At 42.1% G+C, this 288,358-nt stretch overlaps 4 protein-coding genes, 1 non-coding gene and 2 pseudogenes across 20 annotated transcripts in view; 3 read left to right on the top strand and 4 right to left on the bottom strand.

Annotated features, from left to right (window-relative positions):
- MRPL15 (mitochondrial ribosomal protein L15) overlaps positions 1 to 3,618 on the bottom strand; it is a 14,395-nt gene extending 10,777 nt beyond the window's left edge. The window contains exons 1-3 of the mRNA XM_015145377.3: positions 3,468 to 3,618; positions 2,206 to 2,360; positions 1,438 to 1,603 (exon numbers count right to left, since the gene is read on the bottom strand). Of these exons, the coding sequence (XP_015000863.1) occupies positions 1,438 to 1,603; positions 2,206 to 2,360; positions 3,468 to 3,575 (429 nt within the window). The 5' untranslated portion in view covers positions 3,576 to 3,618. The remainder of the gene's footprint in view (positions 1 to 1,437; positions 1,604 to 2,205; positions 2,361 to 3,467) is intronic.
- Positions 3,619 to 32,432: 28,814 nt separating this feature from the next.
- On the top strand, positions 32,433 to 84,236 carry LYPLA1 (lysophospholipase 1). Of its 13 annotated transcripts, none has more exons than XR_013396793.1 (10): positions 32,477 to 32,649; positions 33,468 to 33,499; positions 64,280 to 64,345; positions 65,360 to 65,462; positions 67,084 to 67,131; positions 68,091 to 68,161; positions 74,885 to 74,958; positions 77,233 to 77,334; positions 79,099 to 80,316; positions 80,630 to 81,181. XR_013396793.1 is itself a non-coding variant. In XM_077942275.1 (10 exons), the coding sequence occupies exons 4-10, from the start codon at positions 65,425 to 65,427 to the stop codon at positions 82,558 to 82,560; spliced, it is 564 nt and encodes a 187-aa protein (XP_077798401.1). In that variant the 5' UTR covers positions 32,477 to 32,649; positions 33,468 to 33,499; positions 64,280 to 64,345; positions 65,360 to 65,424; the 3' UTR covers positions 82,561 to 84,236.
- Positions 84,237 to 105,014: 20,778 nt separating this feature from the next.
- TCEA1 (transcription elongation factor A1) lies at positions 105,015 to 164,682 on the top strand. 2 transcript variants are annotated; one of them, NM_001260708.1, is made up of 10 exons: positions 105,045 to 105,271; positions 117,773 to 117,835; positions 128,697 to 128,802; positions 135,697 to 135,784; positions 141,699 to 141,844; positions 142,936 to 142,992; positions 145,449 to 145,603; positions 150,759 to 150,905; positions 160,419 to 160,490; positions 163,123 to 164,538. In NM_001260708.1, the coding sequence occupies exons 1-10, from the start codon at positions 105,209 to 105,211 to the stop codon at positions 163,129 to 163,131; spliced, it is 906 nt and encodes a 301-aa protein (NP_001247637.1). In that variant the 5' UTR covers positions 105,045 to 105,208; the 3' UTR covers positions 163,132 to 164,538. The 2 variants fall into 2 exon arrangements, with proteins under 2 accessions (XP_015000848.1, NP_001247637.1); XM_015145362.3 differs by lacking the exon at positions 117,773 to 117,835 and having other exon boundaries at positions 105,015 to 105,271; positions 163,123 to 164,682.
- On the bottom strand, positions 157,327 to 158,814 carry LOC100425702 (ESF1 homolog pseudogene; annotated as a pseudogene).
- Positions 164,683 to 171,849: 7,167 nt separating the features above from the next.
- On the bottom strand, positions 171,850 to 252,199 carry RGS20 (regulator of G protein signaling 20). Of its 3 annotated transcripts, XM_028852673.2 has the most exons (6): positions 252,071 to 252,199; positions 251,412 to 251,756; positions 188,958 to 189,106; positions 180,037 to 180,120; positions 176,838 to 177,072; positions 171,850 to 172,879 (listed from the first exon to the last, which is right to left on the bottom strand). In XM_028852673.2, the coding sequence occupies exons 1-6, from the start codon at positions 252,086 to 252,088 to the stop codon at positions 172,691 to 172,693; spliced, it is 1,020 nt and encodes a 339-aa protein (XP_028708506.1). In that variant the 5' UTR covers positions 252,089 to 252,199; the 3' UTR covers positions 171,850 to 172,690. The 3 variants fall into 3 exon arrangements, with proteins under 3 accessions (XP_028708506.1, XP_015000862.1, XP_015000860.2); XM_015145376.3 differs by lacking the exons at positions 251,412 to 251,756; positions 252,071 to 252,199 and adding an exon at positions 250,725 to 250,969; XM_015145374.3 differs by lacking the exons at positions 251,412 to 251,756; positions 252,071 to 252,199 and adding an exon at positions 249,926 to 250,413.
- On the bottom strand, positions 215,261 to 215,366 carry LOC114680445 (U6 spliceosomal RNA). Its single transcript, XR_003732671.1, has one exon. It is a non-coding gene; the product is annotated as a U6 spliceosomal RNA (small nuclear RNA).
- On the top strand, positions 243,746 to 244,345 carry LOC114680248 (ubiquitin-ribosomal protein eS31 fusion protein pseudogene; annotated as a pseudogene).
- Positions 252,200 to 288,358: the final 36,159 nt, after the last annotated feature.

Below are 288,358 nucleotides of genomic sequence, written 5' to 3'. Positions count from 1 at the left end.
TGAAATGACATGACTGCACTCCAGCCTGGGCCACAGAGTGAGATACCAAAAAAAGAAAGAAGAAAGTAAAGCAATGAATCAAAGCACCTGCCCTCAAGGGAGCTTATATTCTAGTGAGGAAGACAATGAAAACAAATGCATAACTTGGTAATAAATGTCAAGTGTTCATATTTATTCAAAGAAAAACACTTTGGGCAGAGTAAAGGAAACAGTGTGATTCCTGAAGCAGTGCAAATGCTCTTTTAAAAAGCCTCTCAAAAAAGACCTTCCTGGCTGGGCGGGGTGGCTCACACCTGTAATCCCAGCACTTTGGGAAGCTGAGGTGGATCACCTGAGGCAGATCACCTGAGGTCAGGAGTTCGAGAACAGCCTGGCCAACATAGCAAAACCCCATCTCTACCAAAAATAAATTAGCCAGACGTAGTGGCACGTGCCTGTAGTCACACCTACTCAGGAAGCTGAGGCACGAGAATAGCTTGAACCTGAGCAGCAGAGGTTGGCAGTGAGCTGAGATTGTGCCATTGTACTCCAGCCTGGGAGACAGAGTGAGATTCCGTCTCTATTTAAAAAAACAAAAGATCTTCCTGATATGTTGACATTCGAGCAGAGAACGAAAAGAAGTAAGGGGGCACCAAGCACGGTGGCTCACGCCTGTAATCCCAGAAGTATGGGAGGCAGAAGTGGGTGGATCACGAGGTCAGGAGTTCAAGAAGGCCTGGCCAATATAGCAAAACTCCATCTCTACTAAAAACATAAAAAATTAGCCAGGTGTGGTGGCACGTGCCTGTAGTCCCAGCTACTCAGGAGGCTGAGGCAGGAGAATCTCTTGAACCCGGGAGGCAGAGGTTGCAGAGAGCTGAGATTGTACCACTGCACTCCAGCCTAGGCAACAGAGCCAGACTCCATCTCAAAAAAAAAAAAGGGGGGGGGAGAGGCAAGCTTTACAGATACGCAGAGGAGCATTCCAGGACCAAGGGACAGAGCCCTGCCATGATAGCATGACAGCTTTCCAAAACCACAACGATCACCACTACATAAGGGTTATAAACACAAATGGGATAAAAATAAAGGGGGTAGAGTATTGATTATCTGAAAATCAAAAATATCCCTCTACAGGCCAGGTGTGGTGGCTCACGCCTGTAATTCCAGCATTTTGGGAGGCCGAGGTGAGCAGATCAGTTGAGGTCAGCAGTTCAAGATCAGCCTGGCCAACATATTGAGACCCTGTCTCTACTAAAAATAAATAAAATTAGCTGGGCGTGGTGGTGGGTGCCTGTAATCCCAGCTACTCAGGAGGCTGAGGCAGGAGAATCACTTGAGCCCATGAGGTGGAGGTTGCAGGAGCCGACACTGCACCACTGCACTCCAGATCCAGCAACAGAGCAAGACTCCGTCTTAAAAAAAAAAAATCCTCCTATATAACACGAAAAGACTTACCTCCTCGACCAGTTGGACACCATAATCCCTTTTAAGTGGCTGGATGCTCACACCTCTCCCATTGACAAGCTGGGTTAAGTCAATTGGTTGAGTAGGATCAACACGACCCAAATCAATCAGATACTGCAGCCTATTGAGACTCAAAGGCTTATACTGGCGTCTGAAACTGTAAAACAAGAACGTAAGAGTTGGAAAACTTTCATCTTCCTGTAACTTCTCCAAATCAACTCAAAGGTTTGTCTTGTATTTTCCTCTACCAATTTTAATTATTTAACTAAATAAAACCCTCTTGAGCATAACACAAACGTGCAATATTGCTTGGTTTTGGGTAATGAAACCTGTACCTCCTGTGTTCCACTAAAAACTATTTTCCTCTCTAAGCATTTACTTCACTTATTTACACAAATAAATCTGTGGAAAATTTAACTTACTATGGAGCTCAAAGTAATAATGTAGTTATCATTTATTAGGTGACTACAGTGGGCCAGATTTTTATATATACTGTCTATTATTGCTAATTCTCTTAATAACCATTAGAGCAGGCATTAGAATCTCCATTTTGCAGGTCTGAGTGCAATGTCTGGGCTTTTTTTCCTTTTAATAATCCAGGCAAAATTTCATTACCAAAAAATGGTTCAGGAGAACAGTAGCAAAAGTTTGCTTCAAAGTGAATTTAAAATTTCTACCAAAATTTCTACCAAACTATTTTTTAGGTGCTTTTTAATGGAAATTGGGGACCTGTACTTTTAAAAAGCAAAGCAACCTTACCTATGTCCTTCGTTAAACCCGTATTTTGGGATTCGGATGTAAAATGGAGTCTGGCCTCCCTCAAAGCCCAAGCGGGGCCGGGTTCCTCTTTGCCTTTCTCCTTTATGGCCTCTGCCACATTTTCTACCTCTTCTCCGACCTCTTGGTCGTCTCTCCTACAAGGAAAGAGAATTTTATGAATTTCAGATGCATTTCTAAAAACTGCATTTCAGCTCTTTTTGTTATGCTATTCATTCATCCAACCGACCAGTGCTAGCTAACACTATTGTGTGACAAGCATGTCCTAGTTGTTCAAAGGTCCACACGCTCTGTTAGCATCTTTGCCTCTAAAGACATAGCTAATTCTTGTAACCAAAGTCCAAGCGTGTTTCAAAAGCAAAAAGTAAAGGTTGGGATGGGGATAAGGTTTTTGTAATAGGCTGAAACTGAAAAAAATCCTAGAATTAAATATCCACAACATTTTAGATAGTGAAGAACTTTTTATTTTGAAATTAATTGTAAATATGCAAATTTTATTCATAAACCTGTAATTTTATTTAAAAACTAATTTGTTGAAGAAAATCTTTTCCTTAATTTACTTCCTGTCATTTCACGAAAGCAACGAATTGACTGTTAAAATGACAGTACACTGTCAACTAACAGCTTTTCTAGCTGTATTTAGTGAACTGCAGAAGGGACAGCTGCGATTCAGATCTTTCCAATGAACATAAAGATCCACGGGGAAAGCACTTCATTTTAAACCCAATTTTGAATGACACAATGACTGTAGTTTCTGCGAGTCGGCTTCTCCGCCTAGTATCTTTACGCTTTTAAACATAACCTTATTAAGAACTGGGTGCGGCCGGGCGCAGTGGCTCACGCCTGCAATCCCAGCACTTCGGGAGGCCAAGGCGGGCGGATCACGAGGTCGGGAGTTCAAAACCAGCCTGGCCAACGCGGTGAAACCACCTCTCTACTAACTAAAAATACAAAAATTAGCCGGGCGTGGTGGCGGGCGCCTGTAATCCCAGCTACACGGGAGGCTGAGGCAGAATTGTTTCTGGGCGACAGCGCAAGACTCCGTTTCGGGGGGGAAAAAAAAAAGAACTGGGTGCACGTGGAAAGATTTCCCTCTGGGCAGTAAAGGAGAACAGGCACGAGGCAACCCTACGTTCATCCCAACACCCTCCCAGAAAGGGCAGTTCTCCTAATGACAGGGAGAGAAGGGCCGCTTTCATCGCCCCGGTTCCCAGCGCTTCCCCGCACCGCCACTACCCATTTACCGGTTTCTTGGAGCCGGGATTCGGCTTTAAGTTGGCCAGGCTCACACGCGGCAGGTCCCGGAGTAGGTCCAGGGCCCGGGCCCGACCGCCGTGCAAAGGACCGGCCATAACGCGCAGACCCAAGAACCTTCAAGGTCGCCCTGAGCAGCTCGGAGGCCTCGTGGTCTCGGGGGCTGCTTTACGGCCGTGGTCGCGCCCCTGTCGCGCTGCAGCCGCGCGCGCAAGCTCGGGACTCGGGCACAGGCGTAGGAGTCTGCAAGTTTGTCTCGGTTGTGTTTTTAGTTCTTTGGGGATGTGATCTTATTTTCCGAGATCGTGCTTTGTCCTCGGGGTCCCTTTTAATATTCTGAACGTAAAACCTCTTTCGCCAAACAAGAGCATGCACTAAAAACACTGCGTTAAATAAAGGATCTTTTTTGAGTCAGTGTTTGGCCTTGCCTGTTTGTCTAGGCAGTGTCTTCTCTGAGGTCAATGCAGAATCCAGAGTAAAGCAAAGTGAGCTGTTAATTATTAGCTTTTGAGCTTGCGTAATTATACACCGTGAGGTACAAAAATAATACTCAGAGTGCACCTATCAAAATGCCTGGCTAATACCAATCTTTGAATAAGACTCAAAGTATGAACCGTCATCCGTGTGCATTTGTATTTTGAGTGAATCGCAGTTACTAACCACCTACTACTGTTAATGACTGGCGCCATACCGAATGCCTGGTGTATGCCACACGCTGTATTAAATCAGCCTTACTCGATTTACAGCCATTCTAGAGGTAGATGGTGTTAGTACATTTTACAGTCACAACAGGGAAGGCTAAGCAAGGTCCGATAGCTTGACCAACTTCTTACAACAAGCGAGAGAGTCAGGATTCAAACGTACACTGCTTCCTACTATAAAAGTAGTATTTTTAGAATGTAAAATTGAGTATTGGCATCACAAAATACAAACATTATTAATCGAAAAATACCAGCTCTTCTTTTTTCTCTTAAGTGAGTTTAACATAGAAAAGACTGTTCCTTTCTTTTTCTTTCTTTTAGTAATGGTTTGACATTTCACTTGCTGGGGAGTTTTTTCTGCTAACTCTTACTAGTAATCACAAATAATGAAGGTGAGACAATTTTTGGAGGGCATCTGTCTCTAGGTTTAACTGCGTCTTTTTTAAGTTCTTTTAAATCAAGTGTAAAATAACTACATAAAGAAAAAGTTGTATTCATTCCTTCAAGTACTGTTTATAAGTAAGACACTGAACTTGTTAGAAATACACATGGATTAACTCAAACAGGATTTCCTTCCCAAGTTGTTTGAAATCTAGTAGGTAACAGTTTCCAAAAATGAATTATTATTATTATTATTTTGAGACGGAGTCTCACTCTGTTGCTTAGGCTGTAGTGCAATGGTGCAATCTCGGCTTACTGCAACCTCCGCCTCCCCGGTTCAAGCAATTCTTAGCCAGAGTAGCTGCGATTACAGGCGTTCACCAACACGCCTGGCTAACTTTTTTTGTATTTTTAGTAGATACAGGCTTTCGCCCTGTTGGGCAGGCTAGTCTCCAACTCCTGGCCTCAGGTGATCCGCCTGCTTCGGCCTTCCAAAGTGCTGGGGTTACAGGAGTGAGCCACCGCCCCAGGCCCGTGAGTGTTTTTTAAAAGTTAAACATAAAGTAGGCCTCTTGTAGACGAATTAGCAAAAACAAGAAAATATGAGTTCGTTAAAATTATATGAAGGTAAAGTCCAGACTAGTTAGAAGTGCATAAGAAATAGAATGCGGGGGGCGGGATTGGGGGGTGAAATGGAACCTATTTTCTGCCTTTAGCGATTTTTGGTTTGTTCGTTTGAAATGGAATCTCACTCTGTCGCCCAGGTTGGAGTGCAGTGGCGCCATCTGGGCTCACTGCAACCTCCCCTCCCAGGTTCAAGCGATTCTCCTGCCTCAGCCTCCCCAGTAGCTGAGATTACAGGCGTGCACCACCACGTACAGCTTTTTTAGTTTTGTTGGTTGGTTGGTTGGTTTTTCAGTAGAGACTGGGTTTCACCACGTTGGCCAGGCTTGTCTCAAACTCCTAACCTCAAATGATCCACCTGCTTTGGCCTCCCAAAGTGCTGGGATTACAGGTGTGAGCCACTGAGCCCAGCCTGCCTTTAATGATTTTTAATTCAGTACTTTTCATTATGTTTTCATTAAACTTTCCTACCTTTGGGAAGAAAATTGCAAAATATAATTGCAAACTGTACCCTAATCTACAGAAAAATGCACAATTATTTTCAATCCCAAAAAAATCATTGTTTGCTTTAAGTAATGAACTTCTTGATTGCTAATGCCAGTAATATTTTTTATCATGGAAAATTTTTTTATTGAATAAATAAAATGCAAGAAATATGCTGCACTTCTTGGAAGTAGAAGTTGTATGGGTTATATAATGTTATTGGTGGACATCAGTTAATAATAATGGGAATAACAATTGTTGACAGTTAATTGTAGGCTATGTGTTTGTTTATGCCATATCCAACATGTTGATTAAGCACATAAAACTGTCAAAATAATTTGATGAGTTTCGTTTGTGTTGTAAGAATGTAAATTAAGGGTGTGTGGTCAATAAGTCAACAATCTTTACCTTAAGTATATAGTAGTTTTATGTCATCCTCATAATTGCACAGTTCATATATATTACCCACCTACATGCTTGGGATGTGCTAAATCCTGTTTAAATCAAGTTAATGAGAACTTATAATAAAAATATTAACATCTCGGCCGGGCGCAGTGGCTCATGCCTGTAATTCCAGCACTTTGGGAGGCCAAGGTGGGCGGATCACCAGGTCAGGAGATCAAGACCATCATGACTAACACAGTGAAACCCCGCCTGTACTAAAAATACAAAAAATTAGCTGGGCGTGGTGGCAGGCACCTATAGTCCCAGCTACTCGGGAGGCTGAGGCAGGAGAATGGCGTGAAACCAGGAGGCGGAGCTTGCAGTGAGCCAAGATCGGGCCACTGCACTCCTGCCTGGGGGACACGGCGAGACTCCATCTGAAAAAAAAAAAAAAAAAAAAAATTAACATCTCAACAACTATTTAAGGTCCATCCTGATTCCAACCCCAGTTCGAAATAACTGCTGAATCATTACATAATAACAATGAAGCTGGGAGTAGTGGCTCACGCCTGTAATCTCAGTACTTTGGGAGGCTAAGACAGGCAGATCACCTGAGGTCAGGAGTTCAAGACCAGCCTGACCAACATGGAGAAACCCCATCTCTAATAAAAATACAAAATTAGCTGGGAGTGGTGGTGCATGCCTGTAATCCCAGCTACTTGGGAGGCTGAGGCAGGAGAATCGCTTGAACCCTGGAGGTGGAGGCTGTGGTGAGCCAAGATCGCGCCATTGCACTCTAGCCTGGGCCACAAGAGCAAAACTCCATCTGAAAAAAAAAAATGAAATGAACCCTGTAAAGATGATACAATTTGAAGTGCTTTGGAAGACTTCACACTGCCACAAAATCTTCCCCATCTATATATATCAGCACCTGACAATGTGTTAACATAGATTAATTCCTTTGAGTTCATTATTTTTCTAAAAAAAAAAAAAAAAAATTTGGCCAGGCACGGTGGCTCATGCCTGTAATCCCAGCTCTTTGGGAGGCCAAGGGGAGTGGATCACGAGATCTGGAGTTCAAGACCAGCATGACCAACATAGTGAAACCCTGTCTCTACTAAAAATAAAAAATTATCTGGGCGTGGTGGCACGAGCCTGTAATCCCAGCTACTCAGGAGGCTGAGACAGGAGAATCACTTGAATTCCCAGGAGGCAGAGGTTGCAGTGAGCCAAGATTAGCCTGGGTAATGGAGCAAGACTCTGTCTCAAAAAAAAAAAAATCCAGGATTAGCAGAGAACGGGACTGGGAAATGGAAATAAAAGGGAATAGGCTGGACATGGTGACTTACGCCTGGAATCCCAGTAATCCCAGAAATTTGGGAGGCCCAGGTGGCTGGATCACTTGAGGTCAGGAGTTTAAGACAAGCCTGGCCAATATGGTGAAACCCGTCTCTACAAAAAATACAAACATTAGCCAGGCATGGTGGCAAGTGCCTGTAGTCCCAGCTACTCAGGAGGCTGAGGCAGGAGAATCACTAGAACCCGGGAGGCCGAGGTCGCAGTGAGCTGAGATTGCGCCACTGTACTCCAGTCTGGGCAACAGGGCAAGACTCCTCTCAAAAAAAAAAAAAGGTGAGCAGAAAACAACTGGAGAAGTAATATTCCTAAGTGAAGGTGGGAGAAAGCCAGAGGCAGGAGAGCAATGAATCCCTTTGATACTGGGAGAAAACTAATATTGAGAGAAGGCTATGAAGAGAGCATGGAAAGGGGCTGGAAATAAATGTCCCGTTGATAAAACTTAACTAATTTTGCCTTGATAAAACTTGGTTCCAACCTAAAGGTCTTTATTCACACCTAAATAGGTTTTAATTTTATTAAAGCATTGTAATGCCTACACATGTTGAAAAAATCAGAGAGTACAGAAGGGCTTATAATGAGAAGTAGTTGTTTCCTGTTCCATTTCTAGTTTCACTCCCATAAGCAATCACTTTTAATGTTGTTTTTCTGTCTTCTAATGATTGCCTCCTTGTTTACAAATTAATAAAATGTCTACTTTACTAATTTTTTTATCATTTCTTTTTTTTTTTTGAGACGGAGTTTTGCTCTTGTCACCTAGGCTAGAGTCCAATGGCACAATCTTGGCTCACTGCAACCTGCGCCTCCTGGGTTCAAGTGATTCTCCTGCCTCAGCCTCCCAAGTAGCTGGGATTACAGGCACCTGCCACCTTGCCTAGCTCATTTTTGTACTTTTAGTAGAGATGGGGTTTCACCATGTTAGCCAGGCTGGTCTCGAACTCCTAAGCTCAGGTGATCTACCCGCCTTGGCCTCCAAAAGTGCTGGGATTACAGGCGTGAGCCACTGAGCCCGGCTCATTTTTTTTCCTCGAGATGACAAGTCTCGCCCTATCACCCAGGCTGGAGTGCAGTGACCTGATCACAGCTCACTGCAACCTTGAACTCCTGGGCTCAAGTGATCCTCCCACCTCAGCCACCTGAGTAGCTGGAGCTACAGGTATCTGCCACCATGCCCAACTAATTTTTGTATTTTTTGTAGAGACGGGTTTTTGCCATGTTGCCCAAGCTGGTCTTGAATTCCTGCGCTCAAGCAATCCTCCTGCCTTGGCCTCCCAAAGTGCTGGGAGTACATGCATGAGCCACCACACCCAGACTTTTATCAGTTTTCAGCATTGGATATTCCTTGACTTGTGATAAATGAAGATTTAGGTAATTTAAGCTATTTCTTCCTAAAATTTTTTTCTTTCGTGGCAAACTTTGTAATTTAAATTATATAATTTAAATACTTTAATCATCTAATTCTTGGATTTTCAACCTTCAAAAATATATTAACTCCTCACTCTGGGTAAGATAAAGATATTCACACCAACCTCTCATACTTCTTCACTCCTTCTACTTTCCAATTTTTGTTAGCTGTATCTTTCTTTAACATTGCCATGTATTGTATTATAACTATATACTTTAAATGATTATTTAGTGTAAATGAGCCACAACGATTACCGTATTTGCTCTCTCTAGGGCAGTTTTCAGTGTTTCCCTCTTTACCAGCTAAAACAACTGGCTTTCAGGCTGTTTGGCTTACTTTATTTTACATATATATATATATATATATTTTTTAAGGGTCTTGCTCTGTTGCCCAGGCTAAAGTACAATGGTGTGATCTCAGCTTCATCTGACTCCCAGGGTCTAGCAATCCTCCCACCTCAGCCTCTTGAGTAGCTGGGATCTGACTCCCAGGGTCTAGCAATCCTCCCACCTCAGCCTCCTGAGTAGCTGGGATTACAGGCGTGCGCCACCACGCCCAGCTAATTTTTGTATATTTTGTAGAGACAGGGTTTCACCATGTTGTCCAGTCTGGTCTTGAACTCCTGGGCTCAAGCGATCCTCCTGCCTCAGCATCCCATAGTACTGGGATTACAGGCGTGAGCCACTGCACCAGGCCTGTATTAAGCTCGTGATTAGGAGTCTCAAATTGGTCATCCTATTCCAGTGTTCAAAAAACTTTGTATTTTCACTCTCCAGGATGATGATTTTGTATCATCTCTCCTTCAGTTAATGATTTTTTCTTATTCTTTTATTTATTTATTTAATAGAAATGGCATCTCACTAAGTTGCCCAGGATGGTCTTGAACTCCTGGGCTCAAACTATCCTCCAGCTTTGGCCTCCCAAAGTGCTAGGATTACAGGAGTGAGTGACTGCAATCGGCCTGACTTCTCCTTATTCTTTTGTTTTATTTTGTTTTGTTTTTTGAGATGGGGTCTTGCTCTGTCACTAGGTTGGAGTGCAGTGGCAAGATTTCAGTTCCCTACAACATCTATCTCCCAAGTTAATCCATTCTCCTGCCACAGCCTCCCAAGTAGCTGGGATTACAGGTACCCGCTGCCACACCCAGCTAATTTTTGTATTTTCAGTAGAGACTGGGTTTCACCATGTTGGCCAGGCTGGTCTCGAACTCCTGGTCTCAAGTCATCTGCCCACCTCAGCCTCCCAAAGTGCTCACATTACAGGTGTGAACCACTGTACCTGCCAAGATTTTGTTGTTTTGATGATTCCTTCTCTCTCTTGCATCATCCAGTCTCTTCTCATGCTAGATGGTCTCCTCAATGTACAAAAATGCTCTAATACAAGCTTGATCTGATATGATTCATCTTGACAAAGTAAAAAAAGCTGTAATCCCAGCACTTTGGGAGGCCGAGGCAGGTGGATCACAAGGTCAGGAGTTCGAGACCAGCCTGGCCAACATGGTGAAACCCCGTCTCTACTAAAAATACAAACAAAATAGCTGGGCATGGTGGCATGCGCGCATAATCCCAGCTACTTGGGAGGCTGAGGCGGGAGAATTGCTTGAACCCGGGAGGCAGAGGTTGCAGTTAGCCAGGAGCACGCCACTGCACTGCAGCCTGGGTGACACAGCGAGACTCAGTCTCAAAAAAAAAAAAACAGAAAGTGAAAACGAAATAACACTTTTCTTACCCCCACCAACTCTCTGTATCCCTCTAGCAGTGCCCATTTCTCTGCTTGCTTTCACAGTGGGAAAGGAATATAAATTTTGGGGACCCAAAAATCACTAAGCCAAAGAAAAAAGTCAAGCTGGGAACTGCTTAGGGCAAACCTGCCTTCCATTTTATTCCTAAAAAAGATGGCTTCTAAGATTAAAAAGTTACATACCTGGCTGGGCATGGTGGCTAACGCCTGTAATCCCAGCAGTTTGAAAGGCCAAAGTGGTGAGTCATTTGAGGCCAGGAGTTCAAGATCAGCCTGACCAACACAGCGAAACCCTGTCTCTACTAAAAATACAAAAATTAGCTGGGTGTGGTGGTGCACGCCTGTAGCCCCAGCTACTTCGGAGGCTAAAGCAGGAGAATTGCTTGAACCCAGGAGGCAGAGGTTGCGGTAAGCCGAGATTGCACCATTGCACTCCAGCCTGGGGAACAGAGTAAGACTCCGTCTCCAAAAAAAAAGAAAAAAGAAATTCTCTGTTCTCTTACCTTAGTTCTTAGCAGCATTCAAAGCACTTGACCATATTTCAAGGATAGCTTGAAATACTTCCCTTGTTTGGTTTCTGGGATTGCCCACATTTCTGGTTTTCTTCTTCCATCCCTAGTTGATCTTTCTCCGTTACTTTTGGGGGCTCCTCCACAACTGTCTGAACTTTAAATGTTTTTATTTTATTTTTTTGAGATCAAGTTTTGCTCTTGTCGCCCAGGCTGGAGTGCAATGGCACAATCTTGGCTCACTGCAACCTCCGCCTCACAGGTTCAAGCAATTCTGCCTCAGCCTCCGAGTAGCTGGGATTACGGGCGCCTGCCACCACACATAGCTAATTTTTGTTTTTGTTTTTGTTTTTGTTTTAGTAGAAATAGAGTTTTACCATGTGGGCCAGGCTGGTCTTGAACTCCTGACCTCAGGTGATCTGCCTACCTTGGCCTCCCAGATTGCTGGGATTATAGGCGTGAGCCACTGTGCCCAGCCCTAATGTTAAAATTTATTTTGGTATACAAATATTCTCCAAAAGTAATCATAAATGACTTAAAAATTCTCAGATTTATATCTGCTACCCAAAATTGATATGTATAAATCAGAATCTCTTGTTAATATACTCAAAAGGGAATTCTAGATTTCTAGCCCTTTGCCACAACCTTCCCCCAAACTGTTCTTCCCTTACTGTTCCCAAAATAATAAATGGAACCCCTATTTACCTAGTTATTAAAGCAAGAAATTTGGGAGTCATTCTTGTTTCCTCACTTTCCCCATTTCCCACATCAACAAGACCTGTATCTTTGGTCCACAGACACCACCCTAGTTCAAGCCACCATCATCTTGCCTAGGATAATGCAACAGTCTACTGACTGATCTATTTTCACTGTCACTGTTGCCCCCTTCTCACGGCCATTCTCTGAAAGTAGTCAGAGCTTCACTGTCCTTCTTCAGTGGCTTCACATTGCACTTAGAATTAAATGCAAACTTAGGGGCCAGGCGCAGTGGCTCACGCCTGTAATCCCAGCACTTCAGGAAGCCGAGGCAGGTGGATCACTTGAGGCCAGGAGTTCTAGACCAGCCTGGCCAACATAGTGAAACCCCATCTCCACTAAAAATACAAATGTTAGCCAGGTGTAGTGGTGAGCACCTTAATCTCAGCTCCTTGGGAGGCTGAAGCAGGAGAATCACTTAAACCCAGGAGGCAGAGATTGCATTGATCCCAGATTGCACCATTGCACTCCAGTCTGGGCGACAGAGAGAGACCCTGTCTCGCAAATAAAATAAAATTAAAAAGAAGAATTAAATGCAAACTTCTTGCCATGGCCTGTAAGTATCTGGCTGATCTGGTCCCTACTTGTCTCTATACTCAAAGCATTAGGGAGACTTCTGTGAATGAAATAAGCAACAAATTTTCTGTTTTAAAGAGGGGAGGCACAGACACAGACACACACACACACACACACACACACACACACACACACACCCCCAAGTACTAATAAATAAGAAACTATTTCAGGGAGTAAGGAGTACCATGAAGACAGTTAAACATGGGAATGTGTTAGAAAGTAACTGATATCCTTGAGGACTTTTATCCTGAGTGGTCAAGGATTGCCTTTCCAAAGGGTCATTTAAGCTGAATGATACAAAGGAACTTTTAGTGCTTTCTAAGCAAAGGTTTGTTTTGGAATTACACAGTAATCCCTTCAAGGATCAACTGGGGGCTCTGGTCCTTATCTGTCTAATTAAGACAAGCTGAGCGAGCAGGCACCTGCTTGAAACTTGCATGTTGTTGTGACAGATGAAAAGAGAATCTGGAGGGTCTCACACCAACAATGAAAAGCTCTCAGCCAGGTGCAGTGGCTCACGCCTGTAATCCCAGCACTTTGGGAGGCCAAGGCAGGAGGATCACTTGTTATCAGGAGTTCGAAACCAGCCTGGCCAACATGGTGAAACCCCATCTTTACTCCTCCGGAGTAGCTGAGATTATGGGTATGCACCACCACGCCCAGGTAATTTTTGTATTTTTTGGTAGAAACAGTGTTTCGCCATGTTGACCAGGCTGATCTCGAACTCCTGACCTCAAATGATCTGCCTGCCTGGGCCTCTCAAAGTCCTGGGATTACAGGCGTGAGTCACCACGCCCGACCTGATCATTGTAATTTTAAGACTATTTCTTATATGTTACACACACATTTTGTTGTTGTTGTTACTGTTGTTGTTTGAGATGGAGTCTCACTCTGTCACCCAGACTGGAGTGCAATGGGGGGATATTGGCTCACTGCAGCCTCCACCTCCTGGGTTCAAGCAATTCTCCTGCCTCAGCCTCCCGAGTAGCTGGGATTATAAGCATGCACCATCACGGCCTGCTAATTTTTGTATTTTTACTAGAGACAGAGTTTCACCACGTTGGTCAGGCTGGTCTCAGACTCCTGACCTCATGTGACCCATCCACCTCAGCCTCCCAAAGTGCTGGGATTACAGGCATGAGCCGCCACCTGCAGCCTACACACACATTTGAAGGAGAAAGTAAAAGGTTCAGTCAAGGTCATAGATGCTCCTAAGACATACACTTTTTTTCTTCTAGTATTGTTAGAGTTTCTTTGTCTTTTTAATAACTTAATCCTTTGTTCTTTTGGGGATCTATTTATTGTAAGATATTTTCTGTCTGATATTAAATATAACTCATAGTAAACTGAAGATCTGTGTGCCCACCACCCAGCTTATGAAATAAAATATTACATATACAATTATAGGCCCTTTTTCACATCTTATCACATTCCTCTTTCTCACAGTTTCCCCAGAAGTAACCAATATTCTGAATTTGGAATTTATCTTTCCCGTGTATTTCTTCATACTTTTATTGTATGTGTGTGTGTTACATATATATTATATTATATGTATATAATTATATATATTATATTATATGTATATTATATGTATATAATATAATATTATATTATATACATATAATATACATATAATATAATATATATCACACACGGTGAAAACCCGTCTGTACTAAAAATACAAAAAAATTAGCTGGGCGTGGTGGCGGGCTCCTGTAGTCCCAGCTACTCGGGAGGCTGAGGTAGGAGAATGGTGGGAACCCGGGAGGCGGAGCTTTCAGTGAGCCGAGATCACACCACTGCACTTCAGCCTGGTCGACAGAGTGAGACTCAGTCTCAAAAAAAAAGAAAAAAAAAAGAGATGTATCCTCCCATCATACACAACTAAGAAACCAGACAAAATATATGCCATAATGGTTTCCAGATATTAGTCGATAGGCAGTGAAACATAATAATCTCTTAGAGAAATAAAACAAGCCCCAGCTTACTGTCTGGAAAGAATTTTCAGCCTACATGTAAGAAGGAAATACCTAAACAGAGCCCAGTGGTCTCCCTGAGCTGAAGAGGCAGCGCTCATACAGGTAAAGTGCACTAGAATCTATGGGGTCAAGTATCTGAGAAGGGAGAGCTGCACAGAGAGAATTTCAAAGGAGAATTGATCAGCACATGTGTGTGAGGAAACTACCAAGGCCAGTAAAAGCCTACCGGAAAGATTCTGGCAGAGCCAGTCTCAGAACTCACACAAGGTTGGGAAAACTTCATGTTCCCACCAGCAAAATCAAAAGATCTAACAGAAGGGGCATTATCACAAGGTTGTTGTACCAATATGGAGACCAAATTAGTCCTACACTAAAGGCTGTAGTGGGCCCACCTAACAAAGCAAAAAAGCAAGCCTCAAAAGAACAAAGTTGATTATAAGTGACTTAATTGTATCCCAAAGCAAAGCCCCTAAATCAGAAAAAATACAAAAACTTCATTAATCAACAAAGTAAAATATACAGTATCTGTCATTTAGTAAAAAGTTGCCACTTATGATCAGGCAGGAAGATAAGATCTATAATGAAAAAAAGAATCACTCACTATAAACAGACCCAGAAATGGCAGAAGTGATAGAAATAGTTGTCAAGAAAGTTAAAACAGTTAATATATGGGTCACGTGTTCAAGAAGGTAGAAGGACGAGCACTTTAAGGAGAGATATAAAAAAAAGTTTTAAGATTCATGACAATGTGAATATACTTAACACTACTGAACTGTACACTTAAAAATGTTTGGCCAGGTGTGGTGGCTCACGCCTGTACTCCCAGCACTTTGGGAGGCTGAGGCAGGCAGATCACGAGGTCAGGAGATTGAGACCATCCTGACCAACATGGTGAAACCCGTCTCTACTAAAAATACAAAAATTAGCTGGGTGTGGTGACACACACCTGTGATCCCAGCTGCTCGGGAGGCTAAGGCAGAAGAATTGCTTGAACTCAGGAGGCAGAGATTGCAGTGAGTTGAGATCACACCACTGCACTCCAACCTGGCAACAGAGCAATACTCCATCTCAAAAAAAAAAAAAGACAAGTTTAAGATGACAAATTTTGTGTGACATGTTTTTACCATAATAAAAAGAACACATTTGCTAATTAAAAGACAAAAACAAACCACAAGTAGACATGTAGAGATGAAAAATACAATGTCTCAGAAGAAAAATAGTCTGAAAAAGATCATCAGCAGGTTAAACACTGTAGAAAAAATAATTAATAAACTTGGGGACAACAATATAAATCATCTAAAATGAAACAGAGGAAAGACTGGAAAAAATAAACATAACATCAGTGAGCAATGGAATAATATCAACTGGCCTGGTACAGGTGTCATTGAATTCCCAAAAATTGTGGAGCAAGAATGGAACAAAAAAAATACAAGAAATAATGGCTAACTTTTTCCTAATTTAATGACAATTGTAAGCCTACATTTCCAAGGAGATCAATGAACCCCAAGCAGGAGAAATTTTTAAAACTATTCCAAGGCATATGTCTTAGCCAATTTGGGTCAATACACAAATTATCATATAGAGTAGGTAGTATAAACAACAAACATCTGTTTTCCACAATTCTGGATGCTGGAAGTCCGGGACCAGGATGCCAGCATAGTCAGGTTCTGATGAGGGGTCTCTTCCAGGTTGCAGACAGCTGACTTCTTGTTGGCAGAAAGAAGGCTGGAGAGCTCCCTGTGATCTCTTTTAAAAGGGCACTAAGCTCCCTTCAGTCTTTTTTATAAGAGCATTAATCTCATCCATGAGATCTTCACCCTTATGACCCTATGACCTCCCAAAGGCCCCACCTCCTAACAACATCATATTGAGGATTAGGATTTCAACATATGAATTTGGGGGGGAACACAATACTTTAGTCTACAATAGCACATCATAATTATAGTGCCTAAAATCAGTGGTAAAGAAACAATTTTAAAGCAGCCAAAAAATAAAAAAAAACCACACATGTACAGAGGAACAAGGATAAGAACAAGAGCAGACTTTTGTTTCTTTTTTTCTGTTCTCAAGCTAACGTGTTATAGACCTCTTGAAATGAATGAAAACCAAAAGACACTGTAGCAACATCTTTAAAGTACTGGGGGGGAAAAAAAAAGTCCAGGCATGGTAGCTCACACCTGTAATCCCAGCACTTTGGGAGGCCAAGGCAGGCAGATCATGAGGTCAGGAGTTCGAGACCATCCTGACCAACATAGTGAAACCCCATCTCTACTAAAAATACAAAAATTAGGTGGATGTGGTGGCGTGAGCCTGTAATCCCAGCTACTCGGGAGGCTGAAGCAGGAGAATCGCTTGAACCCAGGAGGCAGAGGTTGTGGTGAGCCAAGATCATGCCACTTCACTCCAGCCTGGGCAACAGAGTGAAACTCCATCTCAAAGAAAAAAAAAATTGTTACTAAAAATAGAGAAGGACATTGTATAATGACAAAGGGGTCAACCTATGAGGAAAATATAGCAATTATAAACATATATGCACCTAACACCAAAGCACCAAAGTACATAAAGCAAAAACTGACAGAAGAGAAAGAAGATATAGACAATTCAAAAACAGTAGTTGGGGACGTCAATTCCTCACATTCAATAATGGATTAAAAAATAGGCAGAAAATGTCTAGGTTATAGAAGATTTGGACAACACTATAAACTAGTTAGACCTAATTGACATCTATTGAATAATCTACCCAATAACAGCAGAATATATATTATTCTCAAATGCAGATGGAGTATTCTCCAAAATAGATCATATGGTAGGCCATTAAACAAGCCTTGATAGATTTTAAGTGATCGAAATAATGTAAAGTACATTTGCTAAAAACACTGGAATTTGTGAAAGAAATTTAGGAAATTCACAAAAATATGGAACTTTAAAAACAAAATCTTAAATACCATGGGGTTAAATAATAAATCACAAAGGAAGTCAAAAAATACCTTGAGACGAATGAAAACAAAAACACAACTAAAACTTATCGGATTCAGGTAAAAGCAGTGCTTACAGGGAAATTCATGGCTATAGTTGCCTATAATAAAAGAGAAGAAAGCTCTCAAATTAATAACTAACATTCCACTTTAAAAACTAAAGAAGAAGCTGGGCGCGGTGGCTCACGCCTGTAATCCCAGCACTTTGGGAGGCCAAGGCGGGTGGATCACGAGGTCAGGAGATCAAGACCATCCTGGTAAACATGGTGAAACCCCAACTCTACTAAAAATACAAAAAAATTAGCCGGGCATGGTGGTAGGTGCCTGTAGTCCCAGCTACTCGGGAGGCTGAGGCAGGAGAATGGAGTGAACCCAGGAGGCGGAGCTTGCAGTGAGCTGAGATTGCGCCACTGCACTCCAGCCTGGGCGACAGAGCGAGACTCGGTCTCAAAAAAAAAAAAAAAAAAAAACTATAGAAGAGCAAACTGAACCTAAAGAAGAAAATAGCAAATATATAATGCAAAGAAATCAAAGAGATTAGAAAAACAATAACAAGAATCCAAAAGTTGGTATTTGAAAAGATTAACACTATTGACAAGCATTTAGCTGCATTGACCAAGAAAAAATGGAAACAACTCAAATATCCATCAATTTATTAATGTGAATACAAGTATATCCATACAATGGAACATTTCTTGAAAATAAGAAGGAATAAAGTATCAATACATGCTATCACATGGATGAACCTTGAGAACATTGTACTAAGTGAAAGAAAACCACATATGCATGTCTAAAACAGGCAAATCTATAGAGATAGAAAGTAGATTAATTATTGCCTAGGTGTAGGGTGGGGGAGATTGGGAGTAATTGATAGAGTTTCTTTTGTAGGTGATCAAAATACAGTTGTGCATTGCTTAACAACCAGGATACATTTTGAGAAACACATCATTAGGCAATTTTGTCATTGTGTGAACATCATAGAATGTACTTACACAGACCTAGATGGTATAGCCTGCTATACCATCTAGGTTATGTGGTATAGACTATTGCTCCTAGGTTACAAACTTATACAGCATGTAACTGTACTAAATACTCCAGGCAACTGTAACACAATGGTAGTACAGTCATGCACAGCATACTGACGTTTTGGTTAACAATGGACTGCGTATACAACTGTGGTCCCATAAGATTATGATGGAGCTGCCCTACACAGGTATACCATTTTTTCACTTTGGGAGGCCATCATGGGCAGACCACTTGAGCCCAGGAATTCAAGACTAGCCTGGGCAACATGGAAAAAACCTGTCTCTACAAAGAAACAGAAAAATTAGCCAGGTGTGGTGGCGTGTGCCTGTAGTCCCAGCTACTTGGGAGGCTGAGGCAGAAGGATCGCTTGAGCAGGGGAGGTGGAGGCTGCAGTGAGGTGAGATTGTGCCACTGGACTCCAGCCTGGGCAACAGAGTGAAAGTGTCTCAAAAAAAAACTATACTATTTTTTTCTTTTATATTAGGTTGGTGCAAATGTAACTGCAGTTTTTGCATTGTTGAAAATTGCTGTTTTGGTATTGGAATACATTCTTAAATAAATGTGGTTCTGTTATACATCATTTTGATGCACATTTCTCACTTTACGTATTTTTCCTAATGACTTATTACTTGAAGTTCATTTCATATTTATTTTAGAATATGAAAATTATGTTATACAAAAAGCAAATTCAAGCGACTTTCTTATTCAAGTTCAAAACAGGTCATAAAGCAGTGGAGACAACTTGCAACATCAGCAATGCATTTGGCCCAGGAACTGCTAACAAACATATGTGCAGTGGTGTTTCAAGAAGTTTTGCAAAGGAAACAAGAGCCTTGAAGATGAGGAGCGTAGTGGAAGGCCATCAGAAGTTGACCACAACCAATTAAGAGTAATCATTGAAGCTGATCCTCTTACAAGTACACAAGAAGTTGCCGAAGAACTCAATGTCAACCACTCTACAGTCATGCGGCACTTGAAGCAAATTGAAAAGGTTAAAAAGCCCAGTAAGTGGGTGCCACATGAGCTGAGTGGAAAATCAAAAAAGTCATCGTTTTGAAGTGTCATCTTCTCATATTGTAGGCAACGACAATGAACTATTTTTCAATTGGTTTGTGATGGGCGATGAAAAGTGGATTTTGTACAACAACCAGCAACAACTAAGTCAGTGGTTGGACCCAGAAGAAGCTCCAAAGCACTTCCCAAAGCCAAACTTGCACCAAAAAAAGTTATGGTCACTGTTTGGTGGCCTGCTGCCAGTCTGATCCACTGCAGCTTTCTGAATCCTGGTGAAAACACTACATCTGAGAAATTGATGAGATGCATTGAAAACTGCAATGCCTGCAGCCGGCATTGGTCAACAGAAAGGGACCAATTCTTCATGACAATGCCTGACTGCACCTCACACAACCAATGCTTCAAAAGTTGAATGAATTGGGCTACAAAGTTTTGTCTCATCCACCATATTCACCTGATGTCCCGCCAACCAACTACCACTTCTTCAAGCATCTCCACAGTTTTTAGCAGGGAAAATGCTTCCACAACCAGCAGGATGCAAAAAAACATGCTTTCCAAGAGTTAATCGAATCCTGAAGCGTGGATTTTTACACTACAGAAATCAACAAACTTATTTATCATTGGCAAAAATGTGTTGATTGTAATGGTTCCTATTTTGATTAATAAAGCTGTGTTTAAGCCTAGTTATAATGACTTAAAATTCATGGTCTGAAACCACAATTACTTTTGGACCAACCTAATACCATATTTTGACTGTATCTTTTCTATGTTTAGATACAAGAAATACCACAGTGTTACAATTGCATACAATATTCAGTAGAGTGACATGCTGTACAGGTTTGTAACCTAGGAGTAATAGGCTATCCCATATAGCCTATGTGTATAGTAGACTAGACCACCTAGGTTTGTGTAAGTATACTTCATGACAATTGCACAATAACAAAATCATCTAATGATGCATTTTTTTGAATGTATCACCATCATTAAGCAATGTACTTTTACTCCACTTGTACATCTTGTGTATCTAAACATAGTATGTGCTATACTATTATACAGCTGGCAGTAGATTTGTTTACACCAGCATCACCACAAACATGTGAGTAATGCATTGTGGTACAACATTATGACCACTATGACATTACTAAGCAGTAAGAATTTTTTACCTCCATTATAATCTTACAGGACCACTGTCACATATGTGGTCTGTCATTGACTGAAATGTCATCATGCTGTGCATGACTGTATTTTGAATCAGATGATGGTGATGGTTGTGCAAATTTAGATCTCACACTTCACATAGGTATATGGTATGTGAATTATAGCTTAATAAAGCTATTTTTAAAAATATCTTTTTAAAAAGAAGACATAGATAAAATAACTAGCTTTATGCCTAGGAAAAGGAAATTAATTTTATAGTTAAAAACCTTTTCCCAGACCAGGTGTGGTGGCTCATGCCTGTAATCCTAGCACTTTGGGAAAACAAGCAGGAGGATCACTTGAGACCAGGAGTGTGAGACCAGCCTGGCAATGTAGTGAGACCCCATTTCTCCAAAAAAATTAAAGAAAAAAATGAACGGGCATGGTGGTGCATGCCTGTGTTCCCAGCTACTCAGGAGGCTGAAGTAGGAGAACGGCTTCAGCTTTGGTGGGGATTAAGGCTGCAGTGAGCTGCGATTGTGCCACTGCACTCCAGCCTAGGTGACAGACTAAGACCCCATCTCAAAAAAGAAAGAAAGAAAAGAAGAACAAACAAGATAAAACAACCCAACCCTTTCCACAAGGAAAACTTCAGGCCTAAATGGCTTTACTGGTAAATTCTAGCAAACATGTAAGAAGAAATAATACGAGTTCCATATAAACTCTTTCAGACTTTTGAAGAGGGTGGACTACTCCGACTCATTCTGAGGCCAGCACTGTCCTGATATCAAAACCAGATAAAGACATTACAATAAAAGAGAACTACAAACCAATATCCTTCATGAAAAAAAATTCTTAACTTTTAACAAATTAAATCCAACTAAATATATAAAAGACAATAGGTAATGACCAAGTGGGGTTTATCCCAGAAAGGCCAAATTGGCTTAATATTTTAAACATTAGTCAATATAATTCACCATATTGACAGCCTTAAAAATTATTTTAATGTAGAAAAAGCATTTGTCACAAAAGGTTCATTTATTACAATAATGCTCAGCAAATTAGGAATGAAAGGGAACTTCCTCAACCTGATAAGGTGTATATACAAAAAACTTACAGGCTGGGGCCGGGTGCGGTGGCTGACGCCTATAATCCCAGCACTTTGGGAGGCTGAGGCAGGTGGATCACCTGAGGTCAGGAGTTCCAGATCAGCCTGGCCAACATGGTGAAACCCCATCTCTACTAAAAATACAAAACAGTAGCCGGACGTGGGGGCGGGCATCTGTAATCTCAGCTACTCAGGAGGCTAAGGCAGGAGAATCGCTTGAATCCGGGAGGCGGAGGTTGCAGTGAGACGAGATCATGCCATTGCACTGCAACCTGGGCAACAAGAGCAAAACTCCATCTCAAAACACACACACGCAAAACCTTACAGGCTGGGCACAGTGGCTCTCGCCTGTAATCCCAGTACTTTGGGAGGCTGAGGCAGGTGGATCACTTAAGGTCAAGAGTTCGAGACCAGCCTGGGCAACATGGCGAACCCCGGTCTCTACCAAAAATACAAAAATTAGCTGGGCGCAGCCAGGCCTGGTGGCTCACACCTGTAATCCTAGCACTTTGGGAGGCCAAGGCTAGCAGATCACCTGAGGTCAGGAGTTCGAGACCAGCCTGCCCAACCTGGTGAAACCCTGTATCTACTAAAAATACAAAAATTAGCTGGGTGTGATGGCGGGCATCTGTAATCCCAGCTACTCAGGAGGCTGAGGCGGGAGAATCACTTGAACCTGGGAGGTGGAGGTTGTAATGAGCTGAGATCGTGCCATTGCACTCCAACCTGGGCCACAGAGCAAGACTCCATCTCAAAACAAACAAACAACAACAAAAAATTAGCCAGGCGTAGTGGTGGGCGCCCGTAATCCCAGCTACTTAGGAGGCTGAGGCAGGAGAATCGCTTAAATCTGGGAGGCGGAGGTTGCAATGAGCTGAGATCATGCCCCTGCACTCTCAAAATGCAAACAAACACAAAAGAAAACCTTATAGGCCACGTAAGGTGGCTCACACCTGTAATTCCAGCACTTTGGGAGGCTAAGGTGGGAGAATTGCTTGAGCACAGAATTTTGAGACCAGCCTGGGCAACACAGTGGAACCCCATCTCTATGAAGCATAAAAAAAAATTAGCTGGGGGTGGTGGCTCAGGCCTGTATTCCCAGCTACTCAGGAGGCTGAGGTGGAAGGATCAGTTGAGCCCAGGAGGTGGAGGCTGCAGTGAGACGTGATTGTGCCATTCTACTCCATCCTGGGTGACAAAGTGAGACCCTGTCTCAAAAAATAAAAAAAAACTTACACTTAACATTATACTTAAGGGTGAAAGGCTGAATACTTTTGCCCCAATATCTGAAATGAAGCAACGTTCATTCACAACTTCTACTGGAGGTCCTAGATAGTGTGATAAGGCAAGAGAAAACAGACATAATCACTGGAAAAAAGGCAAAACTGTGTTTATTTGCAAGTGCATAATTGTCTAAAGAATCCTAAGAAATCTGCAAAAAGAGCTACCAGAACTTTTATGTGGGTATAGAAAATTGCAAATACAAAATCAATGTGCAAAGATCAGTTCAATTTCTATATCTAGCAATAAACAATCAAATTGAAATTTAAAATACCATTTAAAGTAGCAATGGAAAATATGAAATTCCTAAGGACAAATTTAACAAAAGATATGCACACCTCTACAATGAAAAGCATAAAACAAAGCTGAAAGAAATCCAAGGTGACCTAAATAAATTGGGAGATATACTAGTTAATGGATCAGAAGACTCAATCGGTCTATAGATTTAAGGCAATCTCAGTGAAAATCCTAATAGGCTTGTATGGAGGAATAGGCAAGCCAATTCCAAAATGAATGCAGAAATGCTAGAATAGCCGAAATAACTTCTAGATAGAAAAACAAAGTAGGAGGAGTTTCAGTCATTGATTTTAGGCTTATAGAACCAGACCAGTCCAGATGAGGTGGTACTGGCATAGACATACAGATCAACGGACCATTGTAAAGAACTCAGAAGCAGGTTCACAAATTTATGGACAACTGATTGTTTAACAGCTTTATTAAGATACAATTCACGCATTTAAAATGTACAATTGACATGTATACATATGTAACAAACCTGCACGTTGAGCACATGTACCCTAGAACTTAAAGTATAATAAAAAAAAAAAGTGCAATTGAGAGATGTTTAGTACACTCAGAGTTGTGCAACCATCACCACAATCTAATCTTAAAACATTTAGGTTACCCACAAAGAAAACCCTATATTGATTGATAATCACTCCCCATTTCCTCCCAAATCCCCCCAACTCCCTGTCCCTAGGCAATCACCAGTCTACTTTCTGTTACTATGGATTTGCTTGTCTGGACATTTTACATAAATGGTATCATGTAATATAGGATCTTTTTCCCTTCTGGAATTGCCCAAAATTTGGTGGGAGGAACTAGTTAAATTGTCTCCCAAATATAGCCAGTTATTCCAATACCGTTTGTGGAAATTTTTCTTTTTTTTTCCCACTGGTTTGAAATGTTAATGAAATACCCTCATGATGTACCTATTTCTCCCTCATATGTGTGTTTTCCTCAGAGCTTAATTCTGTTCTAGAAATAAACCCAAGTCACAAAGAGTATTCAGTAAATGATCTGATTTGCTTTGTTTTCTGTGCTGGTAATTTGCTATTGCAATTTCTGCAATCCTAAATGAAGTCATGCATTTGGGAAGATTAGTGCCACATCAGTACTCTTTTTTTTTTTTTTTTTTGAGACAAGTCGCCCAGGCTGGAGTGCAGTGGTGTGATCCCGGCTCACTGTAACCTCCGACTCCTGAGTTCAAGTGATTCTCCTGCCTCAGCCTCCTGAGTAGCTGGGATTACAGGCACACACCATAATGTCCAGTTGTATTTTTAGTAGAGACGGTGTTTCACTGTGTTGGCCAGGCTGGCCTTGAACTCTCGACCTCAGGTGATCTGCCTGCCTTGGCCTCCCAAAGTGCTGGGATTACAGGCGTGAGCCACCTCATTGGGTCCTATTTCTATTTTAATATTAATGAATATTCCTGTATGTTTATTCTGCCATGTTAATAAGTTTTATAAATATTTAACTAAATTAAAAAGTCTTATTGGGGTATTTAAATATCACTTTTATTAAAGCATAATATTTTGAGATTTTAATGGGGATTACATTGCATTAGTAGATTAATTCTGAGAAAATAGACAACCTTACAGTATTAGATTTTCCTATCCAATTATGTCTTTTTTGTACTTTGGTAGCTTTTTACTTTTCCTAATATAGGTCTTGTAGCCGGGCGCGGTGGCTCACGCCTGTAATCCCAGCACTTTGGGAGGCCGAGGCGGGCGGATCACAAGGTCAGGAGATCGAGACCACGGTGAAACCCCGTCTCTACTAAAAATACAAAAAATTAGCCGGGCGCGGTTGTGGGCGCCTGTAGTCCCAGCTACTCGGGAGGCTGAGGCAGGAGAATGGCGTGAACCCGGGAGGCGGAGCTTGCAGTGAGCCGAGATCGCGCCACTGCACTCCAGCCTGGGCGACAGAGCGAGACTCCGTCTCAAAAAAAAAAAAAAAAAAAAAAATAGGTCTTGTAAATTCAAGTTTTGTTTGTGTAAAGTACAACTGGCTCTGTTGACTGATGTCATAATCTTATTTATAGAAAACCCTAAAAACTCCACCAAAAAACCTGTTATAACTAATGAACAAATTCAGTAAAGTTACAGGATACAAAATCTACATACAAAAATCAGTTGTGCTCGTTACCTTAACAATAAACTATTGAAAAAAATTTTAATCCCATTTATAGTAGTATAAAAAATAAAATACTTAGGTATAACTTTAACCAAGAAGGTGAAAGATCTATAAAACTGTAAAAACTATAAAGCATTGATGAAAAAGTTTAGACAACAATAAATGGAGAGATATCTCATGTTTATGGATTGGAAAAATTAATATTGCTAAAAATATCCATACTACCCATTAATCTACAGATCTACAGATTCAATGCAATCCCTATAAAAATCCCAATGGCATTTTTTTTACAGAAATAGAAAAAAATATCCTAAAATTCACATGGAACCACAAAGACCCCTAATTGCCAAAAGAATCTTGAGAAAGAACAACGCTGGAGGCATCACACTTCCTGAATTCAAATTATTGTATCTTACAAAGCTATAGCAATTAAAGCAGTATGGGGTTGGCATAAAAATAAACACATACACAAGGTGAACAGAATAGAAAGCCCAGAAATAATTCCATGCATATAAATCAACTAATTTTTAACAAGGGTACCAAGAATACACAATGGGGAAAGGATAGTCTCTTCAATAAAAAGTGTTGAGAAAACTGTTTATCCACGTGCAAAAGAATGAAATTGGATCCTTACCTATACACAATACACAAAAATAAACTCAAAATGGATTAAAGTCTTAAACATAGGACTTGAAACCATAAAACTCCCAGACAGAAACATAAGAAAAAAATCTCCTTAACGTTGGTCTTGGCAATGATATTTTGGATATGACACCAAAAGCACAGGCAATAAAAGCAAAAATAAACAAGTAGGATTATATCAAATTAAAAAGCTTCTGCACAGCAAAGTAAACAATCAACAAAGGGAAAGGGCAATCTACAGGTGGGAGAAAATATCTGCACACCATGTATCTGACAAAAGGTTCATATTCTAAATATACACGGAATTCATACAACTGAGTAGCAAAAAAAACCCAAACAACTTGACTAAAACATGGGCAAAGGACCTGAATAGACAGTTCACACAAGAGGACATGCAAATGGCCAGCAGAAATATGAAAAGATGCTCAACATCATTAATCACCAGAGAAATGCAAATCGATACCTCAATGAGACATCATCTTACACCTGTTAAGGTGGCCATTATCAAAAAAAGCAGAAGACAGCTCCTGACAAGGATGTGGAGTAAAAGGAACCCTTGTACACTGCTGGTAGAAATGCAAATTTCTGTAGCTGTTATGGAAAACAGTATGGAGCTTCCTCAAAAAATTATGAATAGAACTATCAAGTGATCTCACAATCCTATTTATGTGTATATAACCAAAGGGATTGAAATCAGGAGCTCAAAGATATATTTGCATTCCCATGTTTATTGCAGTATTATTCACAGTAGCCAAGATATGGAGACAACCTAAACGTATACTAATAAATGAATTAATACAGAAATACAATGGAATATTATTTAGCCTTAAACAACAACAACAACAAAATCCTGCCATTTGGGACAACATGGTAGGACCCGGAGGACAGTATGTTAAGTGAAATAACCCAGACAAAGAAAGACAAACACCGTATGATTTCACTTGTATGTGGAATCTCAAATAGTCAAGCTCATAGAAGCAGGGACCAGAATGATGGCTGCCAGAGGCTGAGGAGAGGGGTAAATGGAGAGGTGAAGGATGAGGAGTACAAAGTTTCAGTTATGCAAGATAAATTCTGGAGATCTGTACAACACAGTGCCTATAACAATATTGTATACTTAAAATTGCTAAGATGATAGATCTTCTGTTACGTGTTCTTACCAAAACCAACCAACAAAAACAAAAACCTCCACAATGTGTTTATTTTTATTTTTGAGACAGGGTCTCGCTCTGTCACCCGCCCTGGAGTGCAGTAGAACTATCATGTCTCACTGCAGCCTCAACCTTCTGGGCTCAAGCAATCCTCCTGCTTCAGCCTCTCAAGTAGCTGGGACTACAGGTGCACACCACCACATCCAGCTAATTAAACAAACTTTTTTTTTTTTTTTTTTGTAGAAACAAGGTCTCCCTATGTTTCCCAGGCTGCTTTCTAACTTCCAGTCTCAAGTGATCCTCCTGCTTCAGCCTCCCAAAGTGCTGGGATTATAGGCATGAGCCACTGCATCTGTTTAAAAAACCCTACAATAATATTAATAAAGAAGATGGGGGCCGGGCGCGGTGGCTCAAGCCTGTAATCCCAGCACTTTGGGAGGCCGAGACGGGTGGATCACGAGGTCAGGAGATCGAGACCATCCTGGCTAACACGGTGAAACCCCGTCTCTACTAAAAAATACAAAAAACTAGCCGGGCGATGTGGCGGACACGTGTAGTCCCAGCTACTCCGAAGGCTGAGGCAGGAGAATGGCGTGAACCCGGGAGGCGGAGCTTGCAGTGAGCTGAGATCCGGCCACTGCACTCCAACCTGGGCTACAGAGCGAGACTCCGTCTCAAAAAAAAAAAAAAAAAAAAAAAAAAGAAGAAGATGGGAGGAAACTTTGGGAGGTGATGGATGTGTTTATGACTTTTATGGTGGTGATGGTTTCATGGGTGTATGCTTGTCCCTAGACTCATCAAGATGATGTCAATCATACCTCAATAAAGTGGTTTTAAAAAAGTTTTGCCTGTTTGTGTGTGTGTGTATATATAAATATATATAATATATATGCCTGTATTTATATATATAATATGTATTTACTTACACACACACACACACACACACATATATATATTTTTTTGCGACGGAGTCTTGCCCTGTTGCCCAGGCTGGAGTATAATGGCACAATCTCTGCTCACTGCAACCTCCACCTCCCGGGCTCAAGCGATTCTCCCTGCCTCAGCCTCCCAAGTAGCTAGGATTACAGGCACCTGCCACCATGCCCAGCTAATTTTTGTATTTTTAGTAGAGACGTGGTTTCACCATGTTGGCCAGGCTGGTTTTGAACTCCTGACCTCAGGTGATCCGCCCACCTTGGCCTCCCAAAGTGTCGGGATTACAGACATGAGCTACCGTGACTGGCCCCCATATTTTTTTTTTTTTTTTTTTTGAGATAGAATCTTACTCTGTCACTCAGGCTGACCTATGTTTATATTTTTAAATTTCTATTTTGAACATTTTTCTTCCATTTACATATTCTAACCAGCTATTGTTTGTAGCTAGAATAGCCATTCTTTTTTTGTTTGTTTTTGTTTTTTTTTGAGACGGAGTCTCGCTCTGTTGCCCAGGCTGGAGTGCAGTGGGCGATCTCGGCTCACTGCAAGCTCTGCCTCCCGGGTTCACGCCATTCTCCTGCCTCAGCCTCCTGAGTAGCTGGGACTACAGGTGCCCACCACCATGCCCGGCTAATTTTTTGTATTTTTCAGTAGAGACGGGGTTTCACCGTGTTAGCCAGGATGGTCTCGATCTCCTGACTTCGTGATCCGCCCGTCTCAGCCTCCCAAAGTGCTGAGATTACAGGCTTGAGCCACCGCGCCCGGCCAACCATTCCTTTTTGTATGTTGATTTAATAATTGGTTATATTACTGAATTTTCTTGTTAATAATGTTTGTTTCTGGGGGGCACGGGTGGGGACAGGGTCTTGCTCTATCATCCAGGCTGGAGTGCAGTGGCATGAACATGGCTCACTGCAACCTTGACCTCCTGGACTCAAGAGACGCCCCTGCCACAGCCTCCTGAGCCCAGCTAATTTTTTCTTTTTAAATTTTTTGTAGACAGGGTCTCGCTCTGTTGCCTAGGCTGGTCTTTAACTCCTGGGCTCAAGCAATCCTCCCACCTCAGCCTCCCAAAGTGTTGGGATTACAGGTGTGAGTCACTGCACCTGGCCTTATTAGTAATTTTTAAATGCTCTTACTGTGTTTTTGCTTTGTACAATCATATCCTCTAAAATAAGAATATTTTTGTCTTTTTCAATTATTAATTTCATTCCCTTACCTGGGGAAGAGAGAGATCATTTTCATAGAAAGCTCCCTGGAGGATACATAACTTGGGTAAATGTTGCAGGTATAGTAGTGTAGACACCTCAACTCGAACTGACCTACTCCCCACTAACGGAGTAAATTAATAGAATGATTGGTGGCCCCTAGAATTCTCTACTTATTACATCACAGAAAAACTCAACGTAATAGTGATTTGGAACACGTTCATAGTAAGAACTACAGAGTTTTATTTTCTCGATTAACATCAGAGGCATTAGAACCAGAGCGACTTCCTTCTGAATGGAAGCAGGTAAAATGAGGCCAAGACCCACTGGGCTGCATTCCCAGGAGGTTAGGCATTCTTAGTCACAGAATGAGATTGGAGGTCACAGGACTGGTATTACAAGACATAGGTCATAAAGACCCTGCTGATGAAACAGGATGCAGTAAAGAATCTGGCCCAAACCCAACAAAACCAAGATGGCAAGGAAAACGACCTCTGGTCGTCCTCTCTGTTCATTATACACTTACTATAACATATTAGCATGTTAAAAGACACTCCCACCAGCTCCATGACAGTTTACAAATGCTATCGCCAGGTAGGGAAGCTACCCTATATGGTCAAAAGAGGAACCCTCAGTTCCAGGAAATCCCTGCCCCTTTACCAGAAAACTCATGAATAATCCACCCCTTGTTTAACATATAAAGAAGAAATAACTATTAATATACTCAGTGGAGCAGCCCCTAGCCCTGCTCTACCTACCGAGTAGCCATTCTTTTTTTTTTTTTTTTTTCCCGCTTCTCTAATAAATTTGCTTTCACTTTACTCTATGGTCCCAAATTGTTTCTTACCAGAGATCCAAGTATCTTCTCTTGGGACCGGGATCCCTTTCCGGTCACATTGACATCACAACTAAATGACTTAAAAGCCTGATAAATGTACACAAGTACATGAAATGTGAATCCCACTATCATCATTTTCAATAAATTGGCATCAATTTAAAACTTTTGGAGAATCCACAAAATCTTCATTGTCCAAATCCAGTCTACAAGAATGATTAAAAACAGTGTGAATAAGACCCCAAATCCTTCAGAACGCTGGTATTATAGGAAAGGGGTCCCAATCCAGACCCCAAGAGAGGGTTCTGGGATCTCACACAAGAAAGAATTCAGGGTAAGTCCATACAGTAAAGTGAAAGCAAGTTTATTAAGAAAGTAAAGAAATAAAAGAATGCCTACTCCATAGCCAGTTGCCCATTTTTATGGTCATTTCTTGATGATATGCTAAACAAGGGGTGGATTATTCATGCTTCCCCTTTTTAGACCATACAGGGTAACTTCCTGACATCGCCATGGCACTTATAAACTGTCATGGCGTTGATGGGAGTGCAGTAGTGAGGACGACCAGAGTTCACTCTCATTGCCATGTTAGTTTTGGTGGATTTTCGCCGGCTTCTTTACTGCAAACTATTTTATCAGCAAGATCTTTAAAACCTGTATTTTGCGCTGACCTTTTATTTTATCGTGTGACTTAGAATGCCTTTACCGTCTGGGAATGCAGCCCAATAGGTTTCAGCCTTTCTTTACTCAGCTCCTATTCAAAATGGAGTTGCTCTGGTTCACACACCTCTGACACTGGTTACGGTGTGAATGAAATGGAGTGTTGTTTTTTACAGCTTCCTTCTCAACCTTACTCTCTAAGGATTGTATCCAGTATGTCCTTTGAGTTTCTTCACTTAATTGTAACCTTCTGAAGGTCAGGGCATTTTGGCTTTAAGTGTTTCTATCTAGTGCTCTCTTCCAGATCTTACCATGTATTCCATATGCAACACATTTGTTGAGTAACTACATTTTAGGCCATAAAGTCACCTGTGCAGAAAAGGTCAGTCTAGTCTCCTGCTTATGTGTCCGGAGTTGGTTCCTTCTGGTTGGGTTCGTGGTCTCACTGACTTCAAGAATGAAGCTTGTGGACCTTGGTGGTTAGTGTTACAGCTCTTTTTTTTTTTTTTTTTTTTTTTTTTTTTTTTTTTGAGACGGGGTCTCACTCTATCTCCCAGGCTGGAGTGCAGTGGTGTGATCTCGGGTCACTGCAAGCTCTGCCTTCCCAGTTCCTGCCATTCTCCTGCCTCACCCTCCCGAGTAGCTGGGACTACGGGCACCCGCCACCATGCCCGGCCAATTTTTTCGTATTTTTAGTAGAGACAGTGTTTCACTGTGTTAGGCAGAATGGTCTCAATCTCCTGACCTCATGATCCACCCGCCTAAGCCTCCAAAAGTGCTGGGAGTGTTACAGTTCTTAAAGGTGGCACAGACCCAAAGACTGAGAAGCAGCAGCAAGTTTTATTGTGAAGAGTGAAAGAACAAACCTTCCACAGCATGGAAACGGACCCCAGCGGTCGGCCGCTTCCACTGGGGGAAGGGAGGGCATGGTCAGCTTTTATTTCCTTATTTGTCCCAGCCCATGTCCTGCTGATTGGTCCACTTTACAGAACATTGATTGGCCCATTTTACAGGGTACTGATTGGTGCATTTTACAAACCTCTAGCTAGCCACAGAGTGCTGATTGGTGCGTTTTACAATCCTCTCATGAGACAGAAAAGTTCTTCAAGTCCTCACCCGACCCAGAAGACCAGCTGGCTTTATCTCTCATTTAAACTTGTACTGTGTCAATATCCATACATCAACAAGTGTTGTCGATCAAGTTGGGGAAGTAGTGGATTTCTGGAGACAAACGTTATCCTTTCCAACTAAAGTGTAAAGAAGCTAAGTTGAACCCAAATCTACATACTGCCGTAGCCCCAAACGGAAATACTGCCGAAGCTCCACCAGTCTCTCCCAGTCCATCCAGACTTTTACAAATGATAGACCCTGGCTGCAGGAAACCAAGGAGCACCTGGGGTTGGGTGAATTGGCTCTGGGGCTCATTCTTTTCACTACAGCGCCAGAAAAGCGAAAACCTAAGCCAAGATCCAAGAGACCGGCCCTCAGCCTGCACCTGAGAGCGCATTTCCCCTGCCAGCACCGAGCATGCGCGGGCTGCGTGGCGTGGCGAAAGCGCAACCCAGTCCGCGCCGCCGCCGCAGCCAATCGGAGGGAGGGAGCTGCCCAGACATTGTGAGGCGCGGAGGGAGGGGCGGCGGGCGAAGGGCAGGGTGGACCTTGAACGGGCGGGGGCGCGCGGAAGGTAGCGCGGGGCCGCGTTGGCGCGCACGCGCCTGAGCGTGCGCCCGGTGGGGCCGGCCGGGACTCGCCGCTCGCACGCCCTTGGGCAGCGGCCGGGCGCCCGCTCTTCCTTCCGCTTGCGCTGAGCTGAGCCGGTGTATGTGCGGCAATAACATGTCAACCCCGCTCCCTGCCATCGTGCCCGCCGCCCGGAAGGCCACCGCTGCGGTGAGCGGCGTAGGCGTGGGCTCGGAGTGGTCCACTGGGCCGGCCACCAGTGGCTGCCCCTCGCGCGGGGTGGGCGTTGTGGGCGGGTGGCGGCCTGCGGACCAGGACGCTCTTCCCGGCCTGGGTGGGGTGCGGATGGTCGGCGCGGCCGGGTCCGCGGGGGACGTGGGCAGCCGGGGGGGGGGTCACAGCCAGGGCGAGGGCCAGTCCCCAGCTTCCCCCCTGCATTGCGGAGGAAGTGCGGCCCCGGGACCCCCGCGGGCCGGCCTTGGGGCACGGTGTCCTCTGCAGCGTGTTTCTGCCTGGTGTGTGGGTGAGGGAAACCTAAGCGCGCCAGGAAATCGCCTTATTATCACCTCGCACTCTTGTCCTCAATACAAGAAGTTTGAAGATTAAGTGTCCCACAAGGTCAGACGTACTGTTTTTTTAGGAAACTCGTGTACAAAAACTCAAACTTATTTTTGCCTACGGAAGCTTGCTTTTGCAATGGAAAAATTCTGCAGGGTATATGAGAGACGTTCCTGATTTGGCTTGAAAGAGATAAACTGTTTTTCTTAGAATGTGATAATTTGCACTCATTGTCTAACTGGGACCTCTGAGTGCTAACCCCCCATTCATTATCTCAGGAAATAAAGGGAGAAGTTGATTGGAATTTTTGCCATTTAAAAGAGGTCGATAGAGATTAAGTCGCCAAAGATAGTGTTGTGTAATTCTCTTGTAGGTTTCGTTCCGTTTTCCACCTTAAGCAAAGCTAGTGTGTAACAATCCTGTGTGGGCTTATTTAGGAATTGCTTATTATTTTTCCTTTTCTCTTATAGGTGATTTTCCTGCATGGATTGGGAGATACTGGGTAGGTACCATTATTATTGTTAATAGTAACAGTTATGAAACTGGGTCATGCAACTTTTGTTTACGCGTTCAAAGGTTTAATGTTTAAGGACGCTAAAATTGTATTTTAAACGATTACTAGTTAATATATCTTACAGTGCGGTGATTTTATATTTTGAAAACCCTCAGAATTTTCCCCTTATCATCGTGAGTTTATTGATTTTTTTTTAACTCCGGTTTCTGGAACATATTAAAATTGCAAATTCCTCATTAGTTGCTTTGGCTGTTTGATACCAGAGATCAGTGGAATGTTTAGTAGGGACGGTGTGCAGTTGAGAGCTTTCCAGAGCAGTTAAAATTTCAGAGCAGATTGAAGAGAAGAACTAGATGATTTTGATAAGAGAACTAGTGGCAACATAAGGCATGAAGCATTCTGAATAGAGGAATTAGATGTTCACCCTAATGAGTTGAAAGGCAGGGGAGGCAACTCAGATATATTTGGAGGCTTATCAAACATTTTGTTGTACTGATTGTACTTATTTTTGTTTTATTTTTTGTTTGTGTGCTTTTTTCTTTTCTATTATTTTTAGAGACAGGGGCTTGCTCTGTCACCCAGGCTGGAATGCAGTTGCAGGATCATAGCTCACTGCAGTTTTGAACTCCTGGGCTTAAGTGATCTTTCAGCCTCAGCCTCTCAAAGCGCGGAGATTAGAGGCGGAAGTCGCCTGAGCCTGGCCTGTTGTACTAACTTTAGATACATGATTTATCTTTTACTCAACCTTTTTCTATATTGAAATGTTTTTGTTTTTATATTTAAATCGGTGATAATCTGTGAAACTTAAGCAAAATATGAATGTTGTTTAAAAATTTCAGAAATAGAGGAAAACTGAAGATACATAAATTTTGATAAAGTAGCCCCAAAACGACTGAATTTTCTTTAAAATGAACCACCGGGGCCGGGCGCAGTGGCTCACACCTGTAATCCCAGCACTTTGGGAGGCGGAGGCCGGTAGTTCACTTGAGGTCAGGAGTTCAACACCAGCCTGGCTAATATGGTGAAACCCCTTCTCTACTAAAGATACAAAAATTAGCCGGCTGTGGTCGGGCAAGCCTGTAATCTCAGCTACTAGGGAGGCTGAGACAGGAGAATCACTTGAACCTGGGAGGCAGAGGCTTCAGTGAGCCAAGATTGCACCACTGCACTCCAGCCTGGACCACACAGTGAGACTCTTAAAAAAGCCATTAGGTTAGATTTTTGTCTGTTTTTTTGGTCTGCTTTGTCGCCCTGGCTGGAGTGCAGTGGCGTGATCTTGGCTCACTGCAACCTCCGCCTTCAGGGTTCCTAGGCCTCCTGAGTAGCTGGAACTATAGGTGTTTGCCACCATGCCAGCTAGTTTTTGTGTTTTTAGTAGAGATGGAGTTTTGCCGTGTTGGTCAGGCTGGTCTGGAACTCCTGACCTCAAGTGATCCCTCCGCCTGAGCCTCCCACAGTGTTGGAATTACAGGCGTGAGCCACCACTTAAAAGTGATCCCTATTTTTTGCCTAGTAAGTCAAGTTATGTAATACAAACCTTGTATTGAGTTACAGAAGAGGTTGCAGCACTCTTTCTGGCAATCCAGTAGTCCTGTGAAAATGATGAACTTATTTTACCAAATGAAACTCGAATAGCAGAATCTCTATTTTATGGGCAAACCTTTCTTGATGTTGCAAGTCAGGGAGAAGTTTGCTACCCTCTAATTTTGCCAATAATGAGAGCTTCTATACCTGAATGATTAGTCCTGGCAAAAAAAAACACTTCTGTATAGGCAGATTCCACAGACTGAAGTTCATAGTGAAAATGGCAAAGACTGTTAGGATCAAAAATACCAAGAACATCCATGACATCTTGACCAAAAGTTAAGTTTGTATTAAAGAATTATTCTCCTTTTTAACCTGTTGTGATAAAAGCAAAAACACAGGTCTCCAGTTCTGAAATTATTTGGTGGGATAGTGCTAAGGGAAAACTTACTCTAGATTGGTTCCATGAGTGCATGATGAAACTTTGAGTCTGTCAGCCTGACAAGTGGCAATTTAATATTTAAGATACTGTAGTCTCCCCTTACCTGCAGTTTTGCTTCCCATGGTTTCAGTTACCTGTGGTTAACTGTGGTTCGAAAATACTAAATGAAAAATTCCAGAAATAGTATATAAGTTTAAAATTGTACACCGTTCTTTTTTATTTTATTATTTATTATTATTATTATTATTTGAGATGGAGTCTCGCTCTGTCACCCAGGCTGGAGTGCAGTGGCACAATCTTGGCTGTCTTCAACCTCTGCCACTCAGGTTCAAGTGATTGTTGTGCCTCAGCCTCCTGTGTAGCTGGGATTACAGGCGTGTGCTACAACGTTCAGCTAATTTTTTTGTATTTTTAGTAGAGACGGGGTTTCGCCATGTTGGCCAAGCTGGTCTTGAACTCCTGACCTCTGGTGATCCACCCACCTCGGCCTCCCGAGGTGCTGGGATTACAGGTGTGAGCCACCACGCCTGGCCTGAATGGTACACCATTCTGAGTATTGTGATGAAATCTCGTTCCATCTCACCCAGGACACGAATCATTCCTTTACCTAGCGTATCCATGCTGTATGGATTCACCGTGTATTAGTCACTTGGTAGCCATCTGGGTTATCAGATCAACTGTTGCAGTATTGTTTTGCTTTTTTTTTGAGACAGAGTTTCGCTCTGTCACCCAGGCTGGAATGCGGTGACACGATCATGACTTACTGCAACCTCTGCTCTCCAGGTTCAAGCAACTCTCCTGCCTCAGCCTCCCGAGTAGCCGGGACTACAGGTGTGCACCACCACACCCTGCTAATTTTTGTATTTTTAGTAGAGACGGGGTTTCATCATGTTGGCCAGGCCAGTCTGGAACTCCTGACCTCAAGTGATCTGCCCGCCTTGGCCTCCCAAAGTGCTGGGGTTACAGGCATAAGCCACCTCACCCAGCCTGTAGTGCTTTTATCCAAGTACGTTGCTTAATGATGGCCCCAAAGTGCAAGAGAAATGATGTTGACATATTGTTATAATTGTTTTATTATTGTTCATCTCTTCCTATGCCTAATTTACCCATTAAACTTTATCACAAGTATTATGTGTAGGAAAAAACAATATGTGTAGGATTTGGTGTTATCCATGGATTCAGGCATTCACTCGGGGTTTTAGAGCATCCCCCACTGTTTATTTCTGGAATTTTCCATGTAATATTTTCGAACCACAGTTGACTGTGGGCAGCTGAAACCATGGAAAACAAAACTGTGGGTGAGAAGGACTAGAATATTTTAAACATATAATCACAGAAAAGTTATCCCATTAAATTTAACATTTAGTATTATCTAATATACTGTGCATTCAATCTTTGCCAGATTGTTCCATTAATATCCATTATAGCCATCTCCTCCCTAGTCACACATTGTATTTAGTCTCTTTAGTCTCTTTTAATCTGGAACAATTCCCTAGATTTTCTTTTGTCTTTCATGACATTGACACTTCTGCAGAGAACAGGCTAGTCCTTTAATTTGGGTTTGTATGACATTTCCTCATGATTAGATTCAGTTTATGCATTTCTGGTATAAATACTATGTAAACAGTATGTCCTATCCATTGCACACATCAGTAGACTAATGATGCCAAGTCCCTTTATTGTTGTAACTTGGATCACTTGATTAAGGTGGTATCTTCCAGGTCTCTACTGCAGTTACTTTCCTTTTGTAATTTAAAAGTAAGTTGTGGGGAGATACTTTGTGACTGCAAATTGTTCATCAAGGTTTCACCCAATATTTTTACCATCCATTGATAATTATCGCTTGAGTCAATCATTTCTACAGTGTGATTTTCTAATTCTGTCATTCCTTTTTTTTGTCATTTCATTTTGTTTATTAATCTGCTACCCCCCATTTAGTTAGTATGGACTCAGATTTATTTTCTATTTATTTATTTATTTGCTTATTTTTTGAGATGGAATCTTACTCTGTCACCCAGGCAGGCTGGAGTGCAGTGGTGCAATCTCGGCTCACTGCAACCTCCACCTCCCAGGTTCAAGCAATTCTCCTGTCAGCCTCCCAAGTAGCTGGGACTACAGGTGCGTGCCACCACGCCCGGCTAATTTTTTTTTTTTGGAGACCGAGTCTTGCTCTGTGGCCCAGGCAGGAGTGCAGTGGCGTGATCTTGGCTCACTGCAACCTCTGCCTCCCGAGTTCAAGTGATTCTCCCGCCTCAGCCTCCTGAGTAGCTGGGATTACAGGCACGTGCCACCACTCCCGGCTAATTTTGTTTGTATTTTTAGTAGAGACTGGGGTTTCACTATGTTGGTCAGGCTGGTCACGAGCTCCTGACCTCATGATCCACCCACCTCGGACTCCCAAAGTGCTGGGATTACAGGCGTGAGCCACTGTGTTGTCCAGTCAGTTTTTTTTATTTTTAGTAGAGACGGGGTTTTGCCATGTTGGCTATGCTGGTCTAGAACTCCTGACGTCAAGTGATTTGCCCACCTCGGCCTCCCAAAGTACTGGGATTACAGGCATGAACCACTGTGTCCTGCCTGGACTCAGATTTATTTAATAGGTTATGTTCTATTATGTTTTAAACTTTCTAACTTTTTATTTTAAAGTAACTTGAAATTTACATAAAAGTTACAGAAATAGCATTTATAGCTCCTTATGCCTTTCACCCAGATTACTTAATTGTTAATATTTCTGAACTATTAAAGAATAAGTTGCAGACGTGTTGCCTCATTACACCTTAATTCTTCAGTGTACGTTTTAAAGTACCAGGACACTCCCGTATAACCATCATTAAAAAGTTAACATTGATTGGATACTACGATCTAATCCACCAGCTCCATTCATATTTCATTGGTTTGAGCCAATAGTGTCCTTTATCAGTCTAGGATCACATATCGCCTTTAGCTATCATTTCTCCTTAGTTTTCTTTATTCTGAAACGGTCCTTGTCTTTCATGACCTTGACACTTTTCAAGAGTACATATGTACATGCTCATTTGTTTTAGAATTTTAAATCAGTACACACTCTTGGATTCCTATTGTTTTCAGAGGATAACAATCAAGTCAGTTATTTATTTTGATGCTCAAATTGTCCTTTAGTTGGCCACAGTAACCCTTTCAAATTGGTACTCAATGTCTTTTGGACATATCCTCATCCTTATTTGATCACTTCCTCACTTTGTAGTACAAGATTTTGTCTAGGATTGTTTTATATGTTTCCTGCTCTAGTTCTGGACTCAGCCATTTTTCCAAGAACCCTGATTCCTTTTAGTAGACAGTGAGATCCGGGTGCTATGTGTGCTCCCAGATCTAGACCCTTGCAGTGGACGCAGCTAAGAATAGATGCACATACATACGTATGTACACACATACCAGTTTTAGTATTTATAAATATTCAAAATCTTGAACTTACAATGATTCCTCCAATTGCAGCCCAGAACCACAGGGTTTTTTATAGCCTTCTCCCTTTCCATATTTGTAATTCCGTGAGTAACCTGACTTCTGTTCTTGGGGGGTTCTGGCCAACAGTGCAACTCTGGAGTTCCCCCCTCCAGTTGCACCAGCTCACTGCTATGCTTCCTTCATGGGACCTCTCCGTATATGCTGAATGTGACACCTGAAAGCTCAGTTCCAGTTAAGGGGAAACAGGGGGGAGGAAAGGCCAGGTGGAAAGCTTGGTTCTCTTCATGTGCCCCCTTCCCTGTTACCCCCCAGTCCTTATCTGTATTACCAGTATTCCAGGAATTATCTGTATTACCAGTCCCTGTGACATTTCCTAAGCCAAGGAGATTATAAAAATATAGAGAAGAATGTTTGAAAGATAAAGAAGTGGTTGACTGGATCAAATTTTACTGAGAGGTCAAACAAGTGAGGATTGAAAATAAATTGGCAACATGGATATGTTTTATGACCATAATAAGTTTGCAAGTCTTCCTGTAATCAAGAACTATTAGTAATAGAATTATAGAATGTGATTTGGAGATCATTTAATTACAAGGAATAGAAAGCTCATCAACTAGCTTAAACAAAAATTAGAATTTGTGGAAGGATAGAAGGACAGCCCACTGGCATATAAAGTCCATGAAGGCAAAGGTTTCTTTAATCAACTTTAATTCAGATAAAATTCACATACCATAAAATTCACCTGAGCACAGGGATTTTTTGTGTTTTGTTTTAATTAATACTGTATTCCCAGTGCTAGAATGATATAGGACATGTAAGAGTACTAAGTATTTGTTGGGCAAATAAATGAATAAATAAGGAATTAAAGGGCGAGACATATGAGGAATATCAGTCACCACCTGTATTAGTTTCCTAAGGCTGCCATTACAAATAACCACAAACTAGATGGATTAAAAACAACAGAAATTCATTCTCACAGTTAAACAGGCCAAAAGTCCAAAACCGAGCTGTCAACTGGGTCACATACATTCTCTCTAATGGAAACTGCCTCTTCCAGTTTCTGATAGCTCCTGGCTTTCGTTGGCCTCAGGCACCATATGCCCAACCTCTGCCTCTGTCTTCATGTGACCTTCTTTGCTGTGTATCTGTCCTCTCCTCCTCTTAGGAGGACACCAGTTACTGGATTTAGGGCTCACCCTAATCCAGTGTGATCTCAACCCTTAACTAAGGAAATCTGCAAAGAGCCTGATTCTAAATAAAGTCACATTCCGAGGTTTCAGGTGGATGTGAATTTGGCGGGGACACTGTTCAACATCATTATTCTTCACTACCTTTCCCTGGCCTTATGGTCTCTCACTTGATTCTTTCTGTAGATGTGCATAATTCTCAGTGTGGACACACTCTTGTTATCCAAAAGTGAACGATCTTAGCTCTTTTATCAACCCTACTTCTGGTGTTCAGCCTAGAATCTGATCTATCTTAGGTCATTTTTTTTTCTTGTCTAGTTAGTTGGTAAGACTGATTGGGACTGATAGGAGAGTTAATGATAATGTACTACATGAGTGGGGATGGGGATGAGTGGTGTTTCTTGTGCAAACCCAGACAGAATCTCTGAGTTTTTAAAAAGTTCTACACCCATATTACTACAGGATAATGAACAAATGGAAAGAATGCTTTAGTCACTCTGCAGTCTTTTTTTTTTAATTTTTGGATACAGATTCTCGCTCTATTGCCCAGGCCGGAATTCAGTGGCACGATCCCAGCTCACTCCGCCTCCCAGGTTCAAGCAATTCTCCTACCTCAGCCTCCGAAGTAGCTGGGATAACAGGCGCCCACCTCCATGCCCGGCTAATTTTTATATTTTTAGTAGGGATGGAGTTTCACCTGTTGGCCAGGCTGGTCCCAAACTCCTGACCTTAGGTGATCCGCCCACCTTGGCCTCCCAAAATGCTGGGATTACAGGTATGAGCCACTGTGCCTGGCCTCTGCAGTCCTTTTTAAAAGATCACAATTGAGAAACAGATTGGAGTCAATTTGTAATATTTTGGGGGGTATGTGCTGAAATTCACTTTTTGGGTTCTTAGAAACCTCGTGTATATGTGTCTGTGTTTTGTTTCCTTTTTTCTGACAATAAAATGAAATATATTCTGATTAATCTAGGATTCTGAATATTAGATTCAGCTTAATTGAAGCTTTTTAGAATTATTATATTTTTTGAGACAGGGTCTCACACTGTCACCCAGGCTGCCGTGCAGTGGTGTGCTCATGGCTCACCGCAGCCTTGATCTCCCCGGCCCAAGCAGTCCTTCCACCTCAGCCTCCCAGGTAGCTGGGATGACAAGTGCATGCCACCACACAGGGCCTGATTTTGTTTTGTTTTGTTTTTAAGTAGAGACAGGGTCTTATTATGTTGCCTAGGCTGGTCTCAAACTCCTGAGCTCAAGCAGTCTGTCCACCTTGGCTTCCCAAAGCTCTGGCATTACAGGTGTGAGCCACTACACCCAGCCAGAATTCTTAAATCTTGAGTTTTTCATTGTCATTGAAAATTATCAAAAGAGTTGGATACAGCTTGGCCATACTTTTTATATTAATATGGTTGGATTCAGATTTTTATAACCTGTATAGGCCTTTGAATCATCCAGTACAACTAGCTACAGGTTATGGATGGGAAAACTGAACTGGAAAGTCATTGATTCTCATACTATAACATGCATCAAAATCACCTAAAAGTCTTGATTCTTGGGCCCCACTGCCAGTTTCTGATTGAGTGGGTCTGGAATGAGACCCAGGAATTTGTCTGCATGCCACTTCTTCTCCTTTCTTTTTCCTCTTCCTCCTCCAACACCTCCTCTTCCTCCTCCTCTTCTCCTTCTCCTCCTCCTTCTCCTTCTCTGTCTCCTTCTCCTTCACCGCCTCCTTCTCTTCCTTCTTTCTCCTTCTTCTCTTCCTCCTCCTCCTTCTCCTTCTCTTCTTTCTTTCTCCTCCTCCTCTTCCCGCTTCCACAGGGTCTTCCACCGCCGCCTCCATCTCTTCCACCTCCTCTGCCGCCGCTGCCTCCCCCTCCTCCTTCTCCTCCTCCTTCTCCTCCTCCTCCTTCTCCTCCTCCTCCTCCTCCTCCTTGCTTCCACAGGGTCTCTCACTCTGTTGCTCAGGCTGGAGTGCAGTGGTGTGAACACAGCTCACTGCAGCCTCGACCCCCTGGGTTCAGCCTCCCAAGTGGCCGTGAGTACACCTGTGTGCCAACATGCCTGGCTGTTTTTTAAAGTTTTTGTAGAGATGAGGGTCTCACTACGTTGCCCAGGTTAGTCTAACTCCTGGGCTCAAGCTGTCCTCCCACCTGGGCCTCCCAAAGTGCTGGAATTACGGGCATGAGCTGCTGTGCCTGGCCAGAATTTGCATTTCTAACAAGTTCTCATTGGATACCGATACTACAGGTCTGGGGATCACAATTCCGAGAACCACCAGACTGACAGAGCTTTCTGAGGCCACACTTTTAGATAGTGGCTGAGTGGGGACTAGAACCCAAGATTCCTATTTCTTTTTCTCATGTAAGGGTTCTTAGTATTTCTTCTTTCTTTCTTTTTTTTTTTTTTTTTTTTGAGACAGTTTCACTCTTGTCCAGGTTAGAGTGCAGTGGCGTGATCTCAGCTCACTGCAACCTCCGCCTCGGGTTCAAGCGATTCTCCTGCGTGGCTGGGATTACAGGTGCCCACCACTGTGCCGGCTAAATTTTGTATTTTTAGTAGAAACAGGGTTTCACCTTGTTGGCCAGGCTGATCTCAAACTACTGACCTCTGGTGATCCACCCATCTCGGCCTCCCAAAGTGCTGGGATTACAGGCATGAGCCACCACGCCCTGCCTGGTTCTTAGTATTTCTTATGTAGAATGGATGTTGGAGCCAGACGTGGTGGCTCACACCTGTAATCCTAGCACTCTGGGAGGCTGAGGTGGGAGGATGGCTTGAGCCTAGGAGTTCGAGATCAGTCTGGACAACACAGCAAAACCCCATGTATTAGTTATCTTGCTGCTATAAAAAATTACCGAAACTGGGTAATTTATAAATGAAAGAGGTTTAATTGACTCACAGTTCTACATGGCTGGGGAGGCCTCAGGAAACTGAAAATTATGGTGGAAGGCACCTCTTCACAAGGTGGCAGGAGAGAGAAATGAGAGCTGAGTGAAGGGGGAAGCCCCTTATAAAACCATCAGATCAAATGAGAGCTCCCTATCACGAGAACAGCATTGGGGGGAGCCACCCCTGTGATTCAGTTATCTCTACCTGGTCCCACCCTTGACACGTGGGGATTATTACAATTCAAGGTAAGATTTTGCCAGGGGGAGGGGGTACGGAGGGGACACAGCCAAACCGTATCATCCACTTTCTACAAAGAATACAAAAAGTTGGCCAGCCATGGTGGAGTGTGCCTGTAATCCCAGCTATTTGGGAGGCTGAGGTGGAAGGATCGCCTGAGCCTGGGAGGTCAAGGCTGCAGTGAGCTGAGCTGCACTTCCAGCTTGCACGACAGTGAGACCCTATTTCAAAAAATAAAAATAAGAAAAAAAGAGGTTGGCAAACAAGGGCCCACGGTTCAATTCTGACCTGCCACTCATTATTACAGTATTACTATATACATTCTAATACATACATATTAGTATTGTTATGTATGTTCAAAGTCCCCCCCACCCCATGTATCGGAAAACTATGTTTTTTCCTATACATACATACCTGTGATAAAGTTTAATTTATAAATGAGGCAGTAAGAGGTGAACAACAGCAATAGAATAATTATAACAATATACTGTAACAAAAGTTATGTAAATGTGATCTCTCAAAATACATTCTTGTTCTGTACTCACCTATTTTTCGATGGTGGTCGAATGCAAGTAACTGAATCCACAGAAAGCAAAACTATGGGTGATGGGGAACTACTGTACTTAATAATTCACATACCAAAAACTTCACTCTTTTAAAGTATACAATTCAGTAGTTGTTAGTATATTTACGGAGTTATTCAACTATCACCACTGTTTTAATTCCAGAATATGTTCAACATCCCCAAAAGAAACCCAAAATCCATATGCAGACTACTTATTCCCCTCCCTGGCAACCACTATCTTTTTCTGTTTCTGTTGATTTGCTTATTCTGGATATTGCATAGAAGTGGAATCAGATATTTGGTCTTTCGCATCTGGCTTCTTTCACTTTATAACATAATGTTTTTCAGGCTCATCTATGTTGTAACATGTACCAGTACTGCTTTCTTTCATTGCCAAGTAAATAATTAGCTGAGCATGGTGTCATGTGCCTGTAGTCTCATCTACTTGGGAGGCTGAGTCAGGAGGATCCTTTCAGGCCAGGAGTTCAAGTCTAGCCTGGGCAATATAGTGAGACTCTATCTCTTAAAAAGAAAATTCACATAAAAATTATTCATTCATCAATTAATGAACATTTGGATTGTTTCTACTTTTTGACTCACTCTAATAACTAATACTACCCTGCACATTGATGTACAAGACTTTGTGTGGACATATGTTTTTAGTTCTCTGGGGTATATATCTGGGAGTCAAATTGCTGAGTCAATAGTAGCTCTATGTTTAACTCTTGAAGAACTCCAGGACAGTTTTTATAGTAGCTGCACTTTTTTACACTTCTGCCAAGATAAATGACCAGCAGTGTGTGAGTGCTCGGATTTCTCTCCATCCTCGTTAACGCTTGTTATTGTCTTTTCGATTATAGCCATCCATTTGTATGTGAAGTGCTCTCTCATTGTGATTTTGATTTACATTTCCTAATGGTTAATGTTGAGCATCATCTCATGTCCTTGTAAAAAGTAAAATAGAGGTCCCTCTTCAAAGATTGTCCTCCGCATCTAATTAGGAATAAATAGCAACTTCTCTTTTTTTTTTTTTTTTTTTTTTTTTTTGAGACGGAGTCTCGCTCTGTCCCCCAGACTGGAGTGCAGTGGCGCGATCTCGGCTCACTGCAAGCTCCGCCTCCCGGGTTCACGCCATTCTCCTGCCTCAGCCTCCGGAATAGCTGGGACTACAGGCGCCCGCCACCACGCCCGGCTAATTTCTTTTTGTATTTTTAGTAGAGACGGGGTTTCGCCGTGTTAGCCAGGATGGTCTCGATCTCCTGACCTCGTGATCCACCCGCCTCGGCCTCCCAAAGTGCTGGGATTACAGGCTTGAGCCACCACGCCCGGCCGCAACTTCTCTTAAAAGCAAAATTTATTCGAAGACCTGTGCTAACATTCTGAAATGTCTGCTAGCCGTAATAAAGAAATCAATGTACTTTAGCTCTTAGCTCCCACAATTTAGCCTAAATATTTACCCTGGCATGCTTATACTGGTCCAAGCAAGCATTAGGTCACAGCCTGTTCTTCTTCCGTATTTAAAAGTGTTATCTTTCTCAGCATTCCACAACTTACTTCCTCCTTCCTTTGTTCTCCTCTACCTTTGCCTGTTTTAAAAAGTTCCAAGTTGCTAGCCAATCGGGACAAATACAGAATGTGAGGTCCCGTTCCAGCTAATGGAAACCTGACACAACAGTAGGGTGGACTCGTCAGATTATAAATGACTCTGTCTCCTTTGTTTGGTGTACTCTCGTGGCATAACTGCTGGCGAGTGTACCCTTTCTGCAGGAAGTAAACATGACCTTACTAAATAAATTTATGTTTGAATGCTATTTCTTTATGGTACCAGAGAACAAGCATTTCAAACATCCTTATTGGCCATTTGCATATCTTCTTTGGTGAAATATCTGTTCAGATCCTTTGCCATTTTAAAAATTGGGTTGCCTTTTTATTGTTGATTTATAAGAATTGTTTATATAGTCTGGACACTAGACTCCTATCAGATATATTATTTATAAATATTGTCTCCCATTGCGTGGGGTGTCTTTGCACCCTCTTGGTAGTATGTTTTGCAGCACAACAGTTTTTCATCCTGATGGTTTTTTTGTTTGTTTGAGATAGTTTCGCCCTACAGCCCAGGCTGGAATATAGTGGCTCAATCTTGGCTCACTGTAGCCTCTGCTTCCTGGGTTCCAGCGATTCTTCTGCCTTGGCCTCCTGGGTAGCTGAGATTACAGACACACCTTACCATGCCCTGCCCAGATTACAAGTCTTTCACTTATTTGTTAAATTATTCCTCTAAGTATTTTATTCTTTTGTATACTATGATGAATGGAATTGTTGTCTTTATTACATTTTTATATTGTTGATTGCTAGTGTATAGAAATATTCCTTTTTGATAAGTTTTTTATATCCTGGGATCTTGCTGACCTCATTAACTCTTAGGATGTTTTTGTAGATTTCTTAGGATTTTCTGTATATAAGATCATAAGATACTCAGCTCACAGGATCATGAGAGGGAATTTTACTGCCTCCTTTCCAATCTGGATGCCATTTATCTTGCCAGTTTCCCTGGCTACAATCTCCGGTAAAATGGTGTATTGTATTTATTAAATTTTTATGTTGAACCGCCCTTGCATTCTAGGGAAAATCCCTCCTGGTCATGGTGTATAATCCTAATTATATGTCGATAGATTTGGTTTGGTAGTTTTTAGGATTTTGTATTTATATTCCTATGAGATAGTCTGTCATTTTCATTTTGAGACAGGGTCTCGCTCTGTCACCCACGCTAGAGTGCAGTGGAGTGAACACAGCTCACTGTAACCTCAATCTTCCAAGCTCAAACAATACTTCCAAGTATCTGGGACCACAGGTGCACACCACTATGCCTGGCTAATTTTCTTATTTTTTGTGGAGATGGGGTCTTACCATGTGCCTAGGCTGCTCTTGAACTCCTGGGCTCAAGCAGTCCCGCGACTTCGACCTCCTAAAGTGTTGGGATTATGAGCGTGAGTCGTCACACCTGGCTGTGCCATCACGCCTGGCTGTCATTTTTTTTTTCTCATACCCTTTGGTTTTGACGTCAGAGTAATAATGGCCTTCTAAATGAGTAAGTGTTCCTTCTTTTTTTGGGCAGGGGAAATGAGAAGGATTCTTTAAACATTGGATTGGTAGACTTCACCTTGAAGCCGTGTTGTACTGGGCTTTTCTCTGTGAGACTTGATTACTGATTCAATTTCTTATTATAGGCCTATTTAGATTTTGTTTCTTCTTGAATCCGTTTTTGGTAGTTTGTGTCATTCTAGGAATTTGTCTATTTAATCTAGGTTATCTAATTTATTACCATGTAATTGTTCATACTATTCTCTTATAATCTTTTCTATGTGTCAAGTTAGTAGTAGTCTGTTCTTTGATTCCTGATTGTAATAATTTGAGTCTTCTCTGTTTTTTTTCCTTGGTTGATCAAGCTAAAGATTTGCCATTTTTTGTTGATCTTTTCAAAGAACCAAGTTTTGCTTTAGTTGATAGTCTCTTTTTTTTGAGATGGACTCTCACTCTTTCACCCAGGCTGGAGTGCAGTGGCTCAATCTCGGCTCACTGCAACCTCCGCCTCCCAGGTTCAAGCAATTCTCCTGTCTCAGCCTCCTGAGTAGCTGGGACTACAGGCAGGTGCTACCACACCCGGCTAGTTTTTGTATTTTGGGTAGAGATGGGGTTTCACCATGTTAGCCAGGCTGGTTTCTAACTCCTGACCTCAAGTGATCCACCCACCTCAGCTTCCCAAAGTGCTGGGAATATAGGTGGGAGCTACCACGCTGGCCTCTATTGCATTTATTTCCCCTCTTGTTTTTATTATTTTCTTCTTTCTGTTTACTGTGGATTACGTTTTTGTTGTTGTTGTTGTTGTTGTTTTCAGGTAGATTAGATTGTTATTTTGAGATCTTTATTTTTATATTTATTTATTTTATTTTTTGTCTCCGAGGCTGGAGTGCAGTGGCACGATCTTGACTCACTTCAACCTCCGCTTCCGAGGTTCAAGTGATTCTTCTGCCTCAGGCTCCCAAGTAGCTGGGATTACAGGCATTCACTGCCACGCCAGGCTAGTTTTTGTATTTTTACTAGAAAAAGGGTTTCACCACGTTGGCCAGGCTAGTCTTGAACTCCTGTCCTCAGGTGATCTGCCCACCTCAGCCCCCCAAAGTGCTGGGATTACAGGCGTGAGCCACCATGCCCAGCCTGAGATCTTTATTTTAAAACAGATGTCCACAGCTATACATTTCAATTTGAGCATTGCCTTTGCTGCATCCCATGCATTTTCGCTGCTACTTGTTTTTACTTTTTGTAAATGGTTAGGAAAAAACTTAAGACTTAGTGACACATGAAAAGTATATGAAACTCAGATTTTATTGTACATAAATAAGGTTTTGCTGAAACAGAGCCACATCCTTTTGTTTACATGTTGTCTATAGTTAATTTTCATCCCAGAGTGGCTGAGTTGAGTAGTTGCAACAGAGACCTTCTGGCTGGTAAAGCCTAAAATGTTGACTCTTTTGGTCCTTTGCAGAAAACAATTATTGACCCCTGTTGTTAAATATTTTTTGATATACAGATGTTCTACATCATGATAAATTCATCATAAAATCAAAAAATCGTAAATTTAGCCATTATACCCAACAAACAGTTGGGAACTGTTTGTATATTCATACTATGAAAAATTGAGCTTTTCATTATTTTTAGCTTGCATGAGAGTTAGAGCTGTATTTGCTTAGAGTGATATTCCTAAGATGATAATATTTGTCATTTGATTTTTCTGTGGATTCTTATGGACTACCTGGTAACATTCAAATACAGAGCACAGCAATCATTTCTTCACCATGTGATCTTAACCTACTTTATCTGAGGTGTCTTCAATTTCTATCTCTGATTTTAAAATATTCTTCTAGCCTCATTTAACAATATATATGCAAAGGCCTAATTTTTTAAAAGATTTTTGTGACAACATTTTAAAGAATTTTTTCTAAGGAAAAAGTGATGTCTGCAAACATTCATTTATAAGACTGTACAATAAGAAATCTGTGTGAAAAAAATTGAAATGCCAAAATGTTTAGAAAGAAGAATATTTGATAAATTAGAATTCCAGCGATTTAAGTGGAAAAAGTATATCCTGGGCAGGTGCAATGGCTCATGCCTGTAATCCAAACACTTTGGAAAGCCAAGGCAGGAGGATCACTTGAAGCCAGGAGTTTGATACCAGCCTGGGCAACATAGTGAGAGCCTGTCTACCAAAAAAAAGTACATTCTAAAACTGTAGATACATATAGTCTTATAACAAGTAGGAGCTAAGCTGTTAATGATTGTTTCTTTTTTTAAAAAAGGATTGGTTGTTGATTGCGCCACTCCAAATGCTTTTCATTTTCTACTTTTGTCTTTTCTCCCCTAATTGTAACAAGGAATAAAACATACTATGGTGTGTATGTATGTGCGTGTGCATTGTGGGGAAAACCTGGCCTCTGTCTTACTGCTCCTGCTCTATACATTCTTTTTGATTTTCATAGCTGAAACTAATCTTTCCCTTCTCTTCCACATTTTGACATTCTTTGTAACTTCTTTTTAGTGCTTAAATTTTGATTTGTATGGTGGTGTGTTTATATCTTGTTTCTCCTACAAGACTTCAGGTTCATTGAGGACACAGTCTATATCTCAGTCTTTATCTCTCATGCATGTAGAAGTTTGTTTTTTAAATTTCTCTCCTCAGATGCGGTGGCGCACGCCTGTAATCCCAGCACTTTGGGAGGTGGAGGCGGGCGGATCACCAGAGGTCAGGAGTTCAGGACCAGCCTGGCCAACATGGCGAAACCGTCTCTACTAAAAATACAAAAATTAGCCGGGTATGGTGGCACATGCCTGTAATCCCAGCTACTCGGAGGTTGAGGCAGGAGAATCACTTGAACCTGGGAGGCAGAGGTTGCAGTGAGCCAAGATTGCGCCATTGCACTCCAGCCTGGGCAACAAGAGCAGAACTCTGTCTCAAAAAAAAAAGAAAGAAAGGCTAGGCGTGGTGGCGCATGCCTGTAATGCCAGCACTTTGGGAGGCCAAGGTGGGCAGATCGCAAGGTCAGGAGTTTGAGACCAGCCTGGCCAGCATGGTGAAACGCCGTCTGTACTAAAAATACACAAATTATGTGGGCATGGTAGCGCACTTGTAATTCCAGCTACTCGGGAGGCTGAGGCAGGAGAATTGCTTAAATCTAGGATACGAAGGTTACAGTGAAGAGGTTGCAGGCTGTACTTCATCCTGGGTGACAGAGCGAGACTCTTTCAAAATAAAATAATCTCTTAGTTGTTGTTGCTTTTTTTTCTTCAGCATGTCTTCTGTTATTTAAAAAAAGGCATTTTCTTGAGCTCTTTTATTGAAGTAGAGCTGCTGGCCAAAAACTGTGTGTATATAGTAGGGAAAACAAGGATCTGTGTGGTTAAGGCATAAACACAGGAGTAGCACAAAATATAAATGAATAATATTAATAATTGTAGAATTGCAATTTTGAGCACAAATAGGGGCAGAACTACGAATAGTCAAAGTTTACTGTGAAATATTGTTGCATTGTCTGTATATTTGGGGTGAATAATTGAGAGGCAACTCTTCAACAGCCTGTTACTCCAGACAGGGCTAGAAACTCGTGAGTACAGCAAAAGGCCTTTGAACTACAAAGTCCATACCTTAAAGCTCTTGTACTTTTCCCTGTGAACTCCAGCATTTTTATTCTTTGACAAATGTCTAATACATGCAAAAGATTGTAAGTATTCAAAAAGCCAGTGCTATAGAGTTCTTTGGTATGGAGAGAATAGCCAATGTTTTATTGTGTTAATAACAATTCTAAAATCCATATTAAATTTAAATTTTTGGCCGGGTGCAGTGGCTTATGCCTATAATCCCAGCACTTTGGGAGGCCAAGACAGGCGGATCACCTGAGGTCAGGAGTTTGAGACCAGTCTAGCCAACATGGTGAAACTTTGTCTCTACTAAAAATACAAAAATTAGTCAAGTATGGTGGCACAGCTACTCGAGCGGCTGAGGCAGGAGAATCACTTTTACTCAGGAGGCAGAGGTTGCAGTGAGCCGAGATCACCCCACTACATTCCAGCCTGGGCAACAGAGAGAGGCTCCGTCTCAAAAAACATAATACATAAATAAATTACATTTTAAAATTCTGTTTCTATAGTCACCATCAATTTACATACATATTTACTTCTCAATATACTTTGTAAGTGTAAAACATAAGGGAATAAGGCTGTCATCTGCCTTAGCCAGCCATGATATAGGTCAAGCTTTTATTATATGTAGTAATGTTTTGAGGAACATAATTGAAGCTTTATTTTATTTTGAACTCTAATAAATAGGTAGAAGATTGTTATTACTATTTTTTGAGACAGAGTCTTGCTTTGTTGCCCAGGCTGGAGTGCAGTGGCATGGTACTCTCGTGCCCAGTGCAACTCCCACCTCATTCTCCCGAGTAGCTTGGACTACAGGCGTGTGCCACCACACTTGGCTAATTTTTGTAGAGACAGCGTTTCGCCATTGTTGCTCAGGCTGGTCTCAAACTCCTAAGCTCAAGTAATCCGCCCACCTCAGCCTCCCAAAGTGGTGGGATTACAGGAGTGAGCAACCACACCCAGCCTGAAGATTATTTTATAAGTGTGACTTTGTTTTTAAGTGGCTATTTATTCCCAAAGCTATAATTAGCTGAAATAATACTGTAATGTTTAAAGCTTATTTAGTTATCCCTGAGGTCATTAGCTCAAATAAAGTAACGATATACTTAGAAATTGAAATAGAAATGAAAACAGCTCACAGAAAATAAACATTGGCAATAACCATGGAAAACATTTTATAATGTGGTTATGCTGTTATCTTTTGCAGAGATAACAGACAGGTTTTATTTATTTATTTATTTATTTATTTATTTATTTATTTATTTCAGGGGGAGGTGAGGACTCTGTTGCCCAGGCTGGAGTGCAGTTGTGTGATCTTCGCCTACTGCACCCTCCGCCTCCCAGGCTCAAGTGATCCTCCCATCTCAGCCTCCCGAGTAGCTGAGACTACAGGAGCGCTCCCAGCTAATTTTGTATTCTCAGTAGAGATGGGGATTTCGCCACATTGCCCAGGCTGGTCTCGATCTCCTGGATTCAAATGATCTGCCCAACTCAGCCTCCCAAAGTGCTGGGATCAAAGGCTTGAGCCACTGCACCCAGTCTAGTGTTTTATCTTATGTGCTGCTTGGATACCTTTGTTGGTCAAGGCTCTGTGACAGAAAGTGCCTTAATTGCTTGGTAATGTCTACTCTGGGCCCACAATCTAGGAATGGTAGCCTATATGCCAGGTATTTATTATTGCTGCAAAATACTGCTTATTGTGCACATTAAAATTATTTGCAAAGCTAACTATACACATATTGTTAAGTTTATTCCTAATTCTACTGAAATTATAAGACAAGAGAACTGGCCCAGCCGCAGTGGCTCATGCCTGTAATCCCAGCACTTTGGGAGGCGGAGGCGGGCGGATCACGAGGTCAGGAGATTGAGACCATCCTGGCTAACACGGTGAAACTCCATTTCTACTAAAAAATACAAAAACTAGGCCGGGCATGGTGGTGGGCGCCTGTAGTCCCAGCTACTCGGGAGGCTGAGGCAGGAGAATGGAGTGAACCCGGGAGGCGGAGCTTGCAGTGAGCCGAGATTGCGCCACTGCACTCCAGCCTGGGCGACTGAGCGAGACTCCATCTCAAAAAAAAAAAAAAAAAAAAGAGAGAATTTATCAGTTGCTTTGCTTTGCAACTGTTATGCAGTTCTAAACTCAGATTGGTTTGGTGTAAGAACTTTTTTGAGTTGGATTTGTGCTATCTTTGAAAATTATTTTGAAAATTGGATTATGATATAATCAAGTATTCAAATCTTAAATGTTCAGCCGGACTGGGTGCGGTGGCTCACACTTGTAATCCCGGCACTTTGGGAGGCTGAGGAGTGCGGATCACTTGAGGTTAGGAGTTCGAGACCAGCCTCGTGAAACCCCGGTCTCTACTATAGTGAAACCCCGGTCTCTACTAAAAATACAAAAAATTAGCGGGGCGTGGTGGTGCATGCCTGTAATCCCAGCTACTCAGGAGGCTAAGGCATGAGAATTGCTTGAACCTAGGAGGTAAAGGTTGCAGTGAGCTGAGATCGTGCCACTGCACTCCAGCCTGGGTGACAGAGTAAGACTCTGTCTCAAAAAAAAAAAAAAAAAAAATTAAATGTTTAACTGGATAAATTTTTACTTACACCTATGAAACCATCAACCTGATGAAGATAGAGAACATTTCCAGCTCCCCAGGAGTATTTTTCATTCCCTTGCAGTTAGTACCCTCCCATCCCAGAGATGATCATTACTCTAACTTTTATTACTATACCATAGTTTTGCCTGTTCTTGACTTTCAGATAAATGGTATTATATGTATATCTTCTGTGTCCCGCTCTTTTTGCCCAGTATGTTTGTAAGGTTTATCTGTTTGAACATAATTTTTATTATACTTGCTGTTGTGTAATTCACACTGTTTTTCAGTAACATTCTATCTTTATTTTAAAAGTTGGAACATACACTTTATTATCTCATAAATGTATTCCTTTTATCTTCAGAAGAATTAACTTTTTAATTTTTTTTTATATTTATTTTTTAGTAGAGATGAGGTTTCGCCATGTTGGCCAGGCTGGTCTCTATCTCCTGACCTCAAGTGATCCGTCCGCCTTGGCCTCCCAAAGTGCTGGGATTACAGGCCTGAGCCACCACGCCCAGATAACTGTTTTATTTTTTACTTTGTAACTTGTATTTAGATTCAGGAGTACATCTGCAAGATAAACTGCATGTTTTGAGGGTTTGATCTACAGATAATTTTGTCACCCAGGTAATAAACATAGTACCTGATATTTTTTCTGATCCTTTCCCTCCTCCTACCCTCCACCATCAAGTAGGCCCCAGTGTCTGTTGTTCCTCTCCTAGTATCCATGTGTTCTTGTTATTTAGCTCCTACTTGTAAGTGAGAACATGTGGTACTTGGTTTTCTGTTCAGGTGATAGTTTGCTTAGGATAATGGCCTCCAGTTCCATCCATGTTGCTGCAAAGTACATGATCTCATTCTTTTGTTAATGGCTGCATAACATTCCATGGTGTATATGTACCATAGCTTCTTTATCCCATTTGCCACTGATGGGTGTAGAGGTTGATTTAATGTCTTTGCTGTTGTGTATAGCAATGCAATGAACTTACGTATGCATGTGTCTTTATGGGAGAACGATTTATACTCCTTTGGGTATATATCCAGTAATGGCATTCATTTACTGGGTCGAATGGTAATTCTGTTTTAAGTTCTTTGAGAAATGGCCACACTGCTTTCCACAATGGCTGAACTAATTTACATTTTCACCAGCAGTGTAAAAGCATTCCCTTTTCTCTATGACCTTGCCACCATCTGTTATTTTTTGGCTTTTTTTTGGTCAGTATATTTTCCATTTTTACTGTGCATACACGTAATACAATGTATCTTAAAAATGGGTCTTACAATATGTAGTTTTATCACTTGGTTTACAACTAAATATATTGTGAACATTTTCTCTTCTACAACAGTTAAAAGAATTGCAGAACTTGGAAGAAACATAATTTATTAAGCAATCTTGTTAGGGACATTGAAGTATAATTTTTTTTTTCTAAGGAGACTTCATTATTTTTACAGTACCTTTGGGAAAAAAAAGGGGAGTCCTTGTCTTATATAGCTTTCTATAGATGATGAAAACTTGCCCTTCCATTTAGCCTTTTCACTTGCTTCTCTACACCCACCAAATCACCAGTCAAGTAACCCATTTTATGTTTTCCAACCTCTCCCATTTGCTTTCTCTTTTCTACCCAGTCTTCCTACACACGTGCAAACGGACTTCCATTCCTTCAGCACTCTCGTTCCTCCCCTTAAAGAGGCTTTTTTTTTTTTTTTTTTTTTTTTTTTTGGGGACGAGTCTGACTCTGTCGCCCAGGCTGGAGTACAGTGGCGAGATCTTGGCTCACTGCAAGTTCCGCCTCCCGGGTTAGCTGGGACTACAGGCACCCACCACCATACCCGGCTAATTTTTTGTATTTTTAGTAGAGACGGGGTTTCACTATGTTAGCCAGGATAGTCTCAATCTCCTGACCTCATGATCCGCCTGCCTCGGCCTCCCAAAGCGCTGGGATTACAGGTGTGAGCCACCGCACCCGGCTGCTTTCTTTCCTTTTAAAGAGACTATTTTAATTGATTTTGATCAACTCTACTCAAAACTGTATCCTAAGGTCCACATTAGGATTAGTCTCTAATAATCTGAAGATATAATTCAGTTGTTTAAAATAACATATTAAGAAGACTTTGGTAGAATTACATGTATCAAGAAACACTGGACTTGGGCACAATGGAGATATGGCTGATTTTTGAAAAAAAGAAGTAGTGTTTTCTGGGAGGGCAGAGCAAAGAGGTAAGAAGTAGTTGGTACTATAAGGAAATGTTAGAGATCATTTTGGAAATGTATTCATTATTTTAAGGCAACTAACAAATGATCATCTTTCAGTTAGGACATTGTAGCAGCAGCCTTTACTGGTCATGAAATTTGCATGATACCTAAAATCATATTTCTGTAAATAGGTCAATGTGGATTAATAGTAACTTTGTATATAGAAAAGCAGATGCCAGCTAGCATAAAAGTGGCAGTGTGGACAGTGGTAGTTCTGGAGTCCTGGAAGCCATGAGATGCTCATCCATCACTAGGCCATCACAGCCAGGTGGATAAATGCCTGAGGAAAGCAGCGGAGCTGACTGTGCCAGCATTTACAAATGGAACACTTCTTGGGCAGCCAGGTGTCATGGGGCACAGACCCACAATTCTCTTTGCACACATCGTGCTCACAGTTCCGTCCGTAGGAGAGGGGGCGGGCACAAAAGGACCCCAGCGTGCAGGTTCCACCATTCAGACAGCAGGTTCTGTTTAACTCCCTACTGTCCTGTATCTCCATGGGCGGCACAAGTTGGGAAGACCTAGGACGAATTGCAGGCTCCTCCTGGGGCTGAATGCTGTCATCTCTGAAGGTCAGGTCTCCCTGGGATGGATGTGCAAGTTCCTCATGGCCCAGCCCTTAACGACCTTTTTTGACTTTTTAACGATAGCCATTCTGCCTGCTGTGAGATGGTATCTCGTTGTGGTTTTGATTTGCATTTCTCTAATGATTAATGATCTCGAGTATTTATATGCTTGTTGGCTGCATGTATGTCTTTTTTTTTTTTATACAGTCTTGCTCTGTCACCAGGCTGGAGTGCAGTGGCGCTATCTCTGCTCACTGCAACTTCCACCTCCTGGGTTCAAGCAATTCTCCTGCGCCGCTGGGACTACAGGCACGCACCACCACACCCTGCTAACTTTTTGTATTTTTAGTAGAGACGGGGTTTCACTATGTTGGCCAGGTTGGTCTCGAACTCCTGACCTCAAGTGACCCGCCCGCCTCAGCTGACCAAAGTGCTGGAATTACAGGCATGAGCCATGACCACGCCCAGCCTGTCTTCTTTTGGAAAGTGTCTGTTCATGTTCTTTGTCCACTTTTCAGTGGGGTTGTTTGATTTTTTTTTAATTTTTTTAAACAGTAAAGTGGAAGCAAGTTTATTAAGAAAGTAAAGGAATAAAAGAATGACTACACCACAGAACAGCTAGGTGGTTTGATTTTACTTGTAAATTTAAGTTCCTTATAGATTCTGGATATTAGACCTTTGTTGGATGCATAGTTTGCATATATTTTCTTCAATCTGCAGCATGTTTGTTTACGCTGTTGATAGTTTCTTTTGCTGTGCAGTAGCTTCATAGTTTAATTAGATCTCATTTGTCAATTTTTGTTTTCATTGCAGTTGCTTTTGGCACGTTCATCATGAAATCTTAGCCAAGTCCTATGTCAATAACATGGTATTTCCTAGATTGTCTTTCGGGTTTTGTTTTGTTTTGTTTTTTTGAGACGGAGTCTCGCTCTGTCGCCCAGGCTGGAATGCAGTGGTGCGATCTCAGCTCACTGCAAGCTCCGCCTCCTGGATTCATGCCATTCTTCTGCCTCAGCCTCCTGAGTAGCTGGAACTACAGGCGCCCACCGCCACACCTCGCTAATGTTTGGTATTTTTGGTTGAGATGGGATTTCACTGTGTTAGCCAGGATGGTCTCAATCTCCTGACCTCGTGATCCGCCCGCCCGCCTCAGCCTCCCAAAGTGCTAGGATTACAAGCCTGAGCCACCATGCCCGGCCATCTTTCTGGCTTTTATAGTTTGGGGTTTTACATTTAAGTCTTGAATCCATCTTGAGTTGATTTTTGTATATGGGGTAAGGTAGGGGTCCAGTTTCTATCATCTGCATATGGTCTCCCAGTTATCCTGGCACTTTTCATTGACTGAGGAGTCCTTTTTCCCATTGCTTGTTTTTGTCAGCTTTGTTGAGTATCAAATAGTTGTAGGTGTGTGACCTTATTTCTGTGCTCTCTATTCTGTTTCATTGGTCTATGTGTCTGTTTTTGTACCAGTACCATGCTGTTTTGGTTATTGTACCCCTGTAGTATAGTTTGAAGGCTGGTGACATGATGCCTCCAGCTTTGTTCTTTTTGCTTAGGATTGCCTTGTCTGTTTGGGCTCTTTTTTTGGTTCCACGTGAATTTTAAAACATTTTTTCCTAATTCCATGAAGAATGTCATTGGTAGTTTTGATAGGAATAGCATTGAATCTGTAAATTGCTTTGGGCAGTATGGCCATTTTAACAGTATTGATTCTTCTTATCCATGAGCAGGGAGTGCATTTTCACTTGTTTGCGTCATCTCTGATTACTTTGAGCAGCATTTTGTAATTCTTGTTGTAGAGATCTTTCACCTTCTGGTTAGCTGTATTCCTAGGCATTTTATTATTTTCGTGGCAATTGTAACTCACACTTTTAAAATAAAATGTGTGCTTTTTGTACAAAAAAGTCTCATATCGCTGTCATGGAGCTTCCTTGGTTCATCTTTTACTGTGTGTGTTCCATTGTGTGTGCACTCAGTCCTGTGTGTGCTTGTCCACGCCCCCACCCTGTATATATATGTATGTATATATAGATGAGTCTTTAACTCTTGAGATAAACCTGCAAACATGATTTCCCATCACCTCTAAATACTCTCATGTGTATTTCCCATGCACAAGGATACTTGTACATAACCAGCATACAACACTCCAAATTAGGAGATGAGCATTGATTAAATACTATATCCAGTCCACAGACTCCATTGAAGTTTTGCCAGCTTTCTCAACTGTGTCTGTTTCCTTCCTGGCCTGAGATCCTTTCCAGGAGTGTGTGTTCATTTGAGCTGTCATGTCTTGAATCTGAAACTGTTTGTCAGTTTTTCTTTCATTTCCTTTATAGTTTTAAAGCATACAGCCACAGCCTTCAGTTCTGCATATTCTGTAGAATGACTTTTCAATTTGAGTCTGTCTAATGGTTCCTCATGATTGGGTCCGGTCATACATTCTTTGTCTTTATTTTTGGTACCAGTTTTATTGACATATAATTCATATGCCATACAATTCACTCATTTAAAGTGTGTAATTCGATGGTTTTAGATGTAGTCACCATAAGTTATGCAACCATCACCACAGTCAATTTTAGAACATTTTCATTGCCTCAAAAAGAAACCCTATACTCTTTCATTTGTGTTCTATTGTAACTGGCTTCTTTCATTTAACATTGTTTTCAAGGCTCATCCATCCTATAGCATGTTGGTACTTCCTTTTCATTGTTGAATCATACTCCATTGTGTGGCTATGCTTCATTTTATTTTATTCTATCTTTTTCTTTATTTGAGATGGAGTCTGGCTCTGTCGCCCAGGCTGGAGTGCAATGGTGCGATCTCGGCTCACTGCAACCTCTTCCTCCCGGGTTCGAATGATTCTTCTACCTCAGTCTCCCGAGTACTACAGGCATGCGCCACCACGCCTGGCTAATTTTTGTATTTTTAGTAGAGAGAAGTTTCACCATGTTGACCAGGCTAGTCTTGAACTCCTGGCCTCAGGTGATCTGCCAGCCTTGGCCTCCCCAAAGTGCTGGGATTACAGTATGAGCCACCACGCCTGGCCTCATTTGGTTTATTCATCCATCATTTGATGTACATTTGGGTTGTTTGCACCTTGGAGTTGAGTAATACTGCTATAAAAGAACATTTGTGTACAAGTTTTTTGTTGTTTTTGTTTTGTTTTGAGACGGAGTTTCACCCTTGTTGCCCAGGCTGGAGTGCTGTGGCATGATCTCGGCTCACCGCAGCCTCTGCCTCCCAAGTTCCAGCGATTATCCTGCCTCAGCCTCCCGAGTAGCTGGGATTACAGGCATGCACCACCACACCCAGCTAATTTTGTATTTTTAGTAGAGACAGGGATTGTCCGTGTTGGTCAGGCTGGTCTCGAACTCCCGACCTCAGGTGATCTGCCCACCTCGGCCTCCTGAAGTGCTGGGAACAAGTTTTTATGTCTGTATTTTTGTGTGTGTGTTTTGTTTTTGAGACAGGATCTCATTCTCTTGCCCCACATGGAGTGCAGTGGCACAATCTTGGCTCAGTGGGGCCTCAACCTCCTGAGCCCAAGCTATCCTTCCTCCGAGTAGCTGGGACCGCAGATGCATGCTGTCACACCCAACTAATTTTTTTAAAATTTCCTGTAGAGACAGAGTCTCACTGTGTTGTCCAGGCTGATCTCAAACTCCTGGGCTCAAGCAGTCTTCCTGCCTTAGCCTCCCAGAGTGCTGGGATTACAGACATGAGCCACCACACCTATAGTGGACATATTTTTTCAATATTCTTGGGTATAGACCTAGGAGTAGAATTGCTGGATATGATAACTTCGTATTTATCTTTTGAGAACCTAAAGGTTTTCTAAAGTGGCTGTACCATTTACATTTCTACCGATAGTGTATGAGGGTTCTGATTTCTCACCATACGCTTTAACACTTGGCTATTATTTGTCTTTTTTGCGATAGCCATTCCGGTGGGTATGAAGTGGTATCTCACAGTGGTTTTGGTTTGCATTTTCTAATGACTGATGATGTTGAGCATGTTTTCATGTGTATGTTAACCATTCATGAGTCTTTGGAGAAATGTCTATTCAAGTCTTTTTTCTATTTTTTTTATTGAGATGTCTTTTTTGTTTAATTTGAGGTAAAATTCACATGACATAAAAGTAACCCTTTTAATGTGAACAATTCATGACACTTAGTATATTCCTTTTTTTTTTTTTTTTTTTGAGACAGAGTCTCACTCTGTCGCCCAGGCTGGAGTGCAGTGGCACAATCTCAGCTCACTGCAACCTCCGCTTCCCGGGTTCAAGTGATTCTCCTGCCTCAGCTTCTGAGTAGCTGGGACTACAGGTGCGCACCACGTCCAGCTTATTTTCGTAGGTTTAGTAGAGACAGGGTTTCACCATGTTGGCCAGGCAGGTCTTGAACTCCTGGCCTCAAGGGATCTGCCGCCTTGGCCTCCCAAAGTGCTGGGATTACAGGCATGAGTCACCATGCCTGGCTGAAGTTTTTTTTAAAGTATTTTTTTCTTTTACTTGTAGTTGATACATAATAATTGTACATATTTATGGGATACTGAGTGATATATTTTGATAAATGTATACAATGTGTAAGGATCAAATCGGGGTAATTAGCATATCCATCACCTCAAACATTTATCATTTTGCATTGCGAACATTCAGCATCCTTTCTTCTAGTGTTTTGAAAATATACACTGAATTGTAGTTAACCATATTCACTCAACAGTGCTACAGAACACTAGAATTTATTCCTCTCATCATTATATTGATAGCCGTCCTAGTGAGTATGAAGTGATGTCTCATTGGGGCTTTGATTTATGTTTCCTTAATGACTAATGATGTTCAATATCTTTTCCTGTGCTCTTTGACCATTTGTATATCTTCTTTGGACAAGTCTTTTGCATATTTTTTAATTGGGTTGTCTTTTTGTTCGTGGGTTTTAACAGTTTTTTTTTTTATTATGGATACTAGACACTTAATTAGATATGATTTACAAACATTTTTCCCATTATGTAAGTTGTCTTTTCATTTTCTTAATAGTGTCCTTTGAAACACAACAGTTTATTTTGATGATTTCTAATTTATCTATTCATTTCTTGTCGGTTGTGCTTTTGGTGTTATATCTGAGAAGTTGCCAGATCTGAGATCACAAAGATTTATGTATATTTTCTTCTAGTTTTATAGTTTTATCTCTTACATTTAGGTCTTTGGTCAGTGTTTACAATTGGTATGAGGTAGCAGTCCAACTTCTTTGTATTACATGTGGATATCCACTTGTCCCAGCTACATTTGTTAAAAAGACTATTCCTTCCCTGTTGATTTGTTTCAGAAGTAAGTTGACAGTAAATGTGATATTTTATTTCTGGATTTTCAGTTGATTTATATGTCTGTCTGTACTCTAGTACTAGTCTTTCTGAATGTTACTTGGTAGGAATTTTTGAGATTGAGAAGTGTGAGTCCTCTAACTTTGTTCTTTTTCAAGATTCGTTGTTGTTGTTGTTGTTATTCTGGGTCTCTTCAGTTTCTATACAAATTTTAGATTGGGTTTTAATATCTGCAAAGTCAACAGGTGTTCTGATAAAGATTGCATTGACTCCATAGATCAATTTGAGGAGTACTGCCATCTTTAAAATATTACATCTCAGCTGGGCACGGTGGCTCACGCCTGTAATCCCAGCACTTTGGGAGGCTGAGGTGGGCAAATCACAAGGTCAGGAGATCGAGACCATCCTGGCGAACACGGTGAAACCCCGTTTCTACTAAAAATACAAAAAATTAGCCAGGCGTGGTGGCGGGCGCCTGTAGTCCCAGCTACTCAAGAGACTAAGGCAGGAGAATGGTGTGAACCCTGGTGGTGGAGCTTGCAGTGAGCCGAGATCGCGCCACTGCACTCCAGCCTGGGCGACAGAACCAGACTTTGTCTCAAAAAAAAAAAAAAAAATTACATCCCCTAGTCCATGAAAGTGGGATATCCTTCCATTTATATAGATTTTCATTAATTTCTTAATATGTTTTCTAGTTTTCAGAAAAAGGTCTTTAACATAGCTATTTACACATATACATATGTGCATACACACAAAACCCCTATACAATATCCTGGTTATACTTAATGTTATGTAAGTGTTGCAGTTAATACTATTGTTATTAATCTTTTTATATGTCTCTAACACTTTGGGGGAGATGGGTTGAAACAGAAAAATAGTTAATAGAAAAGTATTTAATCAGGGGACTGGGCATGGTGGCTCATGCCTGTAATCCCAGCACTTTTGGAGGCTGAGGCGGGCGGATCATGAGGTCAGGAGATCAAGACCATCCTGGCTAATGCGGTGAAACCCCATCTCTACTAAAAATACAAAAAAAAAATTAGCCAGGCATGGTGGTGGGCGCCTGTAGTCCCAGCTACTTGGGAGGCTGAGGCAGGAAAATGGCGTGAACCTGGGAGGCGGAGCTTGCAGTGAGCTGAGATTGCGCCACTGCTCTCCAGCCTGGGCAACAGAGCAAGGCTGTGTCTCAAAAAAATAATTAATTAACATTTATCTAGACTGTTTGCTATAAGAAAGGCTGAAATTACTTGTACTTTATTCTTTAGTAGAGATAATATGTAAAAAGCATCAAGTATGTGGCCAAATGTAAATATAAGCAGGAAACTGTATGCATCTATTCCTTAATTGACATGCATGGGAAAAATCCGAAGGAAATGCATCAGAAAATTACCTGTTTATTCTTGGCTAGAAGGATTTGATTATTTATAGTTTTTCAATCTTTCTGTATTCTGCTTTGAACATGTATGTATGTGAACATGTACACATGAAGAAATAAAGTTGCTGGATTAAAAACATTTTTTTTCTTAAGTTTTCTGTAGAGTGGGTCTCACTATATTGTTTAGTCTAGTCTTGAACTCCTGGTCTCAAGCTGTCCTCCTACCTCAGCCTCTCAAAGTGCTGGGATTATAGACATGAGCCACCATGCTCAGCCAAAGTTACTGTTTTTGTTTTATTTACTTATTTATTTATTTATTTTGAGATGGAGTCTTACTCTGTTGCCCAGGCTGGAGTAGAGTGGTGCAGTCTGGGCTCACTGCAACCTCTGTCTCCCCGTTCAAGCGATTCTCCTGCCTCAGCCTCCTGAGTAGCTGGGATTACAGGCATGCACCACCATGCCTAGCTAGTTTTTGTATTTTTAGTAGAGACGGGGTTTCACCATGTTGGCTGGGCTGGTCTTGAATTCCTGACCTCAAGTGATCCGCCTGCTTCAGTCTCCCAAAGTGCTGGGATTTCAAGCATGAGCCACTGTGCCCGGGTGAAAGTTACTGTTTTTAAATAGTGTAGTAAGCATGTAGAGATATTAGACAACTGATTTAGTTTATTTATCTGAGGCTTTTTTCTTTTTCTTTTTCTTTTTTTTTTTTTTTGAGATGGAGTCTCGCTCTGTTGCCCAGTGGTACAGTCTCGGCTTACCACAACCTCTGCCTCCTGGGTTCAAGCGATTCTCCTGCCTCAGCCTCCTGAGTAGCTGGAATTACAGGCACACGCCACCATGCCCGGCTAATTTTTGTATTTTTAGTAGAGATGGGGTTTCACTATGTTGGGCAGGCTGGTGTCAAACTCCTGACCTCAGGTGATCTGCCTGCCTCACTCTCCCAAAGTGCTAGGATTACAGGCGTGAGCCACTGCACCCAGCCAAGGCTTTGTTTCTTTATGTAAAATGTTAATTATCTTATTTGTCTTGCCTACTTTATAAATACATTGTATAAAGATATTTTAAAAATATATCTATATTTTGGAAGTTGTGAAGCCCTGTGGAAATATCTGAAGGGGCACACATTGCTGTTCAGAAATCTGAGAAATCATCTTTATCCCTAGGTAAAACTTAAATAACAGCTGTTGGGTTGTTTTTAGATTCAGGGTGTTGTTTTAATAGTATTGAGGGCCCACATTTTAAAGGTATTTTTAGGCTGGGCACGGTGGCTCATGCCTGTAATCCCAGCACTTTGGGAGGCCAAGGTGGGTGGATCACAAGGTCAGGAGATCAAGACCATTCTGGCTAACATGGTGAAACCCCGTCTCTACTAAAAAATAGAAAACATTAGCCAGACGTGGTGGCGGGCGCCTGTAGTCCCAGCTACTCAGGAGGCTGAGGCAGGAGAATGGTGCGAACCCAGGAGACGGAGCTTGCAGTGAGCCGAGATCTCGCCACTGCACTCCAGCCCGGGCGACAGAGTGAGACTCCGTCAAAAAAAAAAACAAAACAAACAAACAAAAAAAACATATTTTTAGGATTTAACATTTATCTTCACAGTTTTTTAAAGTACTCTTCTGCTACTAACTTATTGGAATTTAAAACAGTATCTAATAGCATTATTCAAATGATTTTTCCACCAGGCACGGATGGGCAGAAGCCTTTGCAGGTATCAGAAGTTCACATATCAAATATATCTGCCCGCATGCGTGAGTATTTCTGATCTTCAGACTTGTGATTCAGAGTCTGGAGAGGAGCAATTGTGATTGCTTTATCCTTCCAGAAAAGTATTTGAATATAGTTAATTTTTATTTTTTAAATATTCTGTTTAAAAATAAAGATTAGTAGAATTTCTTTAAAATGTTTCTTAAATTTTTTTTTTCTCTTTTTCTCTTTTGTTAAGCAATTTAAAAGATTGCTGTCTTGGAAGTCAGCTGAACTTAAGACCAGAAAAATTATTTAATTAATTAATTTATTTATTTTTGAGACAGAGTCTCACTCTGCCACCCAGGCTGGAGTGCAGTGGTGTGATCTCAGCTCACTGCAACCTCCGCCTCCTAGGTTCAAGTGATTCTCCTGCTTCAGCTTCCAGAGTAGCTGGGATTTCAGGTGTGTGCCACCACACCCAGCTAGTTTTTGTATTTTTAATAGAGACAGGGTTTCACCATGTTGGCCAGGCTCAAACGCCTGATCTCAAGTGATCTACCTGCCTTGGCCTCCCAGAAAAATTATTTTAGATGTACAAATATCTATAAAGTTCTAGGATATCCCTAGGGTATCTCTGAAGGGGATTTACCTGTTAGATTTATGAGAAATCTTTATTATGTTGAAAACACTCTTTAATTTTATCATTTGGGGCAATGTTGATGTACTGTGGAAAGAGCACAGACTTTGGAATATGATAGGTTTGGTTTTGAATTCTGGCTCTGAAAGTATTTGTGGATGTCAAAAAGAAATTAGTAAGTTTTAAGCAAACTTAGAAGATCAATAAGATTGGCACATTAGGTCAAGCTTGTCCAACCTGTGGCCCAGGTCAGCTTTGAATGCAGCCCAATACAACAAATTAGTAAACGGTCTTAAAATGTTATGAGAGATATATATATATATATTTTTTTTTTTTTTTTTGCTATTTTTAAATACAATTTTATTTTTTACTTCATCAGCTATTGTTAGTGTTAATGTATTTTTATGTGTGGCCCAAGACAATTCTTCTTCCAATGTAGACCAGGGAAACCAAATGATTGGACACGCTTAATTTAGGTCAAAAGGTTGCTGAGAAGCAATCACCATGGAGAAGACAAGAAGGGATTGGACATACTCATATCGGTTAGTAATTCATTCCCAGAAGTGGTAGTAGCAGTAGAGTTGGGACAGATAGATGAACATGAAAGAGGGAATGGGAAGAAGAACAATAGCTGAGAAGATTGGTTAAGAAAACATTTCGTCCTCTTTTTATCCTGAAATACAGGGTCTGTCTTACCTCTGTAAGCTACAGTGAATACTGCGGCTAGGGTCTCTATGTCCTCTCATTCTGCTCAAGCAAGAGGCAGAATTCTTTTTACTCTTTTTCTTTCTTTTTTTTTTTTTTTTTTTTTTGAGACAGTCTCTCTGTCGCCCAGGCTGGAGTGCAGTGGCATAATCGCAGTTCACTGCAACCTCTGCCTCCCGGGTTCAAGCGATTCTCCTGCCTCAGCCTCCCGAGTAGCTGGAATTACAGGCACCTGCCACCATGCCTGGCTAATTTTTTGTGTTTTTAATAGAGACAGGGTTTCACCATGTTGGCCGGGCTGGTCTCAAACTCCTGACCTCAGGTGATCCTTCCACCTTGGCCTCCCAAAGTGCTGGGATTACAGGCGTGACCCACCCCGCCCGGCCCAGAATCCTTTTTTTTTTTTTTTTTTTGAGACAGAGTCTCGCTTAGTCGCCCAGGCTGGAGTGCAATGGCGCGATCTCGGCTCACTGCAAGCTCCGCCTCCTGGGTTCGCGCCATTCTCCTGCCTCAGCCTCCCGAGTAGCTGGGACTACAGGCGCCCGCCGCCTCGCCCGGCTAATTTTTTGCATTTTTAGTAGAGACGGGGTTTCACCGTGTTAGCCAGGATGGTCTCGATCTCCTTACCTCGTGATCCGCCCGCCTCGGCCTCCCAAAGTGCTGGGATTACAGGCGTGAGCCACCGCGCCCGGCCCGGCCCAGAATTCTTAATTACATTGGAATGGATATTGATATTTGCCCTAAGTTGAACTGCTTTAAAAGGCTGTTTCCCAACATAGGGAAGTTTGTATTCTCAAATAAATTTTGATACGGTTTTAACCTCTAAGGTGGACTTCATGAATCAGGAGGAAGGTGGTGAGATGTAGTTAGAGTGTGTTTATTTTTCTTTTGTTTGAATGGAGCCAAATTCTGATTATCTAGCATATTTTTAATCACAGACTTGAATTGGCTATAGTGGGCACTTAGGCAAATTTTGGATTTCCCTTATTTATTTAGAGGTCTCTTAATCAAGCGAGTACATAGCTAAGAACTAGAAAATTAACAAAAGTGTAATCTGAGCATATGAGAATTGATGCTCCGGTATCAGTGTAATAAATCGCTCATTGTCCTTAGCCCCATACCAGAATCTCGTATTTTATACATTTCCAACTGTCTTGGTTTCTGGTTTCTCTTCTCATGTCTGAGAAGTCAAAGGTAGTAAGTAAGGGTGTTGAGAAGGAAAATATATTTGTCAGACTTCGTCCTTTGTTGCTGTTGCTCTGTCTTCAGAACACATTTGGAGGGGCATGGAAAGCAGAGTTGTACAGGTGTGGATGAAGTAAAACAGTTCATATGTTAAAACTAGCATATAGTTTTGTGTAGGTCTCAAGTAATTATCTGTTTTTGATTAATGGAATTTATCAGTTCTTATGCGTTGTTATTCTGATTTTGTTGTTTTGTTTTTTCTTTTCCATGTAGGCCTGTTAGGCCTGTTACATTAAATATGAACATGGCTATGCCTTCATGGTAAGTAAGAATTTACTTATTCAATAAGAACATTATATTACTGATTTAATGTTTTCAGAAATGCTTTTGTGTACAGCAATTTTTATTTAGCTGTTTTTTAAATTGCAAAGTTGCATAGTTAACCTTAACCTTTCTTTATTTACATTTTTATACTCTAGATTTAGGGGTAAACTTAAGGAGCTGTACATACAGGTAGAGAAATAGGAGAGAATGTTTGGATAAAAATAATGTGGGAGAATATCTGCTGCTGCTTGATAAACCTTTGTTGGTTTTAGTAACCCAACATTCGAATGACCCCTATTAAACCACAGCCTCCAATTTCTTGCCTGTCTGGGTTGTTTTTAAGGAAACCGCTTCCCTTCCAGCCCTCTGAAGATACCCTCACATTCCCTCTGCACTTTACTGTCAGAAAGTAGGGTCAGTTTTTTGTTCCTATGTGCTACTTCCAGACTATGATTTTTCCTAACTGTTCTCTGAGACTCCTACCATCAGGTCTGTTAAAAAAACGATGACTTTAGCCAGGCATGGTGGCTCACACCTGTAATCCCAGCACTTTGGGAGGCTGAGGCAGGCTGATAACTGAGGTCAGGAGTTCAAGACCAGCCTGGCCAACACAGCAAAACCCCTTCTCTACTAAAAATACAAAATTTAGCCAGGTGTGGTGGCATACGTCTGTAGTACCAGCTACTCAGGAGACTGACACAGGAGAATCGCTTGAACCTGGGAGGGGGAGGCTGGAGTGAGCTGAGATCATGCCACTGCACTTCAGCCTGAGCAACAGAGTGAGACTTCATCTCAAACAAAAAAGAAAAGGAAAACAACATAAAATAAAATAAAAAAGAATATTTCTGGTTAGCCTTTTAATCCAAGCTACCGTGAATGGAGTAAAATATACTTACTACAATAATGGATTTTCTTAGAATCAAATGGTTCTTTTAAGATTTTGCCTTATTTTACAGGTTTGATATTATTGGGCTTTCACCAGATTCACAGGAGGATGAATCTGGGATTAAACAGGCAGCAGAAAATAGTAAGTACAGAAAATGTTTATGAAGCCAAAAGTGTTCTTAAATGCTTTTAGTAGATTCAGTAATCATATCGGTACTGGTTAAAAATTACACATTTGGGCCACGCACGGTGGCTCACGCCTGTAATCCCAGTACTTTGGGAGGTGGAGGTGGGTGGATCACCTAAAGGTCGGGAGTTTGAGACCAGCTTGGCCAGCATGGTGAAACCCCATCTCTACTAAAAATACAAAAAATTAACTGGGCATGGTGGTTGGCGCCTGTAATCCCAGCCAGTTGAGAGGCTGAGGCAGGAGAGTTGCTTGAACCTGGGAGGTGGAGGTTGCAGTGAGTTGAGGTCACCTCACTGCACTCCAGCCTGGGCAACAAGAGCGAAACTTCGTCTCAGAAAAAAAAAGAAAAAAATTCCACATTTATCTAATCTCAGGAGGCACTGCTGTTTCCTTCCTTTCACTCCCTGCACCCCAGAGTCTTGCTCTGTCAGCCAGGCTGGAGTGTAGTGGCGTGATCAAAGCTCACTGCAGCGTTGACCTCCTGAACTCAAGCAACCCTTCCACCTCATCCTCCTGAGTAGGCTGGGACCACAGAGGCGCACACCACCATGCCCAGCCAGTTTTTAATTTTTTTTTTTTTTGTAGACACAGGTCTCCTATGTTGCCCAGGCTTGTTTTCCTTTCTGGTCACTCTGTTACTTGTTTGCCACAGGGTCCACATGGACTCACTTGAGTATGGGCAATGGAGATGAAGTGGATGGGGAAAAATTGCATTTATCAAGCTTTAACTCTCTCAGACATATAATAGTTTTGCTTTGATTAATGTAGAAAAATGGAGAAAACAACAGAATGTTTAATAGGTTGGGCCGGCCAGGCGCGGTGGCTCATGCCTGTAATCCCAGCACTTTGGGAAGCTGAGGTGGGCAGATCATCTGAGGTCAGGAGTTTGGGACCAGCCTGGCTAACATGGTGAAACCCCGTTTCTACTGAAAAAAATTAGCTGGGCATGGTGGCACACGCCTGTAATTCTAGCTACTCAGAAGGCTGAGGCAGGAGAATCACTTGAACCCAGGAGGCAGAGGTTTCAGTGAGCTGAGATTGCACCATTGTACTCTGGCTTGGGCAACAAGAATAAAACTCCGTCTCAAAAAAAAAAAAAAAAATAGTTTTGGCCAGTTGTCTTCATTAAAGAGACTTAGAATAACAGTGAAAATAATGATATAATGAGTATAATGATAAGAAACAGTGAAAATGTGGCTGAGTGTGGTGACTCTTGCCTATAACCCCAGTACTTTGAGAGGCCAAGGCAGGCGGATCACCTGAGGTCAGGAGTTCGAGACAAGCCTGACCAACATGATGAAACCCCCGTCTCTACTAAAAATACAGAAAAATTAGCCAGGCATGGTGGCAGGTGCCTATGATCCCAGCTACTCGGTACGCCGAGGCAGGAGAATCACTTGAACCCAGTAGGCGGAGGTTGCAGTGAGCTGAGATTGTGTCATTGCACTCCAGCCTGGGCGACAGAGGGAGACTCTGTCTCAGAAAAAAAAGTTGTTAATTTTAGTGTGGTAATAATAACAGGTGCCACTGATTGAGCACGTAACTGTTTAGAAGCTAGGTGTTTTTTATGGAGCACCTCATTTGACACCCCTGTGAAGTATTAGCTCTGCTTTACAAAACCTCGAAAGTCTGGTCTCTGGTTAGTAGTCCGTCTCCTTTATGATTATGGTAATTCCATTTGTTTGGAGGGGAAACAGAACGCTAACTTACTAGGATGTGTCTATTTTTAAGAAATGCACAGGAGGCCGGGCGCAGTGGCTCATGCCTGTAATACCAGCACTTTGGGAGGCGGAGGCGGGCGGATTGCCTGAGGTCGGGAGTTCGAGATCAGCCTGACCAACATGGAGAAACGCCGTCTGTATTATAAATACAAAATTAGCCGGGTGTGGTGGTTCCTGCCTGTAATCCCAGCTATCTGGGAGGCCGAGCCAGGAGAATCATTTGAACCCAGGAGGTAGAGGCTGCGGTGAGCTGAGATCCCACCGTTGCACTCCAGCACGGGCAATAAGAGCGAAACTCCGTCTCAAAAAAGAAAGAAAGAAAGAAGTGCACAGGAATGTGCTTTTCTTTTACACGTGTGTACTGAAATATTGACAAGTATAATAATACGAGGAGTGGGATTGCTTTCAGGAAAATCTGGTGACTCCTGAGTGTGGGTGGGTGTAGGTGGATGTGGACAGCAATGGTGAGACAGGCTGGCTGTGAATTGTTCTGCTTTTTGGTAATTTTTTTATTTACATAGTGTATCAGTTATTTAGAGACTATTGTTTAGAGACTGTTATTTAGAGATTATTGCCCAGGTTAGAGTACAGTTGGTGATCATATCTCACTGCAGCCTCAAATTCCTGGTGTCCGGCAACTCTACTGCCTCAACTCCTGAGTAGCTGGGACTACAGGCATGTGCCACCATGCCTGGCTAATTTTTAAACTGTTTTGTAGAGACGAATTCTCATTATGTTGTCCAGGCTGGTGGGAAACTCCTACCCTCAGGTGATCCTCCCCAAAAGTACTGGGATTACAGACACAGGCCATTGGGTGCAACCCTTTTGTTTTAAAAGAACTCTTTAAGGTCTTTAAAATAGTGAAAATACATTCAAAAGATGTGAGATATCTGGGAATGTCAAACCAACAACACTGACTTAGGGGATTATCAAAAAGTAGTTTAAAGTTAGAATCCTAGAGTTAGGATTTTGTCTGAAAATAATAGACAACAAAAGTATGAGAGTAAGAGTTAGACGCTGTGGAAAACAGGGAGGGCCTGGGGCCTGTGAAGAAGATACGTGGGCCTCATGAGTTCCAGAATGAAAAATTCTGTCCTAACAGTAGAGTTGGCCCATGAAATACTTGTTACTTCTTTCCTCTATGAAGTGATGACTCACTGGAGAGAATTAGAATCAGACTCAGCCAGGAAAGAAAGAACAAAAGAGAATGTGCTACTGAGCAAAGAAGACAGTGCTCAGGTTACATAGTTGGGGGTACATAGTGCCCTTACCCTTAGGTGAAAGATGATTGAGGCCAAAGGATGTTGCTCATACCTGTAATCCTAGCACTTTGAGAGGCTGAGGCAGGAGGATCACTTGAGCCCAGGGGTTCAAAACCAGCCTGGGCAAGAGTCTGTACAAAAAATAAACAAAATTAGCTGGGCGTGGTGGCACATATCTGTGGCCCCCCAGCTGCTTGAGAGTCTGAGGTGGGAGGATTGCTTGAGCCTGGGAGGTCAGGCAACAGCGTGAGACCTTGTTTTGAGAGAGAGAGAGAGACAGAGAGAGAGAGTGAGCGCGAGCAAAAGAGATTGATTCTGTAATTTTTTTTTTTTTTTTTTTTTTAGATGGAGTCTTGCTCTCTTGCTCAGGCTGGAGTGCAGTGGCGCAATCTTAGCTCAGTGCAACCTCCACCTCCCAGGTTCAAGTGATTCTCCTGCCTCAGTCTCCCAAGTAGCTAGACTACAGGTCTGTGCCACCACGCCCGGCTAATTTTTGTATTTTTAGTAGAGACGGTGTTTCACCATGTTGGCCAGGCTGGTCTCAAACTCCTGGCCCAAGTTGATCTGCCCGCCTCAGCCTTCCAAAGTGCTGGGATTACAGGCGTGAGCCACTGTGTGCCTGCCCAATTCTGTGATTTTTTTAAAACAATAGAATGAATGATTTTAAACACTTAACTACGTACAATTTTAAAATGACAACTTTTAGGTATGAATGCTTATGGTTCATTGAAGAGAGAAACATGGGATATATATGAGCAGAATTAACTATTAATTTTTTTAAGAATCCATCTCTTGGGAGAAAGAACTATTGTTAAAATATTTAATGGGAATTTTATTTTTTTATTTTCAATTTTTGTGGGTACATAGTGGGTGTACATATTTATGGGTATGTGAGATGTTTTGATACAGGGATACAATGTGAAATAAGCACATCATGGAGGATGGGGTGTCTATCCCCTCAAGCATTTATCCTTTGAGTTACAAAGAATCCATTTACACTCTTGTAAATTATTTTAAAATGTACACTAAGTTACTATTGACTATAGTCACCCTATTGTGCTGTCAAATAGTAGGTCTTACTCTATTTTTTTTGTACCCATTAACTGTCTGTACCTCACCTCCAGCCCCCCACTACCCTTCCGGCCTCTGATAACCATACTTCTACTACTCTCGGTGTCTGTGAGTTCAGTTAGTTTTAGATCCCACAAAAAAGTGAGAACATGCAATGTTTGTCTTTCTGTGTCTGGCTTATTTCACTTAATGATATCCAGTTCCATCTGTGTTGTTGCAAATGACTGAATCTCATTCTTTTTTTATGGCTGAATACTACTTCATTGTGTATATGTACCACATTTTCTTCATCCAGTCATCTGTTGATGGACACATAGATTACTTCCAAATCTTGGCTATTGGGAACAGTGCTACAACAAACACGGGAGTGCAGATATCCCTTCAGTATACTGATTTCCTTTCTTTTGGGTATATATCCCAAAAGATATATACCCAAATATAGATAAAAGAAAGATACTTTATTTTGAGTATATATCCAGTGGGATTGCTGGATCATATGGTAGCTCTATTTTTAGTTTTTGAGGAACCTCCAAAGTGTTCTCCGTAGTAGTTGTACTAATTTACTTTCCCACCAACAGTGTATGAGGGTTCCCTTTTCTCCACATCTTCACCAGCATTTGTTATTAACTGTCTTTTGAATAAAAACCATTTTAACTAGGGTGAGATGATACTTAATTGTAGCTTTGATTTGCATTTTGCTGGCTATCAGTGATGTTGGGCACCTTTTCATATGCCTGTTTGCCATTTTTATGTCATCTTTTCAGAAATGTCTATTAAGATCTCTGGCCCATTTGGTGGTGGTTGTTTGTTTTGTTTTGTTTGAGATGGAGTCTTGCTCTGTTGCCAGGCTGGGGTGCAGTGGCGAAATCTTGGCTCACTGCAACCTCTGCTTCCCAAGTTCAAGTGATTCTCCTGCCTCAGCCTCCCGAGTAGCTGGGACTACAGGCACGTGCCACCATGCTCAGCTAATTTTTTTATTTTTAGTAGAGATGGGGTTTTACCATGTTAGTCAGGGTGGTCTCTATCTCTTGACCTCGTGACCTGCCCTCCTTGGCCTCCCAAAGGGCTGGGATTATAGGCATGAGCCACTGTGCCCAGCCTGACCCATTTTTTTGATCAGATTATTAGATTTTTCCCTATAGAGTTGTTAAAGCTCCTTATATATTCTGGTTATTAATCCCTTGTCAGATGGGTAGTTTGCAAATATTTTCTCCCATTCTGTGGGTTGTCTCTTTGCTTTGTTGATTGTATCCTTTGCTGTGCAGAAGCTTTTTAACTTGATGTGATCCCATTTGTCCATTTTTGCTTTGGTGGATGTGCTTGTGGGGTATTTCTCAAGAAATTTTTGCCCAGACCAATGTCCTGGAGATTTTTCCAATTTTTTCTTGTAGCAGTTTCATAGTTTGAGGTCTTAGATTTAATTGTTTATTGTGATTTGATTTTTGTATACAGCAAGAGATAGGGTCTAATTTTATTCTTCTCCATTTGGATATCCAGTTTTCCCAGCACCATTTTTATTGAAGAGACTGTCGTTTCCCCAGTGTATGTTCTTGACACCTTTGTCGAAAATGAATTCACTGTAGGTGTGTGGATTTGTTTCTGGGTTCTCTGTTCTGTTCCATTAGTCTGTGTGTCTGTTCTTATGCCAGTACCATGTAGTTTTGGTTACTATAGCTCTGTAGTATAATTTGAAGTAAAGTAATGTGATTCCTCAAGTTCTATTATTTTTGCTTAGGATAGCTTTGGCTACTCTGAGTCATTTGTGAGTCCATATAAATTTTAGGGGGCCAGGCACGGTGGCTCCTGCCTGTAATCCCAGCACTTTGGGAGGCCAAGGTGGGTGGATCATGGTCAGGAGATCGAGACCATCTTGGCTAACATGGTGAAACCCCGTCTCTACTAAAAATACAAAAAATTAGCCAGGCATGGTGGCAGGCGCCTGTAGTCCCAGCTTCCCAGCTACTCGGGAGGCTGAGGCAAGAGAATGGCGTAAACCCAGGAGGTGGAGCTTGCAGTGAGCTGAGATCGCGCCACTGCTCTCCAGCCTGGGTGACAGTGAGACTTGTCTCAAAATAAATAAATAAATAAAATAAAATAAAATAAAATAAAATAAATATTTAGGATGGTTTTTATCTTTCTGTGAAGATTGTCTTTGGTGTTTTCATAGAGATTGCATTGAATCTGTAGATTGCTTTGGGTAGTGTGGGAAAAATATTCCATGTTCATGGATTAGAAGAATTCATGAACAATAACAATCAATATTGTTACTGGTTCTTCTTATCCATGAACATGGAATCTGTTTTCCATTTTTTGTTGTCCTCTTTCATCAGTGTTTTATAGTTTTCGTTATAGAGACCTTTCACTTCTTTGGTTAATTCCTATTTAATTTTATGTGTGACTATTTTAAATTGGATTTTTTTTTAAATTTCCTTTTCACATTGTTGTCTGTTGGCATATGAAAATACATTCTAATTTTGTATTTTAACGAAGTGCTTTGAATTTTTCACCATTTCTGCCTTAAAAGTAATTGTGCTTTTCTATTATTAATTTTTCCTAATTTAAATTTTATCAGTGGGCTTAACTCTGAAAGTATTGCTGACTAACTTTCATGTTGTTTTTAGTAAAAGCTTTGATTGATCAAGAAGTGAAGAATGGCATTCCTTCTAACAGAATTATTTTGGGAGGGTTTTCTCAGGTAAGATAAAATTTAAGTGGAATGTCAGTACCATCAGTATACTTATCTAGAAGTCTGTGCTGCATTAATCCTTTCTATGGAGTAGTCTTTTTTGATGTTGTAAAATCTTGACTGATACACTTACCTTTAATGTTTAAGTTTGAATGTACTAGAACTAATTAATTTCTTCTTAAAATAACTATAATACACAGGTAATTAAATTTCTAAGTTAACACAGTGTATCCTTTTAATTAATTAGAACTCTGAAAGCACAAGGCATGAGTCCCCTCTCTAGGAGGAGACTACTGATAGGAACAGTAAAGTGGAAGACAAGAGAATTTCTTCCCTTTACCTTCACATATTACAGGTTTTAGGTATAAATATGTGGTGTTTATTTTTGGCATCTTTCTTCGTCTCTGTACTTTTTCCCTTGCTTTCTGTATTCCCTCCACAGACACAGCTTCCTCATACAGACCTTGCGGCTTGTAAGCTGTTTGCCGTGGAACCAGTCCCCAGATGCTCTAACTTCTCATCTGTAAATCTTCCAAGTTAGCAACTTAGTGTTCGAATTACCTTAATTAGGGAGATGTCAGAATTCTGAACTTATTTAGAAGATAGAATCAATAGAAAGATTTGTTGATACAATATAGTGAAAAGGTGTTATTGATTTGGTGTTTGTTGAAACTTACAGATAATGTATACTGTAATACACATTGTGACATAAACACAGGGACAAAAATTAATGATCCAGGCCAGGCGCAGTGGCTCACGCCTGTAATCCCAGCACTTTGGGAGGCCAAGGTGGGCAGATCACTTGAGGTCAGGAGTTTGAGACCAGCCCAGCCAACACGGTGAAACCCCGTCTCTACTAAAAATACAAAAATTAGCTGGGCATGGTGGGGCGCACTTGTAATCCCAGCTACTCTGGAGGCTGAGGCAGGAAAATCACTTGAACCTAGGAGACAGAGGTTGCAGTGAGCAAAAATCACACCACTGTACTTCAGCCTAGGCAACAGAGCTGAGACTCTGTCTCAAAAATAATAATAATAATGATCCAGAATAACAAGTTCATGTGGGAATCTGTATATTTGATATTCATTCATTACAGTATATAGAAAACAGCTCAATACCTCAAGCAAGGAGTAAGCTATGATGAGTCTATGGCATCTTATCAAGGAAACTACGGAGGAAAATGAGGCAGGGCCTCAGGAAGTAGCTAGGAATTGAAAAGCAGTCGCGCCTTGCTCACCATCTCTCATCTCTTGTTTCTTTGCTTATCTGCTTCGTTTACCTTTCCATAAATAGTTGGCCATCTTGGCTTTTGCAGCCTATAGCTTTTCCAGCTCTTGAATTTACATGTTATGGGTGTAGCCACACAGAGAGTGACTGGTGATCACCGAATCCCATTTCCACAGTGCCAGGAGAAAGAACATCACTGCCTGGGATGTGAAAGGCTTTCGTGTACTCATGTGTTGCAGTAACCCATGGGCATGGTCAAAGTGATGGGGCTCCTGGATGGTGGCAGGAGTGCAGCTTCCAGAATGCAGGGTGTTGTGAGCTAGGTAGGCAGATACTCTGAAGCTGTCTGCTAAATAGTTCTTACTATCTTAAATTCTCATTTAGAAAGTAATACCAATTTAAGGGCCAGGCGCGGTGGCTCACACCTGTAATCCCAACACTTTGGGAGGCCAAGGCAGGCGGATCACCTGAGGTTAGGAGTTTGAGACCAGCCTGACCAACATGGAGAAACCCTGTCTCTACTAAAAATACAAAAGTAGCCAGGCGTGGTGGTGCATGCCTGTAATTCCAGCTACTCGGGAGGCTGAGGCAGGAGAATCACTTGAACGTGGGAGGCGGAGGTTGTGGTGAGCCAAGATCACACCATTGCTCTCCCGCCTGGGCAACGAGTGTTTGAAACTCCATCTCAAAAAAAAAAAAAGAAGAAAAGAAAAAACTAAGTAATACCAATTTAAGACAAGATTGGATTTTATGCTTTAAACTCTGCAAAGGAGAAAATATAAATTCAGAATATTCCTAAGGCATGTTGTAAGTGCAGCAGTTTCCCATAGTACAAACTATGTCTCGTCAGAAAGGAAGTCTGTATGTTCTCTGGTGTAGAACCGAGTCCTTTAGGACACAGTGGGGTGTGTTTGTATTTCCGCTCTTTGCCTGATTTGATTTGACATCAGCCACCGAGTTTGATTTTTCTATGGATATCATTAGTAACAAGAAATTCCCTAAATTGCTGTGGGCAAGCATGTGTGTTCCATTGACTTTCCCTGCTTGTCTTTTCAGGGAGGAGCTTTATCTTTATATACTGCCCTTACCACGCAGCAGAAACTAGCAGGTGTCACTGCACTCAGTTGTTGGCTTCCACTTCGGGCTTCCTTTCCACAGGTAACTTGGTTGATACACTCAACATGAGATGACTGAGCTAAAGGTAGCTAGCAGATAATGTTGGAGATAAAGTCATCTTGGTTTTTTTTTTATTAATAAACTTTATTTTCTGGAGAAGTTTTAAATTTACAGCAAAACTGAGCAGAAAATACAGTTACTGTCTACCTCCTGTCCCCACACATGCACAGCCTTCCCACCATCAGCATCCCCACCTCCACGGCCATGTATTTGCTGCAGTCAGTGACACTACACTGACACATCACCATCACCGAGTCCTCAGCACTCATCCTTTTTTAAAAAAGAATTTTCTTAGACTTTTGTGATGTTTTACTAGGCCTTATCTCTGTATGCTATACTGTCTTTATTGTGGAGTACATAGAATGGAATTAGAAAGAAACCTTATTGTCACAAATCTTAGAAGGATTTGATACATTTTAGGATATTTATGAAAATGAAGACTCTCTTTTTTTTTTTTTTTTTTTGACGGAGACTAGCTCTGTTGCCCAGGCTGGAGTGCAGTGGCCGGATCTCAGCTCACTGCAAGCCCCGCCTCCCGGGTTCACGCCATTCTCCTGCCTCAGCCTCCCGAGTAGCTGAGAGTACAGGCGCCCGCCACCTCGCCCGGCTAATTTTTTTTGTATTTTAGTAGAGACGGGGTTTCACCGTGTTAGCCAGGATGGTCTCGATCTCCTGAACTCGTGATCCGCCCGTCTCGGCCTCCCAAAGTGCTGGGATTACAGGCTTGAGCCACCGCGCCCGGCCAAAATGAGGACTCTTTTTAACACATAGAAATAATACTTATTTTTAGGCCAGGTGCGGTTTCTCACGCCTGTAATCCCAGCACTTTGGGAGGCTGAGGCAGGTGGATCGCCTCAGGTCAGGAGTTCAAGACCAGCCTGGCTAACATAGTGAAACCCCAATAGCTACTAAAAATACAAAAATTAGCTGGGCGTGGTGGTGCACCCCTACAATCCCAGCTACTCAGGAGGCTGAGGCATGAGAATCACCTGAACCCAGGAGGTGGAGATTGCAGTGAGCCACGATTGTGCTACTTCACTCCAGCCTGGGTGACAGAGCAAGACCCTGCCTTTTAAAAAAAAAAAAAAATAGCTGAATAAAACAGCAACTCAAAGTACTAAAACAACCAACCAAACAAAAAAAAAAGCTGAAAATATAAAGATGGATTAAAATATAATCTGCTTGGTCGGGCGCGGTGGCCCACGCCTGTAATCCCAACACTTTGGGAGGCTGAGGCGGGTGGATCACAAGGTCAGGAGATCGAGACCATCCTGTGGGTAACACAGTGAAACCCTGTCTCTACTAAAAAATACAAACAAATTAGCTGGGTGTGGTGGCATGTGCCTGTAATCCCAGCTACTCAGAAGGCTGAGGCAGGAGAATTGCTTGAACCTGAGAGGCGGAGGTTGCAGTGAGCCGAGATCATGCCACTGCACTCCAGCTTGGGCAACAGAGCAAGATTCCGTCTCAAAAAAACTAAACAAAACAAAAAAGCATATATGTAATCTGCTTCAAGGAACTCATTCATTGGAAAGATAACATAATGTGAAACAAGGTGATCATACAGCCTATAGAAGTCAAATAAAGGGATGTTGTGAGTATATGGATGGAAGAAATTTTTTTTTTTGGCCAAATATAACTTCTAATATGTTACATATATGCATATTTGTGTACAATTTTAAATGCCTGGCATAGTGTCCTATACTTTTACAAAAATAATACTATTTCTTCTTTTGCTTTTTGCAGGGTCCTGTCGGTGGTGCTAATAGAGATATTTCTATTCTCCAGTGCCACGGGGATTGTGACCCTTTAGTTCCCCTGATGTTTGGTTCTCTTACGGTTGAAAAACTAAAAACATTGGTGAATCCAGTCAATGTGACCTTTAAAACCTATGAAGGTATGATGCACAGTTCGTGTCAACAGGTAGGTGTCTGGAAGCAGTGGTCAGCGCCATATTTGCAACTTTTTTCATGTAATATTTTCAAGGAAAGTAACATTTGAATGCTTGGGGATTTAAATGAGCTAATTCATATTGAGTCATAAGTTAGCAGGTCATTAGATGAGAGTGTATTCAACTTAATTCAACAAGTATCTATTGATTGGCTATTATACACAACATTGTACATAATTCAAAGATGAATAATAAACATTCCCTTTCGTTAAAATTTAAGGTAAATTAAAATTTAATAGAAAGATGCATGTCTAAGTAACTGTATGGATAGCAGGATGTGATATACATTGTATTAGAAGCTTTAAAAAGTGGCCTTGGAAAATAACAAAAGGTGCCCTGAAAAACTGAGAAGAGATTAATTTTATCTTAGGAGGCACTGAGACCATGATGAAACAGCTAGATTTTGAAAAATGGTGGGATTTGAATAGCAAATGTGCAGAGAAAGAACTATAGGACAGGAAAAGCAAGCCATTCAGTCTGACTGGAGTCTTAGGAAAAGCTGGGTGTCATAGGACAGAAGACATAGGGAACAGGGACTCTTTGTACTGAGAAGGGACTTACTCTCTAGGCAACAGGAAGCGTCAGTGTTTTTGGTTGAAGTGAGATGTGATCTGATCTACATTCTAGAGACAGGTGATCCAGTAGGATTTAGAGATTCATCTTTGGGGTGTAGTAACCAAGAAAGTATCAAAAGGGCCTGAGATTTCTAGCTCTGATGCCATCATAAAAAGTAGGTGCAAGAAACAGTTTTAGAGTAAAGGAAGGAGATAATACTGAGTTTAATGTATTGAGATCGATGTGCCCCCACAATATCAAAATAGGATGTTGGAAATACTTGTCTGAAGTTCAAGCCTGGAAATGGAGATTTGAAATAATTACTAATATAATTGATCAGTGAATAATTATCTTGAGAAAGCATCATAAGAAAAAAAGCTCAGGGATAGAACTTTAGGGGACATGTTAAAGTTTAGCCTAATGAGAAAAGGAGTTGGGTGTTGAGAGTATGGGAGGAGGCCGGGCGCGGTGGCTCAAGCCTGTAATCCCAGCACTTTGGGAGGCCGAGGCGGGCGGATCACAAGGTCAGGAGATCGAGACCACAGTGAAACCCCGTCTCTACTAAAAATACAAAAAATTAGCCGGGCGCGGTGGCGGGCGCCTGTAGTCCCAGCTACTCAGGAGGCTGAGGCAGGAGAATGGCGGGAACCCGGGAGGCGGAGCTTGCAGTGAGCCGAGATCGCGCCACTGCACTCCAGCCTGGGCAACAGCGTGAGACTCCGTCTCAAAAAAAAAAAAAAAAAAAAAAAAAAAAAGAGAGTATGGGAGGAGAGAATTTCAGAGTGGGAAGGAGATGTGTAATGTGTTCCAAAGAAGGATTAAGGAGAAATAGGTTAGGAAGAAAGTATCCAATATTAAGCCACCTGTGACCTTGGATGTTTGGGTAGATAAGGCCAAAATGCAAAGGATTGTGTGAAGTGGATAGGGAAATGAGGAAGCAGAGGCAACATACATAGACCTTTTAAAAAAGTTTTGGTAAAGAGGGAGAAGAGTAGGAAATCTGTTCTTCAGTGGGATCAGAGAAAGACGTATGAGTGGAGGTAGGGAGGAAGAAGATGCAGTAAAATGATAATTGATAGAGGCATTCTCAGAGGGATCATAGAATAGAATTAAGTCCTGAGATGTATAGTGCTTGCCTTAAAAGAGGAGAAAACCATTTTCAATCAAGATAGAAGAGGATGGGTGAGGTGGTGGGCACCTGTAGTCCCAACTACTCTGGAGGCTGAGGCGAGAGAATCACTTGATCTCAGGAGGTTGACGCTGCAGTGAACCATGTTGGCACCCTGCACTCCAGGCTGAGTGACAGAGTGAGAGCCCCCCCCCCCCCCCAAAAAATGGAGGAAGGATGGATGAATGTAAACAGGAGGTGGAGAGAGAGAAGAGAGTGCTTGGGAGCTCATATTAGATGTGCTTAACTTTTCAGTCAAATAGGAGGTGCAGTCACTTGATAGAATGAAAGAGGCCGGAGACCTGGGTACGTTTGAAGGCTTGAAAAGACCTAAAATAAAACTTGATTCCTGGTGAGACAGTCACACTGACAGTTTTACAACCACTCAGCCTGGTTAAAAATCATTTACTTTAGGGACGGAGAAAGAAGTGGTAATATGATTTATCCAGAAAGACAAGGGTGCCTGGGAATCTAGGGTGTTCCCCTACTGACACAGAGTATTACAGTGTTGAATCCAGAAAAGGGAGGGCAGGGGAAGTCCTGGAACCCTTAATTTGTGCAAGAGGGACTGAAGGTCTCTAGAGCAGCTGTTTTCCTCATGGGCTTTGCATCACAAATACCCTGGAGCTTCATAAAAGCTCCATAGATGAGTCTACGATGACTCTGGACTGAATGAGGAGCAGAAGATGAGGAGAAGTAGGATAATGGGAGGTGATCTCACAGGAAACTCTTTGGGACTTCAGAGTATTGTGAAATAGAACACTTTCATACCGGGGCTCTTTTCTGAGTGACTAAATTACAAGGCTGAAGGTTAGCTGCATTGCTAACACTTGGCACTGTGAGGCTAAGGCAGGCCTTGAAATATAAGAGCTAATAGTCAGAAGTGAGTTTGAGGGAGGTGAAAAAACTGAACCAAGTGCAAGAGGCTAAGAGGAGAAGGTTTCTTCTATGATAAATCTTTGGTATATTAATGTTCATATCTTCCCAGGAACATCTTAGGTACATGCTCTGTATCAAATGGTTAGTTGTGTGTAATTCCTTATGAAAGACACAAAATAGAAAATAGTTAATGCTATGGATTTAGCATGTAATTCAATTTAAAGAATGGTAGAAGCTCTGCTTTGTCACTCATACTTAGTTGTCAGTAATTGTACACTTACTGAGACTTCTCAGTATAGGTACCATCGCTTCTAAACTTCCCTGCCCGCCCCCCGCCAGTGTCTTTATTTTCTTCCAGTATAGGAAGATGCAGAACTAGATACTGGATGGGAGCTGTAATTTCAGTGTAAAAAAATCATGATAGGAAATGTTCTGAAATTTCTGTTGGAGCCTCATTTCTCTTTTATCTCTTATTTAATTGTAGTAGAACTGTGATTTCACCTTAACTATGCACACCATAGATTTGATTAGTGGCATTTTAGTGGGAATTTAATTTGACTTATATAACTACCTACCTATTAAATTACTTTATTCCAAACAGGAAATGATGGATGTCAAGCAATTCATTGATAAACTCCTACCTCCAATTGATTGACGTCACTAAGAGGCCTTGTGTAGAAGTACACCAGCATCATTGTAGTAGAGTATAAACCTTTTCCCATGCCCAGTCTTCAAATTTCTAATGTTTTGCAGTGTTAAAATGTTTTGCAAATACACGCCAGTGACACAGATCAAATAATGTCTCCTCATGAGAAATGTATGATCTTTTAAGTTTCTATACATGTATTCTTATAAGAAGATCCAGAATCTACTATATTAAAATAGATGAAGCAGGTAGCTTCTTTTTTCTCAAATGTAATTCAGCAAAATAATACAGTACTGCCACCAGATTTTTTATTACATCATTTGAAAATTAGCAGTATGCTTAATGACAATTTGTTCAGGTAGAAATGAGCAGTTAAGGTATAAACAATTTATGCATGCTGTGACTTAGTCTATGGATTTACTCCAAAATTGCTTAGTCACCATGCAGTGTCTGTATTTTTATGTATGTGTTCATATATACATAATGATTGTAATGCATAATAAGAATGAGGTGGTATTACATTATTTCTAATAATAGGGATAATGCTGTTCATTGTCAAGAAAGAATAATATTGTTCTCTTCAATTAATGGCCCTTTTATTTGGGGACCAGGCTTTTATTTTCCCTGATATTATTTCTATTTAATACTCTTTTCTCTCAAGAAAAAAAAAGTTTGTTTTTTCTTTATTGTTCTTCATAGCAGACCAAGTATTGCCTCTCTGCCATAGACAGCTGCTGTCAATACATGCTATAATTTGACATTCTGGGTCACAGATATACAGTATTTAAAATCTATTTATGCTTTATAGAGAAACCAGACATTAAAACTTCATGCACTACTTATTTCAAATTACTGTACCTTATCCAAATTTACACCTAGCTATTAGGATCTTCAGCCCAGGTAACAGGAATATTCTATGGTTTTATTTTTCTGTAAACAACTGAAAGAATACTTAGATCATATTCTAGTATGTTCTGAGATATCTTTAAGACTGATCTTAAAAACTTCTAAGATGATTTCATTTCCTCATAGCATACAGTTTACTTTGTACATATGTTTGAAACCAACTACTATAGAAGATGAGGAATCTATTGTAATTTTTTGCTTTATTTTAATCTGCCAGTGGACTTATTTGAAATTTTCACTTTAGTCAAATTATTTTTTGTATTAATTTTTTGTGCAGACATAAAAATAGCAATCATTTTAAATTGTCAAAATTTCCAGATTACTGATAAAAATTATTTGAAAACAAACTATGGGTAATAAAGGCTAGTCAGAACCCTATACATAAAATGTAGTTACCATACAGATTAATATGTAGCAAAAATGTATGCTTGATATTTCTGAACTCTGTTAATTTTTCTGCTGTATTCCAGCTGACCAAAACAATATTAAGAATGCATCTTTATAAATGGGTGCTAATCGATAATGGAAATAACTTAGTAATGGACTATATAGGATGTTAATAATGAAGCCATATGTTTATGTCTGGATTTTAAAATTTTAAACAATCATTTACTATGTCATTTTTCTTTACCTTGAAGAACATAAACTGTTATTTCAGTTCTACAAATCAGCAAAATATTATTTATGGCAAGAAATATTCCGTTGAAATGTGCTGTAACATGGGAAAATGTAAATGTTTTTCATGGTTTCTATCAATGTGAAATAAAATGTAATTCTGACTTTTCTGTGACTTTGAGTATTTTAATATTTGGAATGTTAACACTTGGAATGAATGTCTATAATGAAAAGAAGGAAAATAACAATGTACTTAAAAGAATATATATTCAGAGAGAAATTTTGATGATGTTATGATGTTGTGGTTGACTTAGAATGGAACCAGGCATAAGAAATAATCTCATATTACTCAGTTTTAATTGGCTAAAAAATAATTTCCCAAATTTGGTTTTCAGTGTTTCTACCTATTTAAGAAGTTTTTGTTTGTTTGTTTGTTTTTTGTTGTTGTTGTTGTTGTTTGAGACGGAGTCTCGCTGTGTCCCCCAGGCTGGAGTGCAGTGGCCAGATCTCAGCTCACTGCAAGCTCCGCCTCCCAGGTTTACACCATTCTCCTCAGCCTCCAGAGTAGCTGGGACTACAGGCACCCGCCATCTCGCCCGGCTAGTTTTTTGTATTTTTTAGTAGAGACGGGGTTTCACCGGGTTAGCCAGGATGGTCTCGATCTCCTGACCTCGTGATCCACCCGTCTCGGCCTCCCAAAGTGCTGGGATTACAGGCTTGAGCCACCGCGCCCGGCCTAAGTTTTTAGTAATGTAGTATTCACTGGGATTTTTAAATTAGTGTCATAAATCAGTTATCCAAGTAGTTTTTCTCCTTTATTTCAACATTGACTTCTGACTTTGCCAAATATAGGAATTCCTTCTGTTCTGTTAAGTAGTCCTTCACTTTCTGCTTTTGGATACTTAAGTGACCACTTTTTTGTGACACAGCTTGTTCAATTTTTGGATAGTTATCGTGGTAAGAAAATTCTGGACCAAATATGTTGTCTCTAACTTCAGTTTGTTTTATGAAAGGTTTATCTTTCACATCAGCACTATATTTCATATGATAACCTTTAGTTCATGATCCTTTTAAAAATAATTTTGTTCACTACTAAATGTGGTCAGAGCTTGGTACTGTTGTGATCTAATTACCATTGGGTAACAGTGGTTGTATGTATATGTAAATAGTTGGGAAATTTGCCTACTATTTCAGCCATTCTTATTGCTGCATTTTAAACCCTCTTAAGTACCATTTTATTTTTTAGAAATTACTAAAAACTGAAAATGTAATTATATAATATATGCTAGGCACTATAGTAAGCATTTTATATCCTTTAAGCATATAGTCCTCTGATCAACCATCTTGATTTTACAGAAGAGGAAACTCTAGAGAGGGAAACTATTTACTTAGGATTTCAGAGCTATTAATGTGCAAGAGCCAGGATTCAAATTCATGTGCCTAACTTCATGGTCTAAATTTATGACTTTGCTCTGTGCCCCAGTGGGGTAATTTAAATGCTTTGAAACACACAAATGATGTGTGCATTTCATATAATACAGGACACATGGAAACACTGAGTAGAACTATGATAAAAATCAGCTCACCATAAAATACAATTTCCAGTGGCCAGAGAGAACTAAAAGGAAACTGAAAACCCACATGACACACTTAACTTTGGGGCTTAAGATGAGATAAGGTGTGTAAGTAATTCACCCTTATTTTTTTTATTTTAAAATATTTTTGTAGAGATGGGGTCTTGCTATGTTGCCCAGGCTGGTCTCTTAACTCCTTGGCTCAAGCGATGTCACCACAGCCTCCCAAAGTGCTGGGATTACAAACAGCCACCACGCCCAGCCAAGCCAGGACTCTTTTAAGGGCTGTGCACATAGGTGAACTAGAAAAAAAAAATCTGGCCCCTTCTACCCCGCCACCCCTGTGGCATAGGGAAGTGAAGGGAAACTTACCTGTTTTGGTCTGGGCTCTGGATTGGGAGAGATGAAATCATCCCGCAAAACTTTCTGACCAGGAGTTTGTGTTCATGTGCATTTTGATTTTCAAGGTGTAGCTGGATTTTCAATCCCAGCTACTTAGGAGGCTGAGACAGGAGAATCACTTGAACCAGGGAGGCAGAGGTTGCAGTGAGCTAAGATCACGCCACTGCACTCCAGCCTGGGTGACAAGAGTGAGACTGTCTCAAAAGACAGACAAAAATAGTACTTTGGGATAAATCTGAAAAATCTTTTTATAGGATTTGGAGGCAGAAAACTACAAAATGATGATGAAAGACATCAAAAAAGATCTGCATAAATGGATACATACACCATGTTCATCGATTAGAAGGTTCAATATAGCAAAGATGTTTATTCTGTCCACACTGATACACTAATTTAATGCAATTCCTATCAGAACCCCAGCAAAAGTGTTGTAGTTATACACAAGATGATTCTAAAACATACAGAAAGGCAAAGGAACTACAAAACTTTAAATAATGGTAAAAAAGAAGGGCCGGGCGTGGTGGCTCACACCTGTAATCCCATCACTTTGGGAGGCCAAGGTGAGAGGTTGCTTGAGTCCAGGAGTTCAGACCAGCTGGGGCAACATAGTGAGATCCCATCTCTTATATTAAAAAATAATAATTAGAAAAAGAACATGGAGAGGGGTGGTCTCTGTACCAGATTTCAAGACTTATTAAATTGAGACAGTAATCAAAAAGGTATTGTCAGAAAGAAATACAGATGAACAGAACAAAATAACAGAAATAGTCTCCTCACACAAGTGCCGCCAACTGATTTGAAAAAGTTACAAAACAGTTCAATATGGCAGGGCACGGTGGTTCACGCCTGTAATCCCAGCGCTTTGGGAGGCTGAGGCAGGTGGATCATGAAGTCAGGAGTTTGACACCAGCCTGGCCAACACAGTGAAACCCAGTCTCTACTAAAACTACAAAATATTAGCCGGGCGTGGTGGCAGGCGCCTGTAATCCCAGCTACTCAGGAGACTGAGGCAAGAGAATTGCTTGAACCTGGGAGGCGGAGTTTGCAGTGAGCCAAAACCGTACCATTGCACTCCAGCCTGGGTGACAGAGTGAGACTCTGTCTCAAAACAAAAAACAAACAGTCCAATAGAGGAAGGATAGTCTTTTCAGAAGTTGTGCTGGAGCAATTGGCTATCCATAGGCAAAAGACAAAAAACACACGGAAAAATCTCCATCTAAATCTTACATAGAAACTAGCCTAAAATGGATCATAGATTTAAATGTCCAATGTAAAGCTCTAAATCTTAGATAAGAAAACAGAAATCTTGGGGACCCAGGGCTTGAAATGTCTCCAAATATGACAGCAAAAATATACTACTTGCAAGAAAAAAAAATGAATTGGACTTCATTGAAGTTAAAAACTTTTGCTGTTTTCAAAGACCCTGTTAAGAGGATGAGAAGACAGCTGAGACGGGGAGGAAATATTTGTAAACTACATATCCTGACAAATGACTAGCATTTAGAATATGTAAAGAGCTCTCAAAATTCAACAGTTACAAAAAAAAATCCAATTAGAAAACAGGCAAAAGACATGAAGAGTTATTTTGCTGAGGAGGCTATAAGAATGGCAAGCACATGAAAAGATGACCAACATCACTAAACCATTAAGGAAATGCAACATAAAACCACAGGCTGGGCATCGTGGCCCATGCCTGTAATCCCACCACTCAGCACTTTGGGAGACTGAAGCGGGGGCGAATTGTTTGAATCTAGGAGTGTGAGCCCAGCCGGGGCAACATGGTGAAACACTGTCTCTACAAAAAAATACAAAAATTATCCAGCTGTGGTGCCGCGTGCCTGTGTTCCCAGCTACCGTGAAGGCTGAGCTGGGAGAATCGAGCCCGGGAGGTGAAGGTTACAGTGAGTTATGACCGCTGCCACTGCACTCCAGCCTGGATGACAAAGTGAGATCCTGTCTCAAAAAAAAAAAAAAAATGTAAAATCACAATAAAATACCGTTATATATGTATTAGAGAATAAAATAAAAAGTAGTGAGAATGCCAAATGCTGATGAGGATGCAGAAAAATGGAATCTTTCATACCTTGCTGGTAGGAATGTAAAATGGTACGGCCACTTTGAAAAAGTTTGGCAATTTATTTAAAATCTGACTTATGCTAATATAACCTCACAACTGCATTCTTGAGCATTTATTCCAGAGAAACAAAAGCATGTCCACACAAAAACCTGTACAGGATTATTTGTAACTATTTTATTCATCACAGCCAAAAGCTAGAAACAAGCAAAAAGTCCTATGGCCGAAGAATGGTTAAACAAACTGGTGCATCAATACTATGGAATAGTACTTAGGAATAAACAAGAACAATACATATAATGACTTGGATGAATCTCAAGGGCATTATTCTGTTTTTTTTCCTTTTTTCTTTCTTTTATTTAAGAGATGGGGTCTTACTCTGTCATCCAGGCCGGAGTGAGCACAGTGACATGATCATGGCCAACTGCAGCCTCAAACTCCTGGGCTCAAGTGATCCTCCCACCTCAGCCTCCAGAGTAGCTGGGACTACAGGCACCCGCCACATGCCTGGCTAATGTATAAATTATTTTTCGTAGAGGTGGGGTCTGACTTTGTTCCTCAGTCTGATCTCAAGCCCCTGGCTTCAGGCAACACTCCCACGTTGGCCTTCCAAAGTGTTGGGATTACAGGCGTGAGGCACTACATCCCGCCTGAAGGGCCTTACTCTGAGTGAAAAAAGCCAATCTCCAAAGGTCACACACTGTATATAACTTTCAAAATGACTAAATTACAGAGATGGAAAATGGATTAGTAGTTGCCAGGGGCTAGAGATGGTGTGGGAGAGGGTAGTGGATGTGACTACAAGGGAATAGCATGATGATGATCTTTGTGGTGACAGAATAGTTCTATATTTGATTGTAGTGGTGGTTATATGAATCTACACATGATAAAAGACGGGACTATACACATATTTTTAAACTATGTCAATGTCCTGGTTTCGATATTGTACTGTAAGTATGATGTAACCATTGGAGGAAACTGGATGGAAGGGGACACAGGACCTCTATGCTTATCTTGACAATTCCCTGTGAATCTATAAATATTTCAACATAAGAAGTTTTTAAAAATGTACAATGGGAGGGCTAATAGAAGTTGAAATATTCTGTGGTTCTTCCACTTTTTGTGAGTAGATAAGAAATATTTATTCCTTTTAAAATTAAGTGTTCAGCGTAAAGCTAACTAAAAAACTGAACATAAATAGGTGTAAATTCCAAAGTAGTGGGGAAGGGGATTTTTTTTTTTTTGAGATGGAGTCTAGCTCTGTTGCCCATGCTGGAGTGCAGTGGCGTGATCTCGGCTCACTGCAACCTCTGCCTCCTAGGTTCAAGCGATTCTTCTGCCTCAGCCTCCCGAGTAGCTGGGATTACAGGCACCTGCCACCACGCCCAGCTAATTTTTGTATTTTTAGTAGAGACAGAGTTTCACTGTGTTGGCCAGGCTGGTCTCGAACTCCTGACCTCGTGATCCACCCGCCTCAGCCTCCGAAAGTGCTGGGATTATAAGCGTGAGCCACCGCACCCGGTTGAGGGGATGAAATTTTTAAGGCTTCATTTAAAAAAAAAAAAAAAGATGAGAAAGGAGAAATAAGAAATAAAGCATATAAAACACAGAACAAGACATTTCATACTATGATACATACAAATCCAAATAGCAGTTATTTCCACTGTGATGGACTAAATTTGTCAGTAAATGACAGAAATTAGGCTGAACAAAAGAATGATATAAAGTTACACACACACACACACACACGCATTTTGGTTTTTGAGACAGGGTCTCGCTCTGTTACCCAGCCTGCAGTGTAGTGGTGTGATCACAGCTCACTGCAGCCTTGAACTGGGCTGAGGCAATCCTCCTGCCTCCGCCTCCCAAGTAACCAGGACTACAGGTGTGCACCACCATGCCTAGCTAATTTTTAAAATTTATTTTTATTGTTTTGTAGAGAGAGTTTTAGTATGTCACGCAGGCTGGTCTCTAACTCTTGGCCTCAAGCCATCCTCCCACCTCAGCCTCCCACGTGCTGAGATTACGGGTGTGAGCCACCACACCTGGCCAAAAACTGTATTTTCATTACAGGCAATATCAAGTACATAGGGCACAGAAAGTTTGAAAGGGATGGGAAATTATAACAAGCAAATACTACCCAAAGTAAGCTGGCTTAGCTATATTTTTACGAGGTAAAATAAACTTTAAGGCAACAAACATACGTCCACACAAAAACTTGTACACGAATGCTCATAGAAGCATTATTCTTAGGAGCCACAATGCAGAAATCGCCCAGGTGTTCATAAGCAACAAGTGGATAAATAAGAAGTGGCATAGCCATAAAACAGTATTCAGTAATAAAAAAGAATGCTGGCCAAGTACAGTGACTCACGCCTGTAATCCCAGCTCTTTGGGAGGCCAAGGCAGGTGGATCACCTGAGGTCAGAGTTCAAGACCAGCCTGGCCAACATGGTGAAACCCTGTCTCTACTAATAACACAAAAATTAGCCAGGCGTGGTGGTGCACGCCTGCAATCCCAGCTACTCAGAGACGGAGGCAAGAGAATTGCTTGAACCTGGGAGGTGGAGGTTGCAGTGAGCTGAGATCACACCATTGCACTGCAGCCTAGGCGAGAAGAGTGAAACTCGGCCTCCAAAAAAAAAATTTAATTTAATTTAAAAAGCTACCACATGGATGAACCTCATTTTATCTAAATAAAGCTGCTTTAAAAAAAAAAAATTACTGCCTGGTAGGAAGGCTTTGTGTCATTTTTACTTATGCTTAATTATCCCTCCCAGTCATGGTGATGCTCTTGAAGATAACAGTTCACATTCCTGTGGGTTCCAGATATCGGACGAACCAAAGTTAACCTTATTTTCAAAGAATTGTGGTTGTCTCTCAGGTGTCTTATTGAAGGACTAGTACAAAGACTGCCTTTATTTGCTGTAACTCAGAACTCTCTCAGGGTGAAGAAATAGCTCAGAACTCTCTGAGGGTGGAGAAGTGACCAATACAGAGGGTGTTGGTCAAAAATATTTAAAGGCAAATAAACCAGTCACTACCACTTAGGGCAAATGACATAAGTTGGAGCAAACAATAGACACACCAGAAAGCCTGGGAGGAAAGGCTGAGGAGTGAGATGCTTTGGGAAAATAAAGGTTTTCAAGTGCTTTCACGTATTTCTGGAAATCCAGACCATGTATATGAACAGGGCAGTTTGCAGGTTCAGAAAAGTGGCTGAGTGGCTGGTGGTGGTGGTGGCTCACACCTGTAATCCCAGTATTTTAGGAGGCCGAGGCGGACGGATCACTTGAGGTCCGGAGTTCAAGACCAGCCTGGCTAATATGGCGAAGCCTCATCTATACTAAAAAATACAAAAGTTAGCCAGGCATGGTGGCCCCAACCTGTAATCCCAACTACTTGGGAGGCTGAAGCAGGAGAATTGCTTGCCCAGGAGGCAGAGGTTGCAGTGAACCAAGATTCTGCCACTGCACTCTAGTCTGGGCAGCAGAGTGAGACTCCCTCTCCAAAAAAAAAAAAAAAAAAAAAAAAAGATCTGCGAAATTCCTAAGCTCTCACCTCTGGCTGACCTCAAAGTCCTGGGCCAGCAGGTCATGAAGGTTAAGGCAGAGTTGGAAACTGACCAGTTGAATATTACAAGTGTGCCCAACACAAAGAGCCCTACTGCAAAGACTGGGAGATTTTTTTTTCTTGCTCCAGGTGTTTAAAAAAAATGAAGTATCTGTCAAAACATTAGGTGGACACTAAGCTAACCAAACAGATACTTTAGTGACTACACATGACAGTTTAGAAATGTCATTAAACATATAAACTAAAAAACTCACATTAACAATAAGCGGCAAGAATTCTGACTTTAAAAGTTACATTATAATCTTCAATATGTTCATTTTTCAGCAAAAAATATGAGGCATACAAAGAAACAAAGCCTGGCCCATTCGCGTGGGAAAAAAAAGAAATGAGCAGAAACACTGTCCTTGAGGAAGCTCAGATATTGGACTTACTGAGCAAAGACCTTATTCAGCTGTCTTAAATATAACTCAAAAAACTAAAGGAAACCATGGAGAAAAAAATTAAAGCAGGAGGACAATATCTCAACAACTAGAGAACATCAATCAATAAATACAAATTATAAAAAGGAACCAAATACATATCTAGAACTGAAGATAACAATAATTAAAATAAAAAATTCACGAGTTGTACAGCAGGTTTGAGCAGGCAGAAGAATCAGCAGACTTAAAGATAGTACAATTGAAATTATCCAGTCTGGCCGGGCGCGGTGGCTCAAGCCTGTAATGCCAGCACTTTGGGAGGCCAAGACGGGCGGATCACGAGGTCAGGAGATCGAGACCATCCTGGTGAACACGGTGAAACCCCGTCTCTACTAAAAAATACAAAAAACTAGCCGGGCGAGGTGGCGGGCGCCTGTAGTCCCAGCTACTCGGGAGGCTGAGGCAGGAGAATGGCGTGAACCCGGGAGGCGGAGCTTGCAGTGAGCCGAGATCTGGCCACTGCACTCCAGCCTGGGCGACAGAGCAAGACTCCGTCTCAAAAAAAAAAAAGAAATTATCCAGTCTGAGGAATAGAATGAAAAAAGAAAATAAAAATGAACATAGCCTAAGAAACCTGTGGGTTTCTAGAGTAGCAACATACACAAAATGGAATTCCAGAAGGAGAGAAAAAAGAGGAACAAAGGGAATATTTGAAGAAATAATGGCCAACCCCAAATTTAGCTGGGCGCAATGGCTCATATCTGTAATGCTAGCAATGAAAGGCTGAAGCAGGAGGATCACTTGAGGCCAAGAGTTTGAGACCAGCTTGGGCAGTATATTGAGACCCCATCTGATACAGTTTGGATGTTTTCCTCTCCAAATCTCATGTTGAAATGTGATCCCCAACGTTGGTTGTAGGGTCTCATAGGAGGTGTTTGAGTCATGGGGGCCGATCCCTCATGAATAATGGCTTCGTTCCTTCCTCACAATAATGAGTGAATTCTGGCTTTATTAGTTCTTGCAAGAGCTAGTTGTTTAAAGAGCCTGGCACTTCCTCCCGGCCCCACTTGTTCCCTCTCTCACCATGTAACATGCCAACTCTCCTTCTCCCTTCTGCAATGAATAAAAGCTTCCTGAGGCCCTCATGATGCTTGCACCGTGCTTTTTTTTTTGAGACAGGCTCTTGTTCTATTACCCAGGCTGGAGTGCAATGACATGATCTCGGCTCACTGCAACCTCTGCCTCCCAGACTCAAGCCATCTTCCCACCTCAGCTTCCCAAGTAGCTGGGACTACAGGTGCTCACCAAAATGCCTGGCTAATTTTTGTGTTTTCTGTAGAGATGGGATTTCCCCATGTTGTTTGGGCTGGTCTTGAACTCCTGAGCTCAAGCTATCTGCCTGCCTCAGCTTCCCAAAGTGCTGGGATTACAGGTGTGAGCCACCCTGCCTACCCACCATGCTGCTTATATAGTCTGCAGAACTATGAGCCAAATAAGGTTTTTTTTTTCTTTTTCAGATGTAGTCTTGCTCTGTCGCCGGGCTGGAGTGCAGTGGTGTGATCTCAGCTCACTGCAACCTCCAACTCCCTGGTTCAAGTGATTCTCCTGTCTCAGACTCCTGAGTAGCTGGGATTACAGGCACATGCCACCACACCCCACTAATTTGTGTATTTTTAGTAGAGACAGGGTTTCACCATGTTGGCCAGGATGCTCTCGATCTCCTGACCTTGTGATCCACCTGCCTCAGCCTCCCAAAGTGCTGGATTACAGGCGTGAGCCACCACACCAGGCCTGCTTTTTTTTTTTTCTTTAATTATTTTTATTTTTATTTTTTATAAATAGTTACCCACCCTCAGGCTGGTGCAGTGGCTTATGTCTGTAATCCCAACACTTGGAAGCCTGAGGCAAGTGGATCACTTGAGGTCAGGAGTTGGAGACCAGTCTGGCCGATGTGATGAAACCCTGTCTCTACTAAAAACTACAAAAATTAAGGCCAGGCAAGGTGGCTCTTGCCTGTAATCCCAGCACTTTGGGAGGCAGAGGCAGGCGAATCACCTGAGGTCAGAAGTTCGAGACCAGCCTGGCCAACATGGTGAAACCTTGTTTCTACTAAAAATACAAAAATTAGTTGGGCATGGTAGTGGGCACCTGTAATCCCAGCTACTCAGGAGGCTAAGGCAGGAGAATCGCTTGAACCTGGGAGGCCGATGTTGCAGGGAGCCAAGACCATGCCATTGCACTCCAGCCTGGGCAACAAGAGATAAACTCATCTCAAAAAAAAGCAAAAAACAAAAAAGAAAAATTAGCTGGGCATGGTGGCACACACCTTTAATCACAGCTAATCCCAACCACTCAAGAGGCTGAGGCAGGAGAATTGCTTAAGCCTGGGAAGCAGAGGTTGCAGTGAGCGAGACTGTGCTACTGCACTGCAGTCTGGGTGACAGAGCAAGACTTCGTCTCAAAAAAAAGAAAAAGAAAAACAATAATTACCCACTCTAAGGTATTCCTTTATAGCAATACAGAATGGATTAATACATTGTCTCTAAAAAAGATTTGTAAAAACTTCACTGGGTGTCTGGTACATGCCTACAGTCCCAGCTACTCAGGAGGCTGAGATGGGAGGATCACTTGATCACATGAACCCAGTAGTTTGAGGCTGCAGTGAGTCATGATTATGCCACTTCACTCTGGCCTGGGCCACAGTGTGAGACCCAGACTCTTTTTTTTTTTTTGAGATGGAGTCTCACTTTGTCACCCAGGCTGGAGTGCAATGGCACTATCTTAGCCACTGCAACCTCCGCCTCCTGGGTTCAAGCAATTCTCCCACCTCAGCCTCCCGAGTAGCTGGAATTACAGGCACCCGCTATCATGACCGGCTAATTTTGGTATATTTGTGGAGATGGAGTTTCACCATGTTGGCCAGGCTGGTCTTGAACTCCTGACCTTAGGTGATCCTCCTACTCGGCATCCCAAAGTGCTGGGATTACAGGCGAGAGCCACTGCACCCAGCCGAGACCCAGACTCTTAAAAAAAAAAAAAATCCCTGACTTTGATGAAAGACGTAAATCTACACATCAAAGAAACTCAATGAACTCCAAGTAGAGTAAACTTGAATATATTCACACCAAGCCAATTATAATCAAACTGTAGTAAGACAAAAAGATTATTGACAGCAGCAAGAGCAAGAGAACTTATCACATCCAAGTGTTTCAATGAGATTAACAGCCAATTTTGCAGCAGAAACCATAGAAGCTAGGAAGTAGTGGGATGATACTATTTAAAATGCTGAAAGAAAAAATACCTGTCAATGAACAATTCTGTATCCAACAAAACTATCCTTTACTTGAGCCTGGAGTTTGAGAACAGCCTGGGGAACATTACAAAAAATACAAAAATTAGTATGGTGGCATGCATCTTGTAGTCTCAGCTACTCCAAGGAAGGAGGGTGGCTCAAGACCTGGATTTCGAGGTTATAGTGTACAATCACACCTATGAATAACCACTGCACTCCAGCCTAGACAATGCAGCAAGACTCCTTTTTCAATGACTTTGGCTGGATACCACAGGTAGTTTGAGACCTGGATTTTGAGGCTATAGTGCACAACCACACCTGTGACTAACCACCTGCACTCCAGCCTGGGCAATGAGCCAGACTCCTTTCTCGATGACCTTGGCTGGACACCCATGGGTGCCCTTACACAAGTGACCAAAACTAAGAGGGCTCCAATGGATGTGGAGTAGGAGGCAGCAGGCCTGGGGCAGCCAGAAGTGGGGAGAAGCCTCTGCTGCAGCCAGTTGGTGGGGGTTTATGGCCCCCACAGCATGTGGCAGACCCATATGCTCCTTCCTGTGAACACAGAGCCTTAAGAATCTAGCTTAAATAGGCTGGGCGCAGTGGCTTGCGTCTGTAATTCCACCATGAGAGGCCAAGGCGGGTGGATCACTAGAGGTCGGGAGTTTGAGACCAGCCTGGCCAACATGGCGAAACCCCATCTCTACTAAAAGTACAAAAATTAACCGAGCATGGTGGTGGGCGCCTGTAATCCCAGCTACTCAGGAGGCTGTGGCAGGAGAATTGTTTGAACCCAGGAGGCAGAGGTTACAGTGAGCTGAGACCGCACCATTGCACTCCAGCCTGGGTGATAAGAGCGAAACTCTGTCTCAAAAAAAAAAAAAAAAAAGGAAAAAAAAGAATCTGAATAATCCCAATTTAGCTTCAGCAGTATACAAATGCTGTGCTCCTATTCAATTTCATCCTTCTATCTTCATATAGTTGTTGTTACAAATGAAATCTGTACACAATGTATGCCCATTAACATAGATTTATAACTTATGCTTCTATGCATTTGTGTTTTAAATGGCAAATTCAGCTCACAATAGGATTAAAGTATGCAATTAAAAGAGATTGGTAAAATAAAAATTTTAAAAAGAGATACAACTATATGTCTTCAAGAGACTCGTTTTAGATCCAAGACAAATATATTGAATGTAAAAGGATGGAAAAAGGTGTTCCACGAAAACAGTAACTAAAAGAGAGCTGAGGTGGCTATGCTAGTATAAAAAAAGAGTGAAAGTAGGCTGGGCGCGGTGGCTCACGCCTGTAATCCCAGCACTTTGGGAGGCCGAGACGGGCGGATCACGAGGTCAGGAGATCGAGACCAGCCTGGCTAACACGGTGAAACCCCGTCTCTACTAAAAATACAAAAAACTAGCCGGGCGAGGTGGCGGGCGCCTGTAGTCCCAGCTATTTGGGAGGCTGAGGCAGGAGAATGGCGTAAACCTGGGAGGCAGAGCTTGTAGTGAGCTGAGATCTGGCCACTGCACTCCAGCCTGGGTGACAGAGCGAGACTCTGTCTCAAAAAAAAAATAAAAATAAAAAATAATAAAAAATAAAAAAAGAGTGAAAGTAGGCTGGGCGCAGTGGCTCACGCCTGTAATCCCAGCACTTTGGGAGGCCGAGGTGGGCAGATCACCTGAGGTCAGGAGTTCGAGACCATCCTGGCTAACACGGTGAAACCCCATCTCTACTAAAAGTACAAAAAAATTAGCCGGGTGTGGTGATGGGCGCCTGTAGTCCCAGCTACTCAGGAGGCTGAGGCAGGAGAATGGCGTGAACCCGGGAGGCAGAGCTTGCAGTGAGCGGAGATCGCACCACCGCACTCCAGCCTGGGCGACAGAGCGAGACTCCGTCTCAAAAAAAAAAGAAAAAAAAAAATAGAGTGCTAGTCAAAATTTGCTACAAAAGAACATTATATATGTATAAAAGGGTTAAACCATCAAGAAGATATAACAATCATAAACATGTCCATGCCTTACAACAGAGCCCCCATATATATGAAGCAAGAACTGACATAGTTTAAGGGTGAAATAGGTGGTTCTATAATAATAATTAGAAACTTAAAAATACACCTCTTTGGCGAGGCGCAGTGGCTCATGTCTGTAATACCAGCACTTTGGGAGGCCAAGACAGGTAGATCACCTGAGGTTGGGAGTTTGAGACCAGCCTGACCAACATGGAGAAACCCTGTCTCTTCTTAAAATACAAAATTAGCTGGGCGTGGTGGTGCACGCCTGTAATCCCAGCTACTTGGGAGGCTGAGGTAGGAGAATCACTTGAACCCAGGAAGCGGACATTGCGGTGAGCCAAGATCACACCATTGCACTCCAGCCTGGGCAACAAGAGTGAAACTCCATCTCAAAAAAAATCAACAACAAAAAACCCCCACCACTTTTATTAATAGATAGAACGGTTAGAGGATCAGTAGGAAATACAGAACTTAAACAACATTATAAGCCAATTAGACGTAGTACATACAGTACACATCACCCATAAGAATACATATTTTTCCAAAGTGTACAGGGAACATTCTCCAGAATTATTATGAGGGAACATTCTCATATGTTAGACAAATTAAATGTCTCAATTTTTTTATTTTCAATTTTTTGGCAGAGTCTTTCTCTGTCACCCAGGCTGGAGTGCAGTGGCGGGCTCTCAACTCAATGCAACCTCCACCCCCGGGTTCAAATGTTTCTCATGTCTCAGCCTCCCAAGTAGCTGGGACTACAGGCGCACCACCATGCATGGCTAATTTTTGTATTAGTAGAGACGGAGTTTTGCTATGTTCGTTGGCCGGGCTGGTCTCGAACTCCTGACCTCAAGTGATCTGCTTGCCTCAGACTCCCAAACTGCTGGGATTACAGGCATGAGCCACTGCACCTGGCCTCAATAAATTTTTGTTTTTGTTTTTTTTTTTTTTTTTTTTGAGACGGAGTCTGGCTCTGTCACCCGGGCTGGAGTGCAGTGGCCGGATCTCAGCTCACTGCAAGCTCCGCCCCCCGGGTTCCCGCCATTCTCCTGACTCAGCCTCCCGAGTAGCTGGGACTACAGGCGCCGCCACCACGCCCGGCTAGTTTTTTGTATTTTTTTTAGTAGAGACGGGGTTTCACCGTGTTCGCCAGGATGGTCTCGATCTCCTAACCTCGTGATCCGCCCGTCTCAGCCTCCCAAAGTGCTGGGATTACAGGCTTGAGCCACCGCGCCCGGCCAAATTTTTGTTTTTATTTCTTTTCTTATTTTTCCTTTCTTTCTTTTCTTTTTTTTTTTTCTTGAGACGGAGCCTCGCTCTTGTTGCCCAGGCTAGGGGCAATGGTGTGATCTTGGCTGACTGCAACCTCTGCCTCCAGGGTTCAAGCGATTCTCCTGCCTCAGCCTCGTAAGTAGCTGGGATTACAGGTGCCTGCCACCATGCCCGGCTAATTTTTAGTATTTTTAGCAGAGACAGAGTCTCACCATGTTGGCCAGGCTGGTCTCGAACTCCTGACATCAAGTGATCTTGAGGTCAGCCTCCCAAAGTGCTGGGATTATAGGCATGAGCCACCATGACCGGCCTTGTTTTTATTTCTTTATTTATTTTGAGTCAGGGGTCTTGCTCGGTCGTCCAGGCTGGAGTGTAGTGGCACAATCATAGCTCACTGCAACCTGTGTCTCCCAGACTCAAGTGATCCTCCCACCTCGCCCTCCCCAGTAACTGGGAGTACAGGTACATGCCACCATGACTGGCTATTGTTTTTATTTTTATTTTTTTAGTACAGGTGAGATCTCACTATGTTGCCTCCCTATGGTGGTTGATCTTGAACTCCTGAGCTCAAGCAATCCTCCTACCTCAACCTTCCAAAATGCTGGGATTACAGGTGTGAGCCACCATGCCCAGCCAAAGAATTTTTAAAAATCATAATCATACAAAGTATTTCTTTAACTATAATGTGATGAAGCTAGATATAAACAACAGAAGGAAAAAAGGAAATTTCACAATTATGTTGAAATAATACACTCATACAATTTCAAAAAGAAATCAGAAAATAGAACAATATTTTGAGACAAATGAAAACAAAGCTATGATATACCAAAACTTATGAAATGCAGTGAAAATAGTGCTCAGAGGGAAATTTATAGCTCACGAAAAAGAATAATCTCAGCCAGGCGTGGTGGCTCATGCCTGTAAATCTCAGCACTTTGGGAGGCTGAGGAGGGCGGATCACCTGAGGTTAGGAGTTCGAGAGCAGCCTGACCAACATGGAGAAACCCCGTCTCTACTAAAAATACAAAATTAGCTGGGCGTGGTGGCACGTGCCCGTAATCCCAGCTACTCGGGAGGCTGAGGCTTGAACCCGGGAGGTGGAGGTTGCGGTGAGCAGAGATCATGCTGTTGCACTCCAGCCTGGGCAACAAGAGCAAAACTCCGTCTCAAAAAAAAAAAAAAAAAGAAAAATCTGACATTAATTACCCAACTTTATGCCTTAAGGAATTGGAAAAAGAGAAGAAAAGTAAATCCCAAGTGTCAGAAGGAAATTTATTAAAGATTAATTAGAGGCAAAAGAAAAGATTAGGGCAAGGAACCGTGGCTCATCCCTGTAATCCCAGCGCTTTGGGAGACCAAGGTGGGAGGATCTCTTGAGCCCAGGACATTGAGGTTGTAGTGAGGTATGATTGTGCCACTGCACTCCAGCCTGAGTGACAGAGCAAAACCCTGTCTCAATAAAATAAAAATTAATAAAAGATAATATAATATAGATAACAAAATAAAATAAAATACCAAGAATAAATTTAGCCAATGAGGTGAATTTAGCCAAGAGTTGCACAATGAAAACTATTTTATATTGCTTAAAGAAATTAAAATAGATCTAAATAAATGGAAAGATATCCCATTGTAATGAAATAATAGACTTAATATTGTTAAAATGGCAATGGTCAATCTTCATGACCTTGGATTTGCAATTCTTTCTGAGATTTGACACCAAAAGCACAAGTAATAAAAGCAATATATGAATTGGACTTTGGTAAAATATAAAGTTTATGCATGAAAGGTCAATATCAAGAGACTGAAAAGAAGCTGGGCAAGGTGGCTCACACCTGGAATCCCAGCACTTTGGAAGGCTGAGGTGGGAGGATTGCTGGGGTTCAGGAGTTTGAGACCAGCCGGGGCAACATAGTGAGACCCTGTCTCTACAAATAATCCAGAATTAGCTGGGCATGGTGGTATGTGCCTGTAGTCCCAGCTACTCAGGAGGCAGAGGCAAGAGAATTGCTTGAGCCCAAATAGTGGAGGCTGCAATGAGCTGTGATCACACCACAGCACTCAGCTTGGGCAACTGTGAGACCCTGTCTCAAAAAAAGAAAAAAAAGACTGAAAAGATAACCCACAAAATGGGAAGGGAAACAATGCTTGCAAAACATATTTATCTCAAGGCTCTAGAGTCCAGAATTATATAAGAACATTTACAACTTAACAACATAAACACAACTCAGTTAAAACTTGGGCAAAATACTAGAATAGACATTTCTCTAGAGAAATCATAGACGGCTGGGGGAGGTGGCTCATACCTATAATCCCAGCACTTTGAGAGGCCTAGGTGGGCGGATCACCTGAGGTCAGGAGTTCCAGACCAGCCTGGCCAACATGGTGAAACCCTATGTCTACTAAAAGTGTGAAAATTAGCCAAGGGTGGTGGTGCTCCCTGGTAATCCGAGATACTCAGGAGGCTGAGGTGGGAGAATTGCTTGAACCCGGGAGGTGGAGGCTACAGTGAGCTGAGACTGCGCCACTGTAATCCAGCCCAGACAACAGAGTGATACCCCATCTCAAAAAAAAAAGAAACCATAGAAATGGCCAACACACACATGAAAATATGCTTAACATCATTAATTATTAGGGAAATGCAAATCAAAGTCACAATGAGACACCATTTCTTACCTCATCAGATAATTAGAGTTCTAAAAATGAACTAAACAGTCTGGGCACAATGTCTCACTCCTGTAATCCCAGCACTTTGGGAGGCCAAGGTGGGTGGATCACCTGAGGTCAGGAGTTCAAGACCAACCTGGCCAACATGGTGAAACAGCATCTCTACTAAAAATACAAAACATTAGCTGGGCATGATGACAGGAGCCTGCAATCCCAGCTACTCCGGAAGCTGAGGCAGGAGAATCACTTGAATCCGGGAGGTAGAGGTTGCAGTGAGCTGAGATTGCACCATTGCACTCCAGCCTGGGCAACAAGAGTGAAATGCCACCTCAAAATAAAATAATAACAATAATAAGAAAAAGGACAAAAACAGTTGTTGACAAAGATGCAGAGAAGTTGGAGCCCTACTATGTTTCTGATGGGTATGTAAAAATGGTGCAACTGCCATGGAAAACAGATGGACAGTTCCTCGAATTTAAATGTAGAATTACCATGAAACCCAACAATTCCACTCCTAGGTTCACACCCAAAAGAACTGAAAACAGGTGTTCCCACAAAACTTTATATATGAATGTTCACAGCTGCACTATTCACAAGAGTGAAAATGTGTAGTGAAAGGTGGGTGGAAATAATGCTTATGTCCATCATGTGATGAATGAATTTTAAAAATGTTATCTGTATACAATGCAATATTATTCAGCCATAGAAAGGAATGAAGTACTGACACAGCTACAACACAGGTGAACCTTGAAAACATGCTAAGTGAAAGAAGCCAGTCCGAAAAGGTCACATATTCTAGGATTCTATTTATTAAATATGTAAAATGTTCAGAATATTCAAGACTGTAGAGACAGCCAGTTAGTGGTTGCCAAGGGTTGAGGGGAGAAAGGAATCAGGAGTGACTGCTTAATTGATACTGGGCTTCTTTTTGAGGTGATGAACATTTTTGGAAAACTTTTGGGGACTATTGAGTGGTGATGGTGCTACTACATTGTTATTGTTAGAAATGCCACTGAATTGTACACTTCATTTTATTTTATATTTACTTATTTATTTATTTTTGAGACGGAACCTCGCTCTGTCACCCAGGCTAGAGTGCAGTGGCACAATCTCAGCTCACTGCAACCTCTACCTCCTGGGTTTAAGCGATTCTCCTGCCTCAGCCTCCCGAGTAGCTGGGATTACAGGCGCCCATCAACAGGACGGCTAATTTTTGTATTTTTAGTAGAGACAGGGTTTCACCATGTTGGCCAGGCCGGTCTTGAACTCCTGACCTCAGGTGATCCGCCCACCTTGGCCTCCCAAAGTTCTGGGATTACAGGCGTGAGCCACTGCGCCCGGCCGGAGATCTTTATTTTCAAACATAGGTGTCTACAGCTATACATTTCCATCTGAGCGTTGCTTTTGCCATATCCCATGCACACTGGGTATGTACACACCAGGCCTTTACACTTTAAAATAGCTAAAACAGGCCAGGCGTGGTGGCTCACACCTGTAATCCCAGCACTTTGGGAGGCCAAGGTGGGCAGATACCGGAAGTCAGGATTTTGAGAACACCCTGGCTAATGTAGTAAAATCCCACCTATACTAAAAATACAAAAATTACCAGGGCGTGGTGGTGGGCACCTGTAATCCTAGCTACTTGGGAGGCTGAGGCAGGAGAATTGCTTGAACCTGGGAGGCAAAGGTTGCAGTGAGCCGAGATTGCACCACTGCACTCCAGCCTGGGTGACAGGTTAAGACTCTGCCTAAAAAAAATAAAAAATAAAATAAAATGAATTAAAATCTAAGAAAATAGTTAAAATTTGTCTTAGACAAGGTAGCATGAAAAAAGAAAACTAGTTACAAGCATAAATTTTGTGTTATGTGTATTTTACAGTAAAAAAAAAAATCAACTGATTCTTTGGGAAAAAAGAAAAATGACAGAATTATTAGAATAAATATACAAATCCACATCATAAAGGGAAATTTTTACATACTCATTAATTGAGGCATGGAGCAGACAGCAAACAGGGATGTAAATATTGCAACATTTTCTGTAGAAAACAATTTTTTTCTGTGTGTTCTTTTTTAGAACACATAGATATACATAAAAGTTGACAAAACAGGCCGGGCGCGGTGGCTCACGCCTGTAATCCCAGCACTTTGGGAAGCCAAGGTGGGCAGATCACCTGAGGTCAGGCGTTCAAGACCAGCCTGGCCAACATGGTGAAACCCCGTCTCTACTAAAAATACAAAAAATTAGCCGGGCTTGGTGGTGGGCGCCTGTATTCCCAGCTACTCGGGAGGCTGAGGCAGGAGAATCGCTTGAATCGGGAGGCAGAGGTTGCAGTGAGCCGAGATCGCACCACTGCACTCCAGCCTGGTCAATAAGAGCAAAACTCCGTTTCAAAAAAAAAAAAAAAAAAAATAACAAGATAAATCTCAACAAATACTAAAATTTAAGCTGTAAATTAATAATAAAAAGATAACTTTAAAATGAAACGAAATAGGGAAACGATCCCAATACTTGTTCCCTAAATGAGTGAGTCAGAACCAGGAAAAACCTGTCATCTCAGTATAGAAAGAACATTATTAGGTGGTGTACTTTGATGAATGATAGTTACGTGGTGTGGGGAGTTATACCTGCAAATAGCATGAGTTGGTAGTGAAGGGTTTAAGTGGGGAAAGACTTTTTGGAGGAGCCTACATTCTCCACTATGAACCCTGTCACAACTTAAGTCACCTTCCTCTCTGATCCTCAGAAGCTGGTGGGATGCCTTGTGTAATTTCTGACCAGAAGGTTTCTGTCAACTGTTCTTCAACTATTCAAACTTCCTTTCCCAAGACTGGGTCTCAATACTCCAGGAGCTCACGAACGATTTGACTTTTATTTATTTTTTGTTTTTTTTGAGACGGAGTTTCGCTCTTGTCGCCCAGGCTGGAGTGCAATGGCAGTCTCGGCTCACCGCAACTTCCGCCTCCTGGGTTCAAGCGAATTCTCCTGCCTCAGCCTCCCGAGTGGCTGGGATTACAGGCCACCATGCCCGGCTAATTTTGTATTTTTAGTAGTGACGGTATTTCTCCATGTTGGTCAGGCTGGTCTCAAACTCCTCACCTCAGGTGATCCACCCGCCTCGGCCTCCAAAAGTGCTGGGATTACAGGCAAAATCGCTTGAACCTGGGGGCCAGAGGTTGCAGGGAGCCGAGATCGCGCCACTGCACTCCAGCCTGGCGACAGAGCGAGGCTTGGTCTCCAAAAAAAGGAACTCTTAAAACGACTAACTCCGTAACCTAATTTAGGGGACGCGGGTTCCGTTTTTCCCTGTAGCAGTCTCCTATGGAGAAAGTGCTTGGCTTCCCACAGACTTTAAAACCTGCCAAAGTTCCATGCTCGGAATCTGCCCCTGTTTCGAGCTGCTTGGGCCTCCGTGGGTTCTAAAACTTCGGGCTGTCAGGAGGTAACCGAGGGCCGAAAACCCGCCCTGTGCGGAGGCGGGGCCGGAGGTGAACGCGCAGCAAAACCTGGCATCTTCCATGACCCTCTAGCCGGAAGCCACGCCTGCCCACTAGCCCGACGCCCGCCTGGCGGGAACCTGGGCTCGCCCCCTCCCAGCGATCTGCAGTCAATTGGTAGCGCCTGCATGTCGCGCGCGGTGTTCGATTGTCGCTGCCTGGGGAGGAGGAGCTGCTGCCGCCGCCACAGCCGCCGCCGCCGCCGCGGGCTTGGTTTGTGAGGAAGGGAGCCTAGGCCGGGGCCTGCGGTGGTGGGGCTTGCCGCGCGCTGGGGGTCGCTCCTGCCGTGTCCTGCGTTCCAGCTTCGCCCACTTCCCCTTGCCAGCGGGCTGGGCGCGGAGAAGACCTGCCGGAGCCATGGAGGACGAAGTGGTCCGCTTTGCCAAGAAGATGGACAAGATGGTGCAGAAGAAGAACGCGGTGAGCGCGGCGAGAGGCGCGGGCCAGGAGGGAGGCCGAGCCGCGGTCCGGCTCTAGGGCCCCCGGCTCCTTCTTCCTCCCCTTCCCCTGCAAGCTCTCGTCTGGGAGCCGGGCCCGTGGCGCCCGCGTCCCCGGGGAGGGTGTCCGGGCCCAGGGCGTCGGGTCCCGCGGCCACCGGAGATTGGACCCGCTCGTTCTTGTATTTCCAGTTCCTCCTCGCTGGTGCCGTGTAATAAACCTAATCGATTTAGGGATTAGGGCACGCTCTCCGTTGACTTTAAACTTTTGTGGTAGTAAAACCTTGGCAATTTAGCTTAGGAATTGAAGCGTAGAAAGTCCTCAGAATTTGAAAGAATGGACTCTTCCGTGATCTGTGGCCAACATCTAGAAAGAGCATTAAATAGAGGCTTGTGATCGGTATTAGACATCAGGCTGGTAAAATGTAAAACTCTTGTATCTTATTTTTGAAGAGGGCTGAACATTCGCCTGGTTATCTCAGCTGAGCTGCATGTTTGCTTAGCGATTAAAAAGGTAAAGTGTGCCAGTTTCTTGGCGAGTTGCTAAACGTTTTATAAAAAGCGGGTCTTGTCCTGTCGTAATATACAGAAGAGTTATGACTAAAGCACGCACATTCACCAGAATCCTGGTAGAGGGATTTGGACAAATCATATTGTTGGGTATTTTTTAAGTGATTTACCGTTAATACTGATGACATTTTCTTGTTATTGATGAATGTTTATGTGAGCATGTCCTTTTGTGGTTTGTAAGAAGTCGTTATACGACTAGTTTCTACAGTTTGCCCATTTGTTCCTTGATTCAGTCCTTGATTTCAGTCCCTTGATTCAGACTCATCTGTTCTCAGCTAAACTTATTTTTTTGAGACAGAGTTTCACTCTTGTTGCCCAAGCTGGAGTGCAATGGCTTGATCCGGGCTCACTGCAACCTCCGCCTCTCGGGTTCAGGTGATTCTCCTGCCTCAGCTTTCCGAGTAGTTGGGATTACAGACGTGTGCCACCACGCCTGGCTAATTTTTTGTATTTTTAGTAGAAACGGGGTTTCACCATGTTAACCAGGCTGTTCTCAAACTCCTGACCTCAGGTGATCCGCCCACCTCGGCCTCCCAAAGTGCTGGGATTACAGGCGTGAGCCACCGCGCCTGGCCTCTCAGGTAAACTTCTATAATTGTCTTCACCTAACTTTGTTTCACCACGTTCGGCACATTTTCGTCATCAATGTACCCGAAATAATTTTTCTTCCATCTATGAAGTAAATTTCCATGTCAAACTAATGTGAAGAGAAAAGGGATGTTCTGATTTGTACAGCACTTTGGAGTTAAAAAGCATCTGCTCAGAATTCTTTTGTGACTCACACAGAGCTGTGAGTACATAAAGGGCATCCATTTTACAGATTAAGACACTGAGAGGTTAGGTACTACTACTTAAATTAAGTACTGTGTAGTTTGGAATAAGCCAGGACCCAGGTTTTCTTCAGGACAGCATGCTTTCCACATGACAGCTAGATCAGGAATTAGTGCTAGCACTAAATACATAAGACTTCAAACATCCTCTGTTCCCCTTTTTCCTTTAACAGGTGCATTGCCCAGTATTTCATTTCATACCCTGTTAATCTGTATTTGCAAATTTTGGCCTTTTAAAGTATTTCCTGTTTATTTTCTGTTCTAGATATTACCAGTGCCATTTTTTCCCCCAATTGATATGGCCCTTCATGTCCCACTTCAAATTCTGGTTATTTGGTAGGTTATCTGGTTATTGTAACATTTTCATTATTTAAACTGGAAAATTTTTCTCTGTGCCCGGAGATCCCCAGACTTGCACAGTAGAAGCTCCCAGGGAAAAAAGCCATTTGTTGGGTAATTTTCTCTCCAACTTAGGCTGTAATATGTATCCTTTAATCATCTAATGCTTTAGATGTTTGCTTGATTTTGTTTCTTCTAATAGGTGTTTCTTAAAATGAGTAATTTTTTAGTGGGCAAGTGTGGAGAAGATAAGTTCATATTTATCTGCAGTTCTCAAATCATCAACAAATTTTCAGATCTTTTGTAATGAGCCTGGAAGAGAATGAGAACAAACTCCACAAATAATCCTCAAATCTAAGTTTTCTTCTCAAATCTAAGTTTTCAGGTAGCTCAAAACTTTTCCAATATGAAAACTTGCCTCCCAAAAAGAAAAGTACAACTGACTGGCTTTTGTACTTTTGTTTTCCCCAGCATTTTCTCTGCCTGTCCTCTGGAAGTTCAAACAGGCTGATGAAATACAGAGAAAGAGAAATGGTTAGAATGACACTCGTCTTTTCCCCAAATACATCATCGGCCCACAGATGGCTTTTTAAGTGTTCAGTAATTCAGTAGAATGTGTTTTAGGGGTTATAGAATTATGGTATATTTGTTTCTCTTTTTTTCTGTAGTTTTCAGATTTTTCTCTCAACTTTTTAAATGTTTTATATTATGAAAAAGTTAACTTTTTTCCTTTTTCTTTTCTTTTTTTTTTTTTGAGACAGTCTCAGTCTGTTACCCAGGTTGGAGTGCAGTGGTGCAATCTTGGCTCACTGCAACCTCCGCCCCCCAGTTCAAGCCTCTCTAGTAGCTGGGACTACAGGTGTGCACCACCATGCCTGGCTAATTTTTGTATTTTTAGTAGAGATGGGATTTCAGCCTATTGGCCAGGCTGGTCTCGAACTCCTGGACTTCAGATGATCTGCCCGCCCCGGCCTCCCAGAGTGCTAGGATTACAGATGTGAGCCACTGCGTCCAACCTGAAAAAGTTAAGTTTGAAGAGTAATAGTTATCAAAATTGACAAATTTAAGTGCAAATTTAGATATAATTTTAAAAAATATTTTAATATGCTGCTGCTTTACCTGAATAATTTTGTTTTACTAAGACCGTAGGTGTCACACTTAACTAAAATAAAAACAGCTTACCATTTATTGAGCTATTACTCTGAGCCAGGTATTCTGCTAAATACTTACCCACCTTATTCCATTTATTCCTCAGGCAACTTTGCAAGATGAGTATTATCCTCATTCTGAAAATGAGGATGCTAAGTATTTAGAAAAGTTAAATGAATAGTTTTAAGCCAAATAGCTAGTAAGTGGCCAAGTGAAGATGTGAATCTAAATCTATTTTGCTCCAAAACTAGTACTACTCTGTTAAGCTACAGTGTCTCTCCAGAAGACCCTTGCCTCTGTTTTTGAACCATGCATGGATACAATTAAGTGAATATAAAATCAGCAAGTAAGAGTGTGAACTTGCTGTTTTGGGGCAGGTGTGTTTCCCTAGATACCTAGATCAATATCCTGACCCTAGTTCTACCCAAGATGTTGTCCCACATGTGTACTTGATCTCAAGTGCACATGACCAAGCCACAGTGAACTACAGAAAGTAGTTCAAAATTTTTAGGTATTAGCTGTTTTCTGCTTAAGCTTTTGTCTCGTCACTTTGATTTGATGTCGGTAACCGAGACTGACTCCTAATGTGTGTTCAAATCCTGGCTTTTCTGAACTCTAGCTGTGTGATTTTAGGCAAGTTCTTTGTCATCACTAAAATGTTTTTCGTCATGGTAAACTGGAGATAATTTCGTAAGGATTAAGTGAATATAAAATGCTTCTAGTGTAGGATTGTGGGCCTAAAGGATGTAGTAAGGCCTAAAAAACAATCTGAGGTTGCCTTTCTTTGTAAAGGATTCATTTAGATTATAGAAGGAGGATTGAGGCAAGGACATAAAGTTTTGAAGTTCATGGAGAGATTTTATGGGTAGTGTTGAGGTTTATTTATTTCTTTAATTGAAGGCTCAAGGTTGAGTGGAATTAAATTGCAGGGAGAGAAATTGAAATTAGATGTTAGAATTTCCTAGGAGCTGGGATACCTGAAATATTTATTTACATTTCCAAGTACCTGAGTTAAAACAGCAACTGCAACAAAACTTTCATATCTATATCAGTTAGATTAATTAGCATAAGTCAAAATTTAGAATGAGTACACAATTTTTAATAACAGCTTTATTGAGAAATAGAATTAAATTCACTCTTAAAGTGTAGTTGACTCTTGAACAATGCAGGGGTTGTGGTGCTCACACCATCCCCCCTCCCTACCTGCATGCGGTCAAGTAGTATAACTTTTGTAGTAGTATAACTCATTCTGTCGTGTCACTCAGGCTGGAGTGTGGTGGCGTGATCTTGGCTCACTGCAACCTCTGCCTCCTGGGTTTAAGCAGCTCTCCCACCTCAGCTTCCCGGGTAGCTGGGACTACAAGTGTGTGCCACCACACGCAACTAATTTTGTATTTTTAGTAGAGATGGGATTTTGCCATTTTTCTCAGGCTGGTCTCAACATCCTGATCTCAAGTGATCCACCTGCCTCAGCCTCCCAAATTGCTGGGATTACAGGCGTGAGCCACTGAGCCCAGCCTTTTTGGGGTATTTTTTGTAGAGATGTGGTTTCACCATATTGCCCAGGCTGGTCTAGAACTCCTAGACTCAAGTGATCCGCCTGCCTTGGCCTCCCAAAGTGTTGGGATTATAGGCACTCAGCCTGGGTGAAAGAGGGAGACAACATCTCAAAAAAAAAAAAAGGAAAAGAAAATAAAATCGTAAAGGAGAGAAAATATGTTTACTGTTGATTAAGTGGAAATGGATTGTCATAGAGGTCTTCATTCTACTTGTCTTCACATTGAATAGGCTGAGGAGAAAGGAAGAGTTGGTTTTGTCATCTAGGGTGGCAGAGGTGAAAGAAAATTCTCAAGTGGATCTGTGCAGTTTAAACCCATGTTATTTGAGGGTCAACTGTTAATTCAGTGGCTTTTAGTGTATTTACAGTTTTGTGCAACTATTACTACTGTATAATTTTAGAACGTTTTCATCACTGCAAAAAGAAACCCTGTACCTATTAAGCAGTCACTGCTCATTCAGCCCTCATGTGCCCCCACCAATTTCTCAAACTCCTCTGACAGCCACTAATATACTTTCTGTCTCTGTGTGTTCGCCAAAGCTGGAAATTTTCTCTCAGTGAAATTATACAGTATGTGGTCTTTTGTAACTAGCCTCTTTTGCTTAGTGTAGTCTTTTTTTTTTTTTTTTGAGACAGAGTCTTATCTTGCTCTGTTGCTCAGGATGGAGCGCAGTGGCGCGGTCTCGGCTCGCTGCAACCTCTGCCTCCCAGGTTCAAGCAGTTCTCCTGTCTCAGCCTCCCGAGTAGCTGGGACTACAGGTGCAAGCCACCATGCCCAGGTAATTTTTGTATTTTTAGTAGAGACAGGGTTTCACCATATTGGTCAGACTGGTCTCAAACTCCTGACCTCAGGTGATCCACCCGCCTCACCGTCCCAAAGTGCTGGGATTAGAGACGTGAGCCACCGCGCCCAGTCTTAGTATAATCTTTTAAAGGTCAGTTCATGTTATATTATGCACCAGTATTTTATTACTTTTTATTGCTAAAAAGTACTCCACTGTACTGGTGGATACACAGTACCACAATTTTTTTTTTTTTTTTTTTTTTTGGAGATGGAGTGTCACTCTGTTGCCCAGGCTGGAGTGCAGTGGCGCCCTCTTGGCTCACTGCAACCTCCTGCTCTAGGGTTCAAATGATTCTCCTGTCTCAGCCTCCCAAGTAGCTGGGATTACAGGTGCTTGCCACCTCGCCTAATTTTTTTTTTTTTTTTTGGAGATGGGGCCTTGTTCTGTTGCCTAGGCTGGAGTGCAGTGGCGCAATCTCGGCTCACTGCAACGTCCACCTCCTGGGTTCAGGCGATCCTCCTGCCTCAGCCTCCTGAGTAGCTGGGACTACAGGCGCGCACCACCACGCTCAGCTAATTTTTGTATTTTAGTAGAGGTGGGGTTTCACCATATTGGTCAAGCTGCTCTCGAACTCCTGACCTTGTGATCCGCCTGCCTCAGCCTCCCAAAGTGCTGGGATTACATGCATCAACCACCCTGCCCAGCCTGATTTTTGTATTTTTAGTAGAGACAGGGTTTCACCATGTTGGCCAGGCTGGTCTAGAATTCCTGATCTCAGGTGATCTGCCCGCTTCGGCCTCCCAAAGTACTGGGATTACAGGTGTGAGCCACTGCACCCGACCACAGTTTGCTTATTCATTCATCATTTGGTGGACATTTGGACTATTTCAGCTTTTTGGCTATTATGAATAATACTGCTAAAAACATTCCTGTACAAGTGTTTGTGTAGACATATGTTTTCATTTCTGTTGGGTGTATACCTCGGAGAATAATTACTGGGTCATATAGTAACTATGTTTAACCTTTTGAGGAACTGCCAGACCTTTCCAATGTGGCTGCACCATTTTACATTCCAACTAGCAGTGTGTGAGGATTCCAGTTTCACCTCATTTTCACCAATATCATTTGTCTTGATTATAGCTTTCCTAGTGGGTGTAAAGTGGTATTTCATTGTGGGTTTGATTTGCATGTCCCTTGTGATTAACAATGTTGAGCATCTTTTCATTGCTTCATGGCCATTTGCATATCTTCTCTGGAGAAATAAATGTCTGCTCAGATCCTTTGCCCATTTTTAAAAAAAGAGTAAGGTCTGGCTATGTTGCCCAGGCTGGAGTACACAGTGGCTTTGCCCATTTTTAAATTGGGTTATCTTTTTATTACTGAGTTGTAAGAGTTCTTTATATTCTGAATACTAGACCCTTGTTACATATGCAGATACCGTCTCCCATTCTGTGGGTTGTCTGTCCACTCTTGGTCATGGCCTTTGAAGTATAAAAGATTCTAATTTTGATGAAGATGAATTTATATATATTTTTTCTTTTGTTGCTTCTGCTTTTGGTGTAGTTTAACTGCAAATTTGAGATGACATAGTAATATAAGTCCTGGCTTTATAGTGATGTTACTGAGCTATAACTCAAATATCTATAATTCATTGTTTAAGAAAATAGATAATGGGCCAGGCACGGTGGCTCAAGCCTGTAATCCCAGCACTTTAGGAGGCCAAGGTGGGCAGATCATGGGGTTAGGAGTTCAAGACCAGCCTGGCTAACTTAGTGAAACCCCATCTCTACTAAAAATACAAAAATTAACCGGGCGTGGTGGCGGGTGCCTGTAGTCCCAGCTACTTGGGAGGCTGAGGCAGGATAATCGCTTGAACCCAGGAGGTAGAGGTTGCAGCAAGCTGAGATCATGCCACTGCACTCCAACCTGGGTGACACAGTGAGACTCTGTCTAAAAAAAAGAAAAGATAATATCTTAATTTTTAAACCTTGAAATCTTATAATAGTGCCTATGAAGAAGACACTATTGTAGAAGAAGTAACTGTTTTACTTGATTGAGCTTAAATATGCTCACTGAAAAAGCCGGCTTATGGCCCTTGGAGATTATTGTTATGGTAGAAATAAGTAATTATTTGTATATCTTTGTACTCCTCACCAACCATCCTATGTGTCAGACCCTCTATTTTGATACTTCATCTGTGTAATGTTGCCTCGTTTGACTGTTGTAACTACTCCTCAAGTTTGGTGTATTATGGTCACCTACATATAAAGAAACTGAAGCTTGAAAAGAACAAGTAACATTACCAAGATCTTGTAGTTAGCAAATGTCAGAGCATGGATTTGAATCTAAATCTGTCATATATGTATACCATATTCTTTTTTTTTTTTGAGACGGAGTCTCGCTCTGTCGCCCAGCCTGGAGTGCAGTGGCTGGATCTCGGCTCACTGCAAGCTCCGCCTCCCGGGTTTACGCCATTCTCCTGCCTCAGCCTCCCAAGTAGCTGGGACTACAGACGCTCGCCACCTCGCCCGGCTATTTTTTTGTATTTTTTTACTAGAGACGGGGTTTCACCGGGTTAGCCAGGATGGTCTCGATCTCCTGACCTCGTGATGCGCCCGTCTCGGCCTCCCAAAGTGCTGGGATTACAGGCTTGAGCCACCGCGCCCGGCCGTATACCATATTCTTAACTGTAAATCCCTATTATTCCCTCCTTTTTACATCTCCTTGAGGAGAGGGATGTTTGTATCCTACATGGTCTTGAGAGTACCAAGCACATAGTACAAGTTTTTGAATATCATGGTTTATAAAATCACTTTTTTTTATGTTACCAGATAGGAGCACCAACAATGTAATAAAATAGTGTGATAGCTGTAGTTTATCTTTCAGCCAGTAGTGTGAACTAAATTTAGCTCTGGAAATTAAAGAAGAGTCTTTCTTTCTCTTGCATCATCTATAGGAGATGCTACAATCTCATAGACTTGACATGTATTCTTTTCTTTTCTTTTAGTAGAGGTAGGATCTCATTCTGTTATCCAGGCTGGTCTCGAACTCCTGGGCTCAAGTGATCCTCCTGCCTTAGGCCTCCCAGAGTGCTGGGATAATAGGCTGAGCCATTGTGCCTGGCCTAGACTTGACATTTAGGCGATGCTTGAGGAAGGCTAAAATACAGCTTCTTGTTTGATGGTACTAGTTACCTGAGTTCACAAAGGAGCGCTGCCACTGGTGCACTGCTGGGGAAAGGGCAGCAATATAAGGGTCAGGCGACTAGTTCATGTCCTTACTACCCATCAGTATGACCTTGAGCAAGTCACTTTCCTTTTCTGGGTTTAAGTTTCTTTTTTGTGTGTAATTAAGGGTTTGAAATAGATTATCAAAGATTTCTGTTTGTTTTAAAATTCCCTGATATCAGAAAGGGTTTCAGTCTTGCTCACTGCTGTATCCCCAGTGCAGTAGATCTTGTTACATTTGACATTACTGGAGTAGATCTTACCTTTTCTAGTTAGTAATCATAGGACCTTGTGCAAGTTTCTTGACATATTTCCTCATCTGTAAAATGGAGATAATAGATACTTGCTTCTATAGGGTTTATAGTGAAGGTGGAATTAAATCTATGTAAAGTATTTAACAATGCGAAGCACGTAGTAACACTCAAAGTTTGTTGTCACCGAATTAATGTATGATTATCTGTTTTGCGTTTCACTCATTCCGATCATCATAGTTATTTCTGTCTGTCTTTTTTTTTTTTTTTTTGAGATGGAGTTTTGCTCTGTCATCCAGGCTGGAGTGCAGTGGCACAATCTCGGCTCACTGCAACCTCCACCTCCTGGGTTCAAGTGATTCTCCTGCCTCAGCCTCCTGAGTAGCTGGGGGATTCCAGGCGTCTGCCACCACGCCTGGCTAATTTTTGTATTTTTAGTAGAGATGGGGTTTCACCATGTTGGCCAGGCTGGTCTCGAACTCGTGAGCTCAGGTTGATCTGCCCGCCTCGGCCTCCCAAAGTGCTGTAATTACAGGCATGAGCCACCGCGAAGAGCCCATAGTTATTTCTTAAAGACCTGTCAGTGAAATATTTACTTGAATTGGTTGGAACACAGTGCAGTTTTCAGAAAGGTCATAGTTTTATTCCATGAGTGTTACTTTTAGCTTTTTCTTCCAACCATGGCCTCACCAGAAAGCTGAGTAGAAAGGGAAAGTAACAAAATTAATGCAAATATATTGCCTCTACTTGGAAAACAATTTAAACTATATGTCTTGTTGCTGATATGTTAGAAGAAGCAACTTAATACTTAGGAAATCCTGCTTTTTAAGGAACTTCTAGAAGTGTGATTCTTTATCCTTTTTAAGTGATTCTTGGTCAGAAGTAGATCAGAAATCCTGGAAATATGGATAGAAGAAAAATGTCAATGGTAGAGAATACAGGCCCACAATCTGGTTTTTTTTTTTTTTTGGTGGTGGTTGTTGTTGTTGTCGTTGTTTGTTTTTTAATTTTTCTTTTAGACATGGAGTCTCACTCTGTCCGCACGGGCTGGACTGCAGTGGCATGATCATGGTTCATGTAATCTCAAGCTTCTGATCTTTTTTTTTTTTTTTTTTTTTGAGACGGAGTCTCACTCTGTTGCCCAGGCTGAAGTGCAGTGGCTGGATCTCAGCTCACTGCAAGCTCCGCCTCCCGGGTTCACGCCATTCTCCTGCCTCAGCCTCCCGAGTAGCTGGGACTACAGGCGCCCGCCACCTCGCCCGGCTAGTTTTTTGTATTTTTTAGTAGAGACGGGGTTTCACCATGTTAGCCAGGATGGTCTCGATCTCCTGACCTCATGATCCTCCCGTCTCAGCCTCCCAAAGTGCTGGGATTACAGGCTTGAGCCACCGCGCCCAGCTCAAGCTTCTGATCTCTAGCAGTCCTCCCGCCTCAGCTTCTGGAGTAGCTAGGACTGCGGTCATTGTGGCCAGTTAATTTTTTATTTTTATTTTTTGTAGAGAGGGAGTCATGCTGTGTTGCCCAGACTTCTACAGTTTGTTAATCAAAACCCTTAGGGTCTGATATATTTGGTAATTCCAGATTTTATAAAGATAATTTAGTACATACATCATATATTACATAATACCCCCAGCAGGATTTGGGCACTTCAGCAACCAGACATTAACATTTCTTTTTTTGTTGTTTGAGATGGAGTCTCACTCTGTTGCCCAGTTGGGAGTGCAGTGGCAAGATCTTAGCTCACTGCAGCCTCCACCTCCTGGGTTCAAGCAGTTCTCTGCCTCAGTCTCCTGAGTAGCTGGGATTACAGGCACCTGCCACCACACCCGGCTAATTTTTGTATTTTTAGTAGAGATGGGGTTTCACTATCTTGGTTAGGCTGATCTTGAACTCCTGACCTCGTGATCCACCCACCTTGGCCTCCCGAAGTGTTGGGATTACAGGTGTGAGCCACCCCGCCCGGCCTTAACATTTCTATAGTCAGTTGTAATATTCACATTACATGGCATAAATAGAACACAAATAGCTTTACATGTGTTGTGATTAGGTTTAGCTGCCAAATGAGTTTACCTATGAGAAATCTAGAAATCTTTCGCTTTTCGAAGGTTTTTGGTCTGGGAATTTGCAGATAAGGGATTAAAGACTTCATTTACCCACAAAAATGTCATACCTGTAGAAATTCTTATTTAATAATATGTTTTAAGTCAGTGTTAGATTTCTTTTCCAACAACTTTAATGTTTTACTGTTTCTAGATGACTCTAAATAGGAAGAATTTATAGAATTTTAAGATCAGGAGAGATCTTTAAACAGCAAATAATTAAAACATTATTTATAATAACATGTCATAATTTCTATTGAACTTAAATTTTTATTTATGAGGTATTGGGTTAAATTAAAATAATGTAACTCTTCGTTACCAGAATAAAAGCTAATGGTTTTATTCTCGAAGGCCAAGCCTTATGTCTGTCACCTTTAAATGAAAAATTACATGACTAGAAGCGTTTACTTGATTTTATATTTAAGAAATGAAGTGATACTATGAGAGTCTTTGCTCGCTTTTGCCTTTGGCATGTTTAATGAGGGACATGCTATGTTTCTTTCTGTTTTTTGGGGGGGGATATCCTGTATTTCATTGATTTATAGGTGCCTGTTTTCATACTTTAACATTTTAGAAAGCAGGATAGGTACACATATCATTGGCCAGATGGCCGTTGTGGTGTTTTTTCACAGGCAGAATGCTAAACCTAGCATCAAAACTTGTGGAATCAGTGTCACTGGCTTGGAAGGAAATCTAAGAGAGATTAGTGAAGTACTCTTTGAATCCTGAGGAACCAAATGACTGTGAAGAGCACTGGAGGTGAAAAGCAGCTGTGCACACTGTTACAAAGCCAGCCCAAGAGCTCATGGCATTAGCTTTTTTGTGTATTCTTCTATGAAATGCTTTGTCACTTGTGTTCTTAAACAGCTCTTTGTGGGGTAAAAACAGATACTGTTGAATCTGAGTCAAAAAATTCTGAATGTGAAGTACTTTTAGTAACACCTTAGCCAATTTTGTTTTACTCACATGTATATTTTTACATATGTAAAAGGTGACGTGGTAAAAACTTCAACACTAAAATAATTCTCTTAATAAGCAAAAGTAAAAAGAAGTTATAATGCCAGGCATGGTGGCTCATGCCTGTAATCCCAGCACTTTGGGAGGCCAAGGCAGGCGGATCACCTGAGATCAGAAGTTTGAGACCAGCTTGGCCCCCATCTCTACTAAAAATACAAAAATCAGCCCGGCGTGATGGCGCATGCCTGTAATCTCACCTACTCTGGAGGCTGAGGCAGGAGAATCGCTTGAACCCAGGAGGGGAGGCAGAGGTTGCAGCGAGCCGAGATCATACCACCGCACTCCAGCTTGGGCGACAGAGTGAGACTCTGTCTCAAAAAAAAAAAACGAAAAAAGTTATAATAAAACACTGTATCATAGCTTAATAGTTTTTTCTTTATTGATGGAATATAAAGATGTGATTTATCCAGATATAATACATTGAGTAAACATTAGACTAAATGAAATAGAATGTGATTGTATTCGATTAGATGAAATATGATAGATTGAATTAGTATCAAATTGGAATATTTTGCTACAACCTATGGCTGGTGCTGTTGCTCCTTATCTGATTTTATTCCTCTTTAGGTGTTTTCTGTGATTCTCCCATGAACCTTATTTCTGGCTAGTCACTGTTTTACTATCTTGGAAATTCAATGTGAAATTATTTTATTTTATAGGCTGGAGCATTGGATTTGCTAAAGGAGCTTAAGAATATTCCTATGACCCTGGAATTATTGCAGGTATGTGCTTTTATGCATCACAGTTTTTTTAATAGGTAGTCGTCATAAAATACTGAAACATTTTCAGTCCCAATATGTTTTTGTAGTGTCCTGATAATGGTGTAAACCATTATTAACTGCTATTTTTTTTTTACAGATGGCAATGTAAATCAATAATCTACTAAGTTGTCATTATAGAGCAATGTTGCCTTTCTTAAGAAGAATAAAACCTGAATCTCTAAAGTTGACAGTAGCAGTGAAATTTCACTGTGAGAGGAAGTTGGATTCTTGGCCCTGATTTGGTCTCCTGAGATTTCCCTTTCTTGATCTATTATTGATAGCTGCTGCCAGCATGAAGCTAGCTTCAGGGTGAGGATGGCAAGGTGTCACTCCTCTCCCTTTTTTTTTTCAGCACCGGTCAAGCATGTACACAGTTGATGTCTAGTAGACATTACACAGATTCATTACTGAAGTCTTATTCTTTATTGATAACATTTATACATGTTTATGGGGGTATATGTAATATTTGGTTACATGCATAGAATGTATAATGATGAAGTCAGGTTATGTAGGGTATCCCTCACCTTCAGTATTTATCATTTCTCTGTGTTGGGAGCATTTTAAGCCCTCTCTTCTAGCTATTTTGAAATATATAATGCTTTGTTAACTGGTGACCCTACTCTGCTGTGGAACCTTAGAACTTATTCCTTCTATCTAACTATGTGTTTGTACCCATGAACAAACCTGTCTTCATTCCCTTGCCTCACTTATGCACCCTTCCCAGTCTCTGGTATCCATCACTCTGCTTTCTATCTTTGTGAGGTCCACTGTTTAGCTCTCACATAGGAGTGAGAACATGTGATACTTGTCTTTCTCTGCCTGGCTTATTTCACTTAACATAACTCCAGTTCCATCCATGTTACTGCAAATACATGATTTCATTCTTTTTTATAACTGATAGTATTTCATTGTGTATATACACTACATTTTCTTTATCCAGTTATTCATTGATGGGCACTTACATTGATTCCATATCTTGGCTATTGTGAATATTGTTGTAGTAAACATGAGGGGTGCAGATACCCGTTTGTTAAACTGATTTTCTTTGGATAAATATTCAGTATTGGGATTGCTGGATCATATGGTACTTCAATTTTTAGTTCTTGAGAAATCTCCTTACTGTTTTATATAGTGGCTGTGCTAATTGACATTCCCATTAACAGTGTATGAGTTCCCTTTTTTCTGCATCTTCACCAGCATCTGTTGTTTTTTTGTCTTTTTAATAATAGCCATTCTGGGCCAGGTGCTCACGCCTGTAATCCCACCACTTTGGGAGGCTGAGGTGGGCGGATCACTTGAGGCCAGGAGTTCAAGACCAGCCTGGCCAACATGGTGAAACACCGTTACTACTAAAAATACAAAAATTAGCCAGGTGTGGTGGTGCATGCCTATAGTCCCAGCTACTCAGGAGGCTGAGGCACGAGAATCAGTTGAACCTGGGAAGTGGAGGTTGCAGTGAGCTGAGATTGCGCCACTGCACTTCAGCCCAGGCCACAAAGTGAGACTCTGTCTCAAAAAATATATAAACAAATAAACAAAAATAAAATAATAGCCATTCTGACTGGAGGAAGATGGTATCTCATAGTGGTTTTGATTTGCATTTCTCCAATGATTAGTGATGTTGAACATTTTTTCTTATACCTGTTGGCCACTTGTTTGTCTTATTTTGAGAAATATCTATTCATGTTCTTTGCTCACTTTTTTTTTTTTTTTAAGATAGGGTCTCTCTGTTGCCCAGGTTGGAATACAATGGCATAATCATGGCTGACTGCAGCCTTCCACCTCCTGGGCTCAAGTGATCCTCCCACTTCAGCACCCTCCCATCCCTTAACCCCAGGTAACTGGGGACTACAGGAGCATGCTACCACGCTTGGCTAAATTTAAAAAAAAATTTTTAGAGACGAGGTTCTCCCTTTGTTGGTCTTGAACTCCTGGGCTCAAGCAGTCCTCCAGCCTTGGTCTCCCAAAGTACTGGGATTATAGGCGTGAGCCACTGTGGCCAGCATTTTGCCCACTTTCTAATGGGATTATTTGTTTTTTGGTTGTTGTTGAATTGTTTGACTTCCTTGTTTATTGTTGGTATCAGTCCCTTTTCACATGAATAGTTTGCAAATATTTTCTCCTATTGAGCAGATTGTCTCTTTACCCTGTTGTTTCCTTTGCTGTGCAGAAGCTTTCTTTCTTTTTTTTTTTTTTTTTTTTTTGAGACTCAGTTTCACTCTGTGGCCCCAGGCTGGAGTGCAGTGGTGTGACCTGCGACCTCAGCCTTCCAGATTCAAGTGATTCTCTTGCCTTAGCCTACCCAGTAGCTGGGATTACAGGCGCCTGTCATCATACCCGGCTAATATTTGTATTTGTAGTAGAGACGGGGTTTCACCATGTTGGCCAGACTAGTCTCAAACTCCTGACCTCAGGTGATCCACCAGCCTTGGCCTCCTGAAGTGCTGGGATTACAGGCGTGAGTGTTTTTTGATTTTCCATCAAGACTGAAACATAAAAATAAAACAAAAGTCAAAGTGTTAGAAAGGAAACTTAATATAGCCAATAACATGAATATCGTTATTTTCTGGTTGACATTTTTTATTATCCACAAATGCTTTCTTTGATATTTCTATTATATTCAGAATTTAGGGAAAGGTGGCGGGGGTGTGTGAACATGATTGAGAAAAAAAAGTCACATTTATTTTCATTAATGGCTAACTGAAATTGAACATTCTTTCATTTGTGATAACACTAAATAACAGTTGTATTACCAGTATTTATGACTGAAACTAAAATAATTCACAAATGTTTTAACTTCAGTTTACTTATATTGTAAAAGTATTGAAATTGCTCATTATTATTGCTGTTATACCTTATGCTAGGTCTTACTTAATGTTTTGATAAGGAAGGGCTTGGCACAGTGGCTCATGCCTGTAATCCCAACACTTTGGGAGATCGAGGCTGGAGGATTGCTTGAGCCCAGCAGTTCAAGATCAGCCTGGGCAACATAGCAAGACTGTCTTGATAAAAAAGAAAAACACACACCCAAATAAGGGAGCTTGTACATTACTGTCTTACGTTTAAAAATATTTTGTGGCCGGGCGCGGTGGCTCAAGCCTGTAATCCCAGCACTTTGGGAGGCCGAGACGGGTGGATCACGAGGTCAGGAGATCGAGACCATCCTGGCTAACACAGTGAAACCCCGTCTCTACTAAAAAATACAAAAAAAAAAACTAGCCGGGCGAGGTGGCGGGCGCCTGTAGTCCCAGCTACTCGGGAGGCTGAGCCAGGAGAATGGCCTGAACCCGGGAGGCGGAGCTTGCAGTGAGCTGAGATCCAGCCACTGCACTCCAGCAAGGGGGACAGAGTGAGACTCCGTCTCAAAAAAAAAATATATATATATATTTTGTAATTGTGTATTACATAATTGGTTTGCTTTGTAATCCTATGTATTTCATTTAATCTGTTTTTAACGGATTCTGAGAAGGGGTCCATATGCTTCACCAGACTGCCAGAAGGATCCATGGTACAAAAAAAGGGTTAAGAACTCTTCCTCTAGGCTGGCCCAGTGGCTCTTGCCTGTAATTCCAGCACTTTGGAAGCCGGAGGTGGGTGGATCACTTGAGCTCAGGAGTTTGAGACCAGCCTGGCCAACATGGTGAAACCCCTATTTCTACTAAAAATACAAAAAAATTAGCCAGGCATGGTGGCATGTGCCTATAATAATCCCAGCTACTCAGGAGGCTGAGGCAGGAGAATCACTTGAACCCAGAAGGCGGAGGTTGCAGTGAGCTGAGATTGCACCACTGCACTCCAGCCTGGGTAACAGAGCAAGACTCTGTATTTAAAAAAAAAAAAAAAAAAGAACTCCTCCTCTATCTGTAGACCCCAGGAAGAGAAAGGAAGTAAGTCATGAAGTCCTACCTTCTGAATTCAGGTTCCTGACTTGCAACTTCTCTTGCAAGTCAACTCTAAGAATAAACTTTCCTTTGAGATAGGCCCTTACCGAGGCATAACTTTATCCTGACAGACCTATGTGGGGAAATCCACATCAAAAACAACATAGTAATCCCAATGTTTATTTAACAGGTACTTGTAGAGTTATAGAGAGTGTGGAGGTTGGATAGGGCTAATATTTATGACCATCTCTAATTTGTTCCTGGGTTTCCTTCTTTGGAAAGCCTATGTATTTATCTAACAAACAAATGAGTTTTACTATGATTAAGAATTGTGCTGGATTTATAAAGATGAATAAGATCAGGCCTTTCTCCCCTCATTGAGATTAAATTCTAGTAGAGGAAAACTGACATGTAAGCAAAGATGTAGGTACCCAAAGAAAAGTCCATACATACAGTGTTCATCTGGGGGAAAGAAGAAGGGTCGGAAGAAGCACAAAGAAGTTTATTTGTCAGTCTAAGTACATAATCTGGGAGGTGCAGAATGCCGTTATGTAGGTGATAAAGCTGAAATCACGTCTCAAAAGATGACTAGGTTCTCCCTCAGCAGATAGACCGGGAAAGGTATTTCAGCAGAGGAAACAGTATGTGGAAGCAGTGTGGCATTTAGAAGTGAAAATAAAGGAGAGTTAGTTGCATACAGGGTTAAAGACATGGGGAGAGCTAGTTACATACTGGATTTTAAAGACATAGGTTGTATGGCACGCAGGGCTTCATATGTGATGCTGAGAGCATCACTACTGAAAGGTGTTAGGCAGGGGAGTATGTGACCAGATTTGCACATTGGAGGAAATGGGAAGCTGGAGCCTGAAAGACCTGTTGACTAATGAAGTTATTCAGGTGAGGAGTGATGAGAGCTTAAACTAAGATAATAGCAATAGAAATGGAGAGAAGGGGAATTTGTTAATGAAAGACAGCCTTCCCTAGCAATGCTGTCAAGTATGACTTTGCAGTGATGGAAATGTTTCTGATGTGAGTGTTGACTGATATGGTAGTGCTTAACTACATGAGGCTGTTGAGCACTTGAAATATGACTAGGGAACAGAATTGTAAATTTCATTTAATTTTAACAAATTTTAAATAGCCATATATGTAAACAGCTCTAGAATATAGGAGAAAGGACAGGTTTAGGAGATATTTGGAAAGTAATAGCATAGAGGTGGGTTAGATCACCTAGGAAAAAGGGAAAACAGAGTTGGGATGTAATAGACTGGTTAAATCAAATGAGATCTGAAGAGTCCATGGGAGTTTACAATTAGGAGTGCAGGAAACTTTGAGCAGAGTGAGAGAGTAGAGTAGAAGGTGGGTATGGGTTGAAGATGGGGAAGTAAACAGGAAGACAAATATTTGGGCCAGTAGTAGATTGGGCTAGTTTTGTAAGTTTTTATATATAGTAGATTATTCAATCATGATTAAGTGTCTGCTGTGTGCTGGACATTATTCCACATGCTGAATATAGTGGCAGACAAGACAAGGTCCTCTGCCATCTTGGAACTTATTAAAAGGATAGTAAACATAGCTGTATGTTTCTTTTTTTTTTTAAACAGTATTATTGAGATATAATTCACATACCATACAATTCATTCATTTAAAGTGTATGATTCATTGTTTTTTAGTATATTTTGGTACTATCACCACAATTAACTTTAGAACATTTTCATCACCCCAAAAAGTCATTCTCCATTCCCCCAACTGGTCTTCCTCCTTCCAGCCTAGGCAACTACTAATCTTTCTGTCTCTATAGATTTGCCTGTTCTGGAGTTTTCATATAAATGGAATCATACAGTATGTGAACTCTGATGTCTGGCTTTTGTCACTTAGCTTAATGTTTTCAGGATTCATCCATGTTGCAGTCTGTGTCAGAATTTTCAGGCCTTTTAATGGCTGAATAATCTTCACTTGCATGGATATTTCACATGTTGTTCATCCATTTGTCAGTTGATGGGTTTAGACTTTTTTGGCTGTTTTGCATCACACTGCTGTGCATGTTTATGTACAAGTTTGTGTGAGCATATGTTTTTGTTGTTCTTGTGTAGATACCTAGGAGTGGTATTGCTGGTTTATGTGGTAACTGTGCGTTTAACATTTTGAGGACCTGCCAGACTCTTTTCCCAAGCCATGGTACCATTTTGTATCTCCAGTAGCAGTAAATGGGTCCATTTTCTCTGCATCCTTGCAAACACTTGTTGCTGTTTGTCTTTGATTATAGCCATTCGAGTGGGTGTAGTAGTATTTCATTGTAGCTTTAATTTTTATTTCCATAATGTCTAAGGATGTTGAATATCTTTTCATGTGCTTGTTGGTTATTTTTATATCTTATTTGGAGAAATGTCTATTCAGATCCTTTGCCCGTTTTTAAGTTGGATTGTCTTTTTTTTTTTTTTTTTTTTGAGATGGAGTCTCGCTCTGTCGCCCAGGCTGGAGTGCAGTGGCGCGATCTCGGCTCACTGCAAGCTCCGCCTCCTGGGTTTACGCCATTCTCCTGCCTCAGCCTCCTGAGTAGCTGGGACTACAGGCGCCCGCCACCACGCCCGGCTAATTTTTTGTATTTTTAGTAGAGACGGGGTTTCACCGTGGTCTCGATCTCCTGACCTTGTGATCCGCCTGCCTCGGCCTCCCAAAGTGCTGGGATTACAGGCGTGAGCCACCGCGCCCGGCCTGGATTGTCTTTTTTTTTTTTATTGAGTTGTAATAGTTCTTTATATATTCCAGATACAAGTCCCTTATCAGACATAGAGTTTGCAAATATTGTCTCTTTTTCTGTGAATTATCTTTTTACTTTCTTGATGATGTTCTTTGAAGCACAAAAGTTTTAACTTTTGATGTATTCTATTTTTTCTTTGATTGCTTGTGCTTTAGGTGTCATATTTAAGAAACTATTCCCTAATCCAAGGTAATGAAGCTTTACTCCTATTCATATTGAGTTAATTTTTGTGTGTGGTGTAAGGAAGAGGTTCAGCTTTATTCTTTTACATGTGGATATCTAGTTGTTCCAGCACCATTTGTTGAAAAGAATATTCTTTTCTCCAATGAATTGTCTTGATATCCTTATCTAAAATAAGCTGATGAAAAATGTAGGAGTTTATTTCTGGAGTCTTAAATTTATCCCATTGATCTGCATGTCCATCCTTTTGCCAGTACCATGCTATCTTGGTTACTGTAGGGAATTATGAGTGCTCCAACTTTGTTCTTCGTTTTGGCTGTTTTGGGTCCTTTGTATTTCTGTGTGGACTTTAGGGTAAGCTCGTCAATTTCTACACTAAAGGCAGATGGGATTCTGATAGGCATTGCATTGAGTCAGTAGTTCAACTTGATTAGTATTGCAGTCTTAATATTTAAGTCTTCCAGTCTATCAACATGGGATTTTAAAATTTTGTTTAGGTCATCTTTAATTTCTTTCAACAATGTTTTATAGTAGCTGTGTGTTTCTTTTATGTTGTCTTTTATATATGTGTGTTTTAAATGTATGTTTTACATATGTGTTTTATAGTAGCTGTACAGTAGCTATATGTTTTTTACCTTAAGATTTAGTGGCTACCTTCAGATCATCTTGGCAAAAACTCATGAGTGATCACAAAGGAGACTTTTCTTCTGGAGCACACCAGATCTGCTTGTTTCCTGTGATGTTAACAGTGTCTCTTGATCTCAGTACTCATTCCTTTCTGCTTTACCGTCAGTGTGCAGCTGACCCCTAAGGCTGCTTAAGGCACTTTCCACCTTTCCAAGGTAATGTCTTTCTTTCTGTATACCTGATGTTCTATAGAAATCATGGGCAAAGGCACATATTTTATCTTCTAGAGTTTCACAATGTACAGTTTGTCCTGAAAGCTTTCATTAGTCCTGCAGTCAAGAAAACAGTTACAATCCCACAATTCCTAAGGACACTTGAGCACAGAATACTTTCGTATAACCTATCTATTACATTTTGTAAGTCTTAGCATACCAATTTTAGGAAGAATTCCTAGGGAATTCTTAGAGGCAACTCTAGGCTTGCTTATCCAAGTAAATAGCTTCATAATCTTTTCCTCTACTTTTTTTTCCCGTTTTTTTCCATAGTACCCCCAAAGGAAAAAAGAACTTATTTCAAATCTTTGTTTTTCATTCTACCTCAGCAACCTCATTTCTTTTTTTTTCTTTCTTTTTTTTTTTGAGACAGAGTCTCGCTCTGTCACCCAGGCTGGAGTGCAGTGGTGCAATCTGTGCTCACTGCAACCTCTACCTCCCAGGTTCAAGCGATTCTCCTGCCTCAGCCTCCCAAGTATCTGGGACTATAGGTGCGTGCCACCACACCCAGCTAATTTTTGTATTTTTTTAAAGATGGAGTTTCACCATGTTAGCCAGGATGGTCTCGATTTCCCGACCTTGTGATCCACCTGCCTTGGCCTCCCAGAGTGCTGGGATTACAGGCGTGAGCCACCGTACCCACCCTTTTTTTTTGTTTTTGGAGACAGAGTCTTGCTCTGTAGCCCAGGCTGGAAGCTGGAGTGCAGTGGCGTGATCTCGGCTTACTGCAACTTCCGCCTCCTGGATTCAAGCGATTCTTCTGTCTCAGCCTCCCGAGTAACTGGGACTACAGGCACTCGCCACCACGCCCGGCTAATTTGTTTTTTGTTTTTTTTTTTTTTTAGTAGAGTTTTACCATATTGGCCAGGCTGGTCTCGAACTCCTGACCTCGTGAGCTGCCCACCTCAGCCTCCCAAAGTGCTGGGATTACAGGCGTAAGCCACCGTGCCCCCCATTTCTTATTATTTTGGCTTGACAGTCCCTTCCATAGATAGGCATGTTTATTACAGGTAACTATATTCTTAGTATAGGTTTTGTTTGGGGCTAAGCGGGATAATCATTGACTTTTTAGTAATCAAAACATCCTCTGATAATTAAAAAGCAATCACCCAGCAGTACATAGTTTATTCATCATCTCCTTACACCTTTGCTCTCCTGCAAGCCCCTAGTAAAGTGCCATTTTAGTTTTTTGCACATTTGTGTCAGTTCTAGGCTTCAGAACACACTAGTAAGTTATTTCCTCCACACATTCAAAAAGTAGAGTTTTTTCCTAGTAAACTAGCCTTGTTAACCCCAAATTATTTGGGGCTTTAAAATTGTGGAGTCCCTTTATCTTTCTGCTGTTCAATCTTGTCTGCTTTGCTCAGCTTTCTAAGAGATATAGGACACTCTAGCCAACCACATATTCTAAATTCTTGAATAAAACTTAGATCCTGAATCTGTCTCTTTGTTGAGAGGATTGAATAATTTAGAAGGAAACCTCAAGTACTGGTATTTTTTTCTGCCATAAAGCTTACAATAGGGGTTCTCTTCTTTTTTTCACCACTAAGAATTTCTTCTGTTATTTTTTTCTTCCACAGACCATATGTTTGAAAGATTGTCTGCTAACAACCCGAGCTTACTAAATAATTTTCCATTTTTTATTTATCATCCATATTTGGGCTGTCATAGCTTTTGTGTTCTTTGAGCACAATTTGAAACCACTGATGTGCTAGAAAGACCGTGGACTTTGGCAGTGGACAAACCTGGATTAAAATCCCAGCTTTTGGCTGGGCTGATGGGTCACGCTTGTAATCCCAGCACTTTGGGAGGCTGAGGTGGGTGGATCACTTAGAGGTCTAGAGTTCGACACCAGCCTGGCCAATGGGTGCAACCCGTCTCTACTAAAAATACATAAAGTAGCCGGGCGAAGTGGCCTGCGCCTGTAATCCCAGCTACTTGGGAGGCTGAGGCAGGAGAATTACTTGAACCGGGAGGTGGAGGTTGCAGTGAACCGAGATCATGCCCTATTGCACTCCAGCCTGGGTGACAGGGTGAGATTCCGTCTCAAAAAAAAAAAAAAAAATCCCACCTTTGCTGGTTCGTAATGGTGTGATGCTGGGTACGTTATTTATTGTTGCTTCCAATCTCTTCATCTTTAAAAATAGGGATAATCTCAACTTTGAAGGGTTGTTAGAAAAAAGATTGATGAATGTGGATGCTCTAAGTGTAATTTTAGGCATGTAATTATCACAGGTTAAATTTTACCTATATTTTGTGAAGTGTATTTTAATGTCTCTGATTATATGCTGGTTCCTGGCAAAATAAAGCCTTTTAAACCTCCATAGCTGGGCGTGGTGGCTCACACCTGTAATCCCAGCACTTTGGGAGGCCAAGGCAGGTGGATCACGAGGTCAGGAGATTGAGACCATCCTGGCTAACACGGTGAAACCCTGTCTCTACTAAAAATAAAAAAAATTAGCTGGGCATGGTGGCTGGTGCCTGTAGTCCCAGCTACTTGGGAGGCTGAGGCAGGAGAATGGCGTAAACCTGGGAGGCAGAGCTTGCAGTGAGCCAACATTGCGCCACTATACTCCAGCCTGGGCAACAGAGCAAGACTCCATTCCCCCCCAAAAAATAAATAAATAAATAGAATAAACCTCCATAGGTGGTAGTTTTAGTTTGGATATCCTCATAATCATTTGCAGCTGGTGCTCTGTGAAGTAATCCATGTAGAGGAATGTATAGAAACAAAGAAATGCCTGTATTAGTCATGATTGCTTCAGCCTGACTTACATACAACATTTTATATTTTATCCTCATTTATCTTCACTTCTCCCTTGTGGAAAGATTGATTTCATTTTTCTAGTTAACCAGACTTATTACAGTAGCAAATTTTATGCTTTTAGATCTTGGTGATAAGAACATTAATGAGTCTAGGACTTATTTGATCTGAAGATGTATGTATCTTAATATAGTTTGCTATTATAAGGATCCAAATAATTGAAGTTTTAAAATTCTAGAATGGAAACAGGAATCTGGGAAAGAAAAGAATGTGGGTGAAATACTAGTTTGTTTAAAATAAAATTGGTATACATAATTTTTTTGTTATTGCCTTGCAGTCCACAAGAATCGGCATGTCAGTTAATGCTATTCGCAAGCAGAGTACAGACGAAGAAGTTACATCTTTGGCAAAGTCTCTCATCAAATCCTGGAAAAAATTATTAGGTATCATTGATCTTCCCTTACGTATATTTATGATGTTGAGATTTATTCAAACGGTTAATAACCATTAACCATTAACATTTTACGGTTAGTTAATGGTTACATTTTTTTCTTAATGAATCTAGATATACTGAAATCAGTGCCTCGTAATAAAGGCGAGGGGAGTTAATTTGACCTTTAGGGCTTTTTTTTTTTTTTTTGCCTTTTAGGCTAGTCAAATTTGGCTTCCTTAACTTTTGACACAGCTGGATAAACTCTTTCAGTAAGAAGAATTTTCTCTTATGGGAAAGGTTGTGGATACCTTCTGAAATGGTTTTTGAAATTTTTTGACTTACAGAAAACTTGCAAGGATGATAGAATGCTGTATCCTTCATCCATATCATCAATTTTTAATATTTGCCATATTTGTTTTATCATATTCTCTCTTTTGCTTTCTCTATTTGCACATACACAAATTATTTTTTTCTGAACCATTTGAAAGTAGGTTGAGGCCGGGCGCGGTGGCGCAAGCCTGTAATCCCAGCACTTTGGGAGGCCGAGACGGGAGGATCACGAGGTCAGGAGATCGAGACCATGCTGGCTAACACGGTGAAACCCCGTCTCTCCTAAAAAAATACAAAAAATTAGCCGGGCGAGGTGGCGGGCGCCTGTAGTCCCAGCTCCTTGGGAGGCTGAGGCAGGAGAATGGCGTGAACCCAGGAGGCGGAGCTTGCAGTGAGCTGAGATCTGGCCACTGCACTCCACCCTGGGTGACAGAGCGAGACTCCGTCTCAAAAAAAAAAAAAAAAAAAAAAAAAAAGAAAGTAGGTTGAATATATCATGCTCTTTTACCCTTTAAATACTTGTGTATATTTCCTTACTACAAGCTTATTTTTTTTATGGAATCATAGTATAAGAAATTTAGGGCCGGACGCGGTGGCTCAAACCTGTAATCCCAGCACTTTGGGAGGCGGAGACGGGCGGATCACGAGGTCAGGAGATCGAGACCATCCTGGCTAACACGGTGAAACCCCGTCTCTACTAAAAAAAAAAAAAAAAAATACAAAAAACTAGCCGGGCGAGGTGGTGGGCGCCTGTAGTCCCAGCTACTCGGGAGGCTGAGGCAGGAGAATGGCCTAAACCCGGGAGGCGGGGCTTGCAGTGAGCTGAGATCCGGCCACTGCACTCCAGCCTGGGTGACAGAGCGAGACTCCGTCTCAAAAAAAAAAAAAGAAAGAAATTTAGGAAATTTAACATTGGTATAGTATTTTGTGGTTTATGTTCAGGTTTGTCAGTTGTCCCAATAATGTTTTTTATAGTTGTTTTTTTTTTTCTTTTCACCTCCAGGAAAAGATCCAGTTCAGGATCACATAGCTAGTTTTCTTTTTTTTTTTTTTTTGAGTTGGAGTCTCACTCTGTTGCCCAGGCTGGAGTGCAGTGGCGTGATCTTGGCTTACTGCAAGCTCCGCCTCCCAGGTTCATGCCATACTTCTGCCTCAGCCTCCCAAGTAGCTGGGACTACAGGTGCCCACCACCACGCCCGGCTAATTTTTTGTATTTTTAGTAGAGATGGGATTTCACTGTGTTAGCCAGGATGGTCTCAATCACTTGACCTCGTGATCTGCCTGCCTCAGCCTCCCAAAGCGCTGGGATTATAGGCGTGAGCCACCGAGTCTGGCCTCACATAGCTAGTTTTCTAATTTGAAATCATTCTTAAGCTTTTCTTTATCTTTTATGAAATTGACATTTTGAAGAATACAAATACCCCTTCTCCTTTGTTTTTCCCCCAAGGCAGAAATGTTCCTTTCTCATTTGAAGACCAACCTGTTTACTTGGGTTCATGATTTTACTTTTTGTTTGTTTTTGGTCTGTGATATTTCACTATCAATTATCACCTCTGTAAGAAATGTACATAGGGTCCTAGCCCAACAAATATGAATTCCCTCCCCTTAAATCTTATTTTGGAGTTGTCAATTTTTTGTTGATATATTTCCTAAAAGTAAAATTTGAAAGGAAAGAAAATTAAATGCAATTTTGTCTTTCACGTTAATTGCACAAACCCAATAAAAAAAATTACTTGTGGGCCATGCTTTAAAATTTTATGTATGTGTGTGTATATATCCTGCCCCTTCCCCCTCATTCCTGGTCCCCTGCCTCAAGTAGGGATAAAAGAAGCAAGGTCATTTCCTATAGAAGAAAGTATGTATGCCTCCTGAACATGTGGAGTTTAACTTTTTATTTTGACATAATAAGTGACTCACAGAAAATTACCAAAAAAAAAAAGTACGGAAAGGTCTCATGTACCCTTTATCCAGCTTCCTCCTGTGGTAATATTGCATAACTCTCATATACAGACTCTCAACCAGGAAATTGACATTGATACAATTTACAGACCTCATTCAGATTTCATCAGTTTTTACTGGCACTAGTGTATGTGTGGGGGCATGTGTCCTTCTGAGCAATTTTATCCTATGTATACATTCATGTAACTATCACTAATGTGTATTTTAAAATACTTTCATGCAAAGTGAGTGTTTTATCAAATTATGCAAAGTGAGTGTTTTATCAAATTATGCAAAGTGAGATTTTTATCAAATTCATAATGAGCTTAAAAAATGGAACTTGGATATGTTATACAATATGCAGAAAATGACCGGTTGTAATGAATGCAAAGTAGAATTGGATTTTGGTTTAAAAGTAAAGTAGGAAATATATTCAAGGTAGAATTTCCCATGTTTTTAAGTTGGATCCTTGAAGCAGGTTTATTCCCCTATTCCCCCCCTTCCCCACCACCTTTTTTGTTTTGTGTCGAGATAAGGGTCTTGCTATGTTGCCTAGGCTAACCTCCAGCTCCTGGGTTCAAGCAGTCCTCCACTTCAGATTCCTGAGTAGCTGGAACTGTAGGCATCTGCCACTGCCCTCCTTTGTTATTTATTTATTTATTTATTTGAGACAGAGTCTCACTATGTTGCCCAGACTGGTCTTGGACTCTTGGGTTCAAGCGATCCAACCTGCCTCGGCCTCCCAAAGTGTTAGATTTATAGGCGTGAGCCATCGCGCTTGGCCCATCCTTTGTTTTTAATAGCATATTCCATATTTGAGGTGTACCTGCTTTTTTCTCATGATTAGATCAGGTTGTACATTCACAGTTGGAATACTATGTAAGCATGTTATGTCCTTCTCAAGGTATCATATCCAGAGTCATTGATGGTAATTTTGAGAATCCAGTCAAAGCTACACTGTATAGTGTATTGTTTTTCCTCTTGTAGCTAATAGCCATTCTGTGGGAGACACTTTTAAGATCCTGAAACTGTCTTACACCTTAACAGATCTTTCTCTTCCCCTCCCAATTTAGGATCTGTTGATTTTTTTGCTCAAACCAGTCTTTGTAGTGGTAGTTGCAAAATTGTGATTTTTCTGACTCCTCTGCTTCAGTACTTATAAAATCATCATTCTTTAGAAGAAGAACCTTCTGGCCAGGCACGGTGGCTCATGCCTATAATCTTAGCACTTTGGGAGGCTAAGGCGGGCGGATCGCGAGGTCAGGAGATCGAGACCACCCTGGCTAACACGGTGAAACCCTGTCTCTACTAAAAAAATACAGAAAAATTAGCCGAGTGTGGTGGTGAGCGCCTGTAGTCCCAGCTACTCTCGAGGCTGAGGCAGGAGAATGGTATGAACCCAGGAGGCAGAGCTTACACTGAGCCAAGATCACACCGCTGCACTCCAGCCCGGGCAACAGAGTGAGACTCCATCTCAAAAAAAAAAACAAAAAACCAACAACCTTCTTTATATCCCTTAGCTATTTATCTGTTAGTGTAGACTTGCAGGTTCTTTTTCTGTACAATGGATTGTAATACATTACTGTTCAAATTTAATTTGCATAAATTTTACCGCTACTGTAATTTTACCTATGCTCTGTGAGTACTTAATTTATATTACCTTTTTTAATGAAAATACTTTGTTTTTCTATCATAACTACTATTTTTATTGGTTTCAGAATAATTTATTCAGTTGACTATACTATTTTAGTTGATCACTTGCCTGTTGTTAGATTTGTTATTGTTTTTAACTTTGTGGCGGTTGTAACTAATGTCTTGATGGACATCTTTCTGCCTAAAGCTTTTTCTTTACATTGTTAGCTACATTTCTACATTTACTACTACTGCTACTAGGTAGCACATTTTTGAATACTTAAGATATGTCAAGCATTGACCTGTATTAATGCATTTAATCTTCAAAACAATCCAATTTGGTAGGTGCCAATATAATCTCCATTTTATGATGAGGAATCTGAGGCATTGAGCAGTTAAATACCTAGCACACAGTTGAATCGGTGGTGAATAGCCAAGCTGGGACTTGATTGCAGACAGCTGGAGTCCAGAGCTGGAGCACTTCCTTCCCTGCTAGCTGAGCTGTGTTGCCCACAACACCATATCAGATAGTAGGGATGCTTCTGAGGCTGTTCATGCCTCTTACTGCTGTGTTTTCCAAAAGGATTGTACTAATTCACTGTGCCAGAGCAGTGTGTGAGGTAGTTCTGTGTCCCTTTGGCAGCATTGGATCCTTGCTGGATCATATTTCATTGTTACATCAGTTTTCCCTTTTAAATGCTTTCTACCCTATTACTTTTGGACCATTTGTTAGTCCTTGCCATGTGTCATTATTACTTCTGTTTTCAGGGTTACAATACTATAGCCTCTTTGGGATTTGAGTCTTCAAGGTAACTATTGAGAATAACAAGGAGCAGCAAAATTATGTGAAAACTAAAGTGTATGTGCACGTTTTATCAGAGGGCTTGAATTGTATTTTAGGTTTGACAGACTTCAGCTTTACAAGATGAGTTCTCCAGTTGTGATTTGAACCTTTCTCTTATCAGTGATTCTCATCCAGATAACTATATATTAGAGCTGTCTAAGGAACTTTAAAAAATAATGATGCTTGCGCCTCACTGCCAGAGATTTGGATTGAATGGATCTGGTTTGGAGCTTGGCATGAGGATATGTTTAAAGGCTCCCTAGGTGATCCTGCTATCCAGTTGGATATAGTTTCTTCTATATTCTATACAGAGAGATGTGAAGAATTGACAAAAATTATTTATGTAGCCTTTATTGCTTATGTAGTGAGTAAAACGTAGTTAACTGGTGTACTTTATACGGTAGACCCAAGCGTTTTCTGAACTTAGCTTCAAGGCTATGTGTTTTGTTTTTGTTTTGTTTTTTTGAGACAGGGTATCACTCTGTCATCCAGGCTGGTGTGCAGTGGTGCAGTTATAGCTCCTTGCAGCCTCAAATTCCTGGGCTCAAACGTTCCTCCTGCCTGAGCTTCCTGAGTGGCTGGGACTACAGGCATGCACCGATTTTTTTTTTTTTTTTTTGAGACAGAGTCTCACTCTGTCGCCCAGGCTGGAGTGCAGTGGCACAATATCGGCTCGCTGCAACTTCCTCCTCCCAGGTTCAAATGATTCTCCAGCCTCAGCCTCAGCTGGGATTGCAGGTCTGCACCACCATGCCCAGTTAATTTTTGTATTTTTAGTAGAGACAGGGTTTCACCATATTGGCTAGACTGGTCTCGAACTCCTGATCTCAAGTAATCCACCTGCCTCAGCCTCCCAAAGTGTTGGGTTTACAGGTGTGAGCCACCACATCCGACTCCAGGCAGGTACCAGTTTTAAAATTTAAGGCTGTGTTGATTGATTTGAAAGTGAATGTTTCTTTTGGCTGTTAAAATATTGCACTGACTCAACCTATTTTATGTACATTATTTCATAATATCTCATTGCTTACCTTTTTTTTTTTTTTTTGAGACAGAGTTTCTCTCTGTCGCCCAGGCTGGAGTACAGTGGCACGATCTCGGCTCACTGCAACCTCCGCCTCCCAGGTTCAAGCGGTTCTCCTGCCTCAGCCTCCTGAGTAGCTGGGACTACTGGTGTGTGCCACCACGCCTGGCTAAGTTTTTGTATTTTTTTAGTAGAGGCGGGGTTTCACCATGTTAACCAGGATGATCTCAATCTCCTGACCTCGTGATCTGCCTGCTGTGGCCTCCCAACGTGCTAGGATTACAGGCATGAGCCACCATGCCCAGCCACCTCTTTAGGTCTTAAAACTTGTGCATTCTGTATTACTTTATAGATCATTTAAGATAGAGAAGGTGCTGGGTAGGTCTTACTCATCCTGAGGTATTTTCTATGAAAGTGTTTTTTGTTTACCCATACCAGAAATATTTATATTTTGGATACCACCTTAAATTTTCCAACTTTATGGAAATTTATTAAAACAATATTGCTGTGTATGCTTTATGCTTTTATTTTTATTTTATTTGGCTTTATTTTGAGACAAGTTCTGGCTCTATCGCCCAGGTTGGCATGCAGTGGCGTGATCTTGGCTCATTGCAGCCCCCACCTGCTAGGCAAAAGCCATCCTCGCACCTCAGCCTCCTGAGTAGCTGGGACTACAGGTGTGTACCACCAAGCCCAGCTAATTTTTGTATTTTTTGTAGAGACAGAGTTTCATCATGTTGCCCAGGCTGGTCTCAGACTCATGAGCTCAGGTGATCCACAGCCTCCCAAAGTGCTGGAATTACAGGTGTGAGCCACTTCATTGACCTGTGCTTTCATTTTTAAAGTAGCAGTGCAGATATTTCCATATTCTTCCCACCTCTTTGTTCCATATACTTTCCTCCCTTTAGGTTCCCATGGCATATGAACTTGTAGTTCCCACCAAATGAGGGAATTTATTTGGAAGTGTTGACTGAACTTGCATTGTGAAAAACAGTACATATGCTAATAGCTTAATCAAACTTCATCTACTTGTAGGAAACTTAGGGTTTTAGTTCATGTTGTTGTGCAAATAGCCTGTTAACATGCAGTATTTTAGTTTTTACAAATGCTAGCAACTTAAGAGATTTCATAATTTTCAGATGGGCCATCAACTGAGAAAGACCTTGACGAAAAGAAAAAAGAACCTGCAATTACATCACAGAACAGCCCTGAAGCAAGAGAAGAAAGGTACTTCACAGTATAGACATTTATTTATATTGAAAGTCATAGTTTTACTTCCTGCATCAATTCCCCCCGTCTAATGTTCCCCTATCTACACTCCTTTTTTTGTTTTCTAATCAAATGGAATTAGTAAATGTATGTAGCCAAGTATTCTAATTTTTTTTCAGATTTCTTGAACATTTGAGAGGTAGAAGACATTGAATAAATAAGTAGTTATTTATATTGTACTTAACAAGTTTAATTGAATGGGATTGCTGGGGTAGGCACTGATAAAATTGATAATAGAGGTAGTAATTAGAGATTCAAATGATTACTTCCTCTATTTACCACATTTCTTTTTTAGATTTATTTTGGCCCTCATTTTGATCTCATTCTCCTTTGCATGCTTTTTTTCTTCCTTTCGAATTTAGCAATTTGTGGCCAGGCACGGTGGCTCACGCCTGTAATCCTAGCACTTTGGGAAGCTGAGGTGGGAGGATCACTTGAGGTTAGGAGTTTGAGACCAACCTGGCCAACATGGTGAAACCCTTTCTCTACCAAAAAAAAAAAAAAAATTAGCCAGGTATGGCAGCATGTGTCTGTAGTCCCAGCTACTTGGGAGGCTGAGGTGGGAGAATTGCTGGAACCCAGGAGGCAGAGGTTGCAGTGAGCCAAGATCATGCCACTGCACTCCAGCCTGAGCAATGGAGTGAGACCTTAAATTAAAAAAAAAAAAAACTAGCAATTTTTTATAAGAACTTAAAATGTGAAGTTCGTTAACGAAGAGTTCAGATTGTCCCTCACCTCCTATGAGGCCTTTGCATGTGTTCTTTCCTATTACATATCATAAACTATGCAGTATTGGACATGTTGCCATACGCATAGTTGGTTAAATACAAATCGTTCCTCTGTTCTTGGGAACCTGGTAGGTTAACTGTCAACACTGATTTAAAGCAATGGTTCTCGAAAGTACGGTCCCTGGAAGAGGAGAGAAATACAGATTGTTAGAAATACAGATTCTCAGGCCTCATCCGGTAACTACTCAATCAGGAATTCTGGTGGGGAGGGGCCACATACCTTTTTGAGACAGAGTCTCGCTCTGCCACCCACGCTGGAGTGTAGCGGTATGATCTCGGCTCACTGCAACCTCCACCTCCCGGGTTCAAAGCAATTCTCCTGCCTCAGCTTCCCAAGTAGCTGGGATTACGGGCGCCCACCACACCTGGCTAATTTTTGTGTTTTTAGTAGAGATGGGGTTTTGCCATGTTGGCTAGGCTGGTCTTGAACTCCTGATCTCAGGTGATCCACTCTCCTCAGTGTCCCAAATTGCTGGGATTACAGGCGTGAGCCACCGTGCCTGGCCTTTTTTATTTTTTATTTTTGAGACAGAGTCTTCCTCTGTCACCCAGGCTGGAATGGCGTGATCTCGACTCACTGAGATCTCCACCTCCCAAATTCAAATGATTCTCCTGCCTCAGCCTCCTGAGTAGCTGGGATTATAGGTGTATGCCACCACACCTGGCTAATTTTTATATTTTTAGTAGAGACGGCGTTTCACCATGTTGGCGAAATTAGTCTCGAACTCTCAACCACAGGTGATCCACCTGCCTCGGCCTCCCAAAGTGCTGGGATTATAGGCGTAAGCAACCGCGCCCAGCCGTGTTGAGGTATTTAGGACATTAAGGCTACTGCCGATTTTAACTTTGTTTCTCAATATTTTCCCAAAATTGATCATGCACTGCTCATGTTTATGTTAATGTCTTGTACACTGTTTTTGGTATTTGTATTAACTATATTAAATATATATATTAAACATATTAACTATATTAAAAGAGATAAGTCAAAGGTGGGCTTAAGCAGTGGTTGTTAATAAAGTTTATGCAATTTTTTCTAAATTATATCCGTTTAGTTTTCTTAAATCTGGGATAGTTCCTCAGTCTCTCGTCTTTGTTTTTATTATTTTATTTTATTATTATTATTATTTTTTTTATTTTTATTTTTTGAGACGGAGTCTTGCTCGGTCGCCCAGGCTGGAGTGCAGTGGCGCAATCTCGGCTCACTGCAAGCTCCGCCTCCTTGGCCCACATCATTCTCCTGCCTCAGCCTCTCGAGTAGCTGGGATTACAGGCGCCAGCCACCACGCCTGGCTAGTTTTTTTGTGTGTGTGTTTTTTTAGTAGAGATGGGGTTTCACCGTGTTAGCCAGGATGGTCTCGATCTCCTGACCTCGTGATCTGCCTGCCTGACCTCCCAAAGGCTGGGATTATAGGCTTGAGCCACTGTTCCCGGCCTATTTTGTTTTTTTTTGAGACGAAGTTTTGCTCTTGTTGCCCAGGCTGGAGTCCAATGGCACAATCTTGGCTCACTGCAACCTCTGCCTCCCGGGTTCAAGTGATTCTCCTGCCTCAGCCTCCCAAGTAGCTGGGATTACAGGCATGTACATCACGCCCGGCTAATTTTGTATTTTTAGTAGGGACGGGGTTTCTCCATGTTCTCGAACTCCCGACCTCAGGTGATCCTCCCGCCTTGGCCTCCCAAAGTGCTAGGATTACAGGTGTGAGCCACCACGCCCTGCCTTGTTTTTTTTTTTTTTTTGAGATGGAGTCTCTCTCTGTTGCCCAGGCTGGAATGCAGTGGCACAATCTTGGCTCACTGCAACCTCTACCCCCCAGGTTCAAGCGGTTCTCCTGTCTCAGCCTCCCGAGTAGCTGGGATTAGAGGTGCACGTCACCACACCCAGCTAATTTTTGTACTTTTAATAAAGATGGGGTTTCGTCACGTTGGCCAGGCTGGTCTCAAACTCCTGACCTCAAGTGATCCGCCCACCTTGGCTTCTCACACTACTGGAATTACTGGCGTGAGCCACCGTGCCCGTCCTCTTGTTGTCTTTTTCAGTTTTATGTGCTTGATGTGTAGGTATAGAACCTGTCTGCAAAAGAAAATTACTGTATATGAAGTCTGGTAAAGTAACTGATTGGTATCTATCTACACATGCCCCCCTGGCCCCCCCACCCCCAACACACACACAGAAATGCAAGAGGATTGAGAAGTATCAGAATGTAGGAACTGGGACCAGCAATAGTGAAACTAGTGAGGAAAAGTTTCTCTCAGTCCGTGTGGGCAGTTTCCCTTGGTTCTTGGTTCCTGCGTAGCATTTGGCTGCAGACACAGAGAAGCAAAAGCATTTAATCAAAGTGTTTAAGAAGTGAGTTTTTGGTTGGGTGTGGTGGCTCACACCTGTAATGTCAGCACTTTTGGAGGCCAAGGTGGGGGATCACTTGAGCCCAGGTGTTTGAGACCAGCCTGAGCAACATAGGGAGACCCTGTCTCTACAAGTAATAAAAAACATTAGACAGGTGTGATGGCACATGCCTGTGGTCCCAGCTACTTGGGAGGCTGAGGCAGGAGAACCGCCTGAGCTTGGGGGTCATAGCTGCAGTGAGCCATGATTGTTTTACTGCATTCCAGTCTGGGTGACAGAATGAGACTCTGTCTCAAAAAAGAAAAGAAAAGAAATGGGTTTTGGGGCCTGGCACGGTGGCTAATGCACTTTAGGAGGCCAAGACGGAATTATCACTTGAGATCAGGAGTTCGAGACCAGCCTGGAGAACATAGACTCTTTCTCTACCAAAAACAAAAGGTTTATTTGTTTGTTGGACTGTTTTTTGTTTTTTGGAGACAGAGTCTTGCTCTTTTACCCAGGCTAGAGTACAGTGGCATAGTCAAGGCTCTCTGCAGCCTCAACTTTTCAGTCTCAAGCCCGCCCCCCACTTCAGCCTCCCAAGTCGCTAGGACCACAGGTGCATACCACCATGTTTGGCAACCCCGGGTCTCACTATTTTGTCCAGGCTGTTGTTGAACTCCTGGGATTACAGGCATGAGCCAGCTTGTCTGGCCAAAAAATATTTTTAAAATTAACTGGGCATGGTGGCATGTACCTGTAGTCCTAGTCACTCAGGAGGCTGAGGCAGGAGGATTGCTTAAACCCGGGAGTTCAAAGCTGCATGAGCTATGATGGCACCACTGCACAACTCTTGCTCTGTTCACCACTATGAAAAGTCTTGCTCAGTTGCTCAGGCTGGAGTCTTAAAAGAAAAAGAAATGGGTTTTTAAACATTGGTTTGCTCATTTGTTTATCACTGACAGGCATTATGCTACATAATGAAAACACAAAGAAAAGTAAATCCTAGTTTTTGTTCTTGAGAAATTCAGTCTGATAGAGAGAAAAATGTTGAAAAGTCATTGTATACAAACCTGTGTGAATCAGTATTTTGGGAATACAGGGGGAAATCACTGAAGGCTTCAAAAAGGAACTGACTAAATTTAGAAGGTATTAATGACCATCTTACCCACAGGCACCTGTTTGTGAAGTTTAACAGTGGTTATGTTTTGGAGAGAAGGCAAGGGAGTATGTTCTTGCAGCATTGTAGCAAGTCACATCTATGGATGGTGGATGATTTAATCAGTCTTTCAAAAGGGTTACTGCAGCTGTCTTAAATGCGATAAAGCTTAATTGTAATCACGAAGATTATTTTGGAAAGAACCCATTTTAGTGATAATCCAGTGTAAGAAGCTACTCAGAAGCAATTGAAAGAATTAGGTTGACTGGAAAATTATAAAACTTCCCAAATGTTCATACTGAGGTGATGTTTCTGGGGAGAAACACACCATTTTGTAGCCTCACGACTCATCAGTACACATGGTATTTGTCTCACTGGGGACCTCACTATCTAAGTGGAACAAGGTTTTTCTTTTTCTTTTTCTCTCTCTTTTTTTTTTTTTTAGTTGGAGTCTTGCTGTGTCACCCAGGCTGGAGTGCAGTGGTGCAGTCTTGGCTCACTGAAACCTCTGCCTCCTAGGTTCAAGCGATTCTCCTGCCTCAGCCTCCCAAGTAGCTGGGATTACAGGCGGGCACCACCATGCCCAGATAATTTTTATATTTTTAGTAGAGATGGAGTTTCACCATTTTGCCCAGGCTGGATTTGCTGGCCTCAAGTGATCTGCCTGTCTTGGCCTCCCAAAGTGCTGGGATTACAGGTGTGAGCCACCGTGCCCTGTGAAACAGGGTTTTTCTAGCATTCTCTCTCTCTCTCTCTCTCTCTCTCTCTCTCTCTCTCTCTCTCATCTCTGTCTCTGTCTCTGTCTCTAGTTTTGGTTGAAAGCTGTCATTCTCTGGCGTGATCCTGGGAGGCGGAGCTTGCAGTGAGTCGAGATGGCACCACTGCACTCCAGCTTGGGTAACAGAGCAAGACTTCGTCTCAAAAAAAAAGGCTGGGCGCAGTGACTCACGCCTGTAATCCCAGCACTTTGGGAGTCTGAAGTGGGTGGATCACGAGGTCAGGAGATCGAGACCAGCCTGACCAACATGGTGAAACCCCCTCTCTACTAAAAATACAAAAAATTAGCCAGGCGTGGTGGTGGGCGCCTGTAGTCCCAGCTACTCGGGAGGCTGAGGCAGGAGAATGGCGTGAACCTGGGAGGTGGAGCTTGCAGTGAGCTGAGATCGCACCACTGCACTCCAGCCTGGCGACAGAGCGAGACTCCGTCTCAAAAAAAAAAAAAAGAGAAAGCTGTCATTCTCTGGTCCCATCCCTTCATCCTTCTCCTTATACCAAGATCATTGCTTTTCATTTGTTTTACTGAACTATAGTGGGTATTTTCTCTATTAAAAATATTGCTTAATATTTAAAATGAGAATCAAAGATAAAATGTTTAGTTTTTTAAAAAAGGCACGATACTTGTCTCTTTACTAAATTGTAAACTTTTTAACTTCTTTTTAATCTGTATGCAGGCAATTTTTTTCCCCTCATATAAAGGTCACTGAGATACTGTGTCATTTATTTAGGCCCCAAATTTTGTTTTTACAGCATGATAGTAATATTGTTACTTTGAGAGGATTGTTCTTGATTTCTTTTTGTGGTGTTTTTGTGTGTGTATTTCAGTACTTCCAGCGGCAATGTAAGCAACAGAAAGGATGAGACAAATGCTCGAGATACTTACGTTTCATCCTTTCCTCGGGCACCAAGCACTTCTGATTCTGTGCGGTTGAAGTGTAGGGAGATGCTTGCGGCAGCTCTTCGAACAGGGGGTAAGTCCAGCGCATGTTATTTCTTAGCCCTTTGGTCACCACCACCAACTACTGCCATCTCCAACTCCATATTACTGTTTGATGAGTGTCACCCTGTGGATAGCCCACCCACTGCTGCTTAGCTCGGGGATTAAGGGGGAGAGGGGGAGAAATACTGGGGCATTTGCTTATTACTATGTAATTGTAAGAAATAGATTCCCTCTAATACATGGATGTTTTCCCTGAATTCATAGTAATGTATACTTTTTTCTCACAAATCTTTTGTTTCCCCACAACTTAATCTGCAAACTGTGTATGCTGATCTTAGGTTGAGAGTTAACAATACTGAATTGTTAAATAGTATGACATACAGTATGAGCGTTTTCTATTTTCTGTTTAAGAGAGGGATGAGTCTTGATTTATGTATGGGAGCTTAATTTAATTTGAGAGTATCCAGTATTAACATGTAACATTTTGGCTTTAAAGTTTTATATACAGGAATATTTATCATTTTATACGAATTCATCCTTTTTCTTTTCTCTCATTCCGCATCATGGCTACTTTGACCTGTATTTCTCCTTACTCTGCCCTTTCTACTTTGATTTCCTTACTGTCTCTTTATTTTTATTTATATATATATGTATATATATATATTTTTTCTCTCCCTAGTTTATTTCCTTCTTTTGAATATTCGTATAGGAGTCTTCTGAGTGTGTCTGTATATGTGATTGGCAGGTTAAATGAATGGTTTCTTTGCATTGAAGCCTGAGTCACAGGAGAGAAGACAGTTCTTCCTGTAACTTTCTTTACTCTCTGCTGGAGCAGCCAGAATTTATGGAGTTATGAAAGATGAATTGCCTGCTAGATCAGTTACTTCCTGTGCCTGAGGGATCAGGAGTCGTCAGTGCAGGAGCACTGTGGGTATCAGGTGAAGCCCAGAAAAGGAGTCTAGTTGGCAGTGAAGTGACTAGATTCTAACCAACTAAACTGAACGGCTTCTTTATGTCAGGCAAATGGGGTTTAAGAAATAGGTATGTAGTTTAATTACCTGGTATTAGAATTTTCTTTTAATCTGTAACAATAACTTGACAATTCTTTATGCCTGTTTTTAGATGACTACATTGCAATTGGAGCTGATGAGGAAGAATTAGGATCTCAAATTGAAGAAGATATCCTTTGTGTGTATATTCATAATTTTTTTTAATAAGTAATATTGATTGAACATATACAAGTGCCAGGCACGGTTTTACCTGCGGTAGTCCTTTCAGTGAATTAGGTGCTCTCAACCTATTTTACAGAGAGAAGACAGAAGCAGAAGAGGATCGGTCATTGTTCTAGATCACACAGCCTGACACTGACAAGGCTGGGATTCCAGTGTAGGGAATTTGTCTCCAAGCCCATGATCTTGACCACCATGCTAGACTTTTTCCTTCATGATGAAGCTGAATGAACTAGAACAGCGAAGTCTGAAAGGACCTGGCTCTTTGGAAACTGAAGTATATAAATCCCTGGTAAAATTGATTCAGATAGCAGGAGAGTGAAAATGTGATTGAGAATGAGAAAGGCAAACCGATAACATAATTAGAAGAGATTACAAAATACATGAGAACATGGGTGTAACTCATTGGCAATTCAAAAACCTAAAGAATTTCTCTTTCCTAGCAAAACACTAGTGTCCAAGATTGACTTCATGTACTTGGCAGGATAGGCTGTGTTATATTGTGGTAACAACCTTGAAATTTTAGTGGCTTAATACCACAAAGGTTTCTTTCACAGATTAAACTGGACAAATAGGAATTTATTTGTCCTATATGTTCAGCACAGGCTAGCTGAGGACTCTGGGCTTTGGGTCATTGTCCTCTAGGACGAGGCTGGTGGAGTGGCCATTGTGAGCTGGTGATGTGGCAGAAGGTAAAAGGGATAAATTGCATACTGGCTTTCAAAACTACTGCCAAGGAGTGTCATCTGTTACTTCTGCTACCAGCCAGACAAGTCACTCGGTGTCACACAACTTCAAGGGGGGGTCATAATTGTTTTAAGAAATCTGCTAGCTTAATTTTTCCTGCTGGTATAGAATTCAAAGTCTTATTCTTCACTTTTTGTCTTAATTGTATTGTTTTCTTGGAAAGGAGAGGGACATCTATATCATTTTATTTGTCTTGTTTTTCCTGTTATTCAAAAGCAAAGTACAGTATTGATGGCTTTTAAAATTTTCTGCCTTGTAAATTGAGAATGTAGTGTCTGAACTTAAGTTGTGCAAAAGGGCATGGAAAGCATACACACGTAAATGTTAAGACTTCTCAGTTAGGGGGACCTCAGAGCACACACAGTCATCTGAGCTCATTATCCCAGAGGAAGCCTGTTCATGCTGAGCACCGGGAAAGGGCTTCAGGAAAGGGATACTGTGTGTGGGTAGGGGCAGGGAGCATCTAGGCGGCTGTGTAACATGGGATTGTCCTAGTTGAGGAAATGGCCGTATTAGGAAGGGAGCTGTTCCAGGGTTCAGCTTTGGCAGTGACCTCTTCTGGGGAAAAGAGCCTGCTGAGAGGTAGCTCCTGCTGAGCAGGGGGAGGAGATGAACCCTCATGGCCATGTTGAATGGTCTCTTCTCAGAGACCCTACGGGAACTGTGTAACCAAAGAGACTTTTAGGATCCTTAGTAGAATTCAGATTTGGGCAAGTAGAGCTTGAATAAGTTCAAGCTCCTTTTCAAACATATGCTTTCTCATGTTGAGTACTTGAGTTACTTTTTGAAACCCTGTTGACTTGCATACTGCTGGCACTAAACATTTAGGAAATAAAACATGACTAGGCCGGGCGCGGTGGCTCACGCCTATAATCCCAGCACTTTGAGAGGCCGAGATGGGTGGATCACCTGAGGTCAGGAGTTTGAGACCAGCCTGGCCAACATGGTGAAACCCTGTCTCTACTAAAAATACAAAAATTAGCCGGGTGTGGTGGCAGGCGCCTGTAATCACAGCTACTCGGGAGGCTGAGGTAGGAGAATTGCTTGAACCCGGGAGATGGAGGTTGCAGTGAGCTGAGGTCCAGCCTGGGTGACAGAGTGAGACTTTCTACCCGCCTTCACAACAAACAAGCAAACAACTAGTTTACAGTGTAAAAGTAGTATCACTATTATTTGCCAATTACCGTTCAAGGAATTAGATATACTACCTTGTTTTTAACATACTCTAAACTGGAAACTGGAAACAGTTGTTGTGAATTGCTTAGAAATTTCAGGGTTTTTTTTTTTTTTTTTAAAGATGGAGTGTCGCTCTGTCGCCCAGGCTGGCATGTAGTGACTTGATCTCAGCTCACTGCAGCCTCTGCCTCCCCAGTCACGTAATTGTCCTGCCTCAACCTCCTGAGTAGCTGGGACTGCAGGCACCTGCCACTACGCCCAGCTAATTTTTTTGTATTTTTAGTAGAGACGGGGTTTCATCATGTTAGCCAGGATGGTACCAATCTCCTGACCTCGTGATCCACCAGCCTTGGCCTCCCAAAGTTCTGGGATTAGAGGCATGAGCCACTGTGCCCAGCCTCAGGAATTCTTATTTTGGCAGAATAGGAAAAAAAAGTGATCTTGTTTTTATAATTTTACCTTTTTTCCTTAACGGTCTGGTACCTATATATCAAGAAATAAGGAATACAGACATGAAATACAAAAATAGAGTACGAAGTAGGATATCAAATCTTAAAGATGCAAAAAATCCAAATTTAAGGAAAAATGTCCTCTGTGGGAATATTCCTCCTGACTTATTTGCTAGAATGACAGCAGAGGTGAGTATGTATGAATCTGAGGTTTCTATAATGTGATTCTCTGTTGTGAAGTGTAAAGCCTATTATCATCATAGACTACTATATAAATATTGCATATGTAATAAATTTCTGTTAGTTATTCTGATATATACTAGACAAATACTTAAGGTGATTATATCTTTTGTCAGTACTTTGCTCCTTCTCCAGCTGTTTCCATGCTTTTAATGTGATTACGTTAAATTATTGTCTAAAAACAAACGTGTTTTACTTTTTGTTTCTTTGAGACTGAGTTTCGCTCTTGTTGCCCAGGCTGGAGTGCAATGGCACGATCTTGGCTCACCGCAACCTCTGCCTCCTGGGTTCAAGCGATTCTCCTGCCTCAGCCTCCCGAGTGGATGGGATTACAGGCATGCACCACCACGCCCAGCTAATTTTTTTATTTTTCATAGAGACGGGGTTTCTTCATGTTGGTCAGGCTGGTCTCGAACTCCCGACCTCCAGGTGATCTGCCCGCCTCAGCCTCCCAAAGTGCTAGATTACAGGCTTGAGCCACCACGGCTGGCTGCCAATTGTTTTACTTTTTATGAATTCATGTAGAGCCAGAGAGTTGAATCTCTAATTGCAAGTAAACTTTGTAAGTGCTAACCTTTTTTCATGGTTAAACACTATAAAATTGGTTACATCATATTATTTCCTTTTTTTTTAATTTGAGATGGAATTTTGCCTTGTTGCCCGGGCTGGGATGCAATGGCTACTGCAACCTCCGCCTCCCGGGTTCAAGCAGTTCTCCTGCTTCAGCCTCCCAGAGTGCTAGGATTGCAGGCTTCAGCCACTGTGCCCATCCTATTGATTATTTCTTAAATTTTAATAGGGAATTATAGAAAAAATGAAATTTGTAGCTTGCTATTTATAGACATGGTTGTTCATAGATATTAGCTATATTGTATCTACAATTTCACTGTTTTAGTAAACATTCAAGAGAGTGAATTTTTCTTCTGTACACAAACATACCTCAGATATGTTGCAAGTTTGGATTGGACTGCTGCAATAAAATGAATATTGCAATAAAGTGACACACAAGAGTCACACTAATTGTTTGACTTTCCAGTACATATAAAAGTTATGCTTATACTATAATCTGTTAAATGTGCAATAGCATTACACCTAATAAAACAGTGTACACCTGGCTAAAAATTGCTCATGATCATCTGAGTCTTCAGCAAGTTGTACTATTTTTGCTGGAAAAGGGAATTGTCTGGATGTTGACGGCTGCTGACTGATTAGGGTAGTGGTTATTGAAGGTTGAGGTGACTGTGGTAATTTTGTAAAATAAGACAACAATGAGGTTTGCTGCATTGATGGAACAAATATTCATGAAATATTTCTTGGTAGCTTGCGATGCTGTTTAATAACATTTATGCATAGTAGATGTTCTTTCAAAATTGGAGTCAGTGCTGTCACATGCTGCTGCCGCCTTATCAACTAAGTTGATGTACTATTCTAAATCCTTTGCTGTCATTTCAACAATGTTCACAGCATCTTCACCAGGAATAGGTTCCATCTCAAGAAATCACTTTTTGCTCATCCACAAGAAGCATCTCATCTGTTCAGCTTTTATTATGAGATTGAAGCAACTCAGTCACATCTTGAAGCTCCACTTCTAATTTTCCGTCCCATGCTTTCTCCACTACATTTGTGGTTACTTTTTTTTTTGGTGGTGGGGGACGGAGTTTCACTGTTGTCGCCCAGCCTGGAGTGCAGTGGTGTGATCTCTGCTCACTGCAACCTCCGCCTCCTGGGTTCAAGCGATTCTCCTGCCTTAGTCTCCTAACTGGGATTACAGGCTCCCGCCACCATGCCGAGCTAATTTTTGTATTTTTAGTAGAGATAGGGTTTCACCATGTTGGCCAGGCTGGTCTCAAACTCCTGACCTCAGGTCATCCACCCGCCTCGGCCTTGTAAAGTTCTGGGATTACAAGCATGAGCCACTGCACCTGGCCCCTCTGTGATTACTTTCTTCAGTGAAGTCAAAGCCCTCAAAGTCATCCATGATGATTGGAATCAACTTTTTTCAAACTCCTCTAAATGTTGATATATTGACCTCTTCTCAATGAATCACTAATGTTCCTAATGGCATCTAGGATGGTTAATCCTTTCCAAAAGGTTTTCAGTTTACTTTATTCAGATCTATCTGAGGAATTACTTTTTGTAGGAACTGCAGCCTTACAGAAAGTATTTCTGAAATAAATAAAACTTGAAAGTCAGTTGGGCATGGTGGCTCACACCTGTAATCTGAGCAGTTTGGGAAGCCGAGATGGGCAGATCACTTGAGCCCAGGAGGTGGAGACCAGCCTAGGCAACAGCAAATTCCCATCTCTACCAAAAAAAAAAAAAAGAAAAAGAAAAATTAGCTGGGCATGGTGTGGTGCATTCCTGTAATCCCAGCTACTTCAGGAGGCTGAGTTGGGAGGATCACTTGAGGCTGAGAGGTGGAGGTTTCAGTAAGCTGAGTTTGCGCCACTGCATTCCAGCGTGGGCGACAGAGTGAAACCCTATCTCAAAAAAAAAAGTAAGTCAGAATTACTCCTGATCCATGAACTGCAGAATGAATGTTGTTGTTAGCAGGCATGAAAATAACATTAATCTTCTTGGATGTCTCCATCAGATCTATTGGATGACTAGATATATTGATGACTACGTGCATTGTCAATGAGTAGGAATATTTTGAAAGAAATCTTTTTTCTGAGCAGTAGGTCTCAATAGTGGGGTTAGAATATTCAGTAAATCATGCTGTAAATAGATGTGCTGTAATTCAGGCTTTGTAGTTTCATTTATAGAACACAGAGTAGATGTAGCATAATTCTTAAGGGCCCTAAGATTTTTTAAATGGTAAATGAGCATTGGCTTCAGCTTGAAGTCACCAGATGCCTTAGCCGCTAATAAAGAGAGTCATTCAAAGTCCTTTGAGGCATTGAAGCCAGGCATTGACTTCTTCTCTTTAGCTGTGAAAGTCCTAGATGTCACTCTCTTCCAGTATTCATCAACATTGATGATCTGTTGTTTAGAATAGCTACTTTCATCAATGATCTTAGCTAGGTATTTTGGATAACTTGCCACAGCTTCTCCATCAGCACTTGCTGCTTCACCTTGCATTTTGTACTGTGTTATGGAGACGGCTTCTTGCCTTAAACCTCATGAACCAGCTTCTGGTAGCCTCTTGACTTTTCTTCTGCAGCTTCCTTCTCTCTCTCAGCATTAAAGAGTTAAGGCCTTATTCTGGATTAGGCTTTGGCTTAAGGGAATGTTGTGGCTGGTTTGGTCTTCTGTCTAGGCCGCTAAAATGTTTTCATATCAGCAATAAGGCTATTTTGATCATTATCCTTGTGTTCACTGGAGTAGCACTTTTAATTTCCTCCAAGAAATTTTCCTTTGCATTCACAACTTGGCTAACTGATGTAAGAGGCCTAGCTTTTGGCTTATCCCAGCTTTCCACATGCCTTCCTCACTAAACGTAGCCTTATTTCTAGGTTTTGATTTAAAGCGAGAGACATGTTGACTCTTCCTTGTCCTTGAATACTTAGAGGCCATTGTAGGGTTATTAATTGGCCTAATTTCAATATTGGTGTGTCTCAGGGAGTAGGGAGGCCCAGGGAGAGGAAGAGAGACGGGGAAAGAGTGGAGCAGTCAGAACACGCACAACATTTGTCGAGTTTACTGTCTATGTGGTCAAAATTAGTGGTGCCCCCAAAACGATAGTAACATGAGAAATTACTCATCACAGATCACCTAACAGATACAATAATAGTGAAAATGCTTGGAATATTGTGAGGATTACCAAAATGTGACACAGAGACATGGAGCGAGCACATGCTTTTGGAAAAATAGCACCAATAGACTTGCTCAACACAGCATTGCTGCAGACCTTCAATTTGTAAAAAATGCAGTAACTGCAAAGTGCAGTAAAATGAAGGACAATAGCGCAAAGCAAGATAAAGCAAAGTATGACTAGCTAGTAAAAACTGGCTAGTAAAACTAGCTAGTAAAAACTGGCACAAGAAGATGACCCTGGCATATTCTGTACATTTCTTGCCTCAAAACTGGAATCAGACATTGCTCCAGAGATCCCTGACTTCTTTTGGGGATGGGGTGTAGGCAATGGTATTAAAGACTATAATCTGGATACTAGAGGTACTCGTTGTAGGTTTACATTGTTCATAGTGTAATCACAACAGCTTCTTCCTGCCCACTACACACACAAAACCAGTTCACTGAGACTGCACTATTGCGGTTAAGAAAGAGTTTTATTAACACGAGACTGGCCATGCAGAAGACGAAGTTATTACTCAAATTAGTCTCCCTGAAGACTGGGAGGTTAGGGTTTTACAAGGATAGGTTGGTGGAGACTATTCCTATGACTAGGGAATGAGTGCTGCTGATTGGTTGGGGATGTAATCACTGGGATGTGGGAACTGGTCCTTCTGTATCTCTGGGTTAGGAGCCTGAGTTCTGGAGGGCTCAGTCTGAAAAACATCTCAAAAAAACCAATCTCAGGTTCTACAATAACAATGTTACCTGTAGGAGCAATCGGGGAAGTCACACACTTTGTGCCCTCTGGCCACATGACTCCTAAGCAGTGAGGGATTATAGAAACTATGTCTACATTTTAGTAGAGTTCAGGCCGCTCCCATAATCCTAATCCTCTGGCCTTTCATTAGTCTTGCAAAGGTGATCTCAGGCTCTGAACGAAGAGGCATTGGTTTTAGGGAAGGACCGTTACCATCTTTGCATCAAAGTTAAACTGTAAATTCCTCCCATGGTTAGCTTGGCCTGTGCCCAGGAAAGAGGGAAGACAGCCAGCCTGTGACACTAGAAGCAAGATGGAGTCAGCCATGTTCGATTTCTCTCACTATCGTAATCTTTGCAAAGGTGGTTTCAGTAGCCTTTAAACAGTACTTAAGTCCAATTTTCACATGTAAACTTTTAAGTATTTGAAGAAATTTTTAAAAGGACTTAAACTTTTACAAGCCCTGGGAGGAAAAATATTAATTTAATGCTTTTAAAACTTTAAAGGTTGATATGTGGTTTATTATTATGATTAGGCTAATTGATCAAAATATCATTCAGGATATGTATAGAAGGTGTCTATAACTGAGTGGTATTGCCCCCTACCTAATAGGAAATGGCTAGTGATGAGCTGAAAGAGATGCGGAAAAACTTGACCAAAGAAGCCATCAGAGAGCATCAGATGGCCAAGACTGGTGGGACCCAGACTGACTTGTTCACATGTGGCAAATGTAAAAAGAAGAATTGCACTTACACACAGGTTTGTGATTGTTTATAGATTCTTATTTTTATATAAAAATGCTTGCAGCTCCTGTTTTAAAATAAATAGCAAAGATAGTTACCAGTATGGTAGTCCCTCACTTATCCATGGAGGGATATGTTCTAAGACCCCAGGTGGATGCCTGAAACCACAGATAGTACCTAACCCTATGTATACCGTGTTTTTTCCTATACATACGTACTGGTAAGTTTTATTTATAAATTAGGCCTAGGAAGAGATGAACAATAATAACTGTTAATCAAATTGAATAATTATAACAAGATACTGTTATGAAAGAAATATGAGTGTAGTCTTTCTGTCTCTCACAGTGTCTTGCACTGTACTCACCCCTGTTCATTTGATGAGATGAGGCAAAGTGAATGATGTAGGCATTGTGACTTAAGTGTTAGGCTGCTATTCACCTTCTGATGATCCATCAGAAGGAGGCTCATCTGCTTCAGGTGGTCCTGCCTCATCGAGCCCTGATTATGTGGATGGGTAATGGGTAGGTAGCATTATAGTGACATACACTGGACAAAGGGATGATCCATAGTCCAAATGAGACAGAGTAGGATGGTACAGGCTCTCTTCATGCTACTCAGAACAACGTGCAGTTTAAAACTGATGAGTTATTTATTTCTGGAATTTTTCATTTAATATTTTCAGACCACAGATAACTGAAACCATGGAAAGCAAAACCATGGAAAGGGTAACTGGGGACTAGTTGAAGAGGAGATAAGATTTCTTTCTTAAGTATGAGAGTGATTTCTTTTAAAAACATTATTATTTTTTTGTGTGTGTGGAGATGGGGTCTTGCTGTGTTGGCCAGGCTGATCCCAAATTTCCAGACTCAAGTGATCCTCTCACCTCGGCCTCCCAAAGTACTGGGAATACAGGCTTGAGCCTCTGTGCCTGGCCAGAATGCTTTCTTAATACTGATTCTAGTTAACTAAAGCCAACTTGATATATCTATACTGTCATGGAAATAGCTACTGTGAAAACTGTGTCAAATAAAATTTATAAAATATAGGAATTAATAAAATGACCTTGTTCTTTTTTAAAAGTTCATAAGCAGTTGTATTAGTTACTAGGTAAATTGGCCATAATCCTTTTTATTTTGCAGGACTGTATAAGGAAAGTTCTTCACTCTCCTCCACATGGCTTATGGGTACTTTAGACTTAACTGGCTTCTGGATAATTTGTTCCTTTTTTGTAATATTGATAACTTACATTTATGTCTGATATGACTAGCCTTTTTATTCTTCAACAACTGAAAACTATGCTATAGTTATTTTGGTTGCATGTGCATATGAGAAAATTGTTTTTATCACTGTCTTAATTTCATTTGCCAAATAGGTTTTTGTGCTATATCATCTGCTGTAAGCTCAAGATTGTCTCCTTAAGGGAGATAATATTTAGAAAATCTGTTTCAGACAGTAGATTTGGGGAATTGATTTTTTTCACTGATAGAACAGTAAGCACTTTAAAAATAACATCACTAAACTCTAAAGGGGCCGTAAAACAAATTTTGTTGGTAGTTATTTTTGTGGTTAAAAATTCAAAAGGTACAAAAGGTTATGAGTAGAAAATTCCCTTCCCACTTTTGCCTGTGGCCACCTTGTTCTCCCTCCCTGGAAGTAAAGCAAGGTTACTAGTTCGTTGTGAAACTTTCTAGGTATTTTATGTGTATACATGAAAATATTTTTGTTTTCCTTTTTCTTTTTTTTTTTTTTTTGAGACGGAGTCTCGCTCTATTGCCCAGGCTGGAGTGCAGTGGCACCATCTCTGCTCACTGCAAACTCCGCCTCCTGGGTTCGCACCATTCTCCTGTCTCAGCCTCCCGAGTAGCTGGGACCACAGGCGCCCACCACAAGACCCGGCTAATTTTTTTGTATTTTTAGTAGAGATGGGGTTTCACCATGTTAGCCAGGATGGTCTCGATCTCCTGACCTTGTGATCCGCCCGCCTCGGCCTCCCAAAGTGCTGGGATTACAGGTGTGAGTGATCACGCCCGGCCTTTGTTTTCCTTTTTCTAAACACATATGGTAGAATGTTATATGAGCTTCTGCCTCTTTTCTACTATTTACAGACATATAGTCTCCATTTTCAGATATACTTCATTTAACCAGTCCGAAGTCCTTTACCTGTTTGAGTCTCATTAAGTCACAGTTGTGTATTTCCATGTTTCATTTTGTAGCAGTTTTACTACTGATTGCTACTAAAATGCATCAGCACTGATAAAAGTGGTCTCAGAAAATTCTGAGTTTGAATTGCTCTATTTTCTTTTAGGCAGGTAGAAATATCTTAACAATACAAATTGTACCCTAAAAATGCCATGTATTAAGTATTAAGTATAAATAGAAAGTTATTTAAAAGTTAAAGCTTCTTTAAAATGTAAACAGTAGAAGTGATATACTTACGTAATCGAGTTATAAATAGCTAAGACAAAAAATGTAAATACCAAGTTTGTTTCTTTTAGCAGAAAGAACCCAGCCTAAAGTTGAAGCCAGTATGATTTTCTTAGAATCACAAAGTGTTCTCTTCAGATAGAGAACTCTCAAAGTTATCATGGAAATAACAGATGTAAAAGAAATAAGTGTAACTCTTGATTACTGTGTACCCAACAGGAGATTAAAATTTTTCCCAGAGAGCAAAAGATTCCTCATGTCCACTTTTGGGGCCCTGGATATCAGAATTAAGTATATGGAAAGTATAGCAGAGTTTTCAAACCATTTCATCTGAAGGCCTTAAGTGAGCAGAACGCTGCTGTTCTGAGGATAGTGCTGCTTTGTCCTTTGAGTTGGAAGGCATGTTAATAGTTTACTGGTGTCATGAACCTTTGATCTTTGAAGTGGTGATAAACTGGGATTTTATCATCTCATATGGAATTTCAATAAACCTTATTCTAAATGCAGCATTGTTAGTATTTAGGTTCTTGCCACAACTTACACTTAAGAATAGCATTTAACTTTAATAATGCTTTGTCATCTTCATTCAGAGAAATAACCTTTCTGTTTTTAAGACCTTTGGTTCTGGTAATTCTCTTCAGTTTAGAACTTCAGAAATTTATAATCTTGTATAGATTAAGTTTTTAAAAATCATATTAGCTTTTTTCTTGCTGAGTTCTCTTTTTAAGTTTAAACAAAAGTAGTTGTGGTAGAATATATATATTTTTTATATATATTTATATAATATATATTATAAAATTATATAATATATATTTATATAATTTATATATATATAAAACCTAAAATTTCCCATCTTAACCAGTTAAGTGTACTGTTCAGTAGTAGAGCATTCACAGTGCTGTACATCCAGTCCCCAGAATGCTTTTCCTCTTGCAAAAGTGAAACTCTTTACCCATTAAACAGTAACTCCCTATTCCCCTCTCCCCCAGCCCAACAACCACCATTCTGCTCTCTGTCTCTCACAATTTGACTATACCAAGTACTTCATATGAGTAGAATCATAGAATGTTTGTCTTATTGTGACTGGCCTATTTCACTTAGCATAGTATCTGCAAGATTTATCTGTGTTGTGGTATATGTCAGACTTTCCCTACTTTTTACAGCTGAATAATATTCCACTGTATGTTCATACCACATTTTGAATTTTTTTCTATGTATAGTTGGAATTAAATACTGTAAAAACTATTTTATGCTCTTCTTTTAATTTAGCTACCATAATAATAATGTAAGCATTTTCCTCTTTTTTTTTTTTTTTTTTTTTTTTTGAGATGGAGTCTGGTTCTGTCCCCCAGGCTGGAGTGCAGTGGCGCGATCTCGGCTCACTGCAAGCGCCGCCTGCTGGGGTCACGCCATTCTTCTGCCTCAGCCTCCTGAGTAGCTGGGACTACAGGCGCCCGCCTCCACGCCCGGCTAATTTTTTGTATTTTTAGTAGAGATGGGGTTTCACCGTGGTCTTGATCTCCTGACCTTGTGATCCACCCGCCTCGGTCTCCCAAATTGCTGGGATTACAGGCCTGAGCCACTGCGCCTGGCCGCATTTTCCTCTTTTAAAAAATTTTTCCAGATAATAGTTTATTTGAGATGTATAAAAAATCAATGCTATACAAAAATTAATAAAAATATTTTGCTCTTGTTTACAAATTAATTTCATAAACAAACTATACTTAACATGATAAAAAGTTCTTGACTTCCATCCTTTATGGCTAAAAAAATAAATTATTATTATTATTATTTTATTTTATTTTTTCAGACGGAGTCTTGCTCTGTCACCCAGGTTGGAGTGTGGTGGCACGATCTCGGCTCACTGCAAGCTCTGCCTCCCGGGTTCACACCATTCCCCTGCTTCAGCCTCCCAAATAGCTGGGACTACAGGCGCCTGCCATCACACCCGGTTAATTTTGTACATTTTTTGTAGAGACAGGGTTTCACCATGTTAGCCAGGATGGTCTCGATCTCCTGAGCTCGTGATCCACCTGCCTCGGCCTCCCAAAGTGCTGGGATTACAGGCGTGAGCCACTGCGCCTGGCCGCATTTTCCTCTTTTTAAAAAATTTTCCAGATAATAGTTTATTTGAGATGTATAAAATGAAATAAATCAATGCTATACAAAAATTAAAAATACTTTGCTCTTTTATTTACAAATTAATTTCATAAACTATACTTAACATGATAAAAAGTTCTTGACTTCCATCCTTTATGGCTAAAAAAATAAATTATTATTATTTTATTTTATTTTATTTTTTGAGACAGTCTTGCTCTGTCACCCAGGTTGGAGTGCCATGGCGTGATCTCGGCTCACTGCAAGCTCCGCCTCTCAGGTTCACACCATTCTCCTGCCTCAGCCTCCCAAGTAGCTGGGACTATAGGTGCCCGCCACCGCACCCAGCTAATTTTTTACATTTTTTGTAGAGACAGGGTTTCACCATGTTAACCAGGATGGTCTTGATCTCCTGAGCTTGTGATCCACCTGCCTCGGCCTCCCAAAGTGCTGGGATTACAGGCGTGAGCCACCGCTCCCGGCCAGCGAAAAATAAATTATTTTAATAGCTATTTAAATCTGCCTCCCGCTCCCAGAGAAGTTAACGTATTTTATATATATATATATTTCAAATTATCCCTAACCTTTAAACAAACTTAAGAGTAGATACTGCTCTATTTTCACATAGAATTGTAAACAGCCTTTTAAAACGCTGGAGTAGGCTAGGCACGGTGGCTCAAGTCTGGAATCCCAACGCTTTGGGAGGCTGAGGCAGGCGGATCACCTAAGGTCAGGATTTTGAGACCATCCTCGCCAACATGGTGAAACCCCCATCTCTACTAAAAATACAAAAAATTAGGCAGGCGTGTTGGCACATGCCTGTAATCCCAGCTACTTAGGAGGCTGAGGCAGGAGAATTGCTTGAACCCAGGAAGTGGAGGTTGTAGTGAGCCAAGATCACGCCATTGCCGTCCAGCCTGGGTGACAAGAATGAAACTCCATCCTCCCGGCCCCCGCTCCCCCCCAAAAAAAAACAAAAGCTAGAGTAACCTTCCACTAGTTAGAATTGAACTTCATAAAATGTAAACATTTTATAAACCCTACAATTCAGGTAATTTGATCTAATTATGACTGATCTGTAGGAATATACAATACAAATTTGTCATCCACAATTAAGAACAACTATTTATGAAGAAAAATTTTACTGTGTTCAAAATAAGATTTTATTCATATTATTGAAGGTAGCTTTGTTCCCAATAAATGCTTCTGCTACTCTTTCTGTATATTTTAGATGTTTTCAATTCAAAAAGAAATAACATCTAGGTATTTGACTTTTTTTTTTTCTTGCTTGAAACTGCTCTGTTTTGGTTTTTATAGATTTAATAAACATTGACAAGGCAGGATCAGTGGACTTCACTGCAACCTCTGCCTCCCTGATTCAAATGATTCTCCTGCCTCAGCCTCCCAAGTAGCTGAGATTACAGGTGCCCGCCACCATGCCTGACTAATTTTCTTGTATTTTCAGTAGAGACGGGGTTTCACCATGTTGACCAGGCTGGTCTCAAACTCCTGACCTCAGGTGATCTACCCACCTTGGCCTCCCGAAGTGCTGGGATTATAGGCATGAGCCACCGTGCGCGGCCCTCTTTTTTCCTTATTGCCTGAGTTCTTGTTTTTTCCGTTCTCTTTGCTGGGCTTTCTCCTCGAGGACTTTTTCCATAGCTTTTGTTTTCTTGAAACTGGGATCTGAGGGATGCAAATTGAACATGTGGGAAGTGTACATTGCCTGAAACCGTGCATTGCTAATATTTACCTAAAAGTCATCCTCTAATAATTTCTTTTTTTTCATGAGCTGCTTTTTCTTCTTTTTGTTCAGGTTCTGATGCTCCACAATCTTGTAATTGAAGTGTTTCTAACTTTGCTCCTCCTCATCCAATGAAGAAAGCCATTTCAGCCTTTTGTCTATTTTAGTTTCTTCTTCTGGAGATGTGCCGTCTTTTGCAGATTTTATCCACTTGTTTCTTTATACCAATTTTTTTAAACTTCTTTAGCAAAGTACCACTCATTCGTATCAACATCAGAGGGAAGTTAATTTTCACTGGCCTCTTCAACAAGAGTCTTCTTTTTCTTTCTGTCTTTTTTTCTCTTTCTTCTTCTCTAAAAATTGTTCCTAAGGCGTCAGTTTATCCTTTCCTTCCAATTTGTTCTTGACCATCTTTTTGCACTTTCTTTAAGACCTGGAACCCACTTCATTTCCATTTCCATATCATTTTCTTTGTCTTTCTTTTCTTTTTCTTGAATAACCTGCAAGAGTTGCCTATATTTAGTGATTTGTTTTTCATCGTTCTTCTGACTTTTCTTATTTTCCTATCTTCTTCTGCATTGACTTGGTCATCACCTTGTAGCTCCTCTTCTATCTCCTCTTCATTTTTGCTAGAGGAAGCTAAGTAGTCTTGAAAATCCATGTCCAAAAGCTCTTCCTTTTTAAACTTCCTGTTGAGTGTTGTAATTCTTTCATGATCAGTCTCATCCCAAGTGATTTCCACCATTGATGTTCCCATTGCAGCAGATGTGATATATTTTGGTTTATATGCTGTTAAATATACCTCTGAGTCCGCGTCCTTGGGCTCATCATCAAAAGTAGTATCAACTGGTATAAACCTTAGATCTGTGAAAGAACAACTACTTTCGAATTCCAGGCCACCACAATCCTCATAAATTTTACTGGCTGTTTCAGGAGAATCACAGTCTACCACTGCATAATAGTACTTCAGTCATTTGAATTAATAATCTCTCAGTTTTTCTGTAGAGGTTCAGTCCTTTTCTGGGGCATCTTCAGGAACACTTAATAGCTCTACTGGTCCTCAGACTTGCTCTTCTTTCACCCTCTCCTTTCCAAACTCTGAAGAATGTATTTTTACAGGAAATATAACACTTCCTTTGGGTTTAAATCAATTGAACAGAGCCAGCAAATCTTTTGCCTTTAATCTATCCAAGTCCATGTTGCAAACTGCTAATTGATGTGTAATGTCATCAGCATGAGGAGCAGGTTTATCTGATTCTCTCCAAGTATGCCCAAAACTAGCTTCTTCTGGAAACAAATCTGCCGTATCATCTTCATTTGCAGAACTAGTTTCTATATTTCCTTTACCCCTTGCAAGATTAGGGCTGCTGTCACTTTCACCATCATCCTCACCATTCTCGTCATCCTCCTCTTCATCTTCATCATCACCACTTCCATTGTCATCATCACCTGAAGCTCTCCCAACACTTGTAATTTCATTTTTAGATTCCTCATCACTTCGTGTTTTACTAACACTTTCTAAATCTTCCTTCAGAGCATCTTTGTCAAGCATTTTACTGTCTGTTGAGTTTTCATAACCATCACTGCCGCTTGTTGCGGCACTGATGAACCACTGGTTGCATTTATCTTCTTGTCTTAGAACACTTGATCTTGGGAGAGTTCACAGCAGAGGTGCCTGAGTCTAATGTCCTTCATTTTTCTTTGAAAGAAGAGTTGATAGTATGTTGAATAATGTTTTTTTTCTCTTTTGTACTTTTTTGTGTAAATTTTTTGCTGTCCTTCTTTGGACTTATGTTGGGAGCTATCTTAGATTTACATGGTTTTCATTTTTTTAATTATTTCAGAATTATCTATATCAGTTTTATTTTCAGAATCCTTTTGATTAGCTTTCTTGATTTCTTTTTCTCAACTAGATTTTTTTGAATCTATTGCTTTTTTAGTCTGCAGTTTTTTCTTCTATATTTTCTTTTGATTCATTGCTTGCTATCTTCATCATAAAGATTGGAATCAGAATCTGAAAGGTCATAAAAATGTTTCAAGTCGTCTGTAGTGCTATGGTTAATGTGGTGCCCTCTTATCCACAGCATAGTTCAACTTGAACTTTTTTTTTTGAAATGGAATCTCGCTCTGTCGTTAGGCTGGAGTGCAGTGGTGTGACCTCGGCTCACTGCAGCCTCTGCCTCATTGGTTCAAGTTATTCTCCTGCCTCAGCCTCCCGAGTAGCTGGGTAATCAGGTGCCCACCACCACACCTGGCTAATTTTTGTATTTTTGGTAGAGACGGGGTTTCACTGTGTTGGCCAGGCTGGTCTCGAACTCCTGACCTCAAGTGATCCACCTGCCTCAGCCTCCCAAAGTGCTAGAATTACGGACGTGAGCCACCATGCCTGGCCAATTTTGATTTTTTGATTCTTTTCTGGCATTTCCCAAAATCTCAGGTCCTTTGCTATATGCTTAAATTGCTGGTCACTGATTATTTCTTGTTTGGTGCCATTTTTAACTTTTAATCTTGCTGAACAAATGCTTGAAGAAACCAAACACATCTGGAGTTCTCTCCCTCTTGTTTAAAAAAAAAAAACACCAAAAACCTTTGTAAGCATCTTACTGGCTGTGTAATATTTAATCAAATGGATATACTCTTACTTTATGTCATTACTTCCCTGTTGGATATTTGTTTTTAGTGTTGTGCTGTTGTAAAATTATACTCTTTAAACATCCTTTGTATTTTTGTGTTTTTAATTGCCATCTTAGAAATAGATTAGATAACAAGTTTCTAGGTTACAGAGAATGCTGCCTAACTTTTAGAAAGGTTGTTGCAGTTGTATTTGTCAGACTGAGATACTCTTAATTTTTACATCTTGTTAATTTGTAAGAGAATATTGACATATGTTTAAATTTATTCATTTCTTTGCTTCTTACTGATGAAATTGTTTTTGAGATCCTTATTCCAAATAACTTACTGGTGAATTTTTAAAATATTTATTAGCTATTTATTAAAAAAATAAGGTGTGACTTTACAGGATTTTCCCACTTACCTGGCATATATTAAACAGGAAAGACAAAGAAGGACTTAGGAAAATGAAGTTTGGAAATGTGTGCTTTGTTGACATTATTTAGCTTATTTAAACTTGTTTTAGACTTCTATTCATTTTATTGTGGTACCATTATATTTATCAAATATTATATATATTTATGTATAACATTATTGGGGTTGGGTTTTTTTTATAGTACTGCAAAAAGTACATTTAATTTAATTTTGCTGCAGGTACAAACCCGTAGTGCTGATGAACCAATGACAACATTTGTTGTCTGTAATGAATGTGGAAATCGATGGAAGGTATGGACCCTCTTGGATTCATATTATACTCACTTATAATAGAATGATTTCTTCTGGTCTTTTCATAGGTCTGCCTAGATATCTAAATATATACAGATATGCTCACACTATCTAGTACTCTTGTAGTCCCTGACTACTTGTAATGGAATATACTATCTTGTTACCCTACTAGAAATAAAAGAGTATTAACTTGACCTTACCACCTTTATTTGTTTTGGTACAGGAAATGGGGAGTGAATCTTAACTGCTCAATTATTATATCACCGACCTATTTATACTATATTCATTAAGTAGTTTTGACTCTTGTACTTCAGAAAATCTCTATGTATTTATTACTTATTTTAATAGAGTTTGATTTTGGAAAAATTTTTTCCCCTTGTTGAAATCAGACCCAATGATTTCAGTGTTTATTTTAGAAATTACAGATGAGCACTGCTGTCGTTTTGTACACTTTTCACTAAGCCTTCATATTGCCTGTGTGCTCTTGAAATTAGTCCCACACAGGCAAGTTTATATTATTTAAATGATTCATTCTTGAGTGATTTTTTGAAACAAAAGCATAAAATTTAAATTTGGGAGCAGAAATACACATCAGTACTAAAAACATTTTAATTATTATTATAGATGGGGATGTTAAGGGTGTGAGTTTGGGAGGCTTATGTGTCTTTTAGTCTTTGGAATCATGCAAACTGATTTTGAACTCCCTTGCCACTTCCCATTACTGAACTATATTGTTCTTATGTATTAAATGTAAATACTACCCACATTTTGGATTGTGATGAAGAGTAGAAATAATATGTTTAGTGTGCCTGATAATTGTTGGTGTTCTAAAAATGCTGGCTATTTTTATTAGTTTTTCTGAAGTTTGTACAAGATTTTTTTTTTTTCATTTATACTTACATAGACTTTTCAGTTTAATGCTCATTTTGATTTATTCACTTAGCTTAAAGCATTTTCTGAAAATCAGAAGTGAACTAGAAGCCCTTTGGGCCAGAGTCCCAAACCATATTGAGGATATCCATTTGGCTTCTTCAACTCCACTTTAAGGGGTTGGGGCCAGTACCTATTTTATTTATTCATTAATTTTTTTGAGATAGAGCCTCACTCTGTTGCCCAGGCTGGAGTGCAGTGGCGCTATCTCAGCTCACTCATTCCTTCACCTCCCAGGTTCAAGCGATTCTCCTGCCTCAGCCTCCCAAGTAGCTGGGATCACAGGAACGTGCCACCACGCTGAGCTAATTTTTGTATTTTTGGTAGAGACAGAGTTTCGCCATGTTGGCCAGGCTGCTCTTGAACTCCTGACCTCAGGTGATCTGCCTGCCTTGGCCTCCTAAAGTGCTGGGATTACAGGCGTGAGCCACCATGCCCGGCCAGTACCCTTATTACGTACAAAGATTTAGTTCTGAGCTGGAAAGATTACTGCTATTGAAAGTGTCTTCATGGTTTGAAACAGTATTTCCTACCCATCTCAGGTTGCAGAAGTTGTCATTGGTCTAGGAGAGGGACATTCACCTTTTTCAATCCTGTTGAGCAAATTTGGCCTGTTCTCTTGGATTTGTTTTGCATGATGGATCTTTTTTTTTTTTTTTTTTTTTTGAGACAGAGTCTTGTTCTTTTTCCAGGCTAGAGTGCAGTGGCGTGATCTCAGCTCACTGCAACCTCCACCTCCCAGGTTCAAGAGATTCCCCTGCCTCAGCCTCCCGAATAGCTGGGACTACAGGTGCACGCCACCATGCCTGGCTAATTTTTTGTGTTTTAGTAGAGACAGGGTTTCACCATGTTGGCCAGGATGGTCTTGATCTCCTGACCTCATGATCTGCCCACCTCGGCCTCCCAAAGTGCTGGGATTACAGGTGTGAGCCACCGTGCCTGGCTGATGGATCATTTTTATTATGGTGATGAGGTGTGCAATGCAGTTTGTTTTGAATACATGCAGTTTGTGACACAAGTTTTGACATAGTACTTAATTGAATTTAAGAAAGTTCAATTTAGGATAGAAAGCTGATGCCTAGGGTGGCATATTTTAGAAGTTCAAGTTTGGAATTTTTTTTTTTTTTTTTTTTTTTTTTTTTTTTGAGACGGAGTCTTGCTCTGTCGCCCAGGCTGGAGTGCAGTGGCCGGATCTCAGCTCACTGCAAGCTCTGCCTCCCGGGTTCACGCCATTCTCCTGCCTCAGCCTCCCGAGTAGCTGGGACTACAGGCGCCCGCCACCTCACCCGGCTAGTTTTTTGTATTTTTAGTAGAGACGGGGTTTCATCACGTTAGCCAGGATGGTCTCGATCTCCTGACCTCGTGATCCGCCCGTCTTGGCCTCCCAAAGTGCTGGGATTACAGGCTTGAGCCACCGCGCCCGGCTGGAATTTTTTTTTTTTTAAACCTTAAAAACATAAGGAGGCATTTAATAAAAATGCTGAAATTGTTTTATACAAGTTCTTTAGTTATATGTTCCTAGTAGTTCTAAGCTGGGAAAGTCAGGCACTTAAGATAGGTGATTATTATGTGTGAAAAATACAGCATCTTTTTCAAAAATGCATCCTTTTTAAAAGCAGGGTCAAGTGTATGCTGTATTAAATGGGGAATGAACCTGATTGGTATTTAAAGGTCTCACAAAATATTTTTTCTTTTTTGACAGTTCTGTTGAGTTGGAAGAATTGGCAAAATATCTGGACCATTAAGAAAACGGATTTTGTAATTAGCTTTAAACTAGGCCAAGCAACTAGTTTTCCTGCAAATCAGATTTTTAAAGCAACTTGGGTTAGACTTTGTTTTTGACCTAACATCCCGTCCTTTAAATGCCTTCTGTAGTTACAGATCAGTAGGGAGACCATATAATAATTATATGGTATCTGTTTCAAAACATATTTTTTCCGTTTTTATAAGTAAGTTGATATCACTTAAATTTTTGGCAATATTTTTTCTTTCTTAAAGGAAAATATATGTTAACTTTTTTCTTTTACACTGTGAAACATACACAGTAGAAATTCTGTTATTCTCTGTTATTAATACATAAATGAAAATACTTTTTTTTTCATATTGGCATGTAGCTGCAAATATTAAAGGAGGAGAAAAGGTAATATAATTTTAGGTTTACCAAATATGGTGTGTATTCAAATAATACTTGACCAGCTTATCTAAAGTGTACATAATTTTGAGGTAGCTTATGAATTTGATTTTAATTATTATGTTCACAAGCTTGGAATATTAGATATTATTTTGCATCTGTAACTAACCGTGATCATCATTTCTTGTAATTTCTTGTACATGTATATTACTTGTTCTTAATAGATTTTGGAAACAAGACTTTATTGAGATCAGTTTGGTTTTCCTATTAATTTACCTGTTTGACTTTATAATGTGTTTTAGTTTTGCAGAAGAACACTGTTATAGTTTAGAAGGCTTTTCATAAATCCCCTCATAGGCAAAGATGAAAACTTCCCACTATTTTTTTCCCCTCTTAGGAAGACATACTGGAAAGAAAATGTTTAACATCTTAGTGTAGTATAGCTATTGTAAACAGTTCATGACTAGATTTTGATTTGGAAATCTATACTGACCAAGGATTAATCTTAAGGATTGTATAAATCATTAAAGCTGTGGTCTTTTCATGTGGAGATTGATAGAAAATATTTTTGTCCCATGTCTTATTTGCTGACTTTTTCTGTCAATGAGTGAGATTGTTGAACAAACTGAATATATGGGCTATAGCAAGTAGCTTTACAGTACAGATCTTACAATTAAGTTTTACTTTTTGTTAAAGTGTGTACCATTTTTTCGTTTGGAGTAAGACAAAAACTGTTTTCACATAGGTTCCCTAGGGTATACTTGCTCTGGCATACTTTAAAGGCCACTGTTGCAAAGTCTACATTTTATGCTGAATCTGCATTCTGTCAGGCACGCATAGAAAGACCTCAGTACATGCTTTGCACTCTCCTTTGCTCCCTTTTTCCAATTTCTTATTGCATATCATTTTGTTGTAATACAGAAAGCAGCATTTTTAAATGTCCTAGTTAAGAATTGGCCCACCGGTACCAACTCAACCTCTATTTTGTCAGTTCATAGTTGAAGATTTTGTTTTATTTCAAAAATAAAGTACATTTTTGAAATAATGAGTTTCAGAATAAAATAATCTCACTTTTAAATTAAGTGATCCATTTTAAAATTTGTAATTCAATAAAGTTTTTTTGTTGTTAAACATGTATCACGTTTTGTCATTTTATTTAGACATTGAAGCTTGCTTTACCTTTTGTTTAACCACATACCCGCTCTCCCTTCAACTACTAAGGTATTTCTAAAGTACAGTTTTAATTAAGTGAAGCCTGGTCTTCAGTAAAAACTAGTATTCAGCAGCACTACAGAGCATATCGTCTTTCTTATCTTTTCCTGGACCTCTGGTGATGGATGGAATGGCAGGTTCTGAGTAAATATGTGAGCACGTCCCATGTGTATATTTAATTTAATGTGAGAGACCAAATAGTGAGTTTTGCTATTGGAAAATACTGGAGTTTATTTTATTTACTTATTTTTTTGAGACGGAGTCTTGCTCTGTCGCCCAGGCTGGAGTGCAGTGGTGCAATCTCAGCTCACTGCAACCTATGCCTCCCAGGTTCAAGCTATTCTCCTGCCTCAGCCTCCCAAGTAGCTAGGATTACAGGCGCCCACCACCATGCCCAGCTAATTTTTGCATTTTTTAGTAGAAACGGGGTTTCACCATGTTGGTCAGGCTGGTCTCGAACTCCTGACCTCAGGTGATCCACCCCCCTCGGCCTCCCAAAGTGCTGGGATTACAGGCATGAGCCACCATGCCCAGCCTAATACTAGACATTTGTAAAGTAATTGGAAGTAAATATTAAGGGTAATTGTTTTGTGATATTTACTTACAGGGCAAAGTAACAGTGTTAAATGAACATGCAAAGGAATTAGACAAATATAGTGGCAAATAATGAAGAACCCTCCTGGGGAAAGCAGAAAATAACAATCTTGGTTTTCTGGCTTACCTGGGTGATGACGAGCATTGGGTTTATAAATTTTGCTAAGCCGTGGCAAAAATTCAGAAATATTTATATTCACCCAGTCATCTAAACCTATATATAATCTTACAAATGGCAAATATTTTAAGTATTAATAAGACAGCAAAAGAAATAACAGGCTGTACTTTGAATTTTTATAGCTACATAGTGGTCCTTGTGGGTCAAATTGTAATTTGTGGATTTGAATTGACTTTATTTCTTTTTTCTCTGTTATTTTTTGGAGACAGGGTCTCACTTATTCACCCTGACAAGTGCAGTGGCACAATCTGCTCACTGCAACCTCCACCTCCTGGGCTCAAGTGATCCTCCCATTTAGTGCCCATTTAGTTGTATTTAGTTGTAGAAAATTAACCTTTCGAAAGGAATTGTATATCCCACTGGGAAACATGATGGGGATAATCACTGAATTACTAGTGAAAGCCACATATGAGGCCGGGCACGGTGACTCACGCCTGTAATCTCAACACTTTAGGAGGCCGAGGTAGGTGGATCACCTTAGGTCAGGAGTTTAGGACCAGCCTGACCAACATGGTGAAACCCCGTCTCTACTAAAAATACAAAATTAGCTGGGCATGGTGGCACATGCCTGTAATCCCAGCTACTTGGGAGGCTGAGGCAGGAGAATTGCTTGAATCTGGGAGGCGGAGGTTGCAGTGAGCCAATATAGTACCAGTGCACTCCAGCGTGAGCAACAAGAGCAAAACTCTGTCTCAAAAAAAGTCACATATGAAAAACAAAGGACCAACCTTAAGGATACTACTTCACGGGAAATAGGACGGAGTTACAGAGTTACAGAGTTTGACAGAGTTACAAATTCCTCGGAAGTAATGGAAGAATTATGTTGAACAATGTTTAAGTTGAAGTCAATAAAAAGTAATAGTGAAGTATTACTATTTCACTCTGTTTTAGACTCTACAACATAGATATGTAGAAAAGATGCATATGCCACTCAGACCTTCATGACTGTTCCTGAAAACTTGGTTTCTGCTGTCCCTTACCTGCTCCCTCTAAAGTTCCACTCTACCCAGCGAACTCCTATCATTTCTGTAAGATTTACCTTCTCCAAGTAACCTGACCTCCTAAGTCATACCTACATCCTGTGTTTGGGGGCCGTTTTTCAATGTTGCAGGAATAGTCTGCACAATATGGAAAGTGGAAAAAACAGTTTATAATCATGGCTATATTCGATAATCAATAGCTATTACTTAGTAGAGGTAGAGTTAAATTCTTGTGGGAAATATGTTCACTGCTGTGTCTCTAGCATCCAGAAGAATGCCTATCATATAGTAGGTGCTCATGAAATAGTTTTTCTTGGATATGTCTTTGTCAGTGTGTTACATGATGTTCTTGACTGTTCAAGAGCTAAGATATAAAGAAAAAAAAATGGGTTGGGGACCTGCAGAGGTAGAGTGGATAACTACTGGTTGGTCATGTTTTAGATTCCAACTTTATTTTTATTTTTTTATTTTTTTGAGATGGAGTTTTGCTCTTGTTGCCCAGGCTGGAGTGCAGTGGCGTGATCTCGGCTCACTACAACCTCCACCTCCCAGGTTCAAGTAGTTCTCCTGCCTCAGCCTCCCGAGTAGTTGGGATTACAGGCATGTGCCTCCACGCCCAGCTAATTTTGTATTTTTAGTAGAGACGGGGTTTCTCCATGTTGGACAGGCTGGTCTCGAACTCCCAACCTCAGGTGATCCACCCGCCTCAGCCTACCCAAGTGCTGGGATTACAGACCTGAGCCACCACGCCCGGCCTAGACTCCAACTTTAAAATAAGGAATGTAAGGAGTTAAGAGTATTGGGAGATCCCTTTTGGTGCTTTATTTCTGCAAAGTGATGCAACAGTTTCAGTGTACTCTTGTACTTGTTTGTCCTGTACTCTTGTACTTGTTTATCTAGCTGGAGGATGGAAATTGAAAGCACAAGGAGCTATCTCAGGTGACTTACCTTGTTCTGATTCCTCTCCCTGGATGCTATATAAAGATAGCTTATTTTTATTTTTCCCCTTAATGGCCATGATTTCAAAGAGACACATTTCGTATGTGCTATCCCATACAGTCTGGTTAAATTGGTCCAAGTGTTTTTATACTTGGATGACTGAACTACTTTGAAATAAACGTTATTTGTGTGATAATGCCAATGTGAAAGTATAGCAGATATTAAAAAAGCACAAACTGAGAGCACTGGAGTTTGGACTGTGATAGCTATAGCTTCTGTCTCAGCATTACTGAACTCATTAATGAACTCAGCATTAGTTCCCAAATACTTTCCTAATTTATTTAGGGGCAATTTCGCCCCTTCTCCTCTCTACATGACTCCGGCGGGTCTCATTCACAGTGTCCCCCCTACCCCATGACCGTCCTTGAGATTCCCGTATGAACAGTGACAGCTAAGTCAGCTTGAGCTGCGTTTGGGGCTCCCTGCAGCTTTTTGCCTACTACACGCAGAGATCCTTTGTGTATGATGAAGCTGAGGGGAGCTGAGAGATGGAGAGAGTCCTGATAATATCAGAGGTCTGGATCCAGCCATGTGGAAGCTAGAACTACTGTAGACTTCCTGTTTATGAAGGGAAAACATTTTCCTTTGTGTTTAAGCTAGTTTGAAACAGGTTGCTGTCACAAGCAAGTGAAAAAAAATCTTAAATTATTTTGGGTGAATATTTGAGTTAAATAAAAGAGCTGATACAAAACATCAAAAGCTATGAGAATACTGCTAAGATTTCCAGTTAACCTGCAGAAGCAAAAGAGATCTGGGGGAGTGTTAAGGTTATGGGTTAATATCAGGCTGACTTATCTTAATATTTTGCTGATCTGTCCATCTTTTTCAATTTTTTTATTAAGAACAGGTAACATGAGATCTACCCACTTAACAAATTTTTATATTTATAAGCACGATGTTGTACAGCAGATCTCTAGCACTTACCTTACATAACTGAAACTTTATACCCATTGAACAGCAGCTCCCTACTTCCCCCCTCGCCAGCCCCTGGCAACCACCATTCTACTCTCTGCTTCTATGAGTTTAACTATTTTATGCAGTATTTGTCTTTCTTTCACTTAGCACAATGTCCTCAAGATTTGTCCATTATCCTGATTCATCCATTCTGTCACATATGGCAGGATTTCCTTATTTTTATGGCTAATATTTCATTGTATACACACACACACACACACACACACCCATATATATATATCGCTTTTTTTTTGAGATGAGAATCTCAACTTATAATTACTTAGATGATAAATATTGTGCAGAATATTCCTGCAACATTGAAAAACGGCCCCCAAACACAGGATGTAGGTATGACTTAGGAGGTCAGGTTTCTTGGAGGAGGTAAATCTTACAGAAATGATAGGAGTTCGCTGGGTAGAGTGGAACTTTAGAGGGAGCAGGTAAGGGACAGCAGAAACCAAGTTTTCAGGAACAGTCATGAAGGTCTGAGTGGCATATGCACCTTTTCTACACTTCTATGTTGTAGAGTCTAAAACAGAAATGAGGCTAGCTAGGGAGGCAGTAGCCTGACTGCAGAGAGCCTTGCTTATTATGCTGGGCCAAGAACTCGGTATTTGACTCCAGGCAATCAGGAACTACTGAAAGATGTTAAGGAGTGGAAGCATGGTGACAAACAGAAATTTATGTGAGAATGACCACCCTGTAGGCATTTGAAAGATGGATTTGAATGGACTGAGACTAGAAGCAGGAGACCGGGAAGCTCTTTTGGCAATGATGCAGATAAGAGATGATGGGGGTCAGAAGAAAGAAAGAGACAGGTAAGAAATAGGAGGTAAAATTGGCAAGGCTGGGTGATTATGTGTGGGAAGAGAAAAGGAGGGAAGAGTCACAGTTACCACTGGATAAGAACTTAGGTGACTGGCTGGGTCACTGGGCTGCAGGCAGGGCCAGGCTTGGGGTGTGGAGGCAGTGGGGTCATGAGTCACAACCAAGCGCTGGTGTGTTTCACCCTCTGTGGGATACACCAGTGGAGATGGCCAGCTGGGGGCTGATTCTCAAGTCCAGGAGAAAGTCTTGACTGGATCCCAGTTTGGTAGCCGTCAGTAGGTTGGTAGGTATTTTAAACAAGGGAATATGAGGACCAAGGGAGAACATACAGATTGGCAAGAAAAGGAAACCCAAGTCCACGCCTTAGGGGCCACCACATTTAATGGCCCGGTAATAACAGCAGTGACTAATGTGTAGCAAGTGCTCATTGTATTGTACATGGAGTGGCTTTAATCCTCAGCAACACCAGAAATTAGCACCATTATTATCCTCAATTTCACTGATGAGGAAGCAGACCCAGAAAGCCTGAGTTCCCACTGCCACATGGTCAGTAGGGGAGTCTGAGAATCTGATTCCAGAACCCAAGCCCTTAGCTGCTGTGCTCTTCTGCCTGGGAAGGAAACGAAGAAGAGAGAGAATATGGAGAACTGGGAGAGCACCTCAGAAGCTGAGGGAAGTACTGTTTCAAGGAAGGAGTCATCCATGATCTCAGGAGCTGAGCAGCCCACTGAGCAGGCTGGGAAAACTGCGCTGTAGACTTGGCGGGGAGAGGCCTCCTTGGGCAGTTGAGGGCACTGGAGCAGCTCAAGGTGAGAATGGGGAGATGAGGAAATGGAGACAGCAACTGTGGGCTATTGTGAAAGGTCTGATGAGAAAGGGGGCGACAAGAGGCAGCCGTTACAGTGGAACACAGGTTTGTTTTTAACGGGAAATCAAGCGTGCTTACGGTGTGGGAAAAAGCCAAGGTGAACTCAGTGATACAGGAGGGTGGGGAGAAATTGCTGGAACAAAGCTCTATGTAAGAGTCTTCATTTACCACTGTTCACCACTGCCCCTCAAGACACTCTCATGCATTTGCTGCCATGTTTCCATATTCCCTGACTTGCTTCTTACCTGTATTGACGAGACTAATCCTGAATCTCCTTTGGGGCTCTCGGTTCTGTCTATCCTTGCAATGATTTACCCTCAGCTATCTTTTCATGCATAATTCTCCAGGCAATCTTACTCGCCTATGTGCTGAAAAACCCCAAAATCAATACGCCAGCCTAGACTCACCCACCCAGATTCCTCCATCCAACTGATTCCAACATGTCCTTTTATGTGTGTCTTCCCTCGTTCTCAGCACGTCGATTCCTTTGGGGTCGCTCAGTTGTGAATACCGTCGCATCCAGTTCCCTCCCTGCCTCCAACACATCCACGTTCTTCTTCTTCTCTGGATTTTGACTTTGGTGCCATCTCCACCAGAATCTTTCTGTAACCCTTCATGACTCCTGCAGCGCTAGCTGTGGTTCTTACTATATCAGAGTTGCTGCTGACATGTCTGTTTGCTTTTACTGAATGTAAACTACTAGAGGGCAGGGCTTATGTCTTATTCACAATTACATCCTTTTTCTTTTTTTTTTTTTTTTTTTTGAGACGGAGTCTCACTCTGTCCCCCTTGCTGGAGTGCAGTGGCCGGATCTCAGCTCACTGCAAGCTCCGCCACCTGGGTTCAGGCCATTCTCCTGCCTCAGCCTCCCGAGTAGCTGGGACTACAGGCGCCCGCCACCTCGCCCGGCTAGTTTTTTTGTATTTTTTAGTAGAGACGGGGTTTCACTGTGTTAGCCAGGATGGTCTCGATCTCCTGACCTCGTGATCCACCCATCTTGGCCTCCCAAAGTGCTGGGATTACAGGCTTGAGCCACCGCGCCCGGCCCCTTTTTCTTTAGTAAGAAATGAGATTGGAAAACTTAGAAGCACATGTAAGGGATTGACACCTCGAAAAGGAGAGAGCACATGGTTCTCTGGGACTGGACTGAGAGAGATGAGAATAGACACTGATCTGTATGTGTTTATAGGTTGCATGGGAAGTTGAGGGGCTTAGGGACACAATTTGCATAGTAGAGTAGGAGGTAAAATGGTTTCCTGAGAATGAAGGAGAGGGGCTTGGATTTGGGGACTGAGGGGAGTCATGAAGATACAGGCAGGCTATGGAGAGGCCAGGGAGGGAGAAGGACCCAGAGGAAAGCCATCCCCCTCGAGGGCGGGAGCACGGTGCCGCCTCCTGCAAAGTAGCGTCTTTCCCACTCCTCAGAGCGTCCTGGATTTTGAGTGTGTTTCCTGTTCCATGTAGAGATGGGTTTCTTCAGAACGGTCTAGGTCTACCAACCGGAATTTTTACCTGTAAGTTATGAAGTTCTTTTTACCTGTGAGAAGTTATTCTTTTTACCTATGATGAAAACAGTGGGCTCTAAGGACAGAATCGTAGTCTGGGAGCTAAAAGATACGCTGCACATATCCCTACTTTCTTAATCTTCTGTTTCCCAAATATGTACATATGGAAAAATAAAGATTGAGGTAAAATTCTTGTGCTTTATTTCTTTAAAGAATGAAAATGCCCATGTTTCTTTCAGTAATAAAAATGGAAATATGCTTATTTGACAGTTTTGTTGTGAACATGACCAAGTTATGAATTTTAAAATTCATTCTTTAGGTTGGCAAATTCTGATAATAAAATAACAGTAACTGTTTTCAACAAAAGAATTTTCTAAGCACTGCTTCTGTTACCAGACACTTGAGACTGATCCACTTCAGAGCACAGTGCTTTACATTAACCATGTAGAGATCCACACACACATATGTATCTCCATACATACATACCTACTGTAAGATCAAGTGGAATGCTATTTTTACATGTAGTGGTCACATCTTTATGAACTGTGAATTTGGGTCCTGTAATGGCACTGGTAAGTGAAGTATTCATACCGAGCTTGATGGATGGAAGAGGTCGTTGAGAAACACCTGAATGTCTTTTCTTTGGGGAGAGAGTAATCAATTACCAAATTCATGCAAAACAAAAGTGGTTCCCTTTGCTCTGGCGGATGTACCTGCTCCGGGCAGCAAGGAGCCTTTTGTGTAGCCTTCGCCACTGACAACATGCTACTGTTACTGTAAATGCAAATACGCTATCTTTCTACAACAGCCATATCCCTTTTTTTTTTCCCCAAAAGTATCACTAAAGGTGGCTGCAATTTACATTGTGAATATATAGCAGTCTCTTGAAGGAATCATCTTTTATTAGAAGAGCCTGAGTATTACCCCAGCAGAAGATGCTACAACCTCTAAATTCCCTGTGCTAGATGAAGCCCATGAGTTCTTTTATTATTTTATTAATAATAAATATATTTGAAAAATCCTATGCTTCAATGGATTTCTCCGATAAGGACTGAAGCAAGTCCTTATAGACAGCAGAGTTCATGAATCGAGGATATGAGTCTCTGTGCATCAGGGTGTAAATCTGAAGTTGAGCATCATCGAATATGTGTTGGGATGGCTCCACCATGTTTCTGTTGATGACTTCTCTCACCCGGGAGTCTAAGCTCACCTGTCGACAGAAACGAGCAGGAGCTGTATTAGAGACTTTAGTTGTATCTCTATCCCAAACTCCTACAGCTTGTGGGGTTTTTTGTTGTTGTTGTTTTTGTTGTTTTTGTGTGTGTGTGTGTGGTTTGTTTTGTTTTGAGACAGTCTTACTCTGTCGCCCAGGCTGGAGTGCAGTGGCGCAATCTCAGCTCACTGCAGCCTCCGCCTCCCAGGTTCAAGCAATTCTCCTACCTCAGCCTCCCGAGTAGCTGGGATTACAGGCACCCACCACCTCACCTGGCTAACCATGGGGTTTCTCCGTGTTGGCTGGTCTCGAACTCTTGACCTCAGGTGATCTGCCCGCCTCGGCCTCCCTAAGTGCTGGGATTACAGGTATGAGCCACTGCGCCCAGCCTTGTTGTGTTTTAAATATCCCAAACCAAACGAGATAATCCAAAAAATCCAAACTGCCAAAAGAGAAACCAAAAGCATAATCAACGCGGTTCTCAAATGTCGGTGGCATCAGCAGGCTCCAGAGGGCTTGTGAGAGCGGTTGCTGGGCCCCACCCCAGACTCAGTAGGTGCAGGGGCCCCTGATCGCTTGTCACTTCCCACAAGTTCTAAGTGATGCTGGCGGGGCTCACACTGCTGCTTTGAAGAAAACAGGCAGCACAGACTGCCCCTTGCTCATTTCCTTGTAACATGGGGGCTGATGCGTGGAGGCCCAGGCTTCCCCTGCTGGCCCACAGTGGCAGGGCTCTGGGGATGAGTGCTGGCCTGCCCAGAGGGTTGGGCACAGGGGTGAAGTAGGAAGTTGACTCAAAACCCTGGAAGGTTCCAATCACAGGGCCTGAGGGCAGACGATGCCTGTGTTTAAATTCCAGCCCTGGCCAGGTATGGTGGCTCACACCTGTAATCCCAGCGCTGTGGAGTTCGAAACCAGCCTTGCCAACATGGCAAAACCCCTTCTCTCTACGAAAAATAAAAAATATTAGCTGGGCATGGTGGCAGGCGCCCGTAATCCCAGCTACTCAGGAGGCTGAGGCAGGAGAATCGCTTGAACCTGGGAGGCGGAGGTTGCAGTGAGCTGAGACCGCGCCACTGCACTCCAGCCTGGGCAACAGAGCAAGACTCCATCTCAAAACAAACAGACAGACAAAACCAACCCTGTCACTGCATTGTTGTGGGGCCTCAGGCAAGGTAAACTGTTCTAGTGAGCTCCTCCCCTGAAGTGGGTATGATGATGATGGTAGTGTCTTATGTTTTTGGTGATTTAATGATGAAGTGCTTGGATTTCACTAAGCCTGTAGATGTTGATTGCTCTGATGTTTGGCTCTTCCTAGACAAGGTGATCTACCTGCCTCGGCCTCCCATAGTGCTGGGATTACAGGCGTGAGCCACCGTGCCCGGCCTGTGATTTGGTTGTATAATACTTTAAAAGACTGATGAAAAACTTTGCCTTGAAAAAAAATCATGACAAAATAAAAATATGTGGAAGCCATAAATTAAAGAACAAAAATTATCTTGCTCTTTATTAGCCCAAAATGAAAATAACTTTCTGGACTCAGTATTCAAACATGTCAACTGAATATTACCAATTTAACAACATGAACTTAAGAAAGCAAAATGTAACGACGCAAAATTAAGTAAGCCAACGACCCCACCACCTGGTCTGCCTACACCAGGCATATGGGAGTCATTTGAGACGGTGGGTTTGCCTCAAATCCAACCCTTCCTCTCTAGCGTCTTTGGCTGGCCTAGCTAGCCCCTTGCCACATCCCTTTGGGCTCCTGAATTAGTTTTCTAAAGTCTTCTGCCCCTCATCTTCTCCAAATCCATTCTGCAGCCCTATTGGTCTTTCAAAAATCAAAATTCGATGATACAAATGGGCTAAAATCCAAGGGCTTCCCAAGATAAAAATCCGGACACTTTGGCATGATGCCAAAACCTCTCCATGCTCTCTGACCCCTTATCTCTTAAGTCTCCTCCCGGTGCCTGCCCCCAGCCCTAATAGTTTGGTAAGCACCCTCCCCTTCCGGCACAACAATCTATGTACACTTGCAGTGATGGCACAACTTCATGCTCTTCTCCTGGGCTCGCCTGGGCCTGTCTCCTGGGATGTCGCCATCCTGCTGTGTTTGTGGAAATTTCCTTTTCACTATCCTTGGTCCATCTGTAGCCTCCTTGAGTATTTTTCTCATTCTCACCCACCCGTTTGTGGATGGCTCACCCCCGAGCCCCAGTGAGTGCTGAGCGTGTGGCCAGGGGTCCTGGTCTGTCTGCCCACATCTCCAGGAGCTCCATGACAGGAGAGGCCCTGCTTCTTCAACCTGACATTCCTGTCAGCACATAGTAGGAAATAACCAATAGTTTTATAATTAGAGCTGCAGGGCACCCAATTGTGAGAACAATCTGACCTCCTAAATTTTGTTATTACTATTTTTTTGAGGTGGAGTTTTGCTCTTGTTGCCCAGGCTGGAGTGCAATGACGCAATCTCTACTCACTGCAACCTCCGCCTCCCAGGTTGAAGCGATTCTCCTGCCTCAGCCTCCTGAGTAGCTGGGATTACAGGTGAACGCCACCACACCCGGCTAAGTTTTTGTATTTTTAGTAGAGAAGGGGTTTCACCGTGTTTGGCCAGGCTGGTCTCGAACTCCTGACCTCAGGTGATCCATCTGCTTCGGCCTCCCAAAGTGCTGGGATTACAGAAGTGAGCCACTGTGCCAGGCCTGACCTCCTACATTTTAGATCTGAAGTAACTGAAACTCTGACAGGTGGAAACTTGCCCAATCTCATTCAACTGATAATTTCTTGAATGTGAAAAGGCCAGCCTGGGGAAAACCTTTTCCGCATCAGTATCACATCTGTGATGCTGCTGCCCTGTAACATCAAGATACCTAAAGACAATATTTTTCTCAGAATAACAAGATAATTTTATTTAAAGGAACTTCTTAGGGTGTAATGTTTGTAAACAGTGTTCACCATCAAATGCAGACTCCAGGGGATACTTTTTCCAGAAAAATGCACAAAAGTTTTCACAGATTTCAGAGGACACTTGCAGCCCCTCTGCAGGTCCACAGTCAAAGGGATCTGAATGCTGTGAATGAGGGTGCAGCTGTTTGGTCATGTTCAGCTTGACCCAGAACAGCAACTGCAAAATGTAGAAAACAGCTGCACCCGCATTCACGGTATGCAGATCCCTTTGACTGTGGACCTGCAGAAGGGCTCCAAGTGTCCTCTGAAATCTGTGAAAACTTTTGTGCATTTTTCTGGAAAAAGTTAAAAGTAATGGCGAGGCCAGGCACAGTGGCTTATGCCTGTAATCCCAGCACTTTGGGAGGCCAAGGTGGGTGGATCATGAGGTCAAGAGATCAAGACCATTCTGGCCAACATGGTGAAACCCTGTCTCTACTAAAAATACAAAAATTAGCCAGGCGTGGTGGTGCGTACCTATAATCCAACTACTCTGGAGGCTGAGGCAGAAGAATCACTTGAACCCGGGAGGCAGAGGTTGCACTGAGCCAAGGTCGTAGCATTGCACTCCAGCCTGGGCGACAGAGTGAGACTCTGTCTCAAAAAAGAAAAAAAGAAAAAAAAGATGATTACTTTTGTTTAGTTTTTTGAGATGGAGTTTCGCTCTTGTCACCCAGGCTGGAGTGCAGTGGCGCAATCTCAGCTCATTGCAACCTCTGCCTCCTAGGTTCAAGTGATTCTCCTGCCTCAGCCTCCCAAGCAGCTGGGATTACAGGCACCCGTGACCACACCAGGCTAATTTTTGTATTTTTGGTAGAGACGGGGTTTCACCATGTTGGTCAGGCTGGTCTCCAACTCCTGACCTCAGGTGATCTGCCCGCCTCAGCCTCCCAAAGTGCTGGGATTACAGGCGTGACCCAACGTGCCCGGCCTGTGGCAGTTGCTTTTGCACCAAGTTAATACTTTTACCATCAGCCTTGGGAGAAGGCATTTCGTGGTCACATACCTCCTTAGGAGAAAGTATAGAAATGTAGTCTTCATAGATTATCCTTGCTTTCTCTTCAATAATGTTTTTATTAGCTTCCTTTTTCAGTTCCTCACAGGCCATCCAGAAGAGCATATTTTCTTCACTGAATTCTGTTCGGAGGAATTCACGGAATGCATTCCTTCCTGCTGGAGTGACCATTAATTTGTCGAATGACTGAGCCCAGGCATTGACTTCTTCCAGAGTAGGAGCAGGGCTTCGTGGAGACCAAAAGAGAAGGGGCATAGGGGAACTGTTAGTGGTAGTTAATTGGAATTTCATCATTAGAAATGTATCTTTTCCTCCTCCAAGAATGAGAAATATATGCATTTAGGCCCTTTTAGGAAGGAGAAGAGCTGTTCTCCTTTCTTCAAGCCTTTGGGAAAAACACATGAATATGATACTTTCACATTGTTTGCTGGATTGCATACCAAAAGGCTTGCAAACCAAGTTGCTATAATAACTGCTAAGAACATGCTTGTTTACAACTGGGCACATCTTGCAATATTTTTAAAACTATAAATGTAAAGAAAAATCCTACAACCATCTGACCCAAAACTTCCTAATCACCTGTGATGAGTTCTGTACTACAACAGAACTAAGTCAGGTTTGACAACATTAAACCTCTAGAACAACAGAGCAAGTGTGTGCTTAATGTATTTTAAAATTATGTAATATTTGAGAAAGAGAATATATGTAATATAAATGCAAGTTATAAATGCCACCGCTGTACTGTCCAAAGGTGACAACAAAATGAACACTTTTTTTTTTTTTTTTTTTTTGAGAGTCTCGCTTTGTTGCCAAGGCTGGAGTGCAGTGGGGTGATCACAGCTTACTGCAGCCTCGGCTTACTATGCTCATATGATTCTCTCTCCTTGGCCTCCCAAGTAGCAGGGACTACAGGCAGGTGCCACCATGCCCAGCTAATTTTTTGTATTCTTTGTGGAGTCAGGTCTTACTATGTTGCCTAGGCTGGTCTCAAACTCTTAGGCTTAAGCGATCCACCCACCTTGGCCTCCCAGAGTGCTGGGATTACAGGTGTGAGCCACTGCATCTGACTCACTTTTAAAAAAAAATTACAAACATTTAAAAAATATAATTGGGGGTGCAAGTGCATGGATACATTGTTACATGGATACACTGCACAGTGGTGAAGCCTGTGTTTTTAGCGTAGCCATCAATGGGATAGTGTGCATTGTAATCATCAGGTAATTTCTCATCCCTTACCTACCTCCCACCCTCCCATCCACCTTTCCGCGTCTCCAGTGTAAATGAACACTTATGAATGGGCTATTTTCCTTAAGAACCAGAACAGCACTGACAATGTTGCATTTATTTTGGTGCTACTTCTACTTGCTACTGTCTCCCAGCTTCGTCCCCTAGGGAACTGCTATACTTGACTTTGGGGTTACCCCTTTGAGTTAATTCTTACTTCTGTCATAATTGTATCGAGATCAGAAAACATAGCTTAATAACGATCCTTAATATCTCTTTTATTTTGTTTCCATAGTTTTAAATGTATGTATGTAACCCTGAAAAATGTAGTCTTTAGTTTTTATTTATTTATTTATTTTATTTTTTTAAGACAGAGTCTCTCTCTGTAGCCCAGGCTGGAGTGCAATGGCATGATCTCGACTCACTGCAACCTCCGCCTCCCAGGTTCAAGCGATTCTCCTGCCTCAGCCTCCCAAGGAGCTGGGATTACAGGTGCTCACTACCACACCCGGCTACTTTTTTGTATTTTTAGTAGAGATGCGATTTCACCATGTTGGCCAGGCTGGTCTGGAACTCCTGACCTCGGGTGATCCACCCACCTTGGCTTCCCAAAGTGCTGGGATTACAGGTGTGAGCCACTGGTAAGTATAATGCAAATATTCTGAAATCTGAAAAAATCTGAAATCTGAAACATTTCTAGTTCCAAGCATTTTGGATAAGGGATACTCAAACTGTATTTCAATCTCCTTGTTATATGGGTCTTTTTGGATACCTTCAGGTTCACTATTTATTTAGCTGTATCTAATCTTTTATTTCAATCATCAATTTTAAAACAATTTGAACAATAATATTTCATTTTTAAAACTTCTATTTTGTTTGTTTTCAAATCTTCCAGGTCATTTTTTTTAAGAAATGTGTTAACAGGCTGGGCACAGTGGCTCACGCTTGTAATCCTAGCACTTTGGGAGGCTGAGGCGGGCAGATCACCTGAGGTCAGGAGTTCAAGACCAGCCTGGCCAACATGGTGAAACCCCATCTCTACTAAAAATACAAAAATTAGCCAGGTGTGGTGGTGGGTACCTGTAATCCCAGCTGCTTGGGAGGCTGAGGCATGAGAATCACTTGAACCCGGGAGGCAGAGGTTGCAGTGAGTCAAGATCACACCACTGCACTCCAGCCTGGGCGACAGAGCTAGACTCCATCTCCAAAAAAAAAAAAAAAAAAAAGAAATGTGTTAACAGTGTTTACTCTCTTAGAGGTTAGATCACTTTCTTTACTTATATACCATTTAATTTTTGGCAAGCATCTATAGCTTTTTCTTTCTCCCTCTCCCTTTCATTTTATTTATTTATTTATTTATTCATTTATTGAGATGGAGTCTTGCTCTGTCTCCTAGGCTGGGGTGCAGTGGTGCAGTCTTGGCTCACTGCAACCTCCGTCTCCGGGGTTCAAGCAATTCTTCCTGCCTCAGCCTTCTGAACAGCTGGGATTACAGGCGTGTGCTACCACGCCCCGCTAATTTTTATATTTTAATGAAAAGGGGTTTCACCATGTTGGCCAGGCTGGTCTCAAACTCCTGACTTCGGGTGATCCACACACTTCGACCTTCCAAAGTGCTGGGATTACAGGTGTGAGCCACCGTGCCCGGCCACCGTTTATTATATAACATACTTTTATTTTTAAAAGTATATTATATAAAAATAAAATAATATGTTTTGTTAGAAAGCATCTATTTGTATTTGCAATTAGCAAAGGGATTAGACTAATAATAGAACTGATTTCTCTCCCTGTCACACGATGAATTAAATGGAATTCTGCAGGGGAGGAATGTGAGGCCACATAATGATTGGATGTTACTAAATTGCAAGTAGAGAAAGTGTGCGTTTCTGTTGAAACATACAAGGCAAAGAAAAGAAAGGTTAGTATTTCTGTTAGTTTAGTGAGGTAAAGAAACGTGCGATTTCACCTTTCTTCCCAGGTTGGAAGGTCTGCTCTGAGTTCGTGGGAAGCTATTGTGGGCCTCTGATCTTCCTGGTTTCTAACAGTGAGACTGCAAAAAAAAGACATTCACATGTTGACAGCTCAGTCTCTGCCAAGAAAAGATTTTTTACAAATATTTTAAAGATAACTTCAGATCCCGAAGTATTAATAGAATTTCTTCCTCTGCTTGGAAAAGAAAATGACTCCAGTTAGTTTTCCCAAGCAAACCAAAAGCATGACAGTAAGATACTAGAAATGTAAATTGTAACATTGTGGTTTCTACTGTTGAGAAAGAGTTAGAAATTATTGTGTTCAATTATACTTAGAATAATGATTTTTTAAATAAAAACAGATTCATTAGAAAATAGTAAAAAAGGTTTGGGCATGGTGGCTCATGCCTGTAATCCCAGCACTTTGGGAGGCCAAGGCAGGAGGATCACTTGAGGCCAGGAGTTTAAGACCAACCTGGGCATCATAGCAAGACCCTGTCTCTATTTAATACAAAAATTAAAAAAATGAAAATAGTAAAAAGTAAGACTGTCAGGAATGTTACGGGGTTTCATTTCATTTTTTGTATCTTAAAAAAGTATACATCCTCTAGGCTTTGTTTCCAGTCAAAATGGAGGCTTCATATATTTATAGGCACATATACAAAAGTAGTAGAGAAAACTAGGAAAGTGCATAATCAAAATCTATGTATTTCTCTAAAGAGTTTGTTTTCTTATACACATTCTGTACATTTGTCTGTAAACTTATTCCAAGTATTTTTGTTGTTACTGTAAATGGAATTTATACTTTTATCTCATCTTTTAACTGGTTATTGTTTGTAACATGAATGCTATTTTTTTTTTTTTTTTGAGACGAAGTCTTGCTCTGCTGCCCAGGCTGCAGTGCTGTGGCACTATCTCAGCTCACTGCAAACTGCCTCCTGGGTTCAAGTGATTCTTGTGCCTCAGTCTCCTGAGTAGCTGGGACTACAGGCATGCACCAACACGCCCGGCTAATTTTTGTATTTGGTTTCACCATGTTGGCCAGGCTGGTTTTGAACTCCTGACCTCAAGTGATCCACCCACCTGGACCTCCCAAAGTGCTAGGATTACAGGCATGAGCCACCGCGCCCGGCCACTTTCTTAATCACTTGATTGAGCTATCATTCATATGCCGCCAAGTTTATCTGTTTAGAGTGTACAATTCAGTGGTTTTTAGTATACTCACAAAGTTGTGCAACCATCCCTGCCATCTAAGTCCAGAACATTGTCATCACCCCCAAAAGAAACCCCACCAGTAAGCAGTCACCGCTTATCACCGGTATCTCCCCACTCTACCAGCCCTAGGCAAGCACGAATCCGCTTCCTGTCTCTATAGATCTGCCCGTTCTGGAACCTACGGTATGTGATCTTTGCTGGCTGTCTCCTTTCACTTGGCATAATGTTTTTGCACTTAACCCATGCCGTAGCATGTATCGGCACTTCGTTTCTTTTTCCAGTTGAATAACATCTCATTGTTTGGATAGACACATCACATTTCGTTTATCCATTCATCAGCAGATAGACATTCGAGTTGTTTCCACATTTTGGCTGCATGAATCATGCTGCTATGCACATTCCTGTGCAAGTACGTGCAAACATATATTTGTGTTTCTTATTCCTTAAGTAAAAACCTCGGAGTAGAACTGCTGAGTCATATGGTAACTTGAGATTTAACATTTTGAGGAACTCCCAAACTATTTTACAAAGCAATTGCACCATTTCACATGGTAATATTTGAGGGATCTAATTTCTCCATGTCCTTGCCAACAGTTACTGTTGTCTTTTTTATTCTAGCTTCGTAAGTGGGTGTGAAGTGGTATTTCATTGTGGTTTTGATTTGCATTTTGCTAATGACTACTGATGTGGAACATCTTTTCATGCATTTACTAGCTCTGTGTACCTCTTCTTTGGAGAGATGTATATTCAGATCTTTTGACTATTTCTAAATTGATTTATTTGCATTTTATTATTGAAATGGAAGTGTTCTTTATTTTAAGATCTGAGGCCTAAAGAATATTACTTTAATGATAATTTTATATCCTTCCTATTTCTGAATTCTTCTGTATTTGTATCAGTTACAGCTATAATTCTCTTGGGATTTCATCTGCAAACAGGAAGAATTTTACCTTTTTATTCCAATTCTCAGGCCTCTAATTGTTTTTCTTGTCTAATTAGCTAACACCTAAAATACATTTTTTTTTTTTGAGACAGGGTCTTGCTCTGTTGCCCAGGCTGGAGTGCAGTGGCGTGATTTCAGCTCACTACAACCTCCGCCTCCTGGGTTCAAGCAATTCTCTTCCCTCAGCCTCCTGAGTAGCTGGGATTACAGGTGCACGCCACCACGCCCGGCTAATTTTTGTATTTTTAGTAGAGATGGGGTTTCACCATGTTGGTCAGGCTGGTCTCGAATTCCTGACCTTGTGATCTGCCCACCTCGGCCTCCCAAAGTGTTGGGATTACAGGCGTAAGCCATCACACCCGGCCAAATACATTGTTAAGTAGTAGTAGAGATTGTGGACATTTCACCTTATTTATGATTTTAGCAGGAATGCTCCTGGCATCCTATCAACTTAAAAATGGATGTTATCACTGACAACTGGGATTTTCTTTATCTTGTTGCTGCTGTATTTTCTATATTCTTTATTATATCTTTTCTTAACACTTTATTTTATAAAAGTTTTTCAGTCTGTTTTTAGCACATCTGTTTTATAAATTTTCAGTGTGTGTATGTGTGTGCGTGTGTGCGTGTAGCTCTGTTTTTCTTTAAAGGCAAAATCATTAGAAATGCAGGAACCCTTTTGACTTCCTTCTTTCATGATGTCAGGGCTAAAAAGTTTCAGTAAATAATGGCTTCTTTAAAAAAAAATCCAACCAAAAAAAACTTGAGAGGCATCTGAGTGGTACGCTGTCTGCATGACTTCCAAGGCTTCTTTTGTAAGCAGAACACATTACTGCTCAGTGGGTATGAAAAAACAGAGAAAAAAAGAGATGAGTTTGACAGGAGAGTCCTCAGAGAACCAGAAGCTCTACTGCAAACTAAATAATGCAAACTTATTTAAGCTTTGATATACTTTTTGCCTCATTTCAAGTAAGAATGTTTTAAAGAAGCCGGGCGCGGTGGCTCAAGCCTGTAATCCCAGCACTTTGGGAGGCCGAGACGGGCGGATCACGAGGTTAGGAGATCGAGACCATCCTGGCTAACCCGGTGAAACCCCGTCTCTACTAAAAAAAATACAAAAAACTAGCCGGGCGAGGTGGCGGCGCCTGTAGTCCCAGCTACTTGGGAGGCTGAGGCAGGAGAATGGCGTAAAAACCCGGGAGGCGGAGCTTGTAGTGAGCTGAGATCTGGCCACTGCACTCCAGCCTGGGTGACAGAGCGAGACTCCGTCTCAAAAAAAAAAAAAAAAAGAATGTTTTAAAGAGACAATGTGTTTTTGAAAACGAGAAGAATTTTTTTTTGTGAAGTTTTCTTTACCTTGGTCCACTGCTATTATTACAGCAGAACTAGATGATGTCTATAGTAGCTCGCTGTGTTTTAGGAATTTTCAGTAAAAGAGGACCCACGGCCAGATACATTTGGGTAAAATTTTGAGTGATAAAGAGAAAACTTACTAGAAAGGAAAAAAAACTTTATATTCAAGAAAACAAGAATCAGCATGCCTTCCCTTATAACACTAAATACCGGAAGGCCTTAGAGCAAAATGTTGAGAAAGATTCACAAGTACTTAGAAAACAAATTGCCATTTACCTTTCTCGAAAATTGACTTGACTATGTATATTAATATGGATAAATCTCAAAAGTGTGGTAAAAAAAAAAAAAAGGAAATTCACTACTTAAACAGTTGAAGTTTGCTCTGTACTTTTCCCATCTCATTTCTTCCTCTCTTTACCCTAGAGAGAGCCACCATTTTTAACTTACTGTTTACCATTCCAATTCATAGTGATGCTACTATATTATATTCATAAATGTATTTTTAAACATAGTATAAATGTAATTATGTAACATATATTGCTTTGTAATTTGTTTTTTGTCCCTCTAGCATATGAATTTATTTATTTCTGAGACAAGGTCTCACTCTGTTGCCCAGGCTGAAGTGCAGTAGCATGATCATAGCTCACTGCAGCCTTGAACTGGGTTCAAGTGATCCTTCCGCCTCAGCTTCTAGAGTAGCTGGGACTACAGGCACATGCCACCATGCCTAGCTCACTTTTTTTTTTTTTCAGTGGAGACATGGTCTTGCTATGTTGCCTCAGCTAGTCTCGAACTCCTGGGCTCAAGCAATCTTTCTGCCTTGGCCTCCCAAAGTGCTGGGATTAGAGGCGTGAGCCACCACGCCTAACCTATTTATTTGTTTAGTTTTGTTTTTCTAGTATATGAATTTAAATGCTGTATGGTAGTGGATTGTATAACTATACCACAGTATATTCATCCATTCTCCTGTCTATGCCCTTTAGAACCATTTTCAATTTTTCTCACTCAGATGAATGCTGTAGTGAATCCTCTCATACATGTCTCCTTTTATTGCAGGGGTCTGAGAAGTTTTTCCAGGGTATAGGTTTTCCTTTTCTTTCTTTTTTTCTTTTTTTTTGTTTTTCAGACAGAGTCTCACTCTTTTACACACAATGGAGTGCAATGGCACAATATAATTCACTGCAGCCTCAACCTCCCTGGGCTCCAGCGATCCTCCCACCTCAGCCTCCTGAGTAGCTGGGACTACAGGTGTGCGCCACCATGCCTGGCTAATTTTTGTGTTTTACTTATTTATTTTTTGGAGATGGAGTTTTGCTCTTGTTTGCCTAGGCTGAAGCGCAATGGTGCGATTTCGGCTCACCGAAACCTCTGCCTCCCAGGTTCAAGCGATTCTTCTGCCTCAGCCTCCTGAGTAGCTGGGATTATGGGCATGTGCCACCATGCCTGGTTAATTTTGTATTTTTAGTAGAGATGAGGTTCTCCATGTTGGTAAGGCTGGTTTCCAATTCCCGACCTCAGGTGATCCACCTGCCTTGGCCTCCCAAAGTACTGAGATTACAGGTGTGAGCCACCATGCCCAGCCAATTTTTGTGCTTTTTGTAAAGACGGTGTTTCACCATGTTGCCCAGGCTGTTCTCGAGCTCCTGGGCTCAGGTGATCTGCCAGGGTATAGGTTTTAAAAGGGTGTATATTTAACTTTCATTTTTCTGATCCTTATTGGTAGGAAATACAAGCAGATTATTTTCTGTTCCATTTCATTTGCTGACTCTTTTGGTTCTTATTTATTAATGTATTTTAATGTTATTTATCCTAGATATGAATTACTTGTTAATTGCACTGTAACTATCTTATCTGAGTATGTTTTATCTTTTCGTTTTATTTTTAGTATCTTTTGTTAAACATATTTTAAGAATAGCTTTATTAAGATATAATGTGGCTGGCCTGATGGCTCACACCTGTAATCCCAGCACTTTGGAAGGCTGAGGCGGGCAGATCACCTGGGGTCAGGAGTTCGAGACCTGTCTGGCCAACATGGAGAAACCCCATCTCTACTAAAAATACAAAAATTAGCTGGGCGTGGTGGTGTGCACCTGTAATCCCAGCTACTTGTGAGGTTGAGGCAGGAGAATCGCTGGAACCCGGGAGGCTTAAGTTGCAGTGAGCCGAGATCACACCACTGCGCTCTAGCCTGGGTGACAGAGCAAGATTCCACTGCAAAAAAAAAAAAAAAAAAAAAAAAGATATTATTTGCATACTATACAAGTTGCCAAATTGAACCGTATAATTCCATGGCTTTTAGTATATTTACAGAGTGGTATAACTATTGCCATGATGTTGGAACATTTCATCATCCCCAGAAAGAACTCTACACATTAGCAGTAACTCCATCTTCCTTACTCATAGGCAACTGCTAATCTACTTTCTGTCTCTTTGAATTTACCTATTCTGGACGTTTCATGTAAGTGGAATAATAAAATATGTGGTCTTTCATATCTAGTTTCTTTCACTTAGCATAATGTTTTCACAGTTCATGCTATATTTTGGCGGTGTCAAGGCTTCATTCTTTTTTTTTTTTTTTTTCCCGATACAGAGTTTCGCTCTTATTGCCCAGGCTGGAGTGCAATGGTGCAATCTCAGCTCATTGCAGCCTCCATCTCCTGGGTTCAAGTGATTCTCCCACCTCAGCTTCCCAAGTAGCTGGGATTACAAGCATGTACCACCATGCCTGGCTAATTTTTTGTATTTTTTTTTAGTACAGACGGGGTTTCACCATGTTAACCAGGCTGGTCCTGAACTCCTGACCTCAGGTGATCCGCCCACCTCGGCTTCCCAAAGTGCTGGGTCACTCATTCCCTTTTTTTTTTCTTTTTTTTTTGAGATGGAGTCTCACTGCTGCCCAGGCTGGAGTGCAGTGGCGTAATCTTGGCTCACTGCAACCTCCGCCCCCTGGGTTCAAGTAATTCTCCTGCCTCAGCTTCCCGAGTAGCTGGGATTACAGGTGCCTGCCACCGTGCCTGACTAATTGTTGTATTTTTAGTAGAAACGGGGTTTCACCATGTTGTCCGGGGTGGTCTTGATCTCTTGATCGGCCTGCCTTGTGATCCTCCTGCGTCGGCCTCCCAAAGTGCTGGGATTACAGGCGTGAGCCACCGCACCCAGCTGATCTTTTTTTAAAGGTGGGAATTGATTTTTGTACATGGTGCTATGTAGGAATATAAATATATTTTTATATATTTGGATACCAAGCAGGATGACCAATTTTCCTGGTTTGCCTAGCGTTTTCAGGTTTTCTGGGCTGTGGGACTTTTCAGTGCTAAAACTGAGAAAATCCTATCAGTGGGGATGAGTTGGTACCCAAACACCAAGTATCCTGCTATTTACTGAATAGTTCATTTTCTCCTTTGCTGATGCCACTTTTGTCACGTGTTGGTAAGGTTTTCTAGATTTATTGTCTTTCACTGATGTTAAAACGATAGGGTGTATTTTTGGACTAATTATGAATAACATTGCTTTTGAAAGAAAATTTTCTTATAACAATTTTTTCTAAGAAAGTCTGAATTATTTGATTTCTCTGTCATTGACATGAGACTGTTTACAGCTTTGGTTTCACACTTTTTTAACACAAAATTCAGTGCCACATTTTATATCAATATTTGACCCCGTTGTAGCTACAACTGTTACTTGTTTCCTGGGTCTTTCCTCTGGGTTCCCTTTTATCCCTCTGAACTAGGCCCTTTCTTCAGTTCTTTTAGGTTTGCAGGCAGTAAACTTGGTTGGCCTTCGTATGTCTGAGAATGTCTTATTTTACCCACACTCTTGAATTATGGTTTGACTTAGTTTTCAGTTACTTTTCTCCAGCACTTTGAAGACATTGCTCTATTGTCTCTTCTACACACACCTAAGTGCTACAGAAGTGTTGGCTATGGTGGTGATGATAGTGTCTAGGTACAGATTATTTTATTTGTCCTACTTGTTATCTGTAGGAGGAGCCTGCTCTGGGACATGCCCCGCCCTCTAGCCTTACACTATCCCGGGACAATATGCTGTTCAGGTCAGCATGTCAGCCGCCTCCCACACCCTGCGCACGAGGCAGCAGAGAAAGGAGGGGAAGGTTTGAACATCAGCTGGAGTCTCACCTGCACTCGGACATCCTGCACATCTCTAGGAGGATCGTCTCGTTTCTGCACTGAGACCTACTGGCAGATTGAGAATATAGGCCCCTAAACGCAGTCTGGCCACCACTAGTGTCTTCCTCCTCTAGGGCAGGCCCTGGACACCCACGCATCTCCTCTGCCTACCACCAGTGCCTCTCCTCTGGCTTCCTGCAGAGCTGTCCAGAGTCCTACCAGGGCTGAAGTCTCACCTTGACACTGCCTAGCTGTCAGCCCCAGCCACATGTTTCCTCTTGCTGTGGGAATGAAAAGACCATCAGTATCGGGATCCCCCTGGTGGATGTTCTACTGCTGTGTCCCTTCCACCAGATTGGAACTTCTTGGAAATGAATAGTAGCCTGAGTTGGGCAGGAGCCACCAAACTTCCCCGGGCATTTCATTTTCAGCCTCCAATCTCCTTCCCGGGGATCAGTTCTGTTAGTTCCATTTCGCGGTCCGTGATCAGTCCAATATCAGTTTTTCTTCTTTTCCACAGGACAGTGAGGTCTTGGTCTAACTTATTGCCAAGCCTACATAAATTTAGGATGATTTGATTGCCGAAAATGGTTCACAGATTTGGCTGGCACTAAGCACTTTTCATATCCAAGATTCCAAAGATGTAACTTAAAGTTCCCATGATTTTTAGGTGTAAATTATCCCTTTTCTCCAGACCTTTAACAGCTACTCAAAGGGTCACGGATGTTTTACATCGTTTTTAAAGCAATGACTGTCTGTGTGTCTTTCTCTACCCAGTAAGTTAGCATATATTTTAATATTTGTCTCTATTTGAAACACATATTTTGACATTTCTCTTTATTACAAAACAAAATTTATGAAATGGAAGCAGCAGAAGGTAAAATCCAGGCTCCCTTTACTTCATCGTCTTAACCTTTAAGACCCATCTTAGATCCTAAGCCTTCATTACCCCAGGAGAGCCCCTAGTTCAATTCTTTCTAACCATTTCTGCCCAAATGTTGATAGTCAATCGTGAACCGCCGGAGGTTGTTCTTTAGTTGTTTAACACACGGTGGCCTGATTTGAGGGATCTGAGCATAAGCCCCTTAAGAGGTAGTCAGATGTAGCCTGTTGTTATTTCTGGGGTGTCCCTCTGTGTCAGGCATATAGTAGCTGCTTAAAAAACACTTACTGAATTAACCGTAAGCTACCACCACTATTCACAGGTGCCACTTCCCAGTCAGGAGCACATTACACTTCCCAGTCAGGGGCACATTAATTAAAAAGTCTGAAACCTTACCATGAGCAGCTACAACAGCAGCACCAGCAGAAGCAGCATGCGTTGGACCCGCGACTCCCCGCTCCTGGCTGGCCTGGGGCGGCGCCTGGTGCGTCCTGGGCGAGGGGCATCTGCCGCTTCCGCATCTCCATCCGCTCTGATCCCATCGGCTGCAAGAGGGAGAGGAACAAAGCGGGAGGGGGTTCCAGCGTTATGAAGGCGTAAGCCCAGGGAGTCAGCTGTCTGGATCATTGAACAGATACAGTGCGACTATATTCAGGTCATTTTTGCTACTTCTCGTAAAATTTAGTGCTTAGAATCTTAGGATCAATTAATGTATCCAACATGTAATGCTTATCCTCTGCCAAGCACTGAGATACATTCCAGGGATAAACTGGCAGATGGAAGGCCCCGCCTGAGGCGCTCACAGTTCAGTAAAGGAGACAGAAACGCACATGCACTGAAGACTCCGCAGGCAGTGCTATGCAGGGCCGCTCCCAGCTCCAGGCATCCCTGTGGCCTGAACCAAAGGGGGGCAGGCATGGTGGCAGCTTCATGACGCTGCCCGTGAGGCCAACACGCAAATATGGGAGGAGGTCAACATGGGAAGGGCGGCCCGGCTAATACAGCGACTGAGGAGAGGTCAGAAGAGGAGTCCTGGAGGCCAGAGTGGCCCGAGTCACATCTTTCCTAGCTGCGTCACCTTGCAGAAGTGATCGAAATTGGGATGCGGAAGCATTCAGAATCCTGCCTGGTATAGAGCAATTGCTCAATTATTCCCAGGAAGCCAGGCAGGAGAGCCAGACTGTGGCCTGCCCAGACCTGTCTTGCCATACCAGGGACGGTCACCCTCACCTACTTCAGTGGAGGCCAAGCCATACGACACAAAAGATCTGTGCCCTTCAGCCTCTGCCCTGTTGTTGGGGACTCCAAGACTGTGAAAGAAGAGAGATATAGAAGCAGCAAGAGAAGCAAGAAATTGCTAAGCCCATTATACGTTGGATACTATCACTTGATGGAGCTAATTACAAGCTAATATCAAGGACACACATATTAAAGAACCATAGGTAGGACTTTGGAATTAATTTCTGGATCTATTATTCTACTTCAACATTAGATTTGTCTGTTCCTATTGATTATTGCCTAATCCTCTATACTACTGGACTTTGTTCTAATTATTTTATTTATTTTTATTTTTTAAATTATACTTTAAGTTCTGGGATACATGTGCAGAATGTGCAGGTTTGTTACATAGGTATACACGTGCCATGGTGGTTTGCTGCATCCATCAACCCGTCATCTACATTAGGTATTTCTCCTAATGCTATCTCTCCCCTAGCCCCCCACCCCCAGATAGGCCCCAGTGTGTGATGTTCCCCTCCCTGTGTCCATGTGTTCTCATTGTTCAACTCCCACTTATGAGTGAGAACATGTGGTGTTTGGTTTTCTGTTCTTGTGTTAGTTTGCTGAGAATGATGATTTCTAGCTTCATCCATGTTCCTTCAAAGGACATGAACTCATCCTTTTTTATGACTGCATAGTATTCCATGGTGTATATGTGCCACATTTTCTTTATCCAGTCTATCATTGATGGGCATTTGGGTTGGTTCTAAGTCTTTGCTATTGTGAACAGTGCTGCAATAAACATACACGTGCATGTGTCTTTATAGTAGAATGATTTCTAATCCTTTGGGTATATACTCAGTAATAGGATTGCTGGGTCAAATGGTATTTCTGGTTCTAGATCCTTGAGGAATCGCCACACTGTCTTCCATAATGGTTGAACTAATTCACACTCCCACCAACAGTATAAAAGTGTTCCTATTTCTTCACATCCTCTCCAGCACCTGTTGTTTCCTGACTTTTTAATGATTGCGATTCTAACTGGCGTGAGATGGTATCTCATTGTGGTTTTGATTTGCATTTCTCTAATGACCAGTGATGAAGAACTTTTTTTCATATGTTTGTTGGCTGCATAAATGTCTTATTTTGAGAAGTGTCTATTCATATCCTTTGCCCACTTTTTGATGGGGTTGTTTTTTTCTTGTAAATTTAAGTTCCTTGTAGATTCTGGATAATTAGCCTTTTATCAGATGGATAGATTGCAAAAATTTTCTCCCATTCTGTAGGTTGCCTGTTCACTCTGATGGTAGTTTCTTTCGCTGTGCAGAAGTTCTTTGTTTTAATTAGATCCCATGTGTCAATTTTTGCTTTTGTTGCCATTGCTTTTGGTGTTTTAGTCATGAAGTCTTTGCCCATGAGTATGTCCTTAATGGTATTGCCTAGGTTTTCTTCTAGGGTTTTTATGGTTTTAGGTCTTATGTTTAAGTCTTTAATCCATCTTGAGTTAATTTTTGTATAAGGTGTAAGGAAGGGGTCCGATTTCAGTTTTCTGCATATGGTAGCCAGTTTTCCCAACACCATTTATTAAATGGGGAATCCTTTCCCCATTCCTTGTTTTTGTCAGGTTTGTCAAAGATCAGATGGTTGTAGATGTGTGGCGTTATTTCTGAGGCCTCTGTTCTGTTCCATTGGTCTATATATCTGTTTTGGTACCAGTACCACGTTGTTTTGGTTATTGTAGCATCGTAGTATAGTTTAAAGTCAGGTAGCATGATGCCTCCAGCTTCGTTCTTTTTGCTTAGGATTGTCTTGGCTATACAAACTCCATTTTGGTTCCATATGAAATTTAAAGTAGTTTTTCCAATTCCGTGAAGAAAGTCAATGGTAGCTTGATGGAGACAGCATTGAATCTATAAATTACTTAGGGCAGTATGGCCATTTTCAGGATATTGATTCTTCCTGTCCGTGAGCATGGAATGTTTTTCCATTTGTTTGTGTCCTCTCTTATTTCCTTGAGCAGTGGTTTGTAGTTCTCCTTGAAGAGGTCCTTCACATCCCTTGTAAGTTGTATTCCTAGTATTTTATTCTCTTTGTAGCAATTGTGAATGGGAGTTCAGTCATGATTTGGCTCTCTGTATGTCTATTATTGCTGTATAGGAATGCTTGTGATTTTTGCACATTTTGTATCCTGAGACTTTGCTGAAATTGCTTATCAGCTTAAGGAGATTTTGGGCTGAGACGATGAGGTTTTCTAAATATACAATCATGTCATCTGCAAACAGAGACAATTTGACTCTCTCTCTTCCTATTTGAATACCATCTATTTCTTTCTCTTGCTTGATTGCCCTGGCTAGAACTTCCAATACTATGTTGAACAGGACTGATGAGAGAAGGCATCCTTGTCTTGTGCCAGTTTTCAAAGGGAATGCCTCCAGCTTTTGCCCATTCAATATGATATTGACTGTGGGTTCGTCATAAATAGCTCTTATTATTTTGAGATACATTCCATCAATACCTAGTTTATTGAGAGTTTTTAGCATGAAGGGGTGTTGAATTTTATCGAAGGCCTTTTCTGCATCTATTGAGATAATTATGTGGTTTTTGTCATTGGTTCTGTTTATGTGATGGATTGTGTTTATTGATTTGCATATATTGAACCAGCCTTGCATCCTAGGGATGAAGCTGACTTGATGGTGGTGGATAAGCTTTTTGATGTGCTGCTGGATTTGGTTTGCCAGTATTTTATTGAGGATGTTCGCATTAATGTTCATCAGGAATATTGGCCTGAAATATTCTTTTTTTGTTGTGTCTCTGCCAGGTTTTGGTATCAGGATGATACTGGAATCAAGTTCCTCTTTTTCTATTGTTTCTATTGTTTGGAATGGTACCAGCTCCTCTTTGTACCTCTGGTAGAATTCGGCTGTGAATCCATATGGTCCTGGGCTTTTTTTTGGTTGGTAGGCTACTAATTACTGCCTCAATTTCAGAACTTGTTATTGGCCTATTCAGGGATTCGACTTCTTCCTGGTTTAGTCTTGGGAGGGTGTACGTGTCCAGGAATTTACCCATTTATTCTAGATTTTCTAGTTTATTTGTGTAGAGGTGTTTATAATATTCTCTGAGGGTAGTTTATATTTCTGTGGGATCAGTGGTGGTGTTGGCTTTATAATTTTTTTATTGTGTCTATTTGATTCTTCTCTCTTTTCTTCTTTATTCATCTGGATAGTGGTCTATTTCGTTGATCTTTTCAGAAACCAGCTCCTTGATTCATTGGTTTCTTTGAAGGATTTTTTGGTGTCTGTAACTCCTTCAGTTCTGCTCTGATCTTAGTTATCTGTTGTCTTCTGCTAGCTTTTGAATTTGTTTGCTCTCGCTTCTCTAGTTCTTTTAATTGTGATGTTAGGGTGTCCATTCTAGATCTTTCCTGCTTTCTCCTTTGGGCATTTAGTGCTATAAATTTCTCCCTAAACAGTGCTTTAACTGTGTCCCAGAGATTCTGGTATGTTGTGTCTTTGTTCTTATTGGTTTCAAAGAACTTATTTATTTCTGCCTTAATTTCGTTATTTACCCAGTAGTCATTCAGGAGCAGGTTGTTCAGTTTCCATGCAGTTGTGCAGTTTTGAGTGAGTTTCTTATTCCTGAGTTCTAATTTGATTGCACTGTGGTCTGAGAGACTGTTTATTATGATTTCCATTCTCTTGCATTTGCTGAGGAGTGTTTTATTTTCAATTATGTGGTCAATTTTAGAATAAGTGCCATGTGGTGCTGAGAAGAATGTATATTGTGTTGATTTGAGATGGAGAGTTCTGTAGATGTGTATTAAGTCCACTTGGACCAGAGCTGAGTTCAAGTCCTGAATATCCTTGTTAATTTTCTGTCTCATTGATCTGTCTAATATTGACCGTGGGGTGTTAAAATCTCCCACTATTATTGTGTAGGAGTCTAAGTCTCTTTGTAGGTCTCTAAGAACTTGATTTATGAATCTGGGTGCTTCTGTATTGGGTGCATATATGTTTAGGATAGTTACCTCTTCTTGTTGCATTGATCCCTTTACCATTATGTAATGGCCTTCTTTGTCTTTTTTGATCATTGTTGGCTTAAAGTCTGTTTTATCAGAGACTAGGATTGCAACCCTTGCTTCTTTTCGCTTTCCATTTGCTTGGTAAATATTCCTCCATGCCTTTATTTTGAGCCTATGTGTGTCTCTGCACTTGAGATGGGTCTCCTGAATATAGCACACCGATGGGTCTTGACCTTTATCCAATTTGCCAGTCTGTATCTTTTAATTGGGGCATTTAGCTTGTTTACATTTAGGTTTAATATTGTTTTGTGTGAATTTGATCCTGTCATTATGATGCTAGCTGGTTATTTTGTCCATTAGTTGATGCAATTTCTTCATAGTGTTGATGGCCTTTACAATTTGGTATGTTTTTGCAGTGGCTGGTGCTGGTTTTTCCTTTCCATGTTCAGTGCTTCCTTCAGGAGCTCTTGTAGGGCAGGGTAGTGACAAAATCTCTCAGCATTTGCTTGTCTGTAAAGGATTTTATTTCTCCTTCGCTTATGAAGCATAGTTTGGCTGGATATAAAATTCTGGGTTGAAAATTCTTTTCTTTAAGAATGTTGGCCAGAAATGGTGGCTCATGCCTGTAATCCCAGCACTTTGGGAGGCTGAGGCAGGTGGATCACGAGGTCAGGAGATCAAGACCATCCTGGCTAACACAGTGAATCCCCGTCTATACTGAAAAATACAAAAAATTAGCTGGGCGTGGTGGCGGGCGCCTGTAGTCCCAGCTACTCGGGAGGCTGAGGCAGGAGAATGGCATGAACCCGGAAGGTGGAGCTTGCAGTGAGCCGAGATCATGCCACTGCACTCCAGCCTGGGCAACAGAGTAAAACTCCATCTCAAAAAAAAAAAAAGTTGAATATTGGACTCCACTCTCTTCTGGCTTGTAGGGTTTCTGCAGAGAGATCCGCTGTTAGTCTGATGGGCTTCCCTTTGTGGGTAACCTGACCTTTCTCTCTGGCTGCCCTTAACATTTTTTCCTTCATTTCAACCTTGGTGAATCTGATGATTATGTGTCTTGGCTTGCTCTTCTTGAGGAGTATCTTTGTGGTGTTCTCTGTACTTCCTGAATTTGAATGTTGGCCTGTCTTGCTGGGTTGGGGAAGTTCTCCTGGATAATATCCTGCAGAGTGTTTTCCAACTCAGTTCCATTCTCCCCATCACTTTCAGGTACACCAATAAAATATAGGTTTGGTCTTTTCACATAGTCCCATATTTCTTGGAGGCTTTGTTCATTCCTTTTCATTATTTTTTCTCTAATCTTGTCTTCACACTTTATTTCATTAAGTTGATCTCCAATCTCTGATATCCTTTCTTTTGCTTGATCAATTTGGCTATTGACACTTGTGTATGCTTCACAAAGTTCTTGTGCTGTGTTTTTTAGCTCCATCAGGTCATTTATGTTCTTCTCTACAATGGTTATTCTAGTTAGCAATTCCTCTAACCTTTTCTCAAGGTTCTTAGCTTCCTTTCATTGGGTTAGAACATGCTCCTTTAGCTCCAAGGAGTTTGTTATTACCCACCTTCTAAAGCCTACTTCTGTCAATTCGTTAAATTCATTCTCTGTCCTGTTTTCTTCCCTTGCTGGCGAGGAGTTGCGATCCTTTGGAATAGAAGAGGCATTCTGGTTTTTGGAATTTTCAGCCTTTTTGCGCTGTTTTTTCCTCATCTTCATGGATTTATCTATCTTTGATCTTTGATATTGGTGATCTTTGGATGGGGGTTCTGTGTGGACGTCCTTTTTGTTGATGTTGATGCTATTCCTTTCTGTTTGTTAGTTTTCTTTCTAACAGGCCCCTCTGCTGCAGGTCTGCTGGAGTTTGTTGGAAGTCCACACCAGACGCTGTTTGCCAGGGTATCACCAGCAAAGGCTGCAGAAGAGCCAAGATTGCTGCCTATTCCTTTCTCCGGAAGGTTCGTCCCAGAGGGGCACCCGCCAGATGCCAGTTGGAGCTCTCCTGTATGAGGTGTCCATCGACCCCTGCTGGGAGGTGTCTCCCAGTCAGGAAGCACGGGGGTCAGGGACCCATTTGAGGAGGTGGTCTGTCCCTTAGCAGAGCTCAAGCACTGTGTGGGAGATCTGTTGCTCTCTTCAGAGCCGCCAGGCAGTAAGTCTGCTGAAGCTGCTCCCACAGTTGCCCCTTCCCCGAGGTGCTTTGTCCCAGGGAGATGGGAGCCCCTGACTGAGGCTGCTACCTTTCTTTCAGAGATTCCCTGCCCAGAGAGGGGGAATCTAGAGAGGCAATCTGGCTGCAGTGGCTTTGCTGAGCTGCAGTGTGCTCCGCCTAGTTTAGACTTCCTGGCGGCTTTGTTTACACTGTGAGGGGAAAACCACCTACTCAAGCCTCAGTAATGGTGGACACCCCTCCCCCTACCAAGCTCAAGCGTCCCAGGTTGACTTCAGACTTCTGTGCTGGCAGCAAGAATTTTGAGCCATTGGATCTTAGCTTGCTGGGCTCCGTGGGGGTGGGATTCACTGAGCTAGACCTCTTGGCTCCCTGGCTTCAGTCCCCTTTTCAGGGGTGTGAATGGTTCTGTCTCACTGGTGTTCCAGGCACCACTGGGGTATGAAAAACAACTCCTGCAGTTAGTTCGGTGTCTGCCCAAACGGCCACCCAGTTTTGTGCTGGAAACCCAGGACCCTGGTGGTGTAGGCACTAGAGGAAATCTTCTGGTCTGTGGGTTGCAAAGACTGTGGGAAAAGTGTACTATCTGGGTTGGAGTGCTCTGTCCCTCAAGGCACAGTTTCTTACGGCTTCCCTGGGTACCCAACTATGTTTTCTAAATATTCTGGCATATAGGAAGGCTAAGAATACTATATTGAATTCTCTTATAATTTGATAGAGTTCCCGGACCCCTTGCACTTCCCAGGGGAGGCAACGCCCCACGCTGCTTCTGCTTGCCCTCCGTGGGCTGCACCCAGTGTCTAACCAGTCCCAATGAGATGAGCCAGATACCTCAGTTGGAAATGCAGAAATCACCCACCTTCTGTGTTGATCTCACTGGGAGCTACAGACCAGAGCTATTCCTATTCAGCCAGTTTGCCAGCCACAGGTATTTCTTTTGTTTTTGAGACGGAGTTTCACTCTTGTTGCCCAGGCTGGCGTGCAATGGCACAATCTTGGCTCACTGCAAACTCTGCCTCTCAGGTTCAAACGATTTTCCTGCCTCAGCCTCCCGAGTAGCAGGGATTACAGGTGCCCACCACCATGCCCAGCTAATTTTTGTATTTTTAGGAGAGATGGGGTTTCACCATATTAGCCAGGCTGGTCTCGAACTCCTGACCTCGTGATCTGCCCACACTGGCCTCTCAAAGTGCTGGGATTACCAGCATAAGCCACCGCGCCTGGCCTTAATTAGTCTCACATGTAAGTTTCAGGACCACAAGAAAGACCCATCAAAGGGCTTTACTGTTCTTTCTTCTTTCATCCACTGTGAAAACGATGCTCCCAACATACTCAGAGACCACCCACAGTGCTCTGCTGGGGTTACTGAACTGGTGTGGCTCACTTAGCCTAAAGGTGGAGGCAGAGACACGTGGTCAGCCACAGTCATGCTTTATGGGTACCACAGGGAGACAGCTTCGAAGGCAGAAACTCTGGGCTGAAGTGACTCCAGGGATAACCTCTTCACCTCACCTGTGGAGGAGACAGCCTAACCATGGTTTCACTTCATTCACTCAATTCAGGGCACTGAGGCCGCAGGACAAGCCAGCACAATCTCCAAACCAAGATGTTTTGAACAAAAGATGCTCCAGGTAGCTATTATTTTCTATGAGATATTGATGCAACTTGCCTCATTAAAAAAACATATGCCTTGGGAGGCCAAGGCAGGCAGATCACTTGAGGTCAGGAGTTCGAGACCAGCCTGGCCAACATGGTGAAACCCTGTCTCTACCTAAAATACAAAAAAAAAATTAGCTGGGTGTGGTGGCGCACACCTGTAATCTCAGCTATTTCAGAGGCGGAGGCAGGAGCATCACTTGAACCCAGGAGGCAGAGGTTGCAGTGAGTCAAGATCGTGCCACTGCACTCCAGCCTCAGTGATAGTGAGACTCTGTCTCAAAAAAAAAAAAAACAAACAAACAAAAAACCATATCCTAATTAATTTCCAGAAGTAGGAAGGACGGTGACATGGTGCTGTCCCAAGGTCTCAGGAGAGTCCTGTTCCAACATCTTGGCCACACTGGGTCTTCCCAATCAGTCCATGAAGTATCTGTTCACTTAAATTCCCTCTTCCGTGTGCGGCAAGGGTCTCTTCAAACAGGTCTTGCACATTTTTGATAGGTTTGCTCCTGAATATTTTGTAGGCCAATTTTTGCTGCTGTCATAAACGATATCTTCCCCTGATACCCAGCTGTGTTTTCTAAATGGATATTCTGGCATATAGGAAGGCTAAGAATACTATATTGAATTCTCTTATAGTTCCAGTAATTTTTCTGTTGATTCTTTAATTAGATGATCATACTGTCTCTACATAATCACACTAGTCTCTTTGCTTCCTGTACCTTTTTAAGGTATCTGTTCTTACCCTGGTCTTATTTCATTGGCCAGGAAGTTGAGTAAATACTGAAAAGTAGCAAGAGTACTAGGCACCTTTGTCTTCTTCAAGACGTTCTTTAACGAGCAGACTGTTAGTGTTTTGCTGACAAGTGTGCTATGTGTTGGAGGTTTCTGGAAGATAACATTTCAAGTTAAGCAGGCTTTCTTTCACTATTTATGTGGTATAAAATAAGTTGTGCTAACTTATTAACATTAAAAACCTTTTTTTTAATTTTAACTCTCTAGCCCTATGTCATAAGCTAACATATTTTATTTGTTTATACACACCTATCTGTTTGTAAATATCTGGAAGAATTTTAATGACTGAGTGAGCTAACTCTTAGAGAACATCATAAAGTTTCTGAGGACCAAATATAGCCGTTAAGTCAAAGGTAAATTCTATCAAAGTCTGTTATTATGCTTTTTTTTTTTTGGATACGTAGTTTTGCTCTTGTCACCCAGGCTGGAGTGCAATGGTGCGATCTTGGCTCAATGCAACCTCCACCTTTTGGGTTCAAGCAATTCTCCTGCCTCAGCCTCCCGAGTAGCTGGAATTACAGGCACCCGCCACCACGCCCAGCTAATTTTTGTATTTTTAGTAGAGATGGGAGCCAGGCTGATCTTGAGCTCCTAACTTTAGGTGATCTGCCCACCTCAGTCTCCCAAAGTGCTGGGATTACAGGCATGAGCCACTGCGCCCGGCCTGTTCTTATACATTTAAGAAAAACTTTTGAGACTGGAGAGCTCTGGACTTGTATACATTTTTAAAAACAACTTTATTGAGGTCTAACAGACATCCAATAAACTGCACATGTTTAAGGTATATAATTTGATAAGTTTTGACATGTATACCTGGGAAGCCATCATCACAATCAAGATGGTGAACACATCCTCACCCTCAAAAGTTTTCTCAAAACCCTGCCTCTTGAGAATTTCTCTTTTGTTCCTTCCCTCTTATGCCTCTGCCTTTGGTACTCATAGATCTGCTTTCTCTCTATATCCATTAATTTGCATTTTCTTGATTTTTATATAAAGGGAACATCTTTTTTTCGGTCTGGTTTCCTTCATGTAGCACAACTGTTTTGAGATTGTTGCATATATCAATAGATCATTCCTTTTTATTCCTGAGCAGGATTCCACTGTATGGATGTACCACTATTTGTTTCTCCATTCACCTATTGATGGACTTAGACCTTTTTGATGGTTGCTGAAAAGATTAGATATATAAGACATTGTCTTCTTTTGAACATGAAAATCTTTTTTTTTTTTTTTTTTTTTTTTGAGATGGAGTTTTGCTCTTGTTGCCCAGGCTAGAGTGCAATGGTACGATCTCAGCTCACCGCAACCTCCACCTCCCGGGTTCAAGCAATTCTCCTGCCTTGGCCTCCCAAGTAGCTGGGATTACAGGCATGTGCCACCACGCCCTGCTAATTTTGTATTTTTAGTAGAGATGGGGTTTCTCCATGTTGGTCAGGCTGGTCTCGAACTCCCGACCTCAGGTGATCTTCCTGCCTCAGCCTCCCAAAGTGTTGGGATTACAGGTGTGAGTCACCGTGCCCAGACGAACATGAAAGTCTTTCATCAGATGAAATTAGAAGAGACTATTACTAAGACTGTATTCATGTTTACTGTACTATAATTTTGACATTTGAAATCATTTAAAGATTCGAGAAGTGTACAGAAATACATGCTATTCCTGGAAAAGTTTACTAACAATCTCTCACCTCTCTGTACAAAAAATTCTAAAGGGAATGGCTTTCACTACCTTCCTAAATGTTGGAGTGTTTGGTGGTGGGAGTGATCATTTATAGCATACCCTGCTGTCTGTGGAGAAATGCAAGAGCCTGAGGGGAACTAAAAGTGTTAGTAAAACACGAATATTAAAAAGAAGCAAATGTTGATTTGGTAATTGTTGAAGTTGACTGACACAGAGTTTGTTATACCATCCTCTCTACATATGTGTAGTTGAAAATTTCCTTAATAAAGTTTTTAATATGTTGAATTCTTTTAGATTTAAAAAATCTATTTAGATGAGCATTATCAATTTCCTCCTTTGAATAGTTAATGAAGTGAATTAATGCATTTATTGATGCTGAGCCACCCTTACCTTACTAAGCAAACTCTTCTCAGGTCTAAAAGATAATTATTCTTATATTATACCACTGAAATAAATGCTACCTATTTACAAGATTGTAAAAATATGCCATTAATGTATATGTTAATTCCACTAGTGTTTTCAGACATCAGTATATAGGATCTAATTAGCCAAACCAGCTTCATACATCTTCTCCTTTGCCTTCATCATATCTGTGGGAGAACTCTGTGCACATGTCATTTCCATTTGTCCTTTCTAACTAACGTGGAATCAATGCCTTTTGACAGTGTTCTTCTCTCCTTTTTTAGTCTGTCTTTGGCAGAGAATGCTGGGCATCATTTTACTGTCCTTTGGGATGACCATGTAAGTCACACACATCATCCCCCAGGTACTGGCTGCCTTCACCTGACGGTCCTAGGGCTCAGAACTTAGAAGAATGTGAAATCATTGTTAGCAACCTCATATGCTAACATGTATGGGATTTCAAAAGCAGCCTGAAGGCTGGACACGGTGCCTCATGCCTGTAATCCCAGCACTTTAGGAGGATGAGGTGGGCGGATGGCTTGAGCTCAGGAATTTGAGACCAGCCTGGGCAACATGGAGAAACCCCATCTCTACACAAAAATATAAAAATTAGCTGGGTGTGGTGGCACGCGCCTGTAGTCCCAGTTATTCGGTCAGTGGGCTGAGGTGAGAGGATTGTTTGAGCCCAGGAGGTTGAGGCTGCAGTGAGCTGTGATTCCACCACTGCACTCTAGCCTGGGTGACCGAGTGAGACCTTGTCTCAAAAAAACGCCCCCAAAAACAAAAAAAGCATCCTGAGGAAATGGGAAGAATACAGGTTGATAGCTTATTAAACATTTCAGATCTCAACCAAGAGACAATCCTCAAACAAGGCTTTTCCAAATTCCTAGGAACTCGACATTTAAGAGGATTTTCAAAATGCAACTAAAAGCCAAGGCAAACTCTTAGTTTTGATCACAATCTTTTAGTATTTTGGAATTGAAACCAGTAAGTAGTTTTTTAAAAAATTTTAACCTAACTAATTATCTCAGAGAGGTTCTTTCTTACTTTTTTTTTTTTTTTTTGAGATGGAGTCTTGCTCTGTCACCCAGGCTGGAGTGCAGTGATGCGACCTCAGCTCACTGTAACCTCCGCCTCTTGGGTTCAAGCAATTCTCCTGCCTCAGCCTCCCAGAGCAGCTGGGATTACAGGCGCCCACCACCACGCTTGGCTAGTTTTTGTATTTTTAGTAGAGATGGGGTTTCACCATGGTGGCCAGGCTGGTGTCGAATTCCTGACCTCAAGTGATCCACCTGTCTCAGCCTCCCTAAGTGCTGGGATTAGAGGTGTGAGCCACCGTGTCCAACCCAGAGTAGTTATTTCTTATTTTCTGGTGAACACATTTGGTAGCCAGATTCCATTAATAGTTATTTATTTTCCCTATAGTGCCCAAATCCTGAAAATAGCCATTATTAAATTACGCATTGGGAATACAATGAAACACCAAGTATTGTGTTTAAAAAAAAATCTTGCCGGGCGCGGTGGCTCACGCCTGTAATCCCAGCACTTTGGGAGGCCGAGGTGGGCGGATCACAAAGTCAGGAGATCGAGACCATCCTGGCTAACACGGTGAAACCCCGTCTCTACTAAAAATACAAAAAACTAGCCGGGCGTGGTGGCGGCGCCTGTAGTCCCGGCTACTCGGGAGGCTGAGGCAGGAGAATGGCAGGAACCCGGGAGGCGGAGCTTGCAGTGAGCCGAGATCGCGCCACCGCACTCCAGCCTGGGCGACTGAGCGAGACTCCGTCTCAAAACAAAACAAAACAAAACAAAACAAAAAAACCAACAAAAAAATCTCTTATCTCTTAAGGCCTAAGACTCAAGTTCCTGTTCCAGAAAGATATGGAATCATAGATGAGCTCCTGATGAAGGAGAACCAAGAATCCAAAAATACATAAATTAAAAGCCTTCTTCAAAGACCCTAAGAAGCAGGATCCTACCATCAACGGATAGTTTAGGGCCTTGAAAGAGTTAGACCATAATATAAGAAAATTTGAGAGGACAAATTCTCCTGGAGGAGACCCAAATCCCAAATCCATTTTCTTCTTTGTTTTTTGAGACAGGATCTCACTCTGTTGCCCAGGCTGCAGTACAGTGGTGTGAACACGGCTCACTGCAGCTTCAACCTCCTGAGCTCAAGCAAGCCTCCTGTCCAAGTTTCCCAAGTAGCAGGAACGAAAAAAATTCTTTTCGTAGAGGTGGGATCTCATTATGTACCGAACTCCTGGGCTCAAGCGAGGCTCCTGCCTAAGCCTCCCGAAGTGCTGAGATTACAAGTGTGAGCCACTGAGCCCGGCCTACTTTTGCTTTAATAAACCTTGGCTCTTGAAATATTTTTCCTTTGGGCAGTATGGCTGGGTAGATCATGGCTCCCACAGGGCCTCCGTTAGTAACATCTTTGTCAGAACACAGTGCTACTAGATTACTCCTTAGTAATCTAGCTGTTTCCTGCTTTAGACACTGACCTTGAACATCTTACTTCGTTTTAATTTCTTTTTTTTTTGAGACCGAGTTTCGCTCTTGTTGCCCAGGCTGGAGTGCAATGGCGCGATCTCAGCTCACCGCAACTTCTGCCTCCCGGGTTCAAGCAATTCTCCTCCCTCAGCCTCCTGAGTAGCTGGGATTACAGGCATGTGCCACCATGCCCGGCTAATTTTGTATTTTTACTCCCGACCTCAGGTGATCCGCCCATCTTGGCCTCCCAAAATGCTGGGATTACAGGCGTGAGCCACCACCTCCAGCCACCTCGGTTTCACTTCTAACTTTGTGGTCCTGCACAGAATCTTGCTGTGCTGGGAACCCTGCCGCAGGCCTCACCATTACCCTACCCAAACTCTGGTTCATATTTCTTTTTACTCCTGGTTTCTGTGTCTTGCTGATCCATTCCACCCATCGCTTCCATCCAGAAAGCTATTGTGAATGTTACAGAGAAGCTAAAGACTACAGCCTGAAATGTCTGACTGCAAATTCAGGATGGGATTGGGACTCTGGGCAAGCTGGGGCAATGATCTCACTTTAATCACTGATTCTGTTCCAAGCAAAAGCAATGACAGATAAGAAAAGCCTAAAAGCATGTAGATGAGTTCAAAACCAAGATAAATATACCTCCAACCAGAAATGCAATGGCAATGTAAATCAATGGGCAGAGTGGAAGCAGCGGGCCTGCTTGGCTGTAGGTCCAAGTAATAGGCAGAGGCAACATCAGTCCAGAAGCTAAAAGGGTCTAAAATTGCTCCAGGTTAAATGTGGGGCTGGAGCTGCAGTCACTGCTTTAAAAGTTGAATCTCCTCTTCCTTATGAATGAAGCTTATAAGAAACACCAATTGTAGGTGACCTCTGCTGAGCCTACATATGGAATATGGGAGCACACAGACATCTCTGTGGTCTGGAATGAGCTGGAACTGCTGGTTCTGAAATCTGCCATATTCACAATACCACTCGGGCAGAAATTCTGAATTGTCATCATAACATCTGGCTCTTAGTAGGATGCCCAGATGTTCAGTGAAGGAAATCTTAATGTTTCCAGATGGAGATAAGTAAAAACTAAGGAGGACAGAAAAAAGATCAACAACAAAAAAGAATGAAACAATTACTTTAAAATGAACTTGCAGCTGGGCATGGTGGCTTATGCCTATTATCCCAGTACTTTGGGAGGCAGAGGTAGGAGGATTGCTTGAGGCCAGGGGTTCAAGACCAGCCTGAGCAACATAGCGAGCCCCATCTCTACAAAAAAATTTAAAAACTAGGCCAGGCACAGTGGCAGATGCCTGTAATCCCAGCACTTTGGGAGGCCGAGGTGGGTAGATCACTTGAGGTCAGGAGTTCGAGACCAGCCTGGTCAACATGGTGAAACCCTGTCTGTACTAAAAATACAAAAATTAGCCAGGCGTGGTGGTGCATCTGTAATTCCAGCTATCTGGGAGGCTGAGGGAGGAGAAACTCTTGAACCTGGTAGGCGGAGGTTGCTGTGAACCAACATGCACCACTGCACTTTAGTCTGGGCGACAGAGCAAGATTCTGTCTCAAAAAAAAAACAGGCCGGGCGCGGTGGCTCACGCCTGTAATCCCAGCACTTTGGGAGGCCGAGGCGGGTGGATCACAAGGTCAGGAGATCGAGACCACGGTGAAACCCCGTCTCTACTAAAAATACAAAAAATTAGCCGGGCGCGGTTGTGGGCGCCTGTAGTCCCAGCTACTCGGGAGGCTGAGGCAGGAGAATGGCGTGAACCCGGGAGGCGGAGCTTGCAGTGAGCCGAGATCGCGCCACTGCACTCCAGCCTGGGCGACAGAATGAGACTCCGTCTCAAAAAAAAAATAAAAATAAAAATAAAAATAAAAAAATAAAACAAATAAAAAAATTAGCTGGTCTGATGGCACACCTCTGTAGTCCTAGCTATTCAGGAGGCAGAGGTTGGAGGAATGCTTGAGCCCAAGAGGTCAAGGCTGCAGTGAACTATAATCATTCCACTGCACTCCAGCCTGGGCAACAAAGCAAGACACTCTCAAAAAAAGAAAAAGGACTTGCAAACTAAAATCCCAAAACATATGAAGAAAGACAGTCATTAAAATCACCCACTGGAATATAAATTGAATGTTGTAGAAGAAAATGAAAAATAAAGTTGAGATGCTTAAATAATAATGAAGAAATCATTTACATTTAAAATGTCAAAAAATAGGAAACTAAAACAAATAGAAATAAAATAAGAACAGGTAGTCAGGAAAAAGAATCAAGTAGAAAGTTTCAAGGATATTAGAAATTAGTACTGAAGGATTAATTCAGAATCTTGTTCAGAAAGACTAAGAGATAAAAAGACGAGGCGCATCATCTGCAGGGTGGTTCCAGAATGGCTACGTGAGGGATGTAGACCCTCTCTCCAGCAAAATATAATCATATAACTAGTGAGTAACCTAAAAACAATAATTTAAAGTCTCTGGATTTTTTTTTTTAAAGACAGAGCCTTGCTCTGTTGCCCAGGCTGGCAGTGGTGTGATTTTGGCTCACTGCAACCTCTGCCTCCCGGGCTCAAGTGATCTTCCTACCTCAGCTCCCCAAGTAGCTGGGACTGCAGGCACACACTACCATGCCAGGCTAATTTTTACATTTTTTGTAAAGACGGGGTCTCAGTGTGTTGCCCAGGCTGGTCTCAAACCCCTGAGTTCAAGCAATCTGCCTTCCTTGGCCTCCCAAAGTGCTAGGATAACAAATGTGAGCCACCGGGCCAGGCCTAGTACTTTTTTAAAGAAGAAACTCTATACATGTATTTCTGCTCTTACTTCTTTTCTTAGCTTCTTTAAAAGACATAGGATTGGCCAGGCGTGGTGGCTCACGTCTGTAATCCCAGCACTTTGGGAGGATTATATAAAGCAGTAATTATAACAATATATTATTGGATTTGTAATATATATACACCTTAATATGTATAGCAGTAGTAACCACAAAACAGTAGGGAGAGAACGGAGCTATATATAAGAGCAAAGTTTCTATATCTTACTAGAATTAAGGTAGTATACATCTAAAGTTGATTTTGATACATTAAGAAAGGTATTATAAGCATTATAGAGGACATTAAGAAATTACCTCAGGGCCAGACACATTTTCTCATGCCTGAAATCCCAGCACTTTGGGAGGTCAAGGAAGGAGGATCACTTGAGACCAGCAGTTCAGAACAGCCTGGACAACATAGTGAAACCCTGTCTCTACAAAAAATTTAAAAAATTATCTGGCATGAGGGTACACACATGTAGTCCTAGCTACGTGGGAGGCTGAGGCAGGAGGACTGTTGAGCCTAGGAGTTTGAGGCTGCAGTGAGCTATGATTGTACCACTGCACTCCAGCCTGTGTGACAAAGTGACACTCTGTCTCAAAGAAAGAATAAAAATAAAAATTAAAAAATATATACATATAGTGAAAAAATTACTAAAGAAGTAAAATGGTACACTAGAAAATATCAACATAAAACAAAGGAAGTTAATAAGGGAGGAAAAGAGGAACAGAGTAGTCATGAAATATATAGAAAGCAAAAAGAAAAACACAAAGGTGAATCTAAATGGATCAATGACAATGACAAGGTGAAAAGTGAGCGGATTAAACAATCCAGTCAAAAGACAGAGATTGCCAGAATACCATGAATACAAACATAATCCAACTATATGCAGTCTACAAGAGACACACTTTAGATTAAAAAATGCAAATAGATAGAAAGTAAAAGGATGGAAAAATATATATCTGGCAACAGCAACCATAAGAGAGCTGGAGTGGCTCTAATAATAGCAAATAAAATACTATTACACAAAATGTTACTAGAGATTAATAGGGACATTTTATAATGATAAAAGAGCTAATGTCTCAGGAAGATATAACAATTATAAATATATATACACCCAATAACAGAACCACAAAAATACATATAGCAAAAACTGACAGAATTGAAGGGAAAAACCAACAATTCAATGATAACAGTAATAAAGTTCAATACTTTGCTTTCAATAATGGACAGAACAATTAGACAGAAGATCAACAAGGATATGAATAGAGGACATCAGGACACTATAAACTAACTACACCTAACAGACATCTATAGAGCACTCCACCTGCATCAGTGAAATACGTATTCTTCTCAAATGCACATGAAAATTCTCCAGAATAGACCATATAATAGGTCATAAAACAGCCTCAATAGATCTAAAATCATTATTATAATACAAAGTATGTTTTCCAAACACAATGAAATAGAAAACAGAAATAGAAAAATACAACAGAGAAAATTCATGAAACCAAAAGTTAGTTATTTGAAAAGATCAACAAAATTGACAAACCTTAGCTAGTTGACCAAGAAAAATGAAGACTTAAATTACCAAAATAAGGAATGAAAGATGGGAAATTACTACTGATCTTACAGAAATAAAAAGAATGATAATGGAACAACTGTATGGCAACTAATTAGAAAACTTAGATGAAATGGAAAAAATCCTGGAAAGTCATAAATTAACAAAATTAACTAAAGAAGGAACTTTAACAAGTAAACAGACTGAGTTAGTGATTTTTTAAAATCCCACAAAGGAAAGCCCAGATCTGTTCAGGCTGGTGTATTTAAAAAAAAAAAAAAAAAAGAAAAAAGAAAAGAAAAGCTCAGATCAAGTTGGCTTCACTGGTGAATCCTACCAAACATTTAGCAAAGAAGGACTACCAGTTCTTCAAAAACTGTTCCAAAAAATAGAAGGGGAGTGAATACTTCCCAACTTATTCTCTGAGACCAGTATTACTCTGATACCAAAACCAAATAAAGACACTGTAATTATCTTTATGAATACAGTTGCAAAAATCTTAAAATACTAGCAAACTGAATCTAGCAACATGTAAAAAAAGGATTATATGCCACGACTAAGTAGAATTTAATGTAAGAATGCAAGGTTAGTTTAACATAAAAAATAAATGTAATAGCCATATCAATAAAGTAAGGGACAAAAATCACAATCGACTGAGAAAAATTATTTGGTCAGGCACAGTGGCTCACACCTGCTACCCCAGCACTTTGGGAGGCCGAGGTGGGTGGATCACCTGAGGTCAGGAGTTCAAGACCAGCCTGGCCAACATGGCGAAACCCTATCTCTACTAAAAAATACAAAAATTAGCCAGGCGTGATGGCACGTGCCTGTAATCCCAGCTACTCAGGAGGCTGAGGCAGGAGAATCGCTTGAGCCCAGGAGCAGGAGGTTGCAGTGAGCTGAGATTGTACCACTGCACTCCAGTCTGAGCAACAGAGTGAGACAGCCCAGTCTCAAAAAAAAAAATTATTTGACAAAATCTAATGCATTTCACAGTAAGTAATATTCAACAAAATAGGCATATAAGGAAGCTTCCTAAACCTGACCAAAGGCACCTATAACACACCTATATCTAAGATCATATTAAACACTGAAAGACTGATGGCTTTCTCTCTAAGATCAGAAATAAGAAAAAAAATCTACTTTTACCACTTCTATTTGTAATATGTTGGAAGCTCCAGCCTGGGCAATAAGGCAAGAAAAATAAATAAAAGGCATTCAAATTGAAAAGGAAGTAAAACTATCTCTATATCTCTATTTGCAAATGACATGATCTTGCTTATTAAAACATCCTAAATATTCCACTAAAAACAAACAAAAAAATTATCAGAACTAATAAATGAGTTCAGCAAAGTTGCAGGATACAATATTAACAAACAAAAATCAATTGTATTTCTGTACACTAGCAGTGAACATTCTGGAAGTGACATTAAGGAAATAATTCCAATAATAGTATCAAGAGATAAAATAATTAGGAATAGATTTAATAAAAGAATTATAAGATTTATACACTGCAAACCACAAAACAATTGCTGAAAGTAAAGAATATCTAAATAGGGCTGGGCATGATGGCTCACGTCTATAATCCCAGCACTTTGGGAGGCTGAGGTAGATAGATCACTTGAGCCCAGGAGTTTAAGATCAGCCCAGGCAACACGGTGAAACACCTTCTCTACTGAAAATACAAAAAATTAGCCAGGCATGGTGGTGTGTGCCTGTAGTCCCAGCTACTCAGGAAGCTGAAGTGGATCACATAGCCCAGAAGTTGAGGCTGCAGTGAGCCAAGATCACACCACTGTGCTCTAGCCTGGGCAATGGGAGTAAGACCCTGTCTCAAAAAAAAAAAAAAAAAAAAAAAAAAAAAAAACTAAATACGTGGAAAAACATCCCATATTTATAAAAGACTTAATGCTGTTAGGATGGCAACATTTCTCAAGTTAATGTACAGATTCAATGCAATCCCTATCAAAATCTCAGGTGCCTGTTTTGTTTCGTTTTGTTTTTAGAGATAGGGTCTTGCTATGTTGCCCAGGCTGGACAACATAACACCTGGGCTCAGGTGATCCTCCTGCCTCAGTCTCCTGAGTAGCTCGGGAGAGCTATTTGGACAAAAAGGCCAAGCCAATTCGAAATGGGAAAGAACGGTCTTTTCAACAAATGGTGCTGACAGTAGTGAATATCCACATGCAAAAGGATAAAGTAAGACCCTTACCTTACACCATACACACAGACTAACTCAAGCGGATCCAAATCTAAGAGCTAAAACTATAAAATGCTTAGAAGAAAACACAACAGTAAATCTTCATGACCTGCAGTTAAGCAATGATTTCTCACACATGACACCAAAAGCACAAGTAAAACAGAGAAGATTGATAAGTGGGACTTAATAAAAATTAAAATTTTTTATGGCTGAGTGCAGTGGCTCATGCCTGTAATTCCAGCACTTTGGGAGGCCTAGGCGAGTAGATCACTTGAGGCCAGGAATTCAAGACTACTAAACATGATAAAACCTCGTCTCTGCTAAAAATACAAAAATTAGCCAGGCTTGATGGTATGCACCTGTAATCCCAGCTACTTGGGAGGCTGAGGCACTAGAATTGTTTGAACCCAGGAGGCAAAGGTTGCAGTGAGCCAAGAGCGCACCACTGCATTGCAGCCTGGGCAACAGGGCAAGACTCTGTCTCAAAAAAAAAAGTTATGCTTCAAATGACACCAGACCAGCATGACCAACATGGTGAAACCCTGGGTCTACTAAAAAAAATACAAAAATAAGCCAGGCGTGGTGACGCGTGCCTGAAATCCCAGCTACTCAGGAGGCTGAGGCAGGAGAATCTCTTGAACCTGGCAGGCGGAGGTTGCAGTGAGCCGAGATTGCGCCATTGCACTCCAGCCTGGGTGACAGAGTGAGATTCTGTCTCAAAAAAAAAAAAAAAAAAAAAAAATGAAAAGACAATCCACAGATACAGACTGGGAAAAAATATTTGGAAGTCACATATCAGGTAAGAGACTTGTATCCAGGATATATAAAGAACTCTTACAACTTAAGAAAAAGGAGAGAAAGCCCAATTTAAAAATGGAGAAAGGATTTGACTAGATATTTCAAATGGCCAATATACACATGAAAAGACGATTAACATCATCAGTCATTAGGGAAATAAAGTCTCTACCACAATGAAATACTATTTTATTCCTACTAGGATAGGTAGAATAAAAGTAGACAATTAGTGCTGGGATGTGAAGAAATTAGAATCCTCATATGCTACATGTGAGAATGTAAAATGGGCTAGCCACTTTGGAAAACAGTTTGACAGGTCCTCAAAATGTTAAACATGAAGCTTCCAAATGACCCAGCAATTCTACTCCTATATATGCCCAGAAAACTGAAAACACATGTCCACACAAAAACTTGTAAACAAATGCTGTTTGTTTATTGTTGTAAACATTATACATAATGGTCAAAAAGTGGAAAAACACAAATATCTATCAACTGATGAATGAACAAAACATGGTATGTCCGTACAAGGCAATATTTATTCAGCTATAAAAAGGAATGAAGTACTGGATCCTGCTATAACATGGATGAGCCTTGAAAATATGTTAAGTGAAGGCTGGGCACGGTGGCTCATGCCTGTAATCCCAGCACTTTGGGAAGCTGAGGCAGGTGGATCATTTAAGGTCAGGAGTTTGAGACCAGCCTGACCAGCACAGTGAAACCCCATCTCCACTAAAAATACAAAAAATTAGCTGGGTGTGGTGGTGGGCACCTGTAGTCCCAGCTACTCAGGAGGCCGAGGCAAGAGAATTGCTTGAACCCGGGAGGTGGAGGTTGCAACAAGCTGAGATTGTGCCATTGTACTTCAGCCTGGACAACAACAGCAAAGCTCCGTCTCACAAAAAAAAAAAAAAAAAAAAAAAGGAAAAAATATGTTAAGTGAATGAAGGCAGACACAAAAGGCTACATAATGTATGATTCCATTTATAAGAAATTTTCAGACTAGACAAATCCATAGAGGCTGGAAGTAAATTAGTGGTTGCCAGGGGATGCGGTAAGGAGAATGAGGAGTGACTGCTAGTGGGTATGGGATTTCTTTTCAGAATTATGAAAATATTCAGGAGGCTGGGCACGGTGGCTCATGCCTGTAATCCCAGCACTTTGGGAGGCCGAGGCGGGTGGATCATGAGGTCAGGAGTTTGAGACCGGCCCGACCAACATGGTGAAACCCTGTCTTTACTAAAAATACAAAAATTAACTGGGTGTGGTGGCGCACACGTGTAATCCCAACTACTCAGGAGGCTGAGGCAGGAGAACTGCTTGAACCCAGAAGGCAGAGGTTGCAGTGAGCCAAAATTATGCCACTGCACTCCAGCCTGGGCGATAGAGCGAGATTCCATCTCAAAAAAAAAAAAAAAGAAAATATTCAGGAATTAGATAGCAGTGATTGTTTCTAATGACTACTAAAGGGTACAAGGTTTCTTTTGATGAAGATGTCCTAAAATTAGATTATGATGATGGCTGCACAACTCTGTAAGTATACTAAAAACTACTGATTGTGACTGACTGAGACAGAGTCAGCCTCTGTCACCCAGACTGGAGTGCAGTGGTGTGATCATAGCTCACTGCAGTCTCCAACTCCTGGGCTCAAGTGATCCTCCTGCCTTGGCTCCCAAAGTGCTGGGACAACGGGTATGAACCACTGTGCCTGGCCTGTGCTCTTTAAATGAGTAAACTTTATGGTATGTAAATTTTATCTTAATGCTGTTTAAAGGCAAAAGAGTAAGGGAGTGTAGAGTTACCAGTTTCAATGTACATTTAACAGGAGTTTAATATAAGGAAAGTGGAGATAATGATGGGAAAATAACAGTTAAAAAGAAAGTAGGAGACTGGGCATGGTGACTCATGCTTGTAATCCCTGCACTTTGGGAGGCTGAGGCAGTCGGATCACCTGAAGTCAGGAGTTCCAGACCAGCCTGGCCAACATGGTGAAACCCTGTCTCTACTAAAAATACAAAAAATTAGCTGGGTGTGGTGGCGTGTGCCTGTAATCCCAGCTATTCAGGAAGCTGAGGCAGGAGAATCACTTGAACCCGGGAGGCAGAGGTTGCAATGAGCTGAGATCGCACCACTGCACTCCAGCCTGGGCAATAAGAGTGAAATTCCATCTCAAAAAACAAAAACAAAAACAAAAAAACCCACAATCAAACAAAAAGAAAGCAGGTGTTCTGAGAATTTCTGGAATTGAAAAAAACACAAATCCTCACTCCTATAGACTGAATGTTTATGTCTACCACAAAATTCATTAATTGAAGCCCCAAGGTGATGATATTTGGAAGTGGGGTCCTAGGGAGTGATTAGGTCATGAGAATGGGGCCTTTATGAAAGGGATTCATGTCCTTATAAAAGAGGCTTCACAGAGCTCTTTCCCTCTTTATCCACCCTGTGAGGGTGTGGTGAGAAGACAGTTTCTGGTTTCTGGCAACCAGGAAGCAGCCCTCATCAGACACCTATCTGCCAGTGCCTTGATCTTGGACTTCCCAGCCTCCAGAACTGTGAGAAACAAATTTGGTCGTTTGAGCCAGTCAGTCAGTGGAATTCTGTTATAGCAACATTAATTGACTAGACTCTGAGAAAGTCTCTCTCTTTACAAAGCAGGACAAATAAACAAAAATCCACTACTAGAAACACCATGGTAAACTTTAAAACATCAGGAATTGACAGATAATTTAAGAAGCTACCAGAGAAAAAAGTTTCCTACAAAAGAATGATAATTAGGCCAACAACTACACTTCTCTTCAGCAACAACAGATCCCAGAAGAAAACAGATAATATCTTCCTCTGAGATAAGACTCAGCTTATCCCTCACAGACCGTTGCAAAAAAATTAACGCATATTTTACCAAGAAAAGTAGATCCCCAGGGGAAGTATGGAATACAAGAAACAATAGTAAATCTAGAATTCGATAAAATATGTCAGTAAATTTAATAAAGTACTGTCTGCAAAAATGGGTCTTAGGCTGGGTACAGTGGCTCATGCCTGTAATCCCAGCACTTTGGGAGGCTGAGGCAGACGGATCACTTGAGGTCAGGAGTTTGAGACCATCCTGGGCAACACGGTGAAACCTTGTCTCTATGAAAAATAAAAAATTAGCTGGACTTTGTGGTACATGCCTGTATTCCCAGCTCTTTAGGAGGTTGAGGTGGGAGGATCACTTGAGCTCAGGAGGTAGAGACGGCAGTGAGCTGTGGTCATACCACCACAGTTAGCCTGGGCAACAGAGTGAGACCCCAGAAAAAAAAAAAAGGAGCTTGAGTACTTGTGTACTTAAGTACTTGACTGAATGCAGGAATCTTTTGAAAGTGATTAGAAAAGTTAGATGAACATTATGTAGCCAGGGAGGGTTACTATAACAGGACACTAAATGGAATGTTTCCTGTCATATCAGGGTTTCCAAAGTCTCTGAGTCTCCAAAGGCAAGGACCGTGAGTGATGTGTGCCCACATATTCCAAAGAGAGCTTCTGACACTTCTGTGTAAAACTTAGTAGGAGAATTAATGGAAATCACATACTAATAACCTTGAGAAAACTTTAGAGATAAAGAGATTTCACAGAAGGAAATCTGTAGTAGAGAGTGCCCAGTAGCATGTCTGCTCCTTTCTCTCCCACCATCTATTGGAGACAGAAGAGATCCTGCGGGAGCATGCCAGAAGAGACGACTTGAACCACAGTCCTCAGATGAGTATTTGCTCATAGACTCTTGGAAAGAAAATTATTCAAGTGTATTTTACCGAGAAAAGTAGACCCCAAGGGTAAGTATAGAATACAAGAAACAATAGTGAATCTAGAATTCGATAAAATACGGTAAAATATATCAGTAAAAATGTCAGGTGGGGTGGTTCATGCCTATAACCACACCTACTTGAGAGGCTTGATTGAAGCCAGGAGTTCGAGACCAGCCTGGACAGCATAGCGAGATTCCAATTCCAAACACATTTTTAAAAAAGAAAGAAACTCAGGCACCAGCCCTGTCCTGGTCTTCAGATGATGCAGAAGACTCCTGGGGAGAACCTGGCAGAGTCTGAGAGGTACAGAGACTGCAGCTTCCCTCTGGACTGCCTGAGACTAAATGGGAAGGGCCAGTTGGAACAGCCAGGTCTAGGAAAAAGGGAAGCAACCAGCTGTGTGGATGGGTGAGTTTTTCCATGGGAGACATGGAAGGGGGCCAAGCTTGAATCTTCTTGAAGGATCCTGTGCAAAACTGTTGCACTGGGGAGGAGGACCCTAGGGCTGTATGACTGGTACCAAAGCTGAAGAGATCAGGCAGGAGTGGGGAGATCCCTGTAGGGGGAAGACTGGTCTGAATTCCCACTGACCAACACCACCTCTGTCTTTAGCAGTGCTGCATCCATGGCAGCGGAGCTAGGAAAGGACAGAAAGCAGAGAGGAACCGGAAGGGCTCTCCTCCTCTCCCCTGCCACAGTTGGTCTGCCCGACCTCTGGAGAAGCCAAAGCTGGGTGAGGGGAAACTGAAATGGAGGGCACTAGAGTTTGATTTCAAGGGGACTGACCTTTTTTTTGTTTTGTTTTTGAGACAGAGTCACGCTCCATTGCCCAGGCTGGACGTGCAGTGGCGCGATCTCGGCTCACTACAACCTCCGCCTCCCAGGTTCAAGTGATTCTCCTGCCTCAGCCTCCCAAGTAGCTGGGATTACAGGTGTGCATCACCACACCCAGCTAATATTTGTATTTTTAGTAGAGACAGAGTTTCACCATGTTGGCCAGGCTAGTTTCAAACTCCTGACCTCAGGTGATCCCTCCCAAAGTGCTGGAATTACAGGCATGAGCCACCGCGCCTGGCTGGGACTAAACATTAAAAAACAATTTGTTGCTTTTTTTTTTCTTTTTATGGAATGCTTCACGAATTTGCACATCATCCTTGCGCAGGGGTCATGCTAATTTCTCTGTATTGTTCCAGTTTTAGTATATGTGCTGCCGAAGTGAGCACTGAATTTTTTTAACGCCTGAAAATGAGACTGTTCTAATACGGACATTGACCTGAAAAACTCTAGAATCTGCACGAGATAAGAGTTGAAGGGAGAGGAGGGGAAAACCGATACTGTTTGAATGTGGTGATAGGAGAAGACATTCACTGCCTGTTTACACTCAGTTCAGTCCGGCTTGTTAAATTAGTGAACTACATAAAGAAACTAAGATTATCTCGTGCACAAGAATGGATAAGAGTTGACAGCAAATATCACAAATTACAGTCTGGGGGCAGGGACATGAAGGGATATCTGTAAGGGATAAGATCAAAAACAGGAAGAGAAAGAAGGAGAGAATAGGGGAATCCACAGTGGACCCAAAGTACCAAGGCTAAGAACCTAAAATTGGATTGGCATGAAAGAACTAAGAAGGGCCTGTAATCCCAGCTCCTTGGGAGGCCAAGGTGGGAGGATCACTTGAGGCCAGGAATTCAAGACCAGCCCAGGAAACATAGCAAGACTCCATCTCTACAAATATTTAAAAATTAGCCAGATGTGGTGGTGCATGCCTATAGTACTAGTTACTCAGTAGGCTGAGGCACGAGGATCACTTGAGCCCAGGAGTTTGAGGCTGCAGTGAGCCATGACGGAGCCACTGTACTCCAGCCTGGGTGACAGAGCGGGACCCTGTTTCAAAAAAAAAAAAAAAAAAAAAAGAGAGAGAGAGAGAGAGGAAAAAAGAGAAAAGAAAAAGAAGGAAAAGGAAAAAAAGAGAAAGAAAAAGGAAAATATAGCCAAGGCCAGAAGTTATGATGCCAGAGCCCAGTGAGTGATCAAAGTAGCCACATCCACACACCTTTTATTAGAAACCTCAATTTCTATGTAAGAATAAACTTTAACATCTGGATTAGTTTCCTAGAGCTGCTGTAACAAATTACCACAAACCGGATGGCTTAAAACAACGGAAATTCATTCTTGCACAGTTCTGGAGGCTAAAAGTTCAAAACCAAACCATTAGCAGGGCCAGACACCCGCCTCTGAAGGTTCTAGGGGAGGATTCTTCCTCGCCTCTTCTGGCAACCTCTGTGGCAACAGAAACCCAATCTCTGCCTTCTTTGCCACTTGCCCTTCTTCCCTCTATGTCTGCCTGGGTCTTTGAAGCTCTCCCTCCTTATAAGGTCATCAGTCGTTGGATTTCAGGCCCACCTTCATCCAGTTTGGCCTCATCTTCACTTGGTTAGCCAGATGTGGTGTATGCAAAGACCCTGTTTCCAAATAAGGTGATATTCACAGGCATCATGGTTAGAACTTCAACATATATTCTGGGGGGACACAATTCAACCCATAGCAATGTCTAATGTGGAGTGAGGAATAGGAGCTCCCGTGAAGCCACTTTAATGCTTTTGTCCAGAACTGTCAAGTGCATTGGGTGACTGGGCACTTTAATCTGCAGCTGAGTTGACTAACTCAGCTGTGATAATTTATTAATATTTTTAGGCCGGGCATGGTGGCTTATGTCTGTAATCCCAGCACTTTGGGAGCCCGAGGCGGGTGGATCATCTGAGGTCAGGAGTTTGATACCAGCCTGACCAACATGGAGAAACCCCATCTCTACCAAAAATACAAAAATTAGCCAGGCGTGGTGGCAGGTGCCTGTAATCCCAGCTACTTGGGAGGCTCAGGCAGGAGAACTGCTTGAGCCCTAAAGGCGGAAGTGGCAGTGAGCTGAGATCGCGCCACGGCACTCCAGCCTGGGAGACAAGAGCAAAACTCCGTCCCCAAAAAACAAACAAAAAATATATATACATGTATACATATATATATATATATATGTACTTTTAAAAGTCATGTTAAAATATGAGAATAGCACCTGCACATGATAAGAAAAACCATACAACACTGAAGGGTTTATAGTGACAGTTGTGTCCTAGAGGAAAGTGCCATCATTTGTTTTTCTGTATGCCTTTCCAGATACATAGGCATTTTTAAGAAAATGGAAGCAGGGTATACCACTGTTCTGTGCCTCTCTTTCTTTACCTCACAAGGTAGCTTGAGGCTCTTTCCACATTAGCGCATGTGGATCTACTGATGACACAGGTATGAATTAGGTTTTCTCCAACTTCTAACAGTCCCAAAAGTTCAGTATCTGAGAAATGGCAAAGGCACAACCCAAATGCTTTGATTATATAGTAACAATTTGCTTGTACAGTGTTTGAGTATATCAAGATCATTTATTCAATAAATGCAAACAGATGTAGAAAAGGAGATAATCTATGGAGAATCTAACAACATGGTAAGGAGTTTTCTTATTCTTTCTCAGGTATTATCAGCCCTCACTCCAAAGCTAAGCATAGGCAAAGGGCAGAACTTCTGTGCTTAGCAGAGTAGATGGTAAGAAAAGGTCTGTTGAGGCTGGGCATGGTGGCTCACGCCTATAATCCCAGCAGACGTTGGGAGGCTGAGGCGCATGGATCAACTGAGGTCAGGAGTTTGAGACCAGTCTGGCCAACATGGTGAAACCCTGTCTCTACTAAAAATACAAAAATTAGCTGGGTGTGGTGGCATGTGCCTGTAGTCCCAGCTACTTGGGAGGCTGAGGCAGGAGAATCACTTGAACCCAGGAGGCGGAGGTTGCAGTGAACTGAGTTTGCCCACTGCACTCCAGTCTGGGCAACAGAGCAAGACTCCACCTCAAAAAAAAGTATATCAATTGCAGTGCATTGAAACACATAAAATTGTGAAAAACTATGAATTCATAATGGTACTAAAAAAACTCACTGACTACATTTAGACAGTGATAGGGAACAATTTTGAAAACTGATAAATAAGGGGAAGGAATCAAGTTTTTATCCTACTTTTCCTATACAAATCATACTTCAGGGTAACCTAATAGTTGATACTTTTTTTTTTAAAAAACCATTTTACTCACTAATAAATGAAAAAATAATAGATGAAGAAATCACGTATACAAACACACGCACACTACATATATATATATATATACACACACACACATACACACAAATAAAATCACCTATGAAAAAATGTTCAGTTTTACCAAAAGTAAATTTAGAAAAATATTGGTATTCTCAATGAAGTATCAGAATAGACAGACGAACAGTAGCCGGAAGCCAGTGGGATGAATTCATTTGAGAGAATGTAACTAATGAAAGATTTCATAAATACTGAAGATGCAAAATTGAAGCTAAATGTGATTCAAGAATAAATATTAAAATTTATGTGTCAGGAAATCATGTAAAACAAAGAGATGCAAATTAAAACCAGGTATCTTTTTTTGATATTTTTACCTATAAAATTGGCTTAAAAAAAAAAAATCAAGATTAACTGTATCCACTGTGAGGACTGGGGAAATTAGCTTAAATCTCAACTCCATTGTTGATTAGCTGCATGAGCCTGGGGAAGTTATTCCATCTCTTTGAGTCTTGGTTCCTTCATCAATAGAACTGGGATACTGAGTATCCTGGAGGTGAAGATTAAATGAGGCGATACCAGTGAAGCACTTCAACTGTGCTTGCAACACATAGCACTCAATAAGTGTTTGCTATGTGGTTATTCCTATGCATAGGAATTTGCAGTTTTGTGATTTATGTTCCTATTATGAATAGGATCTCCCTTCATTAATTTTCCTTTTTTTGGCCATCCTTGTCTAGTTTAAATATTCTTATTTTTCTGCCTTTAAAACAAAGCTGGAAAATTTCCATCTTTTTATTTCTATGTATTTTTTGAGACAGAGTCTCACTCCATCACCCAAGCGGGAGTGCAGTGGCCCGATCTCAGCTCATTGCAACTTCTACCTCCCGGGTTCCAGCGATTCTCATGCCTCAGTCTCCCGAGTAGCTGGGATTACAGGCACGCACCACCATGCCCAGCTAATTTTTTTTGTATTTTTAGTAGAGATGGAGTTTCACCATGTTATGTTGGCCAGGCTGGTCTTGAACTCCTGACCTTACGTGATCCACCCCCCTCAGCCTCCCAAAGTGCTGGGATTACAGGCAATGAGCCACCGTGCCTGGCCAGGGCCTGATGCCTTTCTTAGGGACAAATCTCATAACACCTTTTTGATTTTTTCTATGTAGCTTAGGATCTTCTACTACCATATGACTCAATATTTTAAATTTAAATTTTTTCAGAAAAGTATCTATCTTACCTAAGATTTTCAAATACATTGGCATTAAACTTGTACCTGTTATTTGGTTTTTGTGTAAAAAAGTCTCGATCCGGTTATGCACCACAACTCATTTCTGATGGTTTGGGCTTTTCTATCCTCTTATCTGAATCAGATTTGCCAAAGGTTAGTCTGTAGTTCTGTTTTCCAAAGAATTGGCCTTAGGCTTTATGGATCAATTTTGCTTTCTGTTAACTGTAAATTTTATTAATTTCTGCTTTTATTTTCATTATTCTTTATCTACTTTTAAAAAAATTACTTTGTTTTCTCCTGGCCTCTCACACTAAAGTTTTAGTTCATTTACGTTCAGTCAGTGCTGGTTTTTAATAAGTGGGTTTAAAAGTATAAATTTTTATCCAATTACTGCTTTGATCATATCCACTGAGTTTTGCTATATAGCACTATTTTTATTTCCAAATACCTCAGATCTAATTGCTGCTCAGATTTTTTATCCACAGCCTTTTAGAAGTTTATTTTTAATTTCTTGACTAGCCTGACTAGTTTGTATGTGTCTTTACATTTTGATCAGAAAATGTGGCCTGTATGATTTTAACATTTTAAAATATATTATTACTTTGTAGATTGATTTGATAGTTTTGCCTTTTCCAAAATATCATACAAATTAAATCAGGTGGCATGCCATTGTTTGGAGTCTGGGCTTCTTTCACTTAGTGTAGTGCTTTTGAGATTCACCTGGTTGTGTGTGTCAGTAGTTCATTCTTGTTTATTGCTGAGCAGTACTCAACTATATGCTTATAACTGTTTATCCAGGCACCTACTGATGGACATTTGTGTTATTTTCTGTTTTGGGTGCTTATGAATAAAGCTTCTATAAACATTTGCGCAGAGATTTTTGTGCGGGTGTATGTTTTCATTTCTCTTGGGTAAATACTCACTGGGTCACATAGTAAGTGCATGTTTATTCGCTTTCTAAGAACATGCCAACTTGTCTTTCAAAGGAGCTGTATCTTTTTTCTATTCCCACTAGCAATGTATGAGAGTTTCAATTGTTCCACATCCTCGTCAGTAGATGAATTGTCAGATTTTTTCTTTCCCTGGCGATTTTAGTAGGCATAAGTGGCAGCTCATAGTGAGTTTAATTTGCATTTCCCTCTTGACTGACAATGTTGAGCATCTTTTCATATATTATCCACTATGTGTACCTCTTCTTTGGTGGAGGGTCTTGGTAATCTTTTTTGGCTCATAGCCTGAAGCAAGAGCCCCTCAAATACCAGCTTTGTGCTCTTGCTGGTACCAGGGCATCTGGACTTTTGCTGGCTACATGGCTTTCTTCATGTTCCTAATAATGCTTTGATTGATTCTGTTTTATGTAAAGGTATTTAACACATATGTGATGAATGATTAGAGAACTAATAATGTATCCCTCCGTGTTTCACCTCATGACTCAGTGTATCTTTACCCTTTCTGTCTGATAACATACCTGGGAATTTAATAAAATGTATGAACCCAGCCCAGGAAGGCACTTATCCCTTCTCTCTTCAACTGTCTACTGGTCACCTTCATTTCCCCAGTCTCAGACACTCTAGAAACAAAGGACTCTAGAAGGAAAGAGAGAGAACACACACCCAGCAGACATTTTCCTTCCTCTAACTGCTGAGTTTCCATCACCTCTGTCCTTCCACATCAGTCAAAAGTTGTCAAAGACAAGTGTATCACACGCATTTAATCCATTCTCAGACATGGCTCATCATTATTCACATCACAATTCCTTCCCTCTGTATTGCTACTTTCTGTAATGTTACTTCTCTACCAGAAGCAAGAAACCTCCAATATCAAGTGCCAGGACTATGATATCATTCTGCCATGGGAACATTAATATCCAAATTTTTAATATAAGCATGCATTTAAATATCTACCTGTACACTATTATAATAGCAGCCTTTTGAAAAATAGCATAATGGGCTGGGTGTGGTGGCCCACAGCTGTAATCTCAGCACTTTGGGAGACCAAGGCCATGGGTGGATCACTTCAGCCTAGGAGTTTGAGACTAGCCTGGGCAATATAGGGAGACCCTGTCTCAACAACAACAACAAATTAGCCACATATGGTGGCGCACACCTGCAGTCCCAGCTGTTTGGGAGGCCGAGGCTGAAGGATTGCTGGAGCCTGGAAGGCAGAGGCTACAGTGAATTGAGATAACACCACTGCACTCCAGCCTGGGTGACAGAGCAAGACCCTGTCTCAAAAAAAAAAAAAAAAAAAGTATATGTGTGTGTATATGTATGTATAATGGATAATAGAGTACTCAGAATCAAATGGACCCAGTACCACCACTACCTCTATGACCACAGGCAGGTCACCCCAACTTCTCCGTGTCAAATCAGGAAAATAATAGTACCGGGCTTATGGGGTTGCTGGGAGGAATATAGATGATAATTCATGTAAAATCCTCACATAGTGCCTGGAATTATTAAATGCTCAACAACTGTTACCAAGTATATTTTTAAAAAGAATAACATGCTGTAAATCCATTATGCCAATATTTTAAATTTTATTTTGTATTTCCTTCCCTTTGTTCACAAAAATTATTTACATGATTACAAGAGAGTGTATATATGATTTTGAATGCTGCTTTATAACTTTCTGTGTTGATACGATAGTTTATTTATTTATTTATTTATTTATTTATTTATCTATCTATCTTGAGACAGGGTCTCACTCTGTCACCCAGGCTGGAGTGTGGTGGTGCAATTACAGATCACGGCTACCTCCGCCTCCTGGGCCTCAAGTGATCAACTCAACTTGGGCACCCAAAGTGCTGGGATTGCAGGCATGAATCACTGCTCCCAGAAGTAGTCTTTATAAGTTTTAGTAGCTCGGCAAGTCCAGTGTTTTACTTTTCTGTATCTCCTTTATCTATTGCTTTATTCCAACTATTGCTTCTAACTTTCATGATTTCCTTTCTATAGCTGCCTTGTCTGCATGTGCCTGCCTTTATTTGTTGCTTTCAAGGTTCTATAAAGAAAATTTCTAAGAGTTAAATAAAATCACCCAGTATCCCATCTCCCAACATTGTCCATCTTTTCTTTCCATATGCATATGCCGTTTTCAATAGTTTCAGTGTCAACCATCTTCAGACGGACTGCTCTCTGTCAAGCATCATGAATGGGTCGGGCAGCTTTGACCTTTCACCACCCGCCTCATAACTTCATTGAACCCGAGACTCTACCCTACAGAATGTACTTCTAGATGGATGTTTTTCCGGGCTGGCGTTGTGACTATTTCAGGATCAGGGTGACAGTACCCCCTACCTTTGATGGCTCCACAATGACCCAAAGGCAGGAATCCCAAACCTTACCCTTAGACATGGTAGCCAGTAATGATCTTTAAACTTAACCTGTATCCTGGTTAAATCTTTTGGCCCCTCATTTCCTACCCCTCTAAAATGCAAAGCGTAAGCTTGCCATTCATTTTCTGGGATCCTAAGAAGCTATGAGATGCGGGAGCCTGTTAGCCTGGCCTCTGGCCTCCCAGGAGAATCGTTACGTGCCCCTCCACTCCCCATCCCCAAGAGCATCTCTCTTACTCTTTAAATATTTTGGAAAGATTCTTTAATTTTTTTTTTTTTTTTTTTTCTGAGACAGAGTCTTACTCTGTCACCCAGAGCTGGAGTGCAATGGGGCAATCTCGGCTCACTGCAACCTCAGCCTCCTGGGTTCAAGCAATTCTTCTGCCTCAGCCTCCCAAGTAGCTGGGATTACAGGCTCGCACCACCATACCAAGCTAATTTTTATATTTTTAGTAGAAACGGGTTTCACCACGTTGGCCAGGCTGGTCTCGAACTCCTGACCTCGTGATCCGCCTGCCTCGGCCTCTCAAAGTGCTGAGATTACAGACGTAAGCCACCGTGCCCAGCCAAGATTCTTTAAATCTTAATAGATACAGGAAGGCTATCAAAACATAGAAAACATCAAATGCTTCAGAAAAAAACACGGTTCACAAGCAGGAGGAATCCGCGTGCTTTGTTATCTGAGACAAGGAAGAATGGGACCAGTGTGAAGACAGCTCTGATACCAACCCACCTGGCCACTCAGTTCCATCGCTCCTCCCAGATTTTTGTTACGATATGCTACAGAGTTAATTGATGGGACATTTGGCCCTCTATTATCTCATTGAAGAAATGACTAATGACATTAAAATGGGGTGGAACGTGAAGCCAGAGAGCTATGTCTGGGGATTTTACAGCTTTGGTAATCCCCAATATACCAACTATAGCAGATGGACAAAAACAAGGGAGTCTCCCTCCTAACTCTCAGCTGTAAGCCTTCCCCTTGCATTGCACTGGGATGCTATAATTTTATCTTAGTCCCTCAGTTGTGCCCTATACATATCTCTCCCAGTACTTTTTTGAGCCTGTTCAAATGATCGGGTCTTTGTTGCTGTTCCACATTAAGAACAAGGCGCCTTTCCTCATGAGCCTCATTCATTTCAATTGCACTGTTTTCTGAGCTCCCACTGACTGTGGTTCCAAGGTGCATGAAAAGCACGATGATATTCCAGGAATATCCTCCTGTACCGCAGCCTCAAGAGACACTCTCGTTTCCTTGTTCTCTGCTGTAACGTTTCTGAGTATTTAACACAATGTGTTTCAATTCACTCCTAATTTTACCCTCCTCTTGGTCGTCCTGCCTTCTAGGTTTCCCCAGCCTGGGAAATCTTTCTCTAATACTATCTTGCCTTGGATGCAGGATGATTTTCCACAGATACCACATTTGCCGGCACACTTAGGGGCCACTCGATAGCAAAGTAGCAGAGCGTTGAGTGAGTTGTTTTTTCTTTTTTTGAGATGGAATCTTGCTCTGTCACCCAGGCGGGAGTGCAGCGGTGCCATCTCGGCTCACTGCAACCTCCACCTCCTGGGTTCAAGTGATTCTCCTGCTTTAGCCTCCCGAGTAGTTAGGACTATAGGCACATGCCATCATGCTTGGCTAATTTTTTGCATTTTTAGTAGAGACTGGGTTTCACCATGTTAGCCGGGATAGTCTCGAACTCCTGACCTTGTGATCCGCCCGCCTTGGCCTCCCAAAGTGCCGGATTGCAGGCATGAACCACCGCGCCTGGCCTCAGTGAGTTTTTTGTAGGGTCCTCTGGTCTTAAATACTTGGTCTTAAAGTTGGATGCTCACTTGTGGGTGGAGGAGGGGGAACCTGTGATCCGGGCCCCTCTCAGCCCCATGCATGCCTCTGAGTTCAGACAGAACTGGAAGTCAAATGAAGGGGAGGAGGAAAAGCATGGAAAAGCCATTTGGCTGGGGACAGGAGGCATAAAATGTGTTGGAGAGAGGGACAAATCTCATATGAAGGGTTCTAGGCTTCCAGAACCTGAAGGAAACAGTTTCTGAAGATGTTTGGCTTCGAGGAGGATGAGTTCACAGGAAGTCTTTTTTTAGCTGCTCGCTAGATTCTCATTCAAGAATTTACACAATGAGGTTAGAAAAACAGACCTGCCGAATCCATGATAAACTCTCCCTGGGTTTAGCTGCCTACCTGAAAATAGCAACAGGGGAATGTGGTTTTCTCTGAATCATGTAACACCTGATCACCAGATGCTGCTGAAGTCACAAACAGGCCCTGTTACTATTAGCAGCGAGATGTAAGCTGAATGCTGGTCAACAGTGATGTTCTGTTTAGTAGGATGCTGAGATGAGGCGATTCTAAGTTTGAGAGGACGCTGGCCTATTATCCTGCAGTGTAGTCATCACCAGACAAAAGTCCATCTCACTGTGGCTCATGAAATATTAATGAAGAGCTAGAATTACTTGCACTGACTTCAGCACAAATAGACCAAAAAATAAAATCAAAGCTCTATTTTCCACTACATTTGATACAGAAAGCTAACAGTTTCGATGCTGGTGGATTTTTGTGGAAATTCTAAACTTTGCCTCCAGGCAAATCTGTGGGTTTTCAAAATTTTCTGTCTTTTGGTTTTATTGTCTGACTATTTGGGTTTTATTGTCTGACTATTTTAAGAAAAAGCTGGTCCATTGTTTTCTAGTAGGGGAAGTCAACTGGAAGCTTAATAGTAACAAAAGACTTTTGAATTATAATTACTTCCAGATGGATGCTTACAGATGTCCTCATCTTTTAAAAAACCACTTAAGCATCTTACCATCTGTTTTTCAGTGACTTATCATGGAAATCTTTACACTTTTGTTTATATAGCCATTGCCAAATGTGTAAGCCCCAGGAGTTTTTAAGCCAGTGAAGGCTTTAAGACTATAATAAGAGTGTCTTTCTCTTCTCTTCTGCCATTAGTAAATGAACATCCTATATAACTCAACTTTTACAATGGCCTTTTGGGAAGTATTAGAAAGAAGACAGTATGATCTGAAGGAAATTAATAAATTATGTATGTTTTTATTTGTTCTTTCCTAACGTCAGACAACAACGAAGGGGCATTTTGTAAGTACTGATTGAAATCTTTATTAAGAGCTTTGCTTATCCCAGCAAACAGTGGCATTCTCAAGAAAATTGCAGCTGGGGTGCACTCCCAGTGATAACTTAGCCCAGGGCACCTCTGAAAACATTAAACACTTGGGAAAATTTTTGTCTGTGGGGCTTTAGGGACTCTTCAAGTGGCTGAGGAATGTGTCAGGCCATCATTAACGGTTTGCATGAGAATGGCCAGCTTTTTACTGTTTCCCAGCAAGGAACAGGCTCCCTAATGAGAATTTCTTCGTAGTTATTACAAATTACAGAAAAAAAACAGGCAACTTACATCATAGAAAAATTAATGTCGGAAATCTTTGTGGCCGAGCGCGGTGGCTCACGCCTGTAATCCCAGCGCTTTGGGAGGCCGAGGCGGAAGGATCACATTAGGTCAGGAGTTTGAGACCAGCCTGGCCAACAGGGCGAAATCCCATCTCTACTAAAAATATAAAAATTTGCCAGGCATGGTGGCGGGCACCCGTAATCCCAGCTACTTGGGAGGGTGAGGCAGGAGAATCGCTTGAACCTGGGAGGCGGAGGTTGCAGTGAGCTGACCACTACACTCCAGCCTGGGTGACAGAGTGAGACTTGGTGAAAAAAAAAGCGAAGTTATTATCTCCCCAGATGAAGCTACCCCTTCTTGTTTTTTCTCTCTTGTCAAGCAGTGTTACTATCTCTCCAGTTGTTCAAGAAAACTTGTCATCTTCACCTTCTCCCAATTCTAACTCCTGGCAAAGGCAAAGGCAATCTGCCTCCCAGCATGCCTCTCACGTCTGCCCTGTTCTTCTCCACGTGCTATGGCCCTAGTTAACATCTCAGGTCTGGACAATGATGGAAGTCTCCCCGCCACTCACTCTGCCTCCATTCTCACCTTGGATAAAAGGTAAAATTCTGGTAGGAGCTATGAGAGAGCCACAAATGCCCTTCTTCCCTCTGTGGTCTTTCTGCTCTGCTCCTCCTTCTGAAGCAGCATCTAGTGCTGAGACTTGGTAGGGAGGGACCTGGCTTTAGGGTGAGTGTGCTTTTCTTGGGAAATACCTTTCACTGTGGAAGGTGGGGTAGGCAACTCCCCAAGGGACAGATGCTGCTTGGCTCAGGCTGGGAAGAAGCATGGAGAGTGCTGAGCTATGTAAGTGACATCACCAAGGCTGCAGAGCTGGCAGAGATCCTAGGCAGAAACCAGTTTGCTGTTTGTGCCTTCTTGGGTGCCATCTCCTGTCAGGGACTTAACTGCTGTGGAAGGTGGCTGGCTGGGGTGCAGATATAGCCAGATTAGGATCAAAATTAATTCCGGGACTGCGTGACAAGCATTCCAGGTTAGTCAAAGTTAACAACATTTTTCTAAATTGAGATTTCTTATCCTGCAACAAATGTTGTAAGCCTCATTGTTTGTTCACCATTTTCAGAATTTTAAAAAAATCAATAGTGAAACAGGGCAGTACTTTTTTAATGATTGTAGAACAGTGTCTAGCGTACAGCAGGCATCTAAAATATTATGTGTCCAACAAAATATATAGTTATGTATGTACATATACATCTATCTATACAAGCACACACACGTACCATATTGATAACACAACTGCTTAATAAGTTAACCTGTCCATTTTTATTTAGAGGAAATAAAATTAACTGCCAGAGTATGAACTGATCAATCTGATCTCTCTGTCAAAAATATAAGAATCAATCATTTTGGGCTGGGTGCGGGTGGCTCACACCTGTAATCCCAGCACTTTGGGAGGCTGAGGTGGGCAGATCACTTGAGGTCATAAGTTCGAGCCCAGCCTGGCCAACATGGCGAAACCCTTTCTCTACCAAAAATACAGAAATTAGCCAAGCATGGTGGCGAGTGCCTGTAATCCCAGCTACTCAGAGAGCTGAGGCAGGAGAATTACTTGAACCCGGGAGACAGAGGTTGCTGTGAGCCGAGATCGCGCCACTGCACTCCAGCCTGGGCGACAGAGCGAGACTCCGTCTCAAAAAAAAAAATTAATTAATTAAAAAAAAACCCAATCATTTTGTTTTTACATTTAAAAGCTTTTTTTTTTTTTTTTTTTTTTTTTTTTGAGACGGAGTCTCGCTCTGTCGCCCAGGCTGGAGTGCAGTGGTGCAAACTCAGCTCACTGCAAGCTCCGCCTCCTGGGTTCACGCCATTCTCCTGCCTCAGCCTCCTGAGTAGCTGACACTACAGGCGTCAGCCACCATGCCCAGCTATTTTTTTGTATTTTTAGTAGAGATGGGGTTTCACCGTGGTAGCCAGGATGGGCTCGATCTCCTGACCTCGTGATCTGCCCACCTCAGCCTCCCAAAGTGCTGGGATTACAGGCGTGAGCCACCACGCCTGGCCAAAAGCTTATCTTTTTCTTCATTTTCACAGCAGTATCCATAATCTATTGGTCAGTGTAATGAGCCAGTGCAAATATTACAACTATGCATAGACAGGGAATGGCATGCACATCCCCACACAAAAGAGCGGCTAAAATAAACGAAGGAAATGCCAAGTGTTGAGAAGGATAGAGAGCAAGGGTAGAGAGCAACCAGAACTCTCTCGCGCCGCTGATGGGAGTGTAAATTGGTGTAACCAGTTAGGAACACTCACAGCATGTGTTTCAGCTGACCCCATGTACACCATGTGACCCAGCCATTCCAGGCCTTAGTATATACTCCCCCAGAACGCTGTACCAAAAGTGTGCATTAGGATGTTCTGCACATAATAGCCTAAAACTATTCAAATGTTCACCAACAGTAGAATAGGGCTAGGCACGGTGGCTCAGGCCTGTAATCCCAGCACTTTGGGAGGACACAGTGGGCAGACAGCTTGAGCCCAGGAGTTGAGACCAGCCTGGGCAACATGGCAAAACCCCGTCTCTACAAAAAGAAGCAAAAATTAGCTGAATGTCATGACATGTGCATAGTCCCAGCTACTCAGGAGGCTGAGGTGGGAGAATTCCTTGGGTCCGGGAGGCGGAGGTTGTGGTGAGTCCAGGTCACATCACTGTACTCCAGCCTGGGTGACAGAGCAAGACCCTGACTCAAAGGAAAAAAAAAAAGTAGAATGGATAAGTGAATGTGTTTATATAACAGGATATTATTCAGCGATGAGAATAATCTCATGAACAATGAGATTATGAACAATCTCCAACTACCTCAATAAGTGGATTAATCTCACCAACGATGTTGGCAACTGCCATTCTGCATTCTATTCTATCTCTATAATGCTTTCCTTTTTTTTTTTTTTTTAAGGGACAGGGCCTCACTCTGTTGCCCACACTGGAGTGCAGTGGCTATTTGCAGGCATGATCATACCACTGCAGCCTCAAACCCCTGGGTTGGAGCAATCCTCCTGCCTCAGCCTCCCAAGTAGCTGGGACTACAGGTGTGTGCCAGGCCTGTCTCTATAATTTTGACTACTCTAAGTACCTCATATAAGTGAAATCATATAGTATCTGTCCTGTTGTGTCTGGCTTATTTCATTCAGCATAATGACCTGAAGTTTCAACCATCTTTGTAGCATGTGTCAGAATTTAAGAGGTGCGGTTTTTCAGAGAAGGAATGTTTTAGAAGTGGCAATAGACAGCAGGGACACCTACCTTACTGCTAAGCCCTAAATTTCTGTGGAGCATTTCTGTGGAGAAATGTCTCTAACTACCAGGGCCATAGGGGAGGCAGTGTTCTCAAAGACCAGCCAGATCCCAGCGAGAGATGAAACAGAAAGGGACATTAAGAGACAAGTATAGGCCGGTCGCGGTGGCTCACGCCTGTAATCCTAGCATTTTGGGAGGCCGAGGCGGGTGGATCACTTGAGGTCAGGAGCTCGAGACCAGCCTGACCAACATGGTGAAACTCCGTCTCTACTAAAAATACAAAAATTAGCCGGGCATGGTGATGAGCATCTGTAGTCCCAGCTACTCAGGAGGCTGAGGCAGGAGAATCACTTGAACTTGCAGGGCGGAGGTTGCAGTGAGCCGAGATTGATTGCACCACTGCACTCCAGCCTGGGCGATAGAGCAAGACTACATCTAAAAAAAAAAAAAAAAAAGAGACAAGTATGAAGGCCAGGGCATGTTGCTGCTGGTAGACCAATGACCAGAGAGTACAGTGGGATGCTGTGAGGGGCGTGGAGGAGTGTCCCATGAAGCAAGGTCAGGATGTGAGCAGCCCTGCTGAGACCAGGGTCAGAGGGCCGAGTGGGAATATCGGGTTTACTTGGAGGAGTCCTCTGAGTGCTGGGCTGGCCTGTGACCCACAGCTGGTCCCTAGAGAACACTCACTTAAAACAGAGAACTGGGCCAAGAATGTCCAGCAGTCTGGTGCAACAGCGGGAGGAGAGCATGGGGTGTCCGGTCAGAGGACCCCTGCCATCCTGACCTTTGCCACCTGTGAGGCCCGGACCAAATTACTTCGCCTTCCTAAGCCTCCACCTCCTCATGTGTGTAACAATAGCTGCCTTGAAATTTTTTAAGAGGATTAAATGAGAGAACGTATGCGAAAGGTCTCTGAAAACCAGGTGCTACTCTGGTGCCATTATTTCTTTAAATTTAGTACTTATTGATAGTTTATTTGTTGTTTACATGTCTTGCTATATAAACTTATTGATATTTAACGTAAAAATAGGATGAGTAATATGGAAAGACCTTACAGGTGTTTTAAGACTGTATGAAAGGCTGTGTGCAGTGGCTCACAACTGTAATCTCAGCATTTTGGGAGGCTGAGGCGGGTGGATTGCTTAAGTCCAGGAGTTTGAGACCAGCCTGGGCAACATAGTGAGACTCTGTCTCTAAAAAAATTTAAAAATCAGCCAGACATGGTGGCATGCACCTGTAATTCCACCTACTCGGGAGGCTGCGGTGGGAGGATTGTTTGAGCCCAGGAGGTTAAGGTTGCAGTGAGCTATGATTTGCACCACTGCATTCTCACCTAGGGGGAAAAAAAAGACTGTAAACAAATTGGTCCTGTACCTTTGTGCCTATATTCAGCAGGGACTGAAATAGCAGGGACTCCATTTACCCACCCTCAGACATCTGGCACCTCGACCATTCACAAACCTAGAAGTAACCCAGAATGCCTTCAAGGACATGCAAGCAGTGACAAAAATAGCTGGGCAAAGCTGAGAACAGAAAGACTAGAGGACAGGCAGGTAAATCTGCCAGTTCACCAAGCAGAGCACCTTTGCACGCGGGTCAGGGAAGCACCAGGAAGCCTGCTGAGGGCAGTGAGTTGTGAGGGGTCTAGCTGGATCCTCACTCTTCCCCTGTTGGGCTTTGTGACTGGAGCCTGAAGCCACCTCCCTAGGCCTTGGTTTCCTCCTCTGTGAACTGGAGGCAAAATGATCACCAAGTTTTTCTTCTCTTTCTAACATGCCATGGTTTACCTGTCACTACATGGCTGAACTGTGCAAAAAGGATGCTGAGTGAGGGAAGCCAGCTAGAAAAGGCTACGTATCATATGACCCCATCTATATGAAATGTTCAGAACAGGCAAATCTGTGGAAACAGAAAGTAGTTCAGTGGTTGCCTGGGGCTGCTGGACTTGGTGGTTGACGGCTAAGGGGTGCTGGGTTTCTTCTTGGAGTGATGAAAATATTCTAAAATGAATTGCAGTGATGGTTATTCATCTCTGTGAATGTATGCCATAAAATAGTTTTTAAATGCTGGTATTTTAATTTACCTTAAAGGCAGCGTAGTGGATTGAGTACCAAAAAGTATAGAAATGCAGGTTGTGAGTTCTGTTTTGTCACTAACATGTTCACCTGACATAAGTCAGCTGCCTGCTCTGGGCTGCTGTTGGTTGAGTCGTTCCCCTTGCTGTTCCATAAAGTCATGATTCTGTGACTTAAACCTGAGACACATGAGAAAAGGAGGGAAAAAATACCCAAGAAAGAGAATAGAGAGAAAAGGCAGTGGACATAGCACATGTGGCATGCTGGTGACAAACACGGTACACAGGCATTGTGGTGCCAGGAGGACAGACATAGGAGCATCGCACAGCATCATAGCCAGGGTGGGGGGCAGCTGCCTGACTTCTGAAGGAAATGGTATTAACACATCACAGCTGGGAGCATAAGTTCCTAAGAGCAGAAATTTTAATATGTATTTGAACAAAAATGTGCCATGAAAATACTTTCTCTGACCACCATGCTACAGTGTGAAATGCAATTGAACATTACATAGCATTTCAGTGTCTTCTTTGATAGGCATACGTCAGTACAAAGATCAGAAATGCAAGCTCTTTCCTTGGTTAAAAGCACCTGCCGTGCTCTTTGGCCTAGAGAATTATTGTATTTACAGTCTTTTCAACATTCACCAGGTGGAAAAGTGGGTTCCCACAGTGCATCTGGAAAAACAGAAATGCGTCTGGCTGAACTAATTACAGTTCAGCTTTTATTTAATAGAGAAAACAATAAATATGTGCAATTAATGCCACATAAGCCCTTACTGGATTCAATCTCATACATATTTCATTTCTATCTCTGGTTTTGAAATCTAAGTAATCTAGAGCCCACAGGGTATCATGTGTTAGGCATGCTTCAAAATAACCCTAAAAAATGTGAATTGGCATTTGATATGAATTTAAATCCTCCACAAATCCACACTTCTGTTAAAGCGCCACAAGGTTATTACATGGAAGTTATATGGAAGTAATGGTGAAGGCAATGGAGCATTAGGAGTAAGCCGGTTTCTTCTTTGGTTCTGACGTGATGGACGGAACACAGCCTTCCAAAGGAAAAAGGATAGCACTCCTTCTGTGCTCCCTAATGGCCACACCTACTTCTAGGTACACCCTGAGTACCCTCAATACCAGGACAGTGGTCTGGGTAACATCTGGTATCCTCTGAAGGTGATGCATTTTCCTCACCTGGAACATTCTCCAAATTAACAGTGCAGAAGGGAAGCGCAACCTCATCATCATCATCGTCACCACTCCTCAGGTCAGGCAGGGAATTACAGCCAGGGGGAGGCAGAGCAGCAGCTCCTGCTGGTGCAAGGTGAAGGGGTGTGATCCAGCCCCACAGCCATCAAGGAGGCATTCCAGCCCTGCCGAGGAACAGAGCTCCCAAAGTTTGGCCCGGAGTGGACGCTCAAGCTCTTTCAGCAAGCAGAAGGCGGCTGTGGTAACAGTAGCACCTGTTGCCTTTGCAGTGTGTGCCTCACATGCCTTGGACCTATCAGCCATTCTGTATTTTTGCAGACATTGTATCCCTCTGATGTGGTGCAACAAGAATTTATTTGAGCCTTTGGGTCTAACATCTAGTTTGCAGAAATTTAGGGAATACAGGAACAAGTTAGCAACTTGAGGAAGCAGCAAATGAATTCAACGTGGGACAATCAATGGGGCAGCAGGTCCAGTTTCTTCAAGATGGTGTATGAAAAAGAAGATGGATGATGAAGATTAGTAAAGAGGCTAATGAGAAAGAATGTGCTATGGTTACACATTAGATGATGCTAATTGCTTACTGTTAATTTTGTTGGGTATGACAAATGTATTGTGGTTACTATATGGATATTATAACGTATGCCCATTAAAAGATTAGGTTCCTTAAAAGTAACATTCATTTTTATTTGAACCATCTTTAATGAATAACATTTCTACTGATGCTTCCTACCATTGCCCGTAAATTATTAGCTGGAACTAAGGAAACTCTTATGGACAGGGCATCCAAGTTTGACCACAACTGAGAACTAGGGCCTTACCCAGTGCTGCAGGAATCCACCTCTAATCTGGTCCAGTCTTCCAGGGCAGCCCTAGCCCATTCTGCTTGTGCTGGGCACAGATCTTAACAGACATTAGGCCTGGATGAATATTTGCTGAAGAACTTTCTCTCCATCAATTACAGCAGATGGGTTATGAAATGTGTTAATGTACATGCAAATTAAGGATAAAAATGTACAAAAGATGTGTTTATAAGTAACTAGCTTTCTCTACTTCTTACGGTAATGTCTGGGCAAATTTCCCCTCTACATTTCTTTTTTCACAAATTCCACTTTTGCCCATAGAAAATTCTCTATGATCCCCCGTGGACAGTAGCATTGGCTCCTCAAACTTTGTCTTGTGTCCATTATTAGAATTTTTTATCCTAGGGTGATTCTCCTATGATAATGGTATGAAATAGCAAGTTCCTATTCTATTTAAAGCTTTCAAGCTGTAAGTAATTTGAAATCTCTGAAAACCATCTGAGCTCTGTGAGCCCCAAAACCTTTGTGCATATTATTTCCCAGTGGTCCTTCTTCATTAGTCCTTTTGGGGCTTGTTAATTGCTACTAAGTTTTCCTGTTAATATGAAAATGCTGAATGTTGAAATAGTGGATACCCAAAGGAATCTTAAGTTGGGTCCTTTAATTTTATTTCCTATAGGAGATTTCCTTTAATTGGATTTTTGGTCTGTCTTTTGAAATTTTTTTAAAGTGTAGACTATCCTGTAAGAAATAAAATTGTCATTGCTTGAACTTCATATTTACTTTCATATACATTGTTTCCTACAAAAACCTAGTAATACCCCACACTTATATTTATGCTATAGTCCAGAGGTAGACAAACATTTTCAGTGAGGGACCAGAGCGTACCTATTGCACACTTTGCAGGCCTCCTGGTCTGTCTGCAACTACTCAATTCTGCCTCTATATCACAAAGGCAGCCTCAAACATCAAACAAATGAGCATGGCTGTGCTCCAATAAATCTTTATGAATGCTAAAATCTGAATTCTGTAAAATTTTCATGTGTCACAAAATCTTCGTCTTTTTCTTTTTTTGGGGGGGTGGGACAGCATCTCACTCTGTCACACAGGTTGGAGTGCAAAGGTGCAATCCACGGCTCACTGCAGCCTCAGCCTACTGGACTCAAGTGATCCTCCTGCATCAGCCTCCTGAGTAGCGGGAACTAAGGCTTATGCCACCACACTTGGCTAATTTTTTATTTTTGCAGAGTCAGGGTCTTGCTTTGTTGCCCAGGCTGGTTTCAAACTCCCAACCTCAAGAGATTCTCACGCTTAGGCCTCCCGAAGTGCTGGGATTACAGGCACGAGCCATCATGCCTGGCCTTATTCTTTTGACTTTTTCTCCCAACAATTAAAAAATGTAAAAACCATTCTTGGCCGAATGCAGTGGCTCACACCTGTAATCCCAGCACTTTGGGAGGCTAAGGCGGGTGAATCATTCGAGGTCAGAAGTTCGAGACAACTCTGACCACCATGGTGAAACCCTATTTCTACTAAAAATACAAAAAAATTAGCCGGGCATGGTGGTGGGCGCCTGTAGTCCCAGCTACACAGGAGGCTGAGGCAAGAGAATTGCTTGAACCTGGGAGGCGGAGGTTGCAGTGAGCCGAAATCCCACCACTGCACTCCAGTCTGGGCGACAGAACAAGACCCCGTCTCAAAACAAACAAACAAACAAACAAAAGGAATAAAAATAAAAACCATTATTAGTGTTCAGGGCATACAAAAGCAGGCAGAGGGCTGGAGGTGGCCCTGTGCCTTGTTTGCTGACCCCTATCACAAACAGAAACTCTTCATAGACTGTTTATGGATAATTGAGAAAAGGAAGTGCAGATTCTAAAGTAGTAAGATCCTACTGGTTATGTTCAAGAGCTTCCCACCATAACTTCATGATCATTTAGCATACAACAGCACAGAAGGCTGCACATCATCAGAACCTGACGAATCCACATTTCTGCCTCTAGCCCAGGCCATTCCCTGGCTGCCATACACACAGATCCAACCAGCTGCCTGGCACCACAGTTGGAGCTGTCCTGGGCATCGCTAGGGTCTAACATGGAATCCAGCGTCTCCCCCTCCAGCCCGTCTGTTTCACCTCCTGTCTTCTCCATGGCCACACATGGTGCCACCATCCACCTACATAAGGAGTCACCTTGATTCCTCATGCATCACTCATGAGCAAGCTCACTGCATCTCCAGGACTCACACCAGGCCTGCACTGCATCCCTGCTGCTTCTCCTAGGCTGGCGGACCCATCTCTTGTCTGGATGGCTACAATACATTCCATATCCACTGCCTTCCCTCTCCCCTCACAGCTTTCTGTTACAGTAGCAGAGTTGAGTAGTTGCAATAGAAAGCACATGGCCCACAAAGCCTAAAATATTTACTAACTGTTTAAAAATAGAATCTAGACCCTGTTAGTCCCCTCCTGTGGGCTTCCAAGGCAAATCCTGACTCTAGAAAAAATCCAAACTCTATCAGGGCCTAAATAATGCACAATTTTTCCTATGTTTACATGAGCAAATGTATCACATCTTACATTTAATATTTGAAATGATTTTGTGAGGTTTTGAGATCCCATTTATTAATGGGGAAAACTCAGCTTCAAGGAGGTTGTCTAATGTGCCTGACATTCAGTCAGGGCCACACAGGCTTGAATCTAGATCATGTGGTTCAAGGCACGGACGCATCTGTCACCCCACAGAACTGTGCCCCTCACAACCACAGCTGCACATGGGCCACAGTTGGATGGATTTGGATCATTTGTGTAGGCCGATCAGCGAAGGTTGCTGGAGTCCTTTTCCCAGCAAGTCTGCTTTGATTCGAATGGGCTAAGAGAAACTCCAGCACATTACTTTGTCCCACAGGGCCTTAGCATTCCCAAGACAGTTCTCTGGGCTAAGCTGACAGAATGTTTTTGTCTGCAGTTCCTAGGATGTGTGTGGGAGAATCTCTGCTCCTCGAGGTTTTAGTTTTCTACAGTTTGTACCAAAATATCTACTGAATTTTAGATCTCCCTCCCCCTTGGCGTGAAGTGTCAAATAGTAGATATGTTGAACAAACAGATCTAAAATTGAAGAAATTTCAGACTTGAAATGTTCAGTGGTTATGCACTTTGGACTCTTCGCAGGGAACCATAAGCAATTTATAACCTTTCAGTGAGACAAAATAAGGCAGTTGGATACAGAGACCCAGGGCGAAAATCTCCTTACTAACGTATTGGGTAAAAAGGCACGTAGAGGACCTGTTTCAATTAAGAAAATATAAGCTATATGTAGCCTTCTAATTATCAGAGTAGATTTGATCGATTTTAACAAATGTTTTCTCTATCTAAATTAGTATTTATAGTTTTCATAAATGCCCTCATGATTTTGAATACAGATCACTGGAAGATAAAGAAAAGAAATAAAGCCTTTTGGGCCGGGCGTGGTGGCTCACACCTGTAATCCCAGCACTTTGGGAGGCCGAGGCGGGTGGATCACAAGGTCAGGAGATAGAGACCATCCTGGCTAACACAGTGAAACCCTGTCTCTACTAAAAATACAAAAAATTAGCCGGGCGTTGTGGTGGGCGCCTGTAGTCCCAGCTACTCGGGAGGCTGAGGCAGGAGAATGGCGTGAACCTGGGAGGTGGAGCTTGCAGTGAGCTGAGATCGCGCCACTGCACTCCAGCTTGGGAGACACGGCGAGACTCCATCTCAAAAAAAAAAAAAAGAAATAAAGCCTTTTGTTTAGTTTATGACATTTGTTTAACATGTTCGGGGGGTGAGTTTTTCGCTTTACTAGATTTTGCATAATTTTATCCTTTTTATACTTCTTAGTACTCTTTCCTCCTTTAAGTCAAATTTATTCTACGTGGTCTGGTTATGATGTTCTGGTGTTTTTGTTAATAAGTATTTCATTTTGCCAAAAGAACAGGACAGCCTAGGCAATCACTCAAGGGGCCGAAGGTGATGTATGTGTTTAGCTCTAGTGGGAATTTGACAAATTTCAGGTTGTTGCATAACTAGAGTCCCTCACTCTTGTGCCTTGACTTAAATCTGCCCACAAATGGTAAGAAGAGCAGTCCTTCTCGGAATACGGAGGTCAGAGCAGTGAAGCTGGCTGTCATTGAAGCTGGCTGTCATCACACTAAGGAACTAAAGGCTGAGACAGTAAGAGTGAGATGACAGGTGAGACTGAGGTAAGTCCAAGGCCTTGGGGATGCACACATCAGTGCTATCCTTCTGGCCCAGGTCAGGAGGGTCCTGCTACTCCACCTCCAGGTTTGCCATTTCCATCCCAGCTTTAGAGTAGAATCTGACTATTTCTATATGTTAGTATAGTATTTTTTTTTTTCAGGAAGCAAATGCCATAGTCAAAATAAAAGAGCAACAATGGCAACAGGAAATCTAATATGAAAATTAATTATATTTAAATCATTCATGGAGATAATGTTAAAATTACAGTCCCCACATAGACTCTCCTCTGCAAAGGTCAACCAGCTGTTCTTTCCAGAAAATAGTGTTAGCCTTTTCTTATTATATTTTAATATTGTTTTCTTATTGCCTATATGTTATAATAAGCCCTACTAGATATAACACGAAGTAGTTAAATGTGGATTTTACTGCGAGTGACTATTCTGAATGCAATTCTTTCTGCAACTAAATTTTATCTAAATTCTTCAGTTTCAGGAGGTCATTTTTGGGGGGGTCTATAAGTGACAAAGATTAGGCCAAATATGAATTCATAAACATATCACTAAAATTTTTCCTGGATATTAAGTCATGGTACAGGTCTTTTATATTAAGTTTTTTTAAAAAGAACATTGTTCAAATGGTGAAAATTTTAGAAACTGTACCAAATAGAAATATATCAAAATATAAATGTTTAAAATCAAATTATCCATGGTCAAGAGCTTAAAATAATGATAAATATTAGAAGAATATTGGTAAGAGGTACCACTTACTGATACTCTCTTGAACTCTCTGCTGTACATGTATTATGTTAAAGCAAGTATTCTTATCACTGCTATTCAGATTCAGAGGCTCACAAAACTAATGATCAAAGTCAAAATTTGAGCCCAGTTCTCTTTCATTCCAACGCTCATGCTTTTTACATTACACAACTGCAATCTGAAGCACAAAGAGTTGCAAAATTATAACATACTTCTTTTCTTTCCAATGTTTTCAAACTGACAAAGCATGTATTACATTTTACACACACAAATGGTGAATTTTAAAATACACATTTTCTGCCGGGCGCGGTGGCTCACGCCTGTAATCCCAGCACTTTGGGAGGCCGAGGCGGGCGGATCACAAGGTCAGGAGATCGAGACCACGGTGAAACCCCGTCTCTACTAAAAATACAAAAAATTAGCCGGGCGCGGTTGTGGGCGCCTGTAGTCCCAGCTACTCGGGAGGCTGAGGCAGGAGAATGGCGTGAACCCGGGAGGCGGAGCTTGCAGTGAGCCGAGATCGCGCCACTGCACTCCAGCCTGGGCGACAGAGCGAGACTCCGTCTCAAAAAAAAAAAAAAAAAAAATACACATTTTCTGAATTACACTGGAAACAAATGATATAAAAGAAAGATAACAATGCAATCAACAGAAAATTAATTCAAGAAAAATGTCAATAAGTCAAGGCAGATCACTTATTTTTCAGACAGAGTCCTGCCCTGTCACGCAGGCTGGAGTGCAGAGGCGTGATCTTGGCTCACTGCAATCTCTGCCTACCGGGTTCAAGCAATTCTCCTGCCTCAGCTTCCTGAGTAGCTGGGACTACAGGCACACGCCACCACACCCAGCTAATTTTTTTGTATTTTTAGTAGAGATGGGGTTTTGCTGTGTTGGCCAGGCTGGTCTCGAAATCCTGACCTCAAATGATTTGCCCACCTTGGCCTCCCAAAGTGCTGGGATTACAGGCGTGAGCCACCACGCCCAGCCCAAATCACTATTGTTATGCAACAATTAAAAAACTCAGATAAATAAGTGAAATTACATTTCTAAAGTCATCAGAGAACTGTGAAAGCAAAAAGATTACATAAACTAAAATTTCTGAATGAGAGAGCTCTTCCAAGCTGAGTAGTCTGTCACTAGCGGTTTTTTTTTTCTGAGGGCTTTTGCTGACCATTAGCACAAGCTGAGGATATAAACGGACTCTTTTCTCATGCGGGAGGACAAGTTCCCTTCAGTAACAAGACATTCCTCAAACACATGGCTGGGTCCTACAAGACATTTTTCAAATGTGGAAGACATATGGGGAAGGTGGAGGCAAAGAACAAACTTAAAATCTGAAGGCAAGACTGAGTCTTCCATTCTTTTGAGACCAAGGAGATGGAAGTCCACCATGCTTTCATTCTGGAACCCAGGAGAAAATTCTCAAGGAACAAGAAAGAACCGGGGGTTAGCTAAATCTTATTTTTTTTTTTTTTTTTTTTTGAGACAGAGTCTCGCTCTGTAGCCCGGGCTGGAGTGCAGTGGCCGGATCTCAGCTCCGCCTCCCAGGTTTATGCCATTCTCCTGCCTCAGCCTCCCGAGTAGCTGGGACTACAGGCGCCCACCACCTCGCCCGGCTAGTTTTTTGTATTTTTTAGTAGAGACGGGGTTTCACGGTGTTCGCCAGGATGGTCTCGATCTCCTGACCTCGTGATCCACCCGTCTCGGCCTCCCAAAGTGCTGGGATTACAGGCTTGAGCCACCGCGCCCGGCGCTAAATCTTATTAAAACTGCAGCCACCAGCCTGGGTAACATAGCCAGACCCCATCTCTACCAAACATTTTTTAAAAATGCACAGGTGAATTGGCATGTGACTGTAATCCCAGCTACTCAGGAGGCTGAAGTGGGAGGACTGCTTGAGCCCAGGAGTTCTAGGTTATAATGGTGCCAATGTACTCCATCCTGGGGGTGACAGAAGGGGATTCCATGTCAACACAAACAAAAAAACCTCAAAACTGTAACCAGATCTGACCCATTCTAATATCTGCTGGCCTGAAGTGATCAGCCCTTTAGTCCTTCATCCTTAGACAGGAAATCCCTCCAAGGGAGATTCCATCCTTGCTGGTGGAAGAAATTACCAGAACCTACACAGTTTCTTTATATGCAATGTCTACATATAATAAAAATTACTAGATCTGTGAAGAGAGATAAAAATGTGATGAATAAAAAATAGATATAGGCACACAGATGATCTCATTGGATTTAGTAGATAAGAATTAGATGGACTAAACTGATGAAAAGATGGGAAATTTCATCAGATAATTTAAATGTATTAAAATGAATCAAATTAGCATACTACATTTAGAAGAAAACAAGTTCTGAAATTAACAACTCACTAGATGGTTTGACAAAAGACTTAGACACAGAGGAAGATAGCTTAATTAACTAAAACACTGGTCAACAGAAAATATTCAAATTGAAGCAGAGAGAGATGAGAAATGAACAAAACAGATCAGACAATAAGAGACATGAAGGAAAAAGTCTAACATATGTATGATTTGAAAGGTCCCAGAAGCAGGAGAGAAAGAAAGAAAACCAGATGAAGCCATATTTGAAGAGACACTGAGTGAAAATTTTCCTAAGTTGATGAAAGACGTCAATCCACAGATACAAGAAGCTCAGTTAACCCAAAGCAGAAAAAATAAAGTGAAAACCACATATAGGCACATTATATTCACTGTGGTATGTGAAAAACAAGAGAAAAACTTTAGCCAGAGGATAAAAACATGCTACCTTCAAAGAAGCATAACTTTCCAACAGAAACTATGAAAGTCAAAAGATAATGGAATGAGAGTGTAATGGCAGGCCAGACTGGAAGAAGAGATTTGCAGTGTGCGCGCATGTGCGCGCGCGCACACACACACACACACACACACAGAGTTTTGACAGATGGCCTGTATCCAGAATATATAAAGAACTCTGACAGATCAATAATAACAATAATAAAAGATCAATGGCACAATAGAAAAATGGGCCAAACAGAAGTTCAAGACCAGCCTGGGCAACATGGTGAAACGCCATCTCTACTCCCTCTCCCTAGCCAAAATAAAAAACTTTAGCTGAGTGTGGAGGTGCACACCTATAGTCTCAGCTTCACAGCTAATTGTGCCATTGCATTCCAGCCTGGGCAACAGAGTGAGACCCTGTCTCAAAAAAAAAAAAAAAACAGAGAAAGAAAGAAAGAAAAAGAAAAATGGGCCAAAGGCTTGTGGAGGCATTTTAAATAGAAAATTTACAAATGACTTGACCCAAAAACATATAGGAAGATGCTTAACACCATTAGTAGCCAGGGAAATACAAATTAAAACCACAATGAGATACTACTACACAGCCACCAGAATGACTAAAGTTAAGTGGGCAAACAATACTAAGTACTGGTGAAGATGTGAAGCAATACAACTTTGCTGGTGGGGATGGATGTAAACTGATTTGGACTATGAAACAGTTTTGCAATATCTACTAAAGCTAAACATACACTGGACTTATTACCCAACAATTTTTATCCTGGGCATATACTCAAAGGAAAAAAGTTCATCAAAAGACATGAGTGAGAATGTTAATATTAGCATTATTAATAATAGCTCCACACTGGAAACAACTAAAATTTCTTCAGTAGTGGAATGGATAAATACATTGTGGTGTGTTCATACAAAGGAATGCTGCACAGCATTAAAAAATAACAATACATACAACAACAAATGAATCTCAAAAACATAATGCTGAGCTAAAGAACCAGATGCAAAATTTATTATACACTGTTGAATTCCATATGAACTTTAAAAAGCAGGCAGTTTAAAAGAAGTTGTAAAAGTGGTTACCTGTGAGAGTCCTGAATGGGAGGAAGCGAGATGGGCTCTTCAGGAGAGCATGGGGTGCTGAAAATATCCTGTATCTTCATCTAGAGATGTGGTGAGTGATTTTGGCCCCAGGGGACACTTGGCAATGTCTAGACATTTTTGGTCATGGCATCCAGGGAAGGGTGCTACTGGATCATCCAGTGGGTGGAGATCAGGGATGCTGCTAAACATCCTACAGTGCAATGGAGTTATTCCATTCAATAACTCCCTTCAATAAGGAGTTATTGAACCCCAAATCTCCACAGTGCTGAGGTGAGAAACCCTGATCTAAATGGTGGTTCTGTGGGGGTACACTTACATGAAGTTTACTAAGTTCCACTCTTAAGATGTGTAAACTTTACTATAAGTTATAACTCAAGTAAATGAAGTTAAAAGCTGTCATAAACCTCACAAAAATACCAAATAGCTCATCACTGAAACCTAATAAACACAGAAAAACGTTGTTTCAGTTTTAGAAATACTCTAATTCATTAAAGAGTCCTAACAACTGAAATTTGCCGGGATTATATTAAGTCAGGAAGAATTAAATTTTTTATGTAAAGTCCCCCTTAAATGCAAAGAAATAGATATATCTTTCTTTATAGCAGGAGATATATGAACTATATCTGGGTAATCACTAGAAATAAATACTTGTAAAAACAAAATGAATGTATATGGAAGACCCCATACATGTAAGATTCTTTTAGAGTCATCAAAAGATGAACAGAGAAAAATATACATGTACTTTTTTTTTTTTTTTTTTTTAAGTCAGGGTCTCACTCTGTTGCCCAGGCTGGAGAGCAGAGGCAAGATCATGGCCCATTGCAACCTCAGCGTCCCCAGGCTCAGGTGATCCTCCGGCCTCAGTCTCCCAAGTAGCTGGGACTACAGGTGTGCACCACCACACCCAGCTAATTTTTTGCATTTTTTTAAGAGATGGGGTTTCACTGTGTTGCCCAGGCTGGTCTGGAACTCCTGGGCTCAAGTGATCCACCCGCCTTGGCCTACTAAAGTGTGGCAATTACAGGCGTGAGCCACCACGCCTGGCCACATGTACTTTTTAACAGTAGTCTAATCTGAGTTCTATGGATAATGACTTCCTGTCACTAATTATCAACACGACTTTTATACAAATTAAGAAATCTATGGGCGTGCTCTTGGACTGCTCTCTGGCCAGCACCCTCTCCTGTGTCTATAGTCTAACCCATCTCTTCATTTCCCTCAACCTCAGATGGAGCATCTACCAAAATGCAGATTTTTGCAAATATCCTTACAGGGAAGATCATCACTCTCGAGGTTGAACCCTCGGATACAACCGAAAAATGTAAAGGCCAATATCCAGGATAAGGAAGGAATTCCTCCTGATCAGCAAAGACAAGCGACTGGAAGCTGGCAAGTAACTGGAATATGGACATACTTTCTCTGACTACAACATTCAAAAAGAATCTACTCTTTTTATCTTGTGCTGAGACTTCATGGTAGTGCCAAAAATAGGAAGAAATCTTATCCAACTCCCAGGAATAAGCATAAGAGAAAGAAGGTGAAGTGGGTGTCCTGAAATACTATAAGGTGGATTAAAATGCCAGAATTAGTGGCCTTCATTGGGAGTGCCTTTCAGATGAATGTGGTGCTGGAGTTTTTATGGCCAGCCACTTTCACAGGCATTATTGTGGCTAATGTTGTCTGATTTATTGCTTCAACAAACCAGAGGACAAGTAATTGTGTATTAGTTAATAAAAGACCTGAACAAAAAAAAAAAGAAAAGAAAGAAAGAAAAAAGAAAGGAAGAAAGAAGGAAGGAAGGAAGGAAGAAAGAAAAAGAAAGAAAGAGAAAAAGAAAGAAAGAAATCTAATAGTCCCTTAAATCTCATTATCACTCCACCCTGAGACATAAAAGTCCATTATACAGGTGAGGTAAGGAGTAGGTTGCATAATTCTTTCCATGGTTGCAAAAATCCAACAGCTGTATAAGTGTTGGTTCTAGCTATTCAGCCCTAAAAGGGTGAAAGTGCCTGGTGTCCTTAGTCTAAGAGCAGCAGTACAAACTTGCGCTCTAGCCTTGAGCAACCACAATTCAGTCAGCTTCAGAGGGGCCCAAATGTAGACAAACCAGATAGCAGGGTGTTCTCTACTACTTCACTGTTGGACGGAGGTGCACATTGTACAACCCAGCACCTCAGGAAGCCAAGCTATCAGATAACTTTGCATGAGATGCCTTTGCCTAAAACTCAAATGCTCATATGAAAAGGATTTTACACTTTAGAATAAAATACATGCTTAACTAGAAATTGAGCATTCCCAAATCAGAAAGGTCAACTGGCTTTAATAACTATTGAAATAACTCATGTAAAATATCACTGCTGGGCAACAGAGCATATTACTCATATTTCGCAAGTGATTCCCCGTGCAAATAGCTAGACTCTAATCAGCTGGATTAGAATCAAGGTAATCTACTCCATGAATTTATAATCACGTAATATTACTTTGAGCACTCAGCCACATCAAACTTGATTGTGAATGGCCTCTCCAAGAGCCCATTCAATTGTACTACAAACTGACTCACTCCAAGCAGCATCACCTTAACTCTTGAGCTAGCTGCGCAAAGTAACATTCAGGGACCATCTCAGATGGTGCCGGGTAGTCAGTGACTCACACTTATTGTACTAAATGCTAAGCTCTGACTCAGAGTGAGCCCTATTAGTTGCTGACTGACACTGTACTTGTTTGAATAGAAGCTCACATTGTGAGTCACCTGGTGTTGCACTGAAAACCAATCTGAAATATTCCCAATTGGACGGTGATACACATTATAATCATATTGGGACCTGACTTGACACATGTGATTTCAAAACTAAGTTCTGCCAAACTGGCTTGGGAGCATGCTAGAAAGTCACTCCCTTCTTAAATGCCCTGTCCTTCTGTCTAAGAACATGTAGTAAGTATCCCAAGATGCAAAGTCAAGAGTAGGGTATTCATGCAAGAGGTTTCTTGGGGTCAAAAAAAAAAAAAAAAAAAAAAAAAAGATACTCAGTATCCAGTTCACACACTGGAGAAAACCATGGTTTCCTTTTTCAAGGATGAAGGCATAATTCCTCGAAGTACCTTCCCTGGAAGACACACCATCACTATAAATAACTTTGTAAGACCAGATGTTCACTAGAAAGTCTCTGCTGTATAATTCTTAAACTGTTAATATGAGGGCTGAACCTTTAAGCCACCATCTGCATCTGTCCATGGAAGATGAATGTGGTTAGATGGCCACATGCAGAAATAAAAGAACAGTAGGATTTCAGGAATTGATACTCAAGTGCCTGGAATGAAACCAGTTACAGGCTACTGCATTAAAATAAGAAAGCTTTTCTCTTTTACTGTTGCTACTCCATAAAATCTAGAATAAAAAAATCTTCTGTGTAATTCTGAAGGCCTTTTCTAAAAGGCTTTGTTATAGGAAAGACCTTCAAAGCCAGCTGGAAAGGTATTTTAAGAATTCAAGAAAAGCTCAAAGATGATTTCTAAAACTGCTACAAGAGATTAACAGAATTTGCAATCAAATGTATACCCAAGTGGGGCCTAAAATGCTAATGCTGGCTCTGACAATAGCTTGATCTGTAACCTTACCGTACCTGAGGCGAGTCATGTGGTCATGTCTTATAATGTGAGGGACCAAGATAAAGCTGTGGGACAAGAGTAGCCATGACATGACTGCCTAGTCCTTCTTGGTGCTAGAGATAGCACATGCTTGTACACTTTTTCCTTATTTATACTTTCTATCTGTTAACAGTTCATTAATCCGTAGTAAACAGGAAATCAGCAGTGTGGTGTGTAAGAGCCCAGGGGAATGAGTCAGAAGTCCTCATTCTATTTTGGCCCCTAATTAGCTGGAGATCTCTGGCCCAGACCCTTAACCTCTCTGAATGTTTTCTCATCCATAAAACGAAGGAGGTAGAATAAGTAACCTGATTTTCATCTTTCTGTATTTCTGATATAAGGGATGTTTCAGCTAAAACATTTACAGTGATCTCAAACAAGTTAGCACTTCAAGCTCCTAAGGTACATTTTCAGATTATCTTAAACTGGCTGTTCATCAGCCCTGGCAACACAGTGAGATCCTGTCTCTATAAAAATTAAAAAATTAACCAGGTGCAGTGGCAGGTACCTTAAGTCTCAGCTACTCCTGAGGCTGAGATGGGAGGATCCCTTGAATCTGGGAGTTCAAGGGTGCAGTGGGCCTCAGTTGTGCCACTGCACTCCAGCCTGGGTGAGAGAGTGAGACACAGTCTCAAAAAAAAAAAAAAAAAAAAAAAAAAAAAGACTGTTTTTCTAATTTTGATGATGGACATGTGTTTCATTATGCATACTCTTTATAGTATACAAAAATATGCATTCTGTTACTGATCTTATTTATAGTTTGAAGTCTAGCCAATTTAGCCTCAATATAATAATAGTAATAACAGCTTTTGCTTGGTATGTGCCATCCCGTTATAAGAGCTCTATGTTATTAATTTACTAAATGCTGTCAGCTAGCCCGTTAGGTAGGTACTCTTTTTTTTTTTTTTTTTTTTTTTTTTTGAGACGGAGTTTTGCTCTTGTTGCCCAGGCTGGAGTGCAGTGGCTCCATCTTGGCTCACTACAACCTCTGCCTCCCGAGTTCAAGCAATTCTCCTGCCTCAGCCTCCAGAGTAGCTGAGATTACAGGCGCCAGCAACAACACCCAGCTAATTTTTTGTATTTTTAGTAGAGACGGGGTTTCACCACGTTGGCCAGGCTGGTCTCGAACTCCTGACCTCAGGTGATCCCCCTGCCTCATTCTCTCAAAGTGCTGGGATTACAGGAGTGAGCCACCACGCCCGGCCGAGGTAGGTACTCTTATTATCCCCATTTCACAGATGATAAAACTAACGCCCAGAGAGGATAAGTAACTAGTCCAAGGTTATGCAGTTAGGTTGGGATCTGAACCCGGTTACAGAGCTCAAGACTCTCACTGGTTTGGCGACATTGCCTCTCATATGCGTTACTAATACGTGATTAAAAAAAAAAAAAAGATGTCACTTATGGCGGTGGCTCACTCCTGTAATCCCAGCACTTTGTGAGGCCGAGGCAGGTGGATCACCTGAGGTCGGGAGTTCGAGAGCAGCCTGACCAACACGGAGAAACCCCGTCTCTACTAAATACAAAAAATTAGCCAGGAGTGGTGGCGCTTGCCTGTAATCCCAGCCCCAGCTACTCGGGAGGCTGAGGCAGGAGAATTGCTTGAACCCAGGAGGCAGAGGTTGCAGTGAGCCGAGATCGCACCATTGCACTCCAGCCTGGGCAACAAGATCGAAACTGAGTCTCAAAGAAAAAAAGAAAGATGTCACTTAATGAACAGAAGATAAACAGGATGAGACCCAATAGAAAATTAGGTTTTGAGGAAAAAAATATTTTAAAACAGTAAATTGCAAACTGTGGTTGTGCCAAAAAAACTTACAGAGTAATTTCACTAGAAATGTCCTTGTCAAGTTTGGGGAGGAAGTCAGACCGTTTTGCGAACTTGAACATTTGTTTAGTCAATTCCACGGTGTGGAGGCACTAGGAGTGAAATGAAGCCAAGCCACTCCAGGGCCCTGCCACCTGTGTCCCAAGCAGGGTGGATGGAGACTGATGCAGAACCCCCTTGCTCCTCACGCGCCAGGGCAATGAGGAGCCCGCGTGCAGGTGCCTGATTCCGCTAGCCAGTGGGCGAGGGTCCTGCCGACACCGAGGGCACCAAGGCTGGGGTTTTGATACCAACGAACCCCAGCCAGGTGACTGGGGAATGTGGGGAGGTCGACAAAGAGCGACAGGCTTTTGCTAATTTTTTTTTTTTTTTTTGAGATGGAGTCTCGCTCTGTCGCCCAGGTCGAGGGCAGTGGCGCGAGCTTTTGCCAAATTATGAGACGGACAGGAATCGAGGAGATTCCCCTGTAGCGCTGTCCACCTTCCGGATAGAAATCCTGTCGACCACGTTCACTTCTCCACCCCGTGCATCGCCGGTGGTCCGTGAGCAGCAGCTGCTCCCCAGGGATCCCCCTAGCCTGTCCGCGAGCGCTCTGCACCGCCTCGTCCCTGCTGCTGGGGTCGCTCGCTGGCCCTGGCTGCTCGCCAGGGTTTTCCTTTGATGCTGTCAAGTCCGGGAAGCTCACATTGCAACTCAGTGTTGGCGCGCCGCCTCTCCCAATGCCCCTTCCCCACTCACTCCCCCACAAGCGTGGAGGGAGGTGGGGGAGGTCGTGGCGCCTATAGACCCCCTCCCGGCGCCCACTCTCTCTCGCCCACTTCTCTAGCAGCCGGAGGGCCGCAGCGCACGCAAACCTTTCCCCAAAACGCCCACCCCACTGTTAGCTAGTTGCATCTCTCAGGGCTCCTCCCCCACCCATTCCTCCGCCAGAGCTGGGTGGGGGGATCGCGGCGCACACAGAGACGGGAAAGCCACCCCTGTCCCGGAGCGCCGCTTCCCTAGAGGCCCCTGGCCTGTCCGCTCCCCCAACGCTGGAGGATACCCGCGCACACAGACCCTCCCCTCCAACGCCCACCTCGGTCCCCAGCAGCAGCCCGCACCCCCACCTCCCGCCCCCAGTCTCCCGCCCTCCGCTCCCTGCTTTCCAGTCCGCAGTCCGGGCGCCCAGACTTGTTCCGACTTCCCAGGGCAGCTCCGAGGGTGCGGAAGATCAAGTGCCCGGATTTGTTCCAGGAAAATCCCGGCGGCGCCTGCACGTTAACTGCCTTGGCGCAGGCGAAGGGTGGAGGGCACTTCTCTGTTCATTCGGTTTTCAAGAGCATGAACAGAGGCTCCGAGTGAACGCCCACACCTAGTTGGTCCTCTGGGGTCCATGCGCCGGGCTCCCACTTCCTCACCCTGCCCCTCGGTGCCCCTGCCCTGGTTGCACTTCTCCTAAAAGCAGGCGCTCTGATTCCAGGAGGCTCTGTCTCCTTTCCCTTCCCAGCGGCGCTCAAACCACCCGCCCCGGGCGCCTGGCCCCTTCCTTATCCTCTCCCTACACGGTGAGAACGCCGACGCTTCCACCCGCCTGGACTTTCCAAAATACGCTTCGGGTGATCAGTGCGATTTCTAGGGTCTAAAGTCTAGACTTCTGCGTTCTCCACCAAGTCACCGACCCGAGGCCGCAGAGGTGGAATCGCGGACGCCCTGGCAGGCCCGGGACATACTGATCCTGGTGGCGCGAAGGCCCTCTTCGGACACAGACGCACCCGCAGCCACACTCCCCCAAACACGCACTAAAGCTACCGGCAGTAACCCCCGACTCGCACCCGCTCCCGCCCAGCAGCAACGGCGACACCCCGAGGTCCGGACGCGCTGCGCGCCCCTCCTAGCCTCGGCCACTTTCCAGCACGAAGCCTCAGGGAGAGCCCGAGAGGAAGAAAGAGAGGTCGAGGAACCAGGATACTCACGAGCCCACTGTCCACCCGGCCAGCCGGAGGGGAAGCCCCGGCCGGCTCGCCTCCGTCCGCCGTGCGCATGCGTCCGGCGGGTGCCTTCTTTCTATTGCAGCGCCGAGGGCTGCCCTCTCTACGTCTGCGATTGCTCCGGGCGCCTTTCCCCTTTCTCCGGCTCTCGATCTTTGCTGTAGCCCTTTTCTCCCGGCCTCTTCCTCCCCTTGCTCTGCCTCCTCCCCGCCCCCTCACTCCCTTTACCCGGCCGGGCAATCCCACGTCTCGCCTCCCTCCAGCGGCGGCGCACTCCACCGCGGCGGGCGCTAGGGGTATCCCCGAGGTCCCAAGCGGCGCGCGACCTCCACCCCGGCCGCAGCCTCACTGCTCCAGCCCTGGATTAGCAAGTCCCAGGAGTGTGGATACGAAGCCAGGCGCGCGTGGAGGGCGTCCTCGAAGCCCTCTGTGTCATCGCCTCCCCTCGGCGCGCGGGGGCAGAGCGAGACTCGAGTGTGCTGGACTGCGTGCTCGGACCTTGTGAATGAAGGGAGCGGGAGGGAGGAGCGGGGTTGGGCGGCTGGCGCGGAGCGGGTGCTTGGTCCCCAGAGCTTTGCGTCTGTGGACTGCCCGCCTACAGAGGGCAGCCCCCTACCTTCTCCGCGGCCCGGGGCACCTCTCGGAGCTCTGTTCCCGCCCCTCCCCGGCGCAGCCTCGGCCTCCGGTCTTCCCGCCCTGGAAAGCGGCCCTCGCCGCCTCCCAGCTAGCCAGAGCGCGGAGGCCCCACTCGGCAAACGAGCGGGGGATAAGGGGAGGAACTAACCCCTGACTCCGGCTCCCGCTGAGACCCTCGGCAGTCGCCCTCCGCGTCCCCTTCTCCAGGGACTCCCGAGTCCGGGGAGAGGAGTAGACCAGGGGGCAGCGGGAGGGAGAACCAAGCTGCCCAGCTCTCCAGACTCGCCACACCGCGTGTCCCCGTAGCCCGCAGCGTCCCCTCGAGAGTGGGACCCGGTGGGGCCGCGGGGGTAGTTCCCTGGAGCCCGGAGGGCTAAGCTGAAGCTGGAAACTGACCTGACACAAAAATAACATCACGTCATTTCCTCCCTTGCCTGCCGAGAGGGCAGGGGAGTGGGAGAGCGAGCGCGGGGAGCCGGCGGAGGCGCGTCTGGGGGAGGCTCGGAGTAGGGGGAGGAGAGCGACACGCCGGGAGTTTGAAAGGCAGTTTGAAAGGGAAGAGCGAGGGCTCCCTCCCGTTTTCTTGGACCCTGGAAAGGAAATGGCCCAGGAAAAAGTAGCTTGGAGTGTCTTCCCGCGAGTAGGGGCGGTGTCCCGGGAGCCTCCAGTGTCCCGTCCTATGACTTGCCCAGCCTTGTCCCGGCCTAACCGACCTTGCCGCCTTTCCCCGCTGCTGGCCCGGGCGGAGCGGGTCAGTCGGGGTTAGGAAGAATCGGGAGAGGCTGGTGTCCTGGGGAGGCTGGGTGTGGGGCGTAATGGAGACCACGATACTCACCGGCATGGGCGAGCTCTGCCCAGCGGTGGCGTCTTCTTCCCTGGGCTTGCCGACCGGACGGGCGGGCCTCAGCGGACGACCCCCCGAGGGTCGGCCGGGCAGTGCCAGCGCCGCCCCGAGCAGGAGCGAGAGGCGGCCTGGCAGCTCCTCGTGCCCCCGCGAGAGCCGGGCGGCCGGCAGGGCGGGAAGCAGGGGGGAGAAGTTCGGGCGCCTCCGGGGAGCTTCAGGAGGGGGTCGCCGGAGAAGGTGAGAGAAGAACCTTGTGAGACTGGAAAGCGGGCTATAAAGGAGGCCGAGCAGCTTCGGGGCGGCAGGCGAGTATGGGAGCTGTGCAGGCGGGAAGGGCTGGGGCAGGGAGAGAGAAACAAAACCAGCATACGGTTAATGTGGTGTCCGGCCGCTTAGACGGGGCTCTTTACTACAGAGTTTTGAGGCGTTACTTTGGGGGTGCAAGAGAAGGTTGGTGAAAGCAAAAGGAAAGGCCTACAGTTAGATTCTTTCCCCTCCCACTCCTGTTTTTCCTAACTCCGTGCTACTTGAAGTGTGGTCCGTGGGCCAGCAGCTTCGCCAACACCTAGGAGCCTGTTAGAAATACTCTTGAGCCCCACCCAGGCTACTGCATCGGAATCTGCATAGTAGCATTCCCAGGGGACTCTTACGTGCGCTGAATGTGACATGCGCTATGCAGAAGGGTCTGTGTTCACATCTCCTGGTTCTTCAGAATTTGGATGAAAATCTTAGTTCACTTTTGTAACTGTTACTCTTCCCCTCCCTTCTCTGATCTTCCCTTGTTCCCCCTGCCCTTTCGCATCTCCCTAAGTGCCCAGGGTTCTGCCTGCCAGAGGCATAGAGTTCGCCTTGGCTACTAGATTCTATTGGGATTGTTGCCTACGGAAGGTCCAGATACTGGCTGAAGGTGGCTGAAGGGCCCCAGACCCTTCACAGGATGGTTGGAGAAAGGGACTGGCCATTGCGGCTGTGGTTATGTTACGTGGAGCAGGGAACACCGGGATTCCATGTTAGGGCTGCTACTACAAGTGAACCCTCTACGGACCCCCTTTCCAAACTCCATGTGTCCTTCTTATTCTCGGGAACACCGGCCTTTCCACCTTCCACTTGTTGCTTAGGAGACCTAAGCGTTGAGGATTTTTTTTTCCCCTTGGAAAGTGGAGGGAAGCATTAGTTTAGAAGTCAGAAACCCACGGTTCTACACTCAACCTTGCCACGAACTTAATGGCTAATACTGGGAAAGGCTCTTTATTTTCTGAGTTCATTTATAAAGGGATTGAACTCAGTGGCTTTTTAAGGTCACCTGCCTCGTTCAGGCTCTCATCTTTGAGACGCTCTAAGTTTCTTGGTGCACTGACGTTTAGTGTAGTTACAAACCGGAATGTAGCTCGGCCAATCCAAACACCCCCTCATGCCAAACAAAAAACAATTTAATCTGTCTGTGAAAAACAAGAGCGGTGGTTGCCAAAAAAAAATGAAGGTGGAGGCGGGAAGCAGCGAATAAAGTGCCGGGGTGGTGAGGCGCGGGAGGCGAGCGCGGGTGCTCTGGGTTGGGCGTGGGTCCCAGGGGCGCGGCGGCCGCTCTCCAGGGTCCTGAAGGCGGGAGCGGTCGCGGGCGGCCTCGTGGGCCTGGCGCGGTTCCCTCACTCCGCAGTCACCAGGCCCGGCCTGTTTTCTTTCGGCGGTGGAAGTCTTGTGGGAAGCGATTGTCAGGAGAGAGGGAAGGAAACCTAGCAACCCATTCTCATTCATGAGGCCTTTTCTGGGAAAGCCGCGAGTGCGGTGGCTGATTTGTCTTTCTGTCGTTTGTTTGCCCCCGGGTGAGTTGAACTCGGTTTGCATTTCCGAGTAAGTTCACACTGTTTCACTTCCCCTCATTACCTTTTCCTGGAGAATGGGGTCGTTCTCCTAGTATTTTCATTCTCCCCGTTCAGCTGCTCCCCTCCCCCGCTCTCTGGCAAGGTGCTTTTATTTTAGGGGCTGGAGCTGGGAGCCGAGGAGGCTTCTGGAGAAGCGCCAACAGCTTCCTGGAGGGGGTAAAGTGGGCGACTTGGAAATCAGTCTTGGCGCCCAGGGAATGAGCTGCTGAGCGTTCGTCTCGCCCGGGAGGAGGACAGGGGACGCGACCCTCCGGCTGGGACTTGGGGTGTGGAGGCTCAGCTGCCGCCATGTGTGCTCGGCCTCCGCCCGGCAGCTGGTCCTGGGAGGCACCTGCGGGGGACTGCGGGGCGGCGGCCGCGTCTGCGCCCCGCTCCGGAGCTAGGGCCCTCGGCGAGGGCGGGAACTTCGGCGGCCAAGGGCGCCCGGGCCGGCGGGACCCTACGCTAAGAAGTCGAGAGAGGACCAGCCGGGTTCCTGGAGACCTAAAGCCTGATGAGCCCACCCACGACTTTCCTGACCCTACGCAAGGGCTTGAACAAAGCCGAAAATGCTGAAAGGGAGCGCCCAGCACTCTTCTGCGACGCACGCCCAACTTCGAGGAGCCGGAGCCAGCTCCAAAGGCCTTTCGTGGGTTGCAGAATTTGTCGTCTCCAGCTCCTGTTTTCAAATGGTTTTGTGAGAACGTGCGAACTCGTAACCTCGTTTCTCCCCTCACCCCAGTCCTTCTTCCCGAGTCACTTGCACGCCCCTGCCCCTTCCTTGGGCACGCTTCATTAGGCATTTTGCTTCGGTCCTGTGCTTTGAGACAGAGACTCTTGTGAGGGAAGTGGTGGAAATGGTCAGACAGAATAAAAGTCCCAAACCTGATCCAAGAAAAACAAGACTCAGCTCCTTTGCTCCTCTGGAGACAGTCACCGCTTGCCGGCCCCACACTGGCCTCCGGATCAGCCGCCTGCTCGCCTGCTTCTCTGAAGCCACCGCGAGTCTGGCTCGCGGAACCCAGCGGCTTCTCCAGTTAGGGGAAGGGATGAGGGTGAATCAAGCAAGTTGTGGGGTGCTGGAATCCTTCCGCACTTCTGGCAAGGACGAAGCCGAAGAGTATCAATGTAGCCAAAAAATTCGATCTGAGAAAAGACCTTCAGCTGCCCGAAGGGCTGCACTTTGGGCTGCACTTCAGAGAGCCTTGTCCTCCTTTTAGGCCAGATTCTATTTGACAGTCTAAGGCTTTTAATAATATTAGCCACAGATTGGAATTATCAGGACCATATTCCTGGACGCACTGGCCCTTAGGGATCCAGATTATTTGGGGAATACTTTATTCCGATTGAACCACCACATCCCTAATCAATCATGTTGACTACTGAACAGCAACCAGAGTGCCTTTATGCAAACGAAAATCGCCACAGCCTAAATCCATATGAACAATGTCTTGCCCACTTCAAATGGAAGGTTTTCTCTCATGCTTAAACAGCAGCATTTCATAAAGGAAACATCCATAGCAGAATAAAGGACTCCTGTACCAAAACTTTCTGAGAGCCTTTAGAATTAAAGTCACGGTTCTAACAGAATTTGAAGTTAGTTTTATGAAATGACCTATTTTCTCCTGGACTTTATTTTTAAGTTCCACTTTGTTGTAGTTTAGTCATATTATACATTTTAACTTTCTGTTATTTGGAAATGTAATTCCTCCACTTGGATCGAAGAATCTAGCTGACAGTGAAAACTATAAAGGCAAATCTTCCCCTGCACTGACCATAAATTATGCAGATTGAAAGGTGGCAATATAAATAACAGCTCCTGGCTACTAGAGTCACAGGTTAACATTAATTTGAGGTGAACCCAACTCTTCATAATATGTTTCCATTATTAAGGTTCCTTCAGAATCTCAATGTTCCTCGTGAACATACAACTCTTAAAAAGAATATTTCTGCAGCTCATAATCAGTTCTGACTTGTTCCATTCTTTTAATAACTTTTAAAATGTATTTATGCCTAGGGCTTATGTGGAGATGTCATAAAGAGATGTGTAATGGAGGCAATGATAAGGAGGGAGGAGGGGCTGGAAAGGGAAGTGGAGTGGGCCAGACATGAGAGCTACTTAGATGACTTGTATGTCTAGGGAAGGGAAACACTCAAAGGCTCTGTCTGCCCTGCTCCTGCAGATAACTGGGTCCTCTGTTCTCGCCACAGGCATTACTAGCCAAGTAAGGGACGTAGGGTAGGAGATGGTGTTTTTTGTTTTGTTTTGGTTTGGTTTGTTTTTGTTTTTTTTTTTTCCCAGAGTCTTATTCTGCCACCCAGGCTGGAGTAGAGTGGTGTGATCTCAGCTCACTGCAACCTCCACCTCCTGGGTTCAAGCGATTCTCCTGCCTCAGCCTCCTTAGTAGCTGGGATTACAGGCATGCGCCACCTTGCCCAGCTAATTTTTGTATTTTTAGTAGATATGGGGTTTCACCGTGTTGGTCAGACTGATCTCGAACTTCTGATCTCATGTGATCCTCCCACCTTGGCCTCCCAAAGTGGTGGCATTATAGGCATGAGCCACCATGCCCCGCCGGATATGGTGCTTTGAAACTTATATAAAAACTGAACCCTTGTTATTCTTCTCCAAACTTTCTCCTCTTGCAGTCTTCACCAGCTTAGTAAATGGCAATTTAACTATTTTTGTTCAGGTGAAAAACATCATTGGAGTATCCCAGACTCTCTTTTTAAAATTCTCTGGCCAAATCCAACTACTTCATATTCACAGCTGTTACCCTGTGTTATATGTTGACTTGCACCTCCCAAAATTTACGTATTAAAATCCTAGTCCCTAGTACCTTGGAATATGACCTTACTTGGAAATAGCATTGCAGCAGATGTAATTAGTAAGATGAAGGCCACCCTATTCCAGCATGACTGGTATCCTTATACAAAGGGGAAATTTGGACACAGATATACACACAGAGAGAATGCCACGTAAGGCAGAAATTGGGTTGATGCATCCACAGCCCAAGAAATGCCAGAGGTTGACTGCAAACGAGGCATGGAGTATATTCTGCCTCAAAAGGAATTTGGCCTCAATATTGCAACATGGAAACCCTGACTGAGTTTCGAACCTTCCTATCCTATCCTGTGGACTTCAGAATGAAGACTGCAACATCAGCTCTTACTTGAATTTCCAGCCTGCTGGCCTGCCCTGCAGATTTCAGACTTGACACCCCCCACAATTACATGAGCCAATTCCTTAAAGTATATCTCTCCCCATGTAACACACAGATGCGCGCACACACACACACACACACACACCCCCTCTTATTGCTTCTGATTCTCTGGGGAACCTTGACTAATGCACACCCCTCGCTGATCTTTCTCCTTTCCTTTACCATATTTCCTGTCATAGTCTCATTTCAACACTGAAGCCAAAGTTATCCTTCAAAACAGTTATCCTTGAAAATGTCACTCTACAGCTGCAGACTTTCTTTCTTTTTTCTGAGACAGAGTCTTGCTTTGTTGGATCCCAGGGTTCACTGCAGCCTCTGCCGCCTGGATTCAAGCAATTCTTATGCCTCAGCCTCCCTGGGATTACAGGAGTGTGCCATGATGACCAACTAATTTTTTTTGTCGTTTTAGTAGAGACAGGGTTTCATCATGTTGGCCAGGCTGGTCTTGAACTCCTGGTCTCAAGCGATCCACCCTCCTCGGCCTCCTAAAGGGCTGGGATTACAGGTGTGAGCCACCGCACCCATCCCAGCTCCAGACTTTCTATTGACTTCTGATTTCAGAGTAAAATCCAAAATCCTTACTCTAGCTTTCAAAGAACTACACGAATGATTCCACTCTGCCTCTGAGATCTCTTCTTCCTCTACAGTTCCTCTCTGCAATACAGTTTTTTTTTCTATAGCCCTTGTCACCATCTGACATAGTATATAATCACTTGTTTATTTGTAAGAATTAAGCAATAATTTTGTCTCTTTCGCTTATTGCTATCTCCATAGAATCTAGAAAAGTGCTTGGATGGATAAAGTATTCAATTAATATTTGTTGGACAGGTGAATTAAAAACAAACTCAAATATCATTCAGCCATAAAAAGGAGTGGAATTCTGATACACGCTATGACGTAGATGAACCTTAAAAACATGATGTTAAGTGAAAGATGACAGAGGCAAAAGGACAAATATTGTATGACTCCATTTATATGAGGAGCCAAGAATAGGCAAATTCATGGAGACAGAAAGTAGAATAGAGGTTACTAAAGGCTGAGAAGAGGGGAGAATGGGGAGTAATTGTTTGGTGGATATAGAATTTCTGTTTGAGACGTGTATCAGGCCATTCTTGCATTGCTATAAAGAAATAACTGAGGCCGGGCGCGGTGGCTCAACCCTGTAATCCTAGCACTTTGGGAGGCCGAGTTGGGCGGATCACGAGGTCAGGAGATCGAGATCATCCTGGCTAACACGGTGAAACCCCGTCTCTACTAAAAAATACAAAAAAAAAAAAAAAAAAACTAGCCAGGCGTGGTGGCGGGCGCCTGTAGTCCCAGCTACTGGGGAGGCTGAGGCAGGAGAATGGCGTAAACCCAGGAGGCGGAGCTTACAGTGAGCTGAGATCCGGCCACTGCACTCCAGCCTGGGGGACAGAGCAAGACTCCATCTCAAAAAAAAAAAAAAAAAAAAAAAAAGAAATACCTGAGACTGGGTCATTTATCAAGAAAAACAATTTAATTGGTTCATGGTTCTGCAGGCAGTACAGGAAGCATGGCACTGGCATCTGTCCAGCTTTTGGGGAGGCCTAAGGGAGGTTTTTCTCATGGTGGATGGCGAAGTGGGAGCAGGCCTGTCACATGGCAAGAGGAGGAGCAAGAAATAGAGTAGAGGAGGGAGGTACCGCATATTTTTAAACAACCAGATCGCCTGATAACTCACTCACTATCATGAGGACAGCATCCAGCCATGAGGGATTTGCCCTCATGACTCAATTGCCTCCCACCAGATCATGCCTCCAACACTGGGGATTACAATTCCACGTGAAATTTAGAGGAGACAACATCTGAACTATATCAGGAAGATAAAAGAGTTCTGGAAATAAATAGTGCCATTGAATTGTATGCCTAAAATGGTGAATTTTATGTTATTTATATTTTACTAAATTAAAAAAACCCTCAAGATGTGAGCTGAGAGGAGCCCAAGAAGTCCATCCAGGGAGGAAGGGCGGCTCAGTTAATTACTCTTTATTCTGTCATTGAGTTTGCAGCTATCTCTTGGGGTTCTCTCACTTGATTTCTGCTGCCACCACTCAAAGTGCTTGTAAGAGAGATATTGCCTAGTCTCATTCTGCTCCTAGCGTTTGATGGAACATAGATTGTGACATGGGGGAGTAGAAAGAGAACAGCAGAAACAAAAACCAGACCAGGAAGGGTCTTGTAAGCCACTCACTTACTCATTCTTTCAACAAACATTTATTGTGTGTCTCCTGTGTAGGAGGCACTGTCCTAGATGCTTGGGATTCCGTGAATGAGAAAGAACATGACCTCCTATCATGGTGTGGTGAATGGGAGGGTAGTAAGGGTCCGTATAGTCTGAATAGGGCAACCAAATCATGGTAAGGACTTTGGATTTTATTTTAAAAGCAATGGGAAATCACTGAGAAGTTTTTCAGCAAGAGAGACATCTAGTTTATATCTTTAAAGACTCCTTTGGCTGCTTTGTATTGGAGTGAATTGGGGAGGGGGCAAGGGTAGGAATAAGAAAGATGACGATGACTTGGACAGGTCATGTAAATAAAAACATGAATAAATGGACAGGTTTGGCGGAAGTTTTAAAGATCGAATTAACAGGACTTCAGATGGATTGTAAGTGCAGGCTGAGAAAAAAAAAGAATCAAAGATAATTCCTAGTGTGTTTTCTTACTTGAGCAGTTGAATGGTTTACTGAACAGAGGGGACTAGGGAGGAAAATCAAGAATCCTGCTAAAGACAGATTTTTGAGATGGCTATGAGTCATTCAAATGGAGATGTCAGGCAGGTTGATGTAAAAGAGGCTTGGGCTTAGGGTAGGGAGGTCTGAGTGGGAGTCTAGGAGATGTGAATTTGGAAGTATTAGCATACAAAGGTATTTAAACCTACTGGAATTGGATAGGATCCCTAGAGACCAGGAAACAGAGAGACAGAATCCGAGAGAGAAGACTGAATCAATTTAAAGAGTCTGAACCCTATCTAGGTGGAGAAGAGTATCCCCTGACAACATTTAGTCAGGAAGTCAACACAATCATGTGTGTGTTTGTGAAAGATCTCTCTGTTCTCTAGTGTTACTTAGAAGCAGGCATCACTGGAAAGCAGACCAGGGACAAGCTGTTGCAATAATATATATATGTGTGTGTATATATTTATTTATTTATTTATTTATTTATTTATTTTGAGATGGACTGTCACTCTGTCACCCAAGCTGGAGTGCAGTGGCACGATCTCAACTCATTGCAACCTCCGCCTCTCAGGGTCAAGCGATTCTCCTGCCTCGGCTTCCTAAGTAGCTGGGATTACAGGCGCCCGCCACCACGTCCAGCTAATTTGTGTGTTTTTAGTAGAGACAGGGTTTCACCATGTTGGCCAGGCTGGTCTCAAACTCCTGATCTCAGGTGATCCACCCACCTCAGCCTCCCAAAGTGCTGGGATTACAGGTGTGACCCACCACGCTTGGCCTGCAATAATGTTTTGAGAAATGCTTGTGACTTGATCCAGGAAAGTTTTAAATGGGTTAGAACTAAGTGAACAGATCAATAGATAATTCAGAGTAATGTGGTCAAAATTTGAAGATTGATTGGAGGTTCGAAATGAGAACAAGAGCAAGGTCAAGAATTATACCTCCAAGTTTCTAGGTCGAAAGGGAACCATTTGCTGAGATAGAAAACTCAGGAAAAGAAAAGTCTGGGGACAGGGGAAGACATATTGCTAATTTTTTTTTTTTGAGATGGAGTCTCACTCTGTCACCCAGGCTGGAGTGCAGTGGTGCGATCTCGGCTCACTGCAACCTCTGCCACCCAGCTTCAGGCAATTCTCCTGTCTCAGCCTCCTGAGTAGCTGGGATTACAGGCTCCTGCCGCCACGCCTGGCTAATTTTTGTAGTTTTAGTAGAGACACATTTTCTCCATCTTGGCCAGGCTGGTCTTGAACTCCTGAGCTCGTGAACCACCCACTCGGCCTCCTGAAGTGCTTGCTGGGATTACAGGCATGAGCCACCGCGCCTGGGCCATATTGCTAATTTTGAAGTGCTGCTAGACATTTATATCGCGACGCTCAGCAGATATTTGTAGCTTCTGTGTGGACCTCAGGAGACACAGCTGAGTGGAATCATCAGTCCATAGGCTGTCTCAAGGCCACTGACACAGTCAAGCTTAGCCAGGGAGAATGAGTCAAGTGAAATGAGAAAAAGGCCAAGGAGGAAAGCCTAGAAAATTCCTGGTATTTCAGAGTCAACAAAGGAAGGGGAAATTTCAAATGAGGCTGATGAAGTGCAGCTCAAGAAGTTGAAGAAAAACAAGATAAAAAGGACACCATCTATAACGTTCCTAATACTGTTCCAAAGACACATCATTTATTCCATACAATAACAATGCATGCAGGCATTAGTCTCATATGCATTTTACAGAAGACCGTAAAAACTTCAGAAACTCATAAAGGTGAAAAATCTTGCCCAACGAATCATATCTAGAAAATAGCAGAGCAGGTTTGAAGGAATATAAACAAACCCCAGTCTAGCTGGTGTCTAACTCTTTGTTCCTTGTAAAGGGAATGAGGGGTGTGTGTGTGTGTGTGTGTGTGTGTGTACACACATATGTCTGTGTATACATAGACTATCTCTGTAAGGATGTATAGAGCATAGGAGCTGAAAAAAGTGAAGAGTTGTTGCCTTGGGTGAGAGAATGGTGGTTGGAAAGGGCGGGATGGAGACTGACTATATATTTTATTCTTCACATTGTTGTAATAAAGAGTCTGTGATACAGAATCAATTTTTTAAATGTCTGGCCATTGGCAGCTTCTAGTCACCATCACTCCTACTCCTCCGTCCGCCCGATATCTGGGCAAGCTGACACAAAAGTGCCGGTGCTCTCTCCTTGGGCAGCACCTGCAGGAAGTTCAAACCACGCAAGTCCTGGTCCTTGCAAAGGAGAACCCTCCACTCAGTCCCACCGTGAACCCCAAACCATGCTCCTTTCTCTGCCAGTTTTGGGCCTGCTTGGGGTCCTGCCCTGTTCTGCTTAGAGAGCCTCAATATGTGATCAATAAGCCTTTCCATGTTATCTTGGTGTGTGTAGCCTACTGGTCCTGACAACTGTAAGGCTGTGCTATTTTAATTTTGTGTTGTTTTGGTTTTTTGTTTGTTTGTTTGTGTTGAGACTGAGTCTCTCTCGCGCTGTCACCTAGGCTGGAGTGCAGTGGCGCAATCTTGGCTCACTGCAACCTCCAACTTCCAGGTTCAAGCAATTCTCCTGCCTCAGCCTCCTGAGTAGTTGGGACTACAGGCAACTGCCAGCATGCCTGGCTAATTTTTGTATTTTTCGTAGAGACGGGGTTTCACCATGTTGGCCAGGCTGGTCTCGAACTCCTGACCTCAAGTGATCTGCTCACCTCAGCCTACCAAAGTGCTGGGATTACAGACAGAAGCTGCCGCACCCAGCCCCTGTTTTAACTTTGAATGTTCTAATAAATAAATGTGAATTAACTAAACAACGTTTTAAATGACAGGAATACAAAGAGTCCATGTGCCAAAGTCCTAAGATTCCAAGATCTAACTGTGCTTTCTCCCCACTTTTTATATTTGCTAACTAACTAAAAAGAAAAACAAATATGAAATAAACTAAAGCTCCTGTTTCTTTTCCTGTAGCATTCTATATCCCCAAGAGCAGGACAGGAGTTATTACATTTGATATCAGAAAATTGAAAAGAAACATTTAAAACTCATTTTTGAAGCTTTAGAATGTTTTTCCGGGATCCTCAGCTCCATAAAAATTACATTTGTTGCCAGGTGTGGTGGCTCATGCCTGTAATCTCCGCACTTTGGGAGGCTGAGGCAGGCAGATCACCTGAGGTCAGGAGTTCAAGAGCAGTCTGGCCAACATGGTGAAACCCCGTCTCTACTAAAAATACTAAAAATGCAGAAATTAGCCAGGCGTGGTGGTGTGTACCTGTAATCCCAGCTACTTGGGAGACTGAGGCAGGAGAATCGCTCGAACCTGGGAGGCGGGGGTTGCGGTGAGTTGAGATTGCCCCACTACACTTCAACCTGGGTAACAGAGGGAAGCTCCATCTCAAAAAAAAAAAAAAATGCATCTGTTCAAACTACAATATTTTCTTATCATGGAGGTTTACAATTTTAAAAATTCAGTAGGTATATCTATATCTAATATAGACATACATATGTATATTTTTACCAAAGAAATTATTCCTAGAGAATAGTAGAACCCTATAAAAACACATGTTCTGTATACTTATCTTTATTATAAAAATGTTGACTTTTTTTTTACCCTGAGGTATAAACATTTATAAAATATTCCTATAAACGTTATTTCAATAACTACTCCCTCCTGCTCCCAGCTATTTGATGAGTAAACTGCAGACCAGTGAGGATGATTTCTGTTAGTGCGAGTAAGGAGTAGAACTGGCTCCCCAGTCCCGCCTCCTGGCTGTCACGCTCCTTGACCTTACCATATCCAAGAGACAGTCATTGTTAACTGATGCTGATGACTGTAATCTATGAGAGTGATATCATTGGTTCATATTCTCCCAATGCCTATTTATGATAGTTTCTAGGAGTAATTAAGGACTTTTGACCACATTCATCATCTTAGACCAAAATTTAAATTTGTCATCCTCTCACACTCAGCAAATAATAGGAATTCAATGACTAATTACTAATTCCATATTTCCAAGCCTACACAGGAGGTTGAATTACTGACTTGAATTCTGTAGGTACTAGCTCAGTTAGTCACATGGCTGCTAATTCTTTACTTTACTTAGTAAATTGATTAGTTTTCTGAATAATACAAAAATAGTAAAAAGAATGACACAGCTTTGGCAAGGCATGGTGGCTCGTGCCTGTAATCCCAGCACTTTGGGAGGCTGAGGTGGACAGATTATTTGAGCACAGGAGTTCGAGACCAGCCTGGGCAACATGGCAAAACCCCGGCTCTACAAAAAATACAAAAAAATTAGACAGATGTGGTGATGTGTGCCTGTAGTCCCAGCTTATCCTGGAGACTGAGATAGGAGGATCACCTGAGCCCAGGAAGTTTAGCCTGTAGTGAGCTGGGATCACACCACTGCACTGGTGATCTGAGACCCTGTCTTGGGGAAAAGAAAAAAAGAAAGAAGAATGCTACTTCCATAATGGTTGGATTTACCTAAAATTTGGAAACAGTATTTTAGATGCCAACAGGGCATTAGAAATGACAGACCCCCTGACATTTTACATAGTAAAGAATACACACCAAAGTGAAGACATTAGCAGGATCTGCCTCAGGTAATGCCAGACACCTTTGGTAAATTAAATCCGTGGAGTCCAAGATATTGTTAGTCTGTAAAACAAGTCAACAAGGTTCATACTGTAATATTTCATCCTAAGGTTTTTTTGAAGATGGATGTTAGTAACCATGAGAAATGAAAAACCTTTTCATCCACATTCCAAGAGCTGGTGGAAGCAAATGCAGGCATGAAAAATGTAGCATGTGAAATGCAGGGGATGCTGTTGCTCAGAATAATTTTTTTTTTTTAAAACAACTTCTCTTTTTTGAGTGGCATAAGAGATAAATTTCACACCGCCACCATTTGAATTGTCACATTTTCCCAGGCTCTGCTACTCTCCTGAGGTACTGGTGAAATAAAGGGAGACAGCTGGCTAAAGCACAGAGCAGTGGAGGAAGGGTCAGGAGAGGAAGACCTGACCACAAGTTTCCCTTGTGACTTTGGATCATCTCTGTACTCACCTGGGCCTCAGTTTCCTTGTTTGTGCCATGGCGCTTAGTGAAGGTGGTCTCTAGGGCTTCTTGCCGAGCCTACGTCTGGGTTCAGCATGCGGCCCATTCTCTGATACATAATCAGTCTCCAATGCCCTCTCTTAGGACAATCACACATCCAAACCCCAAACCTTCCACCCTACAGAGGAAGCAGAGCATAATCCCCAGCGAGAGCTCCAGAGCCAACCTGCCTCCCCAAGCACGTACTTCTCAACATCTCCTCGGTTATTTCCCAGCTCTCTTAATTAAATTGCAGTGGCCTCCTAAACAGCTCCAGCCTTTGCACCTACACAGCACCTGTGTCCACCCCACTCCATTCCCCACCTTACAGATGAGGGATCTTTCTAAAACATAAATGTGAGGCTGGGCTCGGTGGCTCAAGCCTGTAATCCCAGAACTTTGGGAGGCCAAGGCAGGCAGATCACCTAAGGTCAGAAGTTCAAGACCAGTCTGGCCAACATGGTGAAACCCCCGCCTCTACTAAAAATACAAAAATTAGCCGGGCATGTGACGGCGGGTGCCTGTAATCCCAGCTACTCGGGAGGCTGAGGCAGGAGAATCGCTTGAACCTGAGAGGCAGAGGTTGCAGTGAGCTGAGATTGCGCCACTGCACTCTAGCCTGGGTGACAGAGGAAGACTCAAAAAAAAAAAAGTAAGTGTGTCCTGTTCTTTCCTTCCTTTTCGCCTCACAGGGCTCCTCATTTCTCTGCAGGATGAAGTTCAAGTGACTTTACATGGCATAGAAGACATTCTGCAATTTGTTGATGTGTACTCTGTCTACCCATCTTTCTGTCACCTGTTCCTTGGTACTCAAAGCACCATTCACCTTCATGTTCCTTCCGTTCCTAAAATTTCCTTGTTCATTCTCATTCCTGGGACTTTGTGTCAACTGCTTCTTCTGCCTGAATCACTCCCCTCTCCAGTTTCCTCTTCTTCTCTCCCAGGGCAATCTCCTCTCCTATTTATCCTTCAAGTCTTAGCTTAGATGCCATTTCCCTCAGGAAGCTCTCTCACGTTGGGGTTGCCTGTGTGCTCTGTATTGTGATAGTCTGTTTTCCCATCAAGCTCTGAATTCTGTGAGCCTCAAGACTTTGCAATATTCAGACCTCTGTCTCAAAACCCTGTGCAGTCAACCAGGTACAATGGCTCATGTCTGTAATCCAGTATTTTGGAATGTTGAGGCGGGTAGATCACTTGAGGCCAGGAGTTCAAGACCAGCCTGGCCAAAATAGTGAAGCCCCGTCTCCACTAAAAATGGATAAAATTAGCTGGGCACGGTGGTACACACCTGTAATCTCAGCTACTCAGGAGGCTGAGGCAAGAAAATAGCTCGAGCCCAGGAGGCAGAGGTCACGGTGAGCCGACATCACGCCACTATGTCAGCCTGGGTGACAGGGCAAACTCTGTCTTAAAAACAAACAAACAAAACAAAAAACCTCACAAAAAAACCTAAGCAGTACTGAGATATAACATGTACTGAATGAATATCTGCTAAATGAATGAACTTCGAAATGACATGATCTGGAGTTGATAATTGTTGAAGCTGGGTAATGGGCACATAAGATTTTATTATGCTGTTATGTCTAACACCTTTATAATAAACATATTTTTTGATAGATGTGGTTTTACATTTGCAAACAATGCATCTCATCTCTTCATCAATACAGAGGCGAGAAACTGGGGTAGAGACTGTAGCAATTGCATGAGTAGACCCTGAAGGTATGAGGTTTGTTAAAATGGATGTTCAGAGAAGGCCTGACACAAGAGGGCCACCCCATTTGTCCCCACGGACCTGGGCCGGATCTCTCAATTTCACACTGATGGAGCCTGAAAATCAACAAACAAGATGGCAAGAACAGGGAAGACATTGTTCTCTCCAAAGTGGACAATTTGTGACAGGCTCAGGAAGGCTGCCTGGGCTTTATAGCTTTTCCAGTGGTTCCTAATAAACCGGGCTTTGTGCGAGCCTCGTTCAGGCCATGTGGGGCCCTGTCGTTCTAAGGCTTTCTCCCTCCTCTGGCCCGGCTGCTGGGAGAACTTGTTAGCGGGCATTGATTTCTTTGAGTTGGACGCGACTGAATTAGACTGTTTTGCTTGGCATTTTAAAAGGGATGTTTTTCTTGGGGAAGTTGGAGTTTGGCACTGCCTTGAAATGAAACATTTTGGGGGCCATTCAGGATTCTTAACTGTCATTAATTTCTTTTGGGGCATATGAAACATTTGTCTGAAGAAAGATTTTAACAATTTCAGTTTGAAGGCATCAAGAAATACCATATGCTCCCTGACCTTAATCAGATGAAATCTTGTTTCATCCACACAATGGAAAAAAATTAGGGAAATAATGCATTTCTGTATCTACTGATCAACCGACCAGTCAATATTAACTGGGCTCTTACTTTGTGCCCAGTAGGTGCAAGGTCCATCTGCAGATGGAGATAACTAGATTAACAACTGTTGTGGGAGAAACTGGCTACAAACCCAGCTCTGTTGCCAGGCTGGAGTGCAATGGTGCAATCTCAGCTCATTGCAACCTCGGACTCCTGGGTTCAAGCGATTCTCCTGCCTCAGCCTCCTGAGTAGCTGGGATTACAGGCACCTGCCATCATGCCCATCTAATTTTTTTTGGATTTTTGTAGAGATGGGGTTTCGCCATGTTATCCAGGCTGGTCTTGAACTCCTGACCGACCTCAAGTTATCCACCTGCCTTGGTCTCCTAAAGTGTTGCTGGGATTACAGGGGTGAGTCACCATGCTCAGCCGTATCTGAGTTTTTTTAAAAAGCCTATGTCTTTATAGTTTACCAGCATTGTTACATGTCTTGTCTCATTTGATTTTTTTCAAAGCAACCCATTCAAATTGTATGTGAGAATTATTATTGTCTTGATTTTATACAAGATAAAACATCATGCCTGTAATCCCAGCACTTTGGGAGGCCGAGGACGGCAGATCATGAGGTCAGGAGATTGAGACCATCCTGGCTAACATGGTGAAACCCCGTCTCTACTAAAAATACAAAAAAAAAAAAAAAAATATATAGCCGGGTGTGGTGGCAGGTGCCTGTAGTCCCAGGTACTTGGGAGGCTGAGGCAGGAGAATCGCTTGAACCCGGGAAGCAGAGGTGGCAGTGAGCCGAGATGGTGCCATTGTACTCCAGCTTGGGTGACAAAGTGAGACTCTGCCTCAAAAAAAAAAAAAAAAAAAAAAAAAAGATAAAATGAAGACTCAGAGAATGAAATCCAACTTAGACCTGAATTCAAAAACGAATTCTTGGCATTTCAAAGACATTTCCCTTTATGTCATCATCCTGCGTGGTGGCAGTTTCTACCTGTGCCAGCCAAAACGGTGATATCACTGAGCTTTTCACTTGGTAAAAAAGGACATCTTCAAGTACTCAGACTTCAGTTAGTTACAACTGAGCCTCAAGTCATGCTGGTTCGAAGTGCTGCAATGCTTGGATTTCCACCAGATGTCACCATTCACCATTGTTCTACTCCCTGCCTTTAAAAAGCATTCGCAAAGAAGAGCCCATTTGCTCTTGGGCCCCTGAGAATGCTTATTGCATCTGGGAGTGAGGTGGAGGGCTGTATTCCAAGAAGCGAGCAACGAGCTCTGAATCTTGACTCAGGGAGAAGGAATTTGAAAATGTCATGGCCGGACATGGTGCCTCACACCTGTAATCCCAACACTTTGGGAGGCTGAGGCAGGCGGATCACCTGAGGTCAGGAGTTTGAGACCAGCCTGACCAACATGGAGAAACCCCGTCTCTACTAAAAATACAAAATTAGCCAGGCATGGTGGCACATGCCTGTAGTTCCAGCTACTCGGGAGACTGAGGCAGGAGAATCGCTTGAACCGGGAGGCAGAGGTTGCAGTAAGCCGAGATCGCGCCATTGTACTCCAGCCTGAGCTACAAGAGCAAAACTCCATCTCAGGAAAAAAAAAAAAAAAAAGAAAAGAAAAGAAAATGTCATGAGCTCTCTGGTTCCTGATTTCCTAAAACCCAAAGGCATTCATTTCCCCCTCCCCTTGTGATTTAATGTATCTAAAAACCCAGCCCATTTCCAACGGATAAACCAAGCAGAATTATAACCTGGCTTTTGGCCAAAACTGCTTAGAAAAGGAGGAGATTTTCTTTTCTTTTTAGAGATAGGGTCTCACTCTGTCACTCAGGCTGGAGTGTAGTGGCATGATCATAGCTCACTGCAGTCTCTAACTCCTGGGCTCAGCAATCCTCATGCCTCAGCCTCCTGAGTAGCCGGGACTTAGGGGCATGTGCCACTCACCCAGCTAATTTTTAAATTTTCTTGTGGAGACAGGATCTTCTTTGTTGTCCAGGCTGGCCCCAAACTACTGGCCTTCTAAACTGCTGGCATTACAGGGATGAGCCACCATGCGTCGCCATCCAGCTAATTTTTTATAAAGGAGGAGGTTTTGAAGTGAAGATAGAACCAAGGAACGCTGCACCTTCTCTGTGATCAGAAGTAGAAGCCAGCGGGATTTGCATCACACTGGAGTGTGGCTTCTGAGGAGGGGCTGGACGTAGCCCTGTACCCCAAGTTTCCCGCCTGCTCAGATTTTATATGGTCCAAATTACACTACTCAGGTTCATTCTTGTGGATCTAATATGAATGTTCCCTGTACATTTCATGAGCAGGAGTGATAAATGAATTCATTTACATCTAAGTGCATATGAATTTGAACTTTGATTTCTTTGATTAAAGGGAGAAACTAGGCTGGAATGAGAGAATGAGGTTCCTAGGGTATGTCTGTGGATGTTGCGGAAGAGTCTAAGGTGAGGGGTGGGTGAGAGAGAGGGGAGGCGAACTTCTCCTAACTTCTAGTTTGGTACAGGCTAACGACCAGGGGCCTGTGGGACCCTCTTTTGCCTCCTGTTCCTCACATCCTCCTCACCTTCACTCTGTTTATCTTCAGGGTAGCAAAGAATCCATGCGGGGCAATGTGGGGCAATGGTGGCCCTCCCAAAGCTTGGACTCCCCATGGGCCAACAAATGATGGGAGATGTGTGGCTTCTCCAAAACTGCAGTTCTGGGAAAGGGGAAGCTTACAGATCTTAATGATGCTAATAAGTTGTTAAAAATAATCAGGTGCAGGTATTTTTAAGACAAGGCAAAAACAGAAAAAAGGAAGCAATAGTACCTGGATTTTATTTGCTGATCATAAGCTTGCTTTTTAATCCAGCAAACTCATTCTTCAACAAAACTCTCTGTAAAATTAACTGCATGTCCTCTTGGGATGATGTTGGTGGTAATAATACTTTCTCTTCAAATGAAAACTTCAAAAATATGTCCTTCAGAACATATTTGAGCAAATGGTCACAGATGAAAGCCTTAAATACAACTCGCAGAAGCAGAGAGAGCAGATTCATGATAGAATTCAGAAATGCAGTGTGACATTGGTGATATCAACTGCTTTGATCATTTCTTTCAAGTAATGTTTTATTCATTTCATTTGGTCATATTTTGTTCTACTATTTTTATGCAACTTCACACAGTCTACATATTTTGTTGATAACTTACAGGTAAAAATACTCATATGTCAGTGTGGGTGGTTATCTGATGACCCACACTGGGTCAACTGGCTTGACTCAAGAGAGGACAGAGGGTCACACAAGAACTTCACAGCCTGTGTCCCCTAGGGGCTGAGGGTCTGCTGACTCTAGACTTTAGTTTTGTGGGGCTCATCCACCGATACTTTTCAGAATGTCTGGTGGTGGGAATAGGAGATAAACAGAGAAGATGTGTAGAATTATCTCTGAGGCATGATTACAAGGCTTGTGGGTGATAGATATAAATATGCCAGGCCTCAAATATCTAAATCAGGGCTGTCTACTTCAGGTGCCATCCTTGATTTGGGAACCCCATAAGCTGGTTTAAAGTTGCAATCAACCAAAATATGTGCTGGACGACGCCTTAAGATTGTCTTACAACCTACAGAACAGCTAGGACTGATGGATTTTTTTTTTTTTTTTTTTTTTTTTTGAGACAGGGTCTCACGCTGTTGCCCAGGCTAGAGTGCAGTGGTGCAATTTTGGCTGACTGCAGCCTCTGCCTCCTGGGTTCAGGCAATTCTCCTGCCTCAGCCTCCTGAATAGCTGGGATTACAGGCATGTGCCACCACACCCGGCTAATTTTTGTATTTTTTAGTAGAGATGGGGTTTCACCATGTTGGCCAGGCTGGTCTCAAACTCCTGACCTCAAGTGATCTGCCAGTCTCGGCCTCCCAGAGTGCTGCAATTACAGGTGTGACCCACTGCACCCAGCAAGGCTGATGGATCTTGAGACAGAGACCACATGTATACTGGGCCGGATCCTCTCTCCTAGGAATTTGGAATGAGAACATGGAGCCACAGCTCTTAGAGGCGGTTTGCTGGTGTTAAACTGTCTTTCTAGCATCTTCCACATATTCCTGGGCTGAGGTTCCTGGGCTGTTAGCCGCCTGCTTCCTTGCCATTACCTTTTGTCTTCTAGTCACATGCAATTTGAACAGAGAGTTACAAAGATGTGAGACAATGTCTTCCATATTTTAGTTCATTTCCAGCCTTATTTTGAATAAAAGTTCTTAGAGTGATCTATCACTTGAATATAAATCCTTACAATTTTTAGTGTTGAGAATTCGAAATCATATAAGCCAAATGTAGTCTTATGGGAAAACATATTTGGTTACATAGTTGATGTCAAATCAAATTACTTTCATAGCCTGTGATTTGGGTTTCTTTCTTGAATATTTGAATATATTCCAATTGTCACTATATAGTTTAAACTATTATCCTTTCAACATATTTGCTTCATCTTAAAATTTCATTTTTCAGTCATTTTAAATGCAGGAGCTGTAAAACCATTCTATAGAAGTTTCTAAAATAAACTCTTAAATGACACAAGCTTGATTTGGATCACCTTTTCTCATAGAATGGAATTAAATGGTTTCTAGAGAACCTAGAAAAACAGTTTTACTCCCTGATATGGTTTGGTTGTGTCCCCACCCAAATCTCATCTTGAAGTGTAGCTCCCATAATCCCCACGTGCTGTGGGAGGGACCCACTGGGAGGTAATTGAATAGTGGGGGTGGGTTTTTCCCGTGCTGTTCTCATGATAGTGAATAAGTCACATGAGGTCTGATGGTTTTATAAAGGGCAGTTCCCCTGCACATGCTTTCTTGCCTGCCACCATGTAAGACATGCCTTTGTTCCTCCTTTGCCTTCCACTGTGATTGTGAGGCCTCCTTAGCCGTGTGGAACTGTGAGTCCATTAAACCTCTTTTTCTTTATATATCAACCAGTCTCGGGTATTTATTCACAGCAGTATGAAAAAGGACTAATACACTCCCTGAGGTTCCCAGTATAGTTTATCCACATCTTTATCTTGCAAGAGGGTAAAACTTTAATGTAAATTTTCTAAAGCATTTGCAGTGATTCTGTGGCTTTGTGAAGACTGGCTTGATTTCAGCAGGGAAGCCAACATGATTTTATGAGACCTTTTGAACAATGGAAATGATACTAGATATATTTTTCCCTAACCATTAAAACCATTTAAAATCTGAGAGTTGTAAAATCAATGAAAAGACAAACAGACCAGTATACTAAAGCTAGCCAGGATTTTTGCAGTATGCTTCTTTGATTTTCATATGGGATTTTTTTTCCATTAAACAAAATTCCCCTGAAAGGTCAAGATGATGTGCACAATTACTGAATGTTTGCTAGGTAGCATACACAACAGCTCCCACTGTGGTGCATAAATAGAAGATGAAAAGTTTGTTATTTAAATTTAAAGGCACATCGTAAGCTCTAGTCTTTGGGATTCTTAAAAATAAATGTATTATGTTAATTTTCAAAATACAAAAAAACTGAGTGACTATCTTCATGAACCCTCATATCCATCACCCAGTTTCAATAATTAACAACATATTGCCAGTTCTGTATTATATCTTACACTCCTACTTCCCTCCTGCCCTGGATTATTTTAAGGCAAATCAAAGATCACATGTCTTTTTTGAAAACACTTTCAGTACTTCCCACTTCCTCTGCCTCACCCCCAGCAGTTTTTTTTTTTTAAACATAACCCCGGTTCCATTGCTGGATATTTTTCAGACAGTCAAGGAGGCATTGGACATGGCCTACGTTAAAAAACATGGGGCCACATTAACCGTCGCAAATAATCTTTTGAGCTTGCCCCAGCTGATCATGGGAGACCCTTCTCCACCTTCCTTGCTTGGGGGCGTCTCAGTCGTTTCTAAAACCTCCAGGGTGAATCAGTTATCACGCGCCATCTCCCTTTTCACTCTTCCCTGCCTCTCTTTATTCAGCAATGCCACCTCTGGCTCTTTGTGATATTACATTGACTTTTTTCAAGCCAATGTATATCTGAAAAGCACAAATACACATTATGCTTTCTTTCAGGTATGTGTATATATAAGTTTTTAAAAGGATGTGTGTGTATATATATTTAATTATATATATATACACATCCATTTCTGATATAAAGACTGCTTTACTTTTTATTTATAGTCACTTGAGTTTTCTATTTATGACCTCTCCTGCTACCAGAGAGCCTTACCACAGTGAGATACTAGTCTGTTTCATTGATAGAATGGTTTTCCATTTTTCCTGTTCAGAGTCTCAATCAGAATTGTAAATGGAGTGTGTAGGTGTTCAGATTAGAGCCCAGTGGATGGTGTGGTGACGGCTGCCAGTGTAATCCCAAATGCTGGGACTACAGGTGTGAGCCACCACATCTGGCCACCATTTACTTTTAAATTGATCACCATTTCATTTATTACTTTGAAAGGCATTAGCTGGTATCTTAGATGCTTAATTAATGTAAGGGATTGTCCAGGTTAGCTACATAAGAAAAGTCTCTGGGATGATAAGAACCTTTTATGACAAGCTGAAACACTATTTTATTTTCATTTTGTTTATTTTTATTTTTAATTCACACATAATAATTGCATGTATTTATGGCACAATGTGATGTTTTAATATTTGTATACATGGTAGAAACCTTAAATAAAGCTAACATAACCATCACCTCATCTATTTTTTTTGTAATGAGACAGTTAAAAATTTACTTTTTCGCAACTTTGAAATATGAAATATACACGATTACAAGCTCAGTATTCCTTACACAAAATGTTTGGGACCAGAGGTGTTTTGGATTTCAGATTTTTTTCAGCTTTTGGAATATTTGCATTATATTTACTGGTTCAGCATCCCGAATCTAAAAATCCAAATCTGAAATGCTCCAATGAGCATTCCTTTTGAATGTCGTATCTGCACTTAAGTTTCAGATTTTGGAGCATTTTGCATTTTGGACTTTCAGGTTAGGGATGCTCAAGCTGTATTAACTATGGTCACCATACTGTAGAATAGATCACTCAAATTTATTTCTCTAATCTCGCTGATACTTTGTGGCCTTTGACCAACATCTTCCCTTTCTCCCCGCCCCTCTTTGTTTTGTTCTTAATGTCACATGGATTGTCCTGGGTTCTGTGAACTTAGAGGCTGAATAATTGAAGACATTTTTTCACTTTCCCAAAGATCATACCCAAGGTCTTCCTTATGGTCTCCATCAAAGGAAGATCATGTAAGTACTGCTCACTGAGAACCCAAGGCCCTGAGCCCCAGGCCTGTGGAGCCATATCCCCTGGGTCTCACTTGGGAAGACCCTGCAGCAGATGCCAGAGGGCCACTGAACGTATGCATGCTAGCCACAACAGACAGAAGCATGGCTGACTTCCAAATGAGACTTTTCCTCAATAGGTTTGTGAACATCTCAAGTGTTAAACTAATTACTATGGAATTATTTTCGGAGGGCCTTCAAGAAAATAAGAAACAACGTTATTCTTCTCAGTGAACTTACTCTTTCACAAAAGGAGGCAGGACAGAATAATTCTGTCTTCTGAATACACTAATGGTAAGGTATTTGACCAACAGGCATAATTGCTCTCTTACTAAGCTGTTTTTCTTTCCTTCTTTCCTCTATCATTTTCATCACACAAGGCTCCATTGTCTTTGTAGCTGCCCTTTGGTGCCTTGAGATTTATTTTCTCCTTTCTGTGTATAAGGTCTTAAAATAAGTGCTTTGATCAGCTGCTCAAGGGATCACAAGTCTGGAACAGCAGAGCACTTAGAAGCCCACACTTTCAGAAGGGCACTGACTTTGGAATGGGCTGAAAAATAACCTTGTGGAAACAGCTCTCTTGTCTAAGCTCTGACCATGTTTACTTTTGAGAAAGAACGCACACACATAAACAAACATGTTGACAGAGTCGACTTCTTACTAGAGCAGCTGTAACGCTTTCTCTTCCTCATGTTGATTGTCTAGAAAAACTGCTGGCCTAGAGTTCACCCGCCCTCCCGCTTGCATTACTGCCCTGAAAGGAAACAAAAATCCTGATGGAAGAAAAAAAAAAATCTGATCAGCTGCGGCGGTGGCTCACGCCTGTAATCTCAGCACTTTGGGAGGCCAAGGCAGATGGATCTCATGAGGTTAGGAGTTTGTGACCAGCCCAGTCAACATGGTGAAACCCTGTCTGTACTAAAAATACAAAAAAAAGTAGCTGGGGGTGATGGCAGGTGTCTTTAGTCCCAGCTAGTTGGGAGGCTGAGGCAGGAGAATCACTTGTACCTGGGAAGCCGAGGTTGCAATCAGCTGAGATCGCGTCACTGCACTCCAGCCTGGGTGATGGAGCGAGACTGAGTCTCAAAAAAATAAATAAATAAATAAAAATAAAAATAAAATAAATAAAAAAAATAATCCGATGAAGACAAGTGTGTGAGTGTATATGCAGGTGTATGGGATTTTGTAGTAAATTAGTGGTCTGTGTTGGAGTATTTTGGGCAGAAACCATACAGAAAGTACTATTAAGAAGACTGGCTTTGGCCGGGCGCGGTGGCTCACGCCTGTAATCCCTGCACTTTGGGAGGCCGAGGCGGGCGGATCACGAGGTCAGTAGATCGAGACCATCCTGGCTAACACGGTGAAACCCCGTCTCTACCAAAATACAAAAAAAATTAGCCGGGCGCGGTGGCGGGCGCCTGTAGTCCCAGCTACTCCGGAGGCTGAGGCAGGAGAATGGCGCGAACCCGGGAGGCGGAGCTTGCAGTGAGCCGAGATGGTGCCACTGCACTCCAGCCTGGGCGACAGAGTGAAGACTCCGCCTCAAAAAAAAAAAAAAAAAAAAAAAAGAAGAAGACTGGCTTCAAGCCAAGGAAACTACAGTCCACTTTTTAAATCCCTGTCAGAAGCTATCAAATACTTATTGAAATCAGCATCAGAAAATCCAGGTTCAAATCACCTCTCAGCTGACTTCACATATGCAACCAATCAAACTTGTTTTCTCATCTCTAAAACAGGTCAGACCACATCAAAGCTATTAACCCAAGGAGCCAAATGGAAAGAACAACTGGAATAACCACAATAAATGTAGGCGATTTGTATGTCATATTGTCAGTTTAACCTGCCTTTAGAGGTTTGCTTTTTAAGATTGCTTATTTTGAAATAATGCTATAGTCATAGGAAATCACGTACACAGAATGTACAGAGTGGTCCCGTGTACTGGTCACCCACTTTCCCTCAATGGAGACTGCATTAACTAAAGAACATCAAAACTAGGAAATGAAAAGGGTACCATTCACAGAGCTTATTCAGATTTCACTCATTTCTGTGTGTGCACGTGTATAGTTTCATGCAACTTTAGCACATGACATGTGTAATGTGCATAACTGCCGCTGCAGTCAAGACACAGAACTGGTTCATCACCACCAGGCTCCCTTTAAAGTGTGACCCCTTTGTAGCTATACCCACCACCCTACCTAATCCCTAATCTTTGGCAACCATGAATCTGTTCTCTATGTCTATCACTTTATTTCAAGAGTGGCTTATATAGGTTGGGCACAGTGACTCACATCTGTAGCCCCAGCACTTTGGAAGGCTGAGGTGGGCAGATCACTTGAGGTCAGGAGTTCAAGACCAGCCTGGCCAACATGGTGAAACCCTATCTCTACTAAAAATACAAAAATTAGCTGGGTGTGGCGGCGCATGCCTGTAGTCCTAGCTGCTCGGGAGGCAGAGGTGAGAGAATCGCTTGAACCCAGCAGGCAGAGGTTATAGTGAGCCGAGGTTATAGTGAGCCAAGATCACCCCACTGCACTACAGCCTGGGCGACAGAGCAAGATTCCATCTCAAAGAAAAAAAAAGAGTGGCTTATATAGAATCATACACATATATGTAGTGTGTGACTTTTTGGAATTGGCTTTTTCTCCCCCACTCAGCATCAGTCCCTGAAGTCTACCCAAGTGTGTTGTGTATCAGTAGTTCATTCCTTTTAGTGGCTCCATGGGATTCCACGGTATGGATGTACCACTGTTTGTTTAATCATTCATCCCTTGAAGGGTTTTTGGGTTGTTTCTGGTTTTTGACTATTACAAATAAAGCAGCTGTGGACATTGGCATACAGGGTTGGTGTAAGTGTAGGTTTTCATTTCTCTGGGATAAATGCCTAATAGTGAAATTGCTAGACCATATGGTAGCTGTATCTTCAATTTTATGAGAAACTGCCAAATTGTTTTCCAGATTGCTTGTACTATTTTACATTCCTATCAGCAATGCATGAATGATTCAGTTTCTCTGTATCCTTTCCAGCAGTTGGTGTTGTCATAATTTTAGTCATTTTAGCCATTCTAGCCATTTTTATAGCCACTATTTTTTCTCCATTTTACCCATTCTGCTGGGTGTGTAGTGATATTTCACTGTGACTTTAATTTGCATCTCCCTAATGGCTAACAATGTTGACTGTCTTTTCATATATTTATTTGCCATCTGCATATTCTCTTCAGTAAAATGCCTGTTCATGCCTTTTGCCCATATTCTTGTTGGACTGTTTGTCTTTTACTCTTGAGTTTTGAGAATTCTTTATTCTCGGTTCAAGGTGTTTGGCAGACATGGGGGTGAAAGTATTTTCCTGCTGTCTGTATGCTGTCTTTTATCCTCTCAATAGAGTCTTTGACAGGGCAAAAGTTTTTTAGATTCTAATGAAGTCTTATTTATTGATTATTTTTCTTGCATGGATCATGATTTTTTGGTGTCTGTGTACTCTTCACCTAGCCCTAGCTCATAAAGATTTTCTCCCATTTTTTTCCTAAAAGTTCTATAGTTTTACATGTAGTTGTACATTTAAGCCCATGATCTATTTGGGGGTAATTTTTGCAGGAACTGTAAAGCTTAGGTTGAGGATTTTTGGAGAATTTCTGACTGACCCCTTGATGTCTAGATACATTTTAGCCCACGTTCCCTCTTTCTGCCTCTATATGTATGTTCTTAGACATTATTTCACGTCTACCTTAGATTTCACTGCTTTCACTCTAACACTGGGCTTCTTCAATTGTCTTACCCCAGAGTGATCATATTCCTCCCCTAATATCTTACTGATTGAAAAAATGTACAATAATTACATAGGTACCTTATATTATTGACATGAGTCATGCTGATAATATGCTATATGTTTGTCTTTCTCAATATACAGTAAGTCTCTAGAAAGGAGGGAGCTTATCTTGCTCTTTCTCTTTATTCCCTATGGCTCCTAGCCCAAGGTTTTGCAGTTAGTAAGGATTCAATGATAACAGCAGACTCAAAATGAGTTCGGTGTTTCCATCCTTACATTTGCTAAAAGAGGCACGTCTCCTCTTTCTGTATTCAGATGCAATATAAAAAGATTTTTTTTTAAAAGGCAAAAACTGAATGAAGGAGCCAGTAGCATCCCAACCGGATTGCTTCCTTCTACCCTCACCTGTTGCTGTACAGACTGGAACCCGTTAACAGATTAGTGAGGGGGCCGGGCGCGGTGGCTCACGCCTGTAATCCCAGCACTTTGGGAGGCCGAGATGGGCGGATCACGAGGTCAGGAGATCGAGAGACGATCCCGGCTAACACGGTGAAACCCCGTCTCTACTAAAAAATACAAAAAAAAATAGCCGGGCGAGGTGGCGGGCGCCTGTAGTCCCAGCTACTCGGGAGGCTGAGGCAGGAGAATGGCGTAAACCCGGGAGGCGGAGCTTGCAGTGAGCTGAGATCCGGCCGCTGCACTCCAGCCTGGGTGACAGAGCCAGACTCCGTCTCAAAAAAAAAAAAAAAAAACAGATTAGTGAGGTTAGGATAGAAGTTAGGCTGCCCAGCACCAGCGTGTGTGGTTGATTCCAGGATGCCATGGGAAGGTGTAACAGTGATTTTTAAATATTTTTGCATTTTATTTGTCTTTGATTCCACTTAGAGCATACCTTCTCAAGACAGTTAGAACTTTGAAATTATATATATGTATGTGTGCGTGCATATACATACATACATATACAACAGCATACATATGCACCATATAATGGGTATATGGGATTTGTTGTTTTTGATGTCTGTTTCCTCAAAGTAGCCTCCACATTCTGTCTTTTAGAAATATCTTTTGCATGTGTTGCCTACATTAAGATGTCCATTAATTCAGGACTCTTGGCCACTACATCCCATTTCATTGCAGCTTGCTAAACTCTTAGTGCTTAGATGATAATAGGGGGTGTGGGAATTCATGTGTTATTTGTTCACATACATCTGAAAGCTCAAAAGAACAGGCCCGTATATATTTACAAAAAAAACCTTTATGTTGACCCTTTTTATTTTTATTATTTTCCCCTCCACTTGTGCCAAATGGTTAAAATAACATTAGGAGAAAGGGCAGACGTAGAGAATTATATAAAGAGTTTGCAAATAAATAATGATTATTATCAGGATATGAGCCATGGCAAAAGAACAGGTGAATTTTCTGGTGTTAAGGTATTTGAACAGTTTTATAGTTTTGCAACACTTAATTTTGAGTGTGCTCTTGCTTGTTAGACATTAACACATGTCCATATTCTATACCAAGTAACCTTTTACGAAATGTTAATAGCTAAGAGGATTTACAGACTCAAACTGTATTTTCTTCAAAGATACACACAACATCCAGCAGGTAAATTGTCACTCTTTGGAGAAATAATGTTATTACCTACTGATAGAAACTCAAGCTTAAGAAATTCACCTTAGGAAACTTTTAATTTGGAAAAAACATCCCTTAGCTCCTTAATGTTCTTATGTTCTTAGTTTATTAATTGTTTTCCCTAGGAATTTTTTTTTGTAGAAAGCAGTCTACAATTTTTCTTTCATTATTATATGGGATATCATATTTATATCAGAGAAAGACATCCAAGGGCTAACACTTAAAGCCACAAAGTCTGTCTAGATTTGTTGAATGTTATCACCTGAAACGAACAAACAAACAAACAAACAAAAAAGCAATAAACAACAATTTGTTTTGGTAAGGGGAATCTGTTTAGATTGGAGAAAACTAGATAGATCAGGTAATTATCATCTAGGTTCTAGATTTCCCTTGGGGTTGGTTTGAAAACATTTTTGGAAAAACATTAAGATAAGAGAGCAATGACACTAAAGCTTGCATATAGTTTTATATTCTTTTTGGTAAACACTTTCCCTTGACAGGAAAGGATCATGGATTGTGGAGATCACCTTACCTTGATATCAGGAATGGCCCTGGGTTCTCCTTCATTTTCTGTGATTTGGTGAATGTCTGCATTATATCTCTGAGCCCTAAACAGGGGCAGAAACTGTGTCCATATAGATGGCCTGAAGAAATGTTTCTGGAGGCACTCTTGGTTATCTTGGGAAAGCTGGGGCATGTTTTCACAATAAAGGCCCCAAATGAGTCCTGTTGCCTGGTTTTCCCAATATTAGCACAGGATCCACTCTGTTTGTCTTTGTTTGGTTAATGCTGGGCTGGCTCTGAGTCTGTGGGGAGCCTCCTCGGAAAGTTACACTAATGAAAGCAAAAGGATTATCTGCTTTGTGGATCAGTAGCTTATCCACAGATCTTTCATGTTCTATTCCTGGTAGAGCTGCTTATTTTGGATGTCTAGGTGCTGTATGTTATGAGTGCCCTCTAAAGGTAGAAATGTATTCTTAATTAAAATGTAATCCTAAATCAAAACGGAAAGAAACGATCCAAGTGATATATAGCTTAGCATATAGTGATAAATTAAATAGACTGGCAAAAATTCTTGTGTTAGTTGTGTTTGATAGCCAATAGTACTTGACAATCTTGGGCTGTGCAATTGACAGGCAGATGGTTGGCCTAATCTTTCCAGGTTTCTTAAAAGGTCATTTTAATAACAGTCATATTTGTAGGTAGTAACATATGCAAAACTCATACCCAAACTTAAACTCAATGATTATTACACTTTTTACATACATCATGTGGAGTATGTTAAATTGATTTTCTTATGAGATGACTAGGTACCCAATGAGTAAGCCAAGAATTGGCTTCTAACACCATACTTCATATTTATAAACTGCTTTATAAATATAAGATTATTAAGCAGACTGGAAAAGGTAGAATACCTTTCTATCAAGAGGCAACTAATGCCCAAGTAGCTTCTGTTGGGTTTGAGGGTGCACAAAGGTAAGGGATGTGTATTACTGGGGTCGATGAACTGGAAAAGTTTCCTTTTGTAAAATTGCTTTATAGATTCAACACAATGCCTATCATACGTCGGCTCCTTTCTTTTGCAGCGGTTGACAGTTGATTCTAAAATTCATATAAAATTATAAGGGGCCAGGCATGATGGCTTACACCTGTAATCCCAGCACTTTGGGAGGCTGAGGTGGGCAAATCACGAGGTCAGGAGTTCGAGACCAGCCTGACCAACATGGTGAAACCCCGTCTCTACTAAAAATATAAAAAGTTAGCCAGGTGTGGTGGCATATGCCTGTAATCCCAGCTACTCAGGAGGCTGAGGCAGGAGAATCGCTGGAATCCAGGAGGCAGAGGTTGCAGTAAGCCGAGATCGTGTCACTGCACTACAACCTGGGTGACAGAGTGAGACTCTGTCTCAAAAAAAAAAAAAAAATAAATAAATTATAAGGGACCCAGAATATCCAAAACAGTCTTGAAAAAGAACAAAGTTGAAGTATCACACTTCCCAATTTTAAAACTTACTACAAAGCTACAGTAATTACCATTAACATCCTTCACAGAATTAGAAAAAACTATTTTAAAATTCATATGGAACCAAAAAAGAACTTGTATAGCCAAGACAATCCTAAGCAAAAAGAACAAAGCTGGAGGCACCATGCTACCAGACTTCAAACTATACTACAAGGCTACAATAACCAAAACAACATGGTACTGATACAAAAACAGGCACATAGATCAGTGGAACAGAATAGAGAACTCAGAAATAAGACCACACATCTACAACTATCTGATCTGAAACAAACCTGAAAAAAAACAAGCAACCGGGAAAGGATTTCCTATTTAATAAATGGTGTTGGGAAAACTGGCTAGCCATATGCAGAATATTGAAACTGGACCCCTTCCTTACACCTTATACACAAATTAACACAAGATGGATTAAAGACTTAAATATAAAACCCGAAACTATAAAAACCCTAGAAGAATATCTAGGCAATATCACTCAGGACACAGGCACAGGCAAAGATTTCATGACAAAATCATCAAAAGCAATTGCAACAAAAGCAAAAATTGACAAATGGGATCTAATTAAATGAAAGAGCTTCTGCACAGCAAAAGAAATTATCATCAGAGTGAACAGGCAACCCACAGAGTGGGAGAAAATTTTTGCAATCTATCCATCTGACAAAGGGCTAATATCCAGAATCTACAAGAAACCTAAACAAAGTTACAAGAAAAAAAAAAAAACAACCCCATTAAAATGTGGGCAAAGGACACGAACAGACACTTTCAAAAGAAAACATTCATGCAGCCAACAAACATACGAAAAAAGCTCGACATCAATGACCATTAGAGAAATGCAAATCAGGCTGGGTGTGGTGGCTCAATGCCTGTAATCCCAGCACTTTGGGAGGCTGAGGCGGGTGAGGCCAGGAGGTCAGGAGTTCAAGACCAGCCTGGCTAACATGGTGAAACATCATCTCTACCAAAAATACAAAAATTAGCTGGGTGTGGTGGCATGTGCCTATAGTCTTAGCTACTCAGGATACTGAGGCAGGAGAATCGTTTGAACCAGGGAGGTAGAGATTGCAGTGACCCGAGATTGCGCCACTGTACTCCAGGCTAGGTGACAGAGCAAGATGCTGTCTCAGGAAAAAAAAAATTAAAAAAAAGAGAGAGAAATGCAAATCAAAACCACAATGAGATACCATCTCTCACAAGTCAGAATGGCAATTTCTTAAAAAGCCAAGTAACAACAGATGCTGGTGAGGTTGTGGAGAAATAGGAATGCTTTTATACTGTCAGTGTGAATGTAAATTAGTTCAACCATTGTGGAAGACAGTGTGGCAATTCCTCAAAGATCTAGAACCAGAAATACCATCTGACCCAGCAATCCCATTACTGGATATATACCCAAAGGAATATAAATCATTCTATTTCAAAGATACATGCACACATATATTAATTGCAGCACTATTCACAATAGCAAAGACATGTAATCAACCCACATGCCCATCAATGATAGGCTAGATAAAGAAAATGTGGTACATATACACCATGGAATAATATGCAGCCATAAAAAGGAGTGAGATCATGTCGTTTGCAGGGATATGGATGGAGCTGGAAGTCATTGTCCTCAGCAAACTAATGCAGGAACAGAAAACCAAACACCACATGTTCTCTCTTATAGGTAGGAGCTTAACAATGAGAACACGTGGTCACAGGAAGGGGAACAACACACACTAGGGCCTGTCAGGGGTGGGGTTGTGGGAGGAAGAGCATTAGGAAAAATAGCTAACGTATGCTAGGCTTAATACCTGGGTGATGGGTTGATAGGTGCCGCAAACCACACGTTTACGTATGAAACAAACATGCACATCCTAAACATGTATCTGAGAACCTAAAAATTAAAATAAAAAATTTTAAAAAGTGACAGTAATTAAGACCGTGTGGTACTGGTATAAGGATAGGTATGTACATGTGTAGATCAATGGGACAGAATTGAAAGTCCAGAAATAAACCCATACATTTATGGTCAACTGATTTTTGACAGGGTGCCAAGACAATTCAATGGGGAAAGAATTGTTTTTTCAGTAAATGGTGTGGGGACAACTGGTTATCCACATGCAGAAAAATTACATAGGACCTCTATTTCACACTCTTTACAAAAACTAATTCAGCATGAATCATAGATCTAAATGTAAAAGCCAAAACTATGAAACTCTGAGAAGAAAACATAAGGTTAAATCTTCGTGACCTTGGATTTGGCAAAGCCTTCTTAGATACAGTATCAAAAGCACAAGAAAATAGGTAAATTAGACTTAATCAAAATTAAAAACTTTTGTGTTTTAAAGTACATCATGAAGAAAGTGAAAAGGCAACCCACAAAACAGGGGAGAATATTGCAGGCTGTGTAAATAATAAGGGATGTGTAATTCAGAATATATACAGAGCTCTTATAATTCAAAAACAAACAAAAAAATTAAAAATGAGTGAAGTGTTTAAATAAACATTTCTCCCAAGAAGATGTACAAATTTCTAAATAAGCACATGAAAAGATGTTCAACATTATTAGACATTGGGAAAAGGAAGTCAAAATCACAGTGAGATACCTATTCATACCCAAATGGATTTGCTTTAACTAAAAAGACAGACAATGACAGTGTTGGTGAATATGTGGAGAAATGTAGATCTTTCATTCATTACTGGGTTGAATGCAAGGCCTTGCAACCACTTTGGAAAACAGTTTGGCAGTTCCTCAAAATGTTAAACATAGAGTTATCATATAAACCAGCAATTCTACTCCTAGGTATCTACTCAAATAACAGAAATGAAACCTATGATCACACAAAGACTTACACACAAATGTCTAAAAAATTGAAACAATCTGCATGCCCATTAACCAGATAAACAAAATGTGGTACATCATACAATGGAATATCATTCAGCAATAAAAAGGAATGAAGTATAGATTCATATTGCAACATAGATAAACCTTGAAAACTTTATGCTAAGTGAAAGAAGTCATCCACAAAAGACCACATATTGTATGATTACATTTATTAAAGAAATCTCCTGGGCCGGGCGCGGTGGCTTAAGCCTGTAATCCCAGCACTTTGGGAGGCCAACACGAGTGGATCACGAGGTCAGGAGATCGAGACCATCCTGGCTAACACGATGAAGCCCTGTCTCTACTTAAAAAAAAAATACAAAAAACTAGCCGGGCGTGGTGGTGGGCGCCTGTAGTCCCAGCTACTCAGGAGGCTGAGGCAGGAGAATGGCCTAAACCGGGGAGGCGGAACTTGCAGTGAGCTGAGATGCGGCCACTGCACTCCAGCCTGGGCGACAGAGGGAGACTCCGTGTCAAAAAAAAAAAATCTCCTGAATAGGCAAATCTTGAGATATAAAAAAAATTAAATTAGTATTTGCCTAGGGCAGGGGGGTTTTTGGAGAGGAAGAGAGTGACTACTAATGGGTAAGAGGTTTCCTTTTAGAGTGACGAAAATGGGCTAAAATGGATTGTTGTGATATTTGTATAGTGCCGGGAATATACTAAAAACCATTGAATTGTACCTTTTAAATGGGTGAGTTATATGGCATGTGAATTATATCTTAATAAAGCTGTTCAATTTTCTTTTTTTTTTTTTTTTTTTTTTTTTTTTTTTTTTTTTTTTTTTTTTTTTTTTGAGACGGAGTCTCGCTCTGTCGCCCAGGCTGGAGTGCAGTGGCGCGATCTCGGCTCACTGCAAGCTCCGCCTCCCGGGTTCACGCCATTCTCCTGCCTCAGCCTCCCGAGTAGCTGGGACTACAGGCGCCCACAACCGCGCCCGGCTAATTTTTTGTATTTTTAGTAGAGACGGGGTTTCACCGTGGTCTCGATCTCCTGACCTTGTGATCCGCCCGCCTCGGCCTCCCAAAGTGCTGGGATTACAGGCGTGAGCCACCGCGCCCGGCCAAAGCTGTTCAATTTTCTTTCTTTTTTTTTTTGAGACGGAGTCTCGCTCTGTCGCCCAGACTGGAGCGCAGTGGCGCGATCTAGGCTCACTGCAAGCTCCGCCTCCCGGGTTCACGCCATTCTCCTGCCTCAGCCTCCGGAGTAGCTGGGACTACAGGTGCCCGCCACCACGCCCGGCTAATTTCTTTTTGTATTTTTAGTAGAGACGGGGTTTCACCGTGTTAGCCAGGATGGTCTCGATCTCCTGACCTCGTGATCCGCCCGCCTCGGCCTCCCAAAGTGCTGGGATTACAGGCTTGAGCCACCGCGCCCGGCCAGCTGTTCAATTTTCTAAAAAGAAAGGCAACTTCTGCAAGTGACCAAATGTTTTAGAGTGGGGCAATAAATCTCATGCATTATTGGAGCTTCAGGAAGCAAGCTGCAGTATAGCTGTGTTTTCTGGTGCCAGGTATCTCACAAGGCTGTAGTGAAGGTGTTGGCTGCTGACATTTCAAAGCTCAACTGGGCTCACTTTCAGGCTCACTCATGCAGTTGTCCATATTTGGTTCTTTGAAGCCTGCTGGACTAAGGGCTTCAATTTTTTACTAGTTGTTCACTGGGGGCTATTCTTAGTTTGGCCACATTAGCCTCTTTATGGTTAACAAACAGCACCTTGCTTCATCAGAGTGAGTAAGTAAGAAGAACCCAGGAGAATGCAAGCAAGGCAGCTTGCATTGTAACCTGATCTCAGAAGTGACATCCCTTTACTTTTGCCATTTTCTGGTCCTTATAGGAACATCAGTAGATCTAGCCCACACTCAAGAAGAGAGGATTCCACAAGGATATGAGTCACTGGGAGATAGGGATCATTAAAAGCCATTTCAGAAGCTGTCTACCACATGGACCATATTTTTAAAATGTCAAATTGTGGGAGGTTGTCCTTATGGGGCCAATGGTGCAATGCAATGAAATTAACTTACCTGGAAAATCTGAAGCTTGGTTGCCATGAGTATTCAGGACACTGGTATGGAGTGTAAGTGAAAACCTGCATGTTCGATGATAGATGCACTTCAGCAACACCAAAGCAATCAGAAGCTGTTAGGGCAGTTGGTGAGAGCACTTTGTGAAGAGGTCATGATGTCAGTACTCAGTGTTACCATTAGGCCAAACTAGGCCAGCTTCTTGCAAATGCCTGTTGTTCCCAAGGGGACTGTGTGAAAGAATGGAAAAACCATTCTTCCATTAAACTAATAATTTATTCAGTCACCTATAAAAACTTCTCAAAGTCCTTGTGTAACTGAAGGTAAGCTGGTAGCATAATCTTCACTTGGGGGTGGTAAGTTTTCATGACAAATATTTTAGAATAGGATTTTCTTTGACTAGAACTCTTCTATTTCTGTGGGAAAATATAAGTTCAATTCATACTTGGAAAGAAAAGATTGGAAATAATGGTATTTATAGCATTCCATATATTTCAGACTGAAGAAATTCCTTTGAAACGTCATGCATTTCTACCTTCTGACGACTTCTAAGTGGTAGATCTTCTCCAAACATATAATTCTATTCTAGTGAAAAATTAAACATTAACCTAATAATTATTATTTTCTCCTGTCCATATAGATTTATCTAACTTCCCCTTATGTCATTTCTGAATAACAAATCTGAAGCTCAATTTTAAAGAAATCACAAAGTAGCTCAAAGGTTATCTTTCTTATGTCATAATACAGCAGTCCTCAACCCTTTTGGTACCAGGGGTCAGTTTCAAGGAGGACAGTTTTTCCACAGGCAGGGTGGGAGGTGATGTGGCTGGTTTCAGGATGACACTGTTCCACCTCAGCTCATCAGGCATTAGATTCTCATACGGAGTGCGCAACCTAGATCCCTTACAATGCGCAGTTCACAATAGGGTTCATGCTCCTATGAGAATCTAATACTGCTGCGGATCTGACAGGAGGCTTGCCTGCCGCTCACCTCCTGCTGTGCAGCTGGGTTCCTAACAGGCCATGGACCCCACCAGTCTGTGGCCCAGGGTTTGGGGACCCCTGGTATGATATATAATTAGGTAACTGAGATCACTGCTATGGTCTGAATGTTTGTGTCTTCCCAAAATTCCTCTGTTGAAATCTTAACTCCCAAGTGATGGTATTAGAAGGTGGGACCTTTGGGAAATTATCAGGTCATGAGGGTGGAGCTGTCATGAATGAAATTAATGTCCTTATGAAAGAGACCCCAGAGAGTTCTCTCACCTTCTCTCCACCAAGTGAAGCTACAATGAGAAGTTAGCAGTCTGCAACCTGGGACAATCCTCACCAGAACCTCACCATGCTAGCACCCCAATTCTGGACTTTCAGCCTCCAGAACTGTGAGAAAATGAATTTCTGTTGTTTATAAGCCACCCAGTCTACAGTACTTTGTTACAGGAGCCTGAATGGACCAAGAAAAATCTCCAATAGAAGTGTTATGGAAATAATGTTAAGAGAGGTAATGCCTAGAGTACCCGCCTCTTCTCTTCTCCCTATTCCAGGCAAATTGTCTGGTAATGCTGTGATGCTCGGAGAGTGCCAGCCCAGGTGACCTGTGAAGCAGTCCCCTCTGCTCGCTGCACTTTCCTGATTTTGTTCCGTATCTTTGTGCCTCCTAGAAAAGAGGAAAGCCTCCTGAAATTTGACGAGACTTGCTGCATCACGCCTGTCTGTGGCTGAGGTGATACAGAAAGGAAATGCGAAGATCAGGCCTCATTGCCAGCTTTGCTCAGTTACACAGAAAACATGCTGTTTCAGCTTTTGGGAGTTCATTAGTACACGATCGGTTTCTTTTTCTCTTTTACGAAAGTTTTCCCCCTCAGATTTGCTTTCAAAACAACACTCAGACTTTCACTTCTGGCTAAGACGGAATGACTGACCTAGTACAATCTTTGACACTGTTATTATATATCTTTATTCATAATCAATGCATGACTTTGATTAGTCTGACTTTAATTTTACTAGTAAAAATGTGTTGGTTATAAATCCCTTTCAATGAATTTTTTTTTTTTTTTTTTTGAGACGGAGTTTTGCTTTTTCTGCCCAGGTTGGAGTGCAATGGCGCGATCTCGGCCCACTGCAACCTCTGCCTCCCGGGTT

This window comes from Macaca mulatta, chromosome 8 (genome assembly GCF_049350105.2).
Source record: "Macaca mulatta isolate MMU2019108-1 chromosome 8, T2T-MMU8v2.0, whole genome shotgun sequence".
In the NCBI taxonomy this organism is placed as follows: Eukaryota; Metazoa; Chordata; class Mammalia; order Primates; family Cercopithecidae; genus Macaca; species Macaca mulatta.
This window is presented reverse-complemented; position numbering and strand designations above follow the sequence as displayed.

Bases quoted from the DNA above. Each gene is read 5' to 3' on its own strand.
- LYPLA1 (XM_077942274.1), top strand. From the start codon at position 32,581: ATGTGCGGCAATAACATGTCAACCCCGCTCCCTGCCATCGTGCCCGCC. The intron at 32,650-33,467 runs GTGAGCGGCGTA...TTTCTCTTATAG, and splicing joins CCCGGAAGGCCACCGCTGCG to GTGATTTTCCTGCATGGATT. The intron at 64,346-68,090 runs GTGAGTATTTCT...CTTATTTTACAG, and splicing joins AAATATATCTGCCCGCATGC to GTTTGATATTATTGGGCTTT.
- TCEA1 (NM_001260708.1), top strand. From the start codon at position 105,209: ATGGAGGACGAAGTGGTCCGCTTTGCCAAGAAGATGGACAAGATGGTG. The intron at 105,272-117,772 runs GTGAGCGCGGCG...TTTATTTTATAG, and splicing joins TGGTGCAGAAGAAGAACGCG to GCTGGAGCATTGGATTTGCT. The intron at 128,803-135,696 runs GTATCATTGATC...CATAATTTTCAG, and splicing joins ATCCTGGAAAAAATTATTAG to ATGGGCCATCAACTGAGAAA.
- RGS20 (XM_028852673.2), bottom strand. The intron at 189,107-251,411 runs GTGAGTATCGTG...TCCCTCTTGCAG, and splicing joins GGCAGAGCTCGCCCATGCCG to CCGATGGGATCAGAGCGGAT. The intron at 180,121-188,957 runs GTAAGGTTTCAG...TTTTTTTTGCAG, and splicing joins TGCTGTTGTAGCTGCTCATG to TCTCACTGTTAGAAACCAGG.